At 37.0% G+C, this 220,762-nt stretch overlaps 1 protein-coding gene across 1 annotated transcript; it reads right to left on the reverse strand.

Annotated features, from left to right (window-relative positions):
* Positions 1-67,215: 67,215 nt before the first annotated feature.
* On the reverse strand, positions 67,216-217,146 carry kermit (PDZ domain-containing protein GIPC-like protein kermit). Its single transcript, XM_090410166.1, has 6 exons — positions 216,512-217,146; positions 138,487-138,717; positions 119,552-119,690; positions 103,494-103,603; positions 83,443-83,524; positions 67,216-68,060 (listed from the first exon to the last, which is right to left on the reverse strand). Exons 1-6 carry the CDS (start codon positions 216,785-216,787, stop codon positions 67,882-67,884), a joined length of 1,017 nt encoding a protein of 338 aa, XP_090266292.1. The 5' UTR covers positions 216,788-217,146; the 3' UTR covers positions 67,216-67,881.
* Between the last annotated feature and the right edge of the window lie 3,616 nt (positions 217,147-220,762).

The following is a 220,762-nucleotide window of genomic DNA, read 5'->3' on the forward strand; positions in this document are numbered from 1 at the left end:
TTCTCAATTTCATGTTTTTGTTGTTATTGATTTATTTATTTATGCAAACTCTACTGCATCTGTACTTCAGTAGACAGGTGGTTACATAGGAACAGGGGACCCGTTATGTTTGCTGAACACATGGAGAAACAGTGTGAGAAAGACTATTCCAAAGAATAGATGCAGTAGAAGAGGAGCACTAGAAGTTGATTTGGAGCTAAGCTGTGGATAAATATTAATAACTGCTTATCTCTATAATCAGTTGTAAAAGTTGTTGGCTAACCGTGCAGCAGAACAATACCCATGAAATTACCTACATAATAGACATAGTAGAAACATCAAGCAATTTTCAGGAAGTTTGTGGCGCATCATCCCAAATGTTAGAACAGTAAAGTTGGAATGTATTTGGGATTTGTGTGGTGTTAGCAGTTGTTCATGAGGGGTTGTGTCTTGAGTACAAAATAATAACTTTTTGGAGACTGAAAAGGTTACGGTTGAAGTAGAGGTGTAAGTCAGCTGAAGAAAATAAATGAAACCTAATTTTGTCTGGAGATCTAGGTATTATTATTATGGGTAAAAGGACAGATGAAGTGACAAGGCTCTCACCCAACTGGAGAAGGATGGGGGGAATTAATGTTTAAAACAAGATCATGTAATATTTGCATGCAAAGGAAAGGGGAAAACTACAAAAGTTACATGGTAAATCAGCTTCTATGCCAGACAATCAGATATCCTGGAAATGTGAAAGTGTCCACACCAGTTTCTCCAAACCTTTTCATGATCTCCTGTGGAACAGAAGTAGCATAATTAATCCACATTGGTAGGTACTAATTAATTTATGGACTAGGTGGAGATGATAGTTTGGTTGACTACTTATCTTCGTTTGTGTGTGTGTGGGGGGGTAAATACAGACTTTCTTGCATATTATAGGATGTTGTGTAAGGAAATTAACAACATAGACAATGATATAGGTTGATAAATATATAATAAAGATAAATATAAATAGAGAAATAAATAACTAAAAATACTTGGCCATAGTATTGAACGGTTGCAGCTGCAACCATTTGTACTATGGCCAGTAGGTATGACAGCCTACATCCATATATCAGAACACCAAGATTACATCCATTTCCATCACTACAACTACTCAGGATTAGCAGACCATACCCTGGATGCCAATCACAGTGTTCAGTGGGAAAAGCCACATAAGCCAATTTTAATTTGAGAGGCATTTCCTCTAATCTGTTGCAGCTCTTACCAACTATCCCAAACTAAACAAATATGGTTGTATCAAATTGCCCCTCATATAGGGAAACGCTCATTGGCAAATAGTCAGACCACCACTGAAGCCAGTATGTGGCATAATTATAGGACTTCAGGTCATCCTGTATCTCTCCTGTTCCATCTTTGTTACTGAAGTGTGCCTATGTGCACAGGTTTAATACCAGTGTATTAATCTCTGAAGATGCTGATGTCACTTTGGAAAATATAGAAATTAGTAATTATACTCTTTTTCAGGATATCTTGGAAGTAGCAAAATAAGCTACATTTCCGGCTTTTCTTACCATTCGTACTATAGGGTTATGCTGTATAAAATAGTTCCTTAAATTTTTTATGTTATCATATCGTGTGGTACTTTGTATATAATTATTTTACTACTTCCTTACTTGCCGATGCCAGCATTATTTATTTCCTACCATTAAATTGTTACAGGAACTTATTTTTGGAAAATGCAATTATCTCTCATGTGGTCTCTGGTGGCTGCCGGCTTTACCCTAAACATGACGGAGGTGAGTGGTGGTGTTGGCTCTTCATTCCCACTCGTGGTAGTCTAAAATTAGTAACACATCTTAAAGGCAAACCTCTGAGAAGCCCTGAAAATTGCATCATACTAAATGTTTACGCTGGTTTACGGACGAGAAATCCTGATGAAACAGTGGGCAATATCATGAAGCAAACAGCGGAACTGGCAGGTGTAAGCAAGACGGCAGTATACTGCATGAAGAAGGAACTGACCAAGATGGGACAACTGCATATTCCAGGGAAGAAGAGACCTAGCACCGTAGGACTGTGCACATGCTCAGTGAAATACGACGACTTTATGCTGTCAGCAATTCATCAGAAAGTGCACTATTTCTTCCAAAAGAACGAAATTCCTATGATATATAAGGTAATGACTGCTGTAAACAATGAAGATCCCCTCATATTTCATTAACAACAACTTACCAGTTGTTAAAGGACCTTGGTTTTGTTTTTATGCCACAAGAAAGTAATCATCGGCATTACTTGAAACAGAAAATAAAATATCCTGATAGAATACAAATATGGCATTGCCAGTATTTGTATTCTATCAGGAAATATCATCGCGAGGGACGAAAAATTTATTATACAGACAAAACCTGGGTGAATGCCAGTCATACCTGCACTAAAGTTCTCCATGAGATGACAGTAAAAAGTGCATGTCAAGCACTTTTGTTGGGCTTACTGACAGGCCTGAAAGCACCAAGGGAAAGAGGTCTCGTATAATCATAACACACACTGGCAGCGAAGAGAAATTTGTACCAGGGCCCTTTGAAATTTTACGAGTACAGAAATCATAAGGAAATGGATGGAAAGCACTATGAACATTGGTTCACAAACATGTTTTGCTTAACAGCATTATTGTAATGGACAATTGGCCTTACCATTCTGTCTGACTGGAAAATGTGCCGTCTCAGGCTACACGCAAAAAGGACGTTCAGAAGTGGCTGAAGGAAAAGGAATCGGTTTTACTTCTGATATGGTGAAAACAGAACTGTTGAACTTGGTGGCAAATGTCAAGAGTCGGTTTCAAAAATATCGCATTGACAGTATTGGCAAACAGAAAGGACAGGCAGTTATTTGTCTTCCACCATACCATTTTGAACTGCATCCCATAGAACTCATCTGGGCACAAATTAAGGGGCATGTTGCAGCTAAAAATACAACTTGCAAAATTTGACTGGTCATGGAAGGATTTCAAAAAATTACTGAGTGCATGTGGAAAAGTTGCATAACCCATGTTATTTAGGAAAAAAAATTCTGGGCCCTTGATGGAATGAGAGATCAGGTGGTGGAAAACGTTTTACGGTAGATGATAGCTCTGAATCTTTTATTTAGCGAAGACTCGCAATCTGATGATACTACCCACAGCCTGAGTGGTGTTGAGGAGCTTCCTCATTAAATTAATGAAGGGATAAGAGTGTTTACGTATATATTATTGTAATAAAATGTCATGTTCGGAAATGTACGTTGTGACGAGTGAAGTTCACTTCATAACGTAAACAATCGCTGCTTATCTTAAGCCAGTTTATAGTAAACTAAACATCCACTTTGTTACAGCCTATCAGTTAATTCTAGAAAATCCAAAGGCACATATAGAGTTATCATATAGATAACTCTATATGTGCTCAATAATAGAATTATCATATAGAGTCATCTTGGCCGTGCAATTTTATATTAGCAATCATAATGTAAATGTTATACATAGAATGGTGTGATTCGGTCAATAACGGCTTTTAGGGGATTTTCTACGCATGTGCTTGTTTCACTGTTGCCATAATAACAGCAAACTAATATTCCACTACCTTCGGAAGCAGTACAGTCTGTAGTATATTTCTTTACTTCCAAGATGACCTGAAAAAGAGTAAATGTTTTTAGTTATTATCCAATGTTGTTAATTTCTTTAAACAACACAATTCTGGAGAATCAACATATAAGCCTAAACACCAGGATGTTATAGCATGGATACAGAATGAGCATTAGTTTTGTGATCACAAATTTTGAACACAATAATATTAGGACTGGAAAACTTCGTGTGTGGTACTCATGATTCTTCTGTTGTGTTTGAAAGTGAAAGGAGTTTAGGAGAAGGGATGCTCCCCAAGAGGTTAGTTATACTTTGAATAATGCTAGAGAAGTAAAAGTGTGAAATGGTAGAAGCTGTGTGCAGTAGAGGGCCATAAAGTTTGATCCCTATAAGATTAAATAAAAAATGTGGATTTGAAATTATTAGAAATAGAATTAGAAAAATGGGAAAGTAATAATGATATTGCCGTAAATTCTAAATTGTAGAATACAATTTTTCTAAATGGTTAATAATTTGATATTATGTATCTTAAAAGTAATTTTTCTATAAACATAAAAATGTGCAAAACTTCACTTGTTCATTTCCTGATTATTTTAGAGAGGGAGAAAAAAAAATCCAAGTGGTCTCAGATTTCAGAGTATATAGAGGCTATGAAACAAGCTTTGATGATCACTTTCTTATAAGAATAACATATAATTGTCACCTAAATGGTTATAATTATGGTTTCTTCAAATAGATTTTGGTATTTCCTATTATAAAATATAAAGGCCAGGATTAATTACTCAACCACTTGTTGAGTAATTAAGATGGTATTGATAAAGTAGAATTTTTCTGATATTGGGAAATTGTAAGACAAAAGTGGGAGATAAATCAGAACAAGATTGTTGCAAAAAATTATGGCTTAGGATTGAGGAAGGATGCAAGAGAATGAATGTTGGAGTTTTGTGGTGAGAGTAGTTTCTTTATTGGATGCACCTGCTTTACTTTCGACAACATAAGATAATGGTGTACTGTCTTTTATGTTAAAAGATTTGGAAGAAAATACACAGTGGGTCCATTGAATAACTTTTTTTTAAAAAAAAGGTTATACAGTGTATCATTTTAACTGCTGAAGTACTTTCCAACAAGCACATGTGCATGTTGGAAACAATGTGCTTCATTGTTTCTCATATAGATGCTGATTGAGGTGGCATTACTGCCAAACAAGTAGTGATAGCTTTTTGTGCATCCAGACATTTAATCTTACGATAATGTCAAAGCATTATCGTAAGATTAAATGTCTGTTCAGACTTGAAATGTGAAAATAATTTGTGAGCTCATTAACAGGAATCATCATATCCCCACTTGGAATGATTGAGCAGAAATGAAATCTTAGAATGGATCCTGTGAAATTTTGCTAGAAAAGAAAATGATCTCCTCACAATTCCTACCACATTCTTTCTTTGACTCATTAGGTAAAAAGTGCTGTCTGCTGTGAAAATTCTGAAGTGGTTGATCAAGAGAAAATCATGACTGATGTGAATCATTCTGTTTCTGATGTGAGTTGAAAGCAAAGCATCAAATGGCAGTCGCTGATGTCTCCAAGAAAACAAAAGGCTCAGCCGCAGAAGTTTTGAGCAAAACATTGCCAGTTAATTTCTATGAATTGATTTTGGAAGATCAAAAATCAGCGTGTCTTTTATCATGCATCTGAATTAATGAACGATGAGTGAAAGAGAAGAGGTTTCTCACCTTTTGCTTGCAGTGAAAATTTCACTGAAATGGCATATCAAGATCATACCATTTTAGAGAAAATAGTATGGTGGTGCTTCTGGCAAAAAGTTTAACTACAGATGTCTCAAAATCACTATCTGGTCTGATCGTCTTTCTCCACATGATATAAGCTTGTCTATTACTAATTGTTATATTTTTTACAAATCTTTGTAATTGCATCCTGGAACTTACACCACCCATAGCACTGTTCTGTTATTTTGAGTTGGCCAACAGAACAAAATGAAAGTGCATGCAGTGAGTCTCGCAACATTCTCAGTATTTTTCGGTGTTGCATACTTACTTTTATAGACTAAGTAATTATTTACAGCCGGCAAAGGTTGGTCGATTGGTAAAGCCTCTGCTACTAATGGCTCAGTTAAGTAAGTTTGAGTGCGGTTAGTAGTTGGAAGGGGTCCAATCGTTCGATGCTGTTGGCACACTCTCCCTCGATGAGTCTTTGGACTCCCTGGAGGTGTCAAATAATAGTAATAGTAATTTGTCCTTATTATCCCAGTATATTAAACAAAAAAAAAAGTCAAAAGTATTCAGTCTCTTTTTTTCCAATAGAGCAAGATTTTTATATTAAGAAATATTTCAGGATATTGTATAACTGAGTTATGCAAACTGCAGAGAACTCGTTAAATACTGATAGGAATGTTTTATGGAACCTCTGTAGCTCAGTTGTTTTAACAGAGACCTTTGGTTAGAAAGACTTGGGTTCAAATCCCATTTGATGCAAAGAACATTTATCAGGGCTTTTCAATTCAAGGTGAGTTAGCCTCATACAGACATAGAAGGTTTTTCATCCTTCAAAACATGCGAACTGACCCCATGAACATTATGCATATCTGCTGTCATAAATACTGGACAAGGAAGACAATGGAAAACCACCTTGTTCTGTAATTCCATAATAAATATTGCTATCCCACCAACCATAGGTTGAGGGTGAACTTTATTATTTGTATAGTGTAACAATATGAAAGATGTTGCCTGTGATTTTTATATCAGAAAGCATAACATTTTATTTAGTATCGTGAAATTATGCATGTGGGTTAGAAGAACTTAAAAGAACTCATTACTCCTAAAAGGGCACTCCATATAGTAAGATGTCTACACTGCTCTATCAGCATCTGCTATTCACTATTTATCTGTAAATTACATATATCAATTCATGTTATATAACATGAATTCTGTTTATTGATAATAAAGGGAGCATTGGTTCTTTAGTGGGATTGGGTTGAAAAACCAGTTTAGATAAAGACCAAACAAAAATTCAGATTGAAGATCGAAAAATAATTTGCAACATGCCAATGACTATCCATTGTCATATCTGGAACAAATGATTCTCTTGATAGGAATGTTTTGTTTAAATTCAAATATTGATAAGACAATGACCAATTTATAATTCAGGGAGATAAGTTGGATGTTATTTACTGTTTATGAGATACTTGTGTCATAAGAGGTTTCTTTAAATTAACATGGGGGGGTGGGGAAGGTAAGGTACATGAGGCAAATAAGGTCCACCTTGTTTAAAATTTGAATAAGTTTGACAATTGTTTAGATTAATTGAAACAACAGTGTTCATATTAAAGTTTGTATTAACACTAATTAAAAAAACACAAATAAGAACATTTGCAGTAATTTATATTTTAACTAAGTCTTTAATAAAGCCCTTGAACAAAAATATTTAAAAAAGAATAAACAAGTATTAATTTTAATCATAATTATTAGCTTAAGAACAGTCATAAGGGCATACAAATACGCCACATTCTTTGGTGAGACCAACAGACTCTTCATGGTACCAGTTAAGACACCATGTGCATTGCCTCATATCAGCAACCTTTTCTTCTCTGCATCTCTGGCAATACCACCCCTCTTTTGACACTGTTCTTTTATTTTTATTTTTTTTGGTTCTTCCTGTTTTTTTTAGTGGCAGCCTTCTCTTTCGTATTATCCTTTACTTTGAAAAGATCTTTGGTCACTCTCTGGCCCTTATAATTTAACGCTTTCTTCGTGGTGTTGCCTTTACAACTGCATAATTTGGTGTTGGCATTAACTCCTGAAACGATGACTTAAAAGAGTTCTTTGTTTGTAGATTTGCCAATGGAATATCATCATCGGAGTTATCTGAATCAAAAGATGGAGGATTAGGACATGTTCTTACAGGTACTGTTATTGATGCAGCCAGTTGTTAGTTCCCATCTTGGCACAGGCTCAAGTTTCATTGTCGGAATCCGAAGATGTTGAGAAGTAGAGTCGAAGCGGACGATGTTGATGTCTTAGCAACTTGGGCTCGGTGTTAGAAGAATCGGAGTCGTAGATATAGATATATCTTGTCATAGAAATATCTTGAGGATCCTCTTCAGTTCTCACACTTTGAGATTGCGGCTCAAAAATTTCATTTAATACAGATGGTGCAAATGCTTCTTCAGGAATGGCATCAGGGGTAAATGGATACAGGCCTGTTGCTCTGAATCCACTGATATTACTGTGGGTCATACACTGACCAGACTGCTGAGAACTGTTAAAACGTGCTTTGGTCAGGATTTTGGTACATGAACAACATGAGTTCTTGATCCCAGTGATGATCGGTAGACAGCTTTGTCTAGAGGCTGTAGTTGGCGAGTGGTGTTTGAAGGAAGGCAGTACAGCAAAATATTCTCTAGCGTCAACTATGAAATAATTAAGTGCGATGATGCCCCATCAAAAATCAGAAGACATTTTCCAGGAGCTTTGTTTTCCAAGATGGTTAATGTAGTCATGCTCCCCTTTGGTGCCATTCTTACTAAACTTCCAGGAGGCAAATTATCATCGAACTCAGGCTTGTGACATTATCGGCATGTTCTGAAGCAACCATATGTACTCTTTGAGTACCTTTTTGCGCTAAGACTGCCTGCTGATTATATATATATATATGTTGTAAGATGACATTCCTTCTCATCCATGTTGTAGAGGCGTTCTGAATGATTATTAATGTCCAACTTCTCATAAAGCTTCTCGACTACATCAAAGTGCTGCTTCGCTATGGCTTTATTTAGTTTTTGAGCTCGAGCAGGATTCAAAAATTGAAGTTTACGTTTAGAAATTGTTGGGTTTCTCTTTAAAAATAACTTCAACCAATATTTTCCTGTAAGGCCACTTTCTTTATAGAAGTTCATTTCCTAATTTCATTTTGTTCGCAAAATATAAAAGTTTGCCTGTGTATAGCTTTTGTTAGCATAGTATTTCTTCCTAATCTTTTCATCATCATCTCTGTCTTTAAATGGTTCCTGAATGTTCTAGGTACTCCATAGCATTCTGATGCTGCACGTTGTGATAGTTGTCCTCTTTGCACAGCTTTCATAGCTGCTTCTAGTCTCATCAGTCCAAAGACCTCGTTTCTTCTTAACTTCTGACATTTTCAGAGGCTTTTAGCAAAAAAAATAAGTAACTAAGTTATTATTGAGCAATCACCAATAAATAAAATAAATCATAGCAGTTTAATGAGGCCCTTCAACAAATTTACTGAGCCTTATTAACCACCGCGAACTAGATTAGATCGCATCTATTTTCATGTAAAATATGAATTCAAATCAATTAAAATTTTTATCATAAAACTGAATGTTGATAGAACAATTTAAATATAAAAACAATGTGAAAAGAACACTATTTTTAATTAAAACTTAGGAATTAATCCGGCGTAATATTATTAAACGGGAAGACAACCACCTTCCACAAAGGTCCAGGTCAAACTGACACAACACAGTCGCTAGACAATATGGCGCCACTGATTTGCCAATTGCTTATTGCATCCTCTGTGTGTAAGAAACCAAACCGGCGCAACTTCCGTAAATGCGATTTTTTTTAAATGGTCCTTAGACGCTTGGCCTTATTTACCTCAGGTACCTTATAAGTAATACTATTTATGCCATATTTTTGCCTGAATATTATAGGCTTTATTCGATGGTTACATTAGTCGATTACAAAGTAGAACGTGAACAATGGATTGATTTGAAAAAATAAGAGTCAAGTGGTGTTACACATAAACACTGCAATACCTAGATTTTCTTCCTATAAATAAATTATCGGCATGGTTTTTATCTTCAAAAGATAAACGGTCTCCTGGTGTCTACCCAGTTCCTTGTAATATGTCATCGTTCTTACTTTGGACAAACTGGATAAGGATTGAATTTTTCTTAAGGTATTCATTATTAAGTAGAAGTTAATGAACTTGGGATATGTTATGAGAACAGATGACTCGATGAAAAAGCTTTATATATATATATATATGGGAAGGTAGTGAGCATAAGAGGAAGACAGCCAAAGTTGGATGCACAGCATAAAGATGCTTTCCAGTATGAATTTAGTGAGAGTCTAATTCCAAGATAAGCAGAAGGGGACAACAAATTGTACTCACAACAGTTACAAGCTGTACACATTCTGATAATTTTAGCATTGTTTTGAATTAACAATTTTTCTTTTGGAATAAATTGCTTGTATGTTACTGGACTGCTTTTTTCCCCCATATTCAGCAAAACTGACAAGTCATTTTGCTTAGAATTTGTATTTATCATGTAAAATGGCAACATTGAAGTCCTTCATATTGTACTTCAAGAAATTGTCATTGTTCGTTGATTTTGGAGTTGAAAGTGAAGGAGTGCTGAACAGCTAGTGCATTCATCTTAATATATGTGTAGAGCAGAGGAATTATTTGTGCTACATCTCATGAATAGTAACAGATGAAATTTTCAAGCTACTTGAGCCTAATAAGTGGTCACCTTAGGTAAGATAATTTTATTACTTCATTGGTTATTTGTAATTCATATCACTTAGAAAAACATTAAGTGGGGTAACAAGTACTATAAAGGTTTTTTAAAAAAATTCAGAAGTTTCAGGAGAAGGTATATAGACGTGAATCCATAGCCAATTTTAGGTTTCTTGCTGTCCCAAAGCAAAAAAAAAAAAAAAAAAATCGACCTTTTTTTTTTTGTTGGCATTTTACTTCAAAATTTCAAGTAATAAATGAAGTAACAATCATTTAACGCTATCTAGCTTTTGGAGACTGAGTGGGTAGCTCAATCTCTACCAGTAGTCAATCACAGATAGTTTCCCCAAGAATGTCACTAATTATTGACAATTGACATTTATGTCTTTAGGGGTGAAGCAAGATGCTTTTCATATTCCCCGCTATCTATCCTGGTTACAGTGAGGGTAAAATTTACGAGCAGTTTGCTCGCCCTGAATGGGCATGGAGATTATGTATCGCTATAGGAGGCTAATATAGTTTTTGGTCTTCTATATTTAAATATGTCCGTTGGCTCGTATGCTGCAGCTTGTTGAACCAAATCGTTGGGATGTGTGGACGTCTTTAGAAAAAATTTGGAAGCTAAGGATTGTAGATAAGAGAGAATATAGGGAATATTTGTGTCTCTGTGGAGTTGGCTGTTTCTAACATACCACGGGGCGTTCAAAATCATTCTCAAGCACTTGTTCTGCACTCGCTGTATCTTAATAATGTTAGTATTAGAGGTGTGGCTCCAGGCTGGAGAGGCATAGGTGATTATAGGACGAATCGACATCTGGTATAGCTGCAATTTGATTCTGTTGCTGAGTTTGCTATTTCTATTAATTAGCGGGTAGATCTGAGCTATGACTTTAGATGCTTTTGCACATGCAGACTTGATATGTTGGTTGAAAGATAGCTTTTTGTCGAGAATCACACCCAGGTAATTTGTTTCTTTCTGCCAGGGAATTTTAGTATTGAATAGTAACACATCTCCAGCAGGAGACATTGGCCTTTTTGAGAAGAGAACCGCTGAGCTTTTCAGGGGATTGACTTCCAATCTCCACTTGGAGAACCAACCCTCCAGCTTTAGAAGATTTTCTTGAAGCTTTCTAGTAACGAAGTGGGGTCTGAGAGATCTGGTTAGTATTGCCGTATCGTCCGCATACAGTGCTAAAATGGAAGTCATCGGATTGTGTGGGATGTCTGACATGTATACAGAAAACAGCAATGGAGCCAGTAGAGATCCCTGCGGCACTCCAGCAAAGATATGGCGCTGGGACGATGTAGAACCGTTAATTTTAACTTGCATTGATCTATTCTGAAGATATGAACGGATTAGATGAACCATTTCTAGTGAGATACCGGCTGAGATAAGTTTGTGCAGGAGTCCAAAATGCCAGATTTTGTCAAATGCTTTAGATAGGTCTAGGAATACCGCACCTGTGCACTGGCGCCAGTTGTAGCTGGTGGTGATATATTCCACAATTCTGTGGATTTGCTGGGTAGTACTATGGTGTTGTCGAAATCCAAACTGTTCTTTAGGGAAGATGTCTAGGTCATGTACTGAGGTTTGGAGTCGTGAGAGGATGACCTTCTCTGCGACCTTACCCAGATTGGAGATGAGACTGATTGGACGATAATTCTGCGGTAAGTGTGGGTCTTTGCCTGGCTTATGTATAGGAATCACAGCCATTTTCCAGGTGGAAGGAAAATAGTGAAGTCTTAAGATTGCATTTATTATATTGGTCAGATGCACTATAGCTTTTCGAGGCAGCAGCTTGATCACCCTGTTTGAGATGCTGTCTGGTCCAGGAGCTTTATTGTTCTTAAGTTTTTTAATAATATCATATAATTCAACAGGTGATGCGGGTGCAATATGATCGGCACTGGTGTCCGGGAGGTTTAATGTATGCCTAACCTGTCTGTGGATTTTGTACAGATGATTGAAATCAATGTTGTTATAAGAAGGTTTGCACTGATCCTCAAGATTTTTTATTATGGCTTCTGCCTTATCTGCATCTGTGTGGACTAGGCCCTGGTTTGAGATTATAGGGGGGAGGGATCTGGTTTTATTTTTGATATTTCTCAGTAGGCCCCAGATAGAGTGATCAATAGGTGAGATAGAGGCTAACTTTTTATCCCAGACTTCGTTTCTATGTGTTTTAAGTGCATCTCTTACTGCTCCATTCAATCTGTTAAGCACTGTCTTATCCTGAGGTGCGCGAGTGTTATGAAATCTCTTCCTAGCTCTGCTCTTCTCTCTGATCAGGTCCATAATGTCCTCAGGCAAACGATCAGGCTTGGGAACAGGTTTCTGGTAGGATGCAACCATTATAGCGGACTTCTGTTGGGTGAAGCTAGTCACTGCAGATTCCACATCTTCTGGTGTGCATATGGGAGGGACGGGTCCTATTTGATCCCGAAGTGCTTTAGACAATCTCTTCCACGATATGCCTGAATGAGAAGGAGGAGGCAGGCATTCTTGCTCACCCAATTGCAGTAGAATTGGGTTGTGATCCGACGACAGCTCGTTTAGTGATGTAAGGCTGTACTGTAGTTTAATGTCTTGCAGGATGGCTATATCCAGGATATCAGCAGTGCCAGATGTACTGAGATGAGTTGGTTCGGTAGGTCCAGCCACAACAGCATGGTTTAATCCTGTGTAGCTAGAGAGGATGCGGCCATTTTTGTTGGTAGATTTACTGTTCCAAGCAGGATGCTTTGCATTGAGGTCTCCAGCAATGATGACCGGTCCTTTTACTCCAAGGATGGCATCCAGATCTGAAGTCAACAATGTCTTTAATGGAGGGTTGTATGCAGAAAAAATTTTGAGGTTTCCAATTGAGTTTGTGAGAACATTGATTCCTGTGATTTCGAGGTTGGTGGTAGTAGGGTTGGTTATTGAGTGATGATTGATATAGTTTTTGATAAGGGTGGCTGTACCTCCACCTCTATACCCAAGCCTGTCGTTTCTATAAATCTGATACCCTCTGATTTTCAGGGTGTCAGCAGGCCTCAGGTGAGTTTCATTAATTAGCAGTATATCTGGATTGTATCTGTTATTAAATTCCTGGATTTCTAAAAGTTTGTTTTTTATACCGTTGGCATTCCAACCGATAATCCTAAGAGAATTTGGGACGATTTTTTTCCTATGCATCAGAGAGTGCAGATAATATGGATTGGGTTTGCTGTAGGAATCTTTGTGACACTTAAGGATGGATTTGAGTTGCTGAAATCCTGTAGCATGTTTGCAAGAGAAGAGGTGATAACAGCTGATAGATTTGAGTGTGGATTATTCCGGTTCTGGGTTTGTACTATCTGATTGGAGCGGGCCACATCAGCATATGTTCTTACTTGATGTTGAAGATTCGTTTTATTAAGGGGCTCAGTTAATGATGGGCGAGCACCTGTTGTCATGTATTCACTCTTGGAGAACTGAGTAGCCTGAGCTTCAGGAACTCTCGCACTAGATGACGAGGTAGATTGATGACTTGTATCATTCCATCTGTTTTTGGGGTGATGTATACACCCTCTATAATTAGCAGGGTGGGGACCCCCACAATTAGCGCACTTAGCCGGGGTGGATTTTGGCTTGGCGCAGGTGTTTGTGGGGTGATTCTCGCCACATTTTAGGCATTTGAACTGAGCTTTGCATGGCCAAATTTTTGGCATCGGTGGCACTGCCCAGAAGATGATTTCTTTCTCAATGGTTCTGGGGTGATTTTGAGTCCACAGATTGATTTTAAATTATAAATGTCTTTGTAAATGTTATGAATTTCTACTAGAACTAAAGGCATAGGTGTCTTATTTGATCTAAACATTCTAGTAACCTTTATGGGGGGTAGTTCCTGTAGGTTAAGGTCAGCAACTATTTCATCAGTGTCAATATCCTCGGAGACTCCACGTAAGACTACTTTCAGATTTTTTTCGGAGGCAAGTGAAAATGTGTGATATTGGGTTCCTCTAGTGTCCAGTTCCTTTGTAAGATTTCTATAATCAGCCACCGTGGTGGGCTGGATACGTATTCCCTCGTCTGAATTTTTAGCAGACGTGTAACGAATCTGTGAATTAGCCATGATGGTTCTGAGTGATGACCATCTCTGCTTTTCCCTTAGGATAATCGGTGGCACCTTTTCATTGGGGGAAGCAGAGGGATCTGAAATGGGAACATCCTCGTCTATACCAACAACATTTGTTGACTCAGCAGCAAGAATTTTTCTCTTCTTACGTGCGTGGGTTTCTTCTTGACCAGAAGGATTAGAGGTAGAGACAACTAGATTGAGTTTTTCCTCCATTTGAGGGGAGTCTTCATTTTCCTCAGCATCGACTTCAGGTGAGGAATACAAATTTAAGTAGCCGGGCCAATCCCGTTCAAACATTTTGAGGAGCTTTTTAATAAAACTGAGTGCTAGCTTTTTATCGAGTGACTCGATAATAGTGTCGGGGTCAATCATACTAGTGGGCCATGTCAGCTTGAACTTCTTTTGGAGTTTATCAATGAGTTCAAGAGCTGGCTCTTTATCGAGCAAGTCAGTGAATACGTCTAGGTCAGGTACGCTCATATTGATTTAACTTCGTATGTGCGATATAATAAAATATCCCGCAGGTCTGAAGACCTGCCAGCAAAAATTTTTGTAAAATATCCCGCAGCCGCAAAGGACTGCCTGCAATATCAAGCATAGGCGTGTCAACCAGCAATAAGATGTTAAAGTACAACAACAATGGCGATACGAACGGTAGTAGGCCTAGCGTATCGCCTTTGTGAAGTCAGTTGACTTACCTGTACTTGGATAAACCAGTATGGGAAATAAAATACCTGTTTATAGCAGCAGCAAATAATTGATATTACTAAAGAATAAACATAAATCTCTAAAAACTTATCAGTCAAATTCACAATTCACCATCAAAAATACACGACACGAAACACTAACACGCGAGCCGCCATCTTGAAATCATCAAGTGTCACTAATTATGAGCGGCAACGGATGTTTTCCCGACTGGGGTCGGGAAAACAGATGGAGTAGATGATATATGGCATTAATGTTTTGCAGTGGCTTAAAGGTTATTATTACGTGACATCTCCAGGGAGTCCAAAGACTCATCAAGGAAGGGCACCCACTCTCCATCTCCACCACTTAATTCACCAAGGAATTGTAAGAATCCCATTTACCAATTTATAATAAGGAAAATAATACTGAATTATAGATGAATTAGCCAAGTGTTCATGGAGATTTATACAAACAAAAATAGGAGAAAATTGAACGTGCTCAGTTGCCTTAAAAATTAGCTAAAACCTTTTATTATCGTACAGGGAATAGACGGGGCCGTTTAAACCCTAACTTTTGGACACAGATGTCTGAAATAGTGTGAGTTCTAGTTCTACAGTCGATTTTCATGAGTACAGGCCGACAAACTGGAGTTTCTGGGACAAAAAAAAAAAAAAAAAAAAACTTGCCAGGTGAGTTGTCTTATACAAGCGAAATCCATTAAGCATGTTATTACTACCATTGGTGAGATAAATATTTTCCAATCATCAGCAGATGTACACTAGCTGCATATCTAAGTGGTGGAAGGAACTCATGAGGCAAATATAGTCTAATCCATGTGTGGGAGTTAGGTACACATGCCATTCTTTAGTTTCCTGTGCCAACATTTGCCTGGTTATTATCAGGAAAATGTTAACGCCATAGCAGACAAAAAAAAACTTCCATAAAATACTTAAAAATTACAGATATATATATATTAGGATAACCCAGTTATTTTATAAACTTGGTTATTTTAACTCCTAATCCCAAGTATGCAAACAATTAAGTTTGCGCCTGAAACAAAGTTCAAGTCTAAAGATCATTGTAAAGGTGGGTAAAGCTCTGATCTTAGTATTTTCCCATAATGTAAAGCACATCTCACTAGAAGATGTACACCTAATATATGTTATCCTACTATACAATATCCCCAAATTAAAAAAAAATTAAAGTTGATAAGGCTCCGTATTACTATAACCTTGGTATTTAGGGTCTAGCTACTCACTGAGGAGACCTCAAAAAAGGTTGAAACCGGTCTGGGTAGTGACCCCACCCATAATGCATTGCAGTATACATCTTCTAGTGAGATGTGCTTTACATTATGGGAAAATACTAAGAATAGTGATCAGAGCTTTAACCACTTTTACAATGAGTTGCCCTGGTGTTGCACCATCTTTAGACTTGAACTTTGTTTCAGGCGCAAACTTAATTGTTTGCATACTTGGGATTAGGAGTTAAAATAACCAAGTTTATAAAATAACTTGGTTATCCTAATATACAATATCCCCAAGTTAAAAAATGTATTTTATATATATATATATATATACACACACACACACACACACAAACACACACACACACACAGTAAAACCCCGTTTTTACTTTCCCGCAATTTACGGTCTCCTGCCATTTACGTCATTTCCCTTTGGTCCCGTCTTAAGGCCTATTCTTACGGTATATTATTTTCCCGCCATTAACAACTTGATGCGGACGTTATTTCCCGTGATTTGAGTTTGTTTTTTTTTTTCGGGTGGCAATACTGATTTTCGAATCGATTTCTGCGCATGGCGTTGCTTTCGCTGTACTTTCGTTTCCACCATCACGGTGACTTGCACGCTTGCAGCAGTAATGTAGTGATGAGCCGAATTGATATTGCAGAATTTCTGCTACGAAACTTAGCGTGTTAAAGTTGCTTTCAAGTTGCGGTGGTGGATTATCCATGTTAGTGATAGAAAAAAAGACAGAAAATGTATTTCGGTAGAAGAAAAGATGGCAATTCTGCGACGTGTAGATTGGCATGCCGGAACACGTGTGCATTTAGCAAAATATCTTGGATTCTCCGTGTCCATTTTGAACACGATAGTAAAAACAGGTCAAGCATTCTGGCGCTATGTCAAAAAAAAAAAAAAAAAAAAAAAAACGAAAAGCAATCAATAATTGAAGATTTTTTTATATAGATAAAGGTAAGTAATTATAAATTCATTTATTTTCAGTTATTAAATTTTGTAATCTAGTATGTAGACTCACATACTAGCAGTAAGTCATATTTTAGCCTTTTTTAATTTTTTTTTTTTTACATTTCCTGTATATATACTTTCTTGTTATTTACACTTTTTTCCATCAGTCCCGTGAAAAGTGTAAAAAAAGGGGTTTCACTGTGTGTATATATATATATATATATATATATATACCCCAAAACAGGGCCTGTCCGAGAGTACCTAATGCCCCTAGGCAAAGAAAATTTAGGTGCTCCTATAGTGTCTATATATTTTTCCCCGAACTATGTAGCAAAATCTGGTGCCCCGAAGCATAGCGCCCCCTAGACGATTGCCTAGGTTCGCCTAATGATAAAACGGGCCCTGCCCCAAAATAATTATTCCTAACAGCCCAATTGGCATCTTCCAAAAGTACAGTCCGCTTCAGCTGTCGATTTCATTTTGCATGGTGTGTTTCACGAATAGGAATGTGCACTTCTGTCAAATGAGATTATCCTCGCTAAAGTCTGTCAAACCTGGAATCCCCACTTTTTGATCTTCTCAAGATTTCCTTTGCATCGAAATTTTGCTGTACCTTGACTGCTTATCTTTAAATGTTCGTATCACAAAGCCTAATTACGCAGATGTTAGTGGACTAACGTTCACGACAAATTAGCTCCCATTTTCTACATTTACAGACTGAGGCTGAAGTGAAGCAGCGTCATTCGCCATCAGTAATGAACTAACACAAATAGTTAATATACCAGATGGTCTTTTTCAGCATCTCTCCCTCCAAATCCGAATATATCGGCAATTTCTCTTATTGTCTTGACAACTAGCCATAATCTTATCTACGTATCATTTTCTACAGATCGAGATACTCCTAGATAATTTCATTCCTGTACCTTTTGCCACTAAAATGGTGCTGATCAGGATAATGACTGGGATTTCTATGCATCTGCATTCTCAGGTTACTGCTTTTGCTCTTCAGATTCAAACGTCTTCTCTAACAACAAATAACCTTCACTAGAATAACTATTTCCACACTTCACTGCAAAACCCAATCCTCTGCCCATCTGGTTCTCTCAAAAATGTGCTGCTGCAGCACAACATAAAAAAGACAGCGCGTGTTCAGTCGATTTAGTCAAAAAGTATACCTGAAACACGAACAGATCCCAAGCAGACTTAAGGATAAAATGTAATGAGCTGGCCTCTTGTTCATTTGGCAGCTAAGCCTTCTAAATCCTCACTAAAGCAGTTGGTTATAAGCTCTGCTCTTTCTTTTGTCTATGGCATTGTTATCCGAGGGTAATACCACCCAAACTCAAGGCAAATTGGTTATGACGTCCTTCCAGATAGTGTATGGATAACCACTACAAATCACCTACAATCTGCTCATTGCATGTGTCTCATCTTTTGCTGAAAGGAGATCACAAAAAATCCTCAATTACCCTTGAAGCATTTTGGTTAAGTTGGAATAGCTTTGCTTGTGCTCCAGAAATGACATCTATTCTGTATTCCGTGTATATTCATGTAGCATCAATCAAGGAAGCCTTTAGTGGGGGGGGGGGGGGAGGAAGATGAAGTCATCCTTCAAAATAGATGGTCAACAGCCAACGTCTTCACTAACTGGTGACAGACCCATTATTTGAGATAATTTCTCAACTCTGCTTAATCTATCCACAGAGACTAACAATGTTGAAGTTATTTGAATTTTGATTGGAAAAGCAGTGAGTCAATTGCTGTGATGACATGCTCACCCTTTGCTTGGAATAAATCATAAGTTATATATTCCAGTATTTAAATTAGTTGAGCTCACCATTCATTTTAACGATTTAAACTGAACGAAAGTGCATGAGTGAAAGTATTAATTTCCAATTACAAATATAAACTTGTGTTTACTAATGTATATGGTTATGGTAAATAATGTTTAATTAAATTGTTTTGATATCATCGTTGTCCGCTGATGTCTAATGCTAGCATCACTGTTTTTTCCATAACTCTGTCCATTGCCAGATGATGCAAACTCTTTCCAACACTCCACGTCATTTAACCACACTCGCCTTCGCTGTCCTCTTCTGTTAATATCGTCTATTGTTCCAAGCATCAAAGTTCTGATCTCTACCGTTATCCATTCTGCAGATATGCCCTAAAAATGTTTAATTTCCTTCAAATTATTTTCTGTATTCTCTTTGCAGTTTACTTTGCTATACACTCCGCGAGACGGAGCACCCCGACTGGGATGCAGTCAAAACGTGGCGACGCTGCGTTGCATTCGTTGATCGAAAATAATGGAGAGCTTGTGTAGCTCAGTAGAAGTGGCGTTTGCACTCTACCGTACGAAAGAACACTTGGTGGTTCAAATCTTGTTGCCGACGAGATGAAATTTTTCTAAGCCTTTTTTCAACCGATTCCCGAGTTAGTCGATCTCTGGCACTGGCAAGCGGGTTTTTCGTCTCGCAAACTGAAGAAAATCGGCCATCGAAACCACAGTATTTTCTGACATGAAAAATATTGTGTTAGGGACCATGAGATGGCGGCACTTGCTAGCCGTCGCCTCCACTGGGTACAGATTAATTAGTAATGGCCTTGGGCCAGCTATCTCTGATTGGCTACCAGTGGAGATTGAACTGCTCGCTCAGTCTCCAAAAGTTAGATACGGATAAAACGGCCTCGCTTACTCCCTATACGGGAATAAAAAGGCATTAGCCGATTTATTTTTGATTCGTAGAATATTTCTACATGTCATTTCGAAAGCCAACATTCGTTTCCCAAAGTCTTTGATCATTACACATGCCTCGCAACCATAGAGAGTGCTTATTTATATATATACACACACACACAATTCTCGATTTACATGGTACATTGGTTCTAGAAAAAAAAGGCTAAAAAAGAATAAAGTGCATATGAAAAACATAGAATGGTTTCAGATATGAAAACCCGATACTAACAATAAGTTATGTTTTAAACAAAGCATGTGAAATCATTGAATAAAACTTTAATTTTAATGTAATATTGTTTATTTCAAATATTTATTAAAAGTATATACATATGTATCTCTTAAAGAAAATAGTGTGCCACTAATAAAACATAAATTCGTAAAGGCCCAAATACACCCTCGCATATGGTTATTAGTTAAATTTTATTCGCCGTCACTTTCTGGCAATAGCCACATTCTTTTGTGTGAGACTGGAATTAAATCGCTTCCATCACTTGAAACACCTTGACCGTCCTGTTCGTACTGCAATGGCGAAGCGAGTAAAAGGAACTAAGGTTGATTTTTTTTTTTTTTTACCATGAACTCTGTAATTAATCGTTGAGATCCTGTTTTTACTAGATCTTTGTATAATTCTTCATTCGCACCTTACATGACTTCAATATTTAACAAGTGTAAGAAAATGACTGCAGTTTACTAGCCATTTGAAACCCTTCTTTAATTAATCCTGCATCACCACTTTTCTTTTTCATCAAGATTCTCAAGGACAGCTTCTATTATTTCGTCATCACTAACAACTTTGTCAACCGTCAATTCTTCAATTTCGTAGACGAAAAATTATCAAAACCTCTGCTAACTGCGTGTGCTAATCTTGTGATGTTGGAATATTCAGTTGTATGCAAAGGTAGAGGTTTTTCTTTTTCACATATTCTGGCCAAAAGTAGCTTTCCAGCATGCATTTAAAGTTGATGGTTTCAATTCTGATAATGCCAACTTAGCAAGGTTGATGCAATCCAAAATAGAAAATTTCTTCCACACACCAATAACTGTCAGTAAATTATCCTTATCTAGCTTACCCAAGTACGCACGGTTAGCCTAGTGGCTGTGTGCTTCGCAACCATGGGGAAGGAGCGTCCTAGGTTCGATTCCCGTCAGTGACGTGAGGAGCTGAAAGATCTTCCTTAGCCAAGTTACCCGGTCTTGGGCGTGGACAGCAGGGTTTCTCCCCACTTTATCCTGGTTTTTTTATCCAGCAAACAGGCAAACCATACCCATGAACATACAGGATAGAGCCATAGGATATATAGACGAAGACAGAAGCGGAGATGGGCGCTATCTGTCTTAATTCACCACCCATTAGACATTCATGGCTCAGCCATGAGTGACCCAACGGTCCATTCAGGACTACAGGAGGGAGAGATAGATAGTTTACCCAAAATGTATTGGAATGTTATTAAAAAAAAAAAAAATCAGCTAACGCCTTTATGTTCCCATATAGGGAGTAGGCGAAGTCGTTTTTTAGCCTATCTAACTTTAGGAGACTGAGTGGGCAGTTCAATCTCCACTGGTAGCCAATCAGAAATAGCTGGCTATCACTATCACCCAAGGCTATCACTAAATAATCGGCACTCAGTGAAGAAGGCGGCTAGTAAGTGCTGCCATCTGGTGCTCCCTGACCCTAACACAATATTTTTAATGTCTGAAAATAGTGTGGGTTCGACGGCCGATTTTCTTGAGTTTACGGGACGAAAAACCCGAGTTTCTGGGAGGAAAAACCCGCAAACCGTGCCAGAGATCGACTAACTCTGAAACCGGTCGAGAAAAGGCTTAGAAAAAATTCCTCTAGTCGTCGACTAGATTCGAACTTATTCGAATTTAAATGATTGTTTGCAATTGATTAAATGATTGTTTGCAAAACAATCATTGTTTTGCAAACAGTAACTCCTTCCAAGCAGCCTTATATAGGCGGGCCTCCCGTAACGGACCAGGAATCATAACGTCGAGGAATCAGCATAGCATCCTTTTAAACAGAACTGAATTCAAACAGAAATTTTAAAAATAAGCGCCATTTGAACCGTGTTGAATCTAAATTTGTGAAAAATAGAATTGCTTTTGTTTTCTAAACGCTATAAAAAGAGTGACATACCTCAAGAACAATATGACAAGATTGACTGCAAAAAAGAGAATTAGCTATATACTGTATATGCGTGTTTCCAGCAGTCTCAGCTTTATGGGGAGGTTGAGTGATTTAATTTTCAATTTCTTGCCTATTGCCAATAAGTTTACTTTTGCTTTTGTTATCCAAGATCTTACTCTTTTTTTTGCAGTCAATCGTGTTATGTTGTTCTTGAGGTATGTCACCTTCCTAACCTCCTCCAATTTTAGTCCGGTGACCTTTATTTGCTTTTTCATCCTCTTCTCCCCATATATAATTGCTTTTTTAGATGTTCATTATCAATCCATTATGTCTTTTTCTCACTTAATTTCAGTAATGCTCTTACCATTTCACCTTGTTCAATAACGACTATGTCATCTGCAAATCATAAGTTTTTGTATTATAAATTGAAATATTTATAACATCAAGAATATTTCAATTCATAGGACAAAAACTTATGATTGGCAGATGGCATAGTCGTTATTGGAGAAGATGAAGTGGGAAGAGCACAAAAGCATGATAAAGATACTTGGAGGTGTGGCGTCTCCTTAACTTGTGCTTCTTGTACGAAACCATCTATTTCTTCACAATTCTCACAGCACTCTCTGCATTACCATTGATATTCTGCAATAGTCACATCGGGTTCCTGCCAATTCCACAATATTTGTACTGTTCAATACTTTCTGTAAGTCAACAGAAAGTGTTGAGACCACAATTCCAATTATTAGGGGCCAGAAGTGGCTTGAAAGAGTTCACTTTTGGTCTCTAGAGCAGGCTTTCCGATAGGTACGATCCCATGTCTCATTGGGCACATGGGATCGTACCCATCTCAGGAATCTTTCCTAGGAGCTAGCGAATAAACCTTCCACCGATTGTTAGTTTGTGCTTCTTGGAAGGCCGAGTGTTTCTGTAGCACTCGGTCTTATGGCAGAACTTGATTTTCGTTGACGAAACGAATTTTTATATGGGCGTTTTAATTGATAGCGATTTAGCTGATTTCATACCAGCGTAGCAGGTTTTTCTTCCGAAAATTTGGGTTTTTCATCCTGCATACAGACAAATCAGCCTTGACACATACGACTTACAGAAATGCTATTGATATTTGTAGTAATAGTAGGCGTTAGATGTTGTTCGTAGCAGAGTGGATGTGATAATAGTATATGGTGTATTAAGTAGGGGAGATGTGTATAGTGGAGTACGAGTATTATAATTTTTGTCAGGTTAACATCGCGTTTTTATCCCATGACTATCATTTTTTTAATTTCACCTTCACATTTACCATCATTTCTGATTCTGGATCCCAGTAAATCATAACTTTCATCAGCCCTAAGTGATCAAATTAGTTTTACATTAAATAGATAAAAAGTACAATAACATTCTTATATAATGATGTAATTTACTAACACAATTCTGCCCAGAACCACTTTTTGCCTATGTTCCATGGAAAGTTTGTCACCTGTAGTTTATCATTGCATGTGGGACATGCTGGCCTGGTTGGCAGAGTGGTTAGCGTATCCGCTCTCCACCCCAAAGACTGTGGGTTCGAATCCCGCCTTGGGCATGGATATTTGCAATTGTCAGTGAAAATACGACTAATGGTGGTGGTGGACGGCAGATGGCGTTGTAGTTGCTGGATTGAGTAGTGGAGACAGAGAGTGGAGAGCAGGTGCTCTCACTCGATGAGTCCTTGTACTCCCTGGAGGTGTCATGTAATAATAATAATATTGTTTTCTGGCGATATGATCTTGCAGGTGTCACATAATAGTGGTGTTCAGATAAACTATCAATGCAAAGGAACAGGAAGTAGGCTTTCTGTGTGAAAGGCTTGCCCATGAGTCCGCCTACATAGTCCTCCTAAACTCTTCTTATTATTGTGCTATCTTCTATCGAAGATCAGCGACCATCTTGGCGAACAAACTGCGCTCTTGTGCTAATCTGAGCAGTTGTGCACTGCTCTTTCCTGTCCACGTCTTGATGTTGTCAAACGATGATACTCTTTTTCTTCCTCAAGTTCCTTTGCCACCAATTCTTCCTATCAAAATAGTTTGTAGAAGTTGGTATTTGCTGTTTCTCGTGATGTGGCCAAGATATGTTTTTTGTTTCTTGATTATTTGTACAAGATGTTTAGCTTTGCCAATGGATTTTAAGACATCTTCATTGGTAATTTTTTCTGTCCATGATATCTTTAGCATTCTTCTGTATAACCACATCTCAAAGGCTTCGATTTTCTTGATGGTTGTCGCCTTCAATGTCCATGTTTCAACTCCATAGAGCAGAATAGCACACGTAGCATTTCAGCATTCGGCATCTGACTTACATGTTTAGGTCTTTATTGCAGAATAGTGTTTTCATTTTCATGAAGGACTGCCGTGCAACTTCAATCCTTTTCTTTATATCTATTTCTGGGTCCCACCGTTCATTAAGCCAGCAACCAAGATATTTATATCTTGACACTTGATCAATATTTTTCCCATCGAGTGTCAGTTTCATTGATGAGGTTGGATGTTTGCTGATGATCATGTATTTTGTCTTGTCGATGTTTATATTTATTCCCATTCTTTGGCTTTCTATGTATACTCTGTCAATGAGTTTTTGGAGATCCATAATATTATCTGCAATTAGCACGGTGTCATCTGCATATCGAAGGTTGTTAACAATCTTTCCATTGATTGTGATTCCCTTTGAACATTCTTCTAATGGTTTTTTAAAGATTACCTCTGCATATATGTTGAACAGGAGTGATGAGAGCACACATCCTTGTCTCACTCCTCTTTTGATGTTAATATCACTGGTGGTAATGTTGTCTAATTGAACGGTAGCTGACTGATTCCAATACAGATTTGTTATTAGTCTTATGTCTTGTTCGTCTAGCCTTATTTGTTGATGGACTTCTATTAAGTTAGTGTGTCTGACTTTGTCGAATGCTTTTTCAAAATCTATGAAACACAAAGACAGATTTCTGTTTTTCTATGCATTTTTGTATCAATATTTGGGTACAGAAAAGGGCCTCTCTAGTACCAAAACCATTCCGAAAGCCGTATTGTGTGTCACTTAGAGTTTCTTCACTTTTTCTATAAATACGATTCTGAATTACTTTCAAAAATATTTTTAAAGTTTGGCTCATTAGACTAATAAGTCGGAAGTCACTACAGGAATTCGCTGATAAATGTAGATTTGAGCCAATCTGATGGAAATTCATCACTTTCATATATTTTATTAAATAGTTTTTCAAGAAGTGTGATGTTATCTGGTTCTATTAATTTTAAAAATTGTGTTTGCACACCATCTGGTCCATTGGCTTTTCCTGTTTTACTTCTTCGTATAGCATTCTCTATTTTGCATTTCATGATTGCTGGTCCTTGAATGTTATATTTTATATTTATAGGCTTCTGTCTAGTATCATTGAAAAGTTCTGTTGCATATTTTATCCAAATCTGTGCTTTATTCTCTTCTTCTAGAACTATTTTTCCATTTTCGTCTCTTAGAAACACTATTTGCGTTTTCCTCAGTTTTCCAGAAATTTCGTTGATTTTCTTATACAGATTGAAATTATGTTTCTTCTGAAGCAGTTCAATTTCAGTACATATATTTTTCATCCAATTTTCCTTGGCCTCTTTTATTTTTTTCTTAATGATGTTATGTGTTTCTGTATACCTGGCAAGGTCTTTGTTTTTGTATATTCTTCTTGTATCATTAAGAGAAAGAATCTCATCTGTCATCCATTCCTGTTGTTTTATATTATTCACATAACCTAATTCTTCAATACTTGTTGGTACGATGGCATTCTTTAAGCTATTCCAAAGTACTTCAGCAACTATGGGATTGTGGTCTGATGAGATATCTGCTCCAGGATAAGTCTTTGCACTCTTTATACTACTGTGGAATCTTTTATTTATCAGTATATAATCAATTTGATTTCTGACAATGTTATGTTGGTTATCTTGAGGTGATTTCCAAGTGTACAGTCTTCTGGGTGGAAGTATAAACCAGGTATTTGCTATTTTTAGATCTTCTTCCTGACAGAACTGGACTAGGCGATCTCCTCTGTCGTTTCTGGTGCCTAAGCCATGTTCGCCAACAATTTCTCCATCACCCCCTCTTCCCACTTTTGCATTGAAGTCACCCATCACTATGTTTATATCATGTTTCTTTGTTAGGTTTTTAATCTCCTAAACTCACAAACATTAAATAACAAAAAATGAATAACTGTGTACAAAAAACAATAAATAAAATCCATACAAAACATTCTCATAAATGAAATATATCAGTTTCACCAGCATTAGTGGGCTCAATAATCTAAATGTGCATTGTGCAGTGTAACTTAAAGACATCTAAACCTGATCTATTATTTCTAATAAGATTCAATATGCAGCCGCTAGTGTTTGCTTCAATTTTTCTAATTATATACTCCATATTTTGAGCCACAGCAGATTAGAATCTGCTGCGGCTCAAAATTTTCTTAATCTATTTGATTATGTTCATTTGCTGTCTTGATTGCTCTCCGATAACGACGGGGATATTTTATATCTCTTCGAGAAGTTCGATTATTTTTAGTTCAAATAATTACAGTGATATGGCCTCGTTATGTTTCTTAAGAACTTCAATATGTTCAACTCAGAATAGCTCCCATTCTCTAATTTTACCAATCAATTGAACAAAAAGTTGAGATTCACTAACAGTAGCAATGTTCTATAAATTATTCACCTTATAAGCTAATACACTTCTCTTAACACTTGATCACGACTTAACCAGTTCTCTTAATAAATACATTATAAGCACCTGCTTTCTCTTAGGGAATTTAGACCTTCTTTATCCAGGTCTCTTTTCCTTTAAATGCCCTTTGCAGCTTATTTTATCCATTGCAGTGTTTTCAAATGAGGTGGCATGCGTGATTTCGTCATCTTTTTTATGCTTCTGCTGTTTTGATTCTTTGGATGCAGAATCACTCCAACGAGGGGTGGAGCTCCCATGCAGTCTAAAAGCCCAGATTACTGTCCAAATGCTGGTTCTCCAATTTTGGATAAACACAACAAATAAATTAAAAATTTGCCAATTCTTTCTGGCCTTCCTTGGATCTGATTGGCAATGGCCATAAGACCCACATGATGAACCAAGGCTGTTGGTACATCAACAGCTTCAGTATCCCAGATTGTAAAACTGTAAGGATTAAATTAAAATAAGACTATAAATTTCCCTCATCGCTGCTTTTACCTCACTTACGTTCACATAGTACCATTCTAACGTCATCTATAGAGAAAGCTAACAATTGTTCTCTTTCAATTCCTGCAATAATGATCAAGGCAAAGTATTTCCCACTAATCTAATTTCACCTGATCACTTCATGCCACCTCTTGTGTCATCAGGTCTTCCCATCCAAATTATTTCATGACCAAAAGATTTGTTGTCATCCAAGAATAATTTAATGCCTCGGATTTTGATTTCTCTAATCCTGACTCCAACTGTGTTTAAAACTAGCGCTACAGAACTTAACTTATTATAGTCATTTTGCATCACTATGGAAACAAGCCTATTCCAAAGAAAGGAAATAAAAGCTAGAAATCCAACTTTGATTCCATTACAATCAACTTATAAAAAATTCAGATAAAGCTTTTTATGCTATGTTGTAAAAAGTATTGGACACCTAGTTATGGCAAAAAAAAAGAGTTTTAATTACATTTTTATTACCGGGGGGGGGGACCACCTTTGGCCTGAATGACAGCCACTACCATTCAGGGAATGCTTTCAAGAAATTTCTGAAACTTCGCCACAGGAATATTTTTCCATTCATCACACAAAGCCACCCCCATTGCTGATGGTGATGACGGCCGCTGTGGTCTGGAGCGAAGCGTTCTACTTCGTCCCAAACATATTCCTTGAGGTTGAGGTCTGGACTCTGAGCTGGCTAGTCCAATTGTTTAATGTTGATCTGTGGACACTAGTCTCAGACACGCAGTGCAGTATGGCACAGAACATGCAAAGCTCACTGCTGAAGTACTTCCATAGCATGAGAAGCAGGAAGATGTTCAGGCTATCAGACATCATGGTTTTGGGAACGTCCACCAATGGACATTCCACCACCAAACTTCACAGTTGGAATGATGTAGTCCTGCCGAAACCGTTCCCTGGGTAATCTCCACATCAAAACACGACCACCGGAGTTAAACATTTGAAACCGTGATTCGTCGCTCCACAGACCCCTTTTCCAATATCTACAGTCTAGGAACAGTGTAAAAGACACCAGTGCAACCGTTGTTTGGCGTTGAGGAATTGATGTATGCTTGTTCGCAGCAGCTTTGCCGTGGTAACCTAAGGTCACCAACTCTCCGTGGACAGTTCTAGTGCTGACAGATGTCCATACAGAATTCTGCAGGTTCATTGCAAAGTCCGCTGCTGATGACATGCGGGAAGCTCGAGCATTCCGAGAAAGAGTTCGTCGATCTCGGTCAGTTACTTTCGAGGGCTTTTTCCTGTTGTGGGAGCACCATCGAATGACATAAGCAACAGTGGATTTCAGTATACTTAGATAACGATGTCACAGATGATGTAACTCCCGAATACCATCCGACAATGGAAGTCTGTCAGTTCAGCTGAACCTGACATCTTGACATTGAGTACAGTAGAAAACATGTAGCACATCCCAACGTTTATTACTAGACTTATGCAGTTCCCTGAATTTTTTTTTCCATATAGTAGGATCTAAAATTTGCATGGCATGTAAGGTGTCCAAATACTTTTGCTAACAAAGTGTATTCCTCTATAGCAGCGATTTTCAACTGGTGTGCCGCGAGAGGTCTTCAGGTGTACCGCGACATTTATGAAAACAAATTAATTGAAAGAAATAATGTCGTAATTTGCGTATTTATTTATTAGTGTCTGGTCTTCCCACTTCTTGTGTGTGTAAATCAATCAAAATTATGCCCATTTTTTGCCAGATCATCAAAAAAATTAAAATAATACATTTTTAGTGTGCCGCAGAATTTTAATAATTAGTCTAGATGTGCCGTATTATGGAAAAGGTTGAAAATCACTGCTCTATAGGGAAAAGGTGAGGCCATTTTTGCTCTATCTACTGTTTGGAGACCTCCACCAGTAGCTAATAAGAGAGGGTATTTACAACATAAATGAAAAGATCAGGGAATATAGAAAGAGCATTTATTTAGGATGGATAGATATCAGCTACCGAAATAAGTGGATAAATATATAGACCAAAAGGAAAGAGAGAGATCGACTGGATGATAAAAAGACCACAAAAGCAGGAACAGACAAATGCCTAATCCTTGATGAAAAGAAGCTATTAGTACTTTGTCATCGAATGAGTTCAAGGAGATGAATGATAGGTATCATATGAATATTGATTAGTGTGGCCTCATGTGATGAGTCGTCTAACTCAATGGAAGTTCCCATGTAATACTAATTTATAAAAAACCAGATACAAGCTTTCACTGCATACTTTTCTCACCAATTATACACAGTTCAATAAACATAAGTACAGTAGTAAAGCTGGGCAAACATACTTTCCAGGTTTGGAATTAATTATGTTTCATTCTGGTGATAACTTAAATAAGAGAAAAGAGTAATTTTCCTTTTAAGGCATTTAATTCCTTGATGAATTTTCTAGAAGTTATATTTTCCAAAGAAAAACTTGATGTCCACCTTTCATAGAATACAGTACTTAAACCAAACAGAGTATTTAGGTTGAACAATGTTATTATTACATGAGATCTCCAGGGAGTCCAAGGATTCATCAAGGGAGGGCACCTACTCAATCCACCAACTGCAACGCCATCTACCGTCCACCACCACCACCATTAGTAGTATTTTCACTGACAATCGCAAACATCTATGTCTACAGAGGGATTCGAACCCGCAGCTTTTGGGGTGAAGAGCAGATACGCTAACCACTCTGCCAACCAGGCCAGCATGTCCCACATGCAATGATAAACTACAGGTGACAAACTCTCCATGGAACATAGGCAAAAAGTGGTTCTGGGCAGAATTGTGTTAGTAAATTACATCATTATATAAGAATGTTATTGTACTTTTTATCTATTTAATGTAAAACTAATTTGATCACTTAGGGCTGATGAAAGTTATAATTTACTGGGATCCAGAATCAGAAATGATGGTAAATGTGATGAAATTAAAGAATGATAGTCATGGGGGAAAAAAGCGATGTTAACCTGACAAAAATTATGTAAGATAGAGGTGTGAGTAAAGCTACGAAAGTTAGAATTGTGAAAGCAATGGTATTGCCAGTAGTGATATACATTCGCAATGGTTGGTTCTCTTCAGAGAATCTGACATTTCACGTTCCTTAGTACTATGCTCTCTTAAGGTTTTTTACCTTGTCCAGTAGTGCACACAGAGGCGGGGGGGAAGCGGTCCTGGAACCCCAAAGAAAAAAAAAGGGGAAAAACAGAAAATTTTCCAAAAATTTTTCCTAATTAAAATTCATTTTTTTATTTATGTTGTGTCGTCTTCTATTTATATACTGTATGCCCACAGATGCGAAACCCTTCGACACTTCTGCGCATGCCAAAAGAAGGAGAATCCATTCCAGTAATAGGGTAATCAATTGGTCTTGTGGGATGAGCTGTTTATTATTACACGTCGGAAAATTAACTGATCACTGACCTAGTCTCTTACTAAACTTTCAGTTTCTACATTGGACTTTGAAATAATGCTGAATCTAATATCCATTTTGCTTATATAATGTTTTAAGGAGTCCCTATCAGGCATAATTACTATTGTGCAGAGTGGAAATTACATGAGCAGTGAAAAGTGATTCACATTATTACTGGTATGAAATCTAACAGAGAGTCAGGGAAACTAAATTTTAAAGGGAGGAATGGTGAGAATGTGAGTGTAAGAATGACAATGTTATATATCTGTGTTAATGACGGAAGTGGACTTTGTCATGGAAAAAAGAACAATCTCGACTTTGTGTTCATCCTGTTCGGACCCAACAAAAGTGTGCAAAAATGTTTATATGTATAAGGCACTACAGAAGAATAGTGATTTGCAAGTTGTTCAACTGTGTCAATCAGACTACAAACAAGAGTATACAAAAGAACATGCAGGTAGATTATTATGTCTGTACACGAATGCTAGGTGTATCAGAAACAAATGGGTAGAGTTTATTGCCTTAGTCAATATGTTGGGACCTCAGATTGTAGGCATCAGTGAGACCTGGCTATCAGAATTAGAACATACTAACTGGTATCAAGTGTAAAGGGTACAGTATTTTTAGGAAGGATCAGTGGCATAGCTAGGGGGGGGGCAGAGGGGCAGCACTTTGAACCCTTTTGAACTTTTGCAGTTAATTCTAAAATACAGTCTCGAGAACTGAATTCCAAATATTGTAATACTACTGCGAATTTTCCTCACAATTGCTGTAAGTGTTGCTAATTGTGAGAGGAGTTTTTCTAAATTAAAATTGATTAAGAATTATCTACGTTACTATGAAATAGACTTCGCCAATGTCATCGACGATTTTGCTAACAGAAAAGCAAGAAAAATAACATTTTAGAATGTTGAAATTAAAGTTTTACTTCAAAAATAAACATAGTGTTTTAATTTATTTCCCTATACGTCATTTTGACTTTTTGTAGTATTTTTGGTGTGTATTGAGAGGGGTGGCAAACTCAGGGACCTCCCCCCGGGCGGCGACACCTCTAGCTACGCCACTGGGAAGGATACAGAGGATAGGAGAGGAGGGAGCATGCTGCTAATGATATTGGATTACTCGAATCCAGTTAGAGTTGAGACCTATGATTATAGTACTGCTACTACTAACAGTATTTCATGTGACAGTGAGTTTGAAGCCATCAGGTATGAGGTGGAATCTAACAAGATCAGTTACATAGTGGGGTGTTACAGACAGACCTCGTGGATCAGTTGCTAGTCATGAAGAAATGCATCACCAAACAGAAAAGATGAGCGTGGAAGAGTAATCATAATGGGAGATTTTAATTATCCAAATATCGCTTGGGTAGCAGTGGAATCTCATGAGAAGAATGAAAATGCAATTTTTGAGCTGTTGTAGGACAATTTCCTCAAGCAGCATGTGACAGAAGAAACTCTAGGTCAAAGTGTGTTATATTTCATTATAGTGGTTTTTTTTTGGGGGGGGGGGGGGTTCAGTTAAAGACGTACTGTACTCCCACAGATACGAGATCCTTCAACACTTCTGCACATGTTAGAAGAAGGAGAATCCAATTCCGATAATTGGGTAATCAATCCTTCCTGTGAATGAATTGTTTATTATTACACATCGGAAAATCAGCTTTTCTTTTATGAACATTGTAGTTTTTAAAGTGATAACTATTTTGCTTGTATAACAGATGGAAAATTTTACGTATAAAGCACGTGATATTGCGTGTTGGTGACCAATTCGTACATCAGCATATTTGTTTTTTCCCTTCAACATGAATTGACTCTTTTTGGCAAGTTGCCAGACTAGAGTCGGGTTTGAGGTCGGACAGTAACTATTCTCTCTCCAGTTGATGACAGTGATCATGCGGTACTCACTTCGGAAGTAACTAAGTTTATGAATGTTCCATTCAGAACAGGTTACATGCTGAACTACAAAGTAGGAAATTATGCCCAACTGAGGAGTATACTGAGTTCAGTGGAATGGGAAGCATTTAAACAATACTTAAATGATACTATATCAGAATGTATCCCAAGAGTTCGAAGAATAACTAGGATAGGAATCAAATGGATGTAATCTTATTAAGCAAGAGATTCATAAGAAAAGGATGATGTGGAAGGAATACAGTGTGCATGAGGATGATGTTCGTTATCAAAATTATAAGCAGCAGGCTAGAGTAGTCACAACTGTCGTACAGAAAGCAAAGTCTGAATATGAACAGAAACTGGCTCTGCGTGCTAAAGACAACCCACAAGAATTCTATTGATATGCTGCAAGTAAAAAAAAGAATGAATATGAAAGAATAACTCTTCTAAATGCAGATGGCATGAGGATTACAAATACAGAAGAGGTTGTTCAACTAATAAGTGTCCATTTTGTTAAAAGCTATCAACCCAGTGTACACAACATTGAGCTCACTGATGCTTCTTCACTGGATGAAGTAACTCAGGTGTATGAGGACGAAGTGAGTTGTTGCACAAACTGAATAAGAATTCAACAAGAGGGAATGATGGGATATCAGCACGTGTGCTAAAAGAGTATTCAGCTGAACTGGCTATTCCTTTGACCAGGTTGTTTAATATGAGTCTTAGAACAGGGAAGATTCTGGGATAGAAAGAATGTATGGTAATTTCATTGCACAATGGTTGTGCAAAGACCAATGTATAAAACTATCGACCAATTAGTATCTCAGCAGTGGTGATGGTGGTGAAGATTTTGGAAAAATTGGTTAGGGCTCGCATTCAGAAATGGGTTGACAGTTGAATCTCTACTTTCCAATGATGGGTTTTCTAAGGGAAGGTCATGTTTTAGCAACTTGCTCACATTCTATAACAATGTTACCATTGAACTAGACGAGGAGAACGGATATACCATGAAACTTTTGGATTTTGCTAAAGCTTTTGACAGAATACAGCATGGTAGACTGTTGCATAAATTGGAGAATATGGGTTTGGGTTATAGATTATTAGCGTGGATAAGAGGATGGCTGACTGATGGATATCAAAAAGTGATATACAGGAGGGGATGTAAGTCTGCAAGATTTAAGGTACATTAATGATACTGGGAAGGATTTGACAAGCAACATACAGCTATTTGCTGCAATGCAAAGATAGGTAGGGTAATCAGGAATGCTGCTGGTATGCAGTACTTGCAGAATGTTTTGAATAGGCTGGAATTGTGGGCATGGGAAAATGGATGTCAGTTCAGTGTCAGTAATGTCATATTATATTTGTGGGATTATGCTAGAAGAAACTGATGCGGCTAGGGATCTTGAAGTGTTAGTAATACGAAGATGAAGATCAGGGGCCACCTAGCAAAGAATGCAAATACAACTTAAAAGATAATTTCAATGCTGAAATAAACATTCACGTGTGAAGATGTCATTTTGCCTCTTTACAAGGCCTTGATAAGAGTACTCACTATTGTGCACAGGTTTGGTCTCCTGGTTTCCATTGTGATTCTGATATATTGGAGAGTGTGTGTTAAAAATGATATCAGGACAGTGGAGTACTGATTATGAAGACAAATTCAGAATTTGTAGACTGAAGACACTAACAAACAGGAGAAAGAGGGGTGATATGATTGAGACTTAGAAACTTCTGAAAGGTCATACAGGATTTCAATTTATGGATGGTGGGGGAAAGGTCAAGAGGACATCCTTAAAAGCTGAGAATGGATGCTGCTAAGAAGGGGTGAGGACTAAATTTTCCTTTCATAGGGTTGTGCATGATTGGAATGGATTCCCATTGGTTACCGTGAGTGCAAGCAGTGTGAATGAATTCAAGAATAAGTATGATAGCTGGTGCATATAGTATGTGGCCTCCCTCGATGAGTCTCTGACTCTGTAGAGGTCTCTCTTAATAATAATCCCCATAATGCATGCGTACAAAAAAAAAAAGTACATGAAGGTCTCAAGATATGTTTAATTCTTCTTTTCCTGGAAAATGCATTAGTGAAATGCTGACTCCTCAGATATTATAATTTTCCTAGCCGCCATTGAGTCACAAGACTCATCGCAGGAGGTCAACACTGGTGGATACAGTCTCTCATACCACTCCTTTACATTCACAGCCTGCACATTCACCACCCTCTCAGGCAATGCAAAACACTTCTTACCGTTTTACTCACCACCTCTTTTTGCAATTTCCAGAGATGGCCTCTTGTCCTTGTTCTTTTCCCTCATTCTACCATATGAAAAATCTCCTCAGTGTTAATACGATAATAACTTTCAGGTGCAAACTTGACTTGTTTGTCTGTTTGCTTACTTGGGAACTGGAGTAAAACCAGATTTAAAATAGCTTGGTATATTTAACATTTATCATACCCAAGGTAAAATACTTTCTACTTTCAACAGCTTAAATGTCTCAATGATATCTCTCCCTCCTCCTTTGTCTTCTATTTACCAAACTCTGCAGTCCACATCCCCTCAGTCTATACCCATGACTGAACATTGTACAGTCATGATATCATCTTTGTTATTTGTCTGTGCACCCTCTCCAAGGTTACTTTATCCTGTTCAAATCCTGGTGACCAAATCTGAGCACAGAAATCCAGAAGTGGTCTGATCAAAGTTCTATACAATGAAACCAGCAGCACACTTATCTGTATTGGTCAATGTTCTCAACACTGCTGCAATTCTCTGAGATGTCTTCACAACCTTTGCACTATTTCCCTGGAACTTTAAATCTCTATCTGCAATCACCCCACCATTCTTTGCTTCCTCCACTTCTTCCAGCATAACTTTTTATTATTACTACATGACACCTCCAGGGAGGCCATGCAAGACTCATCGAGGAGGGCACTTACTCTACAGGTCTCTGTCCCCATCATCAACTCCATCTACAATGAACCACATCTACACCAATGCTGTCTACTACCGACCACCACTAGTATTTTCACAGACAATCACAAACATCCATGCCCACGTTTGTATTCGAGCCCGCAGCCTTTTGAATGGAGAGCGGATACATTAACCACTCGGCCAGCCAGGCCCATCCCTTCTGTGGATCTCAAAATTTAAAACCTTACATTTAGTTGCACTAAACTGACATCCCCCATGCCTTTGCCCAACCTTCCAGCTTATTCAAATCCTCACAAAGAGCCAAAACATCAGCACTATTACTAGTAACCCTCTCAAGCTTCACATTATTTGAAAACTATTGAACATTTCCCTGTGGTCCTGTGACAATATCATTGACCTAAAGATTGAACAGCAATGGTCCCAGGACTGAATTCTGTGGAACTCCACTTGTAACCTTCCTACATCCTGTACTGCTCTCTTATATACAACTCTGCTATCTATCAGAGAGAAAATTACCAATCCAGTTCACTAACTTGATATCCAAACCCATATGATGAAACTTAAAAATCAAGTGTGGCACCCTGTCAAATGCTTTACCCTCATCTATTGGGTCTTGTTACTCTGTAAAAGGTACCAGATTACTAAAACAATAGCACACTTTAACAAATCATGCTGGCTTATATTATATACAAGATATATATACAATATTACCCTCATCTGCCAAATTCTGTATGGTTCTTACCAATTTCTCCAAAATTTTAACTACAGAAGAACAAATGGTACTATCTTACCTTCCTTCCATTCTTTAGGAACCTACCCAGGGGTATAGTCAGGGCAGGGTGACACCCTGTTACCTTTTTAAAACTATCAACATTTTTAAATTCATTATAATAAATTATAAGAATTATAATAATGAGACTTATAATGCATTTCCAGCTTTCAGTCAAAAAATACAGCTTGCTGCTCTTGTCATTTTTGTTTCAGAAAACAAGGCAATCTCTCTGCCATATAGCCATCGCAATAATAATAATAATAATGCTAACTTCGTGCTCTGGATTTTTGTTTCTAAGGTTTTCCTGGCACTATTTCTTTTAAGACTACACCCTGAACCTATCCCATTACAAGGCTCATTAAACAGCCAGGTTAATGGCACAGTCATTTCTATAGCACATTCTCTTAATATATATGGTGAAATTCCATTTAGTCCCCCAGCATTATTGACATTTAGTGTACTCAGTATATGGAATACATCCTTTTCATTCACATCTGACACTTCACCACACATTATCCCTCTAGGAATAAAGCCTGTAGTACCAGGGTGGATCACTCTAATAAAGTGATCTTTAAATAGCTCAAGTATGCATTTGCTTTGGTCATCTGATTCCCATCTCCCTCCTGCAAATCCATCCACTATCATTTTCCCTCCTACTTGTCACATAGAGAAAAAACTCCTTGGATTGCAGTGCCAGCCTCTGCTCATATTCTAATTTTTTCTCTCCTTACAATATTAGTTACTTTCCTAGCTTGAGCTTTATATTCCTCATGAAACTTCTCTCTGCCTCTCTCTTTATATGCCTTCCATAATCTCTTTTTCATCTGCAATTTCCCTTTATATAATTCCACATAACTTTCTTCTGTTTTGATACCTCCCCCATGCCTATTCATCCCAAGTTAGGACTACAGGGTCACTTGCACCAGCTGGAGCAAGTATGCCATCTCAGTCACTATTGGATACTCTGATGCTATGACCAAATCCAGAATTCTCAATCTTCACGTTCCTTCCATTACATGCTGCCTAAGACAGTTGTCCCTCAAGAAATCCGAAAATTCAATTCCTTTATTACTGCATACTGTCTCCTCTGCCAAGTTTATATCACTTATAGTTGAAGTCTACCATTATGATCACCTACTTTGCACTTTCCAAACTAATTTGCTTAAACATGTCCTGCTCATCACCATCTATATTCCCTGGTCTGTAGCAACATCACACTAAATATCTTGTCCTATAAACATCCATCTCACACCATATACTCTCAAAGTTATTAGTGTTATTTTCACTGAGATTCTCCACTCTGAGAGCACACAATTCATCTATCATGAGTAACACTCCACCACCACTACATTTACCTTCCCCATCCTGCTGAAATACGCTAGGTCACCGATAATCGATGTCACCCTTCGATTTCTATCCTTGTTAGAACATCCTCCCCAGCTAACCAAGTTTCACTGATAACAATCTTAGAAATTGAGTCAATCAATGCCACAGAGTCATTACTTTTTTTTTTTTTTTTTTTTAACTAATGCACCTAGCATTTGTATACAGAAAAACCAGAGCATTGTCAGTATTCTTGTTCTTAGCCATTACTCCCCTCATACTCCACTGGCTCTGCAATACAGTGTACATCCTCTTATTTCTCAAGCCGCTATCCCCACAAGGCCATCCCTACTATATTCCACCTTTGCAATTCTAGTTTCCCTTTATATAATATAACCCAGAAAACAAGTATTTCCAAATGCCTGCACCTTCTAAATTCGAATGCAATCCATCTCTTACATACAGCTCCCTTCTATCCTCAAACATATTCCACACATCCACATATTACAGATCCCTTTTCCTGCACAATCTCATTATCACCTCATTCATCATCCCTGCTCTTCTTCTCCACTCCACATTATCATACCGGGGCAACATGCTCACTATCTTTCCTCGGACTCATTTCTGCTGCACCATGTCTAGCATCAACCTCAAATCTCGTGCTATACAATTCATGCTGGCTCTCAGGTCATTCGTCCCAACCATTACTATCATTTCCTCCACACTTTTATTTCTCTTCACTACCATTTCCACAGTCTCTATCATTCCACCGGGAAAGCACTGCTTTGGCACTCTGCTCTGCATGCCCCAAATCATCGAATCTCCATATATGACACTCCAAATAAATTCATTCATCCTTCTCTCACTGACTCTTATGGCTTACAGTCTCTCTCTCTCTCTCTCCCTCCCTCCTCCCTCTCACCTCTCTATCCCTTGCTTCCACACTCTCATCTTCTGTGATTTCCTCTCTTCTACTGTCTCTCCCATTCTCTTGCCTCCTACTGTTTCCCTCGCTGTCTGATGCTGTTCTCTTACACCTACTCTCGTTCATCTCACACTAGCCAACCTTTCTATCCTCGCAAGATCTTCATTCACCCTCCTCAATTCAGTCTTCATTCTTTCCATCTAATTTCTCAGCAGTTCCACACATTTTGCTTTCAATTACACATACAAAAAAAAAATCATGGCCATCAGACAAACCTCTGTCCACTAAACTACCCAAGGCTAAATCTATATGTAAATCTTTAACATTCTCTGCATCCTTCAACCACATTACTTGCATCCACAAACTGAAAATCACCCATTTCTGAAGACACTCTTGTCTCCCAGTGCTTCCCACTGCCTTCATTTCAGGCACACATACACACACATTCTTAAACAGTGGGACACATATATACATGTGTAGCAAGCTACAAAATCTCAACTAAGTTATGGATAACATAATCTTTAAATGGGTGAGGGTTAGGGCCAAAGTGTTTTAAAGAATTGAGAGAGATGTCAAACAGCTCAGTCAGCAGTTACTGAAACTGGCAGCTGCCATGTTGAACATGATTGCTACACATGGAGACAATACTCAGATAAGATTTTACAAACTAAATGCTAAACAAATACAACACAATACTAATTATATGAAGAGCCAAAGGCTTCAATTCGGCGACGTGAAATTATTTAAGTTAAGGGATATTACATCCCATATCGTCTCATAGCCGAATAAGAAACTCAGAGTTTCATGCCGAATAATACCTGGATAGTGCAACACAACCCATTTGGTAGTGCAACACTGAGGCAACTCATAGCAAAGGTGGAGCAAGCTCTGATCACTGTTGGTATTTACTCATAATGTGAAACCCAGCTCCTAGGAGCTGCATTACTGTTCTACATTATGAGAGAAGGTCACTACTCAGACTGGTTTCAACCTTTTGTATGGGTGAAGTGGGCTCTAAAAATAAGATGATCCCGAAAGATCATCCAACTCAGCATTGTTCCACTCAATGACAGGCTCACCCTATCACCGAGAAGAACTTCTCAGCATTGGCTCTACCCAGTGGCAGGCTCGCCCCCCCCCCCCCAACACTAAGCAGAGCCATAATCTCAGCAGTAGCCCCACTCAGAGACAGGCACAAACCTACCTCCAAGCGGAGCTTCTCAAAGAACTTACATACCCTACTATAAGAATTGCCAAAAAGGTGCCCTAATAAATTACTAATTATATGAAGAGACAAAGCCTTTAATTTGGCGACGTGAAATTATTTAAGTTAAAGGATATTATATCCCATATTGTTTCATAGTCGAATAAGAAACTCAAAGAGTTTCGTGCCGACTGCTATGTGTTGCACTATCCAGGTATTGCTTACGCTTGGACTTGCCGAACTTTATATAGTTTCTATATTCGGCATGAAACAATATGGGATGTAATATCCCTTAACTTAAATAACAACACAATTATACAAAAAATTGTCAATTCGAATAGTGCAAACTAAAACACCAGTACTGTCATGAAATAAACACAATCATATCTTTTCTTACTACTAATACTTATTATTTTAACAGCTTGCGTCGCTCATTGTATCCATCTTAGCTCACTACCAGTGATATGAAATATAATTTATTGAGAAATTTTCACTAAATGTTGGTATTTCATAAGCATATTTCAGTAGTTCAGCTTTAATAATTACTGTCAACATTTGGATTTTGAACTTCTTTTTTTTTTTTTTTTTTTTTATGGATATGCACCATGTCTGAAGAAATACTGCAAATAAAATTAGCAATGCAAACAAGTTTCTGAAAGCCAAAGTGTTTTAAGCATTTTAACGAATTAAGAGAGTCAATGTCAAACAGCTCAATCAGCAGGCAGTATTCCAATTGATAATTTATATCCAGTAAGTGAGCCTTTTGGTTTAGCTCATTTGGTTTTGATGAAGCTCTTTGGATGGAAGGAACTGGATTTGAATCCTATCTATGATGTGAGGAACCTTTATCATTTTTTTTTCAACTAAAGGTGAGCTAGTTTATGTCATACAGAGGTGGAGAATTTTTTCCCAGAAACTCAGGTTTTTCATTCCTCAAAACAAGCAAACCAATCCTTTGAATACACATCCAACAAACATAAAATACTTACACTTGGAGGAATGCAGCAGAGGAATGACATACTGGCTACATTAAATTACCTGAAATCTCTAATTGGGGACTATCTAAGAACCAAGAATTGAATTGATGATGGAGAAAAGATTAGAATTTATAAAAACTATTTATTATTATGATTCAGGCCTCCATGGCGTCAAAAGACTCGATTTGATAATTTTAGAATATATATATATATATTATTATTAAATATGTTAAACTCTTAAAATGATCTTTTCCCTTAAAAAAAAAAAAAATGGTAATATTTCTCATTAGTCACAAATACACATAATGTTACAATGAGATGTAACTTTATGGGGAAAACTACCCCTTAGATTTGTCCATTACCCACATCAGGAAACTGCATTGAAGTGAATATTGGAACCTTCTTAGATATTAAAAATGTTAAATTAGTAAAGATAAAATCTGAAATATAATTTCCAAAGAATTATATCTGAAAGTTAAAGATCTGAAAAGTTGACCTTTCAGAAAGTTCCATGAATTCATGTCATTAAACAGAGTGCATTATGCTTACCTGACCAGCCTGCCTGCTGGATATAAGTATGTGCTTTCATTATTATTAGCAAGATCAAAATGTGTTATTCACTGGTCAATCACTAGTGGCTTGAAACTGACACATTCATGTAACCAATAAAACCTGCCCGAATGTTCAACTCAGCCTAAGTGATAAAATTAGTTTCGAGTTAAATAAACAGTGCAATAACATTCTTATACTGTATTAGTATTTTGGATCATTTCAAATGGCGCATGTGGCTGTGAATTTGAGCTGTGCAGAAGAAAGTGATTTTTAATTGGTGAATAGTCCGTTTTTTTCCCCATTTTTCTACGTTTTTGAGTGCTAAATTGTTTCTTTGAATACGAGTGTACTTCAGTGGTTGTTTATTGGAAGTTAGTTGCTGTTGCGATATAATATGTTTTGGTTACAATCGGAATCGAATGCATAACAGTGGAAGACAAAACGAAGCTAAGTTTTCATTACTGTATTTAGTCATATTTTATTTTATTTAGTGTACTTAAATGTTTTGTTTTGCTTGTAATTGTTTGTACTTTTTTTTTTCTATTTATGTAACGGATTTTATTAATTGAATAATTAACGATTACACTACTCGGCAGTAAGGAATAATGGCGGATTCAGCTGCAGTTGCAAGTGGCATATCGCCAAGTCCTCCACCATTTAAGAACTCGATTATAAGAAATATCATAAGGGACTTTGTGGTATGCAGTACTTGCAGATGTATACGTCTCAAGAATTAGATATGTGGCTTGTTAAAGAGAGCGGAGAGCGTATGTGGGCAAAATGCAGGCAGTGAGAGGAAATAAGTGTCGAATTATCAATATCCGACCTTGTTGCTCCAGGAATGAGGAATGAATGTAGCGTGATAGGAGAGAATGAAAAAAATATATGTACGAATGAGAAAATAACAGTTGATAGTGTGGAAGGCATGAGTGACTGTGAAAGTTTAGGGGATGGTTTTGTTTGGGAGAGTGAATTTAGATTAAGAGTGACTGACCTGCAGATGGAGATAGATGAGCTGAAAGAGGAGGTGGAATGTCTTGTGAATGAGAGCAGAAGTATGAAAGATAAGATTAGGAGAATGGAAGAGATAAATGCAAGCCGAATCAGAGTGGGGGAGAGAGAGAAATTTGGGAGTGTTAGAAGAGGAGAGAAAGGAAACAGAAGAGAGGGAATGAGTGAGAGGTATGTGGGTGCCAGAAGAGGAGAGAATGGAAACAGTAGAAGAGAGGGAATGAGAGAGAGGTATGGGAATGCTAGCAGAGGAGAGGATGGAAACAGTAGGAGAGATGGAATGAGAGACAGATATGAAAGTGCTAGAAGAGGAGAGAATGGAAACAGTAGGAGAGAATGGAATAAGAGAGAGATATGGGAATGCTAGAAGACGAGAGGATGGAAACAGTAGGAGAGATGGAATGAGAGAGGGATATGGAAGTGCTAGAAGTGGAGAAAATGGAAACAGTAGGAGAGAGGGAATGAGAGAGATGTACGTGAGTGCTAGAAGAGGGGAGAATGGAAACAGTAGGAGAGAGAGAATGGTAAGAAGTATAATGTATGGCGACTCAATGATCCGTGGTGTTCAAGATAGGATGCGTGAGGAGTGTTTGCCAGGAGGAACAATAGAAAGGGAGGCTATGGCAATTAAGAGAGGTGAAAGGGTGGATGAGATGATTGTGATGGTAGGAACAAATGATTTGAGTGTTAATGTAAGTTGGGCAGCGAGAAATATGAGATTTTTGCTTGAGGCTGTACGGAAGAAGACAGAGAGAGAGAGGAAAAATAGTGTCTGTATTGCCTAGGTATGATAATGATGAACTGAGCAGAAGAGCGGTGATATTGAATGGCATAATAGCGAGAATATGTGACGAGAGGACTGGTATATGTGGATGCTTGGAGTGTGTTTGAGGAAAGAGAGGAATTGTATGCGAGAGACCGCTTACATTTGAATGAGGAAGGACGTAGGCATCTGGAGAGATTGCTGTTCTGAACGAGTCAGTGTGTCCCAGGGAGGATGATAGCAGGGGGTGGCCTCTTGTGGGAATGGATACTTGGGAGAAGGGAGACGCTGTCAGGTAGCACTGAGCCCAGTGGAGTCTAGAAGGGATAATGCTGGGTATAGAAACTATGGCATTTATATGTTTTATACTAATGTCAGGAGTATCCGGAATAAGGGAGAGGAATTGGTGGTGCAGATAGCATCAGCCTGGCTAAAAATTATTGGGATCACTGAGACGTGGTTGACAGAAGGGGATATAACAACAGGAATAGAAGTCGCAGGGCATAGCATTTTTCGTCAGGATAGGAGGGGAAAGTGTCGTGGTGGAGTACTGCTTATGATAAGTGATGACCTATGTCCTCTAAGTGTGGAGGCTTTTGGAAGGAAGTGAGACAAATGATTTTGAGAGCATATGGTGTGAGGTAGAGGTAGGCAAGACAGGATATTTAGTGGAGTGTTGCTACAGACCCAGGAGCACAGAGGATGGGGACCAGGAGATGTTTAGACAGCTAAGTTTGGCAAGTGCAAGAAGAATGATTGTTATGGGGGATTTTAACCACAGTAGTATAAATTGGAGAGAGGAAGATGCATGTAGCAATAGGGGAATGGAATTTCTAGAATTCTTGAGGGACAAATGTCTTAGGCAACGTGTAACAGAGGGAACAAGAGGTTCAAGAGTTTTAGATTTGGTTATAGCATCAGAAGAGTTGATAATAACTGAGATGACATCTCTCCCACCAGTTGGAGAGAATGACCATATGGTTTTGACTTGGAAAATGAATAGACATGTAGGAGTATCAAAGAGACGGGAACTTATGTGGAATTATAAAGCAGGTGATTATAATAGTCGTAGACGTCAACTTCGGGAAGTTTCATGGAGGGAGGAATTGGAAGGCCGGTGTGTCATTAGTGCACGGGAAATTGTGAAAGAATATTTGTTAGCAGCAATGGTAAGTTGTATACCACGAGTGAAGAAGAGGACACAATTTGGAGTAAAGTGGATGACAAACAATATTAAACAGGAATTGCATGCGAAAAAGAGGCTATGGAAGAGATATAAGGATACAGGTGAAGAGAGGATGCGTGAAGAATATAAGACACAGGCCAGAAGAGTGACTAGTGTGGTATGGAAAGCGAAACTGGAATATGAGAGGAGGTTGGCCCTAAGATCCAAAGAAAATCCAAGGAATGTTTTAGCTATGTGGCCAGTAGGAGGAGAAATGACTGTGGAAGAATGATAGTGTGGGATAAAAATGGGAATAGAGTGACTGATGCAGAGGGCATAGTGGAATTGTTCAAAGAACACTTTATTGGAGTATTTCATCCTAGAGGAGTCAGTTTTAATGCTAGAGGGATAGGGCTGGTTCAAGGTTTAGAGGTACAGGAGGAGAGTGTGTTTCAGATACTGAGTACTCTGGATGTCAGTAAAGCTTTGGGACTGGATGCTATTTCACCACGAGTTTTGAGAGAATGTACCAGGGAACTGACAGTGCCTTTAACCTGGCTTTTCAATGAAAGTCTGGCTTCGGCAAAGGTGCCCATGGAATGGAAGGAAGGTAAGATAGTGCTATTGCATAAGGGTGGTAACAGACTGGAAGTGTCTAATAATAGGCCAGTTTGTGTGTCATCAGTAGTTGTTAAGATCTTGGAGAAAGTAGTGAGGGACCATATACAACATTGGGCAGATGAGGATAATGTTATCTGTGAGAGACAACATGGATTTGTGAAAGGGCGCTCTTGTTTTAGCAATATGCTAGCCTTTTATAATAAAGTTACAAGAACATTAGGTGAGGGAAAGGCATATACTGCAATTTTCTTAGACTTAGCAAAGGCATTTGACATGGTGCCACATGATAAGCTGATATTTAAGTTGCAGCACATGGGTCTGGATGTCAGATTGGTCAACTGGATTCAGGATTGGCTGTCTGATAGGTATCAGAGAGTTGTGTATGGTGGAGCAGTTTCAAGGAGGCAGAGGGTTACAGGTGGGGTCCCACAGGGCTCAGTACTAGGACCTATATTGTTTAACCTTTGTATTAATGACATTGCCAGTGGATTGCAAGGGGATATTCAGTTGCTTGCGGATGATGCGAAGCTAGGAAATATTATTAGTAATAGTGCAGATGTGGTAGCCCTGCAAGAGGATTTGAATAAGCTAGATAGATGGGCAAATGAATGGGGGTTGTCAGTTTAATGCAGCAAAATGTAAGGTCTTGAGGTTTGGGAAACATCGATGGGATGCAGCATACTCTATGGGAGGAGTTATGCTGGAGGAAGTAGAGGAGACAAGAGATCTGGGGTTGATGATTGATAGAAACCTGAAGTTTAGGGGACATATTGCAAAGGTGGTGAAGGTAACACAGAGGATTGCCTCTGTGTTACCTTCTCAGATTTGGTCTCCAGGATTTGAAGGGGATAAATTAACTGTGGAAAAGATACAAAGACGGATGACAAAGATGGTTTCAGGACTGTACAAGGATAGTTACGAGGATCAGCTGAGGGAATGTGGACTGCAGAGTTTGGTGGATAGAACAAGGAGAGGTGATATGATTGAGACTTTTAAACTGTTGAGAGGTGGTTACAGGGTTGACACTGGGGAGTTCCTTTGCTTGGTTGGACAGCGGGAAGGAGTGATGACAAGAGGCCATCCCTGGTAGTTACGAAAGGAAACTGTGAGCAAGAGGGTGAGGAGTGGTTTCTTTGCGTGGAGGGTGTTGAACCGTGGAATACATTGCCTGATGGAGTGGTGAGAGCGAGATCGGTCAATGAGTTTAAGGAGTGGTATGATAGACTTTGTATTTCTTAGGAGGGATCTCCCCTCGATGAGTCTTGACAGACTTTATGTTCTTAGGAAGGCCTCCCACGATGAGTCTTTCGACTCCATGGAGGCCTGAATAATAATAATAATAAATTGTTTTGCCTAATTCTGAGATTAAAAATGGCCCATTCTAAACTAAAATTATGACTTGACGAATTTCAATAACATCTGAATACTAAACTTTATTATTCAGTGAATGTGTTGGTTACATGGAGGGTTGGTAATTAATAAGCAAACCTGGTTGGCGAGGCGAGTTTGTGTGAAGGCACCCATGAGATGAGTGAGTGAAAATGACCAAGTGTGGAATCTAGTCTCTCAAGCAAAAATATTGAATGTAGGGTAGTCAATTCAGGAAGTAAAGGTGATTTGGGGCCTAAAGGGATGCTGCAGTTTCTATATACCAATACCAGAAGTATCAGGAACAAGGAGGAGGAGGAGTTTCTGGCATTTGTTAGTGCAACCTCGCCAAAAGTTATAGGCATTAGTGAGACTTAGCTAACAGCAGATGTAGTTACAGGGATAGAATGTGAAGGCGTGAGGAAAGATAGAGAAGATAGCATTGGGGAGAGGGGGTACTGCTGATGATAGCAGATAAATTGTAAACAAAAAGAATAGGAGATAGGTGGGAGTATGGCTGTTCATTTGAAGCAGTCTGGTGTGATCAATGCCAGTAAGACAGAATATACAGTTGGATTGTGCTACAGGCCAGGGAGTTCCGCAGACGATCTGGAAGACATGCATTGGCAAATTAGTACGATGAGTTCAGGTTGCATGATTATGGGGAACTTCACCTATGGAGATAGAGACTGGAAAGAAGAAAGATCAATGGCAGGAAGGAAATGGAATTTATACACCTACTGAGAGATAATTACTTGAAGCATATGATGGAGAGGGTAGGAGAGCGAGAGTATTGGACCTGGTCATAGGATCACAAGGTGACCATGTAGTCTTGACTTGGGAGATTATAAAACATGAGGAATATTGTGTTAAGAAGGGGTATATGTGGAACTACATGGCATTATGACAAGCTTAAGAGAAAACTTAAATATGTACCATAGTATAAAAGTATAAAACACTGCAGAGTAAGAATGTTAGTAGTGCATGGGAGAATTAACAGTCATCCAGAGGAAGCAATATTAAATTGTATACCGAAGGTAAGGAGGGTTAACCAGGTAAGAGTTAAATGGATGAGTGATATCATTAAGCATGAGCCACAGAAGAAGAAGAAAATGCAGTGGAAGGTATATAACGAGAAAGGTGACCAGCAAACTCATGAACAGTACGAGGCTCTGGCAAGAAAGGTGATCAGCATGGCAAAGAAGACAAAATCAGATTACAAAAAGACTCTAGCTGAGCAGGCCAAAGGAAATGAAAAAAGTTCTTTCATTACATGGCATGTAAGAGGAAGAATAACTATTGAAGATTAACCTTAATGAGTGATGATGATGGTCACAAGGTGACAGAAACAGAAGTACATAAAATAGTTGAGTTACTGAGTGACCACTTTCTAAGGGTATCATATCATCCAAGTGAGGTTACTGCTTTAACATATGTGACAGATACTAATGTGGGAACAGAGGTGGATGAATTAGAGGTTCTTAGAACATTGCAGAATGTCAATGTAAATACAGCTGTGGGATTAGAAGGGATATCAGCTTGTGTTTTCGAGAATGTGTAAGAGAATTGACAATGCCTCTGACTAGGCTTTTTAATTGAAGTCTCAGCTCTGGTAGAGTTCCAGAGAGTGAAAAGAAGGCAAAATATTTCTCTTGCATAAGGGAGGTTCTAAGACTGCAGTAGCAAATTATAGACCAATCAGTATCTACGGAACGGTGGTAAAAGCAGTACCCTCTTAATAGTATTGTAGACCCAAAGCAATGCACTGGGGGCCCCCTACTTATGGGAATAAAAATGTAAACGGTCAATAAAATTAAGCCTGTAGATTTATTGGTACTTTTAACAAAATCAATATTTAAACATAAAAAAAACATGCTGTAAAGTGAGGATTAATCAACACAAACTTTTATGAATTTCTTTGCAGAGAATTGATTTATAATTGGCTTCAAGTCAATGGTCTTTAGGATGTCGTTTTCCATGTACATGGGTGAAAGCTGTTTCAAATCCTGCTGCTCGATCAGTTGTTAGATTGCGAAGCTGATTCTTTTTAAGTTTAAATCTTGTAAATGAACATCCTGTACTGTTGGTCACCATCATGCACATGAACACTCTGAGTGAAATTTCAACATTTAGAAACACAAATTTCAAGTTTTCTGAAATTATTTAGTTATCGGTGCATTGTGCACCATCTCCAATTCTCTTTCTTAGCTCAGCATTCCAGCAAGAGGTTGAATAATTTATACACTCTGCCAAGAGATCTCTCATGAATAATATGGCAGCATAGAGCCCCTACGCAACTGCCTAGTGTGCCTATGCCTTATGACAGCCCTGGGTAAAAGTACTTGAAAAACTAGTCAAAAAGAGAATTCAAGAATGAGTAGATAAAAATATGATAGTGTAAGATGGAAAACATGACTTTGTGAAAGGTAGGTCATGCTTTAGTAATTTACTAACTCTTTATAATAGAGTAACAGCTGAATTAGATTAAGGAATGATTCTGCTTGGTTTGCTATAATAGGTATATTATTATTACCACCCCAAGACCTCATGGAGTCAAAAGACTCATCTGGGAGGTCATTTTTATCACACACACACACAGCTCATCATATACCGTGTTTTAAACACATTCAAACTATTTGCAGACGCCACATTCTCAGGCAAGGCATTCCAATCATTCACAACTCTGCATGAAAAAACCTGCCTCTCACTTCCCCTACTCACACCCTCTTTATACAGTTTCCAAGGATGACTTCTGGTTCTCCCCTGATCTCCCACTATTCTCTGTAAAACTGCTCCACCATTGATCCTATAACAACCCCTTACTACTTGTAGTTGTCTATCATATCTCCCCTCTTCCTCCTGTCCACCAGACTCTTCAAATTACATCTTCTCAATCTTTCCTCATACTCGACATTACAGAGGTTAGAAACTACCTTAGTCAGTCGCCTTTGGATCCTTTCCAACATCTCTTCATCCTTCTGAAAACCCAGTGACCAAATCTGGGCACAATAGTACACGTGTGGCCTAATCAAAGCCTTATACAACGGAACAAGAATCTCCCTACTTCTACATGTAAATGTCCTCCGCATCATTCCCAGGAGCCTTTGTGTTGTCTTCACAATTTTGGCGATGTGTCCTCCAAATTTTAGATCCTTATCCAGTAGCACCCCCAGATCTCTGATTTCCTCTACTTCCAACAATATATTCTCACCAAGCATAAATTCTGCATCCCATCTTTCTTTTCCAAATTTTAAAACCTTACATTTTGCAACATTGAATTCACATCCCCATTTCCGTGCCCAACCACTCAATCTATTCAAGTCTTCCTGTAAGGCCACAACATCTTCACTACACTTCATGGTTCGTCCCAACTTTGCATCATCTGCAAACAACTGAATATCTCCATCCAAATCTTTACCTATATCATTAATATACAAGTTAAACAGTAATGGACCTAAAACAGGCCCCTGAGGCACTCAACTAGTGACTTTCCTTTTCCTGAATATCACTCCCCCATACACAAATTGTTGATACTATCAGATAGCCAGTCTCCAATCTAATATCCAACCCCATCTGCTGTAGTTTGACTGTCAATCTATCATGAGGTACTCTATCAAAAGCCTTTGCAAAATCCAAGTATATTACTGTGTATCCTTTTCCTCTGTCCAAGGAAGCAGTCACTTTATTGTAATAAGTAAGTTAAAAAACATGACCTCCCTTTAGCAAATCCATGCTGTCCATCAAAGATAATACCATTGTTATCAACCCAACTCTGGATCCTAGGTCTCACAAGCTTCTCCAACAACTTAACCACAACACCTGACACACAGATAGGCCTATAGTTTGATGCTCGAGTTCGATCACCTCCTTTATGAAGTGGCACAATCTTGCCCTCCTTCCACTCCTTAGGAACTTGACCAAGTGCAAGACTCATATTAAAAAAATATGTCAAGGCAGGTGTCAACTCCCTGGCACATTCTTTCAGAATACTCAGAATACGTGGTGATATGTTATCAAGTCCCACAGCCTTATTAACATCTAGTTTACTCAACTCCCCATACACCTCTTGCACTACAGTCAGTCTCTCCCAATCATCAACTGCTCTCAATCCCTCCATGAAGTCACATTCACAAGATTGAAAGATCTTTATGAACTGTTCATTAAGTATCTCCACCACACATTCTGCATCAGCTATCTTTATACCATTTTCTCCAATCATTGTCATCCTTCCATAATTATTCTTTCTTTTGCTGGCTACATATCGAAAGAGTTCCTTAGAATTCTTTTTGGCTTCAATTTAGCCAACTGCTGTTCATACCTCTCTAGCTACCCTCACCAACCAAGTCACCCTCCTTGCTTGGTCTTTGTAGACCTCATGGAATTGGTTATTTCCACTTCTCTTATGCTGCCTCCACAATGCCCTTTTTCTCTGTATCGCATGCTTAATCTCTTTATTCATCCATCTCACACCCACCTCATTTAACTTTCTCACTCTTGGAATACATTTAGACATTGCATCTACTAAACAGTTTTTGAAAATCCCCCAAGCTGCATTGATCTCTTTTCCAGCTAACTCCTCATTCCATGCTACACCCACAAGCTGTCTCCTGAGCTCTTCATAATCACCCCCTAGTTCCACATATACCCTTTTCTCACATAGGTCCTCACACTTCTGGCAACCACCCATGTAATCACCTCATGGTCACTCTCACCAATTGGTGGATGATTTGACACCTCATTTATAATTACACCCTCTGATGAGATGACCAAATCCAAGACCCTCAATCCTCATGTGCCCTCTGTTACATACTGTCTGAGGAAGTTATCCCTCAAAAACTCAAGAAACTCGTTTTCTTTACTTCCAGTTGCTATCTCATCGTTCCAGTCTATATTGCTATTATTAAAATCACCCTTTTCTTATTTACTTGGCTAATTTGATTGTACATTTCATTATCACCACCATCCACATTACCTGATCTATAACAACATCCCACCAAGTATTTGATTCCATTCACCTCTATCTCACACCATACTGCCTCAAAACTACTGGCACTATTTCCCTCTTGCATCTCTACTTTACATGAACATAACTCTTTCTCTATCATCAATAGCACTCCCCCCCTCCCTTTTTACCCATTCTGTCCTCACGAAACACATCATACCCTTCCATCTCTATTCCTGTCAGGATGTCATCCTCTTCCAGCTATGTCTCACTTATTCCGACAATCTTTAGGTGAACAGACGCAATTAGTGCAACCATTTCATCTGTCTTGTTTCTTATACTTCTAGCATTTGTATACAAACACAACAGCTCATTTCTGGATCTACAGCTAGTTCCACTGATACCACTCACTCAATGTGATCTCTCCATGCTCGACTGGTGCCATTTCCTTTTCTGCTTCTTCATTTTAAAACCCTTTTCAATTCCAACTGTTTCCTCCTCTTGATACATGGTCATCCCATTCCTTTCCTGCCTACACATGCTCACCCTCTCTTGGAGCATCCACCTTTCTCATGCTGTGTACCCGTCCACCCTGAGCCTCCCAGTTTCCCTGCTCCTCTTGCACACCCATTCTCTCATTTTCTATACTCATACCACTCACTTCCCCATTCATAACCACCTTTTCAATCTCTCCCACATCACTTCCCACTCGATCTGATTCATTCTCTCTATTCACTTCTCTACCTTCCAGCAGCAGTCTCTCTAAGCGACTCACACCATAACCACTCAAATGCAGTCCTTCACTCCCATACAGGTCACTTTGTCCCTCAAACTCATTCCACGCATGAACAAACTGTACTCCCATCTCCTCACAGATTTCAGCCAGCATATCATTCATAATCCTTGCACTCTGCCTCATTTCACCACACTCATACCTAGTCAACACGCTAACTACCTTCCTGTCACAGTATTCTCTTTTATCCTAATAAGCAGCCTCCTGATATCCATTCTGACACACTCTTTGTCCTCTCTCAAATCATTCGTACCTAATAATACTATTAATTCTTTTACTCGCTCCTGCCTCATATCCAATGCCTCAATCACTCTACTCATTTTACTACGTGGAAAACATACCTTGTGCATCCACTCACCAATACACCTTTAGTAATGGATAGGGCATACAATGCTACTCGCTCATCTTTCGTTAACTCTTTCATGCCATCATGATTTATTTTAATAGTTTTTACCTGAATTTTCTTAATTTCATTCTGCATCAATTTCATCCAATCCATTTCAACTTCCAAATATCATGACACATTCTATCATTCAATCTTTCTAATTCTCGACCCCCTCTTTTCACTTTCACTCTCATTCATCCTTCTTTGTTTCTGTACTTTCAGTCCAACATGCGTCAAACTTTGGCTATCATCCATTCTTTCGATTTTTTTTACTTTCGAATTTTGCGTCATGCCATTTCTAGTTTCATTCGTTCTCTCAATTTCGTTTCCTTCCGCCACTCTCACCTCACTTTTGTCCCTTTAACATCTGTTACAGTTTTCAAATCGCTCTTTTTCTTTTTTACTGATTTTTTAACATTTTTTCGCCTCTCTTTCTCGCCATCCTTTTCTTTCAAACGTGTACTCATTTTCCCCACGACAGTTTCATTACTAACACTTTCTGTCATCAATTTCATATTTGCATTCATCAATTCCTCGTTCAGGTCACACTTCGTACACACCCTCCTTCCATCCTCACCAAATATCCACAAATCATTTATGTAATCGAAAGAATACATATAACAGAACTCACACTTAATGAAACAACTGAAATCTAAATTAAAGTCATGGAATGACAATGCTGCTGCTATTTTTTGTAGGTTACGAAGTCTAATAATAACGATTTCGTAATTAAGTTTTGGCAAAAAAAAAATCCCCCACACTAATAAACCGGTAGCGCACAATGTTTACAGCCTCTCTTACTCAAACAATTACGCATATACATTTTTGCGTCATGCTAGAAAACTTATCCCAATCAGGAGCTCTTCTTATACATGTCACTGCACTTGACTCACGAGTTGTGAGTCAAGTTGTGTATAAGGGAGCAATATTGCAGAAGAGGAAAGCTGCTAGTGGTGTGCCTCAGGTGTCTGTTTTAGAGCCATTGCTGTTTAACCTGTAGGTTAATGATATTGGAAAAGCTTTGAATGAGAATATACAATTGTTTGCAAATAATGAAAAGTTGGGATGAACTATGAGGAATGGAGTAAATTATTAATAAATTGAACCTTACAAGAAGACTTGGTAGACTGAGTGAATGAGCACAGGAGCGGAGATTCCAGTTCAATGTTGTGAAACTGAAGGAGATGCAGAATTTACTCTTGTGGGGATATGTTTTTGAAGGCAGAAGAAATAAGAGATCTTGGGGTGATGGTAGATAAGGATCTAAAATTTAGAGGACACATTGTCAAAATTGTGAGCACAACACAATGATTTCTGGCAATGATGTGGAGGACACTGACTTGAAGTAAGGAGATTCTGGTTCCATTGTATAAGGCTCTGATTAGACCACCTGCTCTGCACAGATTTGGTCACCTGGTTTTCAAAAGGATGAAGAAATGTTTGAGAGGGCCTAGAGATGATTGACCCAAATAGTTTCTGATCTTTGGAATGTTGAATATGAAGAAAGGTTGAGACAATGCAATTTGCTGAGTCTAGCGGACAGGAAGAAGAGGAATGATATAATAGAGATGTACAAATTTTTGATTATACGATTAACATTGAAGAGGTTTTTCATAAAATGGTGGGAAATTAGGGGAGAACAAGAGGTCATCCCTGGAAGCTGTATAAGGAGGGCATAAGAAGCAGTTTTTTTGCATGGAGAGTGTGAATGTTGGAATGCATTGCCTGAGAGCATTGTGTCTGTAGAGAATTTGAATGTGTTTAAGGCATGGTATGATGAGCTGTATGTATGACAAAGGGACCTCTTAAATGAGTCTCTGACTCCATAGAGGGTCTTAGGATAATAATATGATACCAGAATGTTCTTTGAATGCGACTAATATGAATAAGTTTGAGGTGATGTGATGGATATGGTGCTAATTTTTTTTTATTTGATTCCCACTCACAAAAGATTGTGAACCTATATTACATTAGTATAGTGGCTGAGCCAAGACTTTAATTTTTTTTTTCTATTTATTTGTTTTACATAATCTAAAAAACTGTCCTCTAGAGGCATAATGTGGAACCTTTTCAAGGCCACTTCAGACCAATAAATGGTCTGAATTGTGAGCTCACACCAGAAGATGAAATTTCTACTACCTAAGAACATGCATCCATGGCCATAGCAAGATTCAGAACTGCAACTTACTAGTTGGAGAGCAGATATACTAACAACTCAGCTAACCATGCTGGTGGTGAATTAAGTGAAACCTCCCATGATGATTCTGCTAACTTCATGGAAGTCTGTTAATAATATCTATATATTCAATTATTAGACCTTCAATGCATGAATGTACTGTTTGGATTGTGAATTGTACATTTTGAATGTAGCAAATGCAGCAGCTTTCTTCTTTATTAGCTTATGATGTATATCAACCTTCGCTTTTTAAATTTTATCCTATACCACTTTTGCAGTGGTTGTACATTGTTGGCTATAAGTCATGATGGGGTTTAAACATTTAATAACTTTTTTATTTATTAATTATTTTTATTCTTTTTTTTTTGTTGTAATAAAATACAGAACCTGGAGATTTTTTTATTAGTTATAAAAAACCATATCATGTAAATGCCTTCCATTTTTGGCTTCACTAAGATGGGCCCTTTCCACAGCATATTCCATGACATCTGTTAATGTTTCTGGCTGCAGCACTCTAATTTCTGCACAAAACGTTTTCCTTCAGTTGTTAAATTGTCTGGAGCTTGTTCTCATACACTTTTTCTTTCAGGTAACTCCACAGGAAGAAGTCAAGAGCCATCAGATCTGGAGAATATGATGTCCAGTTAATAATATTTGAATGCTGATTTTCAAAATAAAATTGCATGATTTTGGTTCATTGCTGGGTTGTGAACTTTTCCATGATTAATTTCCCAAATACTCTTTAGAATACCTGAAAATAAACGAAATGAAAAAAATTAATAATCTAAAGGCTATTCACATTTTAAGTCCCTTCATGACTAATAGGCCACCCTGTATAAGTAATAGATGATGTAAACTGGATCCAAGCTTCCTTCTTATTCCAAAACTTAATGTAAAATGGTTTGGCTTGATTTTGTTTAAAACTCTAAAAGGTTTGATATATCCTATGCTCTGTCTTGATATTTCTAGAGAAGAAAAGGCTTTAGAGAGAATGAAAATCAACATGATGTATATGGAAATGCAATTGCCACTGCTTGAACAATACAATGAGTTATGTACATCACTGCTTCACTGATAGGTGTTTGTCTGAATAGCCAGGATAAGATTCTCCGAAGGCAATACATTTTATCACACTCAGAAAATGTATTGCAATCAGCTGCTTAGTTTTCCATCTTTGGCATCTGTGAAAGAGAACACACTGATCCCTTGAAGATATACTGGAAAACACAGGAAAGTGGAAGAATAGCAAGTAGTAGATTGCAAGATATGTTTAAACGTGTAGTCAGACTTATGTGTTCGTCGTACATGTTGTTTATTTTTTTTTTTTAAACAGTATATATTAGAACACAGAATAATAAGTAAATAATTATTTATTAACTTATTGCTGATATTTTGCTGGTGTTATAACCAGCATCTTCAGAGCACAAAAACACAGTTTGTCACAATACACGAGACTATAACAACATGGTGTAATCAACAGACTAGTTAAGCAAAATTGTAGCAGCAACTAAAGTCCTGATTTTGGCGCCCTCTATCTGAAAAAAAAATGCAGCTATCACACAAGACTAGAGTCCTAAACAGAGAAAACAAAACTGGTACCAGTTTTTTCTTAAGATGACTGTCATATGAAAACAAAATGCACACACTTTTACAAGATCAGTCAACATACAAAATTATAGATCGCAATCCCACCAACACACAAAAGAATAAGGTACGTAAATTATTGAAAAAAAGTCACTTCCTGGCCCAAAGACACAGTAAACTAACTCGAGCCTTTCCATGTTAAAACACCTAGGATTTATGAAGCACCAAAAATTCACAAACAAGGTACACCCTTATGCCCTATTGTGGATAGTATAAATAGTCCCACATACAAACTGGCTGGACATTTAGCTAAGCTACTAGCCACTCTCACAAACAATTCTCCCTCCTTTGTCAAAAATTCAGCCCACCTAAAAAGCATCTCAACACCATACCCTAAAAAGCTCAGACTTAATGGTAAGCTTTGATATCACCTCACTATTCACAAATGTACCAGTAATAGAAACCCTCAATCTACTGAAGTCACACTTCCCCGCTGATATATTTGAACTATTCAAATTCACAATACATGCAGGATATTTCACATGGAAAGGGAAAATATTCAAACAAATAGATGGGACAGCCATGGGTTCCCCCCCCCTCCCCAGCCAACTTCTACATAGAACACCTGGAAAAACTAGCTATCGATACAGCCACTCTCAAACCAACACTTTGGCTATTGTTGATGATGTGCTTGCTATTTGGCCACATGGCCCAGAGACATTGGAAACATTCTTAGCGCATTTAAATAGCCAACATCCAAAAATCCACTTTACAATGGAACTGTAAGCTAATAAGAGTCTGCCATTCCTGGATACACTTATCACACGTCTTCCAGATGGTTCCTTATCATTTTCAGTTTTTAGAAAACCCACACATACAGGGAGATATTTATGCAAACAATCACACTATCACTTCTCAACAGTATGGCATTTTAAAAATGCTAACCCACAGAGAAAGAGCAATCTGTTCCAATGACAATGCACTTGCTGCTGAACTGGCTCACTTACACCACACTTTCTTGGCCAATGGCTATAATCCCCCATAAGATAAACAAAATACTAAACGTTCCTAAGAAATCCCTCCCACTATCCACCACAGAGAACTACAACAAAACAGTGACCATCCCATACATTAAAAGCACATCCAAAAAGATTTCTTCATCATCATAAAATTCCTGCAGTGTACAGGATATGATAGTACTACACGAAAAATTTACATCATTACTAACTTCCTATCTACAGTTTTCCTCCAAATCAGTCTGTTTCTTCTCAAGACTCCAACATTATCAGATCTTATATTTCTATCGTCTAAGGCACTTTGTACTGTATCAATCCACCTATATCTTGGTCTTCCTCTGGGTCGTTTTCCTGCCAACCTTGCAGAGAACACTTGTTTTGCTAATCTTCCCTCGCCCATTCTGTTTAAGCGACCATACCACCTGAGATTAGCTCTGCTAATGCATTCCTGGATGCTGACAAATTCTTTCCTCATATTCTCGTTTATAATATGATATTAAAATTGATGCCATCTGTTCACGCCTCTAATCTTTCCCAGGACTCTCATATCTGCAGTCTCTAGTCTTTGGTCAAGTGTTTTACTTCTGACCCAGCTCTCAGATCCATAAGTTAAAACTGATTTGAACACTGTCTTGTATACAGCTAATTTAGTGTTCCAACTATTTTCTCTCTTATTCCATATGAATTTATTCAATTGACTTCCCACCATACCAGCTTTGTTGATTCTTTGTTGTCTATTTCCATATTTAATTTACCATCTTCACTAAAAATCGTGCCTAAGTAGGTGAAATGTGTTACTAGTTCCACAGGTTCTCCGTTCACAATGCAGTTGACATTTTCAACGATTCTGCCTATTTTCATTGTCTTTTTATTGCTGGCCTTCTTACCATATCTATTACAACAGTTATTCAATTTAGTTAGGATATCTTGCAGACTTGTGGCAGATTTATTTAGAAGTATAACATCATGTGCATAGAGCAAAGAGCTGACATTAACATCTCCAATTTTGATATCATGTTTAATACCACTTTCCTTCATAATGTAATTCATATAGATAATGAATAACAGAGAGAATAATGTATATCCTTGTCTTACACCAGATTTAACATTAAACCATCTTCCTGTACAACAATTTTAACTGCTGATTATAACTGAAATAAAGACTAAGTATTGCTTGATATAATGCACCATATAACTGTAGTGTATTGAATAGCTTCTCTCTTGGCACCTTGTCATATGCCTTTTCCAAATCAACAAAACTTAAATACAGAACTTTGTTATATTCCCATGATTTCTCCACTATTCGTCGTAAAGTGAAGATCTGATCCTGACAGCCTCTATTCTGAATCCAGCTTGTTCTTCACCAAGCTTTTCTTCCACAATTCTCAGCCGTTTCTCAAGTATACTTGCCGTTATCTTACCAGGAACACTCTGTAATTCTCACATTCAGTTTTATTTCCTTTTTATATATATGTATACTATGAGAGCTCTACTCCAATCATCGGGAATTCGTCCCTCTGTTCAGGCATTCTGAACTATGCAGTGCAGCCACTAAGACTTTTATACCACCATACTTCAGCATTTCTGGTCGAATATCATCTACTCCTGCTGCCTTTCCACATTTCAAGCCTTTGATGGCTTTTTCTATTTCAAGTATGGAAATGTATTCCTGACTGCATGCCTAGTCATTTTTTTTTACCACTGTGCCGTCATCACTGCTTATTTCATTTAGCAGTTTTTCAAAGTAATTACTCCATACTTCAAGGATATCTTTTTCTCCCGTTTTCATGTCACCTTTATCATCTCTAACTCCTTTTACAGCACTCTGTCCTCCATTCCTAAACTTCTTCAACAACCTCCAGAATATTTTGCTGTCTTCTTGATATTTATTTTCTATGTTCCTGCCAAAGTCCTCCCATGACTTTTGTTTAGCTAGTTTTACACAGTATTTAGCTTTCTTACATTTGTCTCTGTATTCTCTAAGAGCAAAAGCTGACTTATTTGCCAGGAACTTTTGATCACCCTATTATGTCGATCTGGTACTTATCTAATTCCTCAGCTGGCTCTATTTCTTTGCCATTCAGAAATATGTTGATAGTACCGATCTTTAACTCTGGTGATGTTGTGTTGGGGTGTGTTTTCAGATTTGTTCCAATAGCTGACTTTTCGCTGTTTGGACTGGTTCCCTGGCAAAAACAACGGGGGCCTTGTTTAACCGGGAGACGCCCCAGCCAGCATGAAATTTTGTCATGTTGTACCATCATTTTTATTTTGGTTTAACCAATAAGAATACAATTTGGTTGGCTAAATCCCAAATTGCCAGCCCATCTTCGTTAGTTCAGTAACCAGGTAGATACCAAATAGGGTGTACCATGAGAAGGTGAGAAATTGGACATTAGATCAGAAGCCCTGGTCAGTTCTCTGCATTCCTTTAAAGGTTATGTGGAGGTCTCCTTTCAGTTATACATCTTTGACCCTTAAGCACCCCCAAAAAGAATTCTAGAATTCTTAATAAACATGAACTACGCACCATATTCAGATCGTGTGTCAAATTAGCAACTCTTATCCGTTCATCCAAGGACAGCATTCCTCCTTTATCACATCCAGGAGTCTACGAATTATCGTGCTCATATAATCAAGCCTACTACAGTCAAACAAGAAGAACTCTGAACATCCACATCGATGAACATAAAAGATACATCCGGCATTATTACTATGGCAAGTCGGGCTTAGCAGACCATGCTCTGGATACCCCTGCACACTGGATCTACGAATAACACAAAAGTACTGCACAGAAGTTCTTACAAGTCGGAGAGATTGTTCTTAGAGGCAACAGAAGCCCTGAAAAACACTCCAAATCTCAACAAATATGGCTGTATAAATTTGCCTAAAATCTGGGAAACATTCATCTTAAGAAAAAACTAGTACCGCTTTTTTTTTTCTGTTTAGGACTCTAGTCTTGTGTGATAGCTGCATTTTTTTTTTTTTTTTCAGATAGAGGGCACCAAAATCAGGACTTTAGTATTTCTGTTGCTGCTACAATTTTGTTTCACTAGTCTGTTGATTACACCATGTGTTATAGTCTCGTGTATTGTGACAAACTGTGTTTTTGTGCTCTGAAGATGCTGGTAGCAAAATATCAGCAATAAGTTAATAAATAATTATTTATTTATTATTCTGTGTTCTAATATTCACCATTAAAAAAAAAATAAACAACATGCAAGATATGTTGTGGAATATGAACAGGTAGACATAAAAGAAGATATTGCTTCCATTATTTAGAAGAGAAGTCAATGTCGTGAAGTATATACTTATGCAATCCAACCTCTCACTCACACACTGATATTTGAACTATCTCAGAGAGTATTATGTCTATGTTGAAGGTATTTGCAATTTTAAATATTAGCAAGTTTTGTCTCAGTTAGCTAAGAACCCAGTGATAAGTATATGGAATACACTATAACGAAAAATTCCATTGAGAGAAATAGCTACAATCATTACAGTAGTATTAATCTGAACATGCAGGAGCAGTGTTTGAGTGTCCATGAGGATGGCGATTCCTGCAGAAGCACAACTACCTCCAGGTGTCCTTAATGTTAGAAAATAAGGTGAGGTGAAGTTTCATATGTTTACTGCAGACAAGTGGATAAATTTATTTTCTACGGAAGAATCTTGAGAACATCAATATTTTGGTAAAATCAATAACAGTTCCATTGTAAGAATTTACCTGTTCTTACTTTCTGGCTTTGTATATTTATTTAATTTCTGAGAGAGTGAAGGCTTAGCTTTCTCTTGTTTTTTTTTTTTTTTTTTTTTTTGTGATTGATTCTGGAAAATATGGATGGGTCATGTCCATTTCCTCCTCAGGAAAAATGCTTATTGCAATATCTGTGACCTGTTTTGTTTAACCAGTAGATACAGAGCTATCCATTTTTTCTATGGAGGTGTCTAGCCTCTTTTCTTTATAAGGTGTTCTTCGTTATGAAATTTTTTTGACTAGATTGTTCATTTTTTATTATTATTATTATTATTATTATTATTATTATTATTTTGGATTTTACAAAGGCGTTAAAAATGACAGGGTGCCGTATGATAAGGTGATATTTAAGTTGCAGCACATGGGTTTAAAATGTCAGGTTAGTCAAATGGATTCAGAATTGGCTGACTGATAAGTATCAGACAGTTGTGTATGGTGGGGATCAAGGAAGCAGAAGGTTGCAAGTGGGGTTCCACAGGGCTCAGTAATGAGACCTGTATTGTTCACCCTTTATATCAATGATATTGTCAATGACTTGCAAGGGGACATTCAGTTATTTGTGGATGATGTGAAGCTGGGATGGGTTATTATTAATAGTGCAGATGTGGCAGCCCTGCAAAAGGATTTGAATAAACTAGACAGATGGGCAAATGAATGGGGGTGTCGGTTCAATGCAGCAAAATGCAAAGTCATGAGGTTTGGGATCCATCGATGGGAGGATGCATACTCGATTAGAGGAGCTGTACTGGACGAGGTAAGGGAGACAAGAGATCTAGGGATGATGATTGATAAAAAACTGAAATTCAGGGAGCATATTGCAAAGGTGATGAGGGTAACTCAGAGGATTGCTGCAATACGAAGAAGGATGCTGACCTGCAGAGATAAAAGAGTTATCATTCCATTGTATAAGCCTCTGATCAGACCACACTCAGACTATTGTTCTCAGATTTGGTCCCCAGCATTAGAAAGGGATAAATTGACTGTGGAAAGGGTACAGAGGCAGATAACAAAGATGGTTTCAGGACTGTACAGTATGAGTTATGAGGGAGGATCGATTGAGGGAATGTGAACTGCAGAGTTTGGTGGATAAAAGGAGAGGTGATATGATCGAAACTTTTAAACTGTTGAGAGGCAGTTACTAGGTAGACATCGGAGTGTTCTTTCGCTTGGTGGAACGGCAGGAAAGTTACGAAAGCCTCCTTTGTCATCCCTGGAAGTTACGAAAGGAGGCTGTGCGCAAGAGGGTGAGGAGTGGTTTTTTTTTATGGAGGGTGGTTGAACCTTGGAATGCATTGCCTGAGAGAGTGGTTGGAATGGGAACGGTCAATGGGTTCAAGGAGTGGTATGACTTTGTGTTTCCTAAAACGACCCTTAACGATGAGTCTTTTGACTCCATGGAGGCCTGGATAATAATAATAATAATAAACACAATAATAACAAATAATAATAATATTATTACCCAAGACCCTATGGAGTCAAAGATTCATCTGGGAGGTCCTTTTATCATACACACAGCTCATCATACCATGCTTTAAGCACACTTAAAAACTCTGCAGACACCACACTCTCAAGCAAGGCATTCCAATCATTCACAACTCTGCATGAAAAAACCTGCTTCTCACTCCCTTACTCACACCCTCTTTATGCAGTTTCCAGGGATGACCTCTGGTTCTCCCCTGATCTCCCACTGTTTTCTGTAGAACCTCTCCAACATTGATCCTATAACCCTTTACTAACTTGTAGGTCTCGATCATATCTCCCCTCTTCCTCCTGTCCACCAGACTCTGCAAATTGCATCTTCTCAATCTTTCCTCATACTCAACAGAGGTGACTGTCTAAGGTTAGAGACTACCTTAGACAGTCACCTCTGGACCCTTTCCAACATCTATAAGGCTTTGATTAGGCCACACATGGACTATCGTGCCCAGATTTGGCCCAGATTACAGAAGGATGAAGAGAAGAACAAGAATCTCTCTACTTCTACAGGTCAGTGTCCTCTGCATCATTCCCAGAATGTGTTGTCTTCACAACTTTGGCAATGTGTCTACCTAAATTTCCGATCCTTATCCACTATTACCCCCAGATCTCTTATTTCCTCCACCTCTGACAATATATCTTCACCAAGCATAAATTCTGCATCCCATCGTTGTTTACCAAATTTTAAAACCTTACATTTTGCAACTCTTTGGCATCTCTCTCTGCTCAGCCTGCCTGGGAAAGTGTATGCTAAGTGCTTGGAAAGATGGTGCAGGAGCATAGTTGAGTCAAAGTTCCAGGAAGAACAACGTGGCTTTCGTCCTGGTAGAAGCACGACTGACCAAATCTTCACTTTAATGCAAGTCTTTGAGAAATCTTGGGAATATGCCAAGAATGTCTACACATGTGTTGTGGACTTGGAGAAGTCATATGACTGGGTTCCTTGGAATAAGCTTTGGCAAGTAGTACAGGAGTATGGAGTGGATGGCCAACTATTAGCTGCCGTCAAGTCCCTGTATGAATGCTCAGAGTTTTGTGTCAGGGTAAACAGCACAAAGTCTGAACCTTTCACAGTCTCCATTGGCCTCCACCAAGGGTGTGTTCTCTCACCCCTCCTTTTCATAATATTTATGGACTGGATTGATAGGCATAACCAAGGTAGTGAGTGTGTCAGAATTGGAAGATGTAGCATTGGATCTCTGCTTTTTTGCAGATGACTAGTTCTGCTTAGCTCTTCCACAGATGACCTCCAGCAGACCCTGGATAAGTTTGTAGCTGTTTGTGCAGATGCCAGAATGAAGATCAGTGTGGCTAAAACTGAAACATTTGTGGTCCAACACCATCCCAGTGCATTCTACATATAAATGGAGTTCCAATGAGGAAGGTGGAGAAGTTTAAATACCTTGGGTCCATATTCACGAATGATGGAAAATGGGACGTAGAGCTAGATACTCGAATTGGCTTAGCAAGCTCAATATTGTGGGAGCTTGGCCGTTCGGAAGTATTGAAGCGGGAGTTAAGCCAGAAGGCAAAGCTGGCTGTCTTCAATATAGTCTATGTCCCCATCCTCACCTATGGTCATGAAAGTTGGGTAATGACCGAAAGAATGCGGACACGAATCCAAGCGGCTGAAATGAGGTTCCTTCGAGGGGTTGCGGGACTAACAAGACTCGACAGAGTTAGAGGCTCTGAAATTTGGGAAACCCTCAATACTCAACCACTGCGTCTCCGTGCTGAGACGCAGTGTTACGTTGGTACGGGCGCCTGGTCAGAATGCCACAAGAGAGGCTCCCTCAGCAGGCCCTGTTTGCCAAGCCAGAGGGTGGAAGGCCAAGGACTCGCTGGATAGATTATATCCAAAACCTTGGGTGGACATGTTTGGGAATCCCACCAGAACACCTGAGCTTGGTGGCAGAGGATCGTGACCATTGGAAGTTCCTCTTGTAGCTGTTGCCCCCACAACCCAATCAGGAAAGGTGGGCCTTGAAGATGTATGTATGCATGTACATTTTGCAACGTTGAACTCGCATCCCCATTCCTGTGCCCAATCACTCAATTTATTCAAGTGTTCTTGTAAAGTCACAACATCTTCTCTACTCTTCATGGTTCGTCCCAACTTTGCAGCATCTGCAAACAACTGAATATCTCCATCCAAATCTTCACCAATATCATTAATATACAAGTTAAACAGTAATGGCCCTAAAACAGACCCCTGAGGCACACCACTTGTGACTTTCCTTTTCCTGGATATCACCCCCCCCATACACAACTTGTTGATATCTATCAGATAACCAGTCTCCAATCCAATGCACTAATCTAATATCCAACCCCATCCACTCTATTTTGACTACCAACTTATCATTCAGTAATCTACCAAAAGCCTTTGCAAAATCTAAGTATATTACTATATATCCTTCTCCTCTATCCAAGGAAGCAGTCACCTTATTGTAATAAGTAGATTACTAAACCCAGACCTCCCTTTAGCAAATCCATGCTGTCTATCAAAAATAATACCATTCTTGTCAACCTAATTCCAGATCCTAGTTCTCACAAGCTTCTCCAACAACTTAACCACAACACCTGACAAACAGATTGGCCTATAGTTTGATGCTTGAGTTCTGTCGCCTCCTTTATGAAGTGGCACAATCTTGCCCTCCTTCAACTCCTTAGGAACTTGACTGAGTGCAAGACTCATATTAAAAAATGATAAGGCAGGCTTCAACTCCCTGGCACATTCCTTCATAATACGTGGTGATATATTATCAAGTCCCACAGCCTTATTAACATCTAGTTTGCTCAACTCCCCATACACCTCTTGCTCACTTACAGTCTCTCCTTCCCATCATCAACTGCTCTCAATCTCTCCATGAAGTCACATTCAGAAGATTGAAAGAACTTTATGAAATGCTCATTAAGTATCTCCACCACATCTTCTGCAACAGCTGTCTTTATACCCTTTTAACCAATCAATGTCATCCTTCCATAATCATTCATTCTTTTGCTGGCTACATATAGAAAGAACTCCTTAGGATTCTTTTTGGCTTCATTAGCTAACTGCTGTTCATGCCTCACTTTTGCTACCCTTACCAACCAAGTCACCCTCCTTGCCTGGTCTTTGTAATCCTCATGGAATTGGTTATTTCCACTTCTCTTATGCTGCCTCCATAATGCCCTTTTTCTCTGTATTGCATGCTTAATCTCTATATTCATCCATTTCACATCTACCTTATTTAACCTTCTGACCCTTGGAACACATTTAGACATTGCATCTACTAGATAAGTGAGATCATTTTAGGAATTATTTCAGGAGTAATGGCTGACACTATTAATGCATTCCAAAGAGAAGCAGGTAAAATCATAACATTTGGATATGCTGTAACTGTAATAATATATAGCAAAAATCATCCACATACAGGTGTGAATGATTTTTGCTATGTACTAGTATTATTATTATTGCATGACACTTCCAAGGAGTCCAAAGACTCATTGAGGGAAGGCACTTACTCTACAACTCTCTGTCTCCATTATCTACACCAATGCCATCTACTGCTCACAACCACCAACATGAGTATTTTTTGTCCATATATTGCATGCGTCCTAAAGGTGGATTTTGTCTGTATGCAGGATGAAAAACCTGAGTTTCTGGGAGAAAAAAAAAATATATATATATTTATATACACATATATACACACAGATAGATATTTTATTTTTCCTGGTTCTTTCTCAGCATTAGATGTTGTGGTTAAGTTTCTGTTTGATGACGGTCTCTCTATCTTTAATCTGTAGTTTGTCATCATTCTACCTTTGGGCATGTTCTTTACTTACATATAAGCCACACGTGGTAAAAATGACAGACAGTTGAGGCATACTCATATTTAAAATGCATCTAAGTGGATTAGGGATGTACAGCCTCACAAGTCAGTCCGGATATTCTGCTTTTACAGATGTTGAAGGTTTATGTATGATAAGGATGATATTTCAGATATCCTGAAAAATTTGTATGTTTCAGGATATATATATCTGAATAGCCGTTATTCCATCAGCTTTAACATATCTCCTGAAATGGAATGCCAAGAAGATCTCATTCTGATATAACTACTTGAGAATAATTGGGATTTGCAAATCCTTCCATACCCATTTGAACCAAGAAAGGCAACATTTTCTCTATTGACCATTCACTTGTTGCATGAAAGATGAGGAATAATGGTACATTATACAAGTCAGACATTTGGAATGCTAGGATTACCCAGATGCTGATATCAGTACTGCATCAATACTGTTGAAGAAAATAATAGTGGATACCAGTTCACTGTTGCTAAATGCAAAGTTATGCATTTTAATTTGAGGATAATCTGAAGCACATGCTACACTAATAGGATTTTGTTTCAAGAAATTGAGGGTAGTGATCTCAAAGTGAATGAGGGTTAGATAACTGAACTTCATGAGCTACATATCAAGGTAATAATCATAATGCTGAAAAGGACACTGACTTATAAGAAAATCATGAGTTCCTTTACAAAAGCTCATTATGATCACATCTGGACTATTATGATCTGATTTTGACTCCAGATTCAAGGAGGGTATAATATACACACTAGAATGTTGGATGTGTATGACATATCAAGGGAATACAGGTGGAGAAGAGGTGATATGATAAACATACAAACTGCTTCGTGGATTTTAGAAGATGCAAATAGATTAATCTCTCCAAATGTGGGCAAATGTTAAACTACAAAAGGTGATCCCCTATGCTGTGTAGGAGTGTGATTAACAAAAGCACGAAGGCTACATTTTTCTTTTAGCAACTGGTAAGGAAGTGGAATAAGTTGCTGCAGAAGTGATGAGATAATGGTGTGAGAGCTCAGCTGGCCTCTTATGGTAAATTCTCTGGAGGTTTTCATAATAATAATTATAGTCACTGATTAAAGAAAGCACTGAGCAGTTCTCACACAATCAAATGGAATTTTCCATTTGAACATATACAAATAAGAAAATTTATTATTTTAAGTCCAAAATTAATTAATGCTGAACAAATGACAATGACTAGGTACTGAGATAAGAGTAACTGGAAATCTAATATTACATAAAACTAGAAAACGCAATTAGGAATATGCTAATTCAATCACAGAAGGTTATGTTTATGTGAATTTAGAGTTGAAGTAAGGAAATAATATAAGAAAATTAAACTTTCCTATTAGAACTCTATACAACTGAACAGTGAAGATATACAAAAAAGTATTTTATGTATGTAAAATATTCCACTATCTTCACCACAGTACGAAAAAATGGCTTGATTTTATTAATCAATACTGTATATAAAACTATGATCTCAATCTAGAATACAGTGTATGATATTATATTGAATTTCTTGTTTAAAATGATGATTAGAAATATATTACATTTGTATGCATCCTACCTGGTAACTTACATGAAGTGGACAAGTGTAATGTTTTATTAAACATAAATGGGAATTTTCAAAGTGGATGGCATTAACAATTTGTATTTTTTTTTTTTTTTAAGAACTGAGATTTGGACAACATTTTAAAATATTTTACATAAATTCCACTTCAGTACTATTCTTTTTTAAATTATGCAATATATTCATGAATTTCACACCCCACAAAATAATCTGGTTAGGGTGGCCTCTCACATGATTTTGTCTTCAGTTTTTCTCAATCTTCCTGATTTGGCATCATTAATAGCTCCCCAGAGATCGAAGATGAAGTCATCAGTGAATCCAAATGCTTCAAGATCAGAACTATCAATAGCTGTTACAAAGTCATGAGGATTGGCTTTTTCTCTACCAAGTTCCCAAATCTGAGTTGCTGAAACATAAAATAATTCTGAATAAATATGTTTATCATTTTTATATCCCAACAATAATATCCAACATTTCGGTCCATAAGCAGTATACTTAATTATGTATACAAAATCATCATTTTGTATAGTTACATAATTAAGTATACTGCTTACAACAAAATATCACTTTATCAATCATGTCAGAAACTGCAGAAAAAAAAAATTAATAAATTAATACATTTAATAGGAATAAATCTCACAGACTAAGGCATTATTCATTTTTTGAATTTCCAGTATACATATTGGAAACCATTTAGTTCTTGACGAGTAGTATAGAAATACTTCATTGAGGCATCTCTTCCTTTTGAAAAAGTAACCATGGACACCCATGGACTCAAGATATATTGGATATATTGGGTGTCCATGGTTCCTTTTTTGGATGTGCCAGGATCACTGGGTGAGTTCCACTTAAAATAACTTGAAGTATCCATTTTTTTTTTTTTTTGTGGTAGGGTCTGCTGGTTTGTTGTTAATTGATAACCTTGCCATAATTTTTTTCACAAGTGGGTTCTCACTGAATAGAACCATTTTTAGAGTGGTACTGTACATCGTGGAAATGATGTGATCAATAAAGAAACTGTCATGATCATAAAAAGTTCAGGTATCATGAAATTATCAAATGGTGGAATAAATATACGAGTCTGAGTAGCTGTTAACATTTTTGTAACTACTACCTTCTCAGCATAAGAGGATCTCAGAACAGGTGTGGTAGTGGCCAACTTCCATTTTGCATCCTGATATGATATATTTTGTTCTTTTTTTATCTTTTGTATTTCGTTTTCATCTTTCCACTTCTGGCATGTGTGGGAGTATACTGGATGATCTCCCTGACAGTTTACACATTTAGCTTTCTCTGCAGAGCAAGACTGATATCATTCTTTTTACTTCCACATCAGGCACAGGTGGCAGAGTCATAACAGGCAGTTTTGGCATGTCCATATTTCCAGCATTTGAAATATCTCAGGACAACTGAGATACCTTGCTTTAACAGATGTCGTAGGCTTAGGAGTATCAAAAGTAAGGATGATGTTTCTGGTTGGAACCAAGTGACCATCCATATGGATCAGGATTGTTTATATCTGTTACCCCCTTGATCTTTCAGCTCTCAACACATCTCCTCATCAGGAACATCTAGGAGATCCCATTCTGAGATTATCCCTTGACAGGAATTGAGTGTTTTATGGGATATTACTGTTACTGGTATTCCCATTGATGTTGCTCTGAGTAGTTTGTTTGAATTGTTATTGACATGATGTTTCTATGAGGATTGATCCGATTAGCTGATTGATCCTGAACAGGCCATCCAGGACCACCCGTCTTGCCAAAGCAGAGGCCAAGTTGCACAAGATTACCAGGATTCCCCCCTTTTCTGGATATCCATGGGTCACACCAAACAGCAAACACACAGCAAGGAGTTGAATTCCAGTGATGGTAGTCTGGAAAATATGATAGTGAAAAAGACTCAGTAGAAGTAGAGCAAAGAATATGTAAAGAAAAGCAAAGAAAAAGAGAAAGAATGAGAAAGGCAAGTACCATCGTTGGAAAGTCTCTTCTACCACAAACAGGCCCCTCACATGGAGAAGAAGGAAAGATTAATGGTAGAATTAAAGATGAATAGAAGTTTCCAAGTAAGAGAAGATCTGAAAGAGCAAGAGAGTAAGAGAAAGAAGGCTGAAGTAGTGAAACAAAGATCAGTAAGAGGTGAGAGCAAGTGTGTAAACTGGACAGGGAAATTAAATGGGGTATCATGGTATAGAGAAGCACAGGAAGAGTATGTACATTGAAAGCAATAGTAAATGCACATGTTAGGGCAATCAGCATTAGAGAATGGCCTAAAATGCATGAGGATTATTAGATCTGGAGGAAATAGGGCAATTTATGACACACAGGGGCCTGATGAAAAAGAGTTAGAGCTAAGAGTTAGCCTAGGTTACATTGATTACATAAAAATGAGAGAATGGGTGTGCAAGAGGAGCAGGGAAACCGGGAGCCTCAGGGGGGACAGGGGTACACAGCATGAGAAAGGTTGATGCTCCAAGAGGAGATGAGCATGTGTAGGCAGGAAAGGAATGGGATTACCATGGATCAAGAGGAAACAGTTGGAATTGAAAAGGGTTTTAAAATGAAGAAGCAGAAAGGGAAATGGCCCCAGTCGAGCATGGAGAGATCACATTGAGTGGGTGGTATCAGTGGAACTAGCTGTAGATCCAGAAATGAGCTGTTGTGTTTGTATACAAATGCTAGAAGTATAAGAAACAAGGCAGATGAAATGGTTACACTAATTGCGTCTGTTCACCCAAAGATTGTCGGAATAAGTAAGACATGGTTGGAAGAGGATGACATCCTGACAGGAATAGAGATGGAAGGGTATGATGTGTTTCATGAGGACAGAAGGGGTAAAAAGACAGGGGAAGGCTATTGATGATAGAGAAAGAGTTATGTTCATATAAAGTAGAGATGCAAGAGGGAAATAGTACCAGTAGTTTTGAGGCAGCATAGTGTGAGACAGAGGTGAATGGAATCAAATACTTGGTGGGATGTTGTTATAGACCAAGTAATGTGGATGGTGGTGATAATGAAATGTACAATCAAATTAGCCAAGTAAATAAGAAAAGGGTGATCATTATGGATGATTTTAATTATGGCCATATAGACTGGAATGATGAGATAGCAACTGGAAGTAAAAGAAAATGAGTGAGTTTTTGAGGGATAACTACCTCAGACAGTATGTAACAGAGGGCACAAGAGGATTGAGGGTCTTGGATTTGGTCATCTCATCAGAGGATGTAATTATAAATGAGGTTTCAAATCATCCACCAATTGGTGAGAGTGACCAAGAGGTGATTACCTGGGTGGTTGCCAGCAGTGCGAGGACCTCAGTGAGAGAAGGGTATATGTGGAACTACAGGGGGGGAGGTGATTATGAAGAACTCAGGAGACAGCTTGCAGATGTAGCATGGAGTGAGGAGTGCTGGAAAAGAGATCAATGCAGCTTGCGGGATTTTCAAAAACTGTTTAGTAGATGCAATGTCTAAATGTATTCCAAGAGTGAGAAAGTTAAATGAGGTGGGTGTGAGATGGATGAATAAAGAGATTAAGCATGCGATACAGAGAAAAAGGGCATTGTGGAGGCAGCATAAGAGAAGTGGAAATAACCAATTCCATGAGGTCTACAAAGACCAAGCAAGGAGGGTGACTTGGTTAGTGAGGGTAGCTAAAGAGAGCTATGAACAGCAGTTGGCTAATGAAGCCAAAAAGAATCCTAAGGAGTTCTTTCGATATGTAGCCAGCAAAAGAAAGAATAATTATAGAAGGATGACAATGATTAGAGAAAATGGTATAAAGACAGCTTATGCAGAATGTGTGGTGGAGATACTTAATGAGCAGTTCATAAAGATCTTTCAATCTTGTGAATGTGACTTCATAGAGGGATTGAGAGCAGTTGATGATGGGGAGGAGAGACTGACTGACTGTAGGTGAGCAAGAGGTGTGTAGGGAGTTGAGTAAACTAGATGTTAATAAGGCTGTGGGACTTGATAATATATCACCACATATTCTGAAAGAATATGCCAGGGAGTTGATACCTGCCTTGACATATTTTTTTAATACGAGTCTCACACTTGGTCAAGTTCCTAAGGAGTGGGAGGAGGGCAAGATTGTGCCACTTCATAAAGGAGGTGATCAAACTCAAGCATCAAACTATAGGCCTATCTGTGTGTCAGGTGTTGTGGTTAAGTTGTTGGAGAAGTTTGTGAGAACTAGGATCCAGAGTTGGGTTGATAATAATGATATTATCTTTGATGGACAGCATGGATTTGCTAAAGGGAGGTCATGTTTTAGTAATCTACTTACTTATTACAATAAAGTGACTGCTTCCTTGGACAGAGGAAAAGGATACACAGTAATATACTTGGATTTTACAAAGGCTTTTGATAGAGTACCTCATGATAGATTAACAGTCAAACTAGAACAGATGGGGTTGGATATTAGATTGGTGCATTGGATTGGAGACTGGCTATCTGATAGGTATCAACAAGTTGTGTATGGGGGAGCGATATCCAGGAAAAGGAAAGTCACTAGTTGAGTGCCTCAGGGGTCTGTTTTAGGTCCATTACTGTTAAACGTGTATATTAATGATATAGGTGAAGATTTGGATGGACATATTCAGTTGTTTGCAGATGATGCTAAGTTGGGACGAACCATGAAGTGTAGTGAAGATGTTGTGGCCTTATAGGAAGACTTGAATAGATTGAGTGGTTGGGCACGGAAATGGGGATGTGAGTTCAATGTTGCAAAATGTAAGGATTTAAAATTTGGAAAAGAAAGATGGGATGCAGAATTTATGCTTGGTGAGAATATATTGTTGGAGGTAGAGGAAATAAGAGATCTGGGGGTGATAATGGATAAGGATCTAAAATTTAGGGACACATTGCCAAAATTGTGAAGAACAACACAAAGGCTTCTGGGAATGATATGGAGGACACTGACGTGTAGAAGTAGGGAGATTCTTGTTCCATTGTAAGCCTTTGATTAGGCCACACATGGACTATTGTGCCCATAGTTGGTCACCGGGTTTTCAGAAGGATGAAGAAATGTTGGAAAGGGTCCAAAGGAAACTGACTAAGGTAGTTTCTGACCTCGGGAATGTCGAGTATGAGGAAAGATTGAGAAGATACAATTTGCAGAGTCTGGTGGACAGGAGGAAGAGGGGGGATATGATCGAGACGTACAATTTGGTAAGGGGCTGTTATAGGATCAATGCCGGAGAAGTTTTACAGAGAATAGTGGGAGATAAGGGGAGAACCAGAGGTCATCCGGAAACTGTATAAGGAGGGTGAGAGTAGAGAATTGAGAGGCAGGTTTTTTTTGTGCAGAATTGTGAATGATTGGCATGCCTTGCCTGAGAATGTGGTGTCTGCAAAGAGTTTGAATGTGTTTAAAACATGGTATGATGAGCTGTGTGTGTATGTTTAAAAAGGACCTCCCAGATGAGTCTTTGATTCCATGAGGTCTTGAAGTGGTAATAATAATAATAAATGAGTTATATGATTTATTTACAAATGCCAGAAGTATCTGAAATAAAGGACAGACTTTGTAGCACCGAATGAATGAGATTAATATACTGATGAAAGTAGAGATGGAAGAATTTAATGTTTCTCATAATAGGAGTAAGAGCATGAAGGACGAGAGCAATGTTGCTGATGATGATAGCAAAAATATTTGCAAAAATGCAGAAGCAAGATCAGGAAATAGCAACAATGGCTTGAAAGCATTATAGTATGAGGTGAGGTAAACATAAGCTATAGCAAAGGATATAGTATATTCAGAGAGGACAGCAGGAACAGGATTGTAGGGGGGGGAGTTTTGCTAAGATTTTGAAGCCAAAAAAGAGAAGTTTGTCAGGAGGACAGGGATGTGAAGGGCAGTTCAGTAGAGGGCATTCTGTATGGGATAGAGGCTAATAGGATGAAATATATAATTTGTGTCTGCTATAATTCTGGTAGTATAGGGGTGATTGTAGATTACATGCACTAACAAATTAGCATGATGAGTGCAGGTCGAGTTATTATTATCACGGATTTCAATTATGAGGACAGAGTGGGACAGAGGGAAAGAATTAGAATTTATACAGCTACTGAGACATAATTACTTGATAAATTATTAAATCCATAAATATTCTTTATATTTTACAATTTTGGAGGAGAGGAGGAAAGACCGACTGTAAGTGAGCAAGTGGCATATGGCGAATTGAGCAAACTTGATGTTAATAAGATGGGACTTGATAATATATTAAGTCCCATCGTATTTTGAAGAAATGTGTCAGGGAGTTGACATCTGCCTTGACAAATTTTTTTAATATGAGTCTTGCATTTGGTCAAGTTCCAAAGGGAAGGCAAGATTGTGCTACTTCATAAGGGAGGTGAGGAGTTGAGCAGTAGGGAAATGCTGCTATGGAACTGACAAAAAAACACATACAGCATCAATCTGTGAATGTATTCTGAAGGCTAAAAGATTGAATAAGGTAGGTGTAAAAAGGATGAATGAGGGACTTAAACATGAAATCTGGAATAAGGTACTTTGAAGGCAGTACAAGATGAATAATGGTAATAATCAGTTGCAAGAAGAGTATAAAGACCAAGCCAGGAGTGTGATTCAGTTAATAAGAAAAACAAAAGTGCAGTGTAAGCAGAAATTGGCAAATCAGGTGAAGAGAAACCCTCGAGTTTTTTAGATACGTGACAAGTAGAAGGAAGAATGATCATGGCAAAATGATGTTAATAGATAAAAATGGTAGAATGGTAACTACTGCAGAAGAGACTGTTGAGGTACAGTGATCAATTTGTAAGGGTATTTCATCCTGATCAGGATGGAATCATGAGGAAATTAAATATAGAGGACATAGGAGAGGATGGCTTAATTGTGAGTGAGCAAGAGGTATTTGAGGAAATAAATAACCTTGGTGTCAGTAAGGTGATAGGATTTGATGACATAATCACCACACATCTTAAGGGAATAATCCATGGAATTAGCAGTAGCATCGGCATGCCTGTTTAATAAGAGTCTTACAACAGCACATGTTCCAAAACAGTGAAAAGAAGGTAAAACTGTTCCACTGCATAAAGGTGGTGATTAAGACTGTGGCTTCAAATTATAGGCCAATCTGTGTATCTCGATTTCTGGTGAAGGTACTAGAGAGATTGATAAAAAGTCGGATACAGAATTCGGTTGAAAACAGCATTATTCTTTGTGATCATCAGTATGGGTTTTTTAAAGGTATATCATGTTTTACTAACTAACTTATGTACTATAACAAGGTGACAAATATCTTGGACAGGGGAGATGCATACACAGTAGTGTACTTGGATTTTGCGAAAGCTTTTGATAGGCTCCCACATGAGAAACTATTAAATAAATTGAAACAGATGGGATTGGATAAAAGACATCTGAGTTGGATCAGTGATGTGCTGTCAGATAGGTATCAGAAAGTTGTATATGGGGTGCAGTATCTCTTAAGAGGAAGGTCGCATGTACTGCAGGGGTCAATTTTGGGACCATTGTTGTTCATTTTGTATATTAATGATATTGAGATGGGTTTAACTAGTGATATGCAGCTGTTTGCAGACAATGCAAAATTGGGGAGAGCAATACAGAGTCAAGCAGATGTTATATTATTATTATTATTATTATTCAGGCCTTCATGGAGTCAAAAGACTCATCGTGGGAGGTCCTTTTTTAAGAAACACGAGTCTATCAAGACTCATCGAGGGAAGTCCCTCCTATGAAACAAAGTCTATCATAACGCTCCTTAAACGCATTGACCGTTCTCGATCTCACCACTCCATCAGGCAATGCAGTCCATGGTTCAACCACCTTCCATGCAAAGAAACCACTCCTCACCCTCTTGCTCACAATTTCCTTTCGTAACTTCCAGGGATGGCCCCTTGTCACGACTCCTTCCCGCTGTCCAACCAAGCAAAGGAACTCCCCAGTGTCAACCCTGTAACCACCTCTCAACAGTTAAAAAGCCTCTATCATATCGCCTCTCCTCCTTCTATCTACCAAACTCTGCAATCCACACACTCTCAGCCAATCCTCATGACTAACATTGTACAGTCCTGACACCACCTTTGTTATCTGCCTTTGTACCCTTTCCACAGTTAATTTATCCCCTTCAAATCCTGGTGACCAGATCTGAGAACAATAGTCTAAGTGTGGTCTGATCATGTCTTATACAATGGAATGATAATCATTTTATCTCTGCAGGTCAGTGTCCTTCTCATTATTGCAATCCTCTTTGTTACCTTCACTACCTTTGCAATATGTCCCCTAAATTTCAGTTCTCTATCAATCATCAACCCCAGATCTCTCTTGTCTTCCCTACTTCCTCCAGTAGGACTCCTCCCATAGAATATGCAGTATCCCATCGATGTTTCCCAAACCTCAAGACCTTACATTTTGCTGCATTAAACTGACATCCCCCATTTATTTGCCCACCTGTCTAACTTATTCAAATCCTCTTGCAGGGCTACCACATCTGCACTATTACTAATAACCCTTCCCAGCTTCGCATCATCCGCAACAACTGAATATCCCCACGGACAATGTCATTGATATAAAGGTTAAACAATATAGGTCCCAGCACTGAGCCCTGTGGAACACCACTTGTAACCTTCTGCCTCTTTGATATTGCTCCACCTTACACAACTCTCTGATACCTATCGGATAGCCAATCCTGAATCCAGACCCATGTGCTGCAACTTGAATATCAGCTTATCGTGTGGCACCCTGTCAAATGTCTTTGCTAAGTCTAGGAAACTGGCAGTATATGCCCTTCCCTCATCTAATGCTCTTGTAACTTTATCATAAAAGGCTAGCATATTGCTAAAACAAGAGCACCCCTTCACAAATTCATGTTGGCTCTCACAAATAACATTACCCTCATCTGCCTAATGCTGTATACGGTCCCTCACTACTTTCTCCAAGATCTTGCTAACTACTGATGACACATGAACTGGCCTATAATTAGACGCTTCTAGTCTGCTACTGCCCTTATGCAATGGCACTATCTTACCTTCCTTCCATTCCATGGGCACCTTTCCCGCAGCCAGACTTTCATTGAAAAGACAGGTTAAAGGCAATGTCAGTTCCTTAGCACATTCTCTCAAAACTCGTGGTGAAATACCACCCAGTCCCACTGCTTTACTAACATCCAGAGTATTCAGTATGTGGAACACACTTGCCTCCTGCACCTCTAAACCTAAAACCTGCCTTATCCCTCTAGTATTAAAATTGATTCCTCCAGGATGAAATACTCCAATAAAGTGTTCATTGAACAATTCAACTATGTCCTCTGCATCAGTCACTCTATTCCCATTTTTATCCCACAATGTCATTCTTCCACAGTCATTTCTCCTCCTACTGGCCACATAGCTAAAAAATTCCCTAGGATTTTCCTTGGATCTAAGAGCCAATCTTTTTTCATATTCCAGTTTTGCCTTCCTTACTATATTAGTCACTCTCCTGGCCTGTCTCTTATATTCTTCATGCATCTTCTCTTCACCTGTCTCCTTATATCTCTTCCATAGCCTCTTTTTCGCATGCAGTTCCTGTTTAATATTGTTTGTTATCCACTTTACCCCAAATTGTGTTCTCTTCTTCACTCGTGGAATACAGCTTACCATTGCTGCTAACAAATGTTCCTTCGCAATTTCCCAAGCACTAATAATATCACGGCCTTCCAATTCCTCCCTCCACGAAACTTCACCAAGTTGACGTCTAAGACTATTATAATTACCTACTTTATAATTCCACATACATTCCCATCTCTTTGATACTGCTGCATGTCTATTCATATATCCTTTCAGGAGGACTTGAATAGATTGCACGAATGGCAGGTAAATGGAACTGTCAGCTCAATGTTGCAAAGTGTAACGTTTTGAAATTTGATAAGCAATGATGGGATGCAAAGGAAATGAGAGATCCCAGATCTCTCATTTCCTCTACCTTTAAAGGAGGTAGAGGAAATGAGAGATCTGGGAGTGGTGTTGGACAAGGACCTGAAATTCAGTGGCCACTTTGCACAAGTTATGAAGACATCACATCGGATAATAGCAATGATGTGGAGGACCCTGACATGTAGAAATAAAAAGGTTATGATGCCACTGTATAAGGCAGTGGTTCTTAACCTTTTCAAAGTAACGGAACAGTTTCGATTATAAGAAAAATTTGGGGAACACCAAAAGCATTAGGGCCATAAAACTAACAATAAACATATGCATGGACTTGCCTTTTATAAAAATGGAACTTATTTTAATGCGATACTTGAGCTTGTTGGCTTTTGCAGGTTTCAGAAATATGAGGTCTAATATGTGATATAGCTACCCTCATCTCTTTTTTCTATATTAGGAAGTCTTTCACACTTTTTAGTTTTTATATGGTTTAATACTGAGAAACCAAGCTTACACAAATATGATGTTGAAAACTGTAACAAAATTTTCAGTGCTTTTGTGGAGAGAGCTGGGTATTCGGCTTGGACAAAAATCCAAAATTCCTTAAGAGTTATTTCAGAGAATTTCATATTTAGAGTATGATCCGTTGACAAGGTAACTAATTCTTCTTCTTGTAACGAAAATTCACAACTCGATGTATTAACTGTGCCAAATGGATTTTGTATCTAGTCACAATTGTGTGTATTTATGGAAAGAAAGTAACTGGAAATCTTTTCTTACAATATTGTTAATTGTTCTATTATAACGGAAATAATTCCCTCCACATTTTTATCCAAAGTAGCCAGTTACACTCAGAACTGTGTCATGTGACATCTTTCACCGGCAGAACACTTGTAACCTGTTCACAGGACACAAGTGTTCAGGGGAACACCGGTTAAGAACCACTGGCATAAGGCCTTGATCAAGCCTCATATGGATTATTATTGTGCACAGATTTGGTCACCAGGTTTTCATGGTGATAAGAATATGTCAGTGGTCTTTGGAATGTGGAGTATGAGGACAGATTGAGAGAATGTAAATTGCAAAGCCTCATGAATAGGAGAAAGAGGGGGAAGTTGATATGATTGAGACATATATGCTAGTCAAGGATTATTATCAGGTTGACATGGAAGAGATTTTTCATAGAATGAGAGGAGGGGGGGGGTAGAAAAAGAGGCCATCACTGGAAACTGTATAAAGAGGTGTTAGCAGAGGAGTGTGGAGAAGGTTCTTTGTATGGAGAGTGGTTTGTGAGTGGAGTGCATTGCTTGAGTGTGTTGTGAATGGGAACCATTCACAACAAACTCAATGACACATTGAATCATTTTAAGGTATAGTTGGATGAGTATTGTGTGCAATAGTGTGTACCTGCAATGATGAGTCTCTGACTCAATTGTGGTCAGATGTTAATAATAATAATAAATAATAATAATGATAATATAGATAGTAATTTGGGAGGGGGTAACAAACTTGGAGATATGTAGGAAATAGTTTACAGAGATTATTACAAGTTTTCGGATGATGCAAATCAGAGCTATAATGAGAAAAAATAATTATTTGTGCTTTCCGTGAGAATTTGAATTGACTGAGTATCCCATCCCATATCCCAACTTATCTACCCATTGTACAATAAGATAAGTGGGCTATAGATTACTAGAAGTTGAAATGGGGAAGAGGGGTAGATACGCAGTTAATGCAAAGCTGAGGAGAGCTACAAGCAATAAAAGTAATGTTATGGCTCTGCAGGACTTAGATTGTGCAGACAAATAATTGTGGTACTAATTGAACGTTGTGAAATCTAAGATTCTGAAATTTGAAAAGCAGTGATCAATGCTATATATGAATGTAAGAAATGTTTTAAAGGAAGCAGAGGTGATAAGTAATGTGTGTGGGGAGGGGCAAGTGACAGCACACAAGAATGCAAAATTTTCATCAAGTTTGCACAATCCATATTGCAAGAATTTCTAGGGCAATGAGGAAGCCGCTTACATGCAAAAATAGAGATTGTGGGTCCCCTGTACATGATATAGATTGTGCATTTGAACTGCCTTGCACAGATTTGATTACATGGTTTTCATTGAGATGGACATTTTGAAAAGGGTCAAAAGTCAATCAGTCAACAGACATAGCGTCATATCTCAAGAACACTGCATATAAAGATGTACCATCATTTTCCATTGCTGTTTAAGCCAATAAGAATAAAATTAGTTCAGGTAAATCCTAAATTGCTAGCACCCTTGTTTGTTCAGTATTCAGGTATTCAGTATCCACCTAACTCTATCAGGCAATGCATTCCATGGCTCAATCACCCTCCACGCAAAAAAAAAACACTTCTCACCCTCTTGTGCACAGCTTCATTTCGTAACTTCCAGGGATGGCCCCTTGTCATCGCTCCTTCCTGCTGTTCCACCAAGTGAAAGAACTCCCCAGTGTCAAAAAATTTCAAATTCCCATGCCAGGAATCAAACCCTGGCCTAGTGGGTTAAAGCCAGGTATCCTAGCCACTAGACCACATGAGATACTTAAGAAAAAACTCTCGAAAGCAATGGCAGATTGTAGACCTCAAGGGAAGAAGATGAAGTGATTTGGAGTCAAACAGATGACAAGAGAAATTAAAGAGGTGCAGATGAAAAAGATATTATGGAAGACATATAAAGAGAGAGGTTGAGAACAGTTGCATGAAGAATATAAGACTTCAGGCTAGGAAAGTAACTATTATTGTAAGGGGAGAAAAATTAGAATACAAGAGGAGACTAATGCTGCAATCAAAGCAGGACAACAAGGAGTTTTTTTGCTTTGTGGTGAGTAGGAGTAAAAATGATTATGAAGGGGATTTCCTTGCTGGATGGAGATGGGACTTGAGTAACCAATGCAGATTACAGAATTGAGTTATTCAGTGATCACTTTATTAGTGTGATCTATCCTGGTTCAGCAGGCTTTATTCCTAGAAGGATAAGGGATGGTGAGGATGTATTCCAAGTACTTGAAGTACTCTAAATGTCAGTAAGGCAGGGGGACTAGACAGAATTTCACCATGTGCTTTAAGGGAATGTGCTATGAACTGAGTTTGTCATTAATATAGCTGCTCAATGAAAGTCTTACAATGGAATAGGCTCCTGGAGAGTAGAAGGAGGATAAGATAATATTATTGTATAAAGGTGGTAGTAGAATGGAAGTATCAAATTATAGGCCTGTTTGTATTTCTCCTGTAGTTATAATTTTGGAGAAATTATTAAGAAACTATATACAGAATTGGACATACGAGGGCAAGATTATTTATGCAGGCCAGCATGGATTTGTTAAAGGGTGCTCTTGTTTTCGTAATCTGGTTACCTTTTACAATAGGGTAACAGGAGAGTGGATCAGGGCAAAGAATACGCTTCATTTTTTTTTTTTTTTTTTTTTGATTTTGTAAAGGAATTTGACAGAGTGCCATATAAGTTTTTAACTTGCAACATATGAATTTGGATATCAGGTTAGTGAATTGGATTCAGGGCCAGTGAAGCGGGACTGCAGTGCAAGCAAGTGCCACTACAAGGTGAGCGGTGTTTCAAAGTGTTAGTATGAAGTTTCATTCTTTCTTTAAATTTTTGTAAACAATTTAAGTAATAATAATTAGGTAAGTCAATATAGTTGCTGCAAATTTACAGTTAGAAAAAGTTACAAATTTACAAAAAATTCTTGTAAATTCTTTCCACGTGATTATGACAAAAATAAACATAAATAAAGTGTCATTTGCTTGGGGATGCCCATTTCAGCTTTGCAGGCAGGCGATGTCCAGCCTAGCACCAGCCCTGATTGGATTAGTAACTTTTTGAGAGATATCCGAAATTGTATATGGGGGAGAAGTGTCAGGGAGTATAAACATTACAAGTGGAGTTCCACAGGTTCAGTGCTGGGACCATTACTGTTCAATCTTTATGTCAATGATATAGTCATGGGATTACAGGGAGATATTCAGAAATGGGGATGTCAGTTTAATACAGCTAAATGAAATCTGGGATCCACATACTCATACTCACTTGTGGATTTATACTGGAATTATTGATGGATAGAAGACAAAGGAGGGATACGAAACATTTGAAGCTGCTGAAGGGTTATAATCTTATTAACACTGAGGAAATTTTTCATATGATAGAAAAAGGGGAAGGAAGTAGTGAGTAAAAGGGAGAAAGTAAGCTTTTTTTTTTTTTTTTTTTTTTTTTTTTTTTTTTTTTTTTTTTTACATGGAGAGTGGTAAGAGCATGGACTACATTGCATGAGAGGGTGGTGAATGTGTAGTCTATGGATGTGGTTCTTAACCTTTTCAAAGTCACATAACACTTTTGATTATAAGAAAAATATGGGGAACACCAAAAGCATTAGGGTCATAAAACTAACAATAAAAATATGCATGGACTTGCCTTTTATAAAAATGAAACATATTATAATGTGATACTTGAGCTTGTCGGCTTTTGCAGATTTCAGAAATATCAGATCTAATATACTGCTCAAAACGATTAAGGGATATCTCATCTCATTTCATCTTCCTTTTAATCTCTTTTACCTTGTGGTGTCGAGAGTTTATTAATCATCGGACCTCAAACCATTCACAGGATAAGGTGGTCAGCCCTATGCCCCGGTGTATCCTATGTCCTGTAGTGTTGAGTTCTCAAGGCCGGTTTGCCTGCTTTGCGGGATGAAAAATCCCAGGATAAACTGGGGAAAAACTCTACTGTCCATGCCCAAGACCGGCTAACTTGGCTATGGCTGAGGAAGATCCTTCAGCTCCTCACGTCACCAACGGGAATCGAACCTAGGACACTCCTTCCCCAGGAGTATGGTTGTGAAGCGCACACCCATTAGGTTAACCATAGGAGATATTTTTGTTGTTATTCTTGTTAAAATTATTTCACGCTAAAATGTATAATTTGTTAAATGTGTAATAAATATTGATTATTTAAACAATATCTCATCAATTGCATCTTCTCCATAAGTAAGAAATATTTATTCATGTATAAAGTACCCAATAGTTATAATTATTTGCATAAATTTATAATTAGCTGACAGAAACTAAAATATCTGCTAATTGTTTTGAGCAGTGTATGTGTTAAAAAGCTACCCTCATCTCTTTGTGTATATTAGTAAATCTTTCATGCTTTTTAGTTTTTATATGGATTAATAAGTAACCGAGCTCACAGAAATATGATGTTGAAAACAAACTAACAAAATTTTCAGTGCCCTTGTAGAGAGAGCTAGGTACTCAGCTTGCACAAAAATCCAAAATTCCTCAAGAGTTATTTCAGAGAATTTCATTTTTAGAGTACAATCTGTTGACAAGGTAACTAATTGTTGTTCTTCTTGTAATGAAAATTCACACTCTATGTATTAACTATGCCAAATGGATCTCATATCCAGTAATAATTGTGTGTATTTAAGGAAGGAAAGCAATTTGAAATCTTTTCTTCCAATATTGTTAATTGTTCTGTTATAACGGAAATAATTCCCTCGACATTTTTTATTCAGACTAGCCAATTACACTCAGAACTGTGTCATGTGACATCTTTCACCAGCGGAACACTTGTAACCAGTTTGCGGAACACAAGTGTTCCAGGGAACACCGGTTAAGAACAACTGATTTAAGGAGTGGTATAATAGATTTTCAGTTGACCACCCACGATGATTCTTGACTCCATGGAGATCAAGAAAAGGATAATAATAACAATAATAATAATGTAATCATTACTAACTTCTCTTTAGAATCCTCACAGCAATCTATATGGTTGCTGTGTGGATTCAATGAGCTTTGTGTGTGAGGGTGCAATGCTGCCATGATGAGTCTTTATTCCATGGAAATTTGATGCTTTAATATATTTCTTACCTAATTCAGAATCATTTATACCCATGAAAGACTCTAGAAGACTGTTAATTTTGTCAACTGCTGCTTGAACAACATCAGTGGGCTGAAAAATAATTGGTAGAATTAAAAAATATCCAATAATTATGCAGTTAATTTAACTGGTTTTGCAAATATATTCAATATCAACATAAATGTAAAAATGATAACAATAATATTTCACTAAATGAAAATGATTTAAATGTTAGAATGGTTTTAATTTAGCATACACTTAAGTAACAGTAGTCTTCAGTGAGGAAGTTTCCAATACCATGAGGAAAATGACAGAGTAGGTAAAAATTTATGACATTTAAAGGGGTGGGGTTAAAAATAAATAAATAAAATAACTGCCTGGGTACTCCTCTTTTTTCCATTTTCAGGATACCGAAAACTGTCTGGATAATAATCTCTGCCCTTGGCTGCATGCAAAAGTTGAGGAAATTGGAAGAATGTGCATAAATAACACTGTTTATTATATTTGATAAGAAATTATATTTTTACTACGGGGGGTATGCCCCCTATGGCACCCAACCCCCCTGAGTTCCAGACTGGTAAGCCAATTCTCCTTGAATTCTGATAACTTGAATTTTGAAGACTCGCAAAGGGGGTTCCACCCCCCACCCTGGTGCCTAGGGTAGCCTCTGAGTGTCAAGTCTTCAAAAGTGGGGACGTCACCCAACCCCCCTGAGTTCCGGACTGGTAGGCTGGTTCTCCTTGAATTCTGATGACTCGACTCAGGGTAGCCCCCGAGTTTCAAAACGTTTCAAAAATCGTGACATACAAACATGACATAAAAAGGCTTATTTTATATATATAGGGTAGATTTTAATCCTTTACCCAAGTATAAACAAAGTTTGTGTGTGGAGTATCTTCCCAACTAGTCTACTTGTGTAGAAGCTGTTGACTTCACATCAGATGCTTCAATATCCCATAATTCAAAAACATCATGTGAAGAGCCACTCCCAAACTAATGTTCTGACCTAAATTAAAGTGTGCATGTGTGAGGAGGGGTCATCTCTAAAAATTCTGGGATATCTTTTAGATCACTGTAAACCTTACTGATGGATCTGAAAGGATCATTCTAAATTCATCATTTTGTATAATCAATGGTGGCGCCACAAGACAACTCTGAAACCTCAGCTCCATCCAATGACAAAAACCTACCACTCCAAGTCAGAAGAACTTCTCTACTTCTAGGGCAACCCAAAGACAAACATTATCAAATTTTCATCAGCAGAAGTAGACCCAAAAAGATACTAAGGTTAAATCAATGCAAAAATCACACATTTTCTATATACAAGTAGTAAAATGGTGTATCACCATATTATTAAAAACTCCAAATCAGAAATAATTATAGAAAGTTTTACTGCTGGGTTACAAAGTATATTATATTTGACAAGAAATTATATCCTTGCTTCAATCCTTTACTATGTGTAAACAAAGTTTGTGTCTGACATATGAAGGTGGTTTGAAAAGTTCTCACCCTAATTTTTCAACATAATCTCCTGTAGGATTAATACATTTATTCCAGCAATACTCCAGTGCCTCATTATCCCATCCCTGTAGTGGTTATCAGTAAGATCTGCAAAATACCCCTCTACAGCTGCAATTACCTCTTGATCCAAAGAAAAATGCTGACCAGTGAGAAAGAGTTTTAGTTTTGGGAAGAGATAGAAGTCAGAGGCAGCCAAATCTGGGGAATAGTGTGGATGTTCCAACAATTCATAGTGCAGATCTCTTCATTTTTCCATTGCCAAAACACCTTTGTGGGCTGGTGCAATGTCCTGATGAAAGATGATTTTTTTCTTCTGCAAACCGGGTCTTTTCTCACAAATTTTTTCGTCTAGTCTGGTTAAAAGATTGGAATAATAATAAGAAAAATAATAAGTCGGTTCCATCAGCAGGAAAGGTCATGGAATTGGTATTTTGGAATGCTTTGTTTTACCCTTTTCAAGATAATTAATAAACAAAGCATCCCAAAACACCGATTCCATGACCTTTCCTGCTGATGGAACCGACTTTTTCTTCTTTGATACTGAACAATCGGCTTCTGTCTACTGTTTTGACTACTATTTGGATTCTGGTATGTAATGGTGAATCCAAGTCTCATCCATAGTAATAAATTGATGCACAAAATCTTCTGTCTACTGTTTTGACTACTATTTGGATTCTGGTATGTAATGGTGAATCCAAGTCTCATCCATAGTAATAAATTGATGCACAAAATCAGTTTTATTCTTGTTAAAACGCTCCAAGCAGTTCAGAGATTTTCATGCGAGTGCATTTTTCATCTGCTTGCTCTTGATTTGTGAGCAAGCATGGCATCCATCTTGTGCAAAGCTTTTTCATTTGCAATTCTTCATGCAAAATATATCCTACACATTCTTTTGAAATGCCTATAGTCTTAGCAATTTCACACACTTTGACTCGCCCGTCATCCAATACCATATCGTGCACTTGATCAATGATTTCTGGTATTGTTACACTTTTAGATGTCCTTCACGTGGATCATCTTCAAGGCTGGTACAGCTACGTTTAAACTCGGCAGCCCTTTTCTTAATTGTCGAAAATGAAGGAGAAGAGTGCCCATAAACTTTTATGAACTTCGAATGAATTTCATTTGCCGTTAAGCCTTCTGTTACAAAGAATTTTATAACTGCATGATACTCACTTTTATCTATTTCAAGGGATACAGACTCTTGAAATGGATAAAATTTTGCTTTTGCTTCAGACAGCTGCATAAAACAAACTACTTGATAAAATGACTTGCAATTTCACATGGATTCTTATGACAGATGTATCAACTTAGAGAAAAAAAAATCCTGCCGATAGTGTTGCCATCTATGGTCGAGATAGAGAACTTTTTAGACCACCCTCGTATCTTCCCAACTAGTCTCCTTGTATGTAAAGGCTATTGACTTCACATTAATTGTCTCAGCATCCATTAATGCAAAAAAAAATTTTTTTGAAGTCTCATTAGTTATGAAGTCAGTCACATGCAAACTTTGCTTATGCTCGGATAATAGATGAAAAGAAGAAGATAATTTCTTGTCACGTATGCTTTGTAACTTAGGAATAAAACTTTCAACTATCTCTGATCCAGAGTTTTTAATATGGTGATACAGAATTTTATAACTTGTATATAGAAAATATGACTTCTGATTTTACTTTGGTATCTTCCTATGTGTGGCTCCTAATGATGAGACCTCAGTAAAAGTTGAAACATCTTGGGTGATGGTGGTGGTGGCAGTATTCATAATGCAAAAATATTATGGAATCCTGAGGCAACTGATGAAGTTAATAGCCTCTCCATACAAGAAGGCCAGTCGTGAAGATACTTCACACACAAACTTTGTATGCTTATGCTTCAGGAAAGGATTAAAACAAGAATATAATTTCTAGTGAAGTCTGATATACCTTATAACTCTGCAGTAAAACTTTCCACAAATAGTACTGTTACTAACATTAAGAGGATTTATCAATCTTCTTAATAATAAATAACAGATATTTTTGGACATATTGAGAAATACATGCCCCCCCCCCCCCCCATCCAAGACAACCCTGCCTTCCTTACAGCATAGCTTGTCTCCACAAACAGTGTTTTGGAGAACACAGGTGACTCCACCAACAATTAAAGCATACTTTCCCTAGTTGAGAGAAATATCAAAAGACTCTACATGGCAGATGAACTACCATTGCCTTGCTTATTGGGAGTACAAAGTAGCTGTGACCATATTTAGTCCAAAACAGTTTTTGTTTCAGTCTGCTCCTTCTCTTCTTATATGCTTCTGCATGTATATAATGCATGGTATTGTTCAAAGCATCCAAACTGTAGTGATTCTAATCCTCCCCCTATTCAAGGGTATAGAATAAAGCATTTCTATAGAACAGCAGATCAAACCTGATGGTAACACATCAGGAGGCTTCCAGCCCATATAGTGAATAATTCTTATGCTGTGGGATTGTGTCTGAAGGGAAGGAGTCCAACTATAGAAGTATAGTTGGACTCCTTCCAACTATACTACAACAACCACAGACTGAGTATTCTCTCTCTCTCTGTGGGTGAGACTCTTTCACCTCACCTATGTCCTAATCTTCAATAAACTTTCCGTCATTGAGAATGAACGACATCACAAATAATTAGTGTCACTTCAGATCAACAAAAATTTGCCATAAAAATATAAAGAGGGGAAAAAAAAAAATCCCTCCACAAAACAAATGCCACATTTGGGATTCGAGGCTACATTGTGATTGGTCGGTGAATTTAGCACTCTTGTAAATATAATAAATTTAGTTTAATCCTTTATCCAAGTGTGAGCAAACAAAGTTTGTGCCTGAAAGTATCTTCAGGACTGGGGTAAGGTGGTACAACACCAGGGCAACTCGTTGCAAAGGTGGAGCAAGCTACCAACACTCCTGTCTCAGTATCTCCTATAATGCAAAACGCATCTCCTTGCGGATATGTCTAATGTAATGCATTAAGGGAAGGGCCACTACCCAGACTAGTTTCGATCTTTATCGAGGTCTCTTCAGTGGGAGCCAGGCCCAAGTTGAGATACCAGGCAGAAGCTTTATCAGGTCATCTCTACCTATAGGAGTTGCCAAATGGTGTGCCACCCTTTTTTTAATAAATTACTCTGGATTTAAAGAAAGATGTTGAAAGTTTATTTTTCACTTGGTTAGAGTATAATAAATTTAGTTTAATCCTTTATCCAAGTGTGAGCAAACAAAGTTTACATCTGAAAGTATCTTCAGGACTGGGATAAGGTGGTACAACACCAGGGCAACTCGTTGCAAAGGTGGAGCAAGATACCAACACTGTTGTTTGCTCACACTTGGATAAAGGATTAAACTAAATTTATTATACTCTAACCAAGTGAAAAATAAACTTTCAACATCTTTCTCTAAATCCAGAGTAATTTATTAAAAAAGGGTGGCACACCATTTGGCAACTCCTATAGGTAGAGATGACCTGCTAAAGCTTCTGCCTGGTATCTCAACTTGGGCCTGGCTCCCACTGAAGAGACCTTATTCGCCAAGACGTGAAAGACAGCTCCAGTTCGAAGAAGAAAGAACCTGTGCCTACCAGTCGAAAAGAGGATCCATTTCCCACGGCCCGAAGAGAGAGCTCCATGCTCACTTTCTACAGAAGTACCTCGGCGTTGGTAAGACCTTTTTTCTTATTATTGGCTCTTTTACCCATTCCTTCTGGTATCTCTTTGCTTGTTGTGAGGGACACCGGGCGTTCCCCGACTTCGCCCTCCTTTACCTCCCCCCCCTTCTACAGCCAGTAGTTAGGTCTTCCCCCAACAATGCTGTTATTCTTACCCAGAACTAGAACGCTTGGCATCGAAGTCAAGCGGCTCCCAGATGAGCGGACGTTAGTGAAAGCTCTGATTGATACAGTAGGGGCAGAAAACATATACAGTTTCACACCGTACTCAAAAGAAAGATTCCAAATTGTAGTTAAAAATGACCAAACAAGAAGCAAATTATTAGAAGGTTTTCCCTGTGCGGGACAAACAATTAAACCTTATTTAATAGGGAGTTTACGAAAAACGTTAAGAATAATTAGATTTCCCTTGGAATACCTGGAGAATGAAGACAACGTCAAGAAATTTTTTAGCCAATGGGGCAATATTATTAATATCAAAGCATTTGAACATCCAGATTACAAAGGCTGGAAAACAGGCGATGTTGAAGTACAGATGGATATGAAAAAGGAAGTTCCCAACTTCATTTTAGTGGGCCAAACAAGAGTCATGGTTAACTACCCGGGGGTTAAAAGATTGTGTTTCCGATGTAACTCTGAGGGTCACCTAGGGGCAGAATGCCCAAAACTAAAGTGCACAAATTGCAAATCAACAGAGCACAAAATAGTAAACTGCACAGAAGCTTGTCTTAAATGTGGGGACTTGACCCATAAAATGGACATGTGCTCACACAGAACAACCTCAGAAGCAGCCGGAGGGACCATAATACCGATCAGGGCTATACCCCTCGGTACACCTGAGGTATCATCAGGGAGCGATTTTCCAGAGCTCCGGCAACAGACCGAAAAAGAAACACTAGCAGAAAACACAACCTCCATGAAACCCGTAACGGGTAAGACACCCAGGGTAACCCGCCACATCAAGGAAATAACAGCCAACTTCGAAACCCGCAGCAAAGAGGAAGAAGTTGTAACAACCTGCGCCCCAATAAAGCGCACAAGAGAGGCAGAAACAGAAGAGGCAAAAAAGGCTAAACAAAGCAGCCTACTCTCGTCAGAAGATGAAATGGACAACATCCAAACTACAAGCCAACGGGAAGGCACCCAGCCCCTTGAGGAGGCGATAACAAAGACAGGAAACCTATCCCCAGTAGCGGACCAACCTGCAGAACCCCATTCACATATCTGCAGCACGGACATTTATAGCATCACAGAAATGGAATTTCAAAACGACTTCGTTATGGATATTCCAAACAGCTTCGATAGTGAATCACAGGTGGAACATGTAGAGCAACAAACAGACAACACCCCCCCTTCCTCCAAATACCAACATGGATTTTAAAATTGCCACTTTAAACACCAACGGTTTACGCAACCCCTTTGCACAAAGCACTGTCTGGAAGCTAATGTTAAGGTACAAAATTAATATCCTCCTGATTCAAGAAACCCATTTTTATAAGCATTGGGACGTGGAGAACTTCTCGAGAAGCTACCCAGTCACTAGCTACTGGTGCTTTGGGGATGCTCACTCGCAAGGGGTGGGGATACTAATTCGCCCCCCCAATCGCGGGGGGGGTTCTTCAACGTCCAGAAGGACGCCATGGGACGTCTAATAACGGTAGACTGGAAGTACGGTGGCCGTACCATCCGGCTTGTTGCAGCATACGCCCCGAACAGCCCAGAAAAATATGTAAATCGGGGAGGGGGGAAGTTCTGCTGCAAAGCTAATTTAGTGCATAAATTACCTTCTATAGTATTTTCAGGAATACACTCAACTAGAAAAAGTTAAAAGAAGCATTTTAATTTAAGATAATATATTAAAAGAAAGAAAATATCAAATAATATCCTAAAAGCTATCATAAGTATATATGAAAATAATCAAATATAAATAAGATTAAATCATGAGCTATCATATATGAGAGAGATAAAACAAGGGGCCTTACAGGGATGTTCCCTCTCAGCAACTCTTTTTAATATTTACCTAAATGAAATAATAATAAAATGGAATAAAAATTTCCATCAAGGTATTAAACTTTCTCCTACTGCGAACTTAAGCACTCTCCTTTTCGCCGACGACCAAATAATAATTACAAATTCTGAAGATAACTTACAGAAAGCTATTTCATATCTAAATGAGATAGCCAAAGATTATGGTATGATAACATCAACAGAAAAATCAAAATCTATGGCCTTTAAAGGACAAGATCCAGTAAGAACTAAAATAGTAATAGATAACAAGATCTTAGAACAGGTGAATTCATTTAACTACCTAGGATGTATGATCACATATGAAAATGAAAAAGATATAAACCTAAAAATTGAAAATATTTAAAAATAACAGGTGTAATTAATTCTATATTTAAACCAAACCTAGTTCAAAAACAAACCAGACTAAAAGTATGCAATACATTAGCCCTACCAGTCTTAATGTATGGAAGTGAAATCTGGACAATAAAACAAAAAAATAAATAAATATTAATAACAGCAGAAATGAAGTTTATGAGAAAAACTGCAAAGTATGCTCTGTTTGATGATAAAAGAAACGAAGAAATTATGAAAGAATTAAATCAAGAATCAGTAATAGAAAAAATTAAAAAATATAAAAGGTGGAAGATGTTCAAAGAATGAAAATAGAAAGATTACCAATACATGTCTTAAAGTAAGTACAAGCCATTAGGAAAAAGAAAACCAGGACGTCCTCTTAAACGATTCAACGATGACTTCTAAGGCCAGAACAGGCCACACTAGGCCTAAATCCTTGATATGCGTGATGATGATTGAATGGTGCTTGACTTTTTCATCGTCATGCAATGCAATAGCTGGCAACTGCTTTATCAAGATTTTGGCGAACTTTGAAGCTTCATTCCATATCAGCATCAAACAAAATTTCCTTAGCATGCTCAATGTGATTGAAAACTAGCTCAAGTTCTATTGCAGTTAGCTTCTTAGTCGTAACATTCTCTTATTCTTCACACTCCTTATCTTCTTCTTCTTCATATGCATGCTGTTCTTTTAGTTGAAGATCATTCTCGCTTAACTGTTTTGAATGAGAATCGAACAAGTTTCTCACATCTTCATTATCCAGTTCATTAAATCCAAGTTCTTTTCCAACTGTGCTGATTTCTTCAATAATGTTAGATCTTGGATTTTGCGCACGATAAAATAACATAGGCTTGAGTTTAAAGTCGCCTTCTGCATTGCCTCCTAATAAAATCATAAGACAATCTTTAGATACTTTGTATCCTAGTTGAGATGCTTCAATTTTAGCTAGGAAAGTTTTTGTTGGCATATGCTTCCACAAGAGACCAGTTTTGTCGAAGTTGAATATTTGATGATCGTCATAATTACCCTCATGAATTATCCTTTGCAATTCTTCAGGAACTTCGCCACAGAATCTTAATCAGCACTAACAGATTCCTTATTTATTCTTACATTATGCAGTTCAGCTTGATTTTAAAACGATCAAACCATCCTATACTTGCAGTAAAGCTTTCGCATTCCTCTTGAAATTTGGTCTCTTTCAAGAGGTAAAACACAGAGCATTTGCCAGAATATTCCTTGTATTAAAAGGTATTCTTTTTTGGTTACAATCCTCAATCCAGAATGATAGAAGACATTCCATCTCGATCATTAAATGGCTTCTATTTCGAGTGATCTGCATGCTTAAAGAAGCAGTAGCAACTTTTCCTTGTTCTTTATATTCTTTGCTCTTATTTAATATAGTCCAAACTGTATACTAGCTGTATTATTAGCACCCCTTTCATGTCTCTTAATGACTTAAAGCTTTTCCTCTAACGTAATTACTTTTCTTCTCTTTTTATTACTGTTGCTTTTTTTAATGTCAGTCTTTCTCTTTTCCATATCAGGGATTGAATATAATAAAGCCTTATAGGTATCTAAATTAAATCAAAATGAAAGAAAAGTGATTGAGCAAGAGAATAGAGTTTGCACGTGTGCTTGCGATGATAGCTTTGAGTCAAATGCTGAGTGTCACTGGCTACAGCCCGCAGCACTACCACTGCCCACTACATTGACAAGTGCTGCCACTAGCTGCAGATTGGCGACAAAAAATTTCGTATAACATAAAAAAAATTGCTTTAACTGATTAATCACTTGAGTGAAATAGTATATTTCACTCAGTTGGGCTAACTGATTATCACACATATCGAATTTACATTAAGCAAGGTTTTCCTGTAAACGAGATTGTAATTGTAGTAGGTAATACTGACCTAACTAGAATTAAGCTGAGAGATGATATGAAAGGATTGTTGGAAGAAGCAAGAGTAAGAAAGTGAAAAATTGATATAATAAAATGAATTAAGAAGGGCTATGATCAGGGGTGGTGCTTTACTATCCTGGTGCAATGTGTGTGATGCACACAGCACCAGGATAGTAAAGGCGCCAAAGATTTGGTATGATATTTTAAATAAAGTGAATTTTGTCAGCAAAATACTGCAGTCTTCATCTATGAATCTCCAACTTGCTTTAGATGCAGTGAATGATCTAAATCAATTTTTAAATGATTATATGTCTGATGAAACTTTCAAAGAAATTGTAGAAAGCTCAAAATTAATTGCAGCAAAGTATCACACAGAATCTGTATTTTGTAGTAGTAGACCACTAAGGAGACGTAAAAAGACAACACAATTTGATTACGAACTTGAAAATATAGTAGATCCTGAAATTTCATTTAAAGTAATTTTTTTCTCTGCATAATATAGATCAAACATTATAAACTTTGCAGGAAAGATTTACTTTATTAAAAGAACATATGAATTCATTTCAGATTTTGTATTTGTTAAGTACTTCACAAAATAAAGAATATTTATTATCTTGTAAAAAGTTATGACAAAAATTAACACATGAGAATCATTCAGACATTGAACACAGATGATTTATGCAAAGAAATTTTACACTGTCAACCATTTATTTCTAATTTTAAAAATGATATATATCAGATAATTCAGTATATTTATTCAAATGACTTAATCACAGTTTATCCAAACTTTACAATTGCCCTTCAGATTCTTTTGTCATTACCGGTATCTGTAGCATCTGCTGAACGGTCCTTTTCTGAATTTAAAATTATTAAAAACTACTTGCGCTCCACAATGGTACAAGACAGACTTTCAAATCTTTCCATTATATCAATAGAGCCAGATATTTTGGATCAACTTGATATACATGATATTATTCAAGAATTTTCATTAATGAAAACTAGAAAAGTTCAATTCACTAAGCGATTTTTCTTCCTGTTTAAATATTTATTTAACTATTTCTTTACCCAATAATGTTTAATATGTTCCTATTTTATACACTTGTAAGTTACTATTATTAATTTATTTTATTATTTATTTACTTTATTTTTTTCCAAATTATTTTTGTTGTTTTTGTACCCTTCTTGTATGTTTATTGTTTTTTATACATTTTTTTTTTTTGTAATTTCTGCTTTTTGTTCAATAAACTTATAATTAGTATATTTCATATTTCATTTTTACTCACTGATACGTTTTTATAAAGTGATTTTTTATTGGGGTAAAAGGATATAGGGGTTCCAACTAAAGTTTTGCACACATGCGCCAGACACTACTACTGGCGTGCCCCTGGCTATGATTGCAAACTTTCATGCATGGGCTGTGCAGAAGGAATGGACCAGTTTTTAGATGTGTGGAGTGAGTGTGAAGGAAGATTAGAATTGTATAAAAAGGACAGCCTACACTTGATGTTTGGTATGAGATCTAATACACAGCTAATTCAGACCTAATTCAGGGAAACTAAATTATAATGGGAGGAATGGTGAGAATATGTGTGTAAGAGTGACAATGTTATGTAACTGTGTTAATAACAGGAATGTGCCTCTTCATGGAAATGATTATGAGGCGAGAACAATTTTTACTTTGTGTGTCTGGTTTGGACCCATCAAATGTGTGCAAAGATGTTTGCATATTTGCATAATACACACACACACAGGGGCAGCTTGTCTATAGGGGCCATAGGAGCCGGGCCCCACTTATATTTGTATAACTAGCCCAATAATTGTAGTTTTAAAAAATATGTTTCTTGTAATTATTATTTTTTGATCTATTTCCAACACGTTTTATTGTTTAATAAAAAAATTACTGTAATATTTTGTGGCAATATTATATAATGCGACTTAGTATTATACAATATTGGGCCAGCCACGGCTGGCCCTGTTTTATACGTGTAGACCACAGGGCATGTATGAGGCAAGTGCACTAGTGATCATGTTTGTTTACCAGGCGCAACGCTTATCTTGGGGCCAGTTTAATCTGGCCCAGTCACTGTATTTTCACGTATGTACATAGCACACGATTCTTTGATTGTGAAGCAAGTGCACTAGCGAGCATGTTTGTTTACCAGGCACAATGCTTATCTTGGGGCCAGTCACTGCGTTTATATGTAAATAGCAGGTGATTCTTTCATTGTCTTATTTATTCTCGTTGTTGATCTGTTTTATTGTTTTTAGTGTGTTTAATTATTAATTAAACGTGTTTAATTGCATTCCCGTTCTCTCTCTCTCCACCTCTCACACTACTACTACTGTTTCCACTGCCAAGCACTTCTGTCTCTTCAGTACCACTCTCCCGATTTTTCCCTTTATCTCTTTCTTCTGATCTCTTGCAGGCATCCCACACACTGCACTTCCATCCAGCAACACTTTCTCGAGTACACTCACTCCAAAGCCATTTAAATGCAAGGCATCAAGTCTGTATAATTTCATTCTTTCCTCAAACGCATGCCATACATCCACAGACTGTACTCCCTTCTCCTCACACAGCTCTGCTAGCATACTATTCATTTTTTGGCTCTCCATCGCAACACACTGACAACCTTTCCTACTACACTATTATCTTTCACTCTTCTCAATAGTGATATCCTCACATCCTTCTTATGTCCACTTAGTTCATTTGTCCCCCACAATCACGACTAACTCTCTTGCTCGTTTCTTCCTCATGTCGAATGCCTTAATTATTCTACTCATTCTCCCACCTGGATAGCAGATCTTATGGACTTTCTCGGTAACTAGTTACCTAATTATAGAGTCTCCAAATACTGCTATCCTGGAATCACTCATCACCTCTTTTACTCTTTTTCCTTTCATTCTGTTCACTTTCATTAGTTTCCACTAGCCATCTAATATCACTCCACATATTCCTCATTTCATTTTTCATTTTATTAAATTTTGCATTCCAACAATTCCGCTCTCTATCACTCCTGCAATCTCGCTATCTCTTGTTCTGCCACACCTTACTTCCATTTCCTCAGTTGTACTTTCTTTCACTCCCTTATCAGTAACTTTCGCTTCAGCATCCTTGCATTCTTTCACTCCCTCAGTTTCTCTAGCTTTTGTTTCTTTCATGTACACCATCTTATCTTTTCAGTCAGTTTTGCATTCCTTGCATCGTCATCCAACAATATATTGCACTTACAAGAAATCCATCTCTCGTTCATTCTCTCTCTCTTTCTCCACAAATGCATCTTCCACTCCTGCATGCATATATATATATATATATTGTACTCAAGACATCAAATCAGTTTCGAAAAGTCTATGTCACCAATGCTACTTGACTGTTGCATCACTCACCTAGTAGCACTGGTTGACCTTGTGACCACCATTGTTATACTTTATGTTTTATTTACATTGTGTTTTATTTTATCAAAAGCTTTCTCGTAATCTACAAAGACCATGAGTCTCTAAATTAAATTCTCATCTTTTTTCAATAATTTATTTTAACACACAAATATTGCCTACATGTGATCTTCCATGCCTGAAACCATTTTGTTCTTCTGAGAGTAGATCGTTTGCAATATTTCCAAGTCTTTTATTCAGGATTTTACTGTAAATTTTGTAACCTGCATTTAATAAACATTCCTCTGTAATTTCTACTCGTTCATCTGTCTTCTTTCTTAAATATAGATATAACCTTGGCATTAACCAGTCTGATGGAACCTCACATTTTCTCCAACAGTTATTTATTAATTTTAAGAATCTGTGATATAAATATTCTCCACCATATTTCCAAAGCTCTGTATTTATGCCATCTAATTCGGTTGATTTTCTATTTTTCAATACCTTTTAGTTCTTCCAGTTTTATTGGTTCTATATCAGGAGTGATTTCTTCATTATTATTATCTGTTATTAAATTTGGGTCATTCCATAAATTCTTATAATGTTCTATTCATTGTTTCTCTTGTATTATGTTGTTTTGTGCTGTATCTCTTTCTTCGTTATTTAATTTCCTTAATATTTTGTAGGCTATATCTTGCCTTGTGATTATGATGATGCACCGATGATGACCAGTTAGTTTCTAGCTGAAATATTTGCAGTAATGAAATGACTATTTTCTTGTGAATACATGCATCTAATGTTATCATGGCACAAGTTCTATTAAAAAAATAATAAAAGATTTTTGAATATTGTGTTGATTTCTACAATGTGATTTTTGGTAATGCTGATACATCCCTATATAATGCTCCTTATATCTTCATTTCATTGTTATTCTCTTTTACACTGACACCAAGTTTTGTCCTGTTTCATCACAAACTGCATGAATTACACCACATTTTCTAAGTATTTTGTTAATTTTGCTGAGCAGTGTATCTCAGATCTAAAGTAATGCTTATGAGAACATTATGTGATTAGGTATAAGAATATTACAATCATTATGTGATTGTAATATTCTTATACCTCACTACAGAGAAGAGAATGGAAACAGAAGAAAGAGAATGAAAGAGAGGTATGGGAATGCTAGCAGATGAGAGGATGGAAACAGTAGGAGAGATGGAATGAGAGAGAGGTATGGGAATGTTAGAAGACGAGAGGATGGGAACAGTAGGAGAGACGGAATGAGAGAGAGGTATGGGAGTGCTAGAAGAGGAGAAAATGAAAACAGTAGGAGAGAGGGAATGAAAGAGAGGTATGGGAGTGCTAGAAGAGGAAAAAATGAAAACAGTAGGAGAGAGGGAATGAAAGAGAGGTATGGGAATGAAAGAAGAGGAGAGAGGGAATGGTAAGAGGTATAATGTATGGCGACTCAATGATCCGTGGTGTTCAAGATAGGATGCGTGAGGAGTGTTTGCCAGGAGGAACAATAGAAAGGGTGGCTATGGCAATTAAGAGAGGTCAAAGGGTGGATGAGATGATTGTGATGGTAGGAACACAACTTGAGTGGTAATGTAAGTCGGGCAGTGAGAGATATGAGATTTTTGCTCGAGGCTGTATGGAAGAAGACAGAGAGAGGAAAAATAGTGTGCATGTTGCCTAGGTATGATAATGACGAGCTGAGCAGAAGAGCAGTAATATTGAATGATATAATAGCTAGAATCTGTGACAAGAGAGGACTGGTATATGTGGATGCTTGGAGTGCGTTTGAGGAAAGAGGAATTGTATGCGAGAGACCACTTACATTTGAATGAGGAAGGACGTAGGCATATGGAAAGATTGCTGTCCTGAACGAGTCAGTGTGTCCCAGGGAGGATGATAGCAGGGGTGGCCTCTTGTGGCAATGGATACTTGGGAGAAGGGAGACGACATCAGGTAACACTAAGCTCAGAGGAGTCTGGAGGGATAATGCTGGGTATAGAAACAATGGCATTTATATGCTTTATACTAATGCTAGGAGTATCCAGAATAAGGGAGATGAATTGGTGGTGCAGATAGCATCAGCCTGGCCAAAAATTATTGGGATCACTGAGATGTGGTTGACAGAAGTGGATATAATAACAGGAATAGAAGTCGCTGGGTACAGCAACTTTGGCAGGATAGGAGGGGAAAGCATGGTGGTGGGGTACTGCTTATGATAAGTGACGACTTATGTCCTCTAAGAGTGGAGGCTTTGGAAGGCAGTTGACAAATGATTTTGAGAGCATATGGTGTGAGGTAGAGGTGGGCAAGACAGGATATTTAGTGGGGTGTTGCTACAGACAAAGGAGCACAGAGGATGGGGGCCAGGAGATGTTTAGACATCTAAGTTTGGCAAGTGCAAGAAGAATGATTGTTATGGGGGATTTTAACCACAGTAGTATAAATTGGAGAGAGGAAGATGCATGTAGCAATAGGGGAATGGAATTTCTAGAATTCTTGAGGGACAAATGTCTTAGGCAACATGTAACAGAGGGAACAAGAGGTTCAAGAGTTTTGGATTTGGTTATAGCATCAGAAGAGTTGATAATAACTGAGATGACATCTCTCCCACCAGTTGGAGAGAGTGACCATATGGTTTTGACTTGGAAAATGAATAGAAATGGAGGAGTATCAAAGAGATGGGAACTTATGTGGAATTATAAAGCAGGTGATTATAATAGTCTTAGACGTCAACTTCGGGAAATTTCATGGAGAGAGGAATTGGAAGGCCAGGATATCATTAGTGCGTGGGAAATTGTGAAAGAATATTTGTTAGCAGCAATGGTAAGTTGCATACCACCAGTGAAGAAAAGGACACAATTTGGAGTAAAGTGGATGACAAACAATATTAAACAGGAATTGCATGTGAAAAAGAGGCTATGGAAGAGATATAAGGATACAGGTGAAGAGAAGATGCATGAAGACACAGGCCAGAAGAGTGACTAGTGTGGTAAGGAAAGCAAAACTGGAATATGAGAGGAGATTGGCCCTAAGATCCAAAGAAAATCCTAGGGAATTTTTTAGCTGTGGCCAGTAAGAGGAGAAATGACTGTGGAAGAATGATATTGTGGGGTGGGATAAAAATGGGAATAGAGTGACTGATGCAGAGGACATAGTGGAATTGTTCAATGAACACTTTATTGGAGTATTTCATCCTAGAGGAATCAATTTTAATACTAGAGGGATAGAGCAGGTTTGAGGTTTAGAGGTACAGGAGGAGAGTGTGTTTCAGATACTGAATACTCTGGATGTCAGTAAAACTTTGGGACTGGATGATATTTCACCACAAGTTTTGAGAGAATGTGCTAGAGAACTGACAGTGCCTTCAACTTGGTTTTTCAATGAAAATCTGGCTGCAGGAAAGGTGCCCAGGTAATGGAAGGAGGTAAGATAGTGCCATTGCATAAGGGTGGTAACAGACTGGAAGTGTCTAATTATAGGCCAGTTTGTGTGTCATCAGTAGTTGTTAAGATCTTGGAGAAAGTAGTGAGGGACCGTATACAGTATTGGGCAGATGAGGGTTATGTTATTTGTGAGAGTCAACATGGGTTTGTGAAAGGGCGCTCTTGTTTTAGCAATATGCTAGCCTTTTATAATAAAGTTACAAGAATATTAGATGAGGGAAAGGAATATACTGCAATTTTCTTAGACTTAGCAAAGGCATTTGACAGGGTGCCACATGATAAGCTGATATTTAAGTTGGAGTATATGGGTCTGAATGTCAGATTGGTCAACTGGATTCAGGATTGGCTGTCTGATAGGTATCAGAGAGTTGTGTATGGTGGAGCAGTTTCAAGGAGGCAGAGGGTTACAAGTGGGGTCCCACAGGGCTCAGTACTAGGACCTATATTGTTTAACCTTTATATCAATGACATTGCCAGTGGATTGCAATGGGATATTCAGTTGTTTGCAGATGATGCAAAGCTGGGAAGGATTATTAGTAATAGTGCAGATGTGGTAGCCCTGCAAGAGGATTTGAATAAGCTAGATAGATGGGCAAATGAATAGGGGTGTCAGTTTAATGCAGCAAAATGTAAGGTCTTGAGGTTTGGGAAACATCGATGGGATGCTGCATACTCTATGGGAGGAGTCATACTGGAGGAAGTAGGGGAGACAAGAGATCTGGGGTTGATGATTGATAGAAACCTGAAATTTAGGGGACATATTGCAAAGGTGGTGAAGGTAACACAGAGGATTGCTGCAATTATGAGAAGGACACTGACCTGCAGAGATAAAAGGGTTATCATTCTGTTGTATAAGTCTCTGATCAGACCACACTTATTGTTCTCAGATTTGGTCCCCAGGATTTCAAGGGGATAAATTAACTGTGGAAAGGGTACAAAGACAGATGACAAAGATGGTTTCAGGACTGTACAATTTTGGTTATGAGAATCGGCTGAGGGAATGTGGACTGCAGAGTTTGGTGGATAGAAGAAGGAGAGGTGATAGGATTGAGACTTTTAAACTGTTGAGAGGTGGTTACAGGGTTGACACTGGGGAGTTCTTTCGCTTGGTTGAACAGTGGGAAGGAGCAATGACAAGAGGCCATCCCTGGAAGTTACGAATGGAAACTGTGAGCAAGAGGGTGAGGAGTGGTTGAACCGTGGAATGCATTGCCTGATGGAGTGGTGAGAGTGAGAATGGTCAATGAGTTTAAGGAGTGGTATGATAGAATTTGTGTTTCTTAGTGGGGGACCTCCCCTCAATGAGTCTTGACAGGCTTTATGTTCTTAGGAAGGACCTCCCACGATGAGTCTTTTGACTCCATGGAAGCCTGACTAATAATAATACATACATCTCTACCACAAAGAAAAAAATACAACCAAAATCATAGTAACAAATCTCACCACTGCATATTACTCCATTCTATAAAATTAACACATCCCCAAAACTGAGAAGGCCATTATTAATTTCCAAGAAAATGAAGAAAATTACATCATGTTGCTCAGAATATATTTCATAAAAACTGACTAATATGTGACAAAAATGCAAAGGCCCTATCCAATCTCACCCTCACAGAAATTCCTTACTCTCAAACCAACCACAAAATTCAAGAGTTGTTTAATTTTGTAATTATTGATAGAGTCAACAGTCCATAAAAAAAATTGGATATGTTGAAAAATTACAACCAACATAACAGTGGGATTTATCCTCCGACACACACACACACACACACACACACACACACAACAGATCTCAAAAATACTGTTTATGTGATTTGCTGCAATTCTCCGACTGTGTTGGGGAAAAATGTGTTGTACATGGATTGCTGCAATTTCCTAAAAGTGTTAGAGCAAAACTATTGTGGAAGTACCTGGTTATACAGTGGTTTCCTATAAATTTCCATTAAATGTGGAATTTTTATCTAAGCACATTCCATTAAGGTTATAACACAGCTTGCAAGCTTTTTCATCCCATAATGAATAACGTTTCACATTAAAATAGCACTCATATGAGTTGCCAAAGTTTGTTGTGAATGCATTGTTGGCAAATCCTCCCTCGAAGAGTCTTGATAGACTTGTATTTCTTAGAAAGGACCTCCCAAGATGAGTCTTTTGACTCCATGGAGACCTGAATAATAATAATAATAATAAATGCATTCAAGGATAAGGCATATGATTCTGGATACGATTCTGTAACACCCATTGAATAACATGGATAAGATGTGCAATTAAGTCTCACTATTTCATCCCCCTTGCTGGTAGGGAGGTTAAACTGGTATTTGTTATCTATTTAAATCCTGCAAGCTCTCCATATACCTCGATTAACTATGACACTACAAGAACACCAGTGTTATATTAATAACAATAAACCGGAATAACCTGGACTTTGCATGGAGTGAACACTGACCACAATATCCTATTGTCCAATACTCAGTTTTACTCACCTAGTTTTGCTTCATCTTTTGCTTTTTAACAATGTTAAAATATATTCAAGTATATTTTTGTGGCTTTTAATTTGGTGCCATGAAATTATTTACAATAAAAATTCAGTCTAATTTATTATGCTCAGTAGTCCCTAAAATTTGTTGGTTACAGACTACTGGGATCCTATATCTTTTGATCCTAGGATCCATACTGAAAGATAGACCCAGACATCCTTAGCAAAAAATTAGTATATAGATGTTTGATGATGATGGTATTGGAAAAGTGGTTAAAGACAAAATTCAAGAATGGGTGGATCAGGATATGATACTCTATAGAGGCCAACATGATTTTGTTAAAGGTAGATCCTGCCTTAGCAATCTATTAACTTTTTATAATAGAATGACATCTGAGTTGGACAAAGGAAATGGCTACACAGTGGTACTTCTGGATTTTGCTAAGGCTTTTGACAGGATACCCCATGGAACACTATTATGCAAATTGGAACAGATGGGAATGGATACTAAATTGGTGATATGGATAGGAGAATGGCTCAGGGAGAGATACCAGAAGGTGGTGTATGGAGGAGCCGAGTCTAGGATGAGGCAGGTGACCAGTGGTGTGCCTCAGGGATCTGTGCTTGGGCCATTGTTTAATTTAAAGAGGTTATTATTCCCCTTTATAAAGCGTTGATACTTCCACATTTGGATTACTGTGCTCAGGTCTGGTCACCTGGATTCCTTGGAGATGAGGAGGCTGTGGAGAGGGTTCAGAGAAGAGTGATTAAGTTGGTGAGTGATGTAAAAAATGCTCCCTACATTGATAGATTGAGAGCTTGTGGATTGCAGAGGTTGGTTGATAGGCAGAGAAGAGGGGATATGATAGAAACATTTAAATTACTGAAAGGTTTTTATGGGATTGATGAACAGGGAATGTTTCAGCTGTGTGATAGTGATGGAAGAACAAGAGGTCATCCCTGGAAATTAAAGAAGAGTGTGGTTAACAAGGGTGTGAGAATGCCTGGAGGGTGGTGAATGAGTGGAATTCATGCCTGACTTAGTTGTGAGTTCTTCGTCTGTAAATGAATTCAAGAAGAGATATGACAGATACTGTTTTGCTAGTTTGGGTCTCCCGCAGTGAGTCTATTGACTCCATGGAGATACCCGTAATAATTTAATAATAATATTTTCTTTGAATCTAAGCACAATAACTGCATACATACATACCACTTATTTTTGAATGTTACATATAACACACAAATGAAAAGATATTCAACTTCAAAAGCATGCAAAAAGTTTTACATCAGGAAACTTACAGCTTCCTCAATGGTTGCTGGACCCTTAGAACGTAATCGTAAGGTTTCTTTGCCAGATCCAACATTACTTTTCTTAGTACTTCCTGAGCCACTGCGAGGGCCTATATGTGCTTTAAAAAAAGTAATGAAAAAAATTTATATAAATTATGCAAAAGTGCAATTCATAGCATTTAAAATAGCACATTTTTTACTCTACAGTACTGATTATTAGGGGGGAAAACATTCCATTATTAATAAAAAAAATTGCAATAAAAAATAATCAGTAAAACTAGATTTTAAAAAAACAAAGGCACTCATAAATATTGGACTAATATTTAGACGTGATGGTTGACAGGGAGACTTCATGTATTTCAACAGCAAAGTCACTTCTTTATCTATCTATATATATATATATATATATATATATAAGAATTTATGTAGATAATTTATGTAGATATTAATATATATATAAATGTAAACTAAATCAAGAGCAAAACAATCATCCATACACTCTAGAACAGTCTAGATTGGATGGATAGTTTTGTTATTCTTCTAGTGGAGGATGACAGTCTTCTAGATCACTAGCAATTTCTTGCAAGAAATGTGTTAGGGTTTGGTATATACATATATACTAATCATCATCATCATCATCAAAGACTCTGCAGGCAGTGATATGGGAAAGTGTGAAAAGTATTTTAGTTTGATCAACTCCATAGTACAATAGCACCCTTTGATTGGAAAAATATGCCACGATGAGAGGCATCTTTATATGGGCTTTTTCAATTGAAAGTGAGAGAATGTGTTAAAGAACTGACAGCTCCTTCACCCTGGCTGTTCAATGAGAGAAAGTACTGAGAGAAAGGTGCCCGAGGAGTGGAAGGAGGGTAAGATGGTGTTGTTGCATGTGGATGGTAGTAACGGAGCCGCAAACTATAGACCAATGTTTGTATTTCTTCTGTAATAAAAATTCTGTAGAAATTATTGAGAGATCATATACAAAACTGGGTAAATGAAGGTAATGTTATCTATGAGGATATCAGCATGGATTTGTTGAGGAGTGCTGTTATTTCAGTAATCCAATTGTCTTTTACAATAAAATAACAAGAGTGGATGATGAGGGAAAGGCATTCCATTTCTTTAAATTCTACAAAGGCATTCGACAGGATACCACATGATAAGCTGGTATTTAAGTTGCAGCATATGGGTTTAGGTATTAGGTTGGCAAACTGAACTGGAGATTGACTGGCTGATCGATATTAAGGAGGAAGGTATCTGAAAGGTAACAGTATTAAGGAACAAGATCACAAGTAGGATTTTTACAGGGTGCAGCCTGGAGACCCTACTGTTTAATGTTTATGTCAGTGACACTGCCAGTGGATTGCAAGGGGATTTTCAGTTGTTTGCAGAAATCTAGAAAATAGCCATTTTAAGATCAATATAAATAATACTCATACACTTTTCTTGATCTACCAATAGATAAGAAATAAAAAGTAAGTAGAAGAGAAGGGGAAAAGGAAAAAGGAAACATGACAGGAAATCTCTTACTTCAAGATTTCAGAAAATTATCATTATCATCCCAAACCCTATAGAATTAGACTCATCATGAGGGGATCATTGTCATACACACAGCTCATCATACCATGCCTTAAATAAATACATTCAAATTCTCTGCAGACACCAAATTCTCAAGCAATGCATTCCAATCATTCACAACTCTCTATGCAGAAAACCCTGCTTCTCGCTCCCTTGCTTACATTGCATACACCTTTCTTATACGGCTTCCGGGGATGACCTGTTGTTCTTCACCCATCTCCCACCATTTTATGAAAAACCTCTTCAACATTAATATTATCACAACCTCATAGCAACTTATACTTCTCTATCATATCATTCCTCTTCCTCCTATCCACTAGACTCTGCAATTTGCATCTTCTCAACCTTTCTTCATACTCAGCATTCCAGAGATCGGTAATTGCCTTAGTCAACTGCCTCAGGACTCTTTCCAATACCTCCTCATCCTTTGAAAACTATGTGACCAAATCTGTGTACAGTAGTCCACATGTGGCCTAATCAAGGCCTCATAAAAAAAATAGAATTTCCATATTTCCTCATAAAAAAACAGAATTTCCATATTTCCTCATAAAAAAACAGAATTTCCATACTTCTTCAAGTCAGTGTCCTCTGCATCAAAATTTAGAGGACAGTGTTCTCTAAATTTTAGATCCCTATCCACTATCACCCAAAGATCTGATTTCTTCCACCTTCAACAATCCACAAAGAGAAAATTCTACATCCCATCTTTATTTGCCAAATTTTAAAATCTTATATATTTAAACCTTATAAGATGGGGGTGTAGCTCAGTGGTAGAGCGTTCGCTTTGCATGTGAAATGCCTCGGGTTCGATACCTGAGAACTCCAACACGCCGTTTATTTTTGCCAAAAAAGGTTGATTGATTGGTAGAGTCTCTGCTACTAATGGCTCATACAAGAAGTTAAGTAATTCTGAGCACGGTTAGTAATTGGAAGGGGATCAATCATTCAATGCTGTTGGCCCTCTGCTGAGGACTGGCCATTCTCACAGGGTTAACTTCAGCCCGTAAACGGATGTATGTCAGACCTCTGTGCCCTCGGGGCACATGGGGGATATGATAGTGCCAATAGTATGAAGATAGCTAAATTGTTTTACATTAGACAGGTGTGCACATGCATGTGTGTGTCTACAGGAGTTGGTTAAAATGGTAAAGTTTTAGCTGGCCTGGTTGGCCGAGTGGATAGCGTATCCGCTCTCCAGTCAAAAGGCTGCGGGCTCAAATCCTGCCGTGGGCATGGATGCTTGTGGAAATACCAGTGGTGGTCAGTGGTAGATGGCATTGGTGTAGTTGAAGTCAGTTGGCGATTGAATGGTGGAGACAGAGTTGTAGAGCAGGTGGCCTCCCTCGATGAGTCCTTGGACTCCCTGGAGGTGTCAAATAATAATAATAACAAAAATATTTCATAACATTGAACTGGCATCTCCACTCCCCCACACCTGTGTGCTGTAAAATGATTAAAGATATCAATTTGTAATCATAATTTACAATTATGAATCTTTTTACAATTACTTCTGTATGTTTTTGCGATATGTTGCAAGTAAAAGAAAAAATGTATACGGCAGAATGATTTTAAATAATGCCGATGGTAGGGAGGTAACAGAATCAGTTGATATATCATCCAGGTGGTGATATTGCAGGAATGAAGGAACCAACAGCTTATACAGGAATTGTGGTGAATGAAGTGGAGGTGAATGGTCTATTACAAAACCTTAATGCGAATACATCTGTGGGATTCGATGCTATAGCTTGTGTCGTACATGAAGCGGCTAATGAATTGTCAGTGCCCTTGACCGTTTTGCTTAATTTGAGTCTCAGATATGAGTTAGTCCTGAGAGGGCAAGGAAAATAGTTCCACTGCATAAAGGAGGTTCCAAGACTGCTGTTGCAAATTACCGACCGATCAGCACATCAGGAGTCGTTGTCAAGGTCTTGGAGAAGGTAATCAAGAGGAAAATACAGGAATGGATAGATGAAAATGGGATACTGTATGGGGACAGCATGGTTTTGTGAAGGGTAGATCATGCCTCAGTAACTTGCTCACATTTTATAACACAGTGACGGCTGAACTGGATAAGGGTAATGGGTTTACAGTGACGCTACTGGACCTTGCTAAGGCCTTTGACAGGATACTACATGGAATTCCAATCAGTAAACTGCAGCATATGGGGATGGATATAGGGTTGGTGAGATGGATAGGAGGGTGGTTGATGGAGAGATATCAGAGAGTAGTTTATTCAGGAGTAGAGTCCAAAAGACAGCCTGTGACTAGTGGTGTGCCACAGGGTTCTGTTCTTGGACCACTACTGTTTAATTTGTTCATTAATGATATAGGAAAGGATCTGAGAGGAACTGTTCATTTGTTTGCTGATGATGCAAAGTTGGGTAGAGCAATAGTGAATGTACATGATGTCAAAATTTTGCAGGATGATTTGGATAGTTTGGAGGACTGGGCTAAGGAGAATGGATGTCAGTTTAATGTGGCAAAATGTAAGGTTATGCATTTTGGGGTGAAAAGATTAGCAGCAGTATACCACATTGGTGGAACTGTACTCCGGGAGATTAACGAGGCCAGAGATTTGGGAGTGTTGGTGGATAGGGAGTTGAAGTTTAGGGGGCACACTGCAAAAGTGGCTAAATCAGCTCATCAAATCATGAGCTGATTTAGCCACTTGGTTACTGAAGAATACTTTGATGAGCAGAGACAAGCAAGTTATTGTTCCTCTGTATCGAGCCTTGATAAGACCCCCCATCTTGACTACTGTGCCCAGATTGTAGTCTTGTCAAATGAAAATGACTAAAAACAGCTAAATCTTTAAAAAAAGGAGCTAAAAAGGAGTTAAAAATAAAAATTTGAAGCCAAAATTTTAAAAGTAGTAGCTGATACTTTTAAGTTACTTATTTTATTCAAGTTGAAGTGATACTTGCATATAAATGGCTAAATACATCTTCCATGTGGTCTTCTGCGCTTAATTCACCCACGTTTTCACTTAGATTTTCAGTTTGATTATATGTGGCCATCGTTCCAATATTACTCGGTGTAGATGCTGGTAAATGATAGTCTGTAGCACTTGTTACGTTTGAGGCCATACTTGACTGACAAAATAGCTGTCAGCATTGGCAAATTCCATCTTGTTTCTTAATTTAGTTTTAACTACATTCATGGAACTAAAAATTTGTTCAATTTCTGCACTAGAATTTGGCAGTATTAATAAATTTATCACACACTGAGCAATTTCTTAAATGGATTCATTCCAGATGCACCTTTATATTCTCGTACTTCAGTCCAGAATAGCTCAGTGTTTTCTATATTTGTCCATTTATTTAAGTGGATAGTATTGTACTGGTATTCAGCAGCAGCAACATCTTTTTCTGTTTTCAGCATTATTTCTAAAGTGGAAGTAACAGGTTCTTTTATATGTAGGATATTGTCAACAGAAAAAGAAGACATCGTTCTTAAAATATTCAAGTTTTCAGGCAACCTTTGCTTAACTGTTTGAAGAGACCAAAAAGAAACTGTCTTGCTCTACTTCTAGGATTTTGCTCATCATTTTGAGTTATTTTCTTTTGTATCATCAGCTCTGAAATTTTTCTTTCAAATTAACCAAGATTTGGATTGGTATCCAAATAGTCATCAATCTCTGACTCTAGAGGGTCGACTGTGAATGATGGTAGCACTAACATATTAGCAATAGAGTGAATCAAATGAGAAAGGTCTTCAAATAATCTCATCTTATCATCACTGTTAGATTCGAAAATTTTGTTAACTTGCTGAACTTGAATTAGAACAGGATGCAAAAATAAAAGGTACAACAGATTCTTTTTATCTTTGTACATCTCCAACAAAATTTGAGCTTTGTAACATTTCTCAGTCACACTCACGACTTTGAAGCGAGTTTTTAATTCTAACCACTGGCTGAGAATTCTGTCTAATGGGTTTCAGTGGAGAGTCACCTTGTTGCACAATTGCTTGCAATTTTCAGAGGAGCATGATTTTCGTTGATAGTTTGATACAGCTCTTTGTATGCTGCTTGTCTTGAAGAAGAATATGAAAACCACTTATATGTTTCGGCAACTAAAAAGTCTAATTTTATTGGGAGAGATTCTGCACAAGTGTGAGACATTGCCAGTTGTAACGAATAGCATACGCATCTAATTAAAATTAAGGAGGGAATATATGCCTTCAGTTGTTCATAAACGCTATTATTGGCACCAATCATAAGAGTAGCATTATCTATACCAATTGCAATGAGATTTTTAATATCCAGTTTCTTGGTCAAGAGCTCTTTTCAGTACAGCCACAATACCATTAGTGTCACACTTTTCTAGAACCACCATGATCAGAAATATATATGCATAATTTTGTTGAATTTCTTGCTATAATAAATGATGACCATTCCTAAAATCTTATTCACTGTGATATCATTTGATTTGTCTATTTGCAAGCTGAAATTTCCATCTCCAATATCTGCAATTAGATCTTCTTCAAAATGCTCATTAGAATATTCTTTACGATTGCAGAGCACTTAGTTTGGTGCATTTTTATCTTTGGCATATTTTGACTGTGGATGATATTTTTTGCAAAGATCTACTAGATGGTCACAACTGTTGAATGATGAGTGACAACAAAGAAATAACGCTAACCTACCTTCAAAGTTCGCAGTCTCAGACTTTTTTCACAAGCATATTTGTAATAGGAACAGCCTTATATGGAACTGCAGCAAAAAGTTTCTTAGTTTCATATGCTTTACAAGCTGACAATATTTTGCAGCTATATCACATCTGCAAAACTTACAGTGGCCTTTTGTAGCATTACCAAGAACCTCACACACCCATTTACTAAACATTCCCATTTGCAACCACTCCCTCCTAAATTTTTGCTTGTAAGCTTTATTTTTCTCTTTGCTCATTTTTGAAGAAGGGTATACAACTCTTTACTGCAACGAATTACGATCAGTCTTTGAAAACTTCCCACTCGCTGTTGTAACTACCAACCGGAACACTGTGCAAAGACTAACTCACAGCGGCGTTGCTTTAAGGCTACAAAATAGCAGACTGTTGGGACTGACTGACGTCATCATGCGTTTGAGACGTGTACGATGCTCGCACCAAACGTACAATACAATTCCTTATCAAATGCAAACATCTGGAAAACTTTTAAAACAATTTCTTTAACAGTAAGTTATAAAAACAAGTAAAAAGAGCTGAAACTAGTTCTGAAAGAGCTAGATTTGGAGCTAGGTGCTAGATTAAAATTTTTGGAGCTAGGGAAGAAAAAAAAGAGCTAGATCTTTTTTTCTTCCTTTTTGGAGCTAAATTGGCAACATGGGTGCCAACTTCTTGATGGGGAGGAGGTGGAGAGGATCCAGAGACGAGTGATCAAGATGATAGCAGGTCTATGGAATGAACCTTATGAGAACAGGTTGAAGATTTGTGGGTTGCAGAAATTGGTTTATAGGCACTAAAGGGGTGATATGATTGAGACATTCAAATTACTGAAGGGTTTCTATAAGATTAATTCAGAGGATATTTTTGAGAAGAGGACTGGTGGTGGGAGGACTAGGGGCCATCCATGGAAACTGGGCAAGGGTGTTAGAGCTAGGTTTTTTACTTGGAGAGTGGTGAATTAGTGGAATAAGCTGCCAGAGTCTGTTGTGGGTGCCATGAATGTGAATGCGTTCAAGGCGAAGTATGATAGATACTGTGTGAATGTTGAATAGTTGTTCTTGACATGATGTTAGGGCCTCCGTCGATGTGTCTAAGGACTTCCTGGAGTTGCCCGTAATAATAATAATGTTAGAATTTTTTTATTTTTAGTTTCATAACTACATATGATTAGCACTTGCCATTTCATCATCATCAGTGCCCACAGGTCCTGTGCTTGTAGGTGTCTGATGCTTGTTTCACCATTATTTGTTATTTCTCTCAGTCCACTGGCAGATGACAAATCCTGAAAAAACTCTTTCTGCACCACTCCTGCATCATTTACCCCACACTTGCCTTTGCTGTCCTCTTCTGTTTATACTGTCCACTGTATACCAAGCATTAAGGTTCTGATCTTTCTACCGTTATCCGTTCTGCAGATATGTCCAAAAAAAGCTTTAGTTTCCTTAAAATTATTTTCTACATTAGATTCTCTTTACCATTTGATATCCCCATAAAAGTGTAAGAAACATCAGGACAATGAGGAGTGAAGTTTTTGACAGGACTGTTCAACAAATGCATCAAGGAAAACGAGATCCCATCTGACTGGAAGACTAGCACCAAATCACCCATTCGGAAAGGCAAAGATGACGTCACTGTCTACACTTAATGCACTTACCTCCTCTGCCATACCATGAAGATTTTTGAATGCATAATCGATGCTCATTTAAGAGACACTGTTAATATATAACCAAATCGACGTGGCTTTGTAAAATATTGTGTGACAACAGATACAATCCATGCTGTCAGCCTGCTAATGGAAAGACACAGGGAGAAAAGTAAGACAGTTCACATGGCCTTCTTGAACCTGGAGAAGTCATTCAATTGGGTCTTTGGTATACTCTCTATGCACCCATGGCATCCCTGAAGCCTATATGTGTTGGGTGCAGTTCCTTTATACCAGTGCTTCCCAAACTTTGGATGTAAAGGCCCCCTTGGAAAAATGAAAATATTTCACGGCCCCCCCCTCCATCCATCGGAAAAAAAATCATATTACAGACATATTATTATAATATTTGTTGTATTTATATTCAGTACAAAACATACACAGCGAATATTGCAAAAATCAAATGCAAATATTACATTTTTAGCATCTTACATGCACATTTGACATGTGCCACACTTAGTCTTAAAACATTTTAAATTTGTTTTCATTATTTCACAGCCTGCCCCCCTCAACAAAACTAACGGCCTCCAAGTGGGCTGTGGCCCACAGTTTGGAAAGCACTGCTCTACACTAACACCACTAGCTCCATCTGCTGTGATGCTGGTGTCACCAAGCCATTTAACATTCAGGTAGGCTACAGCAACCTCCCCCAATGGACCCTGCTAGCCCACAAGACCAGAGTGGAACTTGAATTACTGGTCATCTAGTGGTAAACATGATTTGATGACTTTGGTTTGTGACTTAACCTGACAAAAACTAAATTTTAGAATGTGGCACTCAAAACAGATGGCACAATTCTAGTCAATGGTACTGAACTTACTAAGACATCTAACTTTCAGTACCTTGGATCCCATGTGATGTCTGATAGTAGTACCCTCCTAGATGCTAGAATGTGCACTGATGCTACCTGGCTGAAATGGTGCCAGATCACTGGAGTCCTGTGTGACAAGAAAATATCCCAGCATCTCAAATCCAAGATTTATCATGCAGTCATCCGACCAGTCACACTTTATTGAGCAGAGTGCTGGCCAGTAACAAAACAGCATGAACAGGTACTACATGTTATGGAGATGTGTGTTTCCAGATGATGGCATCTGGAAACACGCAACACCAAGAGGTTTTGAAAGAAATTTCTGGAAACCTCTTGGTGTTTTCCCAATCCCAAAGAAGATGAAGGAAGCACGCTTATGATGGTATGGACGTGTGACCAGGGCTGACAAGGAATCTATTGCAGGATAGGTCCTTATTCTTCTTCTTCTTCGAGTTATTCCCGCTTCCTATGCAGGGTCCGCGTGTTACTTTTAGATGCGACTTCTTGTTAGTACCACTCCCAACCGACCCGTCGCCTGGTCTGCCGCTGGGGGGGGGATATATTTTTTGACTGTAGAGGCGTATGTTCACGGGGCTGGTTTGACTGTTTGCGGGATGAAAAACTCCAGATAAACTGGCGGAAAAAAAAACCCTACTGACCGCACCCAAGACTGGCTAACTTGGCTATGCCTGAGGAAGATCCTCAAATTCCTCACGTCTACAACGGGAATCGAACCTGATAGGTTCGATTCCCGTTGTAGACACTCCTTCCCCAGGCATATGGTTGCGAAGCGCAAAGCCACTAGGCTAACCGCGCGGTGACTACTCAGACTCAGGATATAAACCAAAATGAATAGTTGTGGAATGAATTGAAGCATCGGGTGAGGTCAAGAGACGTTGCAATACCCCACTCAAGAACTCATTACATGACTACGGATAGATTAATTGTGGAAGCCATTTGCACTGTTGTAGAAAATATTGTTTACTGCGTCAACAGGTCCAATTCAACGTTATCATTTGTAATTATTTGCCATTTGTTTCTTCTGAGTTTCATGTATTTTGCGTACGCGAAGTGCTAACGACGCTAAAAAAAGATAAGTTTTGAATGTATAATTTTCAACAAATAATTTATAGTTTTCCCCATATTTACGAATATTACATTTCGGTGGTATATTTAAATTACTGAATGGTGTAAATATAATATTAAATTTGAACGAGGCGAATGGGGGTTAATTCCATCGACTACAATCATACAATTCGCAAAGGCGATGTCAGAAAAAGGGACATCCAGAAGATCCTCTACACTTCTTCCCATATTTACAATGGGAAACAGTGTAGAGGAACTTCTGGATGTTATCTTTTCGTATATCGCTTTTGCATATTCAAAAATGAGCTAAATATTTATTTGTGCTCTCGTTTCACTCTATTTAGGGCATTTTACAATATATTAATACCTTATTATCGTAGATGAACTTAATGCAAAACCACTAAATTAACACATGTACGACAAATATTTATGTACATAAGATAACTTTACGTATTTCTGCTCATAAATGATTCCCTTACAGAATAAAACCACGTATAGTCAGTTTTTATGCAATATTATAATGCAAAAGTATTAAATTTTGGAGTATAATATGGTATAAAAAAACGTTATTGTATTGTAATGGATTAATATTGTATGCAAGAGATTTTATTAACCCACGTAAAATATTCACTCCTTCTATAAGAATTCTCTGTTTTTTCAAATCAAAGAATTCTCATTGATTTGAAAAAACAACGAGAATAAGGATAGGTCCTTATGCTTAGCCCAAATGGCTGACGACCTAAAGAATGCCAAAAAAAGAGCAATGGATGGGCAGGCTAAAAGAAGATATGTGGGCCATGGGCATCTGTCCTACTGATGATACAAACCAAATGAAATGGAGGGCCAAATGCAAAACAGTGACCCTGCACCAAGTGGGACATAACACTAGGAAGAAGATAAAGAATTCTTTTTGCCATTTATTTTGCTATACATTTCTTCATTTGTAACCTTTTGTGCCCCTCCATTTCATAGACTCTTTCTATAACATGTTCTTTTGAAGGCCAACATTCATCAAACAGTCTTTTACCATTACTCATGTCTCACAACCATAAAGAGTGCTAGTAAATATTGCATGTTTTCTGCAGTCTTAGCTTTATGCAAAGGCTCAGTGATTTACTTTTCCAATTCTTGTTCATTGCCTGTAGGTTTACTTTGCTTTTGATATCCAAGATCTTATCCCTTGTTTACAGTCTAAATTGTGTGTCATGTTGCTCCCTAGGTATGTGAAGTTCCTAACCTCTTCCAGCTCTTGTCCATTGACCTATATTGCTTTATTGTTCTCTTCTCTCTGAATATCATTGTGTTTTCAGTTCATTATCAACTGATATCTCTTTCCTTCTTCACTTAACTTCAGCACTTTTCTTTCTAGTTCTTTCTAGTTCCTCTTCATCTTCTTCAATAATGACTATGTCATCTGTAAATTGTCAATTACTTTCATATCTTGAATTGAAATTCCCCTTATTTGTTACGACATCCACTGTTCTTTCCAAAAGCATCATAAAGATGCTTGGGTCTCTTTGTTTCATGCCTCTTGTTGTCCAGAATTGTCTTATTTCTCCAAAATTTGATATCTTTTATTATTATTACATGACATCTCCAAGGACTCATTGTGAAGCAGCTATCTACTGCCCACCACCACCACAAACAGTATTTTTTTGTCTGTAAATTATGTGTGTTCTCTTTGGCTGATTTGCAATTATGCAGAATGGAAAACCCAAGTTTTCAGGAAAAAAAAACCTGCTAGTTTCATATAAGATTGGATAGTTCAGTTTCAATTGAAAAAGCTCATAGATTCCTCTAGTCATGATGAGAATTGAACTCCTTTTCTCTTTTTGCTAATGACAATGTGGCAACCATCAGTAATATCTCACTTGCCACTTAGCTGAACAAGTGTGCATGCTCGCTGAGGAGAGTGATACAAGATTGACAGGTGACACAGAGAGAGAGTATTGATACCTAGGTAATGAAAATAATGAGAGGGAGGAAGCTTGAGAAAGAAGACCAGAAAATTTGGTTTTAAGAAGTTTCTGTAAAACCTGACAGTCACAATAGGTGATTCTGAAAAGGAATTTTTGCAGAGTCCTATCATTGACAAATTGATACTGTCAACAAGTGAATAGTAATAGTAGAAGATATTAAACAGATGTTCTATTTCAATGTTCAAAGAAATGCAAAAATGAAAAGTTTTCTTTTCTGTCTCAAGGACATGTGATATTATTATTATTAATATTTGACCTCCATGGAGTCAAAGACTCATCGTAGGAGGTACACACTATTGCACAACAATGCTCATTCAACCATGCCTTAAACTGATTCAATGTCTACACCCACAACATACTCCTCACTCCTCTGCTCCATGAAAACCAGGCAACCAAATCTGTGCACAATAATCCATATGAGGCCTGACCAAGGCCTTACACAGTAGTATCATAACCTCTCTATTTCTGCATGTCAGGGTCCTCTGCATCATTGCCATTATCCGATGTGACGTCTTCACAACTTATGCGATGTGGCCCCTGAATTTCAGGTGCTTGTCCACCATTACTCCTAGATCTCTCATCTGCTCTACTTTTATTGGAAGTAGAGGAGATGAGAGATGTAGAGAGAATGAAACTGACAGATGTTGAAAGAGGCATTGTGATGCAGATCTAGCAAATTGTTAACAAATGCGGCATTTCCAGGTCAACAATCAGTGATACCATACTGAGATGGAAATGCAGGGTCGACTGCAAGTGCTACCCACAGTGGATGACCTGTCATACTCATCAAAACATGACTGTTGGGTGCTACAAAGGAAGATATGTAAAAACCCACCATTCCTCAGTCGACACATTGAATGCAGAAATCCAGGATCATGAATCTGCACAAAAACATTCATAACCAAGGCTCACAACATGGGTTTCCACAGTAAGACCATAATATGCAAGCCCCACATTACTCAAACCAACATGCAGTGTCATCTTCAGTAGTGCAAAGAGCACGTACAGTGGGATGTCGAAGCTTGGAAACTAATCATGCTACATCCTCTCCCAAGCAGATAGACAAGTGTGAATATGGTGTATGCCCAATGAACGTCTCTTACCAGAGGAATTGTGTCTGCAAAAGTGTGGAAGTTAATAGAGCATGCACAGATTTTGAATCTGAGTGGTGTAAAGTTGAAATAAACAGGTTAGTATATCTGACAGGATGTATAGATAAGGAATGCAGAGAATACTGATTGTGAAATGTTCAGGCAAATTAGTTGGGCATGTACAAAGAAGGTAATCCTGATGAGAGACTTTCCAGGAATATTATTATTACCACCCCAAGACCTCATGGAGTCAAAGACTCATCTGGGAGGTCCTTTTATCACACACACAGCTCATCATACCATGTTTTAAACACATTCAAACTCTTTGCAGACACCACATTCTCAGGCAAGGCATTCTAATCATTCACAACCGTGCACGAATAAAACCTGCCTCTCACTCCCTTACTCACATCCTCTTTATACAGTTTCCAGGGATGACCACTGTTCTCCCCTGATCTCCCACTATTCTCTGTAAAACTTCTCCAACATTGATCCTATAACAACCCCTTACCAACTTCTAGGTCTCTATCATATCTCCCCTCTTCCTCCTGTCCACCAGACTCTGCAAATTACATCTTCTCAATCTTTCCTCATACTCGACATTCCAGAGGTCAGAAACTACCTTAGTCAGTCTCCTTTGGATCCGTCCAACATCTCTTCATCCTTCTGAAAACCCAGTGACCAAATATAGAATGGTTTAGAATAGAATGGAGAATTTAATTACAGGAATATAGAATGGAGGGAGAAGATAGTGTATAGGAACAAGGAGAATGAGTTTGTGGAATTTCTGAGGAATACCTTAAGTATTTTAAGCAGCATGTGATTGAAGCAACTAGAGGGTTCAATGTTTTGGATTTGGTGATAACTTCACAAAATGTAGTTGTTAATGAAGTGTTGACACTGGTGCTGGTTGGTGAGAGTGATCATTAGGTACTTGTTTGGGAAATTATGAAACAAGAAAAGGTTACTGCCAAAAATGGATACATGTGGAAGCATAAAGCAGGTGATTATAAGCTCTGTAGTCAGTTGGCATCAGTACGATGGGTAGATGAGCTGAGCGAAAAAGATGTTGACAATGCATAGAAACTCACAAGGCAGTATCACAAAAACAATGTATGATTGCACACCAGGAGTTAAGCAAGTAAATAGGGTAGGAGTGAAATGGATGAAGAGTCATGGCAGCAGATTAACAGCTGCAAAGGATATAGTTGAATTATTGAATGAGCACTCTATCAGCATATATCATACTGGTGTAAATGACATCATGCAATACATAGAAGAGAGGCAAATATTAGGAGAACTGGAAGTGAAAGAATCAGAGGTGTATCAGATGTTGGTTGGGCTGGATGCTAATAAGACTGTGGGAATAGATGACATATCACCACAGTTGGCTATGCCGTTGACCTGGTTGTTTAATGAAAGTCTTGCAATGCATAGGGTTCCTAAGGAGTAGAAAGAAGGCAAAATAGTACCACTCCACAAACATGGTTCTGAGGTCTCCAACTATAGGCCAGTCCGTATAACTGCGGTTGTGGTCAAGGTGTTGGAGAGATTGGTAAAGAATAGAATACAGGACTGGGTTGATGTACATAGCATTCTTTATGATGGTCAACATGGATTTGTAAAGGGTAGGTCCTGTTTTAATAATTTACTTGCATTTTATGATAAGGTAACAAGCATGTTAGATAAGGGAGAATCATATACAGTGATATTCTTGAACTTTGCAAAAGCTTTTGATAGATTACCACATGATAAGTTGATGTACAAGTTGCAGAGGATGAGAAGAGATAGTATATTGATTAGATGGATCAGAGATTAGCTCTCTGAACAATATCAGCAGGTTGTGTATGATGGAGCAGTGTCTCAAAACGGAGGGTGACTAGTGGCATGTCCAAGGTTCTGTTCTTGGGCCCCCTGCTGTTTAACTTGTTTGTAAACGATATATCATGTGGATTGATTGGGGATCGCCAGTTGTTTGCTGATGATGCAAAGTTGAGAAGAATTATAAGTAGCAATGTTGATGTTAATTCCCTTCAGGAAGATTTGAATAGCCTTTTTACTTGGACAAAGGAGTGGGGTTGTAATTTTAATATCAATAAGTGCAAGGTGTTGTATTTTGGAGTGCAGAAATATAAGGCTGTGTACTATATCGATGGTGCCGTACTGCAGGAAGTGGATGAGATTAGAGATTTGAGAGTGATGGTTGACAGTAGACTGAAGTTTAGAGGGCAACTGCTAGTGTTGCAAAGGCTGCACATTTGCTATGATAAGAAATACTCTAACATGTAGGGATAAGGAAGTGGTTCTGCCACTGTATAAGGCACTGGTCAGACCACACTTGGACTATTGTGCTCAGATCTGGTCACCTGGTTTTCAATGTGATCTGGAGACACTGGAGAGGGTCCACAGATGAGTAACTTTGTTGGGACAGCTATGGAGAGAGAGGTTGAAGAAATGTGGATAGCAGGAAAAGAGTGATATGATAGACATTTAAGTTAGTGAGAGGATTTATCAGATTAATCCAGATGGGATTATAAAAAGAATAGACTGCGAGAGGGTAGGAACTAGAGGTCATCCCCAGAAGTTATGTAAAACTTGTGTTCAAACTTTGTATGAAGAGTACAAAGTTTGTGATTTTGTAAGGTACATGATGTTGTTATATTTATAAACTTGTGTTTTTCTTATGTATATAGGATCCAAAATTATTTCATTATACATGTAATTATATACTTTTCATATGTGATTTCCTTGTTTTGTGCAATTACTCTTATACTTATTACTCTAATAAATATATATTATTTATATTATATATAAATAATATAACATAATTATAAAAATGTTTCATTTTTTAATTACTTTCATTAACTTTCAGGGGGGGGGGGGGTTTAAAGTTTGCATAAAGATGCACCTGGTAGCCCTGGTGGAAGGTACACACTACTGCACACAATGATCATTCAACCATGTCTTAAACTGATTCAATCTCTACATTTACAACACTCTCGGGCAATGCATTCCACTCTCCAACCATGTATACATATGCATGCATAATCACAGAAATATGCATACATATTGATATAGGGTCATCCTTTCATATAAAAAATAAATATCAAAAGAATAAGAGTTTGATGATAATAATTAAAAGTCATTACTTACAGAAACCTGCTTTAAGAGGTTCAACCAGTCTCAATGTAAAAGTTGTTCCTTTTGGTATTTCACGCAGTACTTTGGCCACTTCAAAATGTCGAAATCCAATCATACTCTGGTCATTAATTTTCTCAATATGATCTCCCACCTATAATCCAATAAAACAAATATAAAAATTATTAAATTTATAAATTAATTCAAAAAAATGTTATCATATACACTGATATTCTTAATGAGAGTAAAAGTGATTTTTGTCAGTGGCATAGTGAACTAAGACTATGCTTTGCTAGATGTGAGTGTAAATCTCACCTTGGGAATGATGTTTATTGATAACTAACCAGATAAGAGATGGTTATGGGTTGAGGAAGGTGTCTCAAAAAACTAGGTGATACACAATTCTTATTGCTAATGATATTATTGCCTTCCTTCTGTAATGATGGCATCTCAAGGTTGCAATAAAGTTTTTATATCAATTACTCTTTATTGATCTTGAGGTCAGCATCTTGTGCATCCAAAGGACAGTTGTGATTCCACATGTTGATTCAAACTCTAACCATATCAACAAAAGTTGCATTCATGGGTCCAGTCATTACTGTTATCACCAAAGGATCCATAACCATCCAAAATATCAAGGTATGTATAATATTTAATGTAATTGCAAGACTTACATGGAAAACATGGGAATATTAGTGGAATATGTTCAGATGGACACATTCATTACTGTTGTTTTTACATGCAAGTAATGAAGATAACAGAATAGTCTTTACTTGGCATATGGATGTGGAGAGCAATGAGACAGTCAACTGTTCTGAAAATTCCCACAATGAGTCTTGTAACTACATGAAAGTGAAGAAAAAATAATAAATCCGCATACATTTTAGATAAAACTGTTATTATGGGAGAGCATTTAAGCTGTTGACAGCCTTTATTTTAATAAAAACTGTAAATCAAAAAATAAATCTTAACAATTGTGTCTGCTACATATCCTCTCTGTATAATGAGGCACATAATTACCAAGTTCCATCTTCAATACCAAGAAATCATATACTTGGTTTAATCCTCTATCCAAGTGTAAGCAAACAAAGTTTGCACCTGAAGTATTTTCAGGACTGGGGCAACTCGTGGTAAAGGTAGTATGACTTCACATCACTTGCCTTAGTATCCCATAATGCAAAGCACATCTCCTTGCAGACATGTATGATGCTATGTATTATGGGAAAGGTCACTACCCAGACTGGTTTCGATCTTTATTGAGGTCTCATCAGTGGGAGCCAGACCCATAGTTGATTCCAAGGTTGAAATAATGCAGAAGTCATATTTTTCATATACGAGTTGCCAAAAGGTGTCACACCTTATTATTAAAATAATACTCTGGATTAGAGATAGTTAGTTGTTGAAAGTTTTTCCGCTTGGTTATACTATAAACTAAAGATACCAAGAAATTATATACTTGGTTTAAAAATATGATTTCTGCATTACTTCAACCTTGGTATCACCTCTGGGTCTGGCTCCCATCGATGAGACCTCAATAAAGATCGAAACCGGTCTGGGTAGTGACCCTTCCCATAATGCTAAGGCAAGTGATGTGAAGTCATACTACCTTTACCATGAGTTGCCCCAGTCCTGAAAATACTTCAGGCACAAACTTTGTTTGCTTACGCTTGGATAAAGAATTAAACCAAGTATATAATTTCTTGGTATCTTTAGTTTATAGTATAACCAAGTGGAAAAACTTTCAGCAACAAGTTCCATCTTCACTGAGATACCCATATCTTTTGCAACTAATCCTCTCTTCAGCTCTTTCAACACAGGCCTCTTTATTTCCGTATTCAGATTTCCATAGTCGTAATGATTCAAGTTGAAATTTCCTAGTAAACTAGAACAGGAATGAAATAAATAATTTAATAAGTAAATTAAGCATATACAACTCCATGAGATCAATAAAAAAATAAAACCATAAGTCTTTTAGATAATATTACAAGCTGGCCAATCGAATCCAAATTAAAAAAAAAATTACCCATACACACCAAGACTATATGGGTACCTAAAGTCCACAAACCTGGACCACAGCTACATCCCATCATTGATGCCAGAGATTGCCCTACCTATAAACTTGCTAAACATTTGGCATCCAAACTCAAAAAGCAAACTACTGCTATCATCTTGATTAAAAATTCCACACACTTTAAACCTACTGTGCAGAACCTTCAATTAAGGGCAAAGGATTGCTTAGAAAGCTTTGATGTGGCTTCTCTTTTTTCTAATGCTCCAGTGGACAATACACTAGAGCTGTGTTCCAAAATATTTCTCCCTGATAATTTGCACACTCTTTAAGCACTACCTTAAATCAGGGTATTTTAGCTAGAATAACCAGCTCTTTAAAGAAGGTGTAGCAGTGGGTTCCCCATTTTCCCCATTCACTGAGTGTCGCAAGTGAACGTGGCGGTCAATTTGAGCTATGCTAGAAAAAGTGTTTTTAAATTAAAGTATAGTGAGGCTTTTTGTCTCAAATTGTGCTGCTGTTGTGCTTTAGTTGGATACAAGTGTCCTTCAGTGGTGTTATTGTTTGAAACTTTGTTGTTTATATCGTGTTTTCGCTACTTGTTTGTTGCACTACTTCAGCATCTAAAGATGGCTTCCATAAAGAAAGTTATGTCAGCGGCATGGATGACTTCTATACGAAAGTCTAGCTCTGTCTTGGATTTTTCGCAATGGATGCATTGTGGAAACTTCTATATGTATGCACTGAAAAATGTGAAAGATCTGTGGACTGTTTGGGTAAAGGAGAAGAATGAAAACGTCAACGTATGTGAAAGTGTCTAGATAGATTAGAGTGATTAGGAATGGAAGCAAACGTCGGGACCATAGCAGAAGAGCTTTAGCAGGAGTGTGTGAAACTGAAAAGCGACCTTCATCTCCTGCAAGAGGAATTGGAAGTGCTCAGTAAGGAGATTCAGGATATTAAGACTGAGTTAAATGTGTTGAATAGAGAAATTAGGACTATGGAGATTACTTTAGCTGAAGTAACTAGAACACGTTTAAGTAAGGGAGAGACTTTGGTGAACGATGAAGTAATGAAACTGGGAGAGTCATGCTGAATAGTGTAGAAAATGAGGCCATGAGTGATGCTTGTTTGGGTTCGAATGAAGTTATGAGTGGTATAATATATGGTGATTCAATGATCACCATATATATATGGAGAGCAGTCTGGAGTGTGGAGAGCAGCCTGAGGAGTGCTTGTCTGGCAGAACAATAGAGAGAATGACTTCAGCAATAAAGAGAGGGTATGATGCAGAAAAGACGATATTTATGGTGGGTACAAATGACCTGAGTAGTAGTATTAATCGGGTAGCAAAAGATTTAAGAACATTGTTAGATAATCGTGAAGAAGAAAAGTGTCAAAGGGAGGATAGTGTGTGCTGTCTCATTTTGACAATTATGAGTTAAGTAGGCGAGCGATGATAATGAATGATATGATTGCAAGAATCTGCAAAAAAAAGAGGTCTGGAATTTGTTGATGTCTGGAGTGGAAGGCAAAAGACAGCTGTAGGTAAGAGATGGGTTGCACCTGAACATGGAAGGCCATAAGCGTTTGAAGAAGTTATTGTTTTCTGAACAAGTTGAAGTAATTGGGTACGGAAACTAAAATTGAAAAGGTTGAGTGTAGGAGGGAGAAACTTATGCAGTGAATTTATATTTGTTGATCCTTTTTCAGGGAATAATTTGAAGAATAGAGTGGATAAAAATCGACATGGGACTACTGAAATACAATATATATATATCAGTTCTCTCCCTCGATGAATCTTTGGACTCCCTGGAGGTGTCACATAATAATAATATCTTAGTGAAAAAACAACCTAATGGATTCCTCACATGTTCAGTCTATTGGAAGCCTGTTCTCTTATTCCATTCAATGTTATTTGTTTGTGTGGGTGGGTGGGGATGAAAAGCCAATCTTGAGTTGTCTTCTCTGCTGTTATCGATGTCTCCAATATGTTCTTTCTGTCTTATTTCCAAATTTCTAGATATCTGCCCTATATAAGAAAGATCACAAGAACATGGAATATTATATTATAGACCCCAATGTTGTCTTTAGGCAAATGCAGTAAACCTTGTATAGTCAAAATGGATTTGAAAGCCATTCCTTATGTCATGAGATTTGAGGAGACTAGCGATCATGAGCAAAAGTCTGCCAATGTGAGGTATGGAAACTGAAGTCCTGTAGTGACTGTTAGAATTTGCTATAGAGCAGAAGTAGAGAATAGCAATCTTTGTACAAGTTTCTTTGAATATCTGTTGCAAACAAGTGGTATTATGTTATCCTAATCCAGAAAAACTGAAGTGCATCCACTTCTGCCAAATAAATAATCTTCTAGAAATTTAAATCTGGTACTAGAAAAACAAGATGCCTTGCTGCCATGCTCAGTCCTGTAGGATTAATGATAATGCTAAGAGATTGTCATCAATTCAAATCTATTATAAAATAACAAAATGGCATCAGTCTTATTTTGTATAGATGACAAAGACAGGAGACATCGGTAGATCAATTTTAATGATAATGAGTACTTTTTATTACAAAGAAAAACACTTCATAATCTGAATTAACATAGAAATAATGCTCACACGGTAGAGTTTTTTTTCCCCTTGTTAGATCCATGAAACGTGCTCTATACTGAAAGGCTCTTAATGACAAATGGAGCATTCCAGAATATCAGAATGAAGGATAGATTGACTGATAATATTAGAGCCATTATAAATCACAATTTTTTATGGAGTGGGAACCAGATTCATTTACGGTCTGATAATGAGTGGAAAGTGCGATAAAGTTTTCCCTGTGATAATCGGAAATTAACGTAAAGCGAAAGATTAATTACTAAAAATCCTAAAGCACTTTTAAAATCATTTATAGGCGAGTGCTTTAGAATATGTAAATATATAAAAACGAATGATGAAAAGATTATTGCCGAAGCGATGAAAAGTGAGTGGTCGTTGTATTAACCTCTCATGAAAATTGGTCATTTTTATATTTTATATTAATTTTCCTTAGAAAATTAATGCTTTATAGTACAGTAGTATAGATTTTCATTTGCATAGCACTGTATTTAGTATTTTCATTACATATTCATAAGAAGCAGCATGATGTTTTAAAAGCGATGGATTTGGTATTAGCCTCACAGCATGTGTTTGTGAATGAGATCTCAACACTGCTACCAGTTGGTAGCAGTGTTGAAGAGTTCTGGTCAAGAAGGGATATTATTACCACCCCAAGACCTCATGGAGTCAAAGCCTCATCTGGGAGGTCCTTTTATCACACACACACACACACACAGCTCATCATACCGTGTTTTAAACACATTCAAGCTCTTTGCAGACACCACATTCTCAGGCAAGGCATTCCAATCATTCACAACTCTGCACGAAAAAACCTGCCTCTCACTCCTCTACTCACATCCTCTTTATACAGTTTCCAGGGATGACCTCTGGTTCTCCCCTGATCTCCCACTATTCTCTGTAAAACTTCTCCACCATTGATCCTATAACAACCCCTTACCAACTTGTAGGTCTTTATCATATCTCCCTCGCTTCCTCCTGTCCACCAGACTCTGCAAATTACATCTTGTCAATCTTTCCTCATACTCGACATTCCAGAGGTCAGAAACCACCTTAGTCAGTCTCCTTTGGACCCTTTCCAACATCTCTTCATCCTTCTGAAAACCCGGTGACCAAATTGTGGCACAATAGTCCATGTGTGGCCTAATCAAAGCCTTATACAATGGAACAAAAATCTTCCTACTTCTACACAGCAGTGTCCTCCGCATCATTCCCAGAAGCCTTTTGTGTTGTCTTCACAATTTTGGTGATGTGTCCCCTAAATTTTAGATCCTTATCCACTATCACCCCCAGATCTCTTATTTCCTCTACCTTCAACAATATATTCTCAGCAAGCATAAATTCTGCATCCCATCTTTCTTTTCCAAATTTTAAAACCTTATATTTTGCAACATTGAACTCACATTCCCATTTCCGTGCCCAATCACTCAATCTATTCAAGTCTTCCTGTAAAGCTACAACATCTTCACTACACTTCATGGTTCATCCCAACTTAGCATCATCTCTAAACAACTGAATATTTCCAACTGAATGGACCTAAAACAGGCCCCTGAGGCACTCCACTAGTGAATTTCCTTTTCCTGGATATCGCTCCCCCATACACAACTTGTTGATACCTATCAGATAGCCAGTCTCCAATCCAATGCACCAATCTAATATCCAACCCTATCTGCTCTAGTTTGAAAAAGTCAACCTATCATGAGGTACTCTATCAAAAGCCTTTGCGAAATCCAAGTATATCACTGTGTATCCTTCTCCTCTGTCCAAGGAAGCAGTCACTTTATTGTAATAAGTAAGTAGATTACTAAAACATGACCTACCTTTATCAAATCCATGCTGTCAATCAAAGATGATACCATTGTTGTCAACCCAACTCTGGATCCTAGTTCTCACAAGCTTCAACAACTTAACCACAACACCTGACACACAGATAGGCCTGTAGTTTGATGCTTGAGTTCCACAACTGTAGGACATCTCCTTACCAAGATTTCTTTACCAATGCTGGAGTATCCCAGAGCCTCTCCACTTTTTCTAATTTCAAATCCATTCCATAGTTTTGTTGATGACAGTACTCTCGATTCCTCTTTTTCATTCAAGAATCCATGTAGTACTCAAATGATTGCTTTAAGTGTTAAGATATTGGTTGTGGAAGATCTTATCTCCTCACCATTCACTTGATTAACACCCCCATAAGCGGGGGTGTTAATCAAGTCCTGTTTTATTACTCAGGAAAAAGATTCTACTTCACTCCCTCTTACTTTTGGATAATATTCTGATTTCCAATCAAGATCGGTTTTCCCGTCTTAGGCTGACTTTCACATCTAGCTTATTCTGGCATAAACACATTACATGCATAGTCTCCTCAAAACACTTCCTTTCCTGCTCAATTCTTAACACTATAAATTCAAAATCCAACCAACCATAGAATATTGTTCACATATTTGGGAAGGTGCACTGAAACCTCTCTAAGAATTCTTGATTATATACAGAAGACGGCATTTAGGCAGTCTGCCTAAATTCCTCTGTCAGAGGTTTTTTTCACTCACCTTCTCATGGGTGCTCTGTCTCTGCTATGCATTTTTTTTTTTCAAATAGAATATCATCTATAAGGCTATTCATGATTAAAAATCATGAATTCATGATCTATTTGTGAATATATCTATCTGTTCATGAATATAAATATCTCTAAATATTTGATGGAAGTTTTTTCACTTGGTTATGCTACCAATTATATATTTGGTTTAATCCTTTATCCAAGTGTAAGTTTGCACCTGAAGTATTTTCAGGACTGGGGCAGATCGTAGTAAAGGTGATATAAGTTCTGATCACTTGCCTTAGTATCCCATAATGCAAAGCACATATCCTTATGGGTATGTATAATGCTATGCATTATGGAAAGGGTCACTACCCAGACCGGTTTCGACCTTTATTGAGGTCTTGTCAGTGGGAACCAGACCCAGAGGTGGTGATACCAAGTATAACGTATAATGCTACTGTCAGGATGGGTGAAGCAAAAATGCTTTTTATGTTTCCCTTTGTCTGTAAAGGAAGTTATTTGGGAAAGGGAGTTTTGTGAGCTTTAAGCTCGCCCTCTGGGGGCAGTTGTATTAGTTATTATCAGTGGGTGTAGAATAGCCTTCAGTCTTTTGTATTTGTAGTACTCTGTTTCATTGTAATTGACAGCTTGTACGATCAGCGGGTTTGAATGTGAACTTGACTCTATGAAGAATTTTTCTGCAAGATCACAAAGAAGGGAGGAGATGTATGGAATGCGAGTTTCTCAATGAATCAGTGAATTTCTGATAAACCATGGGGCACCTAGAATCATCCTTAGCACTTATTTTGGATTCTTTGTAGTTTTGAAATGTTTGAGCATGAAGTGTAACTCCATACTGGTGAGGCATAGGTAATAACTTGTGTCAGAAAAAAAATGATGAGTCACCTTTTTTCCCACCCAACATTAAGTTATCTCAGAAGGAGTGGATAAGGGCGTGCTTATGCCTCCGGATGGGAAATGTACCGACTAATGTCCCAAGAACATGTAAATATCCAACTGTGTAAGCTCTAAACAGTGTTAAAATAACCCATGAGTTTAACAGAGAATAGTTGTAAATGAATTAGAATGTAAAATCATGTATAAATTGCCAAGTAAATATGTATAAGCTAGAGCATGTTTTAAGCCATGTAAAAACAGTCCGTGGCCACGGCGTCCAATCGGCAGTCGTCGTATGCATGACGACACCGCTGAGTGAGGGAGCTGTTTTGAGGTATAAAGGTTTTGGCGGGGATTTGAATCGCTCTCTTTTTCTCTTGTCTCCGGGTTTCGTCCGCACCTAGTTTCCTGTCGGAGAGCTGTGTAGACCTTGCCGCCACGTGTAGCAAGAATCCCCCCCTTGCTATGTATGCTGCGTGGGCCAAGGCTGCAACTACAATGTATTCAGATCCATAAGAAGAAAGAGCTACTGATGAAATCAACGTCAGTGTTCAAATCTGTGTATGAGTGTTTTCGGTTTGTATGGAAACAAAGGAATAGCAAGGCCGCCAACAGTGAAGATACTGTAAGCAGACCAGAATATCCAGTTCAAAGCAAGAACGGTAAGCATAAGATTTTCTTATGTTAAATGTTGGATTAAAGTAACTGTGGAATATGGAAGCAGAAGTTAAGCTTCCTTACCTTCCTACATACTACTTCCGTGTGGTGCTATAAGAACAATCAGCGATTTGGACACTTTTGTCTGCGGTTGAGAAGAAAGCATATTAGGCGCCAGGCAAATAGGAGGCCGAGGTCCGAACTGTTTGTGTAATTTAGGAACAGTAATGTTATATGGTCAGAACGTAATTAAATGTTAGCTAAAATTTTGGAGGGAGGATTAAGTAAGAATAAGAAGTATTACCTTAGAGAAGTTTATGTCAGAATTATTGAGTTGTCTTGTGTATATATGCAATATTACATGTGTGATAATATTAGGTAACTTAGTTATAATATAAGAGTCTGAGAATAGATGTTACGTATAGAAGTGAGAAATTTGTGTCAAGTAAGGGACTATAATATAGAAGTTTTGGATGTGATTAATTATGTAAAGGGAACCCAGACTCTTTTAAGATTAAGGATTTGATTAACTTGTATCTTTGTCTTTGTGCCATAATAAATGTGTTTCTTTATATACAATCAAAATGAGTTTGTCATGCTTTCTGAGGATTGAGCTACCGTTTGAAAATTTACGTGCCGTGCATTAAGGGGGAAACCAATAGTGATATAAGAGTCGGGACCACGACTGCATGCCTCATGATCCCTACATTTTCTTTAAGTATTCTTCGATAATGTATCAGAGTTTAGTTGCTGGCTGGCGCAGTCTTTATCAATACAAATTTGTCGGCAAACGAATATCTGATATTAAGTGATACAAAAATTAATGTTAACTGTAAGGCTAAAGTAAAGACAGTTAGAGATATAATAGTAAGGCAGTCACATAGTCACACAGCACACGAGACGACACAAAAGAAGAACATAACAAACTGGATGTATAACCATCCAGTAAAGTAGTAATTTATTTTGTAAGTTCAGTTTACTCTTGCAGTTGACCATTGGGTAGAGTTGAGCTATTACTTTGGATATCTTGGAGCCAACGAGATTCATGTGCTTGTTAAAAAGGAGTTTCTTATCCAGTAGTACCCCAAGATATTTGGTCTCAGATTGCCATGGGATCTTTTGACCAGAGAGCAATACGTCTTCTTTAATGCAGACCTTTTTTCTAGAGAATAACATGGCTGAGCTTTTGAGGGGGGGGGGTACTCGAATCCTCCAGTTGGTGAACCATTTTTCCAGTGTGTTGATACTTCCTTGGAGTCTACTGATTGCCAGGTGAGGGTTGAGAGACCTTGATAGAATAGTGGTGTCGTCAGCATGAAGGGCCATAATGGTTGTTCTTGAATTTAGAGGGATGTTTGATACATAAATTGTGAACAGTAGTGGGGCCAAAAGGAAACTTGAGGTACACCAGCTAGAATTTTGCACCTTGATGAAATAATTCCGTTAAGCTTTACTTGCATGTAACTTTCGCTAAGGTATGAGTTAATAAGTCTAGCAAGGTCTCTCAACCCTCACCTGGCAATCAGTAGATTCCAAGGAAGTATCAACACACTGGAAAAATGGTTCACCAACTGGAGGATTCAAGTAAATCCCCTCAAAAGCTCAGCCATGTTATTCTATAGAAAAAAGGTCTGCATTAAAGAAGACATCTTGCTCTCTGGTCAAAAGATCCCATGGCAATCTGAGACCAAATATCTTGGGGTACTACTGGATAAGAAACTCCTTTTTAACAAGCACATGAATCTCGTTGGTTTCAACTGGCACCTCTATACTGCTGCTGTGTTCTTGGGCATTGCCAAGGCCTTTGATCACAGCAGCAGTATAGAGGTGCCAGTTGAAACTATGGATGATATGTTCTGTTAATCGGTGAATTTGTTGCACTGTGCTGTGAGCTTTGTGAAAACCAAATTACTCATTTGGGATTATTTTATGTTTGTCCACTGCTAGTTGTAGCCTTGTTAGGATGACTTTTTCTGTTACTTTGCCAAGGCAAGAAAGAAGACTGCTGGGCCTGTAGCTTTGTGGGAGTCATGGGTTATTACCAGACTTTTTCAGAGGAATGATGTGAGTTTTCCAAGCTGTGGCAAAGTACTGGAGTCTTAATATGGAATTGGTTATATTAACTAGATGAATTATGGCCTTCCTTGGGAGTAATTTTATTGTTCTATTGATGATGCCATCAGGACCAGGAACCTTTTTTATTCTTCAATTGGAATATAATGTTGATTGTTTCTGTTGTAGTAGTAGTGGGGATGATGAGATCTGAATCATCCTTAGGCTGTCTTACAGCTTTTCTGACTTGATGAGATTAATGAGATTAATATTTAAGTTTTTGTAAGATGGGCTGCATTAATTTTCCAGATTGTCAATTAGGGCTTCTACTTTTTCTTCATCTGAGTGTGCAATTCCATGTTTAGTCTTCATAGGGGTAAGAAGTTGTCTTTTGGTACGAAGAGCTTTTAGAAATTTCCATATGGAGTTATCTTCTGGGTTGATTTCTGTAAGTTTAGATTCCCATTCGGAATTCCTGTGTTTCTAGAGAGCTTCTCAAACCTGTCTGTTCAAGTTGTTTAAGGTTGTTTTGTCCTAAAGGTGCTCTCGTGTTGTGGTATCGCTTTCTGGCTTTGTTTTTAGTCCTATTCAGGTCCATTATCTCTTCTGGAATCCGACTGGAAGACAGTGGTTTGTGTAACTGATGTTATTGCTGTGTTAATTTGTCTTGTTAGGTTGCTTACAGCTAAGTCTATGTCTTTTTTTTTTTGCAATTAACAGGAGGTGGGCCGATGTGATCTGGGAGAACCTTACAGAGCTTATCCCATGCTATAAAAGAGTGTTGAGGAGAGAGCTGATCCTGGGTACCTGCATGAGCTGGATGGGATTATGACCTGAAGTAAGCCCTTCTAATGTCTCCAGCTGATATTGGTATCTGATGTTCCTGAGGATAACTATGTCTAGTACATCCGAACTTCCTGATAGGCTGTAGTGGGTGAGCTCGGTAGGTTCAGTTACTATTGATGAGTTGAGCGACATGTAGTTAAATAAAGTACGGCTTTTGGAGTTGATTGATGAACTGAACCAAGCTATATGTTTGAAGCTGTATGTTTGAAGTTGAGGTCTCCTGCTATAATTATGGAATCTGTGGAGCTGAGGATGGAGTCTAAACCCAATGTCAATAGTGGAATGCTGGGAGGATTGTATGCTGCATAGATTTTAAGTCTATCTGTGTTGTTGGTGTGCATCTCCACACTTGTCACCTCAAGGTTTAAAGTTTGAGGATTGGTTAAAACATTGTGGCTTAAATAATTTTTAATAAAACTGGCTGTGCCACCACCACTAGAGTTAAGTCTGTCTGTCCTATATAATATATATCCTCTTAATCTTGGGTTGTTAGTTGTCTGAGGTGTGATTTGCTGATCAAGATTATGTCTGGATTGTATCTGTGAATTCTTGCAGCTCAAGAATTTTATTTATCAGGCCATTAGCATTCCAAGCTATAATCATGAGGGAGTTTGGTTTGTATTTTTTATATATTGTAGAGAGCTGTCAATATGGATTGGGGGTTTCTAGATAAAATCTCATTCTGGAAGATGGTGAGGTGCTTGCTTTGCTGAATTCATGCAGCATTGTGGCAAGTGAAGTAGTTAGAACTGATGTTAACTTGAAGCTTGTTTGCTCTTGAGATGAAGGAATCTGAGTTCGTGCTGCCCTTGCGTATATGTTTTGGTCATGGATGAAGGTCACATGCCTTCCTGTGCTGCTGAATGCGAAGTATTTCGATCAGGAGGGTGACCTGCTTGGTTGCTTATGGTGTCATTGCATGGGGGAGCAGGGTTCACTCTTGCTGACCCACGATTTTTTGGGTGGAAAAGGCACCCCCTTGTAATTAGCAGGATGTGATCCTTTACAGTTAACACAACAGACAGGTGTAGATCTTGGCTTGGTTCAGGTGTTGGTCTGGTGTCCCTCTCCACATTTCAGACATCTGTAGACGGCTCTGCACAACTTTTGGGCATGTCCGAATTTTTGGCATCTATGGCAGTGCCCTGCCGATGCCTTCTTCCTTAGAGGGCTCGGTTGTAATTTTGAGCCTGCAAATATCTGTCATTTCATATATCCTTTTCTGTGTGTTGCTGATTTCAACCAACACCAACAGCATTGGGCTTTTGTCAGATTTCAGCATCCTGCCGACTTTGATTGGGGTCAGTCCTTGGCTGATGAGGTTTTAAGATTTTTCTCACTTGCTAGTGCGAAGGTATGGAAGGGCAATTTGGAGTTGTCCAGCATTTTCATCATCTTACGATAATCTGAAACAGTAGCAGGATGAATCTTTACACCCTCATCAGTATTTCTTGTCCTGAAGAAATTGATGTTTTGTTCTCCTAGGGACCTTGAGACTGAGGTCCACTTCTCGTTGTCTCGGAGAATAACTCGAGGGACCTTTTCTTTTCTGTCTTGGGTATCATGTGTTGCTACATCCTCTTCCATATGATCTTCAGATGTTCTTCACCTTTTGTTTGATTGTTCTGTCTGGAAACAATCATGTTGTCGGGGCATCTTTGGTGGTGGAACAGGTGTGAAGTTCCCTTAGTGTCCACATCAACTTCTTCCGTGTCATTAACCTGAGTGTAGAGATTCAGACAGCCAGGATATTCCGTCTCAAATTTCTTTAAGGGAAATTTAAGAATGTCAAGAGCCAGATCTTTGTTTAAATTTTGAATGGCATCATTAATGTCTTTTACGTTTTCCATTATTGTTCACTGTATATTGTTAAAGAATATTCTGGTATCTATAGATAATCCTGTAGACTTTGGAGGGTCCACTGGTAAATCCCATAGACACACACAGGTGTCTACCAGCAGAACAATATACGTTAAAGTTTATAATGACCTAATAACAGGGGAAAGGAGTGTCAAGAACTCACTTGGCCACAGAGCGTAAACCTACCTCCCTAAAGTACCATACATCCACCACTGGTCCTCGTCATGGGTGGGGCCTACATGGCCATCGGACCTCGTACATTTTTCATGGAGAGGGGGAGACAGTAAGTTTCGAACTGTGTTAGCGCCAGTGTGATGCGAGATTCCTGAAAAACCTCATATAAAATTCAATCAGGCACAGTCTAAAAACGTCCAATCTCGTCAAAAGCACCTTATTCTCCACCATCAATCAATCAATTCCCAGTTCTCCAATCGTGATACTAAGGTGGAAGTAATGCAGAAGTCATATCACCATATACCAGTTGCCAAAAGGTATCAACACCTTATTATTAAAATTCTCTGGATTAGAGATAGCTGATGGAAGTTTTTTCACTTGGCTATGCTACCAGTTATCTATGGGATCTAATCTAATCCTGTGGTCGCCTCTTTAAGAAGGCTACAGCTGATGAACAGTCCACTTCCATGCCCTCTCTCTATCTCTTGCTTCTGTAAATTCTTGCCCGTTCAATCTTTGATGTTGTCTTTCCATTGCAGTTGGGGTCTTCCTCTCTTTCCCTCCACCATCCCCTGCAATACTATTCTGGGAAGCTCTCCAGAAGAACCCCCTCATCAAATGTCCTGCAAATGCTATTTTTCTTCTTTAGATACTAGCCATAGTCTCTTTTCATTTACACCTTTTAAGAACCTCTTCATTGCTCACTCTTTCAGTTCAGCTGATACGATTCATTTTTCTCAAGCACCACATTTCAAATGCATTCAATTGGTCACTCATCTCCTTATTGATCATCCAGAACTCACATCCATATCATTGTCTTGAGGATTCTTACTTTTAACTGTTTGTTCAGATTTTGGTTTCCTATATGTGGTATATTTGGAAAAATGCTATTGTCTTCTGTTATCCAACTCCCAAGGTATTCACAACTTTTTACATTTTCTATTCTTTATCCGTTCAAAGTGATTTCCATTCCATCATTTCCTTTCCTTGAAATCTTCATTTTTGTCTTCTGAATGTTTATTTTCATTTTATATCTCTCATTTCCAATCCTGTTCAGTCTGTTCAAAATTCTTTGCAAGCCTTCCTCTGTTTCGTTCATAAGTACAATGTTATCTGCATCTCTTATATTATTTATTAGATGTCTGTTTATCTTTATTCCATCCTTCAGATCTTCCAAGGCCTCCCTTATCATCCATTCACTATAGACATTAAAAAGGAGTGGGGACATCCCACACCCTTTCTAATGGGGAACCATTCAGAATCCTTTTTTAAATAAGGAAACCTGTGGTGCGTTCATAATTAGAAGAAACACACGTATAAACCACAGTGAAAATTATTTAATTGTAAATATTTCATCCTAAGTATCTTAGGACATCATCAGTACAGTATTTAAACAAAATTAGGAATAACATACAGTTAGGGCGCATGATTACAATAGAGATTCTATTGTAATCATGCGCCCTAACTGTATGTTATTCCTAATTTTGTTTAAATACTGTACTGATGATGTCCTAAGATACTTAGGATGAAATATTTACAATTATACGTGTGTTTCTTCTAATTCAGTATCCTCTCCTTCAAATCTGACCCTGGCTTCTTGAGTTTTGTATATTCTGAACAAAATTCTCGTGATATTTTTATCTATTCCTATTTTATGCAAAATATCAAATAAAACAGAGTGATTAACATTATCGAAAGCTTTTTCATAGTCCACAAAGCATAGATATAAATCTTTATTGCACTCGATCATTCTATCCCCAAATATCCGTAGTGTTGTGATAGCTTCCCTGGTTCTCCTGAAACCAAACTGTGCTTCATTTAATTCACTCTCTATCATCTGTTCCATTCTTCTATATATTATGTTGATCAGGACTTTTGCAACATGGCTAATCAAACTAATAGTTCTTTGCTTGCTGCAATCAGATATATAAATAGATCTTACAAAGTCTTTAGGTATTCTATCCTCCTCCAGACGTCTATTAAAGATGATGGATAGAAGTTTTATTCCTTCCTTTCCCAATGCCTTCATTAACTCTTCTTGAATATCATCCACTTTTGGAACTTTCCTATCCTTTATTCTTTTAATGGCTGCTTCGGTTTCCCATTCCTTAATTTCTGGGGGCATCATCATTTTCTATCTGATCACATTCCAGATTATCTTCATCTCCATAAAGTTCTGTAACATACTTATTCCATCTTATCATTTTTTTCCAACAAAATCTTTCCTCTTTCATCCTTCAAAGCACTGCTTTTTATCCTTCTCTTCTTCCCTGAAATCAAGTTCAAGCCTTCATAGACCTTTCTCATATCCTTTGCTGTATCATTTTCCTCTATTTCCTTGCAGAGCCGATTCAGCCAGTCTTCCTTTGCCTTTTTAGCCAGAATTTTTACTTATTTATTGATCTCTTTATACCTGACTTGGGCTTCATCGCTGTTCTTATTCTTCCATTTTCTTCTTTCGTCCATTTTTTCTATCACCTCCTCAGTAATTCTGGGTTTCCTTCCTCTCCTCTCTGCCTCACCCTAAGACCTTTAGCACATTCCTTAATTTTCTCTCTTGGATCAGTCCAGATTACTTCTAGGGGTCTATCAGTATCAATAATGGTGATCTTATTTTCTAGTTCAGCTTGATATTTCTCTCTGATATCTTTTCTTTTTTATTCCATCAATTCTTATTCTTCTAGTTGCATTTTCTTTATTTATTCGTCGTTTTAATCCCTTCAATTCGTTTTATTCGTTTATTTCGATTTATATTTATATTCGATTATTCGTTTGCGCCCTTCAATTGGAAGAGGCCTAAGTTCGATTTTCATCGCGACGGGAAGAATCTTTATCTGGATGATTTCAATTGAAGGTGAGTTAGCCAATCTCATATGGATGTAGCAGGGTTTTTTCTCCCAGAATAATAAACTCAGGTTTTTTCATCCCGCATACAGACAAATCAGCATTTCAGAACACACGCAATTTACAGACAAAAAATACTAGTTGTGGTAGTGGTGGAGGTGGACGGTAGATGGTGTTGATGGAGATGATTCGTAGTAGAGGTTCGGTGTAGTGGTTGAGACAGTTGTAGGTGTTCTCCTGCGATGAGTCTTTGGACTCCTTGGAGGTGTCACGAATAATAATAATAATAATCTGATTTTCACTTTAATTGTGAGCAGGTTATGGTCACTATTCCAGTCTGTTCCAGGATAAGTTTTTGCATTTTTTATTACATTTCTATATCTTGAGTTAATTAATATATAATTAATTATTTGGTTTAATCCATTATCCAAGTGTAAGCAAACAAAGTTTGCACCTGAAGTATTTTCAGGACTGGGGCAACTCATGGTAAAGGTGGTATAAGTTCTGATCACTTACCTTAGTATCCCATAATGCAAAGCACATATCCTTATGGGTATGTATTGGTAGCATAGCCAAGTGAAAAAACTTCCATCAACTATCTCTAATCCAGAGAATTTTAATAATAAGGTGTTGACACCTTTTGGCAACTGGTACATGATGATATGGCTTCTGCATTACTTCTGCCTTAGTATCACCCACCACCTCTGGGTCTGGCTCCCACTGATGTGCTTTGGTGCAGAAGTGGTCCCTTTCCTTGAGGTATGAGAGGCTCCGCTTAGGATAGGTTTTTGCCTGTCTCTGAGTGGGGCCACTGCTGAGATTATGGCTGTCTGGTGGTGGGGTGAGCCTGCTACTGGGTAGAGCCAATGCTGAGAAGTTCTTCTCTGTGATGGGGTAAGCCTATAACCGAGTGGAACAACACTCGGTTCCACTCGTAGGGAGGGGTCTGGGGAGACCGCCTGATTTTTTAGAGAGGTCTTTACTTAAACAGCACCTCAATAAAGGTCAAAACTGGTCTGGGTAGTGATCTTTTCCATAATGCATAGCATTATACATACCCATAAGGATATGCGCTTTGCAGTAGTGCACCCAGGATTTAATCTTGGAGGGGGGGGGGAGTTGACTAGTCGATATGTTCAACTTCAAAACATATCGACCAACTTCTTATAGTCTTCCTTCATTCCATCTCTGTTCTTTAGAACAGCTGTTTCCATACTGTTTCTATCAATCTGTATGAATACAGTCCCCAGAATTTAAAGAAACTTGTTAATGGATTTCTTCTTTCTTCTCAACTACTTGTCCACACAGCACTGCTATGTTATAGGTTTTAGAACTTATGGTGTGGAATCAGTATAAAAATAAAATGAAGAAAAGGTGATTATGAAAAGCTCTATAGTCAACTAATAATACCATCAAAAAATGGGCTGTGGAAAAAACAGGTTGACAGAGCATGGAAAGAATTAGGACACATTCAACACAGTCAATGTCCAGCTCTATATCAAGAGTTAAGTGAGTAAATAATGTATGAGTAAAATGGATGAACAATGAAATTAGGTTAGCAGTGTGAGAAAAGAATTTGTTATAGAGGAAATAAAAGATAGTAGCTAATGATAAGATGCATAAGGAATATAAAAGGCATGCAAAAGAAAATAACAAGCATGGTAAGAGAGCAAAAGAGCACAGAGGAGATTGGTCTATCAGTTCAAAAGAAAGCCAAGGAAGTTCTACTATGCAGTGAGCAAAAAAAATATCAGAAAGGTGACACACTAGTGGATAATAATGGTAGAAAAGTGACCATGCAGAGGACATAGTGGAATAATTTAAGGAGCATTTTGTCAGCATATATTATTATTATTTGGTAACTTCCATGGAGTCAACAGACTCATTGCGGGAGACTCACTCAACCAGCAACATGTCTATTGTAATGAGCTTTGAAGTTATTTACACTACCTGCACTCAGGTAATGCATTAAACTCACTAACATAAACGTTATAATGTCTTCCATAATCTTTTTTTCATCTGCAGTTCCTATTTAATTTCTCTATTCATCAAATTTGGGTATTCCCCAAAGAAGTCCACAGAAAATATTTGACAAAATGTATTAGAATATAATTAATCACATATGATATAAATAAACATAGAACATTATGTTTATTTATATTATCCATAAAACATTATGGTGGCTGGTAGATGGCGTTGATGGAGATGATTCGTAGTAGAGGTTCGGTGTAGTGGTTGAGACAGCTGTAGGTGTTCTCCCGCGATGAGTCTTCGGACTCCTTGGAGGTGTCAGGAATAATAATAATAATTACATAAAAACATCATATGTGGAGTTCTGGAAGTAACTGGTGAAAAGATTCAGAAACATACAATTCTTAATTTTTTTTTTTTTTTTTTTTAATTTCTTATGTTTTGGTTTTTCATTTAGTGCCTAAATCATTTATCAAAAAAATAAATTACTTCCTACCTCTATGAAACCAATATGGTCAATAAGACTATTTTCTTTAATTCTTTTAATGAATGCATAACCAGCACCGTTATCAGTAATTGTAAGTCCTAAAGCATCATCTGTCTTTGATATTTCCACTTCTTTCGGCTGTCCTTTCCTATGTACAAATATAAAGTCTTCAAGTCCTATCTGGCCTCCTAATAATTTGGTCATATCAACTTTGTGGGTATTTAAAGTGCAAAACAAGATCTAAAAATAAAGAAAATAATCACTGTATTTCAAAAGAAATTATTATCTAATAAAACATTAGGCATGGTAGACTTAAAAAGACATTTTAAGTCTTGCCATTCATGGATCTTTATCACTTTCTTAAACTCCATTTTTACTTAATTTAATTTTTTTAAGAAAATGTAAATTTTCTGTGGACTTTGACCAACATGGTCAAAATCCATCCTGACTATATAAAAATAATAAAAATTTTAAAAAATGTTTCTTAAACAGCAGAAAATTATTTTAAATTAAAAGACATTTGTTAGCAATTAAGGTAAGTCATAATTAACCAAACTGGACTAGAGAGAAGGTGGAGTTGTATAACTGAAAATGTTTAATTACATGTGCAAATATGGAATTAGCGGTGAAAGTATCAGCCTTATTAATATCTAATCCAGTCAAACATTGATTCAGTTCATGTTAATAAGGCTGTGGGAATAGATGATATATCACCATATGTGAAGGATTCCTCAGCTATAGAAAGAAGAAAAAAAAAATTAAACATGCCAAGAAATTATATTTTTGTTTAATTCTTTATCTAAATAAAAGCAAACAAAGTTTGCACATGAAGCATCTTCACATGCGAATAAACTCAATCACTGAAAACAATTTTACCACCCTTATTTCTGATTCTCCTGAAACTTGTAAATAAATAGCTGTTTGCTTTTAAATTTATAACCAGTCCAACTCAAGACACTTATTGGTTATTATTTCCCCACCACACCTGCCCAATCACCTTTATCGCCAATTAACTAACCACACACTGCTCAGAAAGAAGTCAATGGACACTTCCATGGGCAAGGTGAATCATGCCATATAACGAGTCATGTGTTTTGTAGTCAATATAAATTGGAAGAATATGATGCTCCCAAGTCCAGGTGTGTCCGGGTGAAATTGCCACACGAAGAGAACTGATGGAATTTGAAAGAGGCATTGTGATAGGATGCCATGTAGCAGGCCTATCTGCTCAGCAAATTGTTGATAAATTGGCCATCCTAAGTTGACAATTAGATACCAAACTGAAATGAAAGTGCAGGGAGTCAATTGCAAATGCTACTGCAGTAGATGATTCGATACACCGAACATTCGATACACCATAGGACCATGAAGGACAATAAATAAAAACCACCATTCATTGGGCAACATGTTGAATGCAGATTTCTGAGTATTGACTGGAATATGAATCTGCACAAAACATTCAGAACCAAGGCTCACAACATGGGTTTCCATAATAGGACTGCACCATGCAAGCCCCATATTATTTGAACTAACATGTAGCATTGTGTCATCTTCATTGGTGCAAAGAGCATGTACAGTGTGACGTGGAAGCTTAGAAAGCTATGTTATGGAATGACAAATCATGCTACACTCTCTACTGAGCAGATAGATGGGTATGAGTGTGGTGGATGCTCAGTGAACATCTCTTACCAGAGATCATAACCCTAACTATGACATTTGGAAGTGGTGGTGGTGTAATTCTGTTTTTCTTGGTTTGGCTTTGGTGGTGCTACAAACATTGAACTCTGAAAGGTATCTGAACATAGTGGACAATTTAATGCTTCTTACTTTGTGGCATTTCTATGGAAATGTCCATTGTCTCTTTCAGCAAGACAATGCACCATCTCATAAGGCCACTGCTGTAACTGCATGGTTTGTGGACATGAACATCACCACACTTGACTAGCCTCCACAGAGCCCTGATCTCAACCCTATTGAACATCTGTAGGATGAACTGGAGAATCAGGTGAGGTCAAGGGATGTCTACCCCACAACAGTCCAGGACCACAATACATGCCTACAGGTCCAAAATTCCCATGGATCACTATTATATGCTTGGGGAAAGTATGCGCTATAGAATTGCTGCAGTCATCACAGCAAAAGAAAGTCCTACATCCTATTAAGGTGGGCACCATGACTATTTGTTTCTCACACTATGGCATCTGTTGACTTCTTTCCAAGTAGTGTGTGTATATATCTGTTAAGTCTCAACTACTCCACTTACATCCCGATCCATTCCATTCCTATGCTGAGCATCCCATTACACACATTTACTACTACTTCTAAAGCCATTCTCCCTGTGCTGCATGTCTCTGCCATGGCTCCCCCTATTTTGCATTCCTATTCTTTCTTCATCACTCACACTACTACACTACTGTTTCCATTGCTGAGCACTTCAGTTCTCTTCCTTTCCACTCTTCTAATCTTTCACTTTAACTCTTCTGCAGGGCTTCCCCTAGGAATTTTGCTGCCCCGTGCAGTAGCATATTTTGCTGCCCCATGCAGTAGCATATTTTGCTGTCCCTTCTCCCTTATTTTTCATATAGTTTATGCCAACTTTGCCGCCCCGTGCAAATGCATGTCTTGCACCGTCAGTAGAGCTGGCCCTGCTCTTCTGATCGCTTCCTATCATCATACATTGCAGTTCCACCTAGCAACAGTTTCTCCATTTCACTCACTTCAAAGTCATTCAAATGCAATCTGTCACTTCTGTATAATTCCATTCTTCCCTCAAATAAGTGGCACACAACCACAAATTAACTCCCTTCTCACACAGCTCTGCCAGCATGCCATTCATGATTCTTGCTCTTTCTTAACTCATCATTATCATACCTTGGCAACACCCTGATAACCTTTCGCACTATACTCTTCTCTTTCACTCTCTTCAATAACCTCGTGATTTACATCCCTTACACTCTTCTTGGTTGACCGAGTGGTTAACGTGTCCGCTCCCCAGCCAAGAGGCTGCGGGTTCGAATCCAGGCGTGTGCATGAATGTTTGCGATTGTCCGACAAACTTTGTGTGGAAAGGGAATCTCTAACCCTACCAGTTATTCTAGCAGAAGATATCATTTCCAAAACCATGTGAGGTACAGCAGTGACTATACAATTTCAAATTTGAAAATTAAGAACATTCTTCTTTTGTTCAGCTAAAATATTTGTTCCCACAACCACCACTAATTCTCTTGCTTGTTTCTTTCTTGTATACAAAGCATGAAATATCTTGTTCATCCTCTCTCTCTCTCTCTCTCTCTCTCCTGGATGGCAGGCCTTATGGACTCTCTAACGAATTATCTAATCCAAAATTTGGTTCAATGAATTCCCCATGCAGTGCTATTCTTGAGTCATTTGTTATCTCTATTTCATTCTGTTATTTTGTATCCTTTCATTTGTTTCCACTAATTTACAGAAATGACATACAGACCAAAACCTTTTGAATTATAAGTGCATAACTCAGAAAGAAAACCATTATTCTTTGCCAGCAATGTCAGCTTATTCGAATATTCTGAAGGACCTCTTCTTTACTATTGTGCTCTCCAACTTAGCATCATCAGCAAGCAACTGAATATCAGTTGTTTGCTGATACTCATTACACTATCTCCAATATCATATCATTAACAGGGATTAAACAGCAATGGACCAAGTACACAGCCTTGTGGCACACTACTGGGTCACCTATGAAATATTTGATTCCACATCACCATAAGCAAGTTTGGGCACGGTTAGTAGTTGAAAGGGGATCAATCGTTCGATGCTGTTGGCACACTCTCCCTCGATGAGTCTTTGGACTCCCTGGAGGTGTCACATAATAATAATAATAATAATACACAGCTGTTTAAACTAAACATATTTGGTCGTTTATATATTAATAAATAAGTTTGTATTTGAATAATACCTAACTTTTGATGTCTGACAATCATCCTCCTATCAATCACTAGTCACTCCAGTTAGGATAAGATTATCATGTGTTATTATTATTATTTGTGACACCTCCAAGGAGTCCGAAGACTCATCGCAGGAGGACACCTATTGTACAACTCTCCGTCTCTACCACTGTAGTCACCAAACCTCTACTACCAATCAACAGCATCAGCCCATCTACCGCCTACCACCCCTACAAGTATTTTTTATTATTATTATTATTATTCAGGCCACCATGGAGTCAAAAGCCTCATCGTGGGAGGTCCTCCCTAAGAACATAAAGTCTGTCAAGACTCATCGAGGGGAGGTTCCCCTTAAGAAACACAAAGTCTATCATACCACTCCTTAAACTCATTGACCGTTCTCGCCCTCACCACTCTATCAGGCAATGCATTCCAAGGCTCAACCACCCTCCATGCAAAGAAACCACTCCTCACCCTCTTGCTCACAGTTTCCTTTCGTAACTTCCAGTGATGGCCTCTTGTAATCACTCCTTCCCGCTGTTCAACCAAGTGAAAGAACTCCCCAGTGTCAACCCTGTAACCACCTCTCAACAGTTTAAAAGTCTCAATCATATCACCTCTCCTTCTTCTATCTGCCAAACTCTGCAGTCCACATTCCCTCAGCCGATTCTCATAACTATCCTTGTACAGTCCTGAGACCATCTTTGTCATCTGTCTTTGTATCTTTTCCACAGTTAATTTATCCCCTTCAAATCCTGGGGACCAAATCTGAGAACAATAATCCAAGTGTGGTCTGATCAGAGACTTATACAATGGAATGATAACCCTCTTATCTCTGCAGGTCAGTGTCCTCATAATTGTAGCAATCCTCTGTGTTACTTTCACCACCTTTGCAATATGTCCCCTAAACTTCAGGTTTCTAACAATCATCAACCCCAGATCTCGTCTCCCCTACTTCCTCCAGTATAACTCCTCCCATAGAGTATGCAGCATCCCATCGATGTTTCCCAAACCTCAAGACCTTACATTTTGCTGAATTAAACTGAGATCCCCCATTCATTTGCCCATCTATCTAGCTTATTCAAATCCTCTTGCAGGGCTACCACATCTGCACTATTACTAATAATCCTTCCCAGCTTTGCATCATCTGCAAACAACTGAATATCCCATTGCAATCCACTGGCAATGTCATTGATATAAAGGTTAAACAACATAGGTCCTAGTACTGAGCCCTGTGGGACCCCATTTGTAACCTTCTGTCTCCTTGGAACTGCTCCACCATACACAACTCTGTGATACCTATCAGACAGCCAATCCTGAATCCAGTTGACCAATCTGACATCCAGACCCATGTACTCCAACTTAAATATCAGCTTATCATGTGGCACCCTGTCAAATGCCTTTGCTAAGTCTAAGAAAATTGCAGTATATTCCTTTCCCTCATCTAATGTTCTTGTAACTTTATTATAAAAGGCTAGCATATTGCTAAAACAAGAGCACCCTTTCACAAATCCATGTTGACTCTCACAGATAACATTACCCTCATCTGCCCAGTGCTGTATACGGTCCCTCACTACTTTCTCCAAGATCTTAACTACTGATGACACACAGACTGGTCTATGTGTCATCACTTCCAGTCTGTTACCACCCTTATGCAATGGCACTATATTACCTTCCTTCCGTTCCCTGGGCACCTTTGCCAAAGCCAGACTTTCATTGAAAAGCCAGGTTAAAGGCACTGTCAGTTCCCTAGCACATTCTAGGGAACTGACAGTGCCATCCAGTCCCAAAGCTTTATTGACATCCAGAATTCTCAGTATCTGAAACACACTCTCCTCCTGTACCTCTAAACCTTGAACCTGCCCTATCCCTCTAGCATTAAAACTGACTCCTCCAGAATGAAATACTCCAATAAAGTGTTCATTGAACAATTCCACTATGTCCTCTGCATCAGTCACTCTATTCCCATTTTTATCCCACACTATCATTCTTCCACAGTCATTTCTCCTCCTACTGGCCATATAGCTAAAAAATTCCCTAGGATTTTCTTTGGATCTTAGGGCCAATCTCCTCTCATATTCCAGTTTCGCTTTCCATACCACACTAGTCACTCTTCTGGCCTGTGTCTTATATTCTTCACGCATCCTCTCTTCACCTGTCTCCTTATATCTCTTCCATAGCCTCTTTTTCACATGCAATTCCTGTTTAATATTGTTTGTCTGTAAATTGCGTGTGTTCTGCTACCTCCGTATGAGATCAGCTAACTCACCTTCAATTGAAAAAGTCCATATAAAGATTCCTCCCATCATGATGAGAATCCAACTCAGGCCTTTTCCAATCGAAGGGTGCAATGTACCGTTGTTCTTCCAATTGTGCTACAGAGGCGTTATCCAACTCTTCTGTCACTACCATAGAAACTGAGTAAATTGCTTAAGGTAAGACCTCTCACAAAGTAATGCTGTCCTCTATAAAGTATCATATTCTCAAACACCCATTCTTGAATTCTGGCTTAACCAACGTTTTCAAAACCTTAACCACCACTCCTGAGATAACAACAGGTCTCTAGATTTTCAATTGATGTTTTGGATTCACCTTTAAGTAATGGCAGTATTACTCTCCTTCCATTCTGCTGAGACTGCCAGAACCAACACTTAAATGAAACATGGTCAAAAGTAAAACCAATTCCCTAGCATATTAATGCAATATAAGTGCCAATATCACATCTAATTCCATAGCAGAATTCACTTAGAACTTGTCTCCTAAGTCTGACATAATCTTTAGATCTGTAGTTCACGTAAACCCCTTATTGGCTGAACATTCAACATACCTGAATACCTCCCAGAACAACAATGAATGGTCACTCTCTCTCTCCAAATGGATGAAAAATAGCTACTTTGATTACAGACAAATTCTCCGACATTATCACCAAATCAAATGGTCTCGGATCATGAGTTCCCTTCATATCTGGTCTCTCGAGTAATTGTCTTTTAATAGCTATATAAATTCCATTTACCTTGTCTCCCATAACTGATAAGAGGAAAGGATATCTTTCCTCCTACCACTTTATATCCCCATAATTAAAGTCCCCCTTTCCCATGCTCACAGAATTGATCTGCTAATGCATCTCCAAGGCCAATAGCAGCAACCAACCGACAGCATATTTTATCTCATCTCACACTAGAGTCAGATGTACTCAATTTTACAGTCATACCATTAAACGACTAACTTCCATTTCCCCTCCTTTCAGATCATTGTAACCTATTTACATTATCAACTCATTTACTTTTCTTATTTGCTTTCTGATAGCACCACTCACATCTTTAATTTTTGCTCCAGGCAAACACAATTTCTTTCTATATTATAACTTGACAAGAAATTATATTCTTGTTTAATTCTTTACTCTAGTGTAAAGGAGCCTGTGTAGCTCAGTAGAAGTGGCAATTGACTGCACAAAGAAAGACTTGGGTTCAAATCTAGTCACTGACTAGAGGAACTTTTTCTAAGCCTTTTTTCAACTAGTTCCTGAGTTTGTCGATCTCCAACATGGGAAAGCGGGTTTTTTTCTTCCAGAAACTCAGGTTTTTCATCCAGTAAACTCAAAATCAACCGTCAAACCCACGCTAGTTTCAGACATTAAAAATATATTGTGTTAGGGACTACAAGATGGTGGCACTTGTTAGCCGTCTCTTCACTGCATGTTGCTTAATTAGTGATTGCCTTGGGCCAGCTATCTCTGATTGGCTACTGGGGGAGATTGAACTTCCTACTCAGTCTCCAAAAGTTACACAGGGCTAAAATGGCCTTGCCTACTCCCTATATGGGAATAAAAGGCATTAGCTGATTTTTTTTCCTCAAGTGTAAAGTATCTTCCCAACTAGTTTACTTATATATATATATACACACACTAGGGGGATCTGCCTACGGCATCCGACTTCCAGGCTGGTAAGGCAAAAAACGTTTCAAATTTCGGCTTATCTTTTTTATATATATAGAATAGATATAGGGGCTGCTGACTTCACATCAATTGAATCAGTATCCCATAATTCAAAAATATTACAAGAAAGGTCACTCCCCAAAACTATAATTGAGGTCACATCAGTGGAAATAGATGCAAGAAGATACCAGAGTCAAATCAATGCAAAAGACATTTTCTATATACAAGTAGTAAAATGGTCTATCACCACATTCTTAAATCCTGTGGATTCGGAGAAAGATGAAGTTTTTTTGCTAGATTATAAAGTATATTATATTTGAAAACTTACATATGTATACTGTATTTACATATGCACATGTGTAGAATATGTATTTATATGTAGATATATTTCTTCAACTATCTCTGTATCAAGAGATACAGAGATAGTTGTAGAAACCATAATTTTATCTGATACTTTAAAATGCTAATTTTGCTACTTGTATATGGAAATATGTAAGTAGTAAAATTAGCATTGAATCTTCTGCATCTGAGTTATGATCTTCATTTTTTTTTTTTTTTTTTTGCATTATGAGATACTCTGCAGGCAAACTTTGCTTATAGTTGGGTAAATGATTAAACATTAATATAAATTTCTTAAGTAGAATATGCTTTATAGCTTGCACACCCCTTTAATTTTATGACGTTTATTAAAAAACTAAGAACATAAAATTTTGTTGCACTATAAGCTTCCCATTTGGTATATTTCAATTGTTGACACTTTCTGATAATTACACAAGTGTTGAGAGACGAACTTGTGGAAAGCTGTGTACTGCTGATTAATAGTTGATGAGCACAGTAGGCAAACTTGCTGGCATATAAGAACACTTGCAAGAGGGTCTCCTGATATTGCCTGATACAGCAATATCAGGAGACCTATTCTGTACTAACAGAATATGTCCCACACCATGATGCCACCTCCAGAACCTTGAGTCTTGTTTACAAGGCAAGCTGGATGTATTGCTTCATGAGACTTCTGCCAAACTCTCTACCTACCGTCGGTATAGAACTAGGTATACCATGACTCATCGGACCACATGCCTTTTTCTAGTGCCCAGTCACCATAGATAAATTTTCTGGTTCTTTGCAGAAATCTGTGGTTTGCCATATAGGCATGCAATGACTGCCAATACCGATACTCTTCAATTCCCTGCGAATAATTTGGTGAGATATGTGTTGGGAATAGCCTTCATTAAATGATTCAGTCAACTGCTGCACACAGCAAGTTCTGTGTGTTCGTACAAGTCATCTCAGATGACAGCGATCTCATTCCTGACAGGCTGTCTTTGGACCACAGTTATCTCACCTTTTGAGAAACCAGTCAGGTCTGCTGTTTTCAAAATCATGGCTCCAGCCAGATGGGCACCTACAATAAGCCCTTCATCAAAATCCAAAAGATTCTTTGTTTTCCCACTGTGATCAACACTATCGACAATTATTGACCAGTAGCATTCTGAAGAAGCTGCCAAGAGCACGACCAAGCATTTTGGATATACATTGTGTAAGTGATGTTTACATACATCTACATAAAAGTTTCTAAATTCAGTGGCCAGGCCTGTGTAGCTCAGTGAAAGTGACGTTTGCATCCTGTGCACCAGATGCTTGAAGACAGACTTAAATTCAAGTCTAGCCATTGACTAAAGGAACTTTTTTTTTTTTATGTCTTTCTTCGATCGGTTCTCGAGTTAGTCGAACTTTGGCACAGGGAAGCGGGTTTTTCTCCCGGGAAACCCAAGAAAATCGACCGTATAACCCATACGATTTCAGACAATAACATATTCTTTTAGGGAACACGAGATGGCAGCACTTGTTTGTCAGTATCTTAATCGGTCGCAGCTTATTGTGATAATCTTGGGCCAGTTATCTTTGATTGGCTACTGGTGGAAATTGAATTAATTTAGTCTCCAAAAATACATAAATAGTTTTCAAACCTTGCAGTTTTTTGAAACCTACTTTCGTTCTCATTTATTTCTTGATGTTATATTTGCACTCGCGGCCAAAACGGAACAAATATTCATAACATTTTATATATATATATATATATATTTTTTTTTTTTTTTTTTTCCTCCGTTTTATTTGACTACAGATGTTATTTCAAAATCATCATTTACATACGAGAATGGTGACGCTGTTTCTGTATGGTCAGTGTTAGTATAAATGCAGAAACACTGCTAGAATGGCCAATTTTTTGAAAATATTCGCGTACTTCTGCTTAATTATTGCCAAGGCTGTTTAAATACTTCAGGATTTTTTCAAAAAGTTTAAATCTGATTCTCAGCTGGATCTGTTCTCATTTGATTTTCAGTCAGTCCAGGAAAGTCTAAACTGACTTTATCTAAGTCTTCGTGACGACTTGAACGCCCAAACCATTCTTCTGGAGACCTAGCATCATGGAAGTTAGCATGTGCTATAGGTACTTTATTATGCAATTATTTATTGGCAATTTAAATTACTTACTATCGATTAAATAGTAATATAATCGCTAGTAAGTCACCGTTGAAAGATTTATAAACATCTTTCAAAGCAATGACTGCAGTTTAGCAATTTTTGAAAAAGTTTACTAAATAGATTTATCATATAAGGTAGTTAATAAACTAAATATAAAAATGGTAACCTGTTTTTGACAGCGTTCAAATGAAATGGCCCAACGCTGTATCCGGTACTAAATGAGCAAGTGTACTGAATACGACAGCAGTACAGCTTATTACCAATATTGCTTCTATGTGTCAATTATTAGTCGAAAAAAGAATTACCAGCTGTACATTTAGAACATATACAGCTGACTCAAAACCTTATAAAATTATTACTTCTATTTTAACGAACAATCCTAATAATTTTGTGCACATCTATTAGATTTGCATCCAAAGATTTAAATGCTCAGGGTGTACCTGAATATTTTTACCATATTTTCAAACCATAAACTTATTTAGATGAAAAGCCAAACGGCTATTTTTTTTTTCTGGCGAAGTTTGTTTCGCTTACTGGCTGAAAAACAATAAGGGATTTTTATCCAATTAACTCATAAACTTATTTAGTTGTGTAATCATGTATAATAAGTTATACCTCAGTATTTTTCTCACTGTGTACCATTCTTTTAATCATGATTAATAGCGTAAAAGTTCTTATCTCCCTGGGTGGCATAAGCAGAAAATATGGATGAGAATATTCTTCCACAATGGACAAGACTAAGAAATACAATCAAAAATAACCAAAAGCGATGGAAAAAAAAAAAAAACTGTTGTAAGGTCAACTGATAGTGTGATGTATCCATCTTTCCAAAAATGGAAACCGATGAATACTGTTATATTCAAACTTTAAGACTGTTGTTCACTGACACAAAAAGAAAACATACAAAATGCCAAAGAATGAGAAAGAAACATATTGAGAGTTAAAAGACTAAAGAAAAAAAAATCACAAAAACCGATGTGATATTGAAAGCCAAACAGTTAAAACGTAGCTAGGATGAAAAGTTTGAATTCCTAAAGAGAGAGAGCTGGCTGAATGGAATTGAGGTCGAAGAAAATATGTTCGAGTGTGTGTTGCTGGTTTGGCTGTTTTTCGAGATGAGAATGATATTCGTCCTTCAGGTTACGTAAAGTGAGTGATACGAGGCCAATTTAATGAATGAATGAACATTTATGAAATTACACGTGATTCACTTCAATTAATAGGATACTTGTATCCACTTCTAAGAGACCTTTAAGTGTTTGCCAATTTTCTTTCTCTGGTTTCAGGTTCGTGATTATGCTTATCCCAATTTTTAGGTTGGCTGAAAACGGTTAAATAACCCGAAAGCTTTTGGACCTTCTAAGATTTTAAGATATTTTTGCAGATATCTGACATCATTTCTACTTCTTTGGCACGGCACTACAGCCCCATGTAGGGTCTTGGCCTCTCATTTTTGGGTTTCATAACTCACAACGAGGTGGGGTTGTTACCCCCACGCTCAACCATGCGTAATTGTCTGTGAAGCGTTGTGTTCTTAAGACCGGTTTGCCTACTTTTGCGGGAAGAAAAATCCCAGATAAACTGGGGAGAAAAACCTTGCAGTCCACACCCAAGACCAGCTAACTTGACAATGTCTGAGGAAGATCCTAAAGCTCCTCACGTCAGCGACGAGAATCGAACGCAGAACACTCCTTTTCCAGGTATTTGGTTGCGGAGAGCGTAAGCACTCGGCTAACCACGCGGATCTGACATCATTTAGTAAAATACAAGCTCCTTTCTTTGATTGCCTGGAATATCCAAAATCTATGGAGAGAATCATTTATTTGGATTTTCAAGGGAATATCAGCTTCGCTATACTAAAAAAAAAAGTGGACAGAAAGAAAGCAAATCTTTCCGTCGCTTTGTAGATATTTCTATATATTGCCTGAAATGTAAGAAAGGATTTCAAAATTGTTTCTCACAGAACTCTCAAATACTAGCATTCTAGCTTCCCGTGCATTTACTTACTATTAATATTTCGTTGCTTACAGTAATTAATGTGGAGAAATACTACTACTAGAAGTGCATTATCTTAGAGTAATCCACACTGGTAATACTTCGACCTTATTTCGCAATGCAAATGTTACTATAACATAGAAAATGCCAAGTCACTGATGACGCGTTTGATTGTTTTCAATGCATCTGAATCATGGATACGTTGTTTATAAGTATGTTATTCATAAGATTACGAAAGAAAATTATGATCTGATATGCTGCAAAAAAAAAGATAAAAAATTGAAGCCATTTATTATAATGAAATATTTTTTCAAAAATGCACATTGGAGAGAGAATACATGATATTCTTGAAAATGGCTGAAAATCGCTTCCTAGACAGAATTTGAACCCAGATCTTTTGATCAAATATATCATGCAAATTATATAGGGATCCCAGATACATTGGAAAAGAATACGGGACACTTATGACTGAGGGTAAAAGTTTAGTATGTGCATATATCACATATGCCAGTCTTACAAAATGATTCTAACTTTCCAAGTGTGTGCGTAATGCACACACTTTACTAAGTATAAGTAAACAAATAGCAAATCAAATTATTAGGCTGCATATTTTCATTAAGCCACTTTAAGTTGCCTTCAAATGGTTTTTTGCTTACTATTATAGATACAAAATAGATTGTTAATACAGTAATGCCCTTCTCACCTGAAAATATTCTTATTAATCAATCAGTCTTGCTCACTCTTGCAGTACTTTTCTGAAGAATGAATTTCACTTAATAATTGTTTGTTTTGAAGAATTATGTCATGAACAGCTACACAATCCTCACTGAAGAATGATTTTACAATAAGCATTGATTTTTACATTTTACACTGATTTAACACAATCGATGATTTTACAAAATCATCGAATTTGTTATTCAGTCTTGAACTCTAAAATACAGGACAAAAAGCTGTGCCGAAGAGTTTTCTCTGGACAACGGGACGCGTTAACCAAAAACGGGACGATCCCGTATTTTACGGGACGTCAGGGATCCCTATGCAAATATCGCGTCGCCAAGAAAATAAAAGCATCGTTTATTGTATACTACTGGGACGCATCAAAATCGAATGGAAATTTCAAAATATATTCTGATGTTCTCTGTTCAGTAGGCTTTGGAAACAGACATTCTCCCCATAGCCAGAACTTAGTTTATCGGACTTCTGTTTATTTCCTAAACTAATGATACATTTCAAGAATATCCATTTTGAAAATAAGCAGGTAAAGATGAAAAATAGTTCTGCAAATAACCTGAAGTGTTTTAATATTTTATTACGACAATTTTGAAAACTTGTTATATAGTGGGAAATATGTAAGGGAGGGTAATTATTATTATACGGGAATCTCCATGGAGTCAGACTCATCGCGGGAGACCTAACCTATCAAAACAATTGCTATCATACCTCTTCTTGAATTCATTTAGAGACGAAGCACTCACAAATGAGTCAGGCAATGCATTCCATTCATTCACCACTCTCCAAGCAAAAAATCGAGTTCTCACACCCTTGTTAACCACACTTTTCCTTACTTTCCAGGGATGACCTCTTGTTCTTCCATCACTATCACACAGCTGAAATATTTCCCCTGCATCAATCTTATAAAAACATTTTAGTAATTTAAATGTTTCTATCATATCCCCTCTTCTCCGCCTATCAACCAACCTCTGTAATCCACAAGCTCTCAATCTATCAATGTAGAGTGCATTTTTTTTTACACCATTCACCAACTTAGTCACTCTCCTCTGAACCCCTCTCCAAGGAATCCAGGCGACCAGACTTGAGCACAGTAATCCAGATGTGGAAATATCAACGCCTTATAAATAAATAGGAATAATAACCTCTTTATCTCTGGATGTTAGTGTGTTCTTCAATAACCAACTAATCCTATGTGCTATCTTGGACACCTTAGCAATATGCTCTCTGAATTTCAACTCCCTATCCACCTCCCTAGCCTCATCAATCTCTTGGAGTACCGTTCCATCAATGTGGTACACAGCTGACAATCCCAAAATGCATAACTTTACACTTTTCCACATTGAACTGACATCCATCACTTTTTGCCCATTTTGCAGCTTATTTAAATCATCCTGCAAACTCCCAACATCAGCTTGATTTTCTATTGTGCCACCCAACTTTGCATCATCAGCAAACAACTGAATATCTATCTCCCTTCAAGTCATTTCTATATCATTTATGTACAAATTAAACAATAACGGCTCAAGCACAGAGCCCTGACGCACACCATTGGTCACCTGTTTCATCCTGGACTCTGCTCCTCCATACACTACTTTCTGGTATCTCTCCATGAGCCATTCTCTTATCCACATCACCAGTTTAGTATCCATCCCCATTTGTTCTAATTTGGGGAACAGTATTCTATGGGATATCCTGTCAAAAGCCTTAGCAAAATCCAGAAGTATCACTGTGTAGCCATTCCCCTTGTCCAACTCAGATGTCATTCTATTATAAAAAGTTAATAAATTGATAAAGCAGGACCGACCTTTAACAAAACCATGTTGGCCCCAATAGTGTGTCATATTCTGATCCACCCATTCTTGAATTCTGTCCTTAACAACTTTTCCAATACTTTTACTACCACCACCACTCCCAATATGATGATTGGTCTGTAATTTACTACCGCAGTCTTAGCCACCTTTATTCAGAGCAACTATTTTGCCTTCCTTCCGCTCCCTAGGGACCATACCAGAGTTCACACTTAAGTTAAATAACCAAGAGGCGTTGACAATTTCGTTGAACATTCATGTAACACCCAAGCCGATATTCCATCTAAACCTAAAGCCGTGTTTGCATTTAAATTGATTGTTGAGAAATAGTTTATAAATATAAGCAGGGACTTCAAACTATCTTCTTTTAAAATTCATTAAACTATATTTCTTGGGTGGTATTATTACAATTAAGAATTACTCTCCAAAAGCCTTTTGTAGTCGATTATTATTTTTATTGCAAAATAATCCGAAGTATCCGAAGTATTATTATTAATTAGCAGCACAGTTAGTTCAATGGGCAAACTAGGTATCATATAATTTGGTATCTAATTATATGATATATGATTAGGATCTATGGGTTTCCCCTCTAACATGATTAGAGAAACCTATATAACACAATATTTTTGAGCTTTTCTGCAGAGAAAACCCTGATATCATGTTGGGCGTAATTTTTCAGCATTGCCATTTTATTTATTTATTTTTGTGAATCGTCGCTGTTGACTCGCTAGCTCTTATTGAAAAGAATAGAATTACATATATTAGGTTCTATGTTACTACAACTTGTGCTGATTTGAGATCATTAAAAATTGTGACTTTTAAGGTTATTCTGGTTTTTATTTTATCGTATACACCAGTGATTCCCAACCTTTTCCCACTTGTGTATCCCTTTTAAACCCATTTCTATAAATTGTACCCATTGTTTTTAAATACTGACACTTTTGTTCAGTGCCTATCTTAATATAAAATAGTCGAAATGAGGTAATGAGTTGGGAAAGGAAAATTACTACACTAAAAGTACAAACCACAGATTTAATTTTACAATATTCGTAAAAGCGGCGATTCAAACTTAACATTTATTGTTCCATAACTAACGTTTTGCATTTTGTTTACTTTACTTGTTTTTCAGCCATTACTGATTATTTTTCATGTATCCCTGAACGGCCCAGCACCTAACGCCGTGGGTTGGCGTACCACGGTTGGGAACCTGTGGTATATACCAGGGGTGTTCAACCCGTCCATCGCGGAACGTTTTTTGGTCGATCTCTTGTGTCTCCTTACTTACAAATTTAATTAAAACTGAAAACATAATATTTTATTTATCATTATTTTGTATTATTTTTAATTCGCTTTAAGTGCTATTGTTTATTGTTTATTTATTGCTATTGTTTATTTATTTTTCGTTAAAATTGTCAAATCAGTAATTTTCTTATAAGTCCAGGTAAATGAATTAATTTCGATCAGTGGAAGTCAAACAGCGAGCCGAGTGAATACGATTATAAGCAAAGTGTAAAAACTCGATTGTAGCTTAAATATTCCAAAGCACATTGTATCGATTTTTTACTTAGGTTAAGTCCCATGTAAATATTGTAAAAAATAAACTTAGTTTGTCTCGGTAAAGTTTCTATTAGATGTTTTTGTAAATAACTCTTTTGATGCTAACTGTATATACTGCTTTAATAATAATATGTTAGAGTGTTAAAAACAAAGGCATGTTTTTGTCGCCGATGCTGTACATGGCGGCATTAGAAAGATTGTTATTGAAACTTGATTGTATGAGAAAGGCTTGCAGGCTCTAAGTGTAAATATCTCCGAAGTCAGTCAGAAAGAGTTCAAACAACTTTCCGATGGCCGGCAACTTACAATCATAAGAAAGCGGATGAGAACAATAGGCGTGCCGAACTTGAAACTTAAGATGAAAGACTCATACCGATTCTTTGGGGGTTGCCAAACTTCATGCAAGATCTCAGAGGAGGACTAATAAAAAGGAACTGAAGCAAGCAGAAGGGGTCCCAGTTCCAGAATTGCTGTCAGAGAGGAGGCTGCCCGGTCCAGAGTCGCCATCAGGGAGACTGCTAGGATCCACGTTGCTTGAGAGAGGAGTTTCCCGCTTCCAGAAAGGAGCTTCTCGGTTCGAGACGTCGCTAGAGAGAGAGACTACTTCTAGGCCGCAGATAAGGTTTCAAATTGCCGAAAGGAAGAGTTCCAATTGCCGGAAAAAAGTTTCCAGGCCAGATTAATGTCAGACATTCACCAGTGTGTTGCGTTTTCATTACAATTTAATTAATCAAACGACTTCACCGATATTGCTCAGTTAATGGTATTTATTCGCATGGTATTTCAAGATTATTCAAGTAAAGAAGAACTTTTGAAAATTATACCATTATTGGGAAGGACTAAGAGAGAAGACATTTTTTTGTCATTTGATGAATTTGTGAAACAACACAAACTTCCTCTTTTTAAACTTGTGTCTATTACTACTGATGCTGCTCCTGCAATGATAGGTAATAAATCAAGCTTCATTTCATTATGTAAAAACGATGACAAATATCCAGATTTTTTAAAGTACCACTGTATTATTCACCAACAAGTACTGTGTAGTAAAAGATTAAACACAAAAGATGTTTTGGATATTACATTTGAAATTGTAAATTCTGTTCGAGGAAAAGCCCTGCAATGGCGGTTATTTAAATTACAGGCAGATGATGATAGGGAACTTCTGTTGTACAATAATGTTCGCTGGCTCAGCAGAAATCAATTTTTAGAAAGATTTCTTGTATTAATTAACGATATAAAATTTTTTCTTGATGAAAAAGAAGATATTTATTCACAATTGAGTGATAAAAGATGGTTGTTACACTTATCATTTTTAGTAGATTTCTGTACGAAATAGTTACAAGGTAGAGATAAAAATTTAATTGACATGTTAAGTTCAATAAAACTTTCCAACAATACTTACTTTTATTAAAGAAAAATATAAATGACCGCGAATTTAGACATCTCCCATATCTATTAAAAAATTTTGAACAAAATCAAGAAATGCTTCGCTATGATTTAAAAGAATTTATTCATGGAATAGAATTAGTTGAGGAAGAAATAAATTCCAGATTTAAAGCTTTTAATAAAACTGAAATGATTGTATCTTTTATCAATAATCCATTTCAAGAAAACTTGAACATCACAGAAATATCAAATAAAATTAGTGGGCTGTTTGATATAAACCAAGCTGAAGTAGAACTTGAGATAATAAACATTCAGAATAGTTTACATTTAAAATCGATAAACAATGAAGTCATTTGGAAGTATGCACATGAAAAATTCCCAATATTAACTGATATTGCGCGAAAAATTCTGTCGTGTTTCGGATCGACATACTGTACTTGTCAGATTCCGCTTTTTCAAATATGAACGTCATAAAAATTCAATTAAGCAACCAAATTACAAATGATCATTTGGATGACTGTGGTTGGCCACTTCTTCATATCAACTTGACTATGAAAATATTGCGAGGTCCAAACAATGCCAAATTTCACATTAAATCTTTTTTTTATTTTTTAATCAACCAGCATTTCCTGTAACTTGTGAGTTTGTAATTAATCTGTTGTTTTTTCTAACTTTGGTTTTCCAAAATAGAGAAATAAATATTTTATTCCAATATATTTGTTTTTTTGTATTAAAATATTGTTGTATTAAAATAATTAAAAGTGATAAATAAATTCTTAAATACTACACAAATAAAGTTTTTAGTTGTGTATTTTTTTTTTTTTTTTAGTTGTTTATTTGTGCGTAATCAGATATCAGGTTGGGGGAACGTGATCTATATAAGAGAGTAGATCGCCGAATAATTTTTTCAGCATTTATTATTAAACTTTGTTCTTAATAACATTACTGGAATAATTTCTTTGTTGTGAATTAATTACAGTCTTAAATCGTGCTCAATGAAAATAAGAAAGCACAGCTGAAGTGTATAGTAATCATACGTTGCAAAAAGTTTAAGCACAAACGGACCATAAATATTAATAAACAGTTTGTTCAGTTATTGCTGTTTTTAATAAAAAAAAATTAAATTTCCGATAGTTATAAAAATAAAATGGTATTTTGTTAGCTTTTACGAACGCCCTCCCCCCCTTTTAGTACTCTTAGTCCGTATAACAAAGGTCTCGCACTACATCAGATTTTTATAGAAACTGAGCTACCATGTTATACGAGGGTGGTCTGAAAAGTTCTCGGCCTCTACCATAGATGGCAATACTATCAAAAGACTTTTTTTTTTCTAAGTTGGTACATCTGTCATAAGCATCCATGTGAAATTGCAAGTCATTCTATTAAATAGTTCGTTTTATGCATCTGTCCCCCCCCCACCCCCCCCCCCCCCCACCCCCCCCCCCCCCCACCCCCCCCCCCCCCCACCCCCCCCCCCCCCCACCCCCCCCCCCCCCCACCCCCCCCCCCCCCCACCCCCCCCCCCCCCCACCCCCCCCCCCCCCCACCCCCCCCCCCCCCCACCCCCCCCCCCCCCCACCCCCCCCCCCCCCCACCCCCCCCCCCCCCCACCCCCCCCCCCCCCCACCCCCCCCCCCCCCCACCCCCCCCCCCCCCCACCCCCCCCCCCCCCCACCCCCCCCCCCCCCCACCCCCCCCCCCCCCCACCCCCCCCCCCCCCCACCCCCCCCCCCCCCCACCCCCCCCCCCCCCCACCCCCCCCCCCCCCCACCCCCCCCCCCCCCCACCCCCCCCCCCCCCCACCCCCCCCCCCCCCCACCCCCCCCCCCCCCCACCCCCCCCCCCCCCCACCCCCCCCCCCCCCCACCCCCCCCCCCCCCCACCCCCCCCCCCCCCCACCCCCCCCCAGGTAGGGGGAAGGGGGTGGTTGACGGAGAGATATCAGAGAGTGGTTTACTCGGGAGTAGAGTCCACAAGACGGCCTGTGACTAGTGGTGTGCCACAAGGATCTGTTCCTGGACCACTGCTGTTTAATTTGTTCATAAATGATATAGGAAATAATCTGAGAGGAACAGTTCATTTGTTTGCGGATGATGCGAAGTTGGGTAGGGCAATAGTGAATGCAGATGACGTCAAAATTTTGCAGGATGATTTGGATAGATTGGAGGTCTGGGCTAAGGAGAATGGATGTCAGTTTAATGTGGCAAAATGTAAGGTTATGCATTTTGGGGTGAAAAGATTGGCGGCAGTTTACTGCATTGGTGGAACCGTGCTCCAGGAAATTGATGAGGCACGAGATTTAGGAGTGTTGGTAGATAAGGAATTGAAATTTAGGGGACACATTGCAAAAGTGACCAAAACAGCTCATCAAATCACTTGGTTGCTGAAGAATACGATGACAAGCAGGTTATTGTTCCTCTGTATCGAGCCTTGATAAGACCCCATCTAGACTACTGTGCTCAGATTTGGTCACCTAGGTTTCTTCTTGATGGGGAGGAGGTGGAGAGGATCCAGAGGCGAGTGAACAAGATGATAGCAGGTCTGTGGAATGAACCGTATGAGAACAGGTTGAGGATTTGTGGGTTGCAAAAATTGGTTGATAGGCGGAGGAGGGGAGATATGATTGAGACATTCAAATTACTGAAGGGTTTCTATAAAATTGATTCAGAAGATATTTTTGAGAACAGGGCTGGTTGTGGGAGGACTAGGGGACATCCATGGAAACTTGGCAAAAGTGTGGTTAGTAAAAGTGTTAGAGCTGGGTTCTTTACTTTTAGAGTAGTGAATGAGTGGAATGCGCTCCCTGAGTCTGTGGTGGATGCTGTGACAGTGAATGAGTTTAAGGCGAGGTATGATAGATACTGTATGAATGTCAAATAGTTGTGATGAATATGATTTGGGGCCTCCCTCGATGAGTCCAATGACTCCCTGGAGTTGCCCGTAATAATAGTAATAGTTTTCGACAATTACGAAATGGGCTGCCGAGTTTAAACGTGGCTATATCAGCGTTGAAGATGATCCACGTGAAGGACGTCCAAAAAGTGTAACACCAGAAATCATTGATCAGTGCGATATGGTATTGGATGACCGGTGAATCGAAGTGCGTGAAATTGCTGAGACTATAGGCATTTCAAAAGAACATGTAGGATATATTTTGCATGAAAAATTGCAAATGAAAAAGCTTTGCGCAAAATGGGCGCCGCGCTTGCTCACAGCAGATCAAAAACGCACTCGCATGAAAATCTCCGAACAGCGCTTGAAGCGTTTTAACAAGAATAAAACTGATTTTGTGCGTCGATTTATTACTATGGATGAGACTTGGATTCACCATTACACACCAGAATCCAAAAAGCAGTGGACAGAAGCCGGCTGTTCAGCGCCAAAGACAACAAAGTCGGTTCCTTTATCAGTTCCTTTATCAAAGCCTTTTCCTGTATCAGCACGATAATGCCCCTGGTCCAAATAACAAGGTCTGTGCAGTAATAGTCTGAAGAGATGTGTTAAACCTGACTGGCCTGCACAATGCCCGGATCTTGACTCTGTCCAAGTTTGTGGGATGAAATGGAACGCCGATTGCTAGTCAGGCCGAATCATCCGACATCAGCGACCGACCAAATTAACGATCTTCTAGAATCTAGATTCTAGAAGAATATTACCGCAGCATCGTACCAAAATGTAATGGAAACCTCCCAGAAGAAATGAAGGCTGTTGCAGCAACGAAGGGTGGACAAACTCCATATGAATGGCTTTCATACTAGAGTGAAAGTTGAGATCAGCAGACGTCCGAATATTTTTGATCAAATAATGTATTATATTTATTTAATTTGCTACAATTGGGCAGTTTTTATTAGCAAAATGATTCGAAACGATGATTCCTTCGTTGATGGAATTTAAATGAAATTCCAGTTCATATTATCGGAACATATCACTGACAAACTCAGAGAAAACAAAATTGTGCATAGCACAAATAATAAACAAACCAAATAAATAATAAAATAAAATAATGGCTCCACGTTCGACTACTGTGATAACGGATAGTGGCGCTATACAAGAATGGAACTACAAAATCCGCATTTTTTTTAATGACTGGTCTCGATCATTTCAAAAATTAATGATGTTAGTGAGGTTATTACAGAACAAAAGGGTAGGGTGAAAGAAATGATCGTAGTGGCTGGAACGAATGATTTAAAAGGAGAAAAGTATGGAATGAGAGAGAGAAGACATAAAAGAATTACTGGAAGTAGCAAAAGAAAAAAGTGAGAGAGTTAAGATAGTGAGTCTGTTGCCGCGGTATGACGGAGTAGAGCTGAGAAGGAGGGCCATTGACTCAATGCGTAGGTTATGCAGGTGGAGTTTGCGGTTGTGTGGAGTGAGTTTAACGGGCGAAAGGACTTATACAAGAAGGATGGTTTGCATCTGAATGGATTTGGTGTTCGGAGACCGGAAAAAGTGTTGCTGAATGAAGTGAAAGTAGATGTGCAGAATCAGAGAAACTAGAGCTTTTATGGGGGGGGGAGCTGTTGAGTGGATATACAGACATTAGTGAGGCAGTTGAGTGTAAGAATGTGTATAATATGCCTAAGTTAGGTAACAAATCAGAATGGGATAGTAGCAGTATAAGGGGGAATTAGTGCACTTTATGTACACTAATGCCAGGAGTAATAGGAACAAGCAGGAGGAATTTTTAGCACTGGTTGGCTCATCCTAGCCAAAGGCTGTTGCCATTAGTGAGACATGGCTAACAGATGATATAGTGAGTGGGCTAGAATGTGAAGGATAGAGTGTGTTCAAGGAGGATACAGAGAAAAGCATGGAGAGAGGAGTGTTATTGATGATAGCTGATGAACTGCAACCAGAGAGAGTATAAGTTCAACTGCAGGCCAGTGAAAATAGCACATTTGAGGCTATCTGGTGTGATATTTGGGATCAGCAGAACAAAATATATAGTTGAATGCTGCTATAGACCAGGGGATGGAAAAGATGGAGATAGTATGCATCGGCAAATAGACTCAATGTGTGGAGGACAGGTAATTATTATGGGGGATTTCAATTATGGAAACAGATTGGAATGGAGAGGACACATGGGAGGAGCAAGGAAATGGAATTTATGCAGTTGCTAAGGGATAATTACCTGAGACATCATGTGATGCAATTGCATCTGACAATTTGTCTATAACGAATATGACCACGTTGCCACCAATTGGTGAGAGTGATCATATGGTCTTGACCTGGGAGGTGGCTAAATGTGTGGAATTTTCTTAACTGAAAATTCCACACATTTAGTATATGTGGAATTACACGGCTTGTAAATATGACAAGCAATCCCAAACAATTCTTTCGATATGCTGCAAGTAAAAGAAAGAATGTATATGACAGAACGATTTTAATTAATGCCAATGGTAGGGAGGTAATTGAATCAGTGGAAAATTGTCATTCATAATATTTTGCCACTACAGAAAATCTCTCTCTATGGTTGTATATTATATGTAAGAACGAACGTTGTGATTTTTTAATAATGTAGATTATATGGCTGTGGCCGGAACTTGCTGGTAGTACCCTAGGCAAGCAAAGAAATTTTTCATAAATCCTTTGAACACCTAGCAACAAGTAGCTACAATAAACTCACAAATGAAATAAAATCAATAGCCTCAGAATATACTTTCAGAAAAAGATTGAGAGACTACCTCATGAGACTAATAATGTTGGCCTTTATTTTAAACATATAAAAGATCACTATAACTTATATATCACATGTAATTATCATTCTAATTATTAGAGTCCGCGCGGTTAGTCTAGTGGCTTTGCGCTTCGCAACCATATGCCTGGGGAAGGAGTGTCCTAGGTTCGATTCCCGTCCACGACGTGAGGAGCTTAAGGATCTTCCTCAGCCATAGCCAAGTTAGCCGGTCTTGGGCGTGGGCCGCAGGGTTTCTTCCGCCAGTTTTTCTGAGGTTTTTCATCCCGCAAGCAGGCAAACCGGCCCCGTGAACACACAGGTTACAGTCATAAATACTTACGGCAAGGAAGGCAACGGGAAACCACCTTGCTCAATCATCTCTCCCTAGAATGGTAGCATATAGCTACCCTCCCGCGGCCGTATGGCAGATGGAAACCAGAATATATTAGAAGTATATACCATGTTATGTGAGCCCATATTAGAAAATTAAATTTGCTCAATACAGTCACTGCAAAATCCAGTGACTGTATTGAGCAAATTTAATTTTCTAATATGGCTACGGTCCTTGGTCACACACATTAAAAAAAATTGTAAAAACTCACTAACTTATTTTGAACATTTTTATAAACTACGAAAACTATCTGATAATGCATTTTACTCTATTTGTATATATAAGAAAAATATTATTTGTCTATAACAAAATAATCAGTTCAAAATAAATGTAAAAACGAACAGAAAATATGATAGTAATACTTGAAAGGTATATTTATAAATATTCTATATATATGATGAGAATAATAAACTCTGTCAAAATATAACATAGGGAAAAAAACTGAAAACAAACAACAATAATAGAAATTATGAAATGCAAACTGGAGACATCTGGAATGAAAACAACCCTACTGCATAATGATAAACTAAAACCACGAACACTATACGTTATCATTAACACAATACTAATTTTACAATTTAAGTTTGACCGAAAACATTCAGACAAGCATGCCGCATATATTTTAACTTTTAAAAATGCACCCGATCAATGCGGAAGTGACATACATACCCGCAAGCGAGTTCCCTCTTGAAAAAGAAAACGGGATCTGATCTGAGACCGCCGGGGGGCGGTCTCAGATCGTCGTTAAAGCTACAAATGCTATGACACACAGACTAATATTTTCTTCTTTTTTTTTCATTTTAACAAAAATGTTTATCGCAATCCTCTAAACTGATTTCACGGCCCGCTAACCGGCCACGATGCGCAGTTTGAAAAACACTGCTTGATATGATGTTAGCAGAACGTAGTATGGCATCATGAGAGTTTTCAAAGTGCTCTGCTGAGCACTACAGGGTTTTCTCTCATGTTGACTACAGGCCTAACGGGGTAAAGTTGTTCCTATTACTAAACTTTTATAACCATTCAGAAAATGTGCTTCATACTTTCTTCATTTTCATTTGCTGCTTCTGCAATCAAACTTTTATTTTCGGCCATTAATCTAAGCCCTACCCATTTTTGTCAACAGAAAGCAAGAATAGTACATAACTATTTTCGATGATAACCTGCCCACAAAACGTTGGAAACATATAGCACATTAGTGTTGTATGTGGTCCTTTATGTTAAAAACCGTTAAAATACCAAATATGGTACTTTAACGGTAATCATCTACCATTCAGAAATTGCTGGAGTGAGATTCGAACCCACAGTCTATACAATCTGGAAAAAGAAGAGGCGCCACTCAATCAATGCGGTTTGTGTATTCGTGCGAGCAAGGTATTCAAAAAGATGTGATATTTTTCTGCTGCAGAAAGAAACTAAGAAGATAATATTCTTCTTAGTTTCTTAGCAGTACATTCTTGACAGTGATGTCTATGTGTGTGGAGAAGTCAGAAATAAAGTGGGATACTACGCCAAGAAAATTTTTAATAAAACTATTTATAAAAATACTAATCGTGCATGCCCATATTTCAGTTTCTTACAGAATCATTCATTCATGAAAAAAAAGTTCTGTTTTCTTATCAGACTTCCGTTAATGCTCACAAAAGAATTATCCCGAACCATACATCTTTTATCTCAAGTGCCACAAACGCACTTGACGACCATCTGTTTCCGTAGTCTTCAATGGCTAGAGCTACACCTGCTTTCCCACCGAAACTCCACGTGAGAAAAACTCGAGCAGCAAAAATAACAATAGAAATCCGGATACGATAAAAAGAGCTTCCCGACGCGTTAAACTATGATTAGAAAATTTGCACCGATCAAAGCATTTCTGCAAAAAAAAAATCTGCATCTTTCGAACATCAATTTTGTAAAATAACTTCTTCTCTATAATAAAAATCTAGCCTGCATTTTAAATGTCCCTAAAATCATTGTTTCATTTATGGAACAAGGTTCTGGACGATATAGACCATATTGTGGCCAACAGTGGGCCTGCGGGCCGCATGCAGCCGGTAACGTGATTTTGTGCGGCCCGCGGCAGAATAAAAACTATATTAAATTATATGTATTATCAATTTAGCTATTAGTTTCGACCGCAGATTTTCTGATTTATATACTAGTTATATTCATTATTTCTGATGATGGAAAGCAGACTGACTGATGACCACCTTCAGGATTTGTTACGAATGTCGTCATCATCGTTGAAAATCGACTTTGATGAACTTGTTGCCGCACATGAACGCTCACAGTGTTCTCATTAAGTTGTGTTGCATGTAAAAAAAAAAAACCAGAAATATATAATTAACTTTAATTTAACAACTTATATTTAAATCAATCAAGTATTTTATATTGTTCTCCCACTAGTAAAATGATTTAACAAATATAGCATTCAATACATATAACTATTGCCTTGAAAAAATGCAGAGTTTATTTTTATTTAAGTTCTGTCTAAAAGTGTGCGGCCCGTGACGCTACCATTCATCATATATTGGCCCTCGTATAGAATGAAGTTGGCCACGCCTGATATAGACTATTGATTCTATTCTTGACGAAACAGTATGATATAATTCCATAACAAATGATATGGAACACACGGCACAGCTGACTCGTGACAACTCGTTCCACAAGAGAAGCACCATGGAAAGCAGTCAAGGTTATCTGTGATAAATATTCCCTTCTAACTAAACTTTTATCAGCATTAGAGACCGTGTAAGGGCAATAGTTCTTTGCAATAATACGATACTCATATGCCATTCTTCTTCTTCTTCTCCCCCCCCCCCCCCATTCACCTTTAGCTTCTTTTTTCTCGAGATGGTATCGCGTGAGGAACAGAACCGTATCCTTTGTGTCCTTAACGCTATAAGCAGTGGAATCCGTTTTCTGGACGTTTTAAAACGGTTTTCATTTGTAAACTAAAATGCACTTATATTACACGTCAGTGGTCAACCTGTGCTCTGTTGGGTGACATAAGAATAGGCTGATGTTCATTTAGGAAAGTGCGTAATACAATATTATGGAAAAGATTTCACCTGAATAGGATTGCCAGATTTCGACTAGATATACTTTTAGAAGAAATTATTCTCCTAAAAGTATTATTCTTTTGTCCAATTTCTTATTTTTTTTTACTGTCATTTTAATGCTCGACGAATGTACTTTCTGACTGCTTTATTTGCATTTCAAAATTTTTTTTTCAATAAAAACTTTTAAAAAAATTTCAATTAAAAAACCCTTGGAACACCTAAAGTACCGAATGCTATTTTCCTCTCTTATACGCTCTACTTATAGGCCTTAGGTTAAATCCACAACTCGGATTATTATTATTATTTGTTTCATTCATACATGTAGACGAAATATGTATGTTGAAAATCACCTTAATTGAAGTGTTTCGTATATAAAAATAATTACCTCAAAGTCTGCAAAAAAATTAAAAACTGATGAATTTGAGACCCCAAATTCAAACAAAAAACAAATATGGCTTCCTTGTTAGCTGTTTTCATTTTTTTGCATACTTTAAGGCAAATTTTTTCATATAAGTAATGCTTCAATTTGCATATATTTTCCACTACATGTATACATAAAACATGCAAAAAACGTACTTGTCGATTCAACCTATGACCTACAGAATGGAAAAATGTGAAAAAAAGAGCAGTTGGAACACCTAAACCATGTGGCCACCAAATTGAGAAAAAGTAGTTTGTCTGAAAATGCAAATAAAATATCAAAAAGTACGCACCCTGAGCATTAAAATGGCAATAGAAATCAAAATCGGACAATATGTAAATATGCTGTGATTAATTTTAACACCCCCCCCCCCCACACACACACACACACAAAAAAAAAATTCTGTGGGTTCTGCAGAGAAAGAGAAATAATAAACATTTCAGATATAAGGATATTTGCAATAATATGGCATTCTGGCTACACTCGAAGATGGACTTTGGGAATAATAAATTTTGCATTTTGTGTCTGTATACCAGACACAAAATGAAAACATGGTAGACTCTTAGGAGGCTATATTAAAGTCAATAGGAGGGAAGTGGAGATTGCGACAAAGCTGTCCTGAGTCATGGAGAAACCAAGAATGAGATCACGGGACCATGCAATAATAACTACGCTACGCTCACTTAAAAAACAACTGTGTTTGGCGCAAATATATGTTCCCCGGCTACCTTTAATGAGGGCTGGTGATGCTACTGTCATGCGGTTTGAAAAATACCAAAGATACATACAAACAATAAAAAAGCACAATAAAACTTCACCAGAACCGGTACATCATAGTTAATAAAAAGATAAAACAATAAAAATGGAAAATTAAGTGCAACTTTAGAATTTAATTTCAATCCCAGAAATATTAACTCACTGCAATATTGCTATTGAAAATCAACTTTTTCACAGCATCAGCAGTGAGAGTTCGTGTCTAGCTATTTGTGGTTGCATAATTCGTGTGTTAATTTCAAGAGGAATCAAATCATCTGATAATTAAATTTTGTGATTTTACGTGATATAGTTGTTAAAAAGTTAATTTTTCAAAGCCGTCGGTTTCAACGATATCATCAAGGCTGTATTTGGTATTATTTCATGGTGTGGAATTGTTTTTGTTGTATTTCCTATCCTATTAATAATGTTTTTCTGAAATGTATAGGTCTCAGCGACCTCAAGTAATTAACTGATTGCATATAATTTATAATAATTTATGTTTGCTTTTTAATGAATTAATTGCACAACTCGTTAAAAATAAACTTAGAGGAATAAAATTAACGGAGATTAAAGTATTTGATGGTTATGATGACGATGATTGACATTTACAATTTTACTTTAAATATTACTGCCGTAAAATTATCTAATAATATTACAATAATATTCAGTTTTATATTATATTTTGATTTAATTATCATAAAAAATTAAAATACTATTTCTACTTTCAGTTAAACAAAAGATGCTTGGTCGTAAAAAAATTATCGGGTGCCCAATATCGCAAGAGAAAAGCTCAGATTCAATCAGAAATGAAAAAGCAATCGGGGTCCTTACAAAAATTCTTAAAAGAAGATCCAGCTTTGAGAGAATCTGTAATAAGTGAAAACGTGGCCCTCGAAGATAAGAAAAATTAGCCTTCTTTGCATATGTCTACGGGATAGGCGGATAGTGTGATCAATTCTGTTCTTGGAAATGATGGAATCGTTGATAATATGTCGGATCCTGCAACCTGGCCATCTGTTATCACAGATTCGTTTAGATTAGAAGCAGTTTTAAAAGGACCAACAAAGCCAAGAGAAGATATTAATTACCCTAAAAATAACCGACGATTTACAGTTGCAAACGTCAAAAGGAAGCTGAGAAATGGAGAGGATATTAATAGAACATGGCTTGTTTATTCACCCATTAAAAACGCAGTATTTTGGTTTTTTTGTAAACTCTTTAGTTCGACAAAAAATTCTATTACTGAGGATGGTTATAATGACTGGAGAAATTTGAGTCAAACCCTTAAAGAACATGAAACCTCATCAATTCACTTTGAATCACATAAAAAATAGATAGAACTTAAGAAAAGGGTTTTTGGTAAAAAAAAAAAAAAAAACATTAGATTCATATTTGCAAACCAATTTGAGTGCTGAAACTTTTCATTGGCAAGGGGTATTAGAAAGACTATTCGCTATGATCAAATTTCTCGGCCATTAATGTCTTCTATTTAGGGGCTCAGACAGATTGCATGAACGCAACAATGGTAATTATCTACAATTAGAAGAGCTGCTGGCAAAATTTTATTCCGTCATGGCAGAGCATCTGCAAAGAATAAAATCAAATGAACTTCATAATCATTATTTAGGGAAAACTGTTCAAAATGAACTAATACAGCTAATGTCTCTGGCAGTGCGAAATAAGATATTAGAAGATTTGAAGCAGGCGAAATATTATTCGATAATTGTTGACTGTACACCAGACGTAAGCAATATTGAACAGTTGTCAATAATAATACGTTTTGTCAACACCAATCAAAGGGCCAGAAATTTTTGAGCACGTCCTAAATTTCATTCCGGTAGAGAAAACAACTTCATCAGAACTTACCGATGCAATTTTTATGGAACTTGAAAAGTCGGGTATTCCCATAAGTAATATGCACGGTCAAGGTTACGACAATGCTTCAAACATGAAAGGTGTTCAAATAAGGATACTTGGTGCAAATAATCGAGCGTTTTTTTGTTCCTTGCCATGCTCACTCCCTGAATCTTGTCGTCAATGATGCTGCTAAATCATCTCATATCACTGTTTCATTTTTTAGATTAATACAAGGTATCTATGTTTTTATGAGCGGATCTACAAGACGCTGGTCTATTTTAATTAAAAATGATGCTAACTTAACTTTAAAAGCCATTGAGTGAAACTAGATGGGAAAGTAGAATAGAGGCGATCAAACCTTTCAGGTTTCATTCCAGTGAAATTTATGATTCCCTTGATGAAATAAGTCAAGATTCATCCTTTGATCCAGTTTCTCGACATGAAATAGAAACATTGGCAAATCAAATGAAAGATTTCTGTTTTATTTGCCCTATCGTTCTCTGGTATAATATTTTAAAGACCATTAACATAGCCAGTAAATATTCACAGGAAGAAAAAATATGCATTTCTCAAGTTGTTAATATATTAAAATCAACCCTAGAAACCCTAAAGAAATGTCGGTCGGACATTGCATTTGATGAATGTCAAGAAGCCAAAAAAATTGCCGTTGATCTAGAGGTCCAACCATTTTTCTCCGTAAAGAATCGTATTCGTCCCCGATGAAAAACTTTTAACTCTGCTCCTGATGAATCCCTAATTGATTTGAAGATGCAATTTAAAGTAGATTTTTATTTTTCTATTCCTATGACGTAGTAAACATTTCATTTCCTTAGAAGAAAGAGTTATGCAATTACATAACCACAGTAATCTATTCAGTTTTCTATATGATGTAAATAAACTAAAAAAACCTTTCTAAAGATGAACTTTTAAAAAAAAAGTTTGGATCTACAAGCAGCACTAACAAACTCAAATGAAATCAATGAGACTGACTTGGATGGTTCGGAAATGTTAGAGGAAGTAATAGCATTGTCCCCTTTAATAAAATTAGATTGGACACCATTAGATGTGTTGCAGTTCATTTTGCTAAATGATTTTGCTTTTAATACGGCAGTTGCATTGAGAATCATGTTAACTCTCCCAATAACTGTAGCGTCGTGTGAAAGAAATTTCTCTAAATTAAAATTATTTAAGATCAACTATGTCTCAAAAAATCAAATTTGAGGATCTACTTCACGACTTTGCATCTACAAAAGCGCGAAAACAGAAATTCTTGTAAATATATATGTGACTTTTACACTGAATTCAACGTAACCATATTCAATTTTTGTTATTTTTATTATTAGTTACATTTTAATCTTATTATGTATATTAATTTTTTATATCAAACCTTTAGATTATTAAATACATGAAAATTCAGAACAATCAAAATGTAAGGTTTTTCATTAGTGAAAGCATGAAAAACGCCTTGTAAAAATGTTTGTAAATTTAATATTAAATCTCTGTAATCTTTAAAAGGCGCCCCAAAGGCTCCGGGCTTGGGGCTCAAAAATACCTTGGGCCGCGCCTAGGAGCACGTTCCTGAAAATACCTATTTAAAAAAAGGCATAATGCAGAAACAGAACTATGAGAAAGTCACTGGAAGGAGTGTGTGTGTGTGAGAGAGAGAGAGAGAGAGAGAGGGGGGGGGGTCACTTATTAGGCAGATTGTTCTTTTCTGTATACAATCAACCTCCCTAAGAATTCTTAAGAAATTAGCTTTTTGAAAAAAAAATACTAAGTTTTTTAGAAAGTGAAGAGGTTATGAATGCAAGGTTTATGCCAGAAAAGGCTAGACGTGTAGGCCACCCCAAGAAGTGGAATCTGATCTTGACTGAAGATCTAAGTATCATATGAAGTAAGATGTAGTGAAGTTGGGTTTTTCTTATGAACGAGCGTGTTTTAGTAGCGTTGAATTTCACTAGATTATTTTTACCCAGTGAAGATGCTAAGGCGATCACTAAGACATTGGTTATGAAAAATTTTGAAGCATGAATCAGTTGACAACTATACGGTTTCTCGATTTTGTTGTTGGCGGAACGGAGATTACTGTCACGATGGTGTTCGAAGTCAGACAGGAGAGAAAATCGTAGTGACTCGCAATTAATCCAATTGCGAGTCACTACGAGGAAATTAATACTCCAATCACAAAGGATAGAAGGGAGACCTAAGATAATAGCTTGGTAAGAGGAATTCAATGCTAGACACGATCAAATGCCTTTAAAATATCAAGAGTGACTACCCGATGTTCTCCAAATCTTATATTGGCCTGTATTCATAGGTAGATAAGGTCAGCGAGAGAGTCTCCTGCGAATTGCAGAATCCATAATGATGATTACTAATTAATTAATGGGTCTTCACTTGTATACCGGATGGCCTTTTTCGAGAATATTGAGAATGGGCAATGAGAAATAGTCTGATGGCTGACTTGCTCTCTCTTTTCAGAGGCTGGATAAACGTTTGCATCACAGTGCTGTTGGGCAGATGCTTGCTTATATAGGTGAATTACAGGATAGGCTGTAATTCTGTAGCGCAAGTTTTTTGCATAACTGAAGGGATACTATCCGAATCTCAATGATATCAAGGCTATATAAGAGGTTTGGGAGCATTCTTCTGATCAGAGGAGACATATTGTGTGTGGTTCGTGAAATACTGGGAGGAAAATCGCCTTGGTCGTCTAAACAAGAGTTGGGAGACCTTTGGTGTCAGTCTTTTCTTTAGATGTTACCACTGTTCCATTGGGATGAGAGAGGTGAAAACATGGTAGGGGAGTTGTGCCCAACTTTTAGAGGTACTCATGTGCCATTTGAACAGGATGCAAACCTTAGTGTATTTGGCCCTAACAAAGCCTGATTTGGATTTGTTGATATTTTTACAATTGTTACGGGATGTAGTACGAAGCTTGAGTTTTAACTAGAGACATATGAAAGTATGCTGAACTGATGTGAAAAAAATTGTCTTGGACTACTTTTTCACATCAGTTAAAGAACCAGCGCTTGGAAGTTCCGAGTGGAGTTGGGAATAAAGATCATTCCAGCAAAACTAATTTCCATTATTTCATCAGAGCAGTTGCTTGAAAGTCGGCCTGGTTGGCCGAGTGGTTATCGTATCCGCTCTACAGACAAGAGGCTACGGGTTCGAATCGCGCCATGGGCATGGATGTTTGCGATTGCCCTAACTCTCTATGGAAAGGGAATCTGCGACCCTATCACATTTTCTAGCAGAAGGATTCATTCCCAAAACTCTGAGGACCCATACGTGACCATTCGGCGTCCAGTGACATTAAATGTAAATAACTGACTAAATGCTTAGATAAGGAGTGCAGAAGACAGAGACCATGGAAAGGAGGCACGGAAATATTGGTCATTCCATTTCCCAACGATGCAATGCCTTTCCGAGGCGGAAAGCTTGTGTCACCGGTGTATTTGGAAGGAGAGCTGGTTAAGAATAGGTCGAAGATGGTGGGAGAATAACGAATTTCTGGTAGGCTGATGATTTGTGTTAAATCATTACTGGTAGCGGACAATTGTTTCTCATCCAGCTTGGCCTGTTTAGAGAAGCCAAGGTGAATTATGGACGTTGACATCTCAAAAGGAAAATAATCTCGCTGCTTTGAGTTATCTGAATGTATGCTAACAACTTTCAGAAATAAATCATCAAAAAGTAGCAGAATGGTAAAGGTAGAAAATGAAGGTAAAAAAAAGAAGCTAGGAAGTCTTGAAAAAAAGGCGGTATATAAAGGGAGACTCCGGGTCTAATGATCTTTGGCATGGGATATCAGTACTTGACAAAGGCACTTGTGCCCCCCCCCCTCCCCCCACACACACTTATGGAAGACAGCATGCGTGATATAATTCAGAAAGTTTAGGCAAGCTATAGTCGTCAAGGTTATCAGTTGAGGTTCAGTGATGGTGCAAGCCGCTGAGTACTGAGACCTCGATAAAGCTGATGGGGAAGTCCTTTTTTTTTTTTTTTTAACATTGATTTGTGCAATTTTTATGCATTATTTATATTATTTGTTGATTTCTGTAGATTTTATTTTAACCCAGTGACTATAATTTATTATGCTACCATTCACAATTAGTGGAATATTGGGAAAATTTAATACAGCAGAGGAATGCAACAGGAGTGAAGATTTGTGGATGCGACACACAGGGAATGTCTACACTCCAATCCAAGAGTGGCCTCGATCTGACCCCGAAAGCTGCTATACCCAAATTCTCCTCCAGGCACAGCTAGCAGAGTAAGCAGCAGGATTATTCGCCATAAGCAGAAAGCCTCCTGCATAATAATCAAAAGGTACGGTCTGTGTATTATCTTGAGGCTGCCTGCAAAAACTGTTTTACTCCTGTATGCTGGAATGGAGAATTTCCTGACTTTCTTATTATTTAAATACGGTATGGTGAGAGCGTTCAGCAAGGCCATAACCTGCATTGCATGTGTGAAGAAAGGATGCAGAGAGAAACTGGATACCCTACTCTGGTGATGTGTCATTTACAACTTATAGGTCTCTGCGGGATATATATATACACACACACACATATCCGGGTCTTATACAATATATATATATATTATATAAGACCGGCAACTCACTTTTTTTGAAAAATCCTTAGGTTCTTTGCGTGTTAGAAAGATTCTAACCCGAGTCTTTCCAACCCAAAGCCAGCTAGAATCATCACCGAACTGTGGCGGATCCAGATTTCAGAGGGAGATTAAATATTAAAAATATGTTAAATATTATTAATGTAATCCATGCTGTCAAGTCTGCAGAATAATTGAATGACAGATCTCTATGTAGCGCCGTCGCCAGATTAGATCGTGCCCTGAGGCAAATAATTAAATATCGCCCCTGATGGATTATAAGACAAAAATAAGAAAATCTCCAATTGCTATTTTGCTTTTATTACAAGAGAAACATTAACGCAAAACGATTACATAATAATATTAATTAAATGTTTGCCCTACGGGAAATTGGCACAATAAGTTTTATAAGTTCTTCTAAATTTAAATTATAAGCTATATCCGCCTCTATCGATATAGTTGTTAGACCAACCAATCTTTCTTGGTTGGATATTGCCGTTCGCAAATAATTTTTAATCAATTTAAGCTTCGAAAAACTTCTTTCCGCACTTGCTAAGCTAACAGGAATTGTTAGCGTAGCGACGGCGCCTACTACAATATGGCTAAACTAGCGCCCTTATTAAGCTGCGCCGTGAGGCAGACTGCCTCTATGCTACACCCTGTCGACGATGCTGTCTCTATGCTGGCAGAATACTACCCCCCCCCCAGCCTATTAAAGAGTTAGTCGACATCTGTCACAATTAACTAGGATATTTCTGCAGGAAGAATCTAGTGGTTTTAGCTCATCAATTCGGTAAAAATCGACAAAAGACCTCGCACATACAATCGACAGTAAAACTCGTAGATGCAGTGCATTCTTCTTAGAATGATGAATACATGCAGTTGCGGCAGTAGTCTCACCACCATCCATCTATCCACGACATTTGGAAACGCACTCATCTCTGGCAATGACGAAGATGTGGACTTGCTTCCAGCCCATTTCCAATTAGTTCAGAGTGCAGCTCTTTCCCTCTTTGGGAATAAGTCTTCGGCGAAGCTTTATTATTATTATGCCTATTTTTTTCACAAATAATTCAAATCTTTAAATTTATAGTATAATTCAAATTCTAACTGAAATTTTAGAATTTTTTGCTACAAATATCTTGTAAAGATGCAATAAAAATACAAATATTTTTATCCCACGTGCGGGCATATCCACTCTGTACGAAAGCATTCATGATACGCTCTGATTTAATAATATATTCCTCCTCCCCCCATCTTCTCAGGAACAGTTCGTTTTTCCTTTCCCGTAATAAACTTAAACGAGCTGGAGAGACGTATTTCTAACGCAGAAACAATAAAATATAACGAATCTATAAACAGATTCCTATTTTTATGCACGTACGGTATGCAACAAACGGAGAGGCTAAAACTATCAATTTAAAACTATTAATTGGTAGAGCCTCTGCTACTAATGGCGCATGCAAAAAATTAAGCAAGTTTGCTTAAGTAATTAGAAGGGTATCAATCGTTCGATGTTGTTGGCACACTCTCCCTCGATGAGTCTTTGGACTCCCTGGAGATGTCACATAATTATCATCATCATGCGTATCAAGGATTTATGCTTAGCATGGCCCGTTCCGGCCTTAGAAGTCATCGTTGAATCGTTTAAGAGAATGTACTGGTTTTCTTTTTCCTAATGGCTTGTACTTTAAGGCTTGTTTTGGTAAGCTTTCTGTTTTCATTCTTTGAACGTGTTCCATCCATTTATGTTTATATTTTTTAATTTTTTCTATTACTGGTTCTTAGTTTAATTCTTTCATAATATCTTCGTTTCTTTTGTGATCAAATAGAGTATACTTTGCAGTTTTTCTCATAAACTTCATTTCTGCTGTTATTAATCTTCGTTTGTCATTTTGTTTTATTGTCCAGATTTCACTTCCATACAATAAGACTGGTAGGGCTAATGTATTGTATACTTTTAGTCTGGTTTGTTTTTGAACTAGGTTTGGTTTAAATATAGAGTTAATACACCTGTTATTTTTAAATATTTTGCAATTTTTACGTTTATATCTTTTTCATTTTCATATGTGATCATACATCCTAGGTAGTTAAAAGAATTCACCTGTTCTAAGATCTTGTCCTTTAAAGGCCATAGTTTTTGATTTTTCTGTTGATATTATCATACCACAATCTTTGGCTATCTCATTTAAATCTAAAATGGCTTTCTGTAAGTTATCTTCAGAATTTGTAATTATTATTTGGTCGTCGACAAAAAGGAGGGTGTTTAAGTTCACTGTAGGAGAAAGTTTAATTCCTTGATGTATATTTTTATTCCATTTTATTATTATTTCATTTAAGTAAATATTAAAAAGAGTTGCTGAGAGGAGACATCCCTTGGTTTATCTCTCTCGTATATGATAGCTGTGATTTAATCTTATTTGTATTTGATTATTTTCATATATATTTGTGATAGCTTTTAGGATATTATTTGGTATTTGTCTTTCTTTTAATATGTTAAATAATATGTTTCTTTTAACTTTGTCAAATGCTTTTCAAAGTCAATAAATGCAATATGTGTTTCTAAATTGTATTCTCTTCTTTTCTCTATTATTAATTTTAGGCAAAAGGCTGGGTCTATACATGATCGTCCTTTTCTAAATCCATTCTGTACTTCTAAAATAAAATTTTCGGAATATTTCATTAATTTGTTATTTAAGATTCGGCTATATATTTTGTAACAGGAATTTAGTATACTGATACCTCTATAGTTTTTAGGGTACATAATAATAATATTATTATTAATTTTGCAATTTGGTGTATAGTAGAAGTAGAGTAAATTTACTAGCAATGGACATGCAGTGCTCCTGGTAAGACATGTACACTCTAAGTGGTCATTTATTGCTACAGTAACGTAAGGGAACAAGTCGCGTGCGGCCTTGAGCCAGAAAAGACCTTGTGACAAGACTATGCACTACACTGTACGAAGAGGGAATGGAACCCATAATTTCGATCTGCGCCAGAGCACTACGAAAGGCTGCTAGGCGTAAAAGGTGCACAGTTATTATTATTAATGTTTTTTTGTTGTTAATTTTCTATCGATAAAAGCATATCGATATGGTGTCACATAACTGTTGTTTTGTAATAGATACGGACTCTGTCAAGTACTTTATGGACTTTGGATCAATACCTTACGAAAGTGTTTCTCAAACTTCAGATATCCGTGTACCCCTTCCTAAAATTTTCATTATTCCAAAGTAACCCCCTTATCAAAATAATAATAATTATAATAAATAAAATAAAAAAGTATATTTCGTTGTAAATGTCTATCTTATCTGAATTTAGATGTACATGTGTAAACAAAAAAAAAAAGCTTTATTTTTAATAGAACAAAATTGATTCATATAATTATTTATTTATTTATTTATTTTTTTTTTTTTATCAGTCGCTATCGTACGCTCTTCGTGTTGTTGCTGGTTCACAGCGTACGTTCATATACGAAGCTGAACGAAGATTCACGAGTGATCATACGCGAATTTTGGAAACTATGAAGCAGTTATCGCAGTTTGAATAGGAGAATTCATGCATAATATATAATTTATTGAGAAATATATACGTTTAAAATAATTCTTTTTTTCTTAATAATGATTCCATGCATTAATGATGCATAGCCAAAAATTGCCACGTATCCCCGGGGGTACGCGTACCACACTTTGAGAAACACTGCCTTACGACATAAGTCAATCGGTTAAAACTATAGTTATGGCTATATGAGTTTCAGGATTCATATCGTAATCAAAAAGAAATAAAATTAACTTCCTTATACAGGAAATGACACCAGTTTAAACTAGATCATCCGGTAATCTTTCAGCAGGCCAGCGAAAGATAAGAATGTGCATTTTATCCTTTTGCATTGTTTTCCGAATGGATAAAAATAAATCAATTCTGCCTACCCCTCCCCCCCCCACACACATGCAAGCATGAGTTGAAACATTTCCTTTCCCCAGATGCGTTATATTTTACTGATATCAGTAGTCACAGTAGTACAAGGAAGTGAAGGCACAAGCGAGTCAAAAGAAGGTATTTTATTGCTAACTTACAGGCATATTAACCATGAAATTTAAAAATGAAGTGTGGTTGAATTTGTATTCTACCTTGCATAACATTTTCAGACATTTAACGTTTTATATTTTTTATACATTTAAAGAAGACAGTCTCAATGAAATTAACGTTTCTCACAAGAAACAGTGGCTATATTTTTGTATTTCAAGCGAAACAGTTCGCTGAAATGGCTATGATTGAAATCGAGTATATTTTATCTGTTCTCATAAGCAAAACAATTTCAACCTCGATCACGAGCTCCCAGTTGATTTATACAAAAAACTTATTATTGTTTTTGTTTGGCATAATGCGCAGAATTGGGATAACATCATCTCAATTTTAAGTCAGTTCATTTATATACTGGCAAAATGTTTTGAAACGATACAGACTTGCATGTTACAAAAGACAAATTATTCGATTCTTGTGTGATGAACCTTTATACAAAATAAAAGGGCACACTTGGAAGTTGAGTTACCAGTCCTCTCTGCTAACTCACCTTCCGAACAATTTCTCCCCTCTCTGACACAGACAAAATAGACTGAGAATATGCAGTATACAATAGTCCCAAATTTCTCTTCAAGGACTCTGAATGTAGAAGACCGACATACCCGTTATGTCGGTCAAGAACACGCACATACATACCCGTTATGTGCGTGTTCTTGCATCCGTGTCCCCTGAGAATATAGTCAGTTTTGGAGGCTGTAAGCCAATTGTGTAGCGGAAGGATCCCGCAATGAGAAAATTTTAAATTTACAAAATTCTAACTAGCGATGTAAGCAAGCATCCCTTCCTTGGGCGAAAGTTAAAAACATTAATAAAAGAATGAGATTAAGATTAAACATTTTTCCATTATATATAATTCATTTACATTTAATTTTACGACCATAATGAATATTTGTGTTTATAAGACGGTTTATAACTACCCGGTATGTGTACTTTTAAACCGGCTACTGAATTACAAACTTATTTTACGCATAGGCATGAGATTGCTAATACCGATTATCTTCAATTCCCCTGCGAATACTTCAGTAATATGGGAACAACCTTCATTAAATGCTTCGGTCAATTGCTGCACACAGGAAGTTCTGTTTGCCCATACAGATCTTCTCAGACAAGCAAACTTGTTCCTGACAGATTGTCTTGGGATCACAGTTACGCCTCTTAGACAAGTAATGTGGTTATTTTCCCACTGATTAAACACCCAGCTGCGCTGTTTTCAAAATCTTGGCTGCAGTCAGATGGGCACCCACAATAAGCCTTCTTTGTTTTTCCCATTGTGATTAACACCATCGACGATTATTGACCAGCAGCATTCTTAAATAGTTGCCTAGAGTACATAGTAAGCACCTGACAAAGTATTTTGCATATACGCTGCATAAAGTTTTCTAATTCATTGGCCGGTATGTGTACAATGTAATGATATTTTCAAAAGATAAAAAAAAGGTATCTACTGAATTAATTGATTGCACTAAAAATAATCTCTCTACTGTATACCTATATGTAGCAGAGACCACCAACAACATAGAACTTCAGGGGCTGCTCCAAATTTTCCGCTACGCAATAGAGGTGGCAGGTTTTGACATTTAGCAGCTCGGAAAGAAAAACTGTCACCTCTGTGTGAAACCGATCTGTAGTTTACACGTGGATGGTCTAAAATGTTCTCTGCCTCGGCCATAAATGGCAACACTATCGGCAAGATTTTTTTTTTCTAAGTTGGTACATCTGTCATAAGCATCCATGTGAAATTGCAAGTCATTCTATCAAGTAGTTTTTTTTTTATACAGCTGTCTATATCCCTTGAAATAGGATACAGACAACACTTAAAATTGAGTATCGTGCGGTTTTAAAATTCTTTGTAAAAGAAGGTTTAACGCCAAAAGAAATTCATTCGAAGTTCATGAAAGCTTTAGGCACTCTTCTCCTTTGTTTTTGACAATAAGAAATGGACTGCCGAGTTTCAGTGCGGCCGTACCAGCCTTGAAGATAATCCACGTGAAGGACGTCCAAAAAGTGTAACAACACCAGAAATCATTGATCAAGTGCACGATATGGTATTGGATGACTGGCGAGTTAAAGTGTGTGAAATTGCTGAGACTATAGGCATTTCAAAAGAACGTGTAGGATATTTTGCATGAAGAACTGCAAACGAAAAAGCTTTGCGCAAGATGGGTGCCACGCTTGCACACAGCAGATCAAAAACGCACTCGCATGAAAATCTCCAAACAACGCTTGAAGCGTTTTAACAAGAATAAATTCTGATTTTGTCTGTTGATTTATTACTATGGATGTGACTTGGATTCACCAGTACACACCAGAATCCAAACAGCAGTCAAAAGAGTGGACAGAAGCCAGTTGTTCAGCGCCAAAGAAGACAAGGTCATGTCATAGGTGTTTTGGGATGCTAAAGGTATTTTATTTATTAATTATCTTGAAAAGGGTAAAACAATAACCGGAGAATATTATTCCGATATTTTAACCAAACTAGAAAAAATTCGTGAGAAAAGATCCGGTTTGTTGCAGAAGAAAAAAATCATCTTTCATCAGGATAATGCACCTGCCCACAAAGGTGTTTTGGCAATGGGAAAAATAAGGGATCTGCACTATGAATTGTGGATCCCTTATTATAAAACAATAACCGGAGAATATTATTCCGATCTTTTAACCAAACTAGAAAAAATTCGTGAGAAAAGATCCGGTTTGTTGCAGAAGAAAAAAAATCATTTTTCATCAGGGCAATGCACCTACCCACAAAGGTGTTTTGGCAATGGGAAAATTAAGGGATCTGCACTATGAATTGTTGGAACATCCACCCTATTCCTCCAGATTTGGCTCCCTCTGACTTCTATCTCTTCCCAAAACTAAAACTCTTCCTCGCTGATCAGCGTTTTTCTTTGAATCAATAGGTGATTGCAGCTGTAGAGGAGTATCTTGCAGGAGTATCTCAAAAATCTTACTGAGAACCACTATAGGGACGGAATAATGGGCTAGAGCATCGCTGGAATAAATGTATTAGTCTTAAGGGAGATTATGTTGAAAAATAAAAATAATTTTGAAATTATAAATTCGTTTTTTCATTGTTAGGCCGAGAACGTTTCAGACCGCCCAGGTGTGTGTGTGTGTGTGTGTGTGTGTGTGTGTGTGTGTGTGTGTATATATATATTCAACTCGGCTCTTTATTTTACGCAGGCGATGTCATACTCTAAAATTTTTTTCAGGAGCCTTTAATTAAATTGAATGACAGACGTGACAAGTTTCGGATTAAAATCAGAAGTAAAAAAACATGAAAACATTCATGAACATGAATTATTAAACTGCATTCGCATTGGGAAACCTATAGAATAAGTAAAATATTTCACCTATTTAGACACGATTTTTACTGAAGTTCATATTAAATAGGGAAATAGACAATAGAATATGCAAAGGATGGTATGGCTGGGACAGTCAAATAGATTTGTATGGAATAAGAGAAATTAGTCAGACTAAACTAGTAGCATATAAGGGAGTGTTCAAAATAAATTTAAACATATGGATCTGAGATATAAAGTCAGGTGAGATATAAAGCAGAAAGAAAGCTTCACGTGGATCATCTTCAAGGCTGGTACGGCCGCATTGAAACTCGGCAGCCCATTTCTTAATTGTCGAAAACAAAGGAGAAGAGTGCCTATAAGCTTTCATGAACTTCGAATGAATTTCTTTTGGCGTTAAACCTTCTTTTACAAAGAATTTTATAACCGCACGATACTCAATTTTAAGTGTTGTCTGTATCCTATTTCAAGGGATACAGACAACACTTTGGATTCCGACAGCTGTATAAAAAAAAACTACTTGATAGAATGACTTGCAATTTCACATGGATGCTTATGACAGATGTACCAACTTAGAAAAAAAAAATCTTGCCGATAGTGTTGTCATTTATGGCCAAGGCCGAGAACATTTCAGACCACCCACGTATAAAATACAGATCGGTTTCACACAGAGGTGACAGTTTTTCTTTCCGAGCTATAAATAAATAAACTGCTGCCAGTTTATTAAAAAAAAAAAAAAAAAAGGTATTGCAAACTAGCTTTGGGTGATATTGTATATAATAGTTGTCAAAAGAAAATAATGCAAATAATTTTGGCAATTCAAAATATTTTGGTCGATATGGCAACCAAAAAGCAACTGATACTAAAATACTGAAATTAAAACACAAGATAATAATATACATATTTGAGGTCGTAAAACCTAAAATATAACAATGCAAAATATGGGAAGGAAAAAATATTATGTTCTAGAACAGCTGAAAGTTTTTGTCCGTAGATAAAACCGTATGTGAAAAGCTGTTCCAAAAGAACAGATGTGTAAATGAAATGAAATAGAAATTGGACAGGTGAAATGAGAGAGCTGAAGAGGAGAAATTGGTTCGATAAGTGTAAAGCTATCAATACTGACACTGCTGTTCGTGTTTTAACGTGTTTAGATGGAAGTGGGGTAATGATTGTTCCATAACAACGCTCATGATGATACCGATAGAAAAGGCAGAAACAGTGTCCATAAAATGTGATAGGAGAGAGTCATGTACAGTATGGAAGAGAGTGGGGGAAAGCACTTAGGGAATACCTGGCATTGACAGTAAACCGAGAAGGCACCATTCAGAGGAAACTGGTGACCTATAGGATTATCACTAATAGTTCTGTAGAGTTACCAGCAACTAATAGTAGCTGGTAACTCTACAGAAAGCAGACCATAAGATGACAGCTTGGAAAACAGGCTTCTATGCCGGATTTAATCAAATAAATGCCTTGGAAATATCAAGGCAAACCACATGAGCAGGGGCGAATGCTGGTCTTGAAATTCACGCTTGCTCTTGTTATCATTCAGGGAGTGAGAGGTGTGAAGTCTGATTTTGCGGAATACTGACCATTTAAAACTATATATTTAGAAATTTATGTACATTTAATCATACAAATAGAATATCATTTGTAAAATAAATGTTGTATTTTTTTCAATTTAGCTACTTGAACAGAAATTTTACCCTACGGTCCTTCTTTATGAACTGGTCAATAACATCGTCATAAAAAGTTGGTTGTAACTTAATTTTCCCAAGAAATATGCGCACTTGTAAAGGCTGGCTGAAGTTCACTGGCTAGAGCTACTTTGACTGAGTATGGCCTGTGTTTAAGACGACGTGAAGGGAGCGGAAATGGCTGTGCGCGCGAATGAAATCACAGTGCTGCAACGAGGAACTGGAAGCTCCGACAATCGAGCAAGTCAAGGTAGCTTTGACTAGACGAGCAAGCATCGGCCTTCGATACACAATGCAAAGCTCAATTATTGCCGCGCAAGCTTCTGTCTATCAAAATAAAAGCCTAAATGGAAGGTTTATAAATGCATGCATTTATTAACAAATAAATATTACTTCTTTCTCAAGTAATGAGCTTGCGCATGGAGAATTCGCCCCTGCACATGAGTTTCTCCAAACGTTTCGATGACGTTCACAAGGGCGGACAGTGTTAGCCAGGAGGCCTACTGTGAAACAAGAGTAGTAGAATCGTAGGATCTATATCGGTTATTACTAATTAATTGTTGGACCTCCAAATAGTGAAAGAATTGACTTGTGTTTTCTCCAGTATTTTTGAGGTGAGGGCAAATAGAACCATTTTTTTTTTAAGGTTGAATTTTAACTCCCTTTTTTAAGGACGGCTGGATAAAAGCTTGCTTCCATGATAGCTAACAGCTCGAGGGATACTACCAGAACCAAGAGACTTATTAGTATCTAGATTACTGAAGATTTTTCTGATATCATTCTGGAGACAGAACAAAGGAAGTATGAAAGTTAGCTGTTCGTGATATAGTGGAAGATTATTTATTATTATTTTTAATAATATTATTCTTTATTTTGTTTAATATATCTGTACACAAGTTAGTGGAAAAGATAAACGCCAAGATTCCTTCTGAATTATTCCATCTGAATAATTTCTGACTAGTAAGTCAGTGTACTGTTAAGAGAATAAAAAGGGGGACATGTAACACAATTATGTGAAAGTAGTAAATAAAAAATCGTGAGAAGATAAACATCAAAAAAGTGACAAAATGTTTGAGGCTACTAAGAAAGCTTAGCAATGGAGAAAAATTATACATGTTATACAAAAACTGAGAATAAGGATATTCTGGAGTACTTCGAAAAATTATCGAATCAGTTAAGGTAGGGTAATAAATTAGAATAATGGCAGAAATTATCGAGAAAGAATGCAGTCAGGAGTACATATCAGTAATTGAGGCAAAAAACTTCGATTACTAAATGTCAACTGGAAAATTAAAGAATAGTAGAAGCTGTAGAGACCAGATTTTTACCTTATGACAGAATAGAGCAATCATAAGGATCTCTATCGAAGCTTTGTTGATCCCAAAAAGGTAAAATATGGTAAAGTATGATGGGGGAAAAAAAACTATTCAAAAGAATATGGTGTAAATATAATATTAAAGAAGGTGATACGTAAGGTGCAAACTGCAATTAGAATTGAATGACGCACAAGAAAGTAGTTTAATGAAATCCGGTGTAAGGTAATTGTACATCAGCAGCTGTTCTTTATAAATCAGTATGGACACATTAAAGATATTAAACTATTACACCAGATATTCAATTAGAGGAAATTAAGTTCCTTCTTACTCCATGGATAACGCTAGTCTTCTAAATAAATCTATTACGTCCTGAGTTTTACCAAATTAAATAATGGCTATAAACAAATTCAGTATGAAAACCAGCAATAAAAAGACACAATCAATTGCATTCTCACTAGAAAGCTATAAAATAAGTTAAGAGTACACAAGACAATGTTCCCATATTATAACACATGGATCGGAAGGTTACCAGGGGAAAAAAAAAAACAGCTGATGAAAGATCAGAGAACCACAAATATGAGGAAAATTAGAATGACATCAAGAGCAGAACTGTTTTTTTTTATTTTAATTTTAAAACGAAGTAGCAAGAAAATAACTTGACATTATTCATATTCAAGCAAACTAATCTAAGATGGTACGGTCACTTAAACAACAACAAAACTGAAAGATTAACAAAGGAAGAGTTTGAAGAATAAAGGCAGAAGAAAGGCACAAAGGAAGATCGACATAAAGGCAGGTTGATGCAGTTAAGGGGACTTTAGAAGATCAAAGTAACAGAACTGATCAAATCAAGGAACTGAGAAATAATAGACAAATTTGAAAAAAAAAAAAAAAAAAAAAATTGATCGGAAACCAGTCAAGAAATAAATCATTAAGATAATTTTATGGTTTTACATTTTCGAATAGCAATAATTTGAAAATCTTCCCTTCCTATTACTATTGTATTTCAGAGGTAGGCGGACGAACGATGAATATAACTGTAGTATAAATTAGAAATTTAAAATAAATGCTGTAAAATAGCAAAAAAAAAATTATATTACTAAAACAAAACATCTTAACCCCAAACAAAACATCTTAACCCAAAACATCAAAACCCTAACAAAACAAAAGATTTTTATTAATGCCTTTTTCCTCTCCAATTTGGAGAGGAAAAAGGCATTAATAAAACTGTTTGGTTAGGGCAATGCTGTACAAGCATATGAGGGAGAAAAAAAAATACATGACGATATGATTGACTGTCATTGTGTACTGCACTATTTTGAATGAACTTAATAAAAATTCACATACATGAAGATAAGTCTAATTAGGTGATCATGGTATGAACAAAAACTCAACTGGACGGTCGGGGAAGGACATTTACCCATAATCCTCTACTGTTATGAGCAATAGCTCACGGAGACGAACAGCTTGTTAAATTGCCAAGAACACTAATGACAGGGTATTCTTTCTCCCTCCACCTCCCGCCAGTTGTTTTTATGACCTCGCTCGATATCACACAAACTCAGTGAACTGTCTGGTTACTATGGGAACAATAGAATGCTCATCACGCAACTCTTGCCACACCAACACCACATCTAGTCATAGGTTCCGGGATTTTATTCGTGGGGTGGGTGGGGATGAAGTAAAGGATATCAACTTGCTTATCTGGCAGTTCAAACATAATGGGTAAAATGCTTAGCGAGGGGATATAAAAGGGCAGAGAGAGAGAGAGAGAGGCTTTCGTCATCCATATATGACTGCACAAGATGTATGGTCATCATTCATAGTGAAACCCAGATCAGGTATCCTGAACGTGTTTAGAAGCATTGCAGATTTTCCAAGAATTTCCTTATTTGATACTATCCATTCGAAACAGAGTGTATTGTGTTTACCAATACAAAAACTGATTTAATTGGAAGTAAAGTAACGAAGTAATTATATGCTGTGCTGAGATCAGTACTGCACTGACAGGTATTTTGAGGATCCTAAGCACTTATAACTCAAATTTTATAATTTTGCGGAATTGCGAATATGCTTTTCTATCTGAGTAAATATTTCGTAAAGCCAACTAAGTACTGATTTACACATTCACAAATGACATTTTCATTCACTTCTTAGATATTTAAGGCGTCTTGCCTTTATTAGTTTCAGAAATTTCACAGGATCCTAAAATTGTTTACATAAGGAATTATTTGCCACTTCTGCCGTCAATATTGACAAAATCTTCAAACTGCAAAATGAAAACTCGTAAGTTTGTTTCACAACAGGAGTTAAACATTTGCGCGCACTCCGCAGCAGGACCAAGTGAATGTCATGCAAAACTGCAAGAATGCAACATCACATGCCATCGCACAGCTCTATCAGAATTAGCACCCAGCGTCTATTGTTTCATTATATCTCATAGATTAGATATCCACACGGCTTCTTAATGCTGTTAGCACAAACGGAAACGAATGAGGTAAATAAACTGACGGACAATATGTTCTTTGACTATATCAGCGATAACTTACTTTTTGACTGTAAGGGAATCTTATACATTTTAATTTGCAGCAAACGTGTAGATGTTTGCTGCAAATTGGCTCAGCGCAAAAAGTAAAAATGGCATTCGTTGAGAATCGAAAAATTCGTTCACCATGTAATTTTAGGACTTTTCAAAAGAAATTGTAGCTAAACAGTAATTTTTTTATTTTATTTAACATGCTTTATCAAAATGCTTAAAATTTTCTTACATTGAAATAACGTAGAAGTAGAAAGAATAAGAACATTTGGAGACACTGATGCAGCAGGTGAACTACAGATAGGAACTACAATTAGTGCAGAGTAGCACGTTTCAGTGCGAGCTGAGAAGTAGAGCAAAGATGAACGGTATGACTAGCTGTGTGAGAAAGAACTCCTGTTTATGGATGTGCACAGTGAATCTGATGGGATCATGGAATGGTATAAAGGAGATGAATTATATTTGAACAGGCAATGCCTGTGAAGAATCCGGAGAAACGGAGATGTTAAAAGAAAGGATAATGAGAAAGCGAATGTGATTATGGAAAAAAAAAAGTAAAGAAACAAGGGATGCTAGGACCAGATGAAAATGGACAAGGATGAGAGAAAAAGAGAGCAAAAAAGAGTGGGGAAATGAGAAGTCAGATTGGGGAGAGGTGCCACATATGGACTGCAGCTATTGTTAAGTGAAATGAACAAAATTACGAGCGCTGTCAAAGGAACAGTCATGCAAATAGGATGACATCGAACATAGTGGGATCGGTTGTGAGTGTGTGTGTGGCTCAGTCGATGGAGGTAGAAGAAGAGTTCAGCGGAACTCAAAAGAAGCTAACCAGCTTGCTTGACGCATCTCTTACAGAATTGTAGTACTGTTGTCCCACTAGCTGGATATGTAAAAATGTTATGATGTTGAATTTGTAACATTGTTTTTTGCCTATTTAAATAGGTCTACTTTCTCATAAGAACCATTAGCTATTAAAACAGACTTCGAAAGCTATTTTTATGTCGAGTATGAGAGGAATTCCTGCGATCAGTCCAAAAAAATTTGCAGTTTACAGAAATTGATAAAGAGCTAGTTGTTAAGATAGGCATAGCGGAAACTAAAGCTCACAATGATACTGACAAGCACGTGGCAAAGAGGTAAAAATATTACTGTAATAAATTTATTTCTGTATTGGGTCTCCCATGACGAGTCTGAATTCCATAAAGAAAATAAATCCAGGAATAACATAAAGTGTACAAAGAAGCGCATACAATATTATGCTCAAGGATTTTCTTTAATTTTTCTTTCGTGTACAATTTTCCAAGCTCCAGAAACAAAATCTCAAGGAGTCTCTTCTCTTCCTGAGACTAAGTTAATATAAATAAGCAAATTCATTTTGAAATAAAATCTTTGGAATTAAAGAGCTATTTGATAAAAATGTATGTAATGAAATTTCATTTCATTACACACATTATTTGCATATGGTGTGAAAAAGTGTAATGCAGTGATATTTTTCAAATATAAAAGTTTTCCAAATCGTCATTTTAACCCATTCCTAGTTGTACTTAAATGTACAACATGTACTTGGGGGGGGGGGGGCATTAAAAGAATAATGTTTTGTAGTTGTGTATGCAATTTATGCGATTTTCACCTTCCTTTATTCTCCATAAATGATCTAAGAGGAAAATGTCTGTGAAGACAGGGCTACAACTTTGTATAAAAATAAATAATAAATTAAAAGCTTTCCAGCTGGGAAAGAAATGAAAGTTGTCATATACCTAACTGATCGCGAATGAAGCCATAGGGTACAACTCTATTGAAAGAGTCTTGTCATTCAAAAAGATAATCCCACTCCGTTTGTTGAAATCTGTCACGGATGTTGGTGCAGACGCAGCAGTTCTCTAAGTATCTTTAATGAATGTCCTTCGTTTGTGCACTGTTGTTTTTCGAACTGTTCGGAGCAAAGTAATTCTCACAAAAGGAGACTGGAGGAAAACAATATATGAAAACAGGTCAAAGCACCATGATTCGTCCGTTTGTAACAACCTTCTCAGAAATTAAGTAATTATCACCTTAATTCAAAGTAAGCGTACAATATTATCTTAATTATTATTATTATAACCGTCTGCCTAGAAATATCTCTTCTATATCTAATCACTACAAAGTTAGATACATAAATTTATTTTCATATGCGTACTAAGTAGCTGAAGAGAGGGTTTGCACGAGCTCATCAGTTGATTAAAAAAAAATTAATTAATTAAACCCTATTTATATGTAATTTTATTCTTGTTTAATTCATCGAGGGGAGGGGGAATTCATCTTCAGGTGAAGAGGAAATTTTTCTCTCACACACATCCGCACTTATTAACACGGCTAGCATTAATTTTCACTCAACAATCCATCTAGTAAAAAATCAAAAACAACAACAACGAAAAAAAAAAAAAAAATCATTCCATGAAGTGCAGCTGACTATTGAGGTTGTCGAGATACACAAGCTAGTGAAGGTGAGGTAAAATTTCTTGCAGTAATAACGATTTGCATACAGCAAATATTAGACTAAATGAAAAGGAGACAGTATTTAATTGGCCGAATGACTAGTGTATCCCTCCCCAGACTGAGAGTTCGTATTCTGCCGTGGGCATAGACATTTCATGGAATGTCTTTAGGTCGTGAATATGGTAGTCCAGTGTGGGATTCACCAACTTCCTTATTAATGACGGGAAGTGACTTGGGAAAAAAAAAAAATTAGTTCATTCACAATACTATTAGCTAACAGCCTTTCGTGGGGGGATTCACATATAAAAAATCATCTTATGAGAGTTAGGTAATTAAGGCCCGAACAATGAAGTTTCTCATTCTGAAATCAGACTTTTTGAGTGCGGGAATTCTTTTAAATAATGTCGTACTTTAAGAGAAGTTATTTTTTATATATATTTTGTTTACTTTTTTTAAGGGGTGGTGAAAAGGTTTCAGTGGATATGAAAATGTTGATCTTGTGGGGTGAAGGCTATTTTTTTTTCCTGCTGTCTTAGTATCTTTGAGGATATTCTACGAGCAGAAGTAAGACAGTAAATGCTCTTCACTTTCTCCGCTTCTAGCCAACTTGTTCATTGTTCGTGTTTTGAAAAACAAATTCTGGATAAACTATCAGTTAAAACCAAAAATTCGATGTTTTAAAGATTTTGACAATATGCTAAGTCCTGCGTTTTTTCTAATAAAAAAAATTAAAATTTTCCTTAAGAAAATGCTTCTGCTTCTTTGAGACGTAATATTGTTCTTGCCTACATATGTACTATGTGCTGCTATCGATTGTTCTCGCGTATATGGATTTGATATTACCTTGATAAGGTAATATCAAGGTAATCACCTGGTAAAATTATGCTAAAAGCAGTATTATTATCTAAAAGCATACTCTGTGTTATGTCAGATCAGCGGCTTCGAGAGGATGAACGAGGACCACACTTGATGTTAGATGATATCTTGATTTTTGAAATACAAGCTTCAATACAACAAATGACGATAGTAGTATGGGTGCCACTTCTGACAAGATCAAGATAAGGAATTGTGACGTGATTGGTTGTTGAGATGATGATGTCATTGCGTGTGTGACGTCATGAGTTTGGAATGTTAGGAATTTTTCTGGGACCATCTGTGTGTGTGACGTTACGTTGTTTGTTTTGTTCGCGGATGGAATTATGGGTGATGATTAGAGATAAGATTCGTGTCGTGATTGGTGGGACACTTTGAACAAGATCAAGATAAGATAAGGAATCGTGTCGTGGGTGTGTGTTGTTTTCCAATATAGATAAGTGACGTCATTTGTTAGTTGTAAATAAGTGACGTTATTGTTTTGAATGGAAAAGGGAGATATATTAGTGGATACGAATTCGTGTCGTGATTGGTGGGACACTTCTGACAAGATCAAGAAAAAATAAGGAATCGTGACGTGTATGTGTTGTTTTTAGATGAAGATAAGTGACGTAATTTGTTAGTTGTAAATGTGACATAATTGTTTTGAATGGAAAAGGGAGATATATTAGTGGATAAGCATTCGTGTCGTGATTGGTGGGATACTATGAACCAAATAGGGGTACGGTGAAAGGGGAAGCGATGTCAGTGTCCTGGATGTGTGTTGTTATGAGTTGTAGATAAGTAAATTGTTTGCGTATGGGTGATGGATAGTGATAAGATAAAGTTTGGAAATGTTTGGAATTTCGCTGTGGCCCTCATCTGTCAAGGACATCATGTGGTGTGTTTGGTTTGCATATAGCATTGTGTGTGTGTTTAGAGATAAGGAATCGCGACGTTTTGTGTTTGAAAATTTCTGGGGAACACATGTCTCTCTGTGATATCACATGGTGTTTTGGTTTGCCTATGGAATTATGGGCGATGTTCTTGAGATAAGATATCTTGGAATTTTCCCAGGGTGACACACATCCCTCATTGTCATCATGTTTTGTCTTTGGTTATCTATAGATGGCTGTACTAATTTTCCAATACATTTTGGGGTATTACTTTCCTGTTAAAGGGTGGGAATTCTTAGAGTAGATTCGTGATGGCGGCAGTGTTTAGGCTTTTCTGCTGATGGTTATATTTTATTAACCAAGAATTCTGTTTTTTTAACTCTTTCAGGTAATTCTTTCCAACTACAAGATGATTTTGTCAATGTATATCTTACAATAATTCCATCAGAAATACAAATTTCTTTAGGAAATAAAATTGAAGTCTTATACAAAAGAAATTGACAATCAATTATTCCAATGATAACTGAAAATTCGTATTTTTCATATTCGTTTTCCTTCATTCTTCTTAGATTACTTCATATGGCACCACAAATAAATAGTTATTTATTATTATTTCACTGATCATTAGCTCTGATCTTATATTTTGTTAACTTTCTGTTACAAAATTCTAAACAATTAAAACTTTTCACAAAGAAACTTTCGAAGAATTTTGTGGCTCACCCATTATTTTTACATTACAAAACACAACACAAAACAGCAGCTGCAGTGGATGAACGATTACCTTAAGTCCAAAGTCACTCGACTCTATGGTTTTTTCTTATAGTACTATTTACCCTTACTATGCCCCCTGACAGTTCCTTCAAAAATGAACCTTTTGTGCAGATCACTCAATGATATGTTTTTGCATGCTGTTGATGCATTTTTATCTTACTTTGTGTGGGGAAAGGTAAAATTTGTATAAGCGTTATCTGGAGAGTACAAATATTTTTTCTATACCAAACTTTAAGAGTTTAAGTCACATTTTTGGGTTAATAATCTGCTGTCTCTCTCTGTAAAACAACCAAATTCTAACAGTTCGGATTTTCGATTATGTGAACGAATTGTTTCCAGATAACTCAAAGTCAATAGATAGCATTAGACAATTTCTAATATAATCAATTACATGGATATCAGTTTTCAACACTTTTTCCCCCCATTCCTGGCATTAATTTCACAGTAGCGACTTTTTTTTTTACAATAATTAAACAGAATGCATTAAGGTATAAAGTTGTGGATTTAAATATCAAATTCTAATCAGAATAACTGAGTAAAAAATTCACTGTGGAAAAACACAACAACAAAAGTACACATCATTGTTCATTTAAGTTTACAAATGCATATTTTATTTTGCTGAAATACTATTTACAAGTATATTCACTGAGAAAAAATCGAAAATGTAATTACCTAAAAATATTTCACAATATTTAGTTTACACTCTTAACATTTTTCAAAGAGTTCAATGAATAACTTTTTCTTACTCACTGTTTCATGGTTACATTACATAAAAATAACTGGTCATGCAAAAGAGTTTTTAAATCAGATACCATGGTAAGCACAGATCCGTACATTTGATATTGTGTCAGTCTGGAAATGACACCATGCCTCTCTAAACATTATGTGTATTCTTTTGTCACCAAATATACACAAACAGTTTTCTTAAAATGTTCGTAAATGTCCCAAAATAAAGAATCTTTCTTGAATTGGATAAAATCATATCAGAACTTTACAAAAAAAGTTAACAAAACATAAGATCAGAGCTCATAATCAGTGAAATAATAATAAATAACTATTTATTTGTGGTGCCATATGAAGTAATCTAAGAAGAAGAATGAAGGGAAACGAATATTAAAAATCGGTAGTGGATGAAAAATACGAATTTTCAGTTATCATTGGAATAATTGATTGTTAATTTCTTTTGAATAAGACTTCGAATTTATTTCCTAAAGATATTTGTATTTCTGATGGAAGTATTGTAAGATATGCATTGACAAATTCACCTTGTAGTTGGAAAGAATTACCTGAAAGTTAAAAAACAGAATTCTTGGTTAATAAAATATAACCATCAGCTGAAGTAGGAAATTGGTTCATTATCTCTGGACAAACTAAGAAATTGGATGACAGAATCAACATGCAAATATCAAATATTGCTCACCAAAAGGAAGAGAAAAATCAAAAACATTAACAAGGTTAATAGGGAGGCCTGTTCTTGATTTAAATGAAATTGGATGCCCTAAACGTGAAAACATAACGTGTACTTTTAATGCTTTTGGAAACATAACGAAAGATTCTGTGCTTTTAATAATGTTCAGAAATATATGTACTGGTTTCAAAAAAATAAATAATGCAAACCTTAATTTTACTACAGTAATAAATTTTTATTACTGTAGTAAAATGCATGTGGTTTTATATTATTACTACAGTAATAATAAAACCACATGATGGCAATTCCACAAGCATGGAAAGAACCGTCTAAAACAGTGCCAATTTAACAATAAGAAGATTAAGGAACAAAAAAATAGATTGTATTTTTCACTTTATTTTCTGTATGTTAGATTCAGTAAATACCATTTGTAAATAATATTTCATTCAAATAAATTGTGTAAATTTAAATGAACAAATTGGGTTTTGTTGATGTGTTATACAAATTTAAGTAAGACCATAACATTTTTTTCCTTGTGAAATTTCATGTCACAAACTAACCATGGATTTTTTTTTTTTTTTGAAAATCCACTGAGTGGAACTGTGTCAATTCTTGGAAGCAAAAGGAAATGGGTATTAAATTAATAGGCAGAATTTTACTGGAGAATATTTCACCTGAAAAGTGACAAAAAAAATAAAAAAGGTATCGTAGCATGCAGATAACAAGTGAATCAACATGCATATATCAAAAAATACTCGCCATTGGAAGAGAAAAATCAAAAAACATTAATGAACTTAATATCCAGATCCTTTCTTCATTTAAACGATACCAAATGATGAAAACAATATGTGCATGAATTTCAAAACTTTGAAAAAGCTGATGAATTTATTGTTTGCTGTGATCATAAATATTTATTTAAGGGAAAATATTTTTTTTCTTTACAATTTTTCTTTCCTTCTTTCTGAGCTAATTTTCATTTGATATAAGAATAAATAATTATTTATTTGTATTGGAAAGAATATCTAATATAATAATTGTGTTAAAATATATGTATAAATATCCCTATTGTGAAAAAAAATGTCGAGCTGAAAGGACAACAGTCAATTGGGACTAACAAATGAGTTTTACATAGTTGCACTATGTAAAAACCATAGTTCAACTTGTTTTGAAATGTCACATGGAGAAAAAACACATGAATTACACGTACACACCAGTGGCAAATCATACACTATGAACATCAGCGCAAATGTTAAATCAGAAGAATAAGGAGGGAAAAAAATACTGTCTTTTTCACTTTATTTAATTTCTGTATGTTAGATTCAGTAAATACAATTTGTTAATAATAATGCAGTCAAATAAAAAGGTAACATAGAAATTCACAAAGTATGTATATATATATATTACAGAGCTAATATTCATTTGAAATAAATTCCAGTTTCCTAGCTACACAAAATGTAAACAAACAAACAAGCTATCTACTTGAAAACAATGTGTATAAAATCCTTAATCAGGAATGAATAATTTTAGGATATGTGTCATCACAATCATGTGAATGCTAATCACTTAGTCATATGTAAGTATTTGAGAAACATCCAACCCTGGGAAAATAATACCTTTTGAACAATACCGCAACTCATATGATGCAATTAATACAAACAGTTCCATAGTGTGATAGACGTTGAAAACTAAGACCGGAAATTAACGAGTCATCTCCAAGAAAACGAACGGAACCAAACGGGTGGAAATCCAAACGATGTAGTCAACTATATTTTCTGGTTATTTACAGAAATATTGTTCTGTGTGAGCATTTACTGATTGCTGGTGGATATATTAGTTAGGAAAAGCCAGTTTAAGGTTACACTCACTGCCTTGGGAATAAAAACATAGTATGACCCAATGCTAAGGAATTAACGGTGTACCAAACAGACAGAAAATCCAAGGGACAAAAGCGAAATAGTTTTTCAGGTTATTACAGAAATTTCGTTCTTTCAAGATTGTGTTTTTGTGTGTTGTGGTGTGGATAAAAATTAAACTATTTTGGAATATCTATTTGCATTAAAAAGAAAAATTAAGTAAATTTAAATTATCATTAGAATTTCTAGACTACATGCAAAAAAGTTATTGTAAGCTTTTAAGTCTCCGTTTATTTTTAATTTATTTTTTAAAATACCGTTTGGTTTTTTCTCTTCATGTAAATTAAAAAAACTATTACCTAAACATTAGTAAACAAGATAACATTAATTCGAAAAGAGGTTGTCATTTGCCAATAATCTTTTAGTGATGTCACCTCCAACTGATAGTGATAACATCGGAGCAAAAAAAAAGTATGTTTGAGAGACACCGGCATATAATTAAATTATTTAGAAAAGCCTAAACACTGCTGCCATCACGAATCTACTCTAAGAATTCCCACCCTTTAACAGGAAAGAAATACCCCAAAATGTATTGGAAAATTAGTACAGCCATCTATAGATAACCAAAGACAAAACATGACGACAATGAAGGATGTGTGTCACTCTGGGAAAATTCTAAGATATCTTACCTCAACAACAACACCCATAATTCCATAGGCAAACCAAAACACCATGTGATATCACAGAGAGACATGTTCCTCAGAAATTTCCAAACACAAACATCACAATTCCTTATCTCTAAACATCACACACAATGCTATATGCAAACCAAACACACCACGTGATGTCCTTGACAGATGAGGGCCCCAGCGAAATTCCAAACATTTCCAAACTTTATCTTATCACTATCCATCATGCATACGCAAACAATTTTCTTATCTACAACTCATAACAACACACATCCAGGACACTGACATCGCTTCCCCTTTCACCACACCCCTATTTGGTTGATAGTATCCCACCAATCACGACACGAATGCTTATCCACTAATATATCTCCCTTTTCCATTCAAAACAATTATGTCACATTTACAACTAACAAATTACGTCACTTATCTTCATCTGAAAACAACACACACACACGTCACGATTCCTTATTTTTTCTCGATCTTGTCAGAAGTGTCCCACCAATCACAACACGAATTCGTATCCACTAATATATCTCCCTTTTCCATTCAAAACAATAACGTCACTTATTTACAACTAACAAATGACGTCACTTATCTATATCGGAAAACAACACACACCCACGACACGATTCCTTATCTTAACCTTGTTCAAAGTGTCCCACTAATCACGACACGAATCTTATCTCTAATCATCACCCATAATTCCATCCGCGAACAAAACAAACAACGTAACGTCACACACACAGATGGTCCCAGAAAAATTCCTAACATTCCAAACTCATGACGTCACACACGCAATGACATCATCTCAACAACCAATCACGTCACAATTCCTTATCTTATCTTGATCTTGTCAGAGGTGGCACCCATACTACTGAGGATTCATCAAGTTCTTTGCCACAAACAGAAGTGCCTTTTACTGACAATAACAAATTTTGTCAGGAAATTCACAAAAATCAAGGAATCATCTAACATCTCGTTCATCATCCTGAATCCACTGATCTGACATAACACACAATATGTCTTCAGATAATAATACATCTTTTAGCATAATACTACCAAGTGCTTAATTTTTGAACTATTTAACTATTGTTTTCTGTATTGTTGGGCATGTGTGTCTATCGTAAATATCTCTTCTTGCCATCCATATAATATCAAAGATAATTAAAAAAGGTATACAAATTGATCGAGTTTTAAGTTGGAATCAGTTTTTTTTTTTTTAATACAGTTGCTAGTCTCCATGTAGTCTTTGTAATGGAAATCTGTTAATCGCTCACTAATATGTACAAGATGATTTTTAGCATTCTCCTGTTCTTTTCCGTCAATTCAGTTTGTGATTTGTCTGACCGTTCTTGGGTTTCTTTTCACTAATAGTCGGTTAACTCTAAGCCCCTCCCTATTTCTTGTACCATACGCAACTACAAGGTAAGGGGTGAACTCATTTAGAGACAATCGCTTATCTTGTAATTTTGTACAGTATACCAACTTGCATAGTTTGCTGTGCCAAGTGGTTTAACCTTGAGCGCAGTATTGAAAAATAAATATGCTCGCTCGCAGTCATTAATCCAAATGTGCAAGGATTTTTGTTAACTATATCCAGCATGATACATTTGTGTATTATACGGAAATTTTAGAATTTTAAAGACAAAGCTATGCTTACGTTATAATCCTAGTTGTGACGTTTCACCTGACATTTTTTTTTTTTTTTTTTTTGAAGATTCTAAATTTGAATTACTGACAAAACCGATCATTAAAATTCGAAATACTCCACAAAGAAACCAACACAAGCAATAGCGTTTACTTCCAATCATAACCAAGTATTCGGCAACAAAAACTTCAGTCTTCCATAGCCACACAGCACACATAAACACACACAAAATCTCTTGTCTTGATGTCTTCACTCAACGATTTCCTTATATGTTGATGTCCTTATATTTAAAGGACATCAACAAAAAACGTCTACAGAACTGTCTATCTTCCAGACACTTCACTAAAGAAACTCCTCAGGATAAAATAGCCACCGGTAACAGTGGACACATACAGAATTACAGTGGCAATTTAAAAATAGGTTTTCAGGAAGGCTGCAATATAATGAACACTCAATACATCTACAGTGCCTTCTTTGAGACAATAGAGAATTTTAGTGATTGCGGCATAGGGATACAACAATACTGTAATATTTAAAAAACAACAAAAACCTCAGAGAAAAGCAGACCAGTAGAGGATGTAATCATAGGTTTTCAGTGGAAACCTGTATCGGTTTTTAGAAACCAATATTATATCCGACGTAAATTTGAGTTATTTTAACTTTGTCGTAGTCAAAAATATCTTGTGATATTTTTTGTTGTTTTCTCAAAACCAAGTATCAGATTGATGAAGTACAGGATACTAGTTGCGTTATTTGAGGCAACATGGTTTTAATACTGGTTTTGTTTACGTTTAACAGAAACTAGTATTAATTCTTTATGGAGACCTTCATAGGATCCAGTAGCCCACTACTATGATAAGGTGAAGGTATGAGCTATTCGAGGAAAATAAAAAGCTTACTTTTTCAAATGAAAAAAGAAGTAATAAATAAAAAATGCCTGCTGTTTAGCGCCAAGGATAACCCCGTTAGCTTACAATATTGTACCGGATACGGTAATCCCGACAATGCCATTTGTGTGAATTTCCTACAGGATATTCAAAACGCGCAAATTCCTGTTCTAATATCATGAGTCCCTGTAGAGAAGCACATACTGGATATTAATATTCAAAAGATACTCTAAAAGAAGGAAAGGGTCGAATCAAGGCTTAGCAATCTGAAATATACATATATTTATAGTTTAATTTGTCAAAGAGGAAATAAAAAGCGAATATTTATACTTCAATAGCCAGAAATGTTTCAGATATAATTAATATAATATAGAATTTTCCAAGATTGGTCGCTTATTCTTTGTTAATGTTTAGTGTTTTTGTGATAATCGCCTGGTAAACTCAAACCATAATAGGAGTATTTTTAAAATGACTGTTTACATTTCATATGCACTTGTGAAAATCACTTTTCTGAGTTAATATTTTTGCTATAACTTTTGACTATTCCACTATATTTGAATAGTTCTCAGTCGACTTAGCAATCACTCAAACCCCAATGAACATAAAAGGAATGGAATTGAACCGAACTTCATAAAGATGGACGTAGAAATGTAATAAAATCGAATATATCTAAACTGAATCCAACAAAGAAAGAAATCTGTACTTCGAATCTTCTCGTGTGTTTAAATAGCAGGATGTTATGCATAGTTAAATCGATGGCTATCACTAATGATAAAATTTCAGTGAATTCTGGAAATTCGCATTTCACCTTACATATTGTGGAACAGAAGAGTCCACAATGTGGGAGGATCAGAGAGAGCGGGACTACAAAATTTGGAAGACACATGGCCAGTGGCAGCCGACGAAAATTTTAAGTGGGGGTGCTGCATATACAAAATAAGAAAAATAATTAATTTTTCCCTAATCAGTAACCAATTTATTAATACATAAATTTACATATTAAAAAATGCTTTATTAAAAATATTTCACCCTCACCACGAACACGCACCAATAATAAAAGTTTCGTATCTCACAGAAATAACGCGCGCAATCATACACTTTCTCTGTAGCAACACTACTCAAAGTGCAGTGACAAGTGCAAACGAATATCGGCGAGTCTAGCCGGAACTGACCGAACGTGATAATTCCGACACTGCGTTAGATCGCAGTGCATTTGTTTCGTAATCTAAAGCGTTAATCGAACAATTCCAATTATTAACTATTCAAGCAATGTCGAAACATAAGCTTTAACCTTTAACATGTTGTATTGCATTTATATTTCCGCGCGGTTAGCCTAGTGGCTGTGCGTTTTGCAACCATGACTGGGAAAAGAGTGTCCCAGGTTCGATTCCCGTCGAAGACGTGAGGAATTTGAGGATCTTCCTCAGCCATAGCCAAGTTAGCCGGTCTTGGGCCCTGGCAGTAGGGCTTTTCCCGCCAGTTTATCTGGCGTTTTTCCATCTCGCAAGCAGACAAACCGGCCCAGTGAACACACACACACGGATCTACAGCCATAAATACCTAACGCCCATGAGGGGCGCTCAACTCTCCCCAATAGGACGGGGAAGAAAAGGGAGGAAACTCCATACGAATAAATAAATAAATTGCATTTATATAATGTTGTAAGCATTGTTATTTATAAACAAACAAAATTTAATTTTTTTTTGTTTTTTCCTTGGGGGGGGGCTGCAGTGTCGCAGTGCTTATGTACAAGCCGCCACTGCACATGGCAAAAAAGTAAATTTCGGAATGTCGCTGTAATAAATTTATTCCATTACTGTTTGGTTCACATCTTCACATTTCCCGAAAGAAAACAAATCTATATTATAAATAAAGAAATAACAGGAAATGTAGAGACTTCCTGGTGCTATGTTTGATAATCAGAATTTCTTTTTTCCTATAAATTTTAAGTTGTCCACATTCTAAAAACGAATCGAAGGCTGTATAAATTCCCAAGTCGAGTTAATAAACAAAATTTAGAAATAAGATTAAAACAATAACCATATTCATTATATATATAATTCAAATATCATTATGCAGCATACTTAATTGCTCAAAGTTAAGTAACAATTTATTGATATTTTTAAATGGCAAAAGTTATTTTGAATTAATAACATAAAAATCATATCTGTATATCTGGAGAGCGAGAAATCTCGATTTTTCCAGCGTCGCTGCATTCAGTTTTGCATGGAATATTTTATCAATATCTTTGATTACTTCATCTACGGATCGAGTCTACAGCGATAAGGACCGTGAATTCCGAGCTGTTAAGCAGTACCTAACTTTTTTGTTGTTGTTTTTGTTTGTAAGAGTTCTTGAGTGATACCAACACTTGGGAGGCACCCTACCTTCTTCCCATCCTTCCCGCCCACCTCCCTGCGTTGGTGTAAGCAATTGTCAACTAAGTATATGACGCTAATTAACAATTTGTCTGGATAAATTCAGCGGCTGATGAATCTTGCTTGGTTCGCTACAAAAACAGGACTACAATTTTAACTCTTAGAAGAGAACAGCAAGATTTCTTTGATATACAGAACACCTTTCCTGTGTTTCTTTTCTTCGCCCGAGCTGCTTGATTTATACTTATCCACATCACGGTCGTGTTCCACTTAAAAATATTAAGAAGCCATTCTTAACATAAAATTACGACAAAACAATATCGGTGTTTTACATGTACATTTAAAATTCAAACTGCAGATAGTTAGTTACCTAACCTAATGTGATAGTATTTTCGGAATAATTCATGTGCAAACCAAGGTTGCCCGAGTTCGTGCTACAGGTTTTTCGGATAGCTATTAAAATAAATAGTTAAATGTGAACATGAAAACCAAACCCAGCAAGTTTGTTTAACATGAAACAATCACGAGACCTAGTAATTATTTTTGATTAGTTACTCGCTGGTGAAGTTCTGTTTGATGTAGCAATGTAGAGGACTGCATTTGTGCTGAGTACTCCAGGATTCTGCCAAATCCTAAACAAATAAATATACGTGAAACTAATTGGCGACTCCGTGCACATTGATTAAGTGAACGTCTTACCCTGCTATGCTGCATTCCTAAACAGAGTCTCTTAAAGGTTAAAGAGGTAGGTTGATACAACTTGTGAATACTAGCGTTTTGGGGCGGTACAATCACTACATTCAGCAGGTGAGACAAGTTTTGAGGAAGATCCCTCAGTTAATCAAATCGTAGCAGAGCTCTAGGGTTCAGTCGGCATCACAAGTGAACGCACGGTGGTCTTAGACGCACAGCAGGACTTAAATGCTCCTACTGAGAAGCAATAGTGATGAGTAAAATTCCTCCCTCCCCAACAGGCGGAAATGAGGAAGGAACGGGAGGGAGTCTCGGTGACTCAAAGTGAGTGTTAGTGAGAATAGAACTTAACAGAACAGAACCATCAAAAAGAACCTAATAATTTTTTTTTATTATTTTTTAAAATTTTTTATATGACTAGCCGAGTCGGTTACAAAACATCTACACTCAGGCTTCGCCAAACACCTTAAAGTGAAGGAAGCCTCTGGCAGGATATTTTGTTATATCACATAAGTTTTAGAGATGATTTAGTGTCATAACAAAAGAACCTATCATGAGATATCGTGTGCCAAGTTAAAACAAGTGCTAAGCGACGAAAGGCGAAAACTTTATGAAGCTTTGGGTTAAAAAAAAAAAAAAAAAAAAAAAAAAAAAAAAAAATCATAAGTAAATAAAAATTTCGCCTTTGTTTTTCAATTAAAGTTCTCAATTTTTTTTTTTTTAATGTGGAGGCCGAGATCCTGAATAGTTTAAGTTAATGAGCAGCATCAGCGGCTTACGATGGGCATTCCCAGGGCGTGCTCTGGTAAGGCAATGTTATTATAAATCATTACATTGGTATATAAAAAAAACCTCGTTCTATTTATACTCGTATATCAGTTCAGTCCATTGTTTCTAAGATGTAAACAGTATACGTAAATTTGAAAGAGGCGGACGTGGTTTACAGTCTTTAACAATTTTTAACTTCTTGACCTCACATTCTTAGTTTGAAAACGGTGTACATGAAATAAATTCATCACCTTTTCCTTTTGTCAAGAAATGCTAGTTTAAAAAAAAAAAAAAGTCATCTAAAAGGAAACCACAAGGAATTACTAACAGCATTGCACTTCTAGGCTGCAGTTAATCTGCTGAGTATAATAGTACTCAGTAATAACTAAGTAATATATAACTAAGCTACCTGTGCTGTCGAGAACCTACACGCCTTTAATTCCCGAGCAAATTTCAGTCATTGCTCTTGCGAGTGCTGTATAATCTCAGCTCGCCTTTAGTCGTTAAAAGAGAATCGCTGGTCGCAGACCACGCGTAAGAATTAACATTAATTCAAATTAAGTGGATATTGAGGCCAACATTATTTATATATTAACATTAATATATGAAGAACGATGCTTCGATAGCAATGGTTGTGATTTGCTATCATCCACATCTGATTTACAGTCACGATGTGAATGTCTTGATATTTGTAACAGTTAATGACTATTTTAAATAAAGAAAAAATATATATAACTCCTCAAAAATTATTTCTTCATAAATTTCCCGGAACACATCTAGCACATTCTCGTCCATGACGTGAGGAACCTTTATCTAGTCTCTTTCGACTAAAGGGTGAGTTAGAAGATTTTTCATCCGGATAGTCGGATTTTTCGTCCCTCAGAACAGGTAAACCGACCCCGCACGGATCTACAGTCATGATTTAATCCATTAATTCATGTGTGTGTGTGCGCGCGCGCACACACACACAATTAATATTCCTACTGATAAAAAAATTTCCTGGTTTAAATGGAAATGCAGATGTTTAGATATGATTCAAGGTTGAGGAGAGTAATTATGCGATGTTCTTTCTACAGAAGATACTGATTATTGTTTGAATTATGACCAAAGCAAATAAGGCTATGAGTTCAGTGTATTGTCAGTTAATTACGTGTATCCTTCCTAGTTTGCCTGTTTTGCGGGAAGAAAAAACCCTTTCACCCCCGTATGGGACCAGCTAACTCACTTTCAGCTGAAAACGGTTCTAAAAAGTGGATTCTAGATTAAGCGCCTCCGTAGCGCAATTGGAAGCACTACAGTACGTTGCGGCCTTCGATTAGAAAAAGCCTAAATTCGATTCTCGTTATGACGGGAGGAATCTTTATATGGACTTTTTCAATTGAAGGTGAGTTAGCCGATCTCATACGGAGGTAGCAGGGTTTTTTTCTCCCGGAAACTCGGGTTTTTCATCCCGCATACAGACAAATCGGTCCTTCAGAACACACGCAATTTACAGACAAGAAAATATCAGCTGTGGTGGTGGTAATTGTGGACAGTAGATGGCGTTGATGTAGGTGATTGGTAGTAGAGGTTCTGTGTAGTAGTAGAGATGGAGAGTTGTACAGTAGGTGTCCTCCTGCGATGAGTCTTCGGACTCCTTGGAGGTGTCACGAATAATAATATTGAGCAGACTACATCTAAACGATTGTGCATAAATTTGGTCAGCTGAAACTGTTTGGAATTAAGAACCATTGGAGGGAGATCAGATGAGAATAACTCAAGTGGCATCCAGACTATGGATTGATGGGGGGGGGGGGATATAAATTACAGGAAAAGAGGAAACATGACTAAGATTTAGAACAGTCCTTAGAAGTTCTAGAGAATGTTGTGAATAAGAGTATAGAAATAAATTTTGTATTGAGAACGGTAAAGACGCACAAGACGTTTTCAGAATGGAAGATGGTTAATAAATTTAAGACAGTCATTGTGATTGTAAGAGTGAACCTTTTATGGTGATGTCTTGAAAAGTAATACGAATCCCATCCAGATAATATGATGACACCGCGTGAAATGAGAAGCCTAATTAGGTACTCAGATACCTCCGTAGCTCAGTTAGTATACACGAAGCCCTTTGGTGGGAAAGACCTGGGTTCGATTCTCGTTCATGACGTGAGGAACCTTTATCTAGTCTCTTTCGACTAAAGGGTGAGTTAGAAGGTTTTTCACCCAGAGTCGGATTTTTCGTCCCTCAGAACAGCAAACCGACCCCGCACGGATCTACAGTCATGAATACTTGCTCTCAGGGGATACAGCAGAGGAGTGACAAGACGGCTGCATTACTTCGTCGTAAACCCCCTCAATTAAGGGACTTCCGTACTAAGGGACAAATGAGAAGGGAAGGAATTTGGTAACGCAGTTAATTGGCCCACCAATCGGAGTCATAAAAAGAAAAGCACTGTTAGATGTGCAAGGGTGTTTCAAAAAGTAAGATAACACTCGCATGTGAAGGTCTCTATTGATATTAAGCATCGGTTCCCAACCAGTGGTAAGCGTACCCCTGGGGGTACGTGCTGGGCCGTTCAGGGGTACACGAAAAATAATCAGTAATGGCGGAAAAACAGGTAAAGTAAGCAAAATGCATTAAGATAGGCACCAAACAAAAGTGTCAGTATTTAAAAACAGCTATTTTAAAAACAAGGGGCAGAATTTATAGAAATGGGTTTAAAAGGGGTACACAAGAGGAAAAGGTTGGGAACCACTGATATAAAGCATGTATGACACCCAAGTCGGCTTTAGCAACCAAGTGGAAAACTGATACTGATTTGTGCCAAAGATTGCTGTATTTGTTTCAGGTTCACCAAGGCATTTATCCCGGAGTACACGAAATCCGATCGAACTGTCTCAAACCAAGATACAGAGTGGTGCACTGAGAAACACTAGAAGTAAGGCGTGTTATTAGCTGTGATAGAGAGGAAATCGCTGAAAATATAATGAGGACTGTGCGGCGGGTGGTCCACCACTTTTCAGTCAGTGCTGACTTGAGTTAGCAATGCCAAACCTATTTCTGGAACACGACATTTATTCAGCATATATGTCTATCAACCAGTGATGAATTTTCATCCCTTGACATGCAGAAATAGGATTACCATCTTGTAATCGTATGAGAAAACAGGTCTTGAAAACTATTCATTCCTCTTCCCCCCCCCCCTCCTCCAGCCGAAACGATGCATTTTCCAGGTGAGATGTGTTATATATATATAATTTTTATATTCACAAATCCTAAAGAGAATAAAAGATCCTGATGGTGCCTTCATAGGGTTCAATTCGCGAGTTAAAGTTTGGATTTATATGCTAAATCGAACAGGTTTTAATGGTTTTCAGTATCAATGTTTAAAGAAATTTAAATAAAAAATATTTTTTCATACGCAATTCCAACACGAATCCTCACAGGTGTATAAAAATGACAATCTTTCAAATTTAATCACTGTTAATCAGTCAAGGAATTGTTTTGATATTTTCTAAGCAAACAGTGATCACATAAAATCATCTGTTTAAAAAGCCTTCGCAACTCTTCATTCCTGGAGCAATTCCACTTAATAAACGTCAGAAGTCACTGAACCCAATGGATGGTCGACTAAATCCAGTTTTCGCCAACAACAAAAACTTTTGTATTTCAATTTCCTTTCTTTCAAGTTGAGCTTTCCAATTCCGTATCTTCATTACTAGTACTTCGGTACAATAAAGACGGGATACTTCCGCGTGCGTACGTGTACAATAATTAGAGCCAGCTGAAAAATTCGTGACAGTTTTGTCTTTACAGGTACAACGTACAGGTGTCACTCGGTCAAATCACCGTATGCAAGAGGCGGAAATATATTGCTGCATCGCGTTTTAGTTTAATATTAGAACACCTTCTGAATAAGAATTCGTGTATTTATTATTAGAACGGTAATTTGACTTTTGATCTTTAATTTTTTCTTCCTTTTATGCAAGTATTATTCTTAGCAAACTCTGAAAATTGAAAATCACTAAGCAAGCCAATCACGTGTGCGATACTGACAGTTGCGATGTTATCAGAAACTGTACGGTTGTCTTCACACGATATAAATTACAACGCAATCTAGGTATCATTGGCCTAGACAAAGTTCTTTTGGGATCTTTCAGAAGCAAAATCATACTTTTTTTTTAAAAAAAAAGCATTTGTATGTGAAATGAAAATAAAATTTAGTTGGAATTGTCATCGAATAATTAAATCCAAATAAACATAACGTTAAATGATTTATAACAAGAATTACATGTTTTGAGTTTCTGAATAATTCTTCGTGATAAAACTGTGGTAATAAAAGATATACGCAACGCTCATTCCGTCATTTTGTATTTAATCGTAACCATTTCAGCGGTAGTAGTACCGAGCTGAAATTGGGTATTTAAAGTTAACGCAACTAGAAATCTCAGTCCCATCTATGTAATAATGCCCCCGCCCCCATGTACTCAAATTCTGTAAGTAGAATTTGAAATGGATTCTTTTATCAGTTATAATAGATAATTTCTATTGGTGAACATTTTTCTCTTATCTTCATTTTTACTGCTCGTTCATAAATTACAATACTATTTTTAGAAGTTTTATCTCCTTTCCCATGCTGCCAAGTGCCATATAATGAACTATTGACCTATCACGAATATATACATCCCTTCAATGTATTACTCAATTTATCGATCAGTCTTTATTCTCTTAAGTAACCCAAATTTAAAACTTAAAAGGATGTCTGTACCTTATATTAATTACTTACTGCGAAAATGGTTATTAATAATAATAATATCTTACCTTAAGTCGGCATGGCATTCATCATTATGACATTCTATATAAAAAATAAAATAAAAAATAGCGCGAAAATTCATTTAAAAATTACCACTAATTTAGGTGAATCTCATTCAAGAGATTGAAAACTTACAGTACAACTTGTTGGTGGGTTAAGGATTAGACAAGTTGTATAGACTGACGTTAATTTGGGGACATGAAAAACATGGCCACTTAAAAGAAGTCACATTTAATTCATAATAAATTATGATAAAAACAATGGTGTTTAAATTTGTGATACTGGTGAATTTATTTTAAAAAGGTTTAGGAAAAGACTATTCAAAATGTCCAGTTATACACCGGGCAACAGATTTTACTACATAGTTCGGGGGAAAATTACAACCTTCGGAAAAAATTAGTAAAACCTTGAAAAGTCAAGTTAAAAATTATTTAACACATGATAATTCTAGAGATATTGACAGAACAGATTTATGTAGTGAATTACAAATAATAGCAAGGCGAATTCCAGAAAATACTTCCTCATTAGATGTCCTGTTATACACATGCAAAAATAGTTTAGACAATAGTATTCCAAATGTGTTTATTGCTCTGAGAATTTTTTCGACATGGCCAGTATCGGTAGCAAGTTCAGAAAGGAGTTTCTCGAAATTAAAACTTACAAAAACTTACTCGCTCTACGATGGCTCAGGAACGACTCACTGGTCTAGCAATAATATCTATAGAGCATGAAATTGCATCTACAATCAATATAGATGAATTAATTCAAAACTTTGCCAAAGTAAAAGCCTGAAAGATTAATTTTTCATAATTTTTGTATTTAAGATGTAATAATTTTCTTGCTATACAGATATTAGGAGTAATCATATTAATCAAAACCAATACATTTGTATACATAGTATACAAATGTATTGGTTTTGATTAATATTTTTTTAAAATGTTCATAATGATATTATTTTTATAAATATCCACATGCGTAGGTGTACGTGTGTGAGTATGACAAAAAAATATAGAGAGAGACAATGTATAGGGGCGCCTAAATTTTCTTTGCCTAGGAGCTTCAGATACTCTCTAACCGACCCTGGTGGAGGATGAGAAAGCAATTATTTATAGTTGTCTTTTTTTTTTTAATAGTTTTTATTTTAATCATTTTAGCATTGTCATTTGTAGTCACATCTTAATGTTTTAAATAATAGGAGAAGAAAATTCAATTTTAATAATTTCATTACTTGTGGATTTTCTTAAACCTATTTTGTAATAGTTTAGATATAAATATGTGAGGTTCTCGACTGCAATAGCGAAGTATGTTTAATCATTCTTAGGAATCCGCAAAAGGATGCCTCGAAGACAGAGCTGGTCCAGTGGAGCTACCTATTGTGCCCATTAGCGCTGTTGGTAAGAAAGCAAAATGACTGAGTAATGTGTGGGTCAACGTCACGTCATGCTTACGATGCGCGCGTGAGAGAGAAAGTAGAAATGTACTTTAACCTATTTTAAAACACGAGTACGTGAAAAGAGTAAAGCAAAACAGGAAAGGCCAAATACCATTTCGCTAAGCTGATTGCTGCGGAGTAAAAAAGCTATTTACAAAAATGGAAAAGGAGAAGCTAGTGGAATTAAAAACTACCGAGTTTCAATTCAGGCGATTTCAACTATTGTTACCTTTCTCAATGTGAAATATCCAGTTGTTTCGAATACAACTATGAGGGGAATGACCTGAAAAATCCTCGGGCAACCGGAAATTCTCATCTTTGAGTGAACAGCAGTCAAACAATACTTTAGTTATTTCCCTCAGATACTGAGGCACGCGACAATTTCATGGTAGACATAATCATTAAAATACATATTTAAGTAATCTCGTGACAATTCTCACCTTGAATATCATTGCCACACACCACTCATTTAAACCTGGAGTTTAAAGGAATACCTCAATGGCACAGAGTTACCTACGTGTTAAAACTGTCTTCATTTGTGAACAGGCTGTAAAATACAGGGGGGGAGGGAGAGAATATTGATTATGCGTATGAGGAACGAAAGGAGTGGAATATTTTTTTTATGTAAATATATTTCTATCTTACTGAAACAACTGATGTTTAAGTTCTAGGATATCTATCTTTGAGGGTTAATCGTTCCGGCTCGGAGCAAAAAATTTTACTCAGAAAATAACTGCTCCGCTGAAAAAAGCATATATTTATTTATTTTCTAAAAATCTATGACAAACACACACTGCTTATCTTCACTATAAACAGAAATTTACTTTTATTTCCATTTTGTATTTAATAAATTTAAATTATCAATATTCTTATTCCTTATTACTAGTAACAATAAATAAAAAAATACTATATTTGAGTTATTTTTTTTTCACTATCATAATTCTTAAATTAAACCTGAACAGTCAATAAATAAATATAAATATTTTTTTCTGATGGGACATTATTTTCTGATTTGATTTTTTAAAATTCATTTTATTTTATTTATTTTTGCTGAGACCAGGAAATATAGAGAAACAAGCAAATTGTTCCAATACGGACAGCTATCTGGAAAATTAAAAAAAAAAAAAAAAAATGACGTGATTCGTGCGATTAGAAAAAAAAGAAAAACGGAAAAAAGTTCCTTTTGAATTGTTCCGAGGAGAAAACATTTTATTTTGGTTCAAAACAATTTCAATCCCTATTTAAATTTGATCCCGTCAAGGCGTACAAATACAGATATTGGTGCAAGACAATCACGATGACAAAAAGAAACTGAAAGCCACAGGAAGTTAAGCTATGGCGACTAAATGAATTAGTTGAAGCTGGACTTCAAGTTCAACTAATTCATTCAACTTCAGCAAATATGATATGTATGCATGTATTTTACGTACAATTATATATTTTCAGTTGGATAAAAATATGTCGAGCATCCGTAACTCAGTCAGTACAGACGAAGCCCTTTGGTTGGAAAGACCTCACGTCACTGACGGTTCGATTCCCGTCAGTGACGTGAGGAACCTTTATCTAGTCTCTTTTGATTTAAGGTGAGTTAGCCGGTCTCATACGGAGGATTTTTCTTCCATCAGAACAGGCAAACCGACCCGTGAACACACGCATTTACAGATATAGGACACACCGGAGGCATAGGACTAACCACCTTATCCTCGATACGGTAGCGGTTAAATGTAGAAAATCCTCGACACCGCATAGTAAAAGAGGAGAGACGGAAATAAAAAAAAATAATAATTTGTCTTCTTTTTTAATATAATTTTGGAAGGTTATGTATGTAGAGCATGTTATGTACTTTTCGAAAATCACGATGTAAAATTTAAAGTTATAATTCTGTTTTTTTCCCAACGAAACTTTAACCTTCCTTTTTAAACCTAATTAACATTTTGAAATAATTATTTTAATCCTGGGATACAACAATAATTCTGATTTAATTTCGTGGAGCTGTCCAAAATTATGTAATTTTTGATTGGTAAACTTGAAGAGTCAACCTTGTTTTCAAATTTATTTCGAAAATGAGACTTAGATTGTTGCTTATTCCATGGAGCAAAAACATTACGACACCAACATTTAGTCCAAGGATCTGTTAATATGCTAGCTATCATTCACCCACTAATGTCTATATGTGTTCTCCGGCCAGTTTGCCTTTATCGAACAAAATGACGGAATATCACTGATAGAGAGGGAGAAAAAATAATAACTTTTGATTATTTAGTATCGACTTCTGGATCTTGAGAGATCGGTGTATAGTACAGAGGCCAATGACATGCTAAATGGTGATTAATAGCGTGTATACATGGAGCGAATACAGTTTATTATTCTGCCCATGACGCTTCTGGATGGGAGGGGATGTCAATCTGGTATTGCTACTTGATGCTGTGTGTGTGTATTTAAGGCGCGGTGGGGGAAAAAATAATTGCACATATCCGTCGTGTGGTGAAGGACATTTTAAAAATACCGCGAATGCCTCGAGGAGTACAGACGATATCGTTTTAAATTCCTCGCACAAACATTAATTGGCCAAAGGATGTCTTACTGATTTTGATTAAGAAGTATTTCAGACTTCATTTACATGACTGCTTTTCTATTTTATTTGCAAGACGTAAATAAAACCTGCTTCATATATTTTTAACAACACACAGGACGCTGCAAAACCCATAACACATCTGTGACCTGTGCGGGCAAACGGATCTTGAAATTAAATAAATTAATAATAACAATCCTCTTATTTGAAATGGGGGATACACTTAGTTTTACACGTGGCATAAATATCAACGTCAACAAAATAAAATTTCACTTGAAAGACATGTGTGAGCAATGTCAGATTGCCTAACATATCAAAATATTTTGGTTAAAACTATCTCAAAGATTACCATGCCCAATTTCGTTTCATTTGATGAAATGTAATAACTGTTTCTATATTTTCCTTAATTGTAAACCTGCTCAGAACTTTTCCATTTACAATGCAGTTCAACACCGAAGTCATTTCCTTCTGTGTAGGAATGACAGACTAAATACCATCCACCAGTGGTACCAGCCTTAGAATTTGTTGGGTCCACCTTGGACCCTGGAAACGAAGGGCGAGTGCCTTCGTACACAAACCAACCTTTCTCAGCTTGTAGAGTTTTTCGTGTTCATCTTTTCAGTATTTGAGGGGGGAAAAATTCAATGTTTTTCACATTAATTGTGATTCATCATTTTTATTTATTTTTTATATATCGCACATGCAGCTGCACAAAACCTATAGCAAATCAATGCTGTGTATAGGCATTGATTTGCTATAGGTTTTAATTGAGTTAAGAGAAAAGCAATTTCTGTAACTTCACAAAGATTTTTATTTTATTGATATAGAGCCAAGTCAGAAGATTCACTGACTCAGTATGTAATAATCAGAAGAATAATAAAATGAGCAAAGAGAGGTTTATTTCGATCCAATGTTAAGACTTGCACTCGAGTACAAGAAAACCACTACTGCAGTTTGAAATTATAATAGTTGTATATCATACACCGCGTTTCAAAACGTAAATGCTACGTTATATCACAGCCTTTCTGAAACTGGAAAACCGTTTTGGTTTGAATTAGGCAGCTTTTTTTTTTTAACTTTTGAAATTTAAATTCGTACTGAAGAAGAGAATTAACAAAACAGAGGTACACCCTGTTGAATAACAGATCATCGAGCAGTCAAAATCTCAAGTTCATCAAAATAATTATTCAAGCTGGACAAATGTCCATGTTTTAACTAATTAAATTGCTTAGTAGGCAATCAAAGCAAATGGCTATCTCAGAGTGCAGTACAAAATATAAAATATAATAAACGGAATCATTTATTTCACATTAATTCTATGATAAAAAAAAGTGAATCAAATACTTTCAATATGCATTGAGTTAAAAGATTCATAGTTCTTGGGTGCGAGTGAAATATTGACAATTAATGCATTTAGCGTCGATGTATTCAGCACTACCTCTGGGTCCATATACATTAGACTTGACCATTCGCATTCAACACATATATTCCCTTTTTTCATACAGTTTCGATGGTCTCTTCTCCCACCATCTGTTACACTGTGAAAACTCCCCTGAATCTAAGCAGCAGGCTCCTCTTATCAATTTGTCTCAACCATGTTACTGTTTCACATCCTATATTCCATCCTCGGTATTCCACATTTCCTTAATCTCTCTCCTAACTCAATAGTAACGACTATTCTAACTTTCACCCATTCATTATTCACCCGCTGGATTTTCTCCAATATTTCTTTCTATCCTCAAATGTGGGTAACCGAATCTGTCCAGTTCAGATGGACAGATCTGGTAGGATCGCCAACCATCCTTTACACAAGCTGACCTGGTTAACAAAGTAGTGTTTTCGCTCTCTAATAGGCCACAGGTTCGAATCCCATTGCGAAAGTATAATTATCATGTGCTTCAGAGACTCAGTTGTCAAGTGTAAAAATCCCCTATAACAAATTAGCAGTGTACGAGTTTCATACCAAAGTGCTGAGTCATCGCGTCACTGTAGACCAGTGGTTCTTAACCGGTGTTCCCCGGACCACTTGTGTTCCGCCGGTGAAAGATGTCGTATGACACAGTTCTGAGTGTAATTGGTTACTCTGATCCTAACAACTGAAGACTGCTTTGTGCATTGACTTCTAAGCCAATAGAATATCGTTTATAGGTATTATTTTTAACGTGTAAAAATTTAACAATATTAGAAGAAAAGATTAAGTTATTTTCCTTCCTTAAATACACACAGTTATGACTGGATACGAAATCCATTTGCCACAGTTAATAGATCGAGTTGTGAATTTTCGTTACAAGAAGAGCAACAATTAGTTACCTTGTCAACGGATCGTACTCTAAAAATGAAATTCTCTGAAATAACTCTTGAGAAATTTTGGATTTTTGTCCAAGCTGAATACCCAACTCTCTCCACAAGGGCACTGAAAATTTTGTTACAGTTTTCAACATCATACGTGTGTGAGCTCGGTTTCTCAATATTAACCAATATAAAAACTAAAACGTGTGATACCGATATAGACAAAGAGTGAGGGTAGCTATATCACATATTAGACCTGATATTGCTGAAATCTGCAAAGCCAACAAGCTCAAGTATCGGATTAATATAGGTTCCATTTTTTTAAAAGGAAAGTCCATGCATATTTTTATTGTTAGTTTTACGACTCTAATGCTTTTGGTGTTCCCCAAGTTTTTCTCATAATCAAAAGTGTTCCGTGACTTCGAAAAGGTCAAGAACCACTGTTGTAGACTGATAAAGCCTGGGCCTCGATTTGTTTCTAGTGCTGTTACGGTATTGTTTTCACAAAAGGTTTAATTTAATCCTCCAAAGAAATGTTTTGATTTGTTAATACTTAAAACAATACATTTCTTTAGTACTGCGATTAAAGATTATCGATGCTTTTCCTTGGGAATGTTTAGGTGTCGTATTTGTCCTATAGTTTAGTGATGATTTTTTAAGTGTACTTTTGTCACTACTAAATGGCAACTTTATTACGAACAGCTCCACATTTAGGAAAATGGCGAGGCGTTCCTAATAAAGTGGTCACTCAGTGTCCATCATCATGTTGGCTAATCGTAATTTTAGTGTTCTTATTACTGCAGCCATCCTGTGTGTCCTCTGTATTCCGACCTTCTATCCATATCATTCACAGATACTTTACCTTCTCTATCTCTTACCTTTATTGTTGCGCTTTACTTTGTAAAGCGCAACCTTTACTTTTGATAACACCTAGATCTCCAAAAAGGATCAGATTTCCCAAATTAGCCAACCTTGGAATATGTTCACAGATTTGGGATGGTACACCTAAAGCCTCCCTTAAATGCTTGATGCTATCCATAAGCGGGTAACCTCTTAACTGGTAACCCCCCCCCTCAAAGATGTTCAGTTCTGCCACATTTTCTCTTCTACGTATTTTCATGGACACTGTTCTGCTAAACTGGCCACATCATTTCTTCATTTTCCAAGCCTGTAAAAACACGGCAGTTACTGGTCGACATCCATTTACTGTCCGTTTTCTAACTTATCGAACTAAATTCTTTTCATCTATCTCTACTGTTGTTCTTTGTAAAGCGCAACCTTCAAGTTGTTCACATCGGCATTTCCTTCTTGCTAACACGTTACACCGATATGATATGGGCTTTGCAACTTTTCCTGTGCGGGTGTGATTTTAAGTATAAGATTCCGCCATACAGATTTATATTGTACAAATTTCACAAGGTATTGACGGTGAAGTAATATTTTCCCTCATCTGCGCACAACGCCGATATGTAATTAAAAAAAAAAAAAAAAACTATGTATATCAAAGGTGTTCTGAATAAATTTCTGGAAACCTCGCTGCAAATAGCTGACGATGGACTATGTCATCGATATAAATTAAAAAGCAACTGTTCAGCTACAGAATTCAGTAGTACCCAACGTGTCATTCTCCTGCAAAACATCGCTCATCGCTTAAATTAATAAAATTTAATCGGCTAGTATTAAATGTAAGCAAAGTGAATTTTATTGTAGCTGATTTAATCCTTATTATGATTAACTTTCTTCGACATACTTAATTTCCTTGAATAATATTAAACATTAGCAGCATCAAAGCCCGTTTAATTTTTGTTGTTATTAATAGAACATGTTAACGATGTTGAGTGGTATGCCTCAACATTGAGGGAAAAAAGGAAGCATTCTTTTAACTAATGAGTTTCATTGTAAACGCAGTATTCGTACAATAGGGAGAGAAATATTCCTACTTTACTCATTCAGATTCAACTCTGTTGGATAATTATACCTAAGTGATTTTAAGCACATTTTATTTTTGCACAATAATGCAAACTAGTTGCGTAAAGAGTACTGTCAACATATAAAAGGACCTAGCGATTTATTTAAAACAAAACAAAACAATGCTATTAAAATCCTTTTGCACATTATCAGTATCTTCATGCCTTTATTCTTTTCCCCATGAGACAAAAACGATACCCCCCCCCTCCATCACCACACAGTAAGAGAAATGGGATGCAAAGCGCCATTAAATTTATATTTTGTGCATTCTCATTTAAAAAAACTAATTCTCATCAAAAGAAATGAAGTGTTCCTCGGTTGCATCTGTAATTAATTTTAATGTAAAACTAATTCTTAACTGTTCCGATTGTTGTTTACTTGCACTCTTAGATAAAGAACGTAAGGCTAGAGGTTACTCTACCAGGTAGAGCAAAGAGCTTTTCATGAACTTTGATCAAAAACAGGGACTTTACATCAATCACATTCAAGGTAACTTGGAATGTAGAGTGCAGTGTCGCAACCATATTACGAATACTTTCGCCGTGGAATATGGCAGCTCCAGTTTGTATCGTATTTATCATAATCATACCAAGAAAATTACCATTTTCTTCAATTTCTGATTGACGTATATAAACACATGAATACATTATAGGAGATGACCTATGCTGTGCAATGTCATGAGTGTCTCTAAACCCCCCCCCCGAAAAAATTAATTATTAATTTTTTTAGTAATTAAATTTTCTAATTTTCAAAAATAATTTCCAATTTTTTAGAATAAAAAAATAAATAAGAAACAGGGATGGTACTACCCAGAAATATTATTTTACGAGCCCTAGAAATTAGAGTTGGGAAAAAAATAAATATATATATTTTTAAAAAACAAGAATACTGCCTATCCACAAAACTGAAGAAACACGTAATGAGAAGGATAAATTAGCAGTCGAACAAAATATATATACGCACACTGCTATCAAAATCAGAGTCGAAAGTAATATAATGTGATACGTTGATTTTGTTTCACAAATCGGGTTGTATTTATTTTTTCCAAACACACGAAGAAGTGCACGACCACAAATTGACAATAAAATATATGACTTACTGAGAGCGAGCAACGATTCATTTCCAGTCACATATTCTACGACCAAAAAAGTGAGTAACGAAAAAATTGCCGACTGGGAGACCACAGAGTTTTAATACGAAATTTAGAGTTACTATTCGAATGTGTTTACATGCATCTAAACGGTGAAATATCGTTTCACAGTTATTAATAAAGAGCTGTAGGGTTAAATTTCAAGTTTCAGTTTTTAACATCCGCTTGGTAGTTAAAACTGTTAAGGCAACTAAATTAACAAGCAGTAGGCTTCGGCTATTCGCTTTCATGATATTAAAAGTGACATACGTCGGAAGCGCTGTAATATTTCAGTTTCAACATGCAGTGATAATTTATATGATAATGGTTCATCTATTCATAATTTTCAATCGAATCTGAGGAATAATACACATTACGCTTTTCCTATCGTCCTTTCTTCCCGTGGTTGATATATTATCGCTGGGCCTTTGTTCTGTAAATTATTATAATTTTTTTTTTTATTTTTTAGTAGAAAAATATGTCAAAAGCCAACAATATTTCGTGAAGAATTGAAACACTTGATTCGAATTAAAACATTTACAAGATAATGCATCGAATTTATTAGAGAAACGATTATAAATCAAAACTAATATTTAAAAAATATTTAAAGAACTCGCATTGCAAATCACAGTTTCACCATGCCCACACGGCTGAATGCTAACACTTCGTCGAAACGTTGTTTACTTACTTTCTTTTCTTTATCATCAAAATAAAGTTGCTAGTGCGAATGAGTCAATGAATTACTTTAAATAGAAAATACATTCAAGCGTGTTGTTTACGTCCCAGTATACTAACAAGTCATTCAACACAATTAAATGTAGCAAATTTATATGTACTTATTTACAGCACCTTAATTATGCTAAATGACCTAAGCAATCAAGACACTATTTCAGATTTTGTAAGTCTAAATGTAATCTAAAATTAAGCGACTTCTATTTCTGCTTTATAAATATCGTATAACATAAACCGTGTAAAAAGTGAAATACGACTTACTTCTGTGCAGTCGAAGTCATAACATTCTGAAATTTTCTGATAAAGTTCTTTAATATTAGTAAACCCAGATATTATACCAGTCGGACTTCCTTGAGCCTGTTGGCAATGAAACACCCATCTTGGTTTCTGTACAGGTAAGTCCGGAGTATAACTTCCTGTAGCTCCATTCGAATGGGTACCGTTTGAGGCAACCGGAGGTAGTGATGGCCTTGCAACAGTCTCGTCCATCCCATTAGTTTGGGGTTCGCAGTCCCGTTTTCTTCTAAACAGAGGCATTGTGACACGTTTTAAAAAGTGTAATTCACTTGGCAAATCTAGAAATTATCACGACAACTTCTCAGTTTAAACGCAGCTAGTTATAAAGCTAAATCCATAACAATCAAGAAGCTTGTTTACTTTATCTCAGTTACTTGCACGAAATAAACGGAAACATTCTGACACAAAATATGGCCACTCAAAGTAATGTTAAGGATTCTCAGAACTGGCACACTTTTCTTCAGGAGCAACATACACGCTAACTAAACACTTTGGGGACACATGGAACAAAGAATGAAATCATAACGCTACTTCATCTCTCCCAACAGATGTTAAAGCTGACAACACCCCAGCCCGTCCGTACGACGTAAGGAACTGCATTAGTTTGCGGCGGAAACGGTCAACAGCCTGTGACGAACAACCACCTGACGTGTTTTGAGGTAATGGCTGGCTATTGGTTGAACGGTACAGGTGACACTGCGTCTATGAATCTATCAGTGGTGTTTGAGCAATTCTTTCGGTCTAAGATAACAATAATAACTTTCTACCAGGAGGAAAGGAAGTTTGCTACGTTATCAAAATGCAGTTAAAAAAAAAAAAAGCTTATTTAATCGCAATGAAAACCAGTAGTTTTTGAATGGTGTATTTAAACTAACAAGCTTCGTTTCAAAACCGATTAACTTTATAATGTTTCGAAAAAGAAAAAAAAAAAACTGTAATTAGCATTGCAGACGACAACTATTCACGAAGACTCGCAAACTTCCAAGCATGCGTGTTGACTAGTAAATATACACTTAATCATGTTTGCATGCAGAACATGAACGAACAAAATTTTTTGTTTGTTTGATTGATTTTTTTAAATTCCCGTCAAAAGAAATATTCTTATTTGGCTTTATATTATATTGACAATTTTATAATCTACATTCTCTTAAAATGCAATATGGCTGTTATTTTAAAAAATGGATTGCCAATATTCTTTATTTTCTCAGTAGGAATAATATTTTACTATCTTCTGGCCGGATGAACTGTTCTGCAGGTTTAGAAATTATCTCTTCAGGGAAAAAAAAAAAAATTAAAGAAAGTATACAGGAAACTAAAATGGTATGGAAATACTTCGATATTAATTACAAAAAAAAAAAATAATAATCTGCATTTTCATGCAGGGGGAAAAAGCTACATTACGCCTCATTTCACGGTTCTTCAGCTAAGTATCTGTCAATCAACCAATTTAATTTGTTGAATGAAGCAAATTAAACACAGTTCCTGTAACTGCGAGAATTCAAGGAAATTTAGTCTTCTCCTGTTTATTATAATCGAGAACGGTTACTAAGTATGGCATTTTCCCCAAGCCCAGACTAAAAAAAAACCACATCTAAAATAGCAGCACTGTTTTAAAGGTAATATAAGGCATTGATTTACAAATATTTAGTTAATGGAGGCGTCGAGTTATAATAATTCAGTGAAATATGCTTAGTTGCATAATGCCTTCATTTGCAAAAATAAAATCAGTGAAGAGCTTCCCCACCCCCATACACGGGCATATCATCATTATTGCACGTACGTTAAAGCTTTTATATTGCTGTGATTTGTCTCTTATTATTATTCACATTCACTTTACATTTTAGAGTTGGCGTCGATTATCAGAAAAGTTTCTCTTCTAAATCTTTGACATTAGGCGTATGAAGTTGGAGATGAAATTTTAAATTCAAGATATATTGTGTTCGGAAGTATACTTTTCAGCGTAATATGCAATACAACATATATTCACTACTTTATTTGGTGATTATTTGTCGTATTATTTTGCAGAAATGTTCCCATCACATTATCAGCATTATTGCACGTACGTTAAAGCTTTTATATTGCTGTGATTTGTCTCTTATTATTATTCACATTATTATGAATAATTAATCATAATAGTAATTATTATTAATAATTTAATAAATTAAACAAACTTTTCTATTCATACATACTGTTTATGATATATACATGCGCACAAATGTGCATGAATACATTCATACATACACTACATAAGTTATATGCATAATATACATAATAATAATTATCATGTGCACAAAGTATTCATCTTTATATATACAATGACGACATTGTTATTATTAAATTTTCTGTTCACTACACAATTAGAATACAATAATAATTTTTGCAATAGATAACCCACCATCTACACTATTTAATAATCGTACCTCGTACACACACCACATTTTTATCCGTTATCTATAAATTAGTCCGTCTACTGCCCACTAACAGTATTTTATGCTGTTAATTAGGTGTGTTTTTTGGCCGATTTGCTTTTATGCTATCTGAAACACTCATTTCCCGGAGAGAGAGAGAGAGAAAACCTTACACGAAAACATATTAAGCTACACTATAACAACATATGTATTCTGTACACGTCGTTATAGCGTATCTAAATGGACTCATCACCGTAGTATAAAATGATAAATCTGACCTTTTGATAAAAAAAAGATATTATCGCACAGCAATAACAGAACATAGAATACTAACAGCCGAACACTATGTCACTACAAGTATGCTAAATAGCATTACTTTGATGCTAACTACAGAATAGAGGGAACTTGGATGTTCTAAATATGTTAAACAGATTACCATTTAAAAACAGAACCCTTGCAACAACAGTATCCTAAAAAGGGACCTTAAAAGCATACCACGAAAGAGAAATACGCATTCCACATGACTTACAGACAGTGCCGGATTAAGGGGCGGGCTGACCGGACATCCGCCCAGCGTGCCAAAACTAAGGTTGACACTAGAGCCTGCGCTCCTTCCAAAAATAATTACCTGGCAATGGAAGCATTGTTATACTTTCTTCCGCTCCGAGAAGATGCAAATATTGAAAGAACATAAAATAATTCATTATCTTCTATTGATAGAAATGTCTACTTAGCAAGTACGAAACAGTCACATATTTAAGAATGCTGTATATATACTGTTTATCTTTATATATGTATACTAGAATAACTTGTTGAGAATGTATTCGCAATAATAAAGCAAAATTAGAATAGAGTTTAAAAATCAAACACTGTACATTATTCCACAAAAGTATAAATAAGGAAAAAGGAAAGAAATAGGAACTATTAACGATTTAACTATTCTCTGCTTGTAATAAACATAAACAAATATAAATAAACCGATTAAATACAAACCACATGACAATTATCTAAACTAAACTAATTATCTTTTTTTTCTTTTTTTGGGGGGGTCAAAGGTCAATGGTTCTTATCTAACGGGAAACGAACTCATTGAAGAAATTAAATTCTCTAAACAGTTTACTTCCGGAAAACATCAATTCGCCCCTAGAAACTTTAATTTTTAATTTAAAAGCAAACAATTTGCAGAATATAGTTCCAAATACGTGGGTCGCATTGAGAATTTTGCTGCCAATTCCTATAACGGTGGCAACAGCTGAAAGAAGTTTAAGCAAATTAAAACTTATCAAAAGATATCTGCGATCGACAATGAGGAGTGAGAGATTAAATTCTTTAGCCTTGTTATCTATTGAAAATGCTGTTACTCAGAAAATAGACATTGGTGGAAGAATAAAAAAAAAACCTTTTTGCTTAAAAGAATTTAAAAAAAAAAGAATAAAGCTTTCGCAGATTTAAAATCAAGAAAAAAGAATCTAAATTATAATTGATTAAATTAAAATTAGAGTGTAAAATCAATAATTTTTGCTTGTAATAATTTTTATTTGTTTCTTTTTTAGGTTGATATCTGAGTGAATAAAATTGATAAGTAGAAATAATGAAGTTATGAAATTATTAATAATTTGAAAAAATACTTATCCTTACAATTACAAAGTACTTAAGTACAGTCATACCCCGGCTTATGCGAATCCGGAGTTACGCGGTTTCTTATATGTACGTATTCCCGTCCCGCTTCACCACTAGTCGTATCTTTCAGGCGCGCCGCATTCGCCAGTGTCGCACATGCTGTGAACAAGCACTGACATGTTTCGCG

The sequence above is a fragment of the Typopeltis vanoorti genome, chromosome 20, assembly GCF_054136105.1.
Source record: "Typopeltis vanoorti isolate ZY-2024b chromosome 20, IOZ_Tvanoo_1.0, whole genome shotgun sequence".
NCBI lineage: Eukaryota > Metazoa > Arthropoda > Arachnida > Uropygi > Thelyphonidae > Typopeltis > Typopeltis vanoorti.

Excerpts from the sequence above, each read along its gene's own strand:
- kermit (XM_090410166.1), bottom strand. The coding sequence starts at position 216,787 with ATGCCTCTGTTTAGAAGAAAACGGGACTGCGAACCCCAAACTAATGGG. Across the intron at positions 138,718-216,511 it reads ATGACTTCGACTGCACAGAA|ATCTTGTTTTGCACTTTAAA; the intron begins GTAAGTCGTATT and ends CTTTATTTTTAG. Across the intron at positions 119,691-138,486 it reads ACCATATTGGTTTCATAGAG|GTGGGAGATCATATTGAGAA; the intron begins GTAGGAAGTAAT and ends ATTGGATTATAG.